Here is a 264010-nt window from a genome sequence, read left to right on the forward strand (position 1 = left end):
GCTCAGTCTCTGTTTAATTAACATTGTCAAAGCACAACGTTTGCAGCGTATGCCTAAACCTTTCCTGCCAACAGGATTCCCGTAAATTGGAATGTTGTGCAGTGGGCTGTAAATCCTTAAAAAACATTACAGTGGAAAAGTTGAGAACATTAAAAGTTTGATGCACACGCTATCAAGACCTCATTCAGCCTTTACCTCTAAACCTCTAAATTCGGATGACCAAAGGTTGAACATGAGCGCTAGGGCCGCCATCATCTCTCTCAGTGTATTCATAAATACACGTTTAGGTATGTTTATACTGCGGCTGTATGATAAATCAATCAATACGTATCGTGATCACGTGATCAATATCAATATAAAATATGTTCGATTGATTTTTGGATGAAAAATCTGGAACAAAACCCTTAACTAACTGCAGGGCATTCTGTGGGATGCAGACAGAGGCCACAGTATAGTGTTACATTGGTCAACAACAACAAGCATGCAAGAGGAAATGTTGAGCACAAAAGTGTATTTTGAGCGCACGATAACCATTCCTGTGAGCCTAGTCCGCCAAGTGCTCGTCTGCTGACAAAACATACTGCTCATGTGCCGTGGCAAAAGGGTGCCAATCAAAATCGTAGCTTAAATGTGTTAAGATAAATTACCAGTCGTCTCAGTGAAACACTTTAGCAAAGGAGGTTTGCACTACTAACATAATTAAACAACTCTGGATACATGGTGTAGAAAAAAGGGTTTGTGCTAGCTCCGGCGTTAACCTTACCATCGTCATAATCGGGTAAGTCTAACAATAAATGATGTGTCATGCCATCAATGCGCCAGCGAGCAAGTTCATTTAGACCAAAGATGGTGGGTCGACTGAAATTCATTCTCCAAGAGAGTATTAGTTTGTGATGTTCTGTATGACATGATCAACTTTAGACGCGACACATTGTATGAGAAATGAATGTAGGTTAATATAACTCTATCAAGGCTACTGGTTTGGGGTAGTATCTTTCTTTACATTACATCTTTACACAAACACGCATTTATGGCACTTCTAGGGGAACAAGGATACAAACAACATTGCATATTACACTGTACATAACACGTGTACATTACATTTCTTCAAAACTAGCTTTACTACCAGATATTTTGAATTGTATTTTTCCTCTCAATAGTTGTATTTATTGTATTTTAGCTTTAATCCACTTACTGGTCTTATTTTTTTCTTATTTTGATTCAATTCTTTAGACATATCGTTCAGCCCTATTCTAAGATAGAGAAAGTTGCTCAACCAGTGCATATAAATAACACAGAAGTGTGGGATAGTGTGAGGAATAACATTAGGGATTCTATAGAGTGTTATAAACACATCATTTGCTGATCTGGGTGAGTGTAGTTGTAGTTATAAGTACTCAGGACAATAACCTCTTTCTCTCTAGCTGCACCTATTTACTGCTGACACGGAATTTTCAACCACTGCTGGATCATCTACTTTATTGTCCAAGCTGAAACAATAGAGCTCTTCTGTTTTTTTTTTTTATTCTTATAGGTCAGAGTGGAGAGTAAAATAACAAATGAATCCAGTAAGTACCAGATGAATACACAGTACACAGTTCTGATTATCCAAACCATTTGAAATTCTTCCAAGTAAAAGCCAAAAGGTTGTTTGTGGATTCTGCTATTTTAGATTCAGTCTATCAATAACTTACATGATACAAATAAAGGAAGATACTGTAATTAACACACTGCACGTTTGCTATCATCTTAAAATGGGTTTGAACCATTACAAATGACAAAATGCTTATTAATGTTTGTTTTGTGCTGTATCAGGGGACTTATCTCAATATGTTTAGAGTGCTATCATAACTCCTGCTCCAGCGTGCATGGCTACCATGGCTACATTAAATCCACGCTTCAGTGTAACGCTAACTGGGGTTCCATGGGACTCAGCCAACACTGCCTGCTGTCCCTGGAGACAGAAAGCACAGTGGCTATTGATTGCATTGTCACAATCATGAATAATGGTTTTTCCTCATTCTGAGGAACCAACAGCCTTTATATTTCAAATGACAAACACCGAACACAAATACTATACACAAGACAAAAGATTCCAGATGATTAATGTCCGAATAATAACAAACTTAACGAAGGCCATAAAAATGATTGCTGCCAACTGCACTCTGTATGGCCTTTCAGAGCTCCAGACTGCCCCAAAATTGTGAGATTTTGCTCCTAAAATTTGAGACAGTGCAAGTTATTTTTTTTCATCTACTTGCGCCTGTGCAACCAGTAAATTTGCTGATATTTTCAAAAATGAATATTTTTGAATATTTTTTGTTGCTGAACTCAAAACATTTAAATATCTATTTCCATTACGTCCTTGAGAAGGGCAAAGGAAGAAACATTTTGTGCAGATTTTCATAACAGACGCATGAATTCTTTATTCATTATTGATTATTGTGAAAACAGTAAAACCAAGGCAAATACAGAAAACAAATTGAGTAATTGTTTTTGTTTAAATAGTGCTGTAAGGAGCTGTGCGCCGCGCTGATTTGACGAAGAGCGGGTCTCTTCCCCCTGCATCCTACGATTTTTCTGTTTGAGACTATTCTTAAAATTTTCGGAAGCAGCGGATCGCCGACTTCCACCGTCTCGGCCACACAACAACTCGGACACCGGGGTGCGTCCTCGGCTGCTCTTCAGCTGCTCATCTGCCTTCATCCACCGGGCGACCAAATGCAACTATGGCTTCGTGCACCACTTGCACTCGTCTCATTGAAAGGCTTTCCCTGCTAAAGGGATGTGTCCATCAGCTAGAACAGAATATGGTAACTGTAGATGTGGTGGACCCAACAGTTAGCATGGGTTGTAGCCAACCTGTTAGTCCAGTTAGCATTAGCTCGAAGCAGTCTGCCAATTGCGGTGAGCCTGTTTAGACTCATAACAGATTCAGCCCGTTCCCCAGTCGCATTCCACCTCAGTTTACTAGCTCCCGCACTTACCCGTAACATTAAGATTAAAAATCCAGCCACAGTAATGTGTATTCCTGGGGCCAGAGCACCTGACATTGAAGCTAACCTTAGGGAGCGCAGGTCGGCTCCAATGATACTAGGATGAGGCAATCAGATATTACAAAGAAGAACATAGCAAGACTTGTGATCTCGCTAGAAAGATGAGTCGGCATCGAGTAATTATCTCTGGCGCCTTGCCTGCGAGAGGCAATGATGAGAGGTTTAGCAGATTATGGTCGCTTAACCGGTGGCTGACTAGCTTTTGAACATGAATTGAATTGGTACTTTTTTATACAAACTCTTGGGAGTTGATGGTAGAAGCTTGGAAGAGTTAAACATTCAAACAATGAGATCATAAGGTGAATCTGCAACACAATGCAGTTTTGCTTTTGCCATTAAAGTTACATTTTACAAATTTTAGGTATATGACTTGCAGTGGCAACCCCTGATGGGACTAGCTAAAAGTCGTAACAACATTAACTTTTATACTAGTATGACAGAATGTTTAAGTGCAAATTTAACTTGAATTGTACAGTAAAAGCTTATTATGATTTCCCGTGGGATTTAGTTTTCTAAATGTAAACAAATCAAAAAGTGTCCTAAAATGGGCTATGTTCAATTTGTGTTACTATGTGTTACTGAATCTGTAAAGCATACAGCTATGTTGTGGCAGAACCCATTTTTGTTTTACTACTATTTTTATTATTTCAATTCTTAAACAAAAAACAATCCTGAATTGTAAGCAATCGTAAAGAAATTGTTAGATGACATACAGTATGGATAATATGAGAAAAGGGAAGAGGAAATCCAAACAGTTACATTGTCTAAACAACAATGTCAATTCCAGATTTGATTAGCAATGTTAGTTTTGATATGAATGTGGAAAATAATGACACATGCACAAAGCTAATCAAAAAGAGATGACTGAAATACATGTTTGGGAAATCAAGCAGAACCTCCTTGTAAACATTTCAAGCCACACCACTTGGAGCCAGCTGGGATCTCTTTAGCATCATTATCTGGACAAGATAAGTTTGCTCCAAGGTCTGTGCATCTGACTGTGCAAATACTTGACAAAATTCAATGAAATGCATTGGGGAGGAGCCTCTGGAGGAAGATGTGTTGAATATCACTGTTTCATTAAACTGCTTCACGGCAGAAAGCATAAAATACACACTAACTTTATCTCCACAAATGCAGACTGCCCAGGGGTCCGTTTCACATAGCAGGTTTAGTGAAAACTCAGTCTGTCCCTCATTTCAGGGTCATTTCAGGGTTAATAGACTCTGAGTTTTCACTAAAACTGCTTTGGGAAACGAACCCCAGTCCAGCTGACCAAAAAAAGAGTGCTCCAAAACATCGACAACCAGACAGCCTCTGTGTCACTCAGAATTTGAGCATGCCCCTTTGCCACATATAAGCCCAGACTCTAAATACAGCCACTCACCGGCAGCTAGGATTCCATATCTCCAGTTACAGGAAGAGAACGTGATCATCTACACAGAGTCAAGAGTGCACAATCACAGAGGAACTTGGAGAGAGCTGTGCAATAGGAAAACTTTCATTGGTCTGCGTCCATAAAGTCCCTAGCAGCGCACTGAAAGTGCTATTAACCTAATCAAATGCCAAGGTAAACTTAAACAGGATTTTTTTTAAGTGGGGGGGGGGGGGGTGGGGGGGATAAAGATGGTAAGTTTACCGTGAGTAAAAATCCACATACAACTGATTACATTTTTTAAACATAGACATTGGAGGAAAATATTTGTGTTTTACAGTCTGTGAATAGTTTTTGTGAATAGTTCTCACTCTTCTTAAGGAACCATGTTAGGTTACGCTCATCAACGCTGGGTGCATTCCTTGATTTTCTCAGTCAGTAGTGCGGGTGACCAAATGAATAGATCAAAAACATGGGCGCGCAGTTAAAAAAATAGAGAAAGACAGACAGACAATACGGCAGCAGCTAACCAGCCCCCATGGAATGTTTTAACGGTCTTTGTCGTGTTGGAAACGGAGCTGTAATTTTACGAGCTCAGAAGTGGCAGGTTAGCTTAGCTAGCCCCGAAAGTAGCTAGCAGCCTAGCTTGCATCTGCCCGAGTAGGTCGCTGCTCCGAGGCGAATCAGGCGTTCAGCACTGGGCTCTCTGGATAGCAGCACTCAGTGACTGTAGCAGTGGGCGACACTGATTTTTCTGCTTCATTTGAACCACTCGTCTTAAGAAAACAACAACAACATGTGACCATGGTGTAGGCGACAGTACTTTTTGGTTTGCAGTTTCCGCCGGGTGATGCTGAACCGTTCTGCAAATTAGCCGAGGCGCAATGAAGAATGAAGCCGGGCGGACCTCGCCTAAGCTAATGTTAGCAACACGGAGCTTGAGTAAGTGCTAGTGTAAGATGCTAGCAGATAGAAACACCTGCCACATGACAAATCGCCGGCTCAAACTCATACACCCACCTTCAACCTTTACAGATGGTACTCCTCGTAGGTCCTCAAAGTGTGCAAATCACCTTGCTTGGTAATGTATTCCCAAAAATCAAAATCCTCCTCTCTGGTAAACCTCGCATGAACAGTGAAATAGCCTCAAATCCGGACGCTCTCCTCAATGCTGTGGTGCTGAATTGTGCTTTTCGCTTCTTCTGACGGGATCTTTGAAGAACAAGAAGCCGTCGCTTCTGCTAAAACCTCCCTGTGAATTTGGACTAAAGACCACTCCGAGAGCTCCAGCCACAACAACGGAGTAAGCAGGTGTAGCCGATGATGCACACTACTAACGGGAAAGCTTGCAATTTAGTGGGACTGTGGCGCATCCCACGCTGGTCAAATCAGAAGCGGCTCCGTCGCTTGGCGCATGCGCAGTCCAACGCCTGAGGAAGCGCCCTACAAGCACATTGAAGGGAGGATGCTTGAGCCAATCCTATGTGTTTGGAGGTTCATTACACTTTGAGCTAATGTGCTTGCTTGTATAAATAATCGGGTAATATAATTTAAACTAGAATTGTGAGCTTTAAAACATTGATAAAGAGGTCTGTATTGTACTGTATGACATTATTATACTTTATTAGAAAAATCGTAATTATGAATCCATATTATTTAGTATAAGTAGCTTCATGATTATCATTAATGCTCAGTTAGGGTTACTGCATGTCAAATAAAATCATTGTTAGACCAGAGCCATTGAAAATACAATTATCTTTTGTGACCTGATGTGTGTTTTGCTGCAATGTGCCTTACCTGGAAATAGATAAAAGTTCTTCCATCCATGAGACCCAGATGCAGCTGTCTCTGGAAAATTACAAGACGCCCTACATTATCCACCTTATTACTATGCCCCATGAGCCTTTGCATTATATAGGTGCGTGACTGAAAGTGAAACCGGTGTTTGTTTACATGGAAACTGTTTGCAGGAGTCCACTTTCTACGACAGCTACAGACTTTAACAATGTGGGAACGGCAGTTGTTGCAGTTTAGAAGAGAAAACATTTCAATCCCGCTTCCTGCTAATGCAGTGGGGTTTCAAATCAACCGCTGCATGAAACGAATCCTACTGAAACAAATACCAAAATTCTTACTGGAAGTCAAGCACGTAATTGTTTCTCCATGAGAGCCCTCAGGAATAAGGTGGATAGGGTATCGTCTAATTTTCTTGTTCATTGTATTTTGGTCTTTATAGTGCCTGTAGGGAACAAAATACTATGAACCAAATTATTGCGAGTCGCACACAAGTCCATCCATCTTTGAAATTTCTCTGCTCTTGGGGGTGTCTCGATTATCCATCTGATGCCCACATGTTTCATGAGGTCCCCAGAATTGTTGCAGATGAGATGGGATATGCACATAGTATGTTTACAGGGAATCATTCAGTGACAGATGTCTACATATCCTATGATGGATTACCTTACGTGAAGCCCGACATCTTGTCTCTGCACTGTCCTCAACAGTGCAGCTTGAAGCCCTGTGAGGGAAAAATCTGCTGCCACATCTTATGACCTTTTGGCAGTTGCAGTTGTCACTTTTGCCCTCCTTCAGCCTAAATGCATAATGACAGACGCTCCTTCATTTCTCCTGTTTGTCTCTCATTTCAGCTTAAAATCACTTGTGCAAAATCACTAACGTCAGGTTAGACAAGAAAAACATCTGAGGTGACCTTATTTTGCCGAACAAGAACATTTTTTATTTTACAACATTCTTGAAATCAAACTCAAAGTTACAGTTGTACCACTGAAATACATACATTTACAAAGGCATCTCATTTTTCTATGGAATTAGTAGTATTTCACTGTCAGTAAAACGGATGGGCATAAAGAAGATATTTTTTCCTTCCCTGGTCGATTAAACTTGAGAACAATTACAGAGTCTGGAATCAGGAAATCACTGTGAAGTAATGACTCCCCAGGAAATTGGATTACATGGCTCTCCTGCCAACAGAGCTGAATTAGAAGGACCCTTGACGCTCTGCAGCTGTGGCAGATGAACTTACCGATCTTTAATAAGCCAAGAGAGTCACATTACCACTGTCACCGTGGTGACATTAACAATATTTCAATACAAGTGTCAGGCATGATAGAATCATACGTCTTCGTGGAGATGTTATGTATGATAAGGGTTACAAGGAGTTGGAGTCGACTCTTTACAAAAACAAATTGTTTTTGAAGCTCGTCTTTATATTGTAAGAAAGATGCCGCTGCACTGAGGCTAGCGGGGCTATAGCCCTGTCACAAAATCTGTGTAGCCCCAGTTAAGACCCTCCAGCATTTTATTTGATATTCTAAAATATGTTTAGAAATTATTTTCTCAGGCTCCCTATGTTATCAGTCAAGTCGCCCTTTAGCACTGGGAGAGAAAAAATCCTGGGGCCCTCCCAGTCTGTGGGATCAAGGGAATACCTCCCCCTCAACTGGTAGCCACTCACTTTTGGGACATTATTCACATTTTGTCTTGGGATTGGGCTGTACCAAAGATGCAAACTCAATGAGGTCAGCACCACACCCAACCCATTGTCCATTTATTCAGAGTTTGGGGAATTGGATGAAAAAGAAAGAGCTTGCATTTTTAATTTTTTAAATTTATATTTTCTTAATTAATTTATTTTTTGTGAATCTTGTCTAGTAATGTATGGATCATTGACAAGTGGTCTTATTTAATTTTGAGCTGCAAATGAACTGATTGAGTACTTCATTTCAGGCTTAAGACTCGGTTTTCCTGTTTGAAATATTTTTCTAAATGTGCATTGTGTAAAGCATTTAATATAATTAAGACAGTTCTATATATTTTACAAAGGAGAAAGAAATAGCTGAAAGTATTTATGTGGTCGTGTAGTTCACATAATGGAAGTTTTTGCATCTCGCATGGGATCAATTCCCACTTAATACCCTATTCACATTTACAATCCAAGTGTTTCGTCTGCTTTTAGCCCTGAGTCAGCGTTATAGAAAATGGCTGGATGTAGTGTATGATTGCACTGCCTAATACTGAGCATAGTAAACTTCCATAAAATTTGTTTTAATGAGTTCACTGGTATATAGGTTATCCTATAAATATTGAAAAAGAAAAGAAAAAAAAACTACCAGTAATCTGAAATGTTAGAATACATGAATGAATTTGTAAATCCCACACAGGACAACAATCTGAATGCAAGCTAAAGTAGTCTTTCAGTCATAGTTGGCCAGTGAGAATTCCTGGATGTTCTATTTGTATGTATCACTGCCATATTTATGCTAAAGCAACAATTGTTTGATGGTCTAATGATAACAATGTGAATTTATGATAGCATTTATGGCATTTGCTAATGCTAATGTATGTTAGCATTAAGTTAGCAAATTTGTGTTAGGCTAATGATAATAGCATATATGCTGTGTTGAAACTGCTTTAAATTAAAAACAAATTAACAATTTGAAGCACAACACATTGCCTCTCATTTGGAAACGGTTATTATTTGTCAAACTAAACATTTCTCACTCAGGGAGGGAAGAATACTTAGAAATACCAGAGAAATCAAAGACTGCAAACCTGATATTAGGAAATACTGTATACGAAAGAAAATAGCTCAAAATAAAACACGAGCTGATATACTGCTGGTGAGGTGACACAATGACAATGAACTCTGCACAACCAAAATCATACATCACATTTTCGGCATGATTAGGGTGTGTGCTTGATTATGATTAATTATGCTTGATGTGTGTGGATTTGATTTAAAATGTAAATAGTTAATACCTCCAAATGGATCTTATTGAAAAACACATGAACAGAAAACTTGATTTTGGTGTTTGTGAATAAAGGAGAATACGATGCTCCTGGGATCAGCAAACTCTGTAAATTAGCTCCAACTTTGTTTAAAGGTGCAGGGGTTAAATCTGGAGGAACACACAGCTTTTATTTTTAATGTCCCAATAGTGTAGTGCAGTTTATCACCAGTGGCCATGATGAAAAAAAGGACATTATTATTTTTGTAAAGGCTAACTTGAAATACAGCTTTTGTACTGGATCTGTAGGAAGACTCAATGGAGAGGCGCATGTATGTATGTCCAAGACCAACCTTGAGACTGTTATAAATCCAAAGTGAAATGAATACGATTTTAAGAATTTTCCATTTCTTGCACTGTATCTTGTGTTTTATCTGCAGATGCTTTCTCTTCATTTCTGCAATACTTACTTAAGCACATGGTCGCACATAGATAATCATAGCTGCAATCGCCGTATCATGCTTCTTCCCATGCCGCCACTCATCATTATCTCCGCTTGAATTCAAAGGCACTCCTTGATAGGCCGCGGGCTACTGTTTCAAATTTTATCTCTGTCTCAGTGGATTTTTGCCGATGGTAAGAGCCTGCTCAACGGGACAATCAGATATTCTGACTGAAGTTTGGCCGCATTGGATTGTCTTTCAGTCGAAAAGTGCAAGATCAAGAATGACTCATGATGTTCATTACGCCGGACCTAGAGGTTAGGTCTTGAACATTAGCTCATTGTATTCAGAATAATAAAGTTATTACTTAAACTTACTCCGCTGTTAACTGCTCTATTTTTGCTAATGGCATCTTAAGTCATGAATTATTGATTGTTCATGATTTATTACATGAAATGCAATTCATTATTCAGACTCCTGTCAGACATGATACATCAGTGTCTATGTTTAAAGCCTTCCGCAGAGTGTGAAGGGATATGTGTGTTCTCAGAGGTATCGTGTCATCTTCCAAACCGCTTATCCTATACAGGGTCGCGGGGAGTTGCTGGAGCCTATCCCAGCCGTCAATGGGCGAAGGCAGACTACACCCCGAACTGGTCGCCAGCCAGTCGCAGGGCACACATAGACACTGTCACTGAGCGGGAATCGATCCCACGCTGCCCGCACACAACTCAGGCGTGTGAACCACTACACTATCAGCGGACTTCCCAGAGGTATGGATCGCAAAATTCTGGAACGTGTAATGCAACATGAGGATATCACTGTGCCTCAAAGCTAATCCCTACTAGTTGATACTGTAAGGATGCTAAGAGGTTTTTGTAAGTCTTCTTTAGAATATTTGACCACTCCTGTCGTCTACCTATCTTGCTCAAGGACATAATGATGGCAGACTCTGAGAATGTGCATACTTTTGAGGGTTGGAATAATAAAACATATGATAACCTCATATCTTTTTAATACTCCCTTTCCTGGGCCTTACCAGCAGTCAAATAAAATGCTTGGAGGCACAGCTTTGACAGAAATATATGAAACCACTGCGGATTATTCATTCACCCGAGGAGGAAATGGCATATTTGTGATCATGCTGCCCTTTTGGGGAGTGGGATCAGGTAGTGGCTTGATTAGGTAAACTCCAAGCTTGCTGGGAGTGTGTTTATGAGATAAGGTCTCTCTGAGATGCACACACTACAATCGGATTTAGCAAATCCATTCCAAACACAACCCTGAGGAAAAAGAGGGACATTTTTAACTTTGGGGACCCGAACAAATATAGTAGATTGTTTGACATCCAGGACACAAATTGTCACCTTCTTAGAAAAAGAAAACTTTTTGGTAATATGCAGTGTACCAAATGGATTTTAGATTTGAGATATTTTGGGTGCAAAGGTTGAAACTTGGCATTATTCATCCCTCCATATACATATATATATATATATATATATATATATATATATATATATATATACGGAGGGATGAATATTTTTTTTTTTTTTTTTTTCTTACAATGCTTATCCTGTTTAGGGTCACAGTGGGAGCTGGGGCCTATCCCAGCTGACTTTGGGTGAAAGACCAGGTACAGTACAATCTGGAATGGTCGATAGTTAATCACAGGTGAACGAGGCATAGAATGCGAATCTATCCCACCAGAAAGTCAGTGTCAGTCATGTGACCCACTCGACTTCTAATGACATTATTTGGTAACAAAACTGATTATGTAAATACCTACAATGCATTATGAATCGAACTGGGTTCTATGCAACACACACCCAGCTGCAATATGTCTGTCTTCTGCATCTGCCACACTGCAATAACATTGTCTGCTGCATCCATGTAGTGCACGCCCTACTGCATCCAAGACAGAATAGCAGTATGAGACTTCAGTATGACGACTTTATATTCAGTTTGAAGCACTTTACCCTATTTTGCCGGTCCGTCCTCCATCCTCTATCCTCGACCTGGGCACCCTTCCGTCATCGCCCCTCCGTCCTTGTACTTTTCATGCTCTTCTGTCCTTACATTCTGTCAGTCCACCCCTGATGCCGGAGAAAAATAAAAAAAGCGTCCATGCATGATATCATTTAAAGCTCGTTAGCTGGCTAATTTCTTATTCGACTTAGCAGCTGAGAGTATTGTGAGTGGATTGAATTGTCCACAACTTTTAAGTGTCACCCAAGATAGCATTTAGCCAGGGGACATAACGAGAATATTTAAGACTGCGTTACAACGCACGGTGGTCGACTGGTTAGCACGTCCGCCTCACAGTTCAGAGGTCGTGGGTTCGATCCCGGCTCCGGCCTCCCTGTGTGGAGTTTGCATGTTCTCCCCGTGCCTGCGTGGGTTTCCTCCGGGTACTCCGGTTTCCTCCCACATTCCAAAAACATGCATGGTAAGTTGATTGGATACTCTAAAATTGCCCCTAGGTGTGATTGTGAGTGCGGATGTTTGTCTCTGTGTGCCCTGCGATTGGCTGGCAACCAGTTCAGGGTGTCCCCCGCCTACTGCCCAAAGACAGCTGGGATAGGCTCCAGCACGCCCCGCGACCCTTGTGAAGAGAAGCGGTACAGATAATGGATGGATGGATGCGTTACAACGCAATACTATTGCATGTTATTGCAAAACTTGAGATGTCCCAGACAAGGACATACTTCACATGCAAAAGGATAAGGTATGTATTAAATGTTAACAGTTAACAAAACAAAATTGCTCTCCACCTTTTTCCTCGTCAGTGAAATGGGCATCCACAAGAGGGCAGACTATGACTGTGAGAACAATACTACAGGGAACGCACATGAAAAAGAGCACTCTACAGTGTTGTGCAGGCAGTAATGGCGGCTCCGTGGTATCACAGATGAGAACAGTGATCTTTCTTTTTAAAAGAACCCAACACAACACATCACTCGGTACTTGACCCGGTTAGGGACGATTACGGGGACGGATGAAAACCCACTTCCACCCTTGCTTAATCTGTCCTGTAAAAAAAAAAACTTCTTGTCCTCCGTCCCCAAAATGGGCGTCCGTCCGGGACGGACCAATACGTACCAATAAGCACATACATGTCTCAAAAATAACCAGTCAGTAGAATTTTATTTTTTTCTCCTAATATGCCCTAAAGGTAATTGAAATTAGTTTTCTTTCCATCACATCCATTTTCAATTTCATTTAAAAGATACCGCCTTATTTCATTTTTGTTATCTCCTGGTGCCTCCTGCAGTGAGAGCGTGTGTGCAAACATATAACGCAACCACATTTTGCAATCATGGTCTCAGTGGGGGGTTTTCACTCCCCACTGCTTTACATTATCTTTGCTCATTTATTTCAAGGTATGGAATCATAATGACATAATATGCTGGGTAAAGTAATCATGTTCCATTAAGATGAGTGTTAAAAACCTGCTCAACTCTTGGGGCTACGGTTTAGCACCTTTGTGGGAAAACGGATGCTTTAATGAGACAGAGAGGGAGAGGGAGAGGAAGAGAGAGATACCACCAGCGTCACCTACCATCGTAAATCGCATTAGCGTATTACCATGTTAGTACTATATAAATATCATGGTCCACTTTCATATTTTCTTAATGCTACTTACTAGCATGCTAGATATTATTCAACAGTAGAATATTAGAATAGCCTCTAGCACATTAGGCCTTTGAAGTAGTTGCCGTATCAAAATCAAAATGACTGAGATTTCACTCAACCGCCAATCGTGGCTCCGCTTCAGAAAACAAGTGAGCCATGATCCATTGTTACCTGAGCCTTGAGCAACTGTGATGTCATTTTAAAAGAAAGTGGCAAAATGGCCACCCCCTGAGATAGCTTAAAATGTGTGGATTTTGCTGCTTAACTCATATTCCACAAATACAATATTAATCAGAATGCCATGTTTAGACTTGTGGAGGCGCATAAAACATATTATTGTAAAGAAAATTTTGGGGTTGACTTCCACTTTAAATCTTCCCTTCCAGCCGAGGGTGGCCATTTTGGGTTGAAACTTGATCTGATGTGTATTGTCATTCAAAAGTTATTGACAATGAGTCTCACCCTTTTATAGAGATTTCCTCAAATGTTTCAGTGTAAATTAAATCCACCCTGCTTCATATTGAACCTGTAGACAGTTTTACTGCGAACAAGGGACACACACTTCATGTACAATAGAATTCTGCTGGGCTCTTGCAATATAAAAGCAGTAAATGTCTGCAGAGGAAGATGCATTTTGCTATGTCACATCATATAATGTATTTCTTTAAAGGTGCAGAATAATAAGGTGAATTTCACGTGAATTTTCAAATATTTACTGTATGTTTTCAAGCAGAACTGTCCCATAATGATAAATATTCTTCCTTTTTCAAAAATATAGTAGTAAACAAACAGTGGGGATAGAACTGAAGTTTTTCTCTTAATCTATAAAAGTGAACTTGTCTTCATGAATGTAATGTCTTCTACTGTCCTACTCAGATGCCCACTTTACTGAGTGTGGCTAGACAAAACTAACGTGTAATACAATAAAACAGTACGGCAATAATCCTGTCGCTTGTGAAAATTACAAGGTACTGTTTAATCAAGAATATATGAAAGTGTTGTTAATGTATTCCAGTAGTCACATTGGGAGCAGACTGCTAGCAATTCAAGCATCATTTTGTTTTTAAGTTGGGATAGAATGAAGTAAGTATAAGATGTGTAGTACAAATGTGTCAAATCCAGGTCCACAAAGTTAAGTAGAAGAACCTGTAGCTCAAGATACTGTGGCAAGGTTTTTACTTTCTGGTTCATATAAATATTAAAATTCTACTCTGAGACAGCAAACTGTACATTCATATTTGTATTGATTGATACCAGAACAAATAGTATCATATAAACACAACCCAGGAGACATTTTGTTGAGGAATTCAATAACAGTAGCAATAAACTAAATTCAGTATGTGAAATGTTAAGTCGTTGCAAGACAAATATTTGTACGAATGACACTGCAGTGACTCATGTCAATGAAGCAAGTGTGTATGTATGTGTTCACTGTCTACCTTCAAGAACAATATCACTATGAGGAGTGTGAAAGGGCTTCCCATACTCCAGCAAGGAAATGCACTCAATCTATTAATTATTCATGCATTTTTTTTCTTGATATCTGCTAGGAAATTCCTGTGAGCATAGCAAAAAAAAAAGGAAAAAGAAAGAAGAAGAAAAAATGATGGAGACTGAAACAGGCAAGGACTCTGAGGTGGTGCTGGAAATAGTGTTGGCATTCAAGTTGCAACACTTACCCAAAATAAAATACCTGTATGGTCAGGGCTGCCAACAAAAGATAGCTTTTGCCAAGTATAACATGTAAAATTGTAGCACACAGAAATTAAGCAGAGGTCTGCATGGATTAGCTCAATTTTGGCTGATTTTGTGTCTTCTTTAGACAACTCGTTGTTAGCCTTAAAAGGTGAGTTCACAGTTTTTAGACTTCACTAGCCCTAGATAACAGCACTAAATAACAGCAGTACCAATACTAATTAAGCTAGCATTAGCACTGTAAACTAATGCTAATGTTAGTCAGGCTGCTCGGTAGCATCACTTATTTGTAAATGAGTGTTACTATCAAATTTATCGTTTTTATTTTTTTTAATGTACACTTAAAATCAATCAAATCAAATTAAAACTTTTAAAAAAGAGGTGATAAACGTACCTGTCCAGCAGAAATGTTACTTATTCTATGTCACCTTTAAATCTTCTCAGATGCATGAGGGACCATCACTCTACTTCAGTTTACTGATCTTGCTCAGTGGTAAACAAATGAGGAATGGGATTTTGGTTTTTGTTTTTACCCCCAGAAGTGGATATTCTAAAATAGTCAGCAAAGTTTCTGAATCCCAAGCTAACAGGTCAGCGCGAGGCTGTGAGTGTGTGCGCCAGTGAACCAAACGTTAACGGCAAATGATTGACACCTCGCTGGCCACACCTGCTGTCTGTGATAATTTGTTCTTCCTTGGATGTGGTGGTTTTAAACAGCAGCAACAACGACAACAACTGCAAACTTCCCCTTTAACTGAAAGAGGCATTCACTGTTTTTTAATATTTGTTTGTTTTTTAAACAAAATTGTAATCATGAGTCTAATGAGTGTTGTAAGCCGATTTTAAGAGAGGCAGGCTAAATCCATGTGAAGTCAAACAACTTCTGCATTAGCGTGAAACTCTTCACTAATCCTCCAGTCCATTAGTTAGCCTAGTGGACATATAATTGTGGATATCACACTTAAGTATTAGCCCCAAGGGGGAAGAGTGAATGGAATCGTGTAATGATGAATATAAATTAACTTAAAACATCAGTGTTGTGTCTTTGGCTCTCCAAAATTAACACAAAAAAGAAATGCACATTGCTAAGCTTAGCACTGCTTTAGCAAAACAACTATGTTTGTAGATAATGTCAAATGCGTCAAATGCATGCAAAAATGTACCTATAAATGTCACTTGCAATTGCTTTTCTAGTTCTTATCAAAGGTATTTGATGAGGTGAGGGCTCTGAAGTTCCACATCGAATTCATCCAAGTCTGCCTCAATGGACCTTGCTTTACGCATGATGGGACACAGCCAACTTGGAACAGAAAAGGACATTTAGACTGTAAATCTCAGCAGAATTTCTTGAAACTTTAAAGAGTTGGTTTTCAATAATACTAAAATCTTTAAAATGATGTCTCGGTACAAAGAGTCCCACTGACGTATATACAATAAAAAATGTCAACCTTTGTTGCTTTTTAACAGTCACGGAAAACCTATAGGTTTTAAATAAGATTGCATTCAAGAGGAAGAATGCTTTGTGTGGTTGCTTGCACAGTTTTACTGTGTTTGTATGAATAACTTTTTTTATAAACACACAGTTGGAGAGCTGTGATTGGTGACCTCATTTGCAAAGCCGGAAATTGGCTTTTTACAACCGGAGTTAATGTAGTAAACAATTTGGTGGCTCTGAGATTTGCAGCCGAGTTGAGTTTACAAATGTCTCATTAAGGAATGGCTGACTGTTAAAGAAACAATAAAGTTTCAGTGTAGTTGCCTATAAACAGAAAAGTACACTTCCCACTGGGTTTCACATTGTTAGTGGTTAGTGAAGCACATTATGTTCATGTGCCTGAGAATAACTAACTGAATTAACCAGGACGTGATGTGATTTCCTTCAGGACAATGCTGATTTTAACTGGAAAGAGATGGCAATCCTAGATTTCAGGGTCATTGCATGGTTATCACTATCTTTTTGGAATTTTATTTTGTGTGACTGGAGTGCATATGTCCAAAAGAATATGAGATTGTGTTCTCATTTCCATATAGGCCTATTGTAATTTCTTGTAATTTCTTGATGGTGTGTTATTTTGGTTGAATACAATCCACAATTGATCTTAAACCCTCACCTGATCATAATAATCTGTTAGTGTTTCATTAAGAATACTTGTGTGTGTATGGGCGGGGGGGGGGGGGGGGGTCAAAGCACACTACTACACTTACAGGGGAAATCAGTCAGGTGCACTGCTGGATGCAAACCTTGATTAAAAAAGCTAATTGAGAGAACGGTTCCCAGTGTAATATTTGTTTTAACTTATCTCCATCTCTGGAATTCTGAAGTCCCTTTACTGTCATATGTGGCACCACTATTTGTTATTGAAAAGTCACTGCACTCCCACTTGATACATTGCCACTAGAATAATGTTATCAAGGCCTTCATGAAGACTCTCTATGAAGACGCTTTTGTAAAGGAATTCTCTTGTTTCTCATTCCAACACAGAATTTCACAGAATAGGGCTTTAATATTGGAGTGGTATATTGATTTCACAAACCCACCTTATTACATACATCAGTGGCTCTTGATACTCCACTCACACATCAATTGATTTGCAGGAGGAAATCCATTTAGTGATGAGCAATTACTCACATGAACGGTGACTATTTAGCTGAGACAGGCAGATTAAAGCCAAGTTATTGTTCCCATTCACATCTCGGCCACAAGGGGGTAGAATAGCTTTAGGAAATCGGTTTCATAGTGTTCTTGACTTTCAATTCAGGGTTTAAGAAATAAAAAATGTGTATTTCATTCATGATTAAGACAACCTTAACCCATCGTTTATCATACAGTATATAATAAAATATGTAGTATACACAGTGACAACAATTGAAGCATGTACATTTTAATTGCATCATTCAAATATCTTAAAAATATACATACTGAAACTACAAAAGGCATTTTACCATTTCAATTTGCCATTGCTGGTATTTCCAGGGATCTTACAGTGTTTGAAATAGGAACACAAAGCAACTGTCCGATGGAGCCACCTGGCTAAAACATTATTTGTGTTAACCACATTTTAATAAAATGTGTCTGCGCCACATAGGTGCTCTGCATGGTCCAGCCAACTGGATTTGAGCCCCCCTGCCATTGCTCATCAGCTGAAAGCAGAATGTGCTAACCGCTGGGCTAAACCCGGCCTCCTCAAAATATGACTAGTGCTTCGCAAGGAAGGTTAATTAACTCGGCATTCTGTGTTTCACACTAAACACTAAACAGTCACACAAACAAAGACATTAACAACACATACTCACTGGTTATCAGTATGTCAATCGAAAACATCTGACCATTCCACCCAATATTGATATTTATATTGTATTTGATCAAATATTACAACAACTGAATGCCTTTCCAGAGCAAAATCAGTGTTCATCTAATTAAACAATTACATAAACAGCTCAAGTGAACAGTGCGAAACAAATGTATTTGACCCCTGGTCATTTCCTCTGAAAAGTCAGAAATTAAACAAGCATGACATTCATCCAGTAAAACTTTTTTTTTTTTTTTCTGTAGGAATGCAAGTAAATAACTATTTAACATTCACATCAAGAAATATTAATGTGTGTTACATTTTTTCCATTGTTTTGTATATCATTATCTAATACATTAATGTATGCCTGAGAAGTGCACTAGTCTCTGCAACATTGTTTAATATACAGTACTCACATTTTCCAAAAACCCAAGAATTTCTATTTCAGGGCACCTGAGCATGAATGCCTCCTAATGCTTCTGGGCACAAGTACTCCTGAGTGTGCCTTTTATGAATTTCACAGTTGAGAAGCTTCTCTCACAGGCAACTTGTATAACGGACAGTTTAAGCAGTAACTTGTAAGCTCGTCCAATCACACTGTGGGTATCAGTTACACGATTGGACTGTGAGAGGATGAGATGAACACCAAATTACACCTTTTTTACAGGATGAGTGTGCTTTTCTCTCTAGTTTAATAACATGTTCTTCCATGGAAGGATGCTCCTCACGTCCTTCTGTCATCACACTGGCTGTATACTGACAGTGTACTCTTCGAGAGGGGATGTCTTTAGTTTGCCTCTCTGACATGCAAGGCTGTACAGTTCAGGTTGCAAACAGTCAACTGTAGCTGGACTGTCAAATCGAAGCAAATATTTGGGTCGTGGCAGTTGTAACAGCCCAGACACACTGGGTGGTGACTGCAGCCTTTCAAGGTGCTCCTTAACCTCCTCAGCACACCTGGACTATCACTATGGTTGGGGGGAAGCCGACAGAAAGGCATTGATGATAGAGTTGTCTATTGCATTGTGTGATTACGTGAGTCTGTGTGTGTAAGTCTGTGTCCTCAGTCACCAGCTGGCACGCCAAAACACATTGTCTCATTGCCATGGAGATGACCTCGCTGAGTCCTAAACAGTGACATGAATGAAGCACACGAGAATGAGCTGGTAAGGGAGATAGGGGAGGCTCCAGTGTCCAGCAGAATCAACGTCCAGGAGATTAGGCTCCAAGAATACAATTGTTTTGGGAAATGGCTGATAATAATTTCAGTCAGTCTTGAGTCTTTCACTGAAGCGCTCAAGGGGCATCAGTTGGCCAAATTGGCGATAAATTCTTCATCCACTTCTCCACATTGGTATCCTATTTGTGAAGTGTCTCAGAAGTCGCCTGGAACCTGCGATTGAGCTCACTCATCGTCTGAGTCTGAAAGTTGACGACACGCCACAGCCGTTCATACATGACCGGCGGCTTGCCCATTGTCAATAGTGTTGCCGGTTTCTTCTGAACTTTGCAACAAATCAGGAAACTGACAGCTCCAGATAGCAGAATATCTGTACCGTCAGAATTACGTTAATCAATGTGTCTTCCACATTCTCCATGAAAAGAATGGACAGGCTTACAATCCAACACATGTTCCAGGTATCCCAAAAAATACCCGACCGCATACGTTCTGTGCGGACAAGCAGATTCCCCCTTTCCTGCTCTTCTTGTCAAGAAAAATTGGTTATTGTGTTGAAAATCCATCTGACAAAATCCCAGATTTTTTTTTAATTTTTGGAAGAAAAACCAAGCGGGAGGCTGGAATGACAGTTTAGACAAAAGACTACACAAGACTTAGTCAGCAAGCTGGGAAGATAAGGCAAAGGAGGGGAGCAGAGTAAAAAGTATCCGCCTTTGTCAGAACCAAGAGAAGAGAAATAATTTATATATATTGGATCATTTATACAAAGTATAATAAATAAAGTTTTGTGCTAAATATCCACTGAAATCCAATCTTTGATGGAGGATAAATTATTTCCTTTATTGCAACACAATGTTCTCCTCCATATCCTTTTTCTCCCTGTGAATCCAGTAAAGGTTTACAGCCTTTTTACATAAAAGGCAAAAAGGGGTGAATTCAAGGCTAATAGAATATTACAGAAAATTTACATAATCTGGATAATCCACAGAGCTGCTCAGTTTAGACCGATATGAGGAGTCTAATTACATAATGTATGGCAGTGGTTCTCAACCTTTTTTCAATGACAGTGACAATCACTCAGATTGGCTGTCAGCCAGGAAATGCAAATCAGTGCATGAGATAGATACATTTGTAAAATGGTATACAATTTATTTCAGTTCTTTAAACCAAGCATTGCTTCCTTGCGGTCATCACCAGACAACTGCCTCACACTTTCACACGGGCTGTGATGAGTTGTGGGTCCATCTTGAAAAGTGTGTTGAGATATATTGACCTCTTGAGGAGAGTTGCGCTCAACAGTTTTCAATCTCGAAGCAAGGTAACCAGAACCACTCTGGTAATCATAGAAATGTTCATGTGGATTACAGTAAACACATAACATTAATATGGAACATTATTTGGAGAACGCACAGTTCTTGTGAAGTATCACATCCTACAATGGCAGCAGATTATCCATCCATCCATTATCGATACCGCTCATCCTCACAAGGGTCGCGGGGCGTGCTGGAGCCTATCCCAGCTGTCTTTGGGCAGTAGGCGGGGGACAGCCTGAATTGGTTGCCAGCCAATCGCAGGGCACACAGAGACAAACATCCGCACTCACAATCACACCTAGGGGCAATTTCGAGTGTCCAATCAACCTACCATGCATGTTTTTTGGAATGTGGGAGGAAACCGGAGTACCCGGAGAAAACCCACGCAGGCACGGAGAGAACATGCAAACTCCACACAGGGAGGCCAGGGCCGGAATCGAACCCACAACCTCTGAACTGTGAGGCAGACGTGCTAACCAGTCGACCACCAGACTAATGCATTTTTTTTTTTACGATTCCAGCACTCGTCCTGTCCAACACACACGCTCAGTTACAAGCAACTCGTTTTCAAAAGATTACAATGTGTGAAGTACTTCCCAAAACAGCGTGATAAATGAAGAAATCCAAATGTCAAGTGTCGTTGACTCGACTACGATGCTGCGTGTATAGACATGAACAGTATGTCGGTGGCTGTCATGGCCGGTAGTCATACTTAATTAAAGTGTACATCTGGCACCTGTGTATCGGCCTGCAAGGTTGATTTTTGACCCAACATAAAATATTACTGGCATATAAACCAATATATAGTTAATTTGAACCAACAATTGGATTAATTTATATGAAATTCCCAAGAATTTTGACGCAACATAAACAATCCAAAAATTGGGTTAATAAAATAACCCAATTGTTTTTAGAGTGTAGATGTACTTAAATATGTTACTTAATGCATTATCTTTTTATTGTGATATTAAACCATATATAGTAATAATATACAGTGAGTTTTTCTGCAATTCCCACACTGGGACACTGACAAGTCATACAGTATATTTTTAGCCCACTATATTGATGTATTGCCGGGTCATGATATTATTATTATTGGCAAAATATCAAAGTAACATTTAATTTTGAGTTCATCTACAATTCTCACCCAACTACATATATAGAGCCCCCCAAAACAATTTTTGATTTTTCTTGACACCTGCAAATTTTATAAACAATATTTTAACTTGTGGCGACTAGCAAAAGGGTGGACAGCCGAGAAGGAGGGGGAGGGGGAGGAAAAAAAAAAACTGGTTAGCACGTCCGCCTCACAGTTCAGAGGTCGTGGGTTCGATCCCGGCTCCGGCCTCCCTGTGTGGAGTTTGCATGTTCTCCCCGTGCCTGCGTGGGTTTTCTCCGGGTACTCCGGTTTCCTCCCACATTCCAAAAATATGCATGGTAAGTTGATTGGATACTCTAAAAATTGCCCCTAGGTGTGATTGTGAGTGCGGATGTTTGTCACTGTGTGCCCTGCAATTGGCTGGCAACCAATTCAGGGTGTCCCCCGCCTACTGCCCAAAGACAGCTGGGATAGGCTCCAGCACGCCCCGCGAACCTTGTGAGGATAAGCGGTACAGATAATGGATGGACGGATGGATTTTAACTTGTTAAAATAAATAATTGGCTTGGTGGGAAAGTATTCAACAAAAGTCTTAGAATCTGTACAAATTGAATGGCATAACAAGTTGATGAATTGTAAATTGGCCTTTCATTTAATTTTGAAATAAATCTGTGTATATGATGATGGTAAAAACCTGCATCACCCATTGCTTACAATGCTTGAAATTCTGTACCCTCTCCATCTCCGCTAGGTTTATTCATAAGCTGTTTTGAATCACAAAAGAGATTGGCCTGGGACATAATGCCTACTTGTGAATGTTCTAATGTTTTTTTTTGAAACTGAAATACATAAATAATATACAAATATTTTAATATATAAAATAAAACGCTGGAGAAGCTTAACTTGAGCTACCCAGATTTCTGATGGGGCAATAGCACCCCGTAGCCCTGGTGTAGCGCCATCCCTAGCCAGACTGGAAATGATCAAATGCATTCACAAAAAGGGATGATTTAGGATTAAGCAAAAAGAAATGAAAGCCTGGCACCATCAAAGGGTAAACGCAGTGCGTAAGTGCTATTATTTCGGCTTAAACTAAGGCCCAGCTGGCCACCACAACGCATCCATGCTATAGTGAGGGATAATTCAATATCCATATGTATTGCGATAGACACGTGATCAATTTCAATAGACATTGTGCTCGATAAAATATCGATATTAAAAAAAATTGACAAAACGAATGTCAATCCGGCATTCTGCTCGTTGTAGCCAGATGCTACTGCACGTCAGATTTGTGCCACAAGCACAAAAGAGGACATTTGGAACGCAAAAGCATGTTTTGAGTTCACAAAAAACGTTTTCTGAACCTTGTTCGCCAGAACCAGCGAAGAAGTGTGCACGTGTGCGTGTGGCTTATGCGCGCTGAACGAAAATAGGGTTTAACTTCGTTCAAATAAATGCTCAATCGCCTCTTGTATTAAGATTATATTGTGCATACCAACACGATCAAATACCAAAAGTATCAGGTCAGGGTATAAATAAATTCACGCTCAACTTTACACTGAGTATGAACAGTATATACTAGGGCTGCTCGATTAAGCGATCTTGAACCGTAACCGAATTTTCTGGATAAAACAATTTAAAAATCGTTCAAATCGACACGTTCGATTTTGTTATTTTTGGTGTATTTAAGCCACTGCAGTTTCCTCTGCATTTCCGCTTCTTCCCACGAGCGCGTATTCCGATAACAACAACAATAACATCCATGGCTACCGGCGATTCTGCTATTTGCTCAGGCAAGTGAGCGTTTAGTTAATAAATCGGGCAAATATAGATCTGTAGTGTAGTGTGTGCCCCGCATGTACAATACAACCCGTGAGCAAGTAACTCAACGTCTAAAATTCATCCCTTTTTTCTCTCCTCTACAACGGACCTCTGGTCCTGCCGGACTATGCAGCCGTACTTAAGCTTGACAGTGCATTATATTATTGAGTGACAGTTTTGCACTAATCATTGATTTATGTTTAAGTAAGACCAGGGAGAAAAGTGAAAGGCCAGTCACTAGCTGGTTGGCAAAATGACTTGCTGACAGACTGTTTGGTTTATAGACTTGACTGTCTACCTTCTCTCATGTTGATGATTTCGTTTCAGATGGTATATGCACTTTTTTCTTTCATTATTGGTTTGATTAAGAACAGACCTGAAATATATTCTGTAAGTAAAATGCTGTTAATCCCAATGGATTGTATTGTGTGTGTTGAGTTAAATTGACTGGCATTTTGAGTTCAAAGAAAGAAAAATTAAGTTTAAATAAAATACATTCAAAGTACTTCATTTTTCATCATTTTTATTTTACAAAGAAATTGAAATCGTAAAATCGGGTTTGAGAGAAAATAATCTGGATTTTCTTATTAGTTACACATGTAGTCTATATACTGTATGTACTGTAGTTCTAAGCAAGTTCTTGTAACGTAATCCTAAAAACAGCACGAAAAGTGGTTTCAAAGGTTTATTCAAAAGCCAAAGATGTACATACTGTTTAAATAACAACATTACAGTAATCCCACACTACACTACAATGTAAACCAACTAATTACAAACCACGATGTGTGCGTTTGCTTTACGTAACACGTGTTGTAACCATGGCTTTTAATGATGAATGCTGATGCCGATAAAAACTGGGGAGGTGAAAGCAATAGAGCGACTAAGAGTTTCCTGTGATCCTGCTAGTAATTTAGCATTGATTTGCCATTTGACCCAGAGGCAGTAATTGAGACTAATGGAGGGTCCTCGATGGGTTACAAGACAAAAAGAAGAAAGGAAAGGTGAAGAGTGGTGGTCCTTTTTCATTAATGGAAAAGAAAGAGTAAAGAAGAGATTCAGAACACATGCGATCATCTTTTATGATGGTCTGATGGAGCTGACTGTGTTTTCACCTGTTGCGGTTAATTGGAAAAATGTTTGCCACTACTTATTGAGAAGAAATTACCCTTGATGAGGCTTGAGAGCACATCATTTGTGGTTTAACTCAGTGTGGGATTTGTTCTTGTACATCCATCCATCCATTACCGCTTATCCTCACAAGGGTCGCCTATCCCAGCTGTCATCGGGCTACACCCCGAATTAGTTGCCGGCCAATCGCAGGGCACACAGAGACAAACAAATATTCGCATTCACAATCACATTTAGGGGCAAGTTAGAGTGTCCAATCAGCCTACCATGCATGTTTTTGGAATATGGGAGGAAACCGGAGTACCCGGAGAAAACCCGGGGAGAACATGCAAACTCCACACAGGAAGGCCGGGGCGGGGATCGAACCCACGACCTTTGCACTGTGAGGCGGACGTGCTAACCAGTCGACACCGTGCCGCCCTCCATTCTTGTACATGCATAGTTAAATGCAGAGCTGGGCAGTCCGTCCATGGGCCAGACCGGTCGGACCCTCCGGCAAAAAAACACTTCCTTCCATGCTTCGTCCAGCCCTTTTCAAAAATTTGTCAGCCGCCAGCCCCCGCCCCAAAAATGGTCATCCGGCCGGGCCAGATGGTCCGACCGGTACGGCCCCGGGACGGACTGCCCAGCTCTGCTAATTGGCCCTGATACGTTTGACGTTGAATTGTTGCTGCTCTGATTGGTCCATTATGTCACATGTTGCGATGACTTACAGTTTCCCACACGGAAAGGAGGAGAGCATGCAGCACGCAGCTCGTTGCTGATGCGAAACAAACTAGTTTGGCAATAAAATTAAATGCATAGTCTAGTCATTTCGGTCCCTTTACGGTTGTAGCAGGCACGATATCCATTGTTGTCGCTGTCTTTTTGAAGCAACTCCCCACGACTTGGAACGTAACTGTTTCAAAACAACTTGTGTCCGGGAGTATATTAAGATGCGCGCAAGCACTCAAGTATGAGGCTGGCACATCAAGGTGGAGTTCTTCTGGTGTATTCTCTACTTCCGGAAATATGCTGAAGCAAACCTGCTGTGTTGAGTGGTTTGCTGGTATGCTTTTATTTTGAAGGCCGTGAAGGAGGGGAAATGTGTTAAATAATTAAGTAACTTGTTGACTGCAACTTCTGGCCGTCTGTTGGACCCAAATAATTATACAATACGACAAAACCAACCCCGGGCCTCGCAATGGGAGTAAGCACACGCAGTTGGGTAAGTAGTAAAGTACTACGGCGCATTTTGAAGCGTGTTTGAAGCGTGTCCACAGTGGAACGGGGCGGGGGGTGATAATTTTTATGAACAGGTCAGAACCCTGCTTTTTTACCTTGGTTTGTTCCTACTTGCAGACCTGGGCATAGGCTTGCTCCGCCCATCCACCTAAATTCGCTGTTTTAAGACAAACTTTAACATTTTATTTGACGATGTTTTGTCGTCCTTGTTCTGATTGTGCCGTGTTTGTTGTTAAAATGATAGTCAGACCACCCTATAGGCGATTTACTATTTGGTCTGGCCGGACAAAATGGTGGATAAACGGACGGCGGAAGGGTACCCCGGCTATAGGCGGAAGGCGATAAACAGACAGTGATTTTTTAGTAAAATGCTCAGCTCTGCTTGTTACAATGTCAATCACTGGTTTTAGTATCGGTCATGGGTCAGCAAATCAAATAGCCATCTGAACTCGTTCAAATGAGACAAACGAAAAAACAGGAGCCACAAATCTAAATTAAAGACGGAGTCTATTTTTCCTTCGTTTTTTTATTTCTACTGGAAATACATTCGGTACTTTTTGCATAATATCATTAAAAAACAAAAGACATTGAAAAAAATAACCATCTCGTAGTAATATGGTCGGGATTGTATTCGTACAGCATCAAATATACTAGTGTGGCAGGCAGCTCAACTCCTGGCTACCAATGCATAAACCCATAATGGTAAACTTTTTTTTCATGAACATGGTGACAAGACATATTAAAATCAAACATGATCCAAAGATGACAATAGAACAACAAAAAAACATATTATCTAGCCATACATTAATTTTCTATACCACTTATCCTGTTAAGGGTTGCAGGCAGTTAGAGCCTATACCAGTTGACATCAGGCGAAAGGCAGACAGCTGGTTGCCAGACAATCACAGGACACACCGATACAGACAACCATTCACACTAACAATCACATCATTACTAATTGGGAACGGAACCCACCCAGCCTGGACAGAAGTCAAGGCGAGTGTACCACTGCACCATCAGTGACTATTAATTATGTGCAATGTAAAATAATATGAGGGCAACAAATAGACCTAAAAACAAGTATATACACTTCAGAATCTGTAAAAAAAAAACAAATTGCCCCTTTTACATCGCCATAATCAAAACACCCCCATGTCTTGGTGTGACCTCGGTGGTAGAATTGCCGAACAAATTCATGGCCAGTGTGAACAAAGAAACGTACTACTATAAAGTGGTAGTATTTATTCATATTTTATATATTGTCACTGTCCGGAGCAATCCCGCACCAAATCCAAAATGACAACTTTTTAGGAAACAAAAAACAAAACAAACCAACATCTTGCATGTTTTTTTCCCCCAGAATTGTAAGTGCTAATGTTTGCAACATGAGAGAAGACCTTAAGTGTCAGCGCAGTCATATAGGACACAGTTGAAAGTAGAGGAAAACAGGAGGAACATATAGGTGGAAAAAAATGGATAAAAGCAATTACAAGTGGGTGTCAAAACATGCAGTGCAAATGGAGTCATAAGAGTGTGTGCCCAGGAAGAGACGAGTGATGTGGGGAGTGTACTGACAGGAACACATTTCATGGACAGGCCAAACTCAACAACCTTGATTGCAACAACCACAAATCTTCAATGCAAAATGAGCCTTTCATTTCACCTGAAATAACACAAACCCAGACTGAATATAAATGACATTATTAGCCCTCAACTTCATTGGGCCTCTTGACATCAGCATTTTCAAACAACCTTCAGTAAACTATAGAATGACACATTAAAAATGCAATCTCTCTTTTCGAGTTAATATCTCATATATAATGTGTTGTTTTTTTCACTCAGTCGTCCTCCTAAAGGATCAGTACGGAAGAAGATTAGGACCAGTGGGGGAAAAAATAGGTTTTTAAGATTCTCACTTTTATCTCAGAGTTCTGACTTTAAAGTGAGGATTCTGACTTTATTCTCAGAATTCTGACTTTAGTCTCAGAATTCTGACTTTGAAGTCAGAATTGTTATTTAAAGTCAAGTGATAGTTCTGAGAATAAAGTCAGAATTCTCACTTTTCAGAATTCCCACTTTAGAGTCAGAGTTCTGAGAATAAAGTCAGAAATCTGATTTTAAAGTGAGAATTCTCACTTTAACACTTTAACAACCACAAACATTAATGTCAGGATTCAGAGAATAAAGTCAGAATTTTGACTTTAAAGTCGGAATTCTGAGAATAAAGTCAGAATTCTGAAATAAAAGTGAGAATCTTTACAACCTTATATTTTTCCCCTACTGGCCCTAATCCTGTTCCGTAGATCAGAATTGAGCAGCAAGAGAGCAAAACTAATTTTGATTCCATGGAATATAACTTAAAAGTAGGTCAAAACAAACATATTTTTTTTCAAGAATATGTTCTATGTAAGACCAGTAGTGGAAACAAGGCATTCTGATAAATATTGCGTTTGAGGAATAAGAGTTAATCCACCCGTTTTAGCCATCTATGGGGGCCGCCATTCTGTCACTTCTGTCATCTTAAAATGATATCACAACTGCTCAGGGCTCAGGTACTGACCAATCACGGCTGACCTGTTTTCTGAAGCTGAGCCCTGAGCAGTAGTGATGTCAATTTCTATTCAAGTAAATACTGCTGATTGTCCTGTCACAAGATTTTTTTTTTATGTGGAGGCAAAGGGTTAGACCCAAATGCAAGGCAAGGCAGGATGAATCTCCTCACCTCACACCCCCCCCAAAATATATGTATTTTCAAAAACAGAGAAACCAAGACACTTGGAAGAAACAAAATGCTAAATTACCAAAGTCCCAAAACTTTGTCATACCCATATATCAGCAAAGCTAGACTAGTGAACTCCCCAGATCCAAATGTGCATTCCTCTTGACATTTTCACAGTGAACATATTATGTTGGCCAACCTTTTATTTACTTCTCTTGACAAGAGATGCTTTGCTGGATTCTCTAATGTCAATAGGATGTTTGTTTTTTTCTCAGTGACTTGGGAATTGCGACTTGAAGGTTACGACTTGAGACTTACTTGGGACTTGTGCGTATGTGACTTACTCACACCTCTGACAATTTACTTAGTATTCAAGCTCCATACAAAAAAAATACAGTCATTGATTTCACAGGTGACAAATGTTTGAAACTTGGCTAAGGTCTTTACCTTTGTACAGCATGGAAAGTAATATTTCACAAAAAGAAAAAAATCATTATCCAAAAAAGTGTACTTGAAAATGGTGCAGAACTGAAGTGGAAAGATAGCAGGTAAATTATGGTTGGGGAGGGTGGGAGGGGGGGGGGGGAATCATCCTGATGAATTCCCTACTGGGATATTTTTAGTCGCCTCAGCTGAGTAATGATAATGGTGTAATTGGGTTTACTGTTTTAATGCAGCCACAGAAATGATTAGAACGCCCCTTGGTAATGAGAGCTGCCATCAGTGTTTATGACTAAATGAGACTAATGAGACATCCATCTAAGCAAACGGCTGTCATAATCTGAAAGTTTCCATCAGGGCTGAAAACGCTGCGGTCTCTTAAGGTAGATGCTAAGCAAAACAAAACAGTGAGGACAGTGTTTGGGAGGTGATCTTATTATACTGCCAACAAAGGCACATAATGAAAAGTCTCACAAACAGAATCCTATCAGGCTTTTTGGCAGATAATTTCAATGCCATTTGGTAACTGAGCTTGCTCTCATAATGAATCAAATTGGTTTTAGGTTTCTTTTGAATAAAAGTAGTTTAAGAAAATAATTATTTGTGGTTCTTTATAGATGTCCTCTTATTAAATGTCTTTTTTAAAATCACATGAATATATGAGTGAACGTCACTAGCAGTAAATTAGTTTTGGTGTCACACAGAAAAGAAATGAAACTGGAATCAAAACTATATACTCTTATGAAAATTAAATCTGAATTTTTACAGTGATAAAGATCCTGGCATTTATCTAATTGATCTTGTCCAGCTAAACTTACAGTACACATGAACATTAAAATATGTTTATCAACTGTTGAATGCGAGTGTACAAATATTGTATAATTGTATAATATTGAGTCCCATTAATTAACTCCGATGTCAAACCAGTGCATAATACCTTTCAGTCAGTGGAATACAAAAGAGAGATATTTGTCTTCTGTCAGATATACAGTTCTATTAGAATGTTGTGATTTAAGGAATTACTGTTCACAAATATCCAGAGCTGGGCACTTGACCATTTTTTGCCCATCCGGCCGCGACCCTCCACCCTTGATTTGGGTACCCTTCCGGCCGCAACCCCCCGGCCATATTCATAAACATCGTCGGCCCCCGCCCCATTCTGCCCTCCAACCTCCAACCGCCCTTACTTATTTATTTTCCACACTTCCCCTCCTTCCTGACCTTTAAAATAAAAGCATGCCAGCAAACCACTATACACAGCTGGTTTGCTATGGCGTATTTACGGAAATAGGGAAGACGCCAGATAAGTGCGTGAACTCCACCTTGATGTGGCTGCGTCATCCTTGAGTCAGTGCTCCGCGCAGCTTGAATATACTCCCCAAAAAATTAAAAATAATAATTATATATATATATATATATATATATATATATATATATATATATATATATATATATATATATATATATATATATATATATATATATATATATATATATACTCGTGGTCGTGGGTTCGATCCCGGCTCCGGCCTCCCTGTGTGGAGTTTGCATGTTCTCCCCGTGCCTGCGTGGGTTTTCTCCGGGCACTCCGGTTTCCTCCCACATTCCAAAAACATGCATGGTAAGTTGATTGGATACTCTAAATTGCCCCTAGGTGTGATTGTGAGTGCGGATGTTTCTCTCTGTGTGCCCTGCGATTGGCTGGCAACCAGTTCAGGGTGTCCCCCGCCTACTGCCCAAAGACAGCTGGGATAGGCTCCAGCACGCCCCGCGACCCTTGTGAGGAGAAGCGGTACAGATAATGGATGGATATACTCGTGGACACAAGTTGTTTTGAAACAAGTCGGGGAGCGTCGCTTCAAAAAGACAGCGACCACAATGGATATTGTGCCTGCTACAACCATAAAGGGACCGAGATGACTAGACGATGCATTTAATATTATTGCAAAAACGATCTGGAAGGTGGCGGCTAAGGGGGAACGTGGGTGAGTAAATTCTTTCCACACACAACGCTGCTAGACTAGTTGCTTTGCAGCAGCAACGAGCTGCGTGGGGCACCCTCTACGTGTTGGAAACTGTATGTCATCGCAAAATGTGATATAATGGACCGATCAGAGCAGCAACAAATGGCATGTGTTGCAGACCTGTCACCAACACAAGAGACATGAAGCAGCAACGTGCGTTCAAGCGTGTTTGTATTTCCTTATTTTCACATCACGTAACCCGCCCCTCCCACCTGCAACTGAGGCATACCATTACAAGAGGGGGCGGGAGGTGCTGGGGGGAAATACCACAATCCCAATAACATCAGTTGTCGCTTGCGCCGACGCAGGAGTAGAAAGAAGCCTAAAAAGAAGCCTTTCACCGAGTAGGCTGAGATGAAATTTTGCAGCCTCGCGAGCAAGTCACACTCACGAGGACCGATTAGTGGGCCGAACTAAAATCGACTTCCGGCCATTCTTAGTCCAGCCATTTTTTAAAAATTTGTCAGCCGCCCCACCATTACCCCTCCCCCGCCCCAAAAATGGGCACTCGGCCGGGACGGAGGGTCCGACCAGTCCGGCCCAGGGACGGACTGCCCAGCTCTGCAAACATCTATATTTAGGTTACACTTTTAAACCACTTAGCATGTCTATGTACTACTGTCTCTGGTAGTTTTCTAATTAAATGGGTCCAATTTACAGCATTGGACATGATTTGGTGCAGCAAAATATTAGACATCTTGCAGAGTGTGATTCACTATGGCGCAGAACACACACTATATCAAGATGACATCAGCGGTTATATATCAAGGGAAATAGAAGGAGGGACGAGCCACAAGATGAAGTGCTCTCACTTCCAGGTTCTTTGAAAAGACCGAAAAGGCAATATATGACCCTGAGGAGGAACTCAACACCATCAGGCAGTTGGATGTTAAATCCCCATCAAAGGATGAATGTATTCTCTGTTGATGAGGACAATTTACATGAAAAGATGTCCTAACTACTCCTAACACACGATGGAATCTTTTAATCATCTGAGTTGCTCAATGATTGTTTTAGTTGTTGTTGTTTGTTTGTTTGTTTTTCAATATAATGTATCTACAAATAAAAAGCTAACATGTTTTCAAGGGAAAGAATGACTTTATTCAGTTCAGTGATTCACCACTACCAAGCAATCAATTAAGTAATTTTATACATTACTAAAATAGGTGATAAAGTGTGTAGACACTGTATAACAATCGTTTACTTGAATGGTACTTAGTAGAAAGTGGAGGCCAGAGCCAAAAAGTCTGTCAGATTGAAAAGTCATGCTGAGCCAGACAATACTGTTCCACTAAAGTCAAGTGAGTGGCTATAAATTCAAATTATACCAAGTGGGCGCCAATACAAATAACAATCATCTTTTATCTGTGACTGGTCCGCTTGACCCTAATGCAAGTGAACTGTAACAACCATAACTTGTACTACAGGCCTTGAGCGAGAACTACACGTTAATCAGTCATGTCTTAGCAGTGCAATTCCCACGTGTGCAAATATTTTGTGTTGTTTTTGCTTGATTCGACTGACTAACCCACCTTCCACCCATCTATTCTCTAAACTGCTTGTCCTGTTTAGGGTAGCAGTGAGATGGAGGACATTCTGCCCAACTTGCGGCAAACAGAGAACTGGTCACTGCTAAATCACATGACATATACAGTATAAGAGAAACAAGCATTAGTACTGTGACTGAATGGAAACAGAAGCCATGCTACCTCCACACAAGTCCAGTGAATGAACTATGCCATCAGTGTCTCAATAATGAATCAACAGCAATCAAAGCATAACCAAATTACACATTTTAGTACGGCCAATTCATTGGTGTTTCCATATAAATGTCTGTGTTATAGGATTCAATATTCTACAGGAGATGCACCTTTGATTTTCCATCAAAATAAGGCATAATCATCCAGGAGTTATGAGGACTGCCTGCATCCTAAATCAAATTTCATGTCAAGACACATCCTGCTAAATTAGACCAAGTGAATGCATCAGTAAAAATTGCAACCACTAGCTCCAAAGTTATTGCAATAGCCTCAAAATTATTTCTTGCTCCTTGCTTAAAAACACAATACACAGAGATGATTTAATGGCTACATACAATCACCTTTTTTTCTTGACAATTATTTTATAAACATACAACACAATCAACATTATTAGAGCAATTAGCTCAATAATCTAATATACATACAGTATATACTGTATGTATACAGTGTAAACACACACATAAATATACATACATACATACATACATACAGTATATATTCGATTCAATAATGGTTTGATTGGAACTATTTGTTTCAGTTCGATTTAGAGGAATGACGATTCGATATGGTACGGCTCAGTTCAAGACGGTATGACGCATTGAGTTGTTCTTGTTGTCATTTTACATACATATGAATGAACGTGCAGGTACTGTATATGTGGCATTTCCTTCAAAGATACAGTATGCTGTATCTCTCCAATAAAGGATTCGATATATATCTAGATATACTTTTAAATGGAACGATTCACTTTGGTTCGATTTGATGTGTCCACATCTTTTAAATTAAAACCAGTTTTATGATTCAAATGATTTTTGTTACACCGTTATCCATATATACATGCACAGTATTTGTGTATTTATCTGCAATTATTAAAGAACGTTATCAACATTTGTTTTGTTAAAATTAAGAAAGCAAATATTGGCTCAAGCTTTTCATTAAAAACAATTTTAATTTAGTTTGGGACGCCATTTTGAGTGTGCAGGGAGAAGACTAGGAAGAAATACATCACATTTAAATGTATTATTTTATTATGTATTTATTTTTTGTCCCTATCAAGGTGTCTGAGCTCAAATGACGAGCTCAGTGCTGCTGCGCACTGTTACGAAAACAGTGGAAAGAATGTGCAAAAGTGCGTGCTCAAAGAACATTTTCAGAAATAGGCAGATAACAAAATTTTTCGTATGTCCCTTTTAGAATATACATTTCAGCAAAATTTCATTGCAGTTCACTAGCCATGAAACAAAATTATTGTATTGTATTGCATTGGACTGGTATTGTGAGATTCCATATCCGTTATATTTCCGTACGGTCTGCATACACCAGCATCAGATATGGATGCAGCCGCTCACTGACATTCAAGAATTTGTGACTTATACTAAAATACTTCAACATATACAGTATACCTGGATGTTTTAGATGAGAAGTACAAATAGTGTACACTTATTCGTGAGTAACATTGATTTGTTCATTTCTGGCATCCCAAATAATAATTCTACTTCCACAGATTAGGCACCCAGAACTACACAAAAAGACTCTCTAATGGGTGCCGTTGGGTGCTGAATTCCACTGTCCACAGCTAATAATGTTTAAACGGAGTTATCGGTCATCTAAAGCCAATCTATGAGTGCCTGCCATGGTGGTGACAATGTTGGATGGAGCTCAGACAGGCTTCTACAGGTATGGCGGATTTATGGATTTAATCATAGGGTTCTCATATATTATATATAATAATAATATAATACATATTATATTTATATATAATATAAATACGATCTAATAATATTTTATCTAAAATGAAATGCCTTTCTTAATTCAAATGTCTGTAATCATTTAGTTCAAACTCAACTCAGCTATATTTACACAGCACTGCACAGCAACCACAGCTATCAGAAAGTGCAGTACATACATGATAAAAGACAATAATTAAAATAATAATATTACAATCATAAATAACAACTTAAAACATTATCTTCTAATTAAAAAATACAATAGCTCCCTTGACATAAACTATATACAGAAGGAGGTGCAGTTTTAGTCACTTGTGTTCCACACTCTGAGATCTGCATCTTCAAGTAGTGAGCAAGTAGCTGGCCGCAGTTTGCACACTTGTGTCACTGCTCAATTGTGTACGCTCCCCAGGTGAGATTCAGCCCCCGGGTCCTCATTGTAAGGGAAGCCGGACTAGCCGTTGTCCCAGGAGTATATGAGGTGTGATGAGGGTTGGCTTACTTGCATGACAATGACTCGCCCTAAAGCGAACTGATTTTAAGAAGACAAAACATGCGGTATACTGTAACAATATGTCATTATAATTGATCTTTGAGGTATTTTGACGAAATTGTTGTTGTGTGTTATTGAGACAAATGAGAATTGTTTTAAATTGTGAAAAAGTACATGTCTTCTTCAAGACATTAGAAAATTCAAAAGGTGGTCAATATTGTGTGATTACCCCAGAAATGACAAATGATGGCTGCACGGAGTGGGTTGGACGGTTTGCTCTTTTCACATCTGGAACAACTGAATAGTTTATGTTCAATGAGGTGAGAAAGGAGGTAGAAGCAGGTAGAAATAAAACACGTGTAATCCATGGAAATTCCATAACCATGTTCAGCACACTGGTTCTATGCATTAATGAGCCTTTCACTCATTTACAAATTAGGCACTTTTAATCCATAATGCTTTCAAAACATGTGTAAAGGCTGCAATTTATGTCAATCCCCCTGTCCTCCTCTACTCTTTCAATCACCAGGAACTACTGTTGTGCTTGCAGACCTCACAAATCATGTCCAGCTCATGACAAAGTGCTGTTTTCCCCTGGAATATAAATTATACATTAACCTTTCAAGTGACTCTGGTCTTTGTGGAAGTGTCTTGAAGGGTGAGGGTTGATATATGACTTTTTACACATGATGTGCTCAGCTTTTAATTGCAAATGCCCGCGATCAATATGACCACTAGTAAGTTTGCTCACTGGCAACAAAGTGAAATACAACTTTTATGTGATTAGTCTCACTTGTTTTGAGCCATGGAGTCTTGCCAGCATTTGCATTGTAGGCCTATATGTTGCCCATATAACGTACACGACCCCAAGAAGGACATACATACATATACAGTAGGAAGGAAATGGTTTGCTGATAAACTGTGATAAAATTTCAGATGGTGAGAATTACAAATGTTTCAAACTTGAATTATCATTGCTTAGCAATGATTGCTACTGTATTAAGTGAACAAAGAAGACAGCAAAGAGATGTGAACTGTAAAAGCACAACAGAAGAAGAAAATATGCTACCGTACTATGACAACGAAGAAAAATGTCATCAAACACATGCTACAGACCTGCTGTTTTTGTGTTGTGTTTGCTGGTAGTTTAATTTATTACTGTTATCTTACTCATTTTACACAAATGACAAATGATAGGGTTTCTAATTTTACATTTAATTTTATTTTCAAAATAAAACTTGTTGCAATTCTTTCATTGGTGTGACTTTCCTGGGTGTGTGGTGGGTTTGCTTTTGCAGTATCATCATTACAACGATAACTAGGGATGTAACGATAACAGTGCGATTGTGTTATTAAAATTGCCACAATATTGTTTTCGTCATATTGTGATAATATCGCATAATCGCATAATATCGCAATATCATGTTATGTCATTTTCCTACTATTTACTCATAAAAAATACTAATGTTAATTCTCAACAGAGTTGTAACAGAAACATGTTTTTATAAAACTCCTACTTGTAGGGACGTTTCTTCCAAATGTGACACTTTTCATATAGTCATCGTAAAAGTACATCTTTTTCTTCTATTTTTTTACAGTGCAGGCTGTTAAGGGAAAGGTGGATGTGTCAAAACTCTTATTTGCTTGGTAAATGCCAACTAGTCAGGTAAATGGCAACTCTGATTTGTTTTTTCTGTCACATGAAACCATGCAGTCATAATTTATGAATATACTGCAGCTGCAGATGTGACTGAAATTTCGCTGGACTTCCATGTGGAAGACCAATATAAAGTGGTGCAAAATTGTGACGTGGAAAGGAAATGAAACATGGGTTTCAAATATTATTACTTTTTTGTTTGTTTTTTTCCTCTGATAATCTAAAATAAACTCCAATAGGCTATCAACTTTGACAAGCCATATGTCGAAACTGGTATACAGCCCGGCTGATAGTAAAGGTGCAAGCAGGAGCGATTTTAGGATCACAGAATTAGGGATGCTGCGCTCCCAGCCTGGATACATTTTTTTGTTTTGATGCTCAAGTGACATTCAGATCGACCGCAGAAGCCAAATCAGTCTTTGTTACCCTTAAGCAGTTATTCATCAATCCACATGTTTTGATACACCCTGATCCCGAGTTTCCGTTTGATGTAGAGGTCAACGCATCTGACACACGAGTCGGGGCAGTCCCGTTTCCAGTGATCCCCAGTCGACCAGAAGATTCACTCCTGTGCCTTCTTCTCACGTCGCCTCAGTCCAACAACTCCCATTGTTTAGTAAAAGCCTTGTTTTGTTGCCACCTCTTGGTTGTGTATTTTAGGGTTTCAGAATTGATAAAACGTGCAGTAACATCATATTTAATGGAATTTTTTTGTAACATTATGGCTATATTCTCATTTTTCTTTCTCAAGTTTCCAGTTATTTTCCCCACATCATTTTACGTTTTCTTTTCAGCGTGGCCATGTTACTTTCTCCCATATTTTAGCAAAATGGGGACGTGTGCATACGCACACGCTTTAGGAGATGCATGTAATGATTTGCAGTGTGTCATCACCCTCAAATCAACAGCCTGCCTTGCGCCGTGCTCACAATATCAGCCTGATTGTCCTGTGACATGTCAGATTAATAGCCAGTGTAGGAAAAATGAGGTGAGATTTAACTCCCACCAGTGAAAGCAACCAGACACATTAGCCTGATAAAATGAGGTGATGAAGTGCTCACAATTTTAAAAAGCACCGTTTAACAAGAATCAGTTCATTTTGCACTATAATATACCTCCATCTATCCCAGGTAACTGTGGATAAGAGGAGGAGTAAACCTACCTTGGACAGATTGTCAGTCAGCCAGCACTATTTAATACAATCAACTGACAATGCATTGATTTTAAACAATATTTCTGGATACTCTTAACAAGATTAGACTCTCATTCCACATTCCAATTTAATAAAAATTACTATATACATTATATATATATATATATATATATATATATATATATATATATATATATATATATATATATATATATATATATATATATATATATATATATATATAAATGTCAACTCACACTGCATGTATTACTGTTGTCATATCCTGTTTTGACTTACCATCAGTGCATCATTTAGAATTTTCATTTCCTTTCCAGCTCATCGCGTTGCCTCACAGCCTGTTTACATCACTAAAAGGTCAGCAGCAATAGCTTTTTTCCCCTCTGTGTTGCTACTAATTGCTGATCAGCATCATTGTCGTGAGCGGACCCAGAGCTGCGGCAAACACGGGTTACGCCATGAAACTGGGACATTCAATACAATCAACAAAAGAGTGTGCAGTCCGTGCAGAGCAATCACTATTAGCGATGACAACATTTGCAACACGGGGTGGGCTAAAAACAAAACACACATATGAACTTTCAACCTATTCAAAATGTATTTAACCGTATTTCTTGTGAAATAATGCCTCAAATGGAAAAATATTGATTGAAAACTGAGACTCCTCAGCCATTGTTGAATTCAAAAAGGTTCTCCTTTGTTATATGACAAGTAATCAGAACAGTGAGACTAGTGGTTCGCACTTCTGCCTCACAGTTCTGAGATTTGGGTTTGAATCATGGCTTCAGCCAACCAGCATAAAATAATTAAATTCAAAATTAACAAATGTATATATTATTGATTATTAATCTATAATACCACATGGTTTAAAGTGTACCTCAAGCGGCCTATTTGAGGTATTGATGGTGAAATGGAGCAATATTGTAAAGGTTGATAAGTATCTGGTGTGCAATTTTTTTTTGTAAACAATATTTATTTTTCCTTCTGACCATCACAAGTACACTTTAAGGACTGTGAATAGATACGTGAAAATCTGTTTGCAAAGAGCTGAAAACAGACTCACTGATTACGTCCACTTTAGCTGCCATCAGTCAAATACCAAAATCAATATTTAGGACAACAATACGACCACAGCAAATATACGAGTGTTAAAAGTTGGGAGACGTTGTTAAATGACAGTATGTTGGTGTTGTGTTAACACCAATCAGTAATGAAATAGCATGTCTAGTTCAAAATGTCCAACTTGTATTTAGTGAAATTGTGTTGTTTCCTGAATTTTACCCTGATTGTTGTCAATTTGGAATTGAAGCCACGCCCTTACATAATGACTGAAGTTCACTGGTTAGAATCAAGATAACTCTGCTAGCATTAGTGAAGGGCATAACAGTTCTTTTCAGTGAACTGAATCATGCTGTCATTTCCCGTTTACGAACGATTTGGCGAGTGAACGTGCCGTCATTTTCCGTTCACGAACGATTCAGTAAGTGAACGTGCCGGCCTTTCCCGTTCGCCAACAGGTCAGTGAGTACTGTACTGCCATTCTCATTCATACATTACAGCTGTAATGTTAGCAATATGTTAGCAATGATAAACACAAACACATTGCAGTACCTGTAATATCAGGGTGAGCACCAATTTTTATTTATTTATATTATTTCATTTAAACTCACTCTGTTCATAGGGTGGTGTTGAACGATTCGGTGAACGAATCTTTTGAATGATTATTTTTGATGAACTGATCCCAGTGATTTAGTCCACTGAAAAGAACTGTTATACCCATCACTAGAATTCTCTCACCGAATTGTTAGTGAATGTGAAACGATGGCACATTCACTCACTGAATCGTTCGTGAGCAAGAAATGACGGCATGTTCCCTCACCGAATCGTTCGTGAATGGGAAGTTACCTCACTAACTCCTTCGTAAATACCAATAGCGTGGTAATATGTTTAGTAAAATCCCTCCGCCATCTGACGCTGGATGCTGATTGGTCGTTCACAAAGATTGACGACATGCGCGTGGCTGAGCTCTAATGAACTGAGAAAAGAATGACTCACTGAAGGAAGTGATCCATTCACTGACGTTCACAAGATGGAATCAAACTTCGCTAATGTAGGCAAAATTCTCACATTATGTCATTTGATGAAAAATTGTTTGTGCTTTTTTAAACAGACAATTAACCAGTAATTCAAATTCCATCCCATCCATCCATCCATTATCCAAACCACTTCTCCTCATGTTTATACATATTTATAGAACTTTAGAGCAGTGGTTCTTAGCCATTTTTCAATGCAAATTTTTCCAGCAATACCTATACATATTACCTCATTTAAACACATGCAAATAACACCAGCGCATTGGGACACAATCTGCTTGGCAGCACAGTTAGTTAAGCATTTCAACATCTGCATGTGCTTTGTGAATTAGATGCTATCTGTTTGCTCGATTTTTACTGGTTAGCACTATGCAAGCGCCACACAATCCTTTACTGAATTCGGCCATGAGTGTTTTTGCATTTAGAGAGACACTTAGGCTTGTACTTCACTGAGGATATTTGTTGTTCTTGGTGGCAGGGAGGCACCTGCTGTATCAAGATATCTGTTTGCATGGATATGCATTGAATAATCTTGGTGGCAGATATCAATGGAAGTGAGATGGGTAAATTGCAGTATAAAATCGACTTCCATTTTACAGGCATTGCACATGCTAAATTATCTGCAAACTAAATGAAAAAAAATTCTAATCGGCTGCGATGTAGAAGTGTCCCTAATAATAATAATAACAAATCACGTTTTGAATTTAGTTCTTGTTTAGTGTCTTTAATTAAATGTAGTGGGGCTATAAATAGGGTTATTGCCGGCTAGTACAATTGCTTCGACAATTGTAGAAATGTTGAACAGCAGGTTTCAATTGCAAGCAATGGCGGGCTGATAGCAAGAGAGGGATAACAACCATAATGTATTGTAAAACGTTGCAATAGGAAAAAATAATCCAGCACCATTATGTCATGTGACCAAATCGTCTGTGCTGAAACATAACAAGTCAAGTGCTATTATACACTGCACTGCTAGCATACCTGTCACAGAGCTACCATGGAACAAAACAATTCCTCCTTTTCAGTGTCCACTAACAACGACTTATTACCTCGCATTGTGTGCCTTCATTCTTTCTCAAGACACGTCTCTCTACCTTTCATGCTTTGCTATCTAGCTCACATCCAGGCTCATCATCATCATCCTCATCACTACCATCACCTTGGATCCTGGCCTCCGTCCTGACAAACACAATGATGCAGAGCCCCACTTTTGGAGTCAGGTCACTCGCTGTCTTCATATGTCTTCTGGCAGCTCAGGGTGCTATTGTATGCCTGCACACTTTCCAGGTGCTGAAAGCCTTTACGGCTTCTCAACACAGTCGAGCCACAGTCGAGCCACTGAAACAGCCATTGAAATTCTGGATAATGGTTGTGATGATTGCAATGGCTGGCCCGAGCCTGCTTTGCTCTGAATGCAGCCCGCGTTTTCAACATCTTTCTCTCCACGCTGACAAATATATGCTGCCCGTAGAGATTATGGACATGTATTGTGATTGCTAAAATGTAAATGCCCGGCCAGCTAAAAATGGGTATTAGATATTTTTTTTAGATGTGAGACTTGCTGGAATGCTTAATGACCAACAAAAGCACTGGTGAATATTAAACCCAAATATATGAAGCAAATAACTGAACCACAGGAACACTCCAACTGTCAGTTCATGAATTTGTTTTTAATATGTGTGCATTAATCTACAATCAGTTACAAGGATATTGTGTTGCTCTAATGACTGAATCAATGCACTGAGAACAGTTTACTCATCACCCAAATGCAATTTATTCTGGTATGATTGCACGAGATGCTACCCACATGCCGACACTTGGCTATGTCATTTACATTGTGTGGACGGCAAAATAATTTGCTGTAAAATAACGACGCTGAACCGCTGTCATCAAAGCTCCATATGGATTAAAACTAGTTTGAGGAGAGAAAACAGCCATTCACACTCACATTCAGACCGATTCCATGGACATTTTTTTACAACTTTCATCAAACAAACATGTATCCTATAAGGTAGGGGGAGCTAGAGTAGCCACCCTGACAACGAGTCATTTTTAAAAAAAATTTATAAAAGGGACAGAATGTGCTGCAATATGCTGAATGGATTGGATTGAAGTGAAGACACTTCCTATCCAGGCACAAAAAGTTGACCACTATTGGTAGTGGTAACAATTCTTTTGAAATACTCAGAACTGCAAAAATGTTTCAATCATGAAATGGGTCATATTCAGTTTCAAGCAAACATTATCTATGTTTAATTTTCACTTTGTTGCAGTTAATACATGCCAATATAACCTGTTACTTTACTGACAACTTGTCTTATCTGACTTTCTGCTTTGATTGCACCGTAATTGCTTTAAATGACTGTAATTTACCGTCAAAGATTGTTAGCTTAATTGCGAAACACTGGAGTAAATAATAGCATCTAAGTAATCTGGAATGGTTTGCGTGGCAAGGCCGTATTGTTGTATAACAAGGCATCATTTTAGTAATTTGATGATGACTTGCTTGAAGTACCGTGCAAATAAACTTTAATTGTGTTTTGGCTGAAACACATTATTACAACACATATTTAAATCTTAAGCAAAAAGACAAAAAGCTTAATAAACATTGAAGATGTGATGTATTGTAAGACTGAAAGAGGACCATAAAATGTTATCTGTGGATTTTTCCTTTTTTATTTTTAGCTCCCTATTAGATGGGTTAATGATTAGTGCAAGTGTAATTTTCTGTCATTACTTGAGAGTGACAGCAAACCATTAACCCGTCTGCTGTTGTACACTGCATCTGCTCCTGTCTGATTGTGTCTTTGAGTGCATTTAAATCCACATACTGTACAGTATAGCCCAACAACAAGAACAAGAAATTAAATAACATTGCAAATGTGTACAGTATGGTCAACAGGAACGTCTGTTTTTCCCCAGTGGAGCAAACCAGGTACAGTCAGCAATGGATTTTATGACAGATGTGCATATGAGTGTTTTAATACAACATTGGCCTTTGGATTGGACATATTGGCTTTCTCTTGAGTACTTGTACAGTATTGACAGTGATACTAGTGAAGCAATCTGCAATGTAACAGGAAATTCTGCACAGCACATACAGCCCAAGCACATTAATAAACACATTGGAAAATTAATACTTAACTGGCAATGCCAATAAAAACTGCACCATTTGTAAAGGCTAGTAGCGGGGCATTAAATTATGAGTGTAAAGTATTTCAATTGATGTTTTTCGCCCCATCTTATTACTTATCAATAACATTTTCGACCCCAAATATTGCTCACTGAACGCATACTGTGTGTTCTCTCTGCTGAGTGTAATCATATGCTTCCTGCAGCGGTTCTGGCACTGTGAAGGCTCTCGCTGTGGCTCGACAAAAGGCTTGAATGTCAGATAAATGCAGTGAGACCTCAAATAAACTGAGGATGACATTTCTTTGTTTAAGTGTTGCTACATTAACAGTCGATCTTTGCCGGTTAAGCCTGCAAGCATTAGTTTGGCGGGTTTGAGCAGTATTCCACTAATCCAGGGGAGATGGGGGAGGGTGGGAGGCATTAGCAGCTGTGTACAGCATTTATGGGTTGTGTGTGCATGAGTGTAATTTGTGCCAGGCATGTCCACACAGATGTGCCACTCAAAGTGGGACTGCAAATGGTTCAGTAGTCTTACCTAAACGATTACAGGTGGGCAAACCGTTCATTGCCCTACATGTTACTTTTCCATTTAATTGTAGTGAAACACCACGTCTCACATTTGTGTAATTCATGTGCGTGAGACTCCAAATGATCTTGATGATAACATGAGCATTGATTTAGAAAAGCAAATCAAACCTATGATAATTGAATAAACTCTACCAATATTTACCTGCTTTCCTCACTCGAAAAACAGCTCTTCCAAGTCAAATTCAAAATCTGGCATGCACTATATAGCGGAGCAGTGAGGCAGTGCAGCTGATTAGCTTCATTTAGGCTTAATACGTGATGCATGAAACTACCGCTGGTTGCGCTTCATTTCATCTCTGTGGGAGAATGTTTTTTGATCCAAATGTTCTGTGTTCTGTTCCTTCTTTCACATCAAGAGACACACATTAGAAGAGGGAAGCCCTAATGCTATCTTGAATCCCGCTAGATCTGATGTATTCATAAAATAATCCGGTAGAGAGAAAATATTTGAAAAGGGGTCCTTAGCGCAATCAAAACAATGCGGTACAGCAGTTTAAGAAGTTGCATGTTTGTGTTTTGGCCTTTCAGATTTTCCCTTTTTGGGGTCGCTGCACCGGGTCACTCGCGTTATTTGCCTGGCACAGTTTTTACACTGGATGCCCTTCCTTTTATCTGGGCTTGCAGGCAGTGGCTGGGTATTGGGCCACTGATGGGGAATTTAATAGGGAGTAAAAAAATATTTTCATTAAATAAATGACCAAACCGCTTTTGAATTCCTCACTATTGTTTCTCTGTCACCATTTGTCAGAATGCACTGTAATTTTGTGACGTGAGGTGCAAAATTTGGGCCCAGAAGCAGACAGGACACGGAGGTGGCAAAGTCAGTTTAAAAAAAAAAAAGTACAAATGAAACTCACCCATCAGGTGACGTTAAGTGATTCAATGTGTTCACGATCTCATAAAGCCGAAAGATTATTTGATCATCTACATGGCACATTCTATACAGTTTAGCTCTATGGCGGCACAAAGCCACTGACTCGTGTACCCGACCAACCAAACACAGCACGCACCTTGTTTGTTTGTATAGTGGAAAGCTATAGCGGAAAGTCACCACGAAGCAGAGTTGGTCCCGAAAAGAAACTCCATCATGCCATCATGCGTGCTTCATCATAGCATCACACATGTTGGTCGGAAGGCCATCTCATTGACATTCACCTTCAGGGTTTCCACTATACATGTAAAATGCATCATGTTTGTTTGTTTTATCCAAATGTGTTTAAGAAATATTCTTCAACATGACTAAGCTTATTTTCATCTGATTAATGCTATCAACTGTCTACAGAGCAACCTTGAGCACTGCATTCAATTTATTATATACAGTCATTGTTCATCCATCACACTGATGAAGTGCTGGTAACCCAGACAGAGACCATATACAGTATTTTATTCACACAACAAAATGGTGGCTCTCATAGGGTGTTTTTGCCTATTTTAACCATGTAAAGAATTATGAAGAAACAAATTAAAGCAATGTAAAGGGAAAGGACAGAGTAGGTGGTAGAAGACTAGTTGGTTTTGGCTCAGTGTTCTAGCTTCCTCCCACAGTTAAAAAATATGCAAGTTAGGTTAATTGACTTAGTGGCCATACGCACAAAAGGGATAAAAAATGTTCACCTGACACAGTCTTGTTGTTTTTGTAACACTGCTGACAGACAAGCAAACTGCACTGACCTCCTTACTTGTAGATGAGGACACCACGCACATTATGTTGTGGTGCTCCAAATATGTAAAAGAGATTAACCTCTTGACTGCCCTCGCTTTTGTATGTGGGAAAATTCCTTCTTACATCCCTTGCAGCTTTAGCTTTCATGCTGCGGGACCAAGAAGGCAGACACGTCTCTTGGTCCAATCAGACTAAAAATAGGGAGATGTCTGCCTGCTGCTTTACCACGCAGGAATGAGTGGGGATTAATGGTGTGAATACTCACTGAATGGAAGCTGCCATTTACCAAGTCTGCTGCCAACTTGATCTGACCTGCTGACGACCTCAAGATCCCTCACTCTTTAATCGGAACCATTTTTGTAATTAGGTGACTTTATAGCTCTAGAACATTTTCTCACAACAGTGCTGTGCTCAAAGTGTTCTGTGCAGATTTATATGAAAAAGACATTGATGGTGTCTGTTGAATAATTGCAGTCTTATCTTTAGCAACATAATCCCCAGAGTGTTAGTATGTCAATGGGAAACAATATTGACTGACTTGTGACACCCATCACCATAAAACATGATTGCGGACCAGTTTTTCATACTGATCGACAAAGTGTAGTAGGATTCATTGATGTCATCCTAAATTAATGTGTAGTCCCACTTCACATCAATACAATCTACTAGGAGTGTCACAAAAAAACTGTCTGAGACTGTTTGAAAATCATTTTTTGATTTCAAAGATGTGAGTACATCGACTTGAACCGAAACGAATCGTTCCATTTTGAAATTTATCGAGATAAGTATTGAATTGTCCTTTACTGGAGGGATATATAGAAGGAAATTGCCCATTTATAGTACTAACAAGTACATTCAAAAGTGTGTAAATGACAACACAAAAGATGCATTATGCCCACTTGAACTGAGCCATACCATATTGAATCGTAAACCAGTCGAACCGAATGGTTCCACTGTCAAATCAAATCATCGTCCTTGATTTTATATATATATATCCATCCATTATCAATACCGCTTATCCTCACAAGGGTCATGGGGCGTGCTGGAGCCTATTCCAGCTGTCTCCGGGCAGTAGGTGGGGGACACCCTGAATTGGTTGCCAGCCAATCTAGAGACACACACAGAGACAAACATCCGCACTCACAATCACACCTAGGGGCAATTTAGAGAGTCCAATCAACTTACCATGCATGTTTTTGGAATGTGGGAGGAAACCGGAGTACCCGGAGAAAAGCCACGCAGACACGGGGCAGGCACGGGGATAACATGCAAACTCCACACAGGGAGGCCGGGGCCGGGATATATATAGTTTATTTATAAAATAAACTAAAATGAACACATATTCACAACCTTGCCCAACACATTCATAATACAATGGTTTTATAATCCTTGACCCAGTTCTGTATGTGTTTTTTGTTGTTGTTGGTTTTGTAATTCTGTTGAGTGTGTCTCTCCCATTAACACTGCATTATTTGTCTACAACAAAAGTTAAAGGTAACATTTCATGTACTTTGTGGGCCAATTGGCTGCACTGTATGTTGCTCATACACCCAAACAGCGTATACACATACGGCCTGTATGCTATGGCATATGGTAAGACATCTGCCACAAAGGTCACGATTTCATGCGCTTGCTTCTGAAAATAGGTCAAGTTGGTTTTGTGTATTCCTTTCAACAAATGGTGATCATTTGACTTCTCCTTATTACAACCTGTTACTGCAACTTTTCAATGATTTCAAATATTTTGAAAACTCATAATCTTTTCACTAGAGTGTGTCAAACTCAACCAAAGGTTACAGAGCAGACTATGAAGCCTTGCTACGATCACAACACATCACACGGGTAATGTGATGCCAAGATATTTACATGCAAAAGAGCACAAACAAAGAGAGGTCCAAAACACAGAAGGTTTGCAGGTGGCTATCATTTACTGTAGTTCACACAATATGTGAAAACATGAGCATGGATACGCAAGGCACCTAGAGTATTGGGGGCTACACTGAAAAGCAAAAATTCAAAGCAAAAAAAATATCCTTCATAGAAGAGTTTTGATATGCCAAAAAAATCTGAATAATAACAAGAATAGTCTTAAAATTGCATATTTTAGAGCAAAACTACATAAAAAAATCTTCTCTGTGATGAACAAATTTCACTAAAGAGTTCATTTCTGTGTGCACAAATGTGTGCACAATCACGTTAACCTTTCCATACTGTTGATGTGACTCGGCTGGAAGGTCCACCACTGTTCCTGGTTTTCTCCATTTGTGGAAAATGTCTCTCACCGTGGTTCGCTGGAGTCCTAATGTTTTAGAAATGGTTTTGTAGGGTTAGGGGGTTAGTGTCTGTTCCATATTAATGGACGCTAATGACAATTTCTCATCGGTCTTTGAATTTCTTTGGATTGTGGCATTTTGTTGAGATCTTATGGCTGATTTCATTTTGTCATATAGGTTGTTCAATTTAAATGATTTCTTCATTGAACAGGTCAGGATGTAATCAGGCTTGGGTGTGGTCAATTAAAATCAACTCATTCTTCCCCCAAAAATCTGATTGGCTGCAGTTAATTCATGATTTAATGTGGGGTACAAGTACACAGGACCAGGTAACTTTGAATAGTTGTTTTTTTTCCCATGAATAGAACGACCAATTTAAAAACTGCATTCTATTGTTGATTTGGTTATCTTTGTTTGATGTTTACAGTAGTTGGGTGAGCTTAAACAGTAAATCTCCAAATTATGCAAACAAAAAATTGCCAAGAGAGGAAATGCTTTTCATGGCACTATACATGATGGTAAAGGAACATATTTGAGACAAATTAACTGCAGTTATAGTTTAAGTAATGTGAGACACGGGAGCTGACTTGTGTACACAAATATGTATTAAAAATATGATGCATCAAGACAGCAAGAAGCTCATTAGTGCACAACAAATCAGACATTGTTTGATTGATAAAATACATGAAGAAAAAAGGCCAATGGATTATTTCTGCATATGACTCTACACATCGTGATCTTCAATGTGGAACAGTGTTGACAGCAACAGCCCATTAGCCTGATCTGCTCCTTGATATTCATTTGTGATATCCATCTGAAGGTGATACTCTAAAAATACATTTTGATTTAGCCTACAACAACAACAACATCCACAGCATGAGGTAAACCTGCACAATCCTTTTGATTTGATACACGACCTGCATTTGCGTTTGCTCAGACTGCGGGGAAGAGCAGTTTGAAAAAAGTGAGGTCACTGATGACAATAGAGAGACCTTATCGTAAAGTCTCACACGAACACCAAAAACAGGAATCTGTACCCGGCTAAAAGACTGTTGCCAACATAAAATCACTGGCCCAAATCATAGCATGTTTTGATGACCTAAGATGAATGTGTCATTTGTTATTCAAGGGTGTTTGTGTGTGTGTGTGTGATTGGTAGTCTATTTTGAAAAAAAAAAAAAAAATCTAAGGTTGGATATATCCTCCATGTCTGGCTTACATTTAAAACACCACATCTGAATGCCCGCACTCATGTGTAAATGGCGAACGCCATGCAATAAAAACAACCCCACACTCTAACATGTACATTCTATGGCTGGCAGAGAGGTTCCATCAAGAATGAAACGGCAAACAAAGCAAAGAAATGACTCTATGCGCATCTTTATTTAGATATTAAGCAAAATCAGATGTATTCTTGCTTAGCATATAGAAATTAGTGTCCTTTTAGGGTGGATCTGCTAATGGAATAAAAAAGCACAGTCATCAAAGCAGCACTGCTTGGTCTTGGCAGAGGTAATAATAGAAGCATTGTTGATGAAAACTCTCTCTCTCTCTGACGTATCATTTTTATAATGGCAATGTATTGGAGTTGATTACTTTGTGCAGGTGTGCCTAATATTGTGACCAGTAGTGTTGATAAAAAGGAAGAGCCAGGTCCTCTTTCACTTATATGGATATGAGGTGGATGCATTTTATGCCCCCGCAGCATATATCTTTCTGGAATATCAATCAATTCTTGCCCATCACTTATTTAAACTTCACCTGCAGCATCAGACACACTGCATAAAGACGTGCTGCAAAACCACAAGGTTAGTATTACAGAATAGGATACTCATAGTCGGGATCATTACTCAGGACTCAGAAAATATTGAACAATGAGAAGAGCTCAGGGGAGAAAACCCAAAATTGAGTTCAGAGCACAGACTGAGAGAGCTGCCAACGTCAAGGTCAGGGTTAAAACAAAAGTCGATCTCACTCAGCAAGTGTATGATATTGATGTTTTGATGAGTCCTGGGAAGAACTTGGCTAATGGAGCTAACTTGAAACTAGACCAGTAATTTCCAAGTCGAACCAAATAGTGGCACAGGCAACCGATCCACCTAAAATGTGTTACTTTGTTGATGAACAACTTTACACTCAATGTCAACTGACAAACAATTGTAAAAATAGTCATCAAACACAAACAGCATGATTAAGCAAAAACTGTGTATTTTTATTAATATAGATGATGGATGCATACCATGTAGGGCCTTCCTCCATCCTTCCTTTCGTTTCCTCCTTTCTATCTTCCCCTTCCGTGCTTCTTTCCTTCCTAACTTTCTCAACACAAGGAACTCCTCAGTGATGGTCAATGCTTCATTAAAGCAGCACTGGGCAGATTATCGACCTCATTAAAAAATTTTCACAACTCTTTTGATGAAACATTGACTTACAAGTAGTTGAATGGGACTTTTGTCATGCCCTGGGGGGCCTGTATCGTTTTTACTGGCACTAAGCAACTTTGAGGAGGATGGAAGCAACCCTGGCACAAAAAAAAAAAAAAATGTCCTGAATTGCTTTATGGCATAATCATTTCCTCCTTTCGCTAAAAGGAACTGAACATCTACACGCTATTACTGGTGTCATGGCAGAAGCCCCAAAACAAACAAAAAAACAAAAGTATTGTTTTAACACAAAAAGATTCATTACCTCATTGCTATTCATCTTTCACACATCCACTGGAAATAGAAATGCAAGTCAGTCCAACTTGCAGGCCAGCGAGAGCTCAGGATTTCACGACACTACGCGCTGGCGTGCATGGAAAACGTGGTTGACTTTTGTCAAAACACTGCCGCTTTTGTCCACACGGCGCCGCCATAATCAACAAAAACTGAAATCAGAGTGTTGCTTTAACTCCACAAATATAGCCAGTTGAGCATCATCTGTAATGTCAGTGCTCTCATCAATTGCAACAGAAAATGCAAGAAATGACTTGACTTTGTGTTTCGACTGGCTGGCCAAACCTGCCTATATTTCAGAAATTCTCTCAAACACAGTATTCCTCAGACTAACGTTGGTGAAAGGTTGTCGCTTCTCGGAACACATGAGTTCTGCAGATTTTCCAAAGTTGGGCATTTCCTATTTTGCTGGTCTGTCCTGCGTCCGCGCCCTGGGCACCCTCCTGTTATCATACCTCCTTACTTCATAAGGACCCCTGTCCGTCCTCGCCCTTTGTGTGGTTCCATCCTGAAATCCCGTCAGTCCGCCCCCCCCCCCTCCAAAAAAAAATAAAACAAAAAAAAAAAAGTTGGGGGAGAGATGCTAACAGCAGATGTTTCATAATTCATAAAGATTATTTAAAGTTCATTAGCTGGCTAATTTCCGATTCACATCTACTTACCGACTGGGAGTATTGTGAGTGGATTGAATTGCTTACCAAGCTCGACCAAGGGGTGCCTCTGATTAGTTTCAAGGAATTAGAGTTACTGTATTTTGGTGGATTTTCCATTAATTAATGGAAGAGTACCAACAATTTTGTCCGTGTGTGAATACAGATTCCCATAATGATGGTCTGGGTCATAAAATCGGTAACTTTACTTCATGTAGCAAAATCCCTTGTGTAAGTTTTACAATGTGATGTTTTTACATTTTTAGCGCAAAAGCACATTTTGTGGCATGTTGAACGGTTCAATGTGTCAAGGTATAAAAGAGCAACATTTTCGTCAGAACATCTCATTATTCAGAAGGAGAGCTGAGGAAATTGAAAGTTTATTGTTTTCAGTGTGGCACTTTTGCTGCACTAGGTACATTTAATTATATAAAGTGCTATTTCATTAACATTTCTGTTGAAGAAATGAAATGGATTCCTCCATCCCTCCATTAAGGACCGGTGGAATTTCAATGAATGACCTGCTCTCCTCTATTTTTAGTTCCACTCACTTGGGCCCCTTCATCTTTGCTGCTTGGACGTAACACTGAAGCTATATAAAAACGTAGCACACACACACACACACTCACATACGTCAGAGGAGCAGACACAGGCAGCTATGAAAGAAAGGAAATCATCACTGAAGCATTGGGAAGCACAAACTTGAGGTTCTAAGAACTGACCAGGGACCACAAACTTGTCCTTGTCTTGCTCCTCGGTAGGATGAATTCATGCTGGAGATTTAGTGTTAATAATAGTACACAGCGGATAAATGGAAACAAGGGGGAAATGGATGTGCGACGATCATGCAGCTTGTTCTATTAAATGTTTATCATAGGCCTACAGCCAAATGACTTGTTAAAAAGTGTCTTGCGACGTTACTGCTCACTGCATTTATCAACTGAATCCGTTTCAAACAAACATGTCACATGAGTTATTTTAAAGCACTTAAAAAAAATTCCTTTGAAAAGCTGTGTTTATAAAGCAAAAATCTCTGTCTGACGCTACAGTACAGTATCTTCTTTAACCTCTTAAAGTTAAAAATCTCCATAGAATGACCATTTTAAAAAGGGTTTCACTTAATTGTTGTATCTGTTCTAAAACGGCATCAATCAATCGATCACACGTTATTTATACAGCGCTTTTCTACAAACTGGTCCTCCTAACTCTTTGTGGAAAATAAGTTAAGCAGCAAAATGCACTCGCTTTTAGCCATCTCTGGGGGACTGAAAATGACCCCACAATTGTTCACAACGACCAATCACGGCTGACCTGTTTTTTGAATCTGAGCCGTGATTGGTCGTTGTGAGCAGTTGTGAGGTCATTTTCAGTTGACAGAAGACAAAATGGCCGCCACCAGAGATGGCTAAAAACGAGTGAATTTTGCTGCTTAACTTAGATTGCACAAACTCAAAATTAATCAGAATGCCGTGTTTCAAGTAGTGGGCCTGCTGGGAACATATTCTTGAAAAAAATATATGTTTGGGTTGACTTCTGCTTTAAGAGAAGAACCAACATATGTTGACTGACAGCCGGTTTTAAAGTGGAGATTTGCCAGGGAAACAATTACAGTGTTTAAGTGACAAGTAACAAATGCAAATTCCATTGCGTTCTATAGGTGAATAGAAAGCCTGCATTAGGCAGACTGAAAGGGAAAGGAAAAAGCAGTGGTTAGACCACACTTGAGACCAACTGCGCCATCTGGGGATTGTGATCACCCCCGCCCCCCTCCGAAGTCTCTAATGGCAGTCATTGATTGTGACCATTGAGTTGACATTTCATTTTCTCTTGTCTCTCCCCTTTGACATAACAGTACCAATTGTCATCTGATTTATGTTTTTCAATTTTCCATTCAAGTCCACGGAGATAGCAGTACGTGCTGAATTAATATTGCAACATTTGTCAGACAAGGCGTAAAAAATCTTTTGAGTGAAATAAATTGATTGAAATACGGACTAGTCAAAAACACATCTACGACTTAATTTTCTTTACTTTGAAGATTTTAACCAGACTGGAACAAAATTCATGTCGGTATGAAACATAAGTCAACTGGAGTCATGATGGAAATTGAAATGATGGACTATTAACGAAATCCAGTAGGGGTGTGCCGATACGTTTTCACTACCGATACGATACCGATACTGCAGCCGATATCATCAGAAATGATACATGCTTAGATTTTTTTATCATTAAATGTTAGAAATCTGATCCCACACATTTTGCACTTACATGATAAGTAACTATGTTATTACAGTTCTTGAAACAATGACTCAATGACATGAAGAAGTCTGAGACAATGTCTCATGGACCACAGATTTTCCTTGGACCGTCAGTGCTCTGTAAATCGGAGAAAAATCCAAATCAGTACAAAATGTTTGAACTTTGTGTTGAACATTTTCCAACCTGATCCTTAAAAAGATCCAACATAGATGTGTGAAAGGACTTTAGACAGTGGTCAAAGTTCATATTGGGCCCTGTTGATTTTTTTTTTTTTAAAGATTATCCTCACTGCTGTTTCCTGAATACTGTAAGTGGAGCTGCACTCTGGTGTCTTGTGGTGAGAGTCACACACAAACACACAACAAAGTGTATGTGGCGTGAGAAAGGCAACGCAGGGTCTCAGTGTTTTGGAGAGGACACCCGGAGTACACAGAGCATGTCTCTGGAGACTTGCCTCAGTAAACTCAGCCGGTGGCGCATAATTACTGGAAATGAGATTCACACAGTGTCAAACATAGGCCAAAACACGGAGCCTGTGGAACAAAGACTTCTTGGCAAATTCAGGTTTGGGTCGTTTTTACCATTTCTTGAGCCCACGCATGGAGGACAGGCACTAGATGTGACTGTGAATGAATATTTTCCAATAGCCTTCAGTATCGATGAATTCAGTTTTATTTCTACTTTGCGCTACGTATATACTTACCCTGTGTTATATTCTAAAAATGTCTGACCAGCCTCACCATTCTCAGGCCCCTCAGGGCAGCTAATCAAAAACTGTCAGTCACTCCAAAGTCAGAGTTTGCAATAATCTCAGGAATATATTTATTTCCCTTGTTTGGCAGCTCTGAAGCTGTCATCTGTCATTTCCCTAAAATCACATTACTGCTCTGAAAGCAGACATGCCAACATTTGAGCACTACTATAGAGGTCATTTTGACTTCGATCAGTCATTCTGCAGATACATTTGTAGCTTACATAGTGTTGCAGGGCATATTATGACACTACACATAAATAACTTTGGAGTTTGAGTTGCATGGATATTGGTGTAGGATAATACTTTTTAGACTTCTGTTTAAAACCTTAACTTCACGAAACCTGTTCAGGTAGGCTGTTTTCAACTTAAATCACTTGCGATAGATTCAGCTCCTGCTGCCGCATGTTATAGAAAATTAAGCAAAGGATGGAGTCCAGTGGTTCACATGGCCAACTTTTGAGACAACTGGCATGGGATCAATTCCCCCTCAATGCCCTGTTCTGAAACATCCTGAGTCCAGGATGTAATATGCTTTTGAGTCATTTGCGAAAGACCCACGCGCCACAGAAACCCTAAGGAAGACAAGGACTAAAAAATATATGGCTTGTTTGAAGGTTATAGAATTCTATGAATCTAATTTTGAATTAAAAAAAACATTGTCCCCTCTTTATCCATTAAATCTTCTCTGATTTTCTATTAAACATCACATAAGATACAAAGAGATTCACAAATAAGTTGTGAGAAAAATAGAAAGTATGTGCTCTAAACATGTGGTTGTTATTATTATTTGATTTAGTGCAAAGTTGTGAACCTGCTGGCACTGTTGTGATCAATGAGGTAAATCTCAGCCTACATTGCCTTGATACCTGAGGACCTCCTTGGTGCGAGATCTATTTTTACTACTGGAGGTCTGTGAGTTGGAAATTATCAGAGTCCCGTGTGGCTCAGGATCAGTAGACACAATCACATCAGGTGTCTTTCAAAGGCTGCCTCCACTATGCAACAATAATGGTCATCAGTGGACGGACGCTTTCTAAACGTCTGGTTAACGTCATAATTTTGAAGTGGAAATGCATTTTTCTCTCCTCAGATTGCATTTTATATTTCCAAAAGCAGTATTTGAGCAGAAAAATAAAGTATGAATAAATTCCCATACATCTTTTCTGTCCTTTCACTATGCTCTTTACCAGATTATACCAGAGAAAATCACAAAGGAAATAGTATAGTGATAATTACTGAGATGCCATTATTTACTGGGCGCAAAAATGGCAATGACACACACAAATTTCCAAGAAACAAGCGGCAATGCAAAGACCGCAAGAAATAATCCTAGCAATTTATCAGATTTACGTTACCAAGCAAAAAATAATAAAATACAGTCATTTTCCTGAGTGTTGCCCCAGATAAAAATATGCCATTGAGTGAGCCACAGTTTCTCGCCATTAGGACAGCAAAGGAGAGGGTTTCAATAAGACAGTAAATTATATCCTAGTTACCTCAGACACAAACCTTTGCATGTAAGCGTTACATCATTCAAAAACCCTTAATGAATGTTGTTGCCATGTGTGGGAGTTGCAGTCAACAATACACTTTAATCCTGTTTACAAGACAAAATTGGCAGCCTGCATTGGGAAGCTTACTTGCAAAGGGGGTTCAGTAATAAAAGTGTTGCAGAGTCCATCCCACGCTTGGCCTGAGACGAAAGGTGACACCAAACAATAATCATGACTCCTAATGGCTGACGTCTGCCAGGGCATCCTCCGCCATATCTGGATATGATGATGTAATGCAAAGCATTTTAAGCACAGTTAGAGGAAACAGGTGTTACGTTAAGAGAGGCCCATTTAGCATATGTCAACAAAATAAAAACATTTTATAGAACTGTTTTCTCACCAATTGTCTTTCCTGTAAAACCAACACAAAAAGACCCCACAGGGACTTAAAGACTGTGTGTGCCTTTTAGCTTCTGTTTTGCACACTGGTGGTTCATAGTGGTCATAATTAAGTACAGTCTACACTAAAGTACACTTAACAGCTAAAAGTTGGAAGCATTCTGAAGCAACTGTTTGTACCTTTTGCAGTGCTAAAGAGGCCTTATAGGTTCAATAATGTACCTTAAAAGCTTTCGTTGTAGTCCCCCTCTCATTTCAGCCATGCATTATTGAGGGAACCGTTCAGACAAAAGACTGATGACCTGATTTGGAGAACCAAGTCATGTCTCCTAAATGATGTAACATTTTACGGAAGATGCTCCTGTTCCAATCTTTCTTTACCTGGAGAAAGTTGTTTCTTTGCAATGGAATGCAGTCGGCGATAAGCCTTAGTGCAACAAATTTCCACACTCATAGCGTACAGCAGCTAACGCAACATTCAGTGTCACATTCTGATAAGGGCTCATGAAGACAAAGGTACGAGATGTAAATACTTAACTGCACATAGTTGGCAATAAACCTGCAAACAATTTAGATTCACCTCATTGTATATTTAAAGTGGATATAAAAGAAGACTATATATCCCTTTTCAAATGCCAGGGTGTGATACAAATTATGAGACCAAGATCAATCATTTAAAAAGTAAAATGATCATTATTGTAACCTGTAACCTGTACAATTTAAAATTGAATTGAGATTTTTGTTTTCATCTTTTCAAGAGGGAAAGTAAAAATAACAAATAAACAGAGCTGGGCAGTCCGTCCCTGGGCCGGACCGGTCGGACCCTCCGGCTGACAAATTTTTAAAAATGGCCTAAGCACGACTAAGCATGGCCGGAAGTGGATCTTAGTCCGGCCCACTACATGCGTTTGACATGGTCGCGAGGAAGCCAAATTCCATCTCAGCCTACTCAGTGAAAGGCTTCTTTTTAGGCTTCTTTATACTCCCGCGTCGGCGCGAGCGCCAACTGCGTTGCATGTGACCGACGCATTGTGCTGATGGCGACAGGTCTGCAACACATGCCACGCACCCATAACGGGGCGGGGGTAATAATTTTTATGTATAAGGGCCGGGGGTCGCGGCCGGATGGGTACCCAAGTCAAGGGTGGAGGGTTGCGGCCGGACTGGCAAAAAAGGGTCAAGTGCCCAGTTCTGCAAATAAATAATAACATTGCACAAGTGAACAACCACACTCGAGCAATTGCAATCTGACGGTGCTCAGAATTCACTAATCACATTCAAACTCGTGTTTAATTGGAATCATCACACACCTGCCACCATTTCAAATTCCTCTGATTAGCCCCAAATAAATTGCACCTGTTGTAGCAGGCCTTTCTTCACATTTGTATTTATTTTTTTGCTTTATAGCCTAAGCCTGAAGTTTTCGTGCTAAAACTGATTGATATTTTGAGCAGCTCATAAGACCTTTCACCTTGAGAAGGCTACAGTTTATGTTAAAGAGAAAATTCTGTCATGGTCATGACCCACTTTAAATATGGTGGGGGGGTTTTGGTAGCAGTGTTCTGTTTGCCCCAAATATACCTTTTAGAATTATGGCCAAAATTATCATCCTCAGTCTTACCAGAACAATAAGAATGGTCCATTAAAATCAAGGTTGAACATTTATGGCCATAATTCCAAAATGTTTGGTACAACACAGCACTGCTCTTCCCCCAAAAAACTCCATACCTACCGCAAAGCACGGTGGTCACAACATCATGCTTAGGCATTGTTTTTTTCCTCAGCTGGGACTGCGGCGTTAAACAAGGTGGAATGAATTATAGGCCGTTTGAAATTTCACAGCATCATCCCAGTTTTGAGGCTGCGCATTCTTGTGCAACCACTTTATCTCAGTTGTTTATTTTTGTTTGTCCTCCGGGCACACAAACACGCACGCACACACACCTACACTTTCTGTACATGCATGTGTGTGTGTGTGTGTGTGTGTGTGTGTGTGTATGTATATATATATATATATATATATATATATATATATATATATATATATATATATATATATATATATATATATATATATATATATATATATATATATATATATATATATATATATAGAGAGAGATAGAGAGAGAGAGAGAGAGAGAGAGAGAGAGATATAGATATATATAGATAGATAGATATATTAAGAAATCAGTTGATTTGTACAGGTTATAAGCAGAGGTGAGTAGAGTAGCCGAAAATTGTACTCAAGTAAAAGTACTGTTACTTCAGAATAATATGACTAGAATAATATGACTCAAGTAGAAGTAAAAAGTAGTCATCCAAATAATTACTTGAGTAAAATTAAAAAAGTACTTGGTGAAAAAACTACTCAAGTATTGAGTAACTGTAGCAACATCTTTTTATCTTTTTTTTTTTTTTTCAAACAACCATTCAATCAGACGAAAATACAAAATAATCATCTTCGGGCAAATTAAAGTCCATCCAATCAATAAAATAGTTACATTTAATTAAAGATTATCTTAAAAGAATCTTAAGGTAAATTCAAGTACTTTAATAAACATGATGGAGCCCTGTTTCAATGTTTCATCCCGGACGCATATCAGCATATACAATCACACAAGAGTCGTTACAAGAGCCGTGGTGGAGCATGTGCTGCGCCGTAACTCTTAAAATGAAGTTAAAAGTTACTAGTTGCCAATTAAGTGCTACCTGACTTTATCTGCAACCTCATTCTATCCATACAAGAAATGGTGTTTTCCTGTGTTTAATCGTTTTATTATTTTTATTATTATTATTATTATTATTATTATTATTATTATTATTATTATTTATGAACAACCCTAATGCGCAGGTTTTTATTCTATTTTGTCTTTTTATAACAACTAGGTTTATAGCAAATTGGATTGCAACTTGCGCTCTGTTAAAACAAAATAAAAATATAATAATAGTCTTATGCATTTGATACTTATTGCTGTTCCGAACCCGTACCGAACCATGACCCCCTTACCGAGGTACGTACCGAAACGTGACTTTTGTGAACCGTTACACCCCTAATCTTTATATTGGGTTCCTTTATGCAGCATATCACAGAAAGCTCGCATTTGGACAGGGGTATGTAGTCCTTACAGAAAAGGGAATACAATAACTGCATATCATCTGTTTTGCTTTGAACGCTACTACTACTACTACTTTTTTAAAACACTTCTTTAAACATTTGACACTAGGAAGCGAGCAGTGAGACTATTTGACCTTTTCAAACAACCGTGTCTTTTTGAAGATTCAGGAATGAAGTGAAATCAAAGTACAATATGACCTGTGGCAAACTCAATACCAGTCACTCTGCTGAGGCGTGATAAGTAGGCACAGTCACAGTCTACATTAGAGATTACCATACTGAGAGCGTACAGGGAGGAAAAAAAAAAAAAGAATTGGAGTGTGTGCTTCTGCACTAGAGTAAGGTGGGCAAAGGCTACTGGAATTGAATTTAAATCAAGCGCTGAGTACGAAAATAGAAAGAAACGGACCTCAAACATCCAGTCAACTTGATGTGTCTGTCTCTTAGGCCCGCCTCACACAGCGAGAGGTGGCTGAAACAGGCTGAATTGTCACGCAATGTGATGGGTTTGGCAACTAGTTGTCATTAAGTGGCCAAATGTCAGCCATTGGTATTGCTGCGATTCAAAATTTGAATCACTGGTGAAGAGTGTTGCAAGGTCATAGATGTACCAGACAATCAAAAATAAATCTGTTTCAGTGTTACAGGTAAGTATTAGTGAGACCCAGTTGACACCACGAAGATGAAACAATACACTCTATATATAGTATACCTATGTTAAATACAGGTATAATATATATACAGTATTTAAATATATATATATATATATATTTACAGTATACTTCATATGTGCTTGTGGCTAGAAATCAGAAATGTGGAGAGTCTCTGTCTGCAAAATGCACGAGTGCAGCCCGTGAATCAATCTTTGCCCACAGCCCTTAGAAATATCACCACTCTCCTTTTTATGGCCTGTTTCCTCTCTTTGCGGCAATCTGTTTCTTCCTTGACAATCCTGTAATGTTTTGTGGTTCAATAAAAAAATAATAATACAGTACAGTATATTATATGCAAAGCCTCAAAAGCCAATACTGTACAAGTTCGCAGGTTTCCCATTGCAACGCATCAGTAGATATTGGTGTGCAACTGTAATCTTTTGGTCCATTTCAGTTACGTTCAGCCTCGGCACTTGATGTGTAGTGGGCCACATTAACTGGTTTCTCAAATTGGGGAAGGATTACATTTAAAGTACATTTGCCGGACATGTAGCTAATTTATGTTCATTCAGAAAGACACTAAATTGAAAAGAGCAGAGTGTTTTCCTTCCGCACATACACTGTACAGTACAATATGACAGGAAATTCCAGGCAATTTGACAGGGGTCAAAAGCCTCTTGGCTGAGTGGAGTGCAGCGTAAGACAAGGTTGTGTATCATGCACACTTTGCTTTGATAATCAATGATTGATGGTATTAAGGATTTACAGTCCACAATGTAGGAAAAAGTGCTATAGTGCATCATCATAATGAATCCATAAAAGAAATACATTTTTGCTTTAAACTGAATGAGACTGGGAAAGCTAATTTTTTGGGGCCCAGTGGCAGGGCCGCTAAGTATCCATCCATCCATTTTCTATACCACTTTTGCTGTTCAGGTTCAAGGCGAGCTGGAGCCCAGCCTTGCTGACTTTGGGCAAAATGCAAACTACACCCTGATGCTTTATTATTATGTAAACAATATATGTATTATAACGTGAACAAAATGCTAATTTGTGGCCATTCAATACAAATTTATAGCACCCTACTGAACAGTTGGGTAAGCAAATTGAGAGGAGGAACAAGGATGTATATAAATACGGATTACACACTCTGCAAGTCAAAAAAATAAAACAAAACAAAAAAAACAGCAAATGCCGGAACTGAAAGCTGTGAGAGAAAGGGGAGAAATAACTTACCTACGACATGATTAAGTTGGGTATGCCCGCCTGTACCAGTAGACAAAAATCACCAAGAGATACTTAAACAACACATTCATCTCATCTTGTCTCAGTTACAATAGTCAACAAATCAGGTATGCAAAAAACATAGTGATGAAAATTATAACTCATATATGTCCTAGACAGAATGAATTATTGTAAAGGATTGTTGATTATGATGCGGCCTCTCAACACAGTAAATATCATACACATGGCATTGGAGATGATATAGATCCTGAAACCAGTTTATTTCACAGTATAAATAATAACTGTCACTATAACACTGAAGATAAATTCAACAATATGATCAAGGCTGAACATAAATTCTCAATACAGTGATTCACCACAGTAGCAGAAGCCTGAATGCGAATTTCCACCAGATCAAACATTACCATCGTCAATCTGTGCAACCATTTACAGTTTTGGCTAAAACACTAAACTCTTTTGTCCGAACCAAATGTTCAGTTGCCTGAATCCACTGATTGAATCAGTCACTCCTTTGGCAAAACCATAAGCACTTTTCACCTGTTTAGACACAACTTGCCAACACATTTTCATCATGATGCACCTGTGTTGCATAATGGTGAGCACAGGTGGCAAACGTCAAACACAATTAAAGCACAGGGGTCACTGGTTAAATACAACTCAAAACTGATCACACTTGTGCCTAATGATGTGAGGGAACATACTATAGATCATGTAAACCAGTTCAGAGAGCACTAGTTTGTGAGGCACTACTGTATAATGGAAATGGGCCCTCCAGAAATCACTAACTCAAAGGAAAATAACAAATTTGTAATTGGGACTTGTATTAATTTTTTTTAAAAAGCATTTGATAGAATAAATCTTAATATATTAGCAACTAAAATAGAGCAACATTTCATTAGAGGAGTAGTTTGAATTGGGTGAGGAGCTATTTGGAGAGAAGGCAACAGTTTGTGATGCATGGATATAAGTCACGATGCCTGGACATTGTTTGTGGTGTCCCACAGGGGTCAGTGTTGGGACCAGTGTTATTTAACACGTATATTAATGACATCTGTAACATCTACAAATCCTTGAAATGCATCCTTTTTGCAGATAACACAAACGTTCTGGTTTCTGGGGATACATTGCAGCAACTTCTTCCACATTGACTGTACTGATTAGTATACAGACCTATTACATAAGTGCCAATGTTCAGCCCAATCAATGATTACTTTAATCCACCTCTTAATACAACGACTACCACTTTCTTAATCATATAAACCATGATTTCAATATTTACGTATCTTGTAACGTGACGACACACACACACAAGAAAAAAGTGTCATACTCAACATGTGCTTTGCTTGTCAAATTTGCATTTCACAAGTTCTGCTCTGACCAACCTATCAGAGGACAGAAAAGGCTGATGTCATAAAAAACCTGTTCTCTGGCCTTTGGAGGTCAAATTTGAAATCTGATTGGTTAAAGAAACATTTCTATTCATTGCTGTTATAGTTTAGTTTACATAGGCCAGCACTGCTGATTCTGAAGACCCTGGACAGATTAGATTGACTAGAAAACAGAAAGAGGCAGAAATATGATTGGACTAAAACAGTATAGCCAAGAGACATAATTCAGTACAATTTCTGGAAATAAATACAACATAATTTCAGTGGACATATATTAAAATTTAGATTGTAAATGTAGGTCAGTGCTTTTGATAGTGTTAAGGCCAGCATAGAAGGCCTTGCAGGCCCTGATATCTTGGGAATGAATAATGAAAACACATAACAGGACTGAGAAATGTAATTGTTTTTCTTTTCAGTTCTTATCTTGATGATTGGAGGTAAGCAGACTTTTTTTAAAAAATGGCATACGTCAATGAAAAGGTCTTGCAATAGTATTAAAAGTCAAGTATAAAATGACTAGATTCCAGACCCCCACATAACAGAATTGTATTTGCAATGCATCACTTTTGAATGTTTGTTTGAATGTCTGTACCATGATACATTAACAGGTCCATTCATCCAGATAATACCTCTGCAATAAAACCTCCCCTTGGGATTGGTTACCCTGTTTTGCTTTTACTAATGGCTACTGACTCACGCTCTGATAATTACATCACATTTATGTAAACAACAAAGACCACTTGTGAGAAATCTAATCATGGAGGAACATTTGCACAACATACATAACATAAATGTATCTTATTAGATGCAGTAATCTAACGCAAAGCTCGTTGACCTACATACAGTCAGCGTTCAGTTTTTCAAATACTCACTGGCGGCCACAACATTAGGTAAACATGCACAGTCTAATTAGATTCAGTACAAGAGGTAGGTGCAGTGCTTGTCCTCATGAGGGTCATGGGCAAGCTGGAGCCTATCCAAGTTGATTCTCGGCGCGAGGCGAGGCACATGCTGGAGGCATCGCCAGCCAATGGCATATAGAAAATTAACCATTCACACCAGGGGCGGAGACTATGGATTCTGAAGGCCCTGGGCAGATTACATTGACAGGGAAAAACATGGAGGTAGAAATTGGGATGTACAAAAAATCTAAAATTCACATACACATACTGGAAACTGTGCAGCCAGGAGAAATGCTACCAAATGAAGAGATTAAACTGTTGGGAATAAATTAATACAATTTTTATGGCACAATTATCAGAAAGACAGGCCAGCTCAACTCTTTCAGATTGCCACAGTCTTTACATCTTTATTTTACATTTTTGGAAACAGCATGGCCACATTACTGTAGATCTAATTCTATACACACTTTGCAACTTAATTAAAACAAAACATGGCTTTTATGTGATTATATTATATTATGTTTTTTGTTATTATTTTTATGCAAAATTATTGAAGCTAGTGATCTATTTATTTTTTAATGAAGAAACCCTTTTTTAAATGCATAATACGAGCTATCCGGATATTTCGTGTGAAAAATAACAGAGACAAACCAAGCGATGGTCATCTTCACTATCCTTAATCAAGTCACCATCTGGTCCCCCCTTGAAGATACAAATGGCTCTCTTCTTGAAGTTACCACGGAAGGCAAGGGGGAAAAATACAAGACAAAATTGTATCAATGTATTGTAGTTTGCTTTGCTTAGTTCATGAAATATCAGTGATTGAGTAGTCTTGTAGTTTTGACCGAAGCATGATTGTGGTCTTGTGGACTAACATTAATAGCTAGTGACATTAGCAACACATTCGACTGGCAGTCTATATTGAAATCAAATATTGATGAGGATGAGTTTGGTATAATGTTTACATTATATACGCATACATTACATTGTTTCGCCAAATTTGGGTGTATTTTGGAGTGATTTTGTGAAGAATGTGGTCATTTTGCATGGAGATAGACTGGAAGAATGCATGAAAACTGCCTCACGGGTGCGGTTGGTGTGTGTGTGCATTCAATGCAAACTTGCCACTTGATTTATTCCCCTGTACTGTAAGGCTTGTAGGGATTTTTATGCTCTCTGTGGCTTGACACCTTGACCTACCCAAACTTCAGTGATTTCTACGAGCCTGCACATCCACTGCACAGTTCGCCTGCAGACATGTTCTCAATTTTAAATTTGAATTGAATGAGCTATACTCTCACTGGCAGCAGCTTCTACAACTGGTCAAAAGACCCATTGATAATATGCTTATCTACATGAAGCAACGTATAAGCAAACGTGTGTTTATAAAAGGCCTTGTTTCAGACAAACCAAAAACAAATATCACCATCCACGGATGCAGAAGGCTTTCAATTTACATTTTCAATGAGTCATTGAGGCAGCCTTGACGTGAGGAGATTTTGAGCGGTATGAAATAATGTATGTGTGTGCGCACGCGCGCGCGTGCGTGCGTATGACGTGGGTGGAGCAGCAGGTTCGGACCTGCTCTGGCTGACTCTGGGAGCCAGTTGAGGGTCCAAATGATGCCACCAGTGCACGCAGCTGCACAACCAAGAAGACATGGATGCCCATGGCGCAGAATTGGAGGCTCTTATATTTATTTTTGTTGCCTCTTGAACTCCAACCTAGCTCCCGAGCGTGTTACCTAAGCGGCCCTGCATGTTGCTTTTCCATTTTTGGGAGTGTTTTACGTACGACTTGACTGGCGCCGATGATGACCTAGTGACTTTAAAGTTACATTTACGTGCGCTATTTCTTCAGCATGACAAATTCAAACTTAAGGAACGACAGCATCCACGGGATCTATTTCACGGAACCTCTCAATGGCTCTGCGTTGGACCTATTTACAAACGACAGCACTACGGCGTGTTCGAACTTTGTATTGGACTCTCAATCCGTGTGGCTCGGACTTTTTCTTGCCTTATTTATTTTGGTGGCGATCGTGGGCAACATTTTGGTTATCTTATCCGTGCTGTGCAACAGCCACTTGCAGACGGTGACCAACTTCTTTATAGTCAACTTGGCTATGGCGGACCTGCTGTTGAGCGTCGTGGTGCTGCCCTTTTCCGCCTCTCTGGAGGTTCTGGGCTGCTGGGTGTTCGGCCGGGTGTTCTGCAACATCTGGGCGGCGGTGGACGTGCTGTGCTGCACCGCCTCCATCCTCAGCTTGTGCATCATCTCCGTGGACCGCTACATCGGCGTCAAACACTGCCTCAAGTACCCTAGTATCATGACCGAGAGGAGGGCGGGCGTCATCCTGGTTCTGGTGTGGGTTTCGTCCACAATCATCTCCGTTGGACCGCTGCTGGGTTGGAAAGAACCGCCGCCCGTGGACGAGAGCATCTGCAGGATCACCGAGGAGCCCGGATACGCGCTCTTCTCCTCTCTCTTCTCTTTCTACCTGCCGCTCCTGGTTATCCTCATTATGTACTTTCGGGTCTACGTGGTGGCCCGCAGGACTACCAGAAGCCTGGAGGCAGGTGTCAAGCGGGAGCGAGACAAGTCCGTGGAGGTGGTCTTAAGGATCCACTGCCGCAGCGTGCTGGAGGATGCGCGCGCGGTCAGCTCCAAGAACAACAAGCAGCACCCGTTCAGGAGCTCGCTTTCCGTGCGTCTCATGAAGTTCTCTCGGGAGAAAAAAGCGGCCAAAACCCTCGCCATCGTGGTGGGCATGTTTATTCTGTGTTGGCTGCCCTTTTTCTTCTTTTTGCCTATCGGTAAGTCGCCCTAATGTAACGTGGATAATGTTTCTTTGTCAGATGCAGTGATTTGCAGACGTTTCAAACCCAGATAGTACCTAAAAGAAATAGTCTGAAAAAAAATTAATAAAAAAAACAGTAGCATACTAGGTGTAAGTATTCATCTAAAAATAAAACAGGTTTTAACCCTAAAAAGTATTGAGAGTAACTGAAACATTAATTACTGTAAATTTTAAACAAATCAAAGACAAAAACATGTTTGCCTTAATTTACTATATGTTGACTGTACGACAATTGAAAAAAAAATAAGACAAGTAAAATATTAGCAAATACAAAAGAAACAGAACAAAACACAGTTAAAGAATAGAAATTAACAACACAAACAGGTAGGCCATTACCTGCTTATAAATACCTGATCATTTACAGCTATTCGAAAAGGAGTATGAAGGAGTATTTATTCTGACCGCCCTACCTTTCTTTCATTATTGATACATCAACAATATTTATGAATATTCATATCTACTACTTATTTATAAAATAAAATATAAAACGATATACTGTATTTCAGTTTCCAATACAGTTTTTGTCACAATATCATATTTAAATCCATAGTAAATATGTAGTTGTCCTTCATTTTTCAACATTGGCTTTTTACTGACTATTAATATAGTTTCAATGCTAGTTTTAGCAAACAATACACATTCAAACCAAATTTTCCAAGTGAACTGTTCATTAAGTCATTGTATTAAACAATAATATAATATCATATTACCTCTAGCAACAATTTTACAATAATAATAATAATACACATGGTTGTATTAAAATGCTTTGCACACAAAAGTTAAATAAAAATTCCGACTTAAATGTTTAAAAACTAAAAAACCTTTAAGATTCCAATGTACAGTATTGAAAGTTGAATACAACTAAGCTGTATTTAGGCAGTCATTCTTTGGGGCACCACTAGAGTGAGCACGTGTACCAGAAGCACATGGTGAGAATCACTGACCCAAAGGAATACAGTAGTCAATGAAAATACCACCATGGGTGTTGTCTTGTCACCCTCTGCAGTTATTTTGTACCCATGACACCAGAATGTACATTGCCACTTGTTATGCGTTTAATTTCTTCAGTGACCAAGCTTTACCAAATATCAAATGCCATAAATAAAAAAAACACTTTTCTGTACAAAACTGAATAAAACATAATAAAAGAGAATGGAAAGAAATAAACTGGTTTTATGAAATGAAATTACCGTACATGCTGTCGTCGAGCGTTGCGCCGGAATTTGCAGGGGAAAGATCCCAAACCCTGTCACAATGACATCCTGATAACAAGGTTTATATTTGCTGATAGATGCAACAAGATGACAGTAAAGTAGTACTTGATATCAAAATTAATTGGTGTACATTCAAGAGGCGTGGCCTCGTTAGTGTGCTGGGAGCTGGAGCCAGTTAGTGTACGTGTGAGCGTCTGGGTGTGAGTTGTGGCCTGCAGCAGCTCTTTGCAAGTTTCCTCATTTTGTATGTGTGGGTTTGACGGTGCTATTCAAAAAAGGCTGAAAGTGCATTGCAACTGTGGCTCTCCTTGCCCTCATGTAAGGGCATCACAGTCGCTTCATAGCTCTATTTTTTTTTCAGAGCAAAAAAAAAAATGACTCAAAACTGAGACACATCACTGCAGGTTTGGGGACATGTAAGTTTAGGTACTACTGCATTATATTTCCACCCGCTAACCTGCAGGTCCATTTCATTAGTCCAGTATTGAGTCTTATTGATGCTTGTTCTTGACCAAATTGAAGTGAGTCATATGTAAGTCCATAAGTCACGCCTGGTTTTCTTGTGGCATTTCAAAAATATAAAGAGCCTGAGGAGGAAAAGAATGACTGTGGCCCAGACCTCAAAGAGCTTACATCTGAATATACTGTCTTGATGGATAGCGACTTTTCAAGGAGTAGGGCGCAAAACATGTTGAGTAAAAGGGGAGGACAGCAGGGAAGGGAGCAACAGCTGTTGTCAAGGCACCTGTTGCAACTCAAAAATCCTATCGTAAAATTTATTTCAAACAACAAAAATAAAATAGACATACAGTAGTAGTACAGTAGCTTAGCACCAGTAACTAATATACTTTATGTAAAAAAAAAAAAAAAAATTCCAGAACTGCAGCGGCAGCCACACCAACTGACTAGCTCCCCCTCCTATACTCACCTTCCTCCTATTTTCTTTACCCACTATTCCCCCACCCCCACCCCCATAAGTATTTTATGTGTCAGACCTGTGATTGAATAGTGATCTGTCTGTGGTGTACCCCACCTCAACTGGGATTTACTCAAGCTTAATGTGACCCGCAATTCATAACTGGTATCAAAAAAAGATGGGTGGGATAGTGTAGATTCTACTTGCAAAGACAGAAATGGAAGACTGTTCCCTTATTGTAAAATATTGACTAAAGCCAGAAAAGGAAAGTTGAAATTTCTTTTTCTGACCTTCATGGTACAATCCAAACTCATACATTACAAGAGGCTGCATGAATACTCATCAAACAGGGTTTTTTTCCAGGGTACAAAATGAACAGGAATGTTTCCAGGCTATAAAAGTTAAGTGCCAATAGTACAAAAACAACAATTTTTGCCCAATTACACACTTTGGGGAGCGTACGGTCTTATTACTTGGACTCCAAATATTCCAACAAGGAGTACAGTTTTGTTCAGTTCAGGACAGTATACATTTTTTTGCATATCAAGCATGAATATTTATAAAGTGTATCAAAATACTAATCTGTTTTTTAACATTAATTTTATTATTGTATTTTTATTGGGGTGACGACTAGAGCGTTGATGTTGATTGGGCCACAGCTTATCTCCTCAGGAGTCGACAGGACATTTTCTATTGAAATGATGTGAATTGTCACATTGGAGGTGATTCAAAGACGCTTGCTTCTTGTTTATGGATGATGTAATATTTGCAGGAATTACATTCACAGTTCTCTCACTATTGACACAACAAGCATGCATCCATTTTCTATCTCGCTTATTCTGTTCAGGGTCATAGGTCTGATTTCAGGCGAAAGGGCAGTACAGGTCACAGGTTTATCTCAGGTGGCATATGACCGTTCACACTCACATTTGTACCGTCACTGAGTGGGAATTGAATCCGTCCTTCACAGAAGTCAGGCGAGTGCACTGCTACACTATCATTGACAATAGCAACCACAATTCCGATATCAGTGTCAATCAAAACTTGATGTATCTCTTGAACTGGATATCATGATATCAATGGTCTATACTTATATGGGGATAAATTAAAAACAAATAGGTGCAGAAAGGTTTGTGCAAACTCTGCAAACATTAGTGAAAAGTAGCATAAGAACACCACATGAGAGGTGTCCTGACTGGTCGATATAAGTAATTATATAAGCTATCAGTGATTCCCAAACACTGTGAGCTCATCATGGGTGCTGCGGGAAATAATCCAATTTCACTTAATTGGTCCGAAAGCAATTTCTTGTGACAGGCAGAACAATTAAATGCTTTTCCACTAGATGGCAGGCATAGAGCTGTGTATCCACTTATTGTGACATTTTATTTTAGTGGTGGCCTTGAGATTTCCCCAATGCCTTTATATGCAATGTAAATGGAATGCAAAAGCATTGCATTCAATATTTTTTTATTGGATTAAAATAAAAAATAGGTGAGCTATGGTTCCCATGACAACAACACTGATGCTATCCTAATGTTAAGAAACCTGTATTGCATCACAGTATTTTTGATGCTGCTTGATAAAATGTAGGTGACCTTAATTGTGTTAAATGGACAATGTTGATTAATTTGAAGAGAGAACTTGAAAATGTTTTAATCAAGACCAATAGTGTTTGCAGTCACTGCAAACACTTTTAGTATTGATTAAATGCCATGTTGTGTTTGGGTTTGTTTGGCAAGTTCTAAATTGTAGTAATTACCAACACCAATCCTAACAGCTGTAGGATTCTTGAGGAAGTCAGCATGCTTTGTAAGTTGACCCCAAACTTCTAACCGGTTTTAAAGGTCAGGTCCACACAGGTATACAGGCAAGTTTGGAAGAATTAATTCCAATGGGAGTTGTCTGTTGTGGACAGCCCCTATTTCTTAAAGATACCCATCCGTACTAATTCACAGATTGATGGATGCAAGGGAGGTGTTAGTTGCACGTCGATTAGCCACCTTTTGCCAGGGGGGCAGACGTGCACTATTTATGTCATTATTTATGTCAATCATGCCTTTTGTTTGTAATGATGCATACAGAGTGCTTTGTCCTATCCAAAATTTCAATAGCATTTGCCTTTTAGTCAGCACTTCTTTGTTAAGAACATCAGGAAAAATAGCCTTTCAATTTTATTAATTTTTATATTTTCTGTGCAATAAAAAACACAAACATACATAAAAAAAAGAGTCTTATCCACTTGTCAAACGGTTCCATGCTAGCTTAATTTTGAGGTTGTAGATAACAACCTACTAAAGAACCTCAAAAGTTAATAAACCCAGTTTTTGTTTTACTCTTGTTCAAAAAAATGTTAAATTACTACTCAAATCAATGTTAATTCACTTGAATTTATTATGAGTTAACATTGTATAATTGCGTAAACAGAAATTAGATCATAAATACTAAATAAAATAATGACATCAATAAAATAATGACACATGGTCTTTAATTTTCAAAGAGTAAGATGGTTCATTATTGAACATCAACTACTGAATTAAACATTTAGATAAAAGGGAAACAATGATCCAATTCAACAGAGACAAAAAACAAGCCACTTCAATGTTGTCTGTTTTGGTGGATTTCTTGAGAAGCCTTAAGTAGTGCGTTTGTTTCTGGGAGTCCCTGGTGTGACCACTCATGAGAAACCAGCATGATACATTTATGAAAGTCACATCCAGATTATTTTACATACAGAACTATGCATCATATTTTCCACCCTCTCTTGCGTTTTCTACTCAAGCAACTCGAGTAGGATTTTGCGTGGCAGCAGGGCCGTCTTGCGTGGAGGTTCCATGTTGTGTGCATGTGTGTTTTTTTTCCCAGGTACGTCAGCTTCCTCCCACATTACAAATGCTTCTTAGATCCTTTGAAGACTCTAAATTGCCCTTTGATGAGAATGTGAGTATGTTGTTATGTTTGTCTATGTGCAAGGTATACGCAACCTCTTAACCAAAGTCAGCTTGGATAGGCTCCAGCTCACTCTCATAAGGATAAGTGGTACAGAAAATGGATGGTTGGATTCTGTGCTGTTGGTCATATAAATCCATCCATCCATACATTATCTATACCGCTTATCCTCACAAGGGTCGCAGGGAGTGCTGGAGCCTATCCCGGCTGTCTTCGGGCAGTAGGCGGGGGACACCCTGAATCGGTAGCCAGCCAATCGCAAGGCACACAGAGACAAACAAACATCCACACTCACAATAACACCTAGGGGCAATTTAGAGTGTCCAATTAACCTACCAAGCATGTTTTTGGAATGTGGGTGGAAACCGTAGTACCCGGAGATAACCCACGCAGGCACGGGGAGAACATGCAAACCCCACACAGGGAGGCCGGAGCCGGGATCGAACCCACGACCTCTGAACTGTGAGGCGGACGTGCTAACCAGTCGCCCACCGTGCCGCATCATATCAATCATGTTCTGAAATTTTAACACACATTGTGGCTACTGTACTGTGTAAAAAAGTAATGACAAACCCGTTTACACAGGCAAACATAACCACCGGGTATAATCACCATCATAATACCTGCCTATATCATTTTAACATGTTTTATTTTCATTTCCATAATTCCAATAATGTGTTATTTCTACAATGCGTCATGGGGTTTGATGCCTGCCGTTTTCATAATTATGAATTAAATAAATCTGACATCTAGCACACAGCTCATGAATGAAATCAAATTCACCACATTTGCATTTAAAAAGTTGACAGAGACAGCATAACTGCCACCAGATTGTCACTCTGCCAGGCGTATCCCCCAAAGACACATCGTATATTGCGCCGGCCAGCTTGGTCTGCCAAATTGGCAAACACGCACAATGAGCCTTAAGTGGCTCTCATGAAAATCAGCATCCACTGGCATTTGCGGCCCAGCGCAGATATGCTGTCTCCGAAAATAGAGCCCTAGAGGTTCCACTCAATATTTCACAACTGCTCATACTTCTTTCCCTTCTACTAGGCTCCTTCTTTCCAGCAATGAAGCCGTCAGAGACAGTATTCAAGGTGGTCTTTTGGCTGGGCTACTTCAACAGCTGCATCAACCCCATGATCTACCCCTGCTCCAGCAAAGAGTTCCAGCGGGCTTTCACCCGCCTCCTCAGGTGTCGCTGTCGCCACAGGCGAAGGGCTCTGCGTCGCTTCTATGACCAGAAATGGCGCTCGGCTGTCAGGGGAATGGCGTTGGAACAAAGAGGAGAGCATGAGTCTGGCTACACCACGCATAGCTCCTGCGGCAGCTCTTTGTTAAGCAAGCCGGGGGGGAGTTTAAAAAGATGGAATCTGTTCCCGCCGCTGCAGAAGTCCTCCTTTCAGCTCAAAGAAACAGTGAACAACCTGTCAAATAAAATCAAGGGAGGCACAGGGAGAGGCGGCACACCTGCAGTGGTTGATGCAGTTTCAATGGGGATTTACAACATCTGTGAACAAAGTAGTTATAACATCTATGACTTGGCTGAGTGTTACAGCCTGAAGGAGACGGACATTTAATGGACCACAAGAGGATGCTTTATTCTCAAAAAGCCCTTTTGGACCAACATCGTTTGATCATTCAAATTCAGAACCAACACCATAAACAATAGAGAATAACATTCAATACAAGAGCTGTATCAGAAACCTGGCTTTACAAGACGATTGCTCAGTTTTGGCATTTTTGAATGTTTTAGAATGACGGCAAGATCCCAGCACAAATGTGACTTTAAACGTTATTTCCATCCTTCACGACCACAATAGATTGAACACGTTTTAGTTACGCTTGGTTCACACATGTTTCAATATCACATTTTTATAATTATCTTGATCTTGGCTTATTTTGACAACGCATAGTAAGGCAGAGCAGTTGCTGGGAATGAAATGCTGCAAAGTATGTCTTGTAACTGTTGGATTCACTGCATCAGTTTTATGCGACACATTTACTTGGCCATTATAACTGTAACTTCAAGTGCAGAGTGCTACTGTGAAATGAACATGCATATAATTTTTTTTCAATGCTGTGTTCGTTTTTTGTGCCAATTAAATGCATTTAAAAACAAATCTTTTTCCTATTTCCCTGATACCAAATTTAATGTGATATCAATTCAGTATATCATACTGTGTATATGACTTTGTTGAAATGTCATTTGGGAATTAACAAAATGACCTGCTCCTTCCAGCAGATGACACTACTGCTCCACTACTTTTTAGAGAATTTTCACATCAAAGCAATGACAATGTGAAAGACATCATGAATCATTCTGATTCTGATTGATTCTAATTAAGGCAACACACACACCCACGCGTTTTAGTGTAAAAAGAATAGCCAGAGTTAATCATTTTCCAGTCGTGTCACAAATCGACCTTGAGGTATAAAAGACTGGCAAATTTAGAAAAGGTATGTACAGTATTTATTATTCTCACATCTTGGACTTGATCAACTTTGTTGCAATTATAAATGTGAAATTGTACTCATTCACATTAATAACATTCTTTTGAAAGAATTTGATTCAGGTGAAGTAACAAAGAACTCTTCCAGTTTTGATTGAACATATTTATTTAAGTTAAAATATAGTACAGACATGTAATTTAGAGTTAAGGTATTTCATGTTTTTTGCTTTCTCTTAAGAGGTCGACTTGTAGCTTGCTAATTCTGTTGCCATTCCCATTCGAATTATGCTACTTAAGGAGCAATGGAATGTGTGGTTGTTACACATGTACTGATTAAGAAATTCAGGATTCCAGTTTCACACAAAGGATGGGAAATGCGAACTAATGTGACATTTTCAACATGATGGCCTCGTTACAGTATTTTCCAAAGGCACACAATATAAGAGACACAATCTTAATAATGCCAACTGGAACAGTAAATGTCAAATTCAGGAAAGCAAATGAAATCATAGTTCATAGATCCATGACATTTTTCCACTGTACATTTCTATCTTGACCGTAATTGCCTCGGTTTGGGGTAAGAAGAATTTCACCACTTCCAAATTGTACAGTAGGAAACTGGGTAAATCACATGGCATTGGAAGCTTCTGTAATATTGAGACACTAATTGTCTTATGAAACACGTTGAGGAAAAGCTCTCCTGTGTTTACCTCTGAAAGGCATTTTTTTTTTCTGATTAAGACTGAGAGCACCAAGATGGACCATGCACTGCAGTGGAGTGAGACTGCAGGCTACATTACTACAGCGTCCAGAGCTATAGCACAACAGCAGGGTAACCTTACAAATGTGTCCTTTCTAGATGTGTATTTCCAAAAGTTATACTAACCAATGTGAAAGGTTATGAGGGACTTTCTGCCTGGTGTTTTTATCATGAGTTAAGCAGTGAAATCCATCCATTTTTAGCCATCTGAGGGGGCGGCCATTTTGTCATTTCCGTTGACTGAAAATGACATCACAACTACCAAGGGCTCGGGTAACGACCAATCACGGCTCAGCTTTGGAAAACAGGCGACTACCTGAGCCCTGGGTACTTGTGATGTCATTTTCAGTCGACAGAAGTGACAAAATGGCCGCCCCCTGACATGGCTAAAAATGAGTGGATTAACGCTTATTCCACAAACACAGTATTTATCAGAAAGCCTTGTTTCAACTTGTGGGCCTGCATAGAACATATTCTTGAAAAAAACATATTTGGTACCAAAATACTTCATATTCTCAGTTGAACATTTAATGGATGCCAGAAAGATCAAGACATCGATTTTTGAGCCTTCTCTGCTAGATTGCGGAAGAAAGTCTAATCTATCTAACATTGCACTTATCCTGCCTTGGTCATGTGACAGTGGGTGACCTCACAGTCTTCACTGAAATCAAGTTATCTATGCCTTGGTTGTAATAGAGAAGGAAAGCCAAGTTAAAGCAAGAGTAAAGTCATTATTTTATCATTACAGGTTTTTTGTTTGTTTGTTTTTGCAATACCATTGGTAGATTGGAATTTTGAAAAAGCTGTCAGACAGTAAGATATAGTTTTGCCAGTATGTAGTTGATAAGTGGTTTTGCTTTTTTTTTCATAAAAAAAAATGCCAGTCTGCTGTTCGAGATTGTATTAAGGCAGGGAGACCCAAGTGCCAACACACCACAAATATCATTTTTATTATTTATCTGCACAGTCATTTGCTTCTTTCCTGGTTTGTGATAGCTCCATCCCAGGGGATATTCCAGGTCGGCATACCCTACAGCCCATGAACATGAGGAATGCCTTACGAAAGGAGCGATTGAAGAAACCATACAGGAAGGGATTTAGTGAGGAGTTAATATATCCCAGCCATAAAAATATGTCCCAGATGACCACTTCTGTCCTGTAATCAATGAAGGGGTCCACGATGTTGACAGTAAAAAATGGCATCCAGAAGATGAGGAAGACTCCCATGATGATGCCCAAGGTTTTAGCTGCCTTTCTCTCCCTCTTCATGGTGTTGCGGTGTTTTTTCTTTTTGCTCGAGTCTTTTCCCACTCCAGCGGCCATCTGGCTTTCCATGGCGCTGATCTGCCTCGCCTGCCGTCTGGCTGCTTTGAATATCTTCCAGTAGGCGACCAGCATGATAGCCATGGGCAGGTAGAAGGCTATCAAGGAAGCCATGACAGCGTAGATGCGATTGACTAGGAAAACACATACGTCTTCAGGAAGCAGGATGTCAACTCCAGCAATATGGAGGCCTAGCATTATCGGACCGAAGGAGATAAGCATGGGAACAGCCCAGCAGATGACAATGAGGAAAGCGACTCGACCTTGAGACATTTTTAAAGAATAAACTAGCGGGTTGCAGACGGCATAGTAGCGGTCGAAGGCAATGCAACTCAGGTGGAATATGGAAGCAGTACACAGCATGACATCCAGGCTGGAATGAAGCTGACAAAAAAGGGAGCCAAAGTACCAGCAGCCTTCCACTGTTCGAATCATACTGTAAGGCATTACGACCAGGCCCACGAGGCAGTCGGCCACAGCTAGCGACATGACGAAGGTGTTTGTGGCCGACTGCAGCTGTTTAAAGTAGGAAATGGACAAGACCACCAGAAAGTTGCCCACCACTGTGCAGATGATGCCAATAAAAAAGAAGCCGTACAGGATAAAACGAAACGCCCGGTTCCTCAACATGGCGCAGGAGCCCTGATCGATCTCAAGTGTTGTGTTAGCGGCGTCTTCAAAACTACCGTTGTCCATCTTCTTGTTCAACCTGTCAAAACATGCAGACTGTCAATGACACCACCGAAGAAAATGTAACAAAGTGGCTGGGCGGATGAAATTCTTCCCAGCTTAAGCTGCTGCCCCATACTTGACTCCGGATAAATGGAAGGAAATGAATGGATAGATGGACAGATGGATTGATGGATGGGTGAGTCCAGTCAAACATGAGGCAGTGCAAGTACATTTTTCAACAAGTCATGGCTGTATTGATTCTGAAAACATGAAAAATAGAACCAAACTCTGATTCGATTATATTTATTAACATTTGAATTTCAGGGTTAGAAATGAATGTTCTTTTTATCTAAGGATGTAGCTGATTTTAGCAGAGGTGGCCAAAATACTGAGATGTCTAAGGCAGGAAAATATATATTTTTGTCAAAATATGTCTTGGGGCAGTTATCTTGAAAAGCTGATATTTTTTTTGAATTCTTGCATAATTACTTGAATTCATATTCATGTGAATTATTTATTTGTGTAATTTTTATGGACACACTTCTCTCATTTCATTGTTTTGAATGTAATAGAGGCAAAAGTTCAGGTGTGCCTTTGGAGGTTTATTTCCTGAAAAAAAAAAAAGGTATGTAATTTGTTATCAACAAAACACATTCAAATGGTTAAATGGACGTTTACTGGATTGGAATGTGTTTCATACAAGTAAACAAACAAATGAATAAATAAATATTACATAATTTCGGTATTGGTAATGGTACTGGGGGTGGCGGGAGTAATCGGTATCATACCGGAACATCACACGACCAAACCTTGAAAACAGGTGAGCTGTGATTGTTTATTACCTATTTTGAATTATGGTTTTTTTTTTTGTTGTTTTATTTGTGTTTTTGTGTCAGTCTGCAAAAGACCCAAAACACCATTGTTCAGAAAAGACCACTCTTCCATCTTAACTTAGTTTTCCTGTGAACCGTAGCTCTGCTGACGTTCCCTAAAAAGGACCTCTCTGCGTGATGAATCTGGCGATGGCATACCGTTACACCTTGCTGCTGACATATCGAAAGTGCATTGCAATTGCATGAAAGGAGGCAAGGAGGACAGAAAGGAGGACAAGGAAGGAAATGAAATAGGAAGGAAGATAGAGGAAGAAAGAAGTCAAAGGAGGAAGAAAGGTGCAAAAAAGGGACAGAAAAAATGAAATCTGTGTTTAAGATCATGCTGATCATACACTTAGTTGCGTTATGTTAATATAATTGTTTTAGTGATTACATTTTTAAACATGGTATTTTTCTCTAATACAGGGCTATTTTGTCTTATTCCTGGAATGGTGCGGCAGCATTAGAAAGTTTGAATAATTTAATGTCAATCCCAAAATCAGATAATTAAGTAAACACATTTCAAAGTGGCAACGTAGAAAAGGAAAAAGATGTGAAAAAGATGCTGTAATATGATGTCAAGAATTCTGGATCCATACAACGATTTAGTTAAAATTATGAAAATGTCCTCTCTCACATCACAGCAAGCCATGCATTCAAGTGTGTTGCACAGCAGATGGCACATGACAGATTTGCTTAATTGCAGTGCCAATGATGTGATGTTTCAGTTGACTTGCAACTGACTTTAATGAAGACCATTGGGACAATGCAGCGATGGTAAAGTGACACCTGAGAGAACACAACTACGGCATGCTTTGTTTTACAACCCCAAAATACAGCATGCCTTTGTTTCCAATCATAAAGGATTATGAGACAAAACGCTTATGTCCCACTTCAGAGAAGAAGATGGCACTTCAGTAAACCTCTTGCGTCCTCACACCCTCCCTTCTACAATTCATTTAAATGTATCTATAGTTTTCAAATTTGACATTATGGATTTCTGTATTTATTATTTTCAAGGTAAAAATAACTTTATGTTCTGACCATGGATGTAACAATGTGCAATATTTATTGTATACATGTTACAAACTGCTAATATAGACCCATGGGTATTTTTTTTTTCCAAAAAATAAAAATACATCAATATTTATACAGCACAAGTGGGAAAACAGGTAACTTAGTAAAATTATCGGCTTCTGAATTTAATTCTAATAATATTACATTCAAACATGACTTTTTTTCCTAGTAGATAAAAGATGCTCTTGTGGAAAATTTGGGGGAAAAAAAGACACTCACTTGCTTGGATGCGAGAAGATGGTCTGTCCTCATGACGCTCTCAAAAGCAAGTCCTTCCAGCTAGATTGAGATGGAAGGGATTTGAGAGGTGGGTCTAATGAATACATGCCACAATAATCACAGGAAGCAGCCAATACAGGTTTGTTCGAATAGATAAACATATTGCATGAGAAATTTATAAGGAAAATATACTCAACTATTTGTTATATTGCTGATTGGATGGATTTGGTATTATAGTCTATTTGTGAAATTTAGAACCACCACTTGTGTCTGATGTGTAACTCCAAATGATTCTTTATTCTTTTTCAGTGACATCACCTGTCATATGTATTTTTTGAAATGTTTTTATATAGCAGCTCGAGTGTAATTCTTCAGGTTGAAAGGTGCTCCCTCCTTCAGTAAGGTATAACATGTTTTTGTATCAGGCTAAAAATAGGGTTGCTTTATCAACTCAAGCAACAAGCAACTTATATTTTTATACTCCATTAATGCTTGAATTGCAAAGTTTTTACTTTATCAACACGTTAACCAATGCATGGAGAGGGTTGCTACAAATTCAAACTACTATGCAGTCTTTCAGCACGCCTTCAACCTAAATACGTGTATCTAAAATACTTTGTCGCATGAAATGGACATTTGGCTTCGTATTTTTGTGCCCAGCGCAAGTCTAGTGCAAAGTGCAGTCTAACTGTGCACATGTGAGATGGGTGTTTCCTTTCTTTTGCAATTTTCATAGACAGGCGCAGATCTAAAAAGTATTTGCGCCGTTGTGGGAGTGGACACAGATGACTAAATTCCCGGCCATTCGAAGCAGCTACTTTAATTCCCTTTATATTCAGCGCCTTTATATTTTACCTAATCATAACCGATTTACTCGAGTTCGTGCTGGAGGTCAGCACACGGAAAGTATGTTTATAAAGAACTTCAAGAGGATCTCTACTTGTGGATGCTGTTAAGTTGGCCGCTGCAAAGTGGGCACTTGGAGAATGTCTCCTATCCCTGATTGTGCTCTACATCTGAATGAGTGCGTGACAACCTTTTTTAACAGTTTTTACGACAAGCGCACATGAGCCTGCCTACCAAAATAAGGCTGTTGATGCTCATTCAGCACTACTTCTCAGCCTTGACCATTTGTCATCCTGAATGGTTCAGTACACTGTCTATATTAAAGATGGACCAACGGGGTGCCCCCTCTAAATTTGTGGGTATGCAAGATCCTTTACACTATATGCCGATTACCAGCCACTGGTACAATGGGTATGTTGCATCAGGAAGGGCGTCTGGTGTAAAAACTGTACCAAGCATATCATGCAAGACTCGCTGTGGTGACCGCAGACGGGGAAATGCCGAAAGGTACCTCTTCTCGATGGCAGATTACAAATCCAGCCCTGTCCATGCAGGCAGCCTAAATTCAGTTCCCATAATGAAGGGTTGAATGTGAATGCGAGTGGATGTCTGTCTATATGTGTGCAAAGATTGACTGGGGATAAGTTAATGTGAAGTCTGCCTTTTATCTGCTGGGATAAACTCAGCTCCCAATGACCCTGCACAGAATAAGTAAAACAGAGCTTCGTGTAGTGGTTATTAAGTCTGAATTAATTTTAGACTTGGAATAGACTAACATGACTTCCATCCATCCATTTTCTGTACCTGATCCTGCATCTCGTTCAGGATCCCAATGCGAAACAAATAAGCCTCCGTCAAGCCTCATGCCTGGAGCTTCAGACAATGACAAGAATATCTCAAGTGTGGGGGATGTGCTCTATTTAATCATGGGGGATTGATAATGAAGGCTCTAATAAAAGCAGTTTTCGAGTGTATTTTTTCCAGACCAGCTATTCATATGTGTAATACAAGTGTGCTTTAAAGACTCAATAGCCTTTCTGCACATCTGCTCTATTGTCAGCAAAAAAAGGACAGAGCAGAGGTTGATTACAGGCCGTGTTTATTATCCAGGGGCCAAATAAAGTGTTCTGTCAAACGTGATTACACATTTCATTAGTAGAAGCTGTTTGATACAGAATTGTGATTACTCCAACACCCTTGAGTCAGGGTCAATGAAGTGCAAACAAACATGCTGATATTGCTTTTTCCCCATTTACTGCAATTAGTCAGGTATTTCTTTCAACTGGTTTGATTTGTCCATCTTACCATGGGTGAAGACTCCCTGTCAGGAAGTCACAGGTTGGATTAGGGTGTACCTCAAGGTTCCATTTTAGGTCCAACACGTTTTCATTTATATATGCCGCCCCTTGGCAGGGTCATCAGGAGTTTTCACATTCAGGCTTATGACATCCATCCACATTTCCATTCCTCCTAATGACCAAAACCCAATTGAGACTCTTTTTAACTATTTTAGAACTTTAGTCAGTGATCGTACATGATTTCTTTCAGGTCAATCAGGACAAAACTGATGTTTTTGATACTGGAGAGAGACACTTATTTGCTGATATTACATGGCATGTATATGTACTTTGTAGATTTTCAATTTTTTTTATTTTTTTACATCTATTAAGAAGTGGTTTATGGGTGTTTTCCGGGCACTTGTGCACACTTAGGGCCCTATTTTTGTAGACGGGCATGCACATGCTTGGTGTAAAAATGAGCACATCTTTATTTTTGTGCCGGAGAAAGTCTAGTTAACCGTGTTTGGGAATGCTGGGCATTTGGGCGGTTGCCGTGCCCCCAGCGCACCTGACAATTTGGTGACACACTTTGCTTGGTGTCAAAACAGGCACATCTTCATTTTCGTGTTGGGGCAAGTGTAGTTCAGTGTATTTGTAAATGTGGTTACCGTATACCACACCTTGCCTCGACAGGCATTTCGGCGCATTCTATTGCATGCCTCCAGTGCATTGGCAATCTGGTGACTCATCCCTTAATTTTCAGGCCAGTTTAATATATAAACAGCACACCACACCATTCAACAATTCTTTATTGATTTTTATTGACACAGATTGGTTTATAAGAAACATCAGACGTGCAGATATAATACCAGACACTTGGGTCATTTTAAAATGACATTGTCATGCACATCACTGACAAGAGCCCTTACAATTTGGGGAAAAAAAATCACATTAAGTGGGTTTTTGTTCAAATTGATTGTTCATTCCCTTGTTGTTGAATTGCACTACTCTAGCATGAAGCCATGACCCTCAACAAAATCTTTTGTGGTCTTTGGGGCAACACCCAGAGGACAGTAGCCAAAACTGTATGCTTTTGAATTTTTCTACTTTAATTGTTGAATTTTTGGTTTAAACAAAGTCTGTCATTATGACGGCAATAATGATTAAATTCTGAGATTTCAGAGAAAGTTTAATTTTGCTGACTTGAGAATTGATATTTTAAAGGAGGCCTGATGTGAACAGGCCTTACCTCAACTGTAACAATATTATTCTGTGTCACGGATCTTATCAGGTGGAGCATATGAGATTCACATCTCCAGTATTTTTATGTTGAAAACAATTGTATTATATTATTAAAGTATTTAACATCACACCATACTGTCAATTTTGTGGACACAAACCAAAGAGCTTTGTGAAGTGGAAATTTGGTCGTGTAAAACATTCCCCATGAGTGTCAATGGTTTCAGTAGTCTAAGCATTTAACACTTGCATACTGCCTCAGAGACATTATCTGTTTTATCAAATGACCAAAGAATAAAAAATATCAAATTGTAAAAAAGTTTTATTTGGACATGATCCATTCCATCTAAATGAGAAAAAAATATACACAACACTAAAAACCAATGATCCTGTCAGGTCCTTTGTGCTGTTTCCCATGATGATTTCGCTTTTAGATTTAAAACGTTTTTTTAGGATTGGAACACCATCTTGCCAGTACAATGCGTCTTTGTGAGATGGACTGAAAAAAAAAGTAATATTAAAATAGTTCAAATATCTATTTGTAAGCCAAATAGCATAACTACCCAAATCATTTCAAATTTACTGTCACAATTGTCCCAAAAAAATAAAAAAATAAATAATGAACTTGCAAAAAATTAAGGCTGTGTAGATTCTCAGTCATCCAGGTAAAGGTAATCCGCAAATATTGAATGTCGATTTGTCAAAATTATGTTGTTTCTTTTTCCTACCTAAACATTAAAAATGACATGGGTAATTATGCCATTAGGTTCCTACGTTGAGATAAATGAACAGTTCACACAAATGTGGTGGATTAACAGTGTATTCAGACTATGTCTCAGGTTGAAATTTCAGTGAAACAACATTGCTGGGGGCTAAACACTTGAGTGGAGTGGACAGTAAAGAAGGCAGACATGCAGCTTGCGTATGAGAGCACATTAGATTGTGGTGGGGTTCCAAATGTGCCCAGTCGGTGGAAACCATAGGGGTCTTATCAGCAGCAACTTGTGAACGGTCAAGTCAAAGGAAGGCTGGAACTAGCGCCAGTCAGGTCAGCATTATTGCGCTAGCGTGGGGGAAAGCCCCTGTGTGGGCCTCCCCTGCCCCGGAAGCCACCCCTGTCTCCGCGGAAGTTTGGTCGGTTTCTTTCCCGACCTCTCTCTCCACCTCTCCCTGCGTTCGGACCACTGCGCCCCCCTCTGGGCGCTCCGCCGCCACGGTCGGACTTCATCTTGGAAGGCGGAGATTTGGGCCGCAGTCGCTCTATTTCCTCGGTGCAGCCGGAGAGGTGGGATTCGGGCAAAGCAAAATGTGAGGCGTAGCTCTCTGGGTTGAAGTTACTGTTGGTGAGAGTGGGACCCACTGTCAGCCAGCCTGTAGGGGGAGACATCAGCCAGTTACAGCTGTTTACCAACCTAGCAGGACAGGAAGAGAAAAGATAGCGACGTGCAAAACAAACGTTTGTCACACCAGGTCTGATGGTCGAGTCTCTTCCAAAAAGGTGCAATCTCCTGCGGCCCAAACAGAAATGCTCAATGATGTGAAAGATCTCGACGGGCTTCTCGACGTTTCCCATCTCGGGCTCCTCCGTGATGATCAAGTCGATGTCCACGTTGGCATGAATGAAGTCACCGTCTGTGCTTCTCCGCACTGTGCCTTTGATTCCCATCAGGCAGTGTTCCTAGAAAGAAGCCATGTTTCACATTTTGGTCTACTTTTAAAGTGGCACTTTATCTAGAGTAGTAGTAGTTAAGGGGGGGGGGGGGTAGGGTTGACAAACCTACCTTGCCCTATGCAAAAAAATAATAATTGCCAGTGTACGGTAATTACCGGTGCTTGTTGGCAGCGATAACACATTTGCAGTAACCAGTGATTAGGATTTTGCATCACTGTGGAGGAATTTTGGCACACTTCATTCACTGAATTCTTTTACCTCCATCATATTGGAGGGTTTTCAAGCATGGACTGCCTATTTCGGGTCATACCACAGCATCTCAATTGGATTTAAGTCCAGACTTTTTATTTGGCCACTCCAAAACCATTTTTAAGCCTTTCAGAGGTGGACTTGGTATGTTTTGAGTCGTTGACGAGCTGCATTACCCGCGCATGCTTGAGGTCGTGACCTGAGGCCGGATGAATCATTTTTTCACTTCATGAATCAAATCATCATTTTGAAACAGCATTTTGCATTAACATGTCTGTCTTTGAGTTAATAAATTGTCATGATGATATCAAACAGTTAAGTGAGATTTAAATGCAAAATAATAATAATAAATTGTCTTTGTACTTGGGTGTAATGTGTCAGCTTTGGGATTAAAATGTATACTGTCAAATTAATGTGCTGTACCTTGGTCCTCTGAAATACTGCTTTTGGGTCCAGTGCCTTTGTCTTGCCTGGGTTATTCTTGTTGGTCTTGATCCAGCAGATGTCTTCGCAGCGCCTGAAGCCCCATTTCCTTAAACACTGCAAACATTGTGTGAAGGGTCAATACAAAATCATCTGAATGCTTGTCCCGTGGCCACTTCTGGACCACCATCAGCCATCTTGTGGTGGCTCTGCCAGAACTGGCAATGGCCATGTATATTCCTGATATAATACACCGAGTTTCAAAACTTATTTCATATTTAGCATTTTTATATTGTAGCCTTTAAGAAAATATGACTTCTGTGTAGTTACTTTTTTTTGCATGTTAGTTTTTTCCCCTGTAGAATCTATCTGAATATTTAACATTTGACATTTTCTGGGCTTTACATCTTGTTCAAGCCATTACTAATGGAAGAATTGAACCTGATGCGCACAAACAAATGTGTGCAGCACGGTAGAAAGATCACTGATGATTGATCAATTAAGTGGATAAAACTCAAAATATTAAATATTCCAAAAAAAAGGAAGAAAGTGTTGACTACATCATAGTTATGAAATTAGTACTCGCCCGGTCAGGTCAGCTTCAGTGAACTTCAGGTGGTGGCCTGACAGTTGCACACTGGCCCCTGGCCACTGTTAACGTCCAACCTTGAAGAATGTTAATTTATTTTGACATTTGAGACTATTTACAACGATAAAATCCTAAATATATGTTAAAATTTTTGGCTTTTAAAAGATTGATTCAAGATATTTGAATGTTAATTAAGGCCTTGTTTTTAGATCTATGGATTTAATGCCTTTTAATTTTTAAAAAATCCATGCATAAACTGAAATGGAAATATTGACAAGTTTAGGTATGAATCAGAATGTATTGGGGAGGATGAAAAGGTCAGACTGTCACTCAGCTGGCCAAACAGGGAACACAGTGTCTCTCCATGTGAGGATTACCAAGTACATAATGAGCAGTGGCGCTCTGGAAGTACCCGAAGAGCAGCCAAGTAATCACACCACAAAACCTATTTCGTGTATTTGACTCACACAAACAATGTTGTCATCTTGTCGGACTCAAAGTATAAAAATAAAATTTAAAAAAATGAATAGAAATCATTCCTCGAGGCACGTGGACGCCATGAATTCATGACACCAGCGAATACAACGGAGTGACGGGTGGCGTTACCATTCTTCCCAAGTCCAGGCCTTCACCCGAGCCACACCAGAGGAAGACGAAGGACCGAAGGGCAGAGATCTCTTCAATCTCTAGTTTCATGATCTACAAACCACATAGAGGAAACATTTGAATTAGTGATGTCACAATATATTGCTATACCGCGATATTAAAATTGCCACAATATATCGTTGTCATCATGTCACGATATTAATAGCAGCAAATCTGTTTAAAAGCCCAAGTTGTTTTCCATTTGTGCAGTTCCAGCACCCTCTGGTGGTTAGTTAATTAGTGCAGTTTAATTTGATACCACCTATGTGGCCCATGCTAATCGCCAAATAGCGTAATGATGACTGTCCATGCCTATTTCTTTGTGAATGCTGTTATTATGTACAAAAACAGAATATTGTGATGTTTTTTTATACAAGCTCTTTTTTTTCACAATATCGTGAACTTTTTATACATCGCCAACCTCCCCACAATATTGTGATAATTACCGTACCATGAGGTTCATATTGTGATATCGTACCGTGACATTTGGATATTGTGACATCCCTAATATGAATAAACCTTCCTTCCATCCATGTTCTATAGCACTTTTCCGAATTAGGAATGCGGTTGAGTTGGAGCCGATGTTAGGTGATTTCTGGTGAGATGCGGGTCGACTATGGACCGGTCGCCAGGCAAATTGCAGGACACAAAGACAATCACTAAGACTCACATTCACATCCATGAAAAAAATGTGTCTTTAATGAACCTAACATGCCTGTTAAGGGCATGTGGGAGTAAGCCACAGTACCTGGGGAAATTCCTCAAAAGCACCAGGAGGACAAGCAAAGGCCAAAAGCTAAGATTTGCACCCAGTCCAAATATAAATTTACGTCAAATAAACATGTGCAGGTTGGATAAGTGGACAGTACTGGACAGTTTAGCCAGGTGAATGTTGAGATGAGCGCATGGTGCCCTCTGCTGGATAAAGAGGGCTAATTTGCACAGTACTGTACTACTATTCCAGTTCAGCTGTTCACATCATTCTCAACAATTCTTCCCAAGATAAAGCTGGCATGCAAACTTACATCATCCCAGGTCCAGAAGCGCTCTGTGTGACTGATGCCCGATTCTCTGTAATATTCCTCTAAAGGAGGCTCAAGCAGGATGACATCAAATTCGCTTTTTAAATCCTGCAGATCAAAGTGCTCCAGGTCGGCCTGCAGGTACCTGATGACGACACACACGGCAGGAACACTTCTACGTTAAGGTTCGCAATGCACTCAAACACACTTTCAGTGACGCTGCTTGACTAATTTGTCATTTCAAACAAATTATTATATAAAGTCAATCGCCATCTTTAAGTCTTTATTAACTCTCGAGATAAAGTTTGAAGCAACATTTAAACATTCGTAACTGTCAATTTAATAGAGAATCTAAAATATATATTTTTTTAAAAAGCTGTTACCATTTGAAGACTCCTATCAGACGTGTAACATTTTCTATAAAAATGGATCGTCCCATGTTAATAACTAAAAGTAATGTTCACATTGTACTGACACTTACTGTACTAGACTCCTGTTTTCCATTTGTGGTACGAGGGTTATTTTTACACACAAGTCGCACAATCTCAATATACGCCAAGGCAGAGTATATAAGGCATGGAATCCGACATCTTCAGATTGGAATCAGATATAGTCCAAATATAAATTAGGCAGAAAATATTTTTGTTGAATGGAGGTACCCAAATTACTCGAGGATTCGTTTCAGCCCTAGTGAAAATGCAGTTGAACATGGTTCCTTAGCGTACATGGGAGGGGTGTTGGTAGTGGAGATGAGTTCGTCCTTCAGTCGGATCAGCTCTCGCAGTTTGGGGTACTCCTCAAATCGATCAGCCAAGCCTGATCACCATGCAAAAAAAGACAGATTTGACGCATGCGTATTGAAAATCACTCACTTCAGCAAAATACACTCACCGACATCTCGAATGAAGTTCTGTGGCCTGTGGCCTGTGTCGACAAAATGCTGACAGTAATCATTGTGAGGGTTCAAACTCTGCGTACCCTGAAAGTAAATGAATGGAGCAAAAACAGACCATAATGTACACTTGATGCTGTCTAACAAGATCTGTGGCAGATATTCTACTTTTGCAACACTGTCAGAGAGATATTGGTTGAACAATGCTTAAGGTGGTTGTAGCTAAAGACATGAACTACAACTGATGTAGTTTATGCACAAGAAAGTTACGTTCCAACCTTAAGGAAAGTACTTGAGTCCTTGTAGACTTCCTCGTATGGGTTGCTTTCCTCAGGCGGCAGCACCTCCACCTCATCCTGACGCACAGCATAGAAGTATTTGGTGATATACATAATCCTCCCTTTCAGAACAACAATGCAACCCAGAGCAACAGTTCATGGAAAATTATGATGAAAAGACAACGACAGCAGGGGAAACATTGCTGCCATGTCAACAAGTAATAGAAAAAGCCCTGAACTGCCTACAACTGATTGCCAATCGCCTTACAGATTAATTAAATGAATGAGTACCCTTAGTATATAGATAAAAATATGCATATACATTGATGCCTTGAGATATTAGCTTAATTTGTTCCTTGACCATACCAAAAAAATTGGGTAACACTGCGTGTCTCGCTTGCTTTTGTTTGTGCAACTACACTGGGGTTGCTTCAAGCGGACGAGGGGATCCTCCAACAGATGAAAAAAAAAGTTTGAACATCGCATGTCAATCTTGTGACCACTGATTGTGCTTATACATTGCTAACGCTTGGACAGTTCAACAGCGTAAACAAGTCAATGCATTCACCATTATCCAAACTTTTTTGCTTGTTCCCGGCGGCTATTGGAAGCCAGTCCAGTCCCACATTGTAACATTGGAAATATGCTACCGGAAAAGTTCAGCTTGCATTCGGTATAACCGGTGAATGACGACTGCAGCATTTGGCTAGTCGGACTACATTACTCATGACTCTTAGACACGAAAGCAGGAAGTAGTATTAGTTCTGGTATGACGAAAACAGAGGCCTACTAGCGATCTGTTGTGGTTGAGAATTACACAGCGAGCATGAAGGTTAAACTTCATGTTTACCTCTCAGTCCTGCAGACCGCAATGATATTGTCCCATTTTTGTAACATTGGAAACGCGCCACCAGAAATGGCTTGCATTAAACTAGTAGGACTCCATTTCCCATGATTCTTAGACAAAGTAGCATGATGTAGTTTTAGTTCCGGTATGACGAAAACATACAGACACCCACTAGCAATCAGATGAGGATTAAAGGATTTTAAGTAAGCGGTCCGACAAATATAGTATATCCCGATATAGTATTTTTCCTTTTAAATTACACAAAATTAATTATCTGGGATCTTTTCGCCTTTTATTTATAAATAATATTTTTTACAGACCATACAATAAAATGAAAACAAGATGCATAAAAATAAAATAAAACAGAAATATCCAGTTGTAAAAAATACCAAGGAAAATATCTTGTAGTAGAACCATTTTTCAAGGAAAACAGTAAACAGCAAACAACTCAAATAAATACAATTCAGTGCTTCAATTAACAAGTAACATTTCAATATGCCTGCCATTTATCAGGTAGAAGTGCTAAGAAATTAAGTGTTTCGGAGGTTGTGTTTTACGTCAACAACATGTTTAGCTCGTCCTGTGATGCCTCTGTCCGAACATTACGGGGACCACGTAAAAGGAGTATGTTACGTAAATAAGAGACGAAGAAGAATATAGTCGTGTTGATGGATAGTGTTTACAAGTAGATAGATACATGCCATGCATGAATCTCAATCTGTGCAAGCATATTATTTAGCGGACAAAAAGAAATCCGTCAGTAGTGATGAGGGGAATCTAAAGATAAAGATGGGCTAAGATGGAAATTATCTTTCTGTTAAATCTGGTGCAAGCATCTCCATGTCTTTTGAGTCTATTTTTATCTGCTTGTTTTAATAGTGTATATCAGTTGAATACAACAATTATTACTTGCAATGGTAATTATGGCATACTTTAAAGGCTATGTTGGTGCCGCACCAACACTCACTTTTTGTTCCTCCACATCTTCCTCAGTGTCATCACCCTCTGCCAGAGTCTTCCTCTTGGTGGTAGGGGCCGAATCATCCAATGACGCCCTGCAACTCACAACAGCAACATTGTTAATAAAAACCTGGATGCAAAACGGCAGAACCATGCTTTATCCTGCATAGAATTTGGATACAGATGCCTGCGCCTAATTTAGGGCCTTGCATTTTCCACCACTGCCTGTCGAATGTAGTATAACACTGCATAGGGTTCAAGAAAAGAATATATTTGGATCAGAAAATCAAAACAAGCAAATCCAAGTGTAGGAAGTGTAGGTGTCAATACAGAAAAAGTGGGAGTGCAGCAAACAACTATTGTGCGCAAGTAATCAGAAAGGTACAACCTCTGCCTCCATCTGCGTCTGGAAAAATCCTGAGAATGGTATCCAAAAACGTGTTGGTGGAAAAATAAAATGTGATTATGGCATACATTCCTACACACTTTGCCTGACTTTCATAGCCAGCATTTAACGTGATAAACGTTTTGTTGTCCAGTAGTTTTTATGACCAAATTGACATGAGATCAAGATAGCTAGATGCTAATTGTGATTAATCCTAAGGGAATTTCCAGACATGCCGCATCCATTTGCAACTTCTTACCTGCATGTTTCTCTCGTCTCTTCTATCTCTTTTAGTTCCTCTTTACTGTTTAGCACAGCCCCAATGCTATCTGCACTCTCAGCTCCCAACTGTAGACAAAGTAAAAGTGAGTAGTGCTGAGCAGTTTACATGACTCTTATCATGACAATACTGTGTACATACGTCAAACGTAACCAATTCAAAGTGAAGATATTTGTAATGTTCATGTTACTGTGCTATATGCACAGCATGCGTTACAATCACGCGTAATTGGGAGGAATATATTCCAATCTTCCCACGTAGTATGTACAATAAGAACACTGCAAATGATTTTAGTAGTTCACAATGGCAGTACAGTATTATATTACAGTATTGGATTAGCCACTGTTCTAACAACAATGGTGCCGACGCTGAAGATACTTGCCTGTTGAGCTAAAAGCTGCCGCCTAAGTTTTTGTCGCTCGCGTATTTCCTGCAGTCGACTGTTCATTTCGTCAGTTTCTTAATTTTCTGCTAAACCAACCTAATCCTATTTAATTCATTGGGATGCTTACAAAACTTACTTGCTAGCAATGAAGCAAACATCTAGCTAACGTTTGCTAGTAGTAACTACCGTGGAAGCGCTTGTTGTAATCACCTGGGCGTTTGGTTAAAAGAGAGGGGCGTGGGTATGTTGTTTTATTTAAAAAAAACTCCACTATGATCGTTTTATTTCAATTTCTATGAATGAATTTATTGTTGTAATGTAATATACGTCACTCTTGTGCTAGTATCAATGGAGCTGTACTAACAACACAGAAGTATTAATGGATGACACCGCCCACCCGAAAGTGTTTCAGCATACGCTTGTACATAAATAAGCATTCCTATGGAGGCGTCATCCAACTGGGCGCCGACGTTGTGACGTTCACTCCCGGCTTTTCTCCTCCAATGAAAAAACACGCTACTATGTCGTAGCGTACAGAGGTAGTCTATTAGAGTGTGATAGTCCGCTCAATAAAAACAGTCTGTCTCTTTTACTGTGCGCCTCTCGACCCTACTCTCGGAAATAAAACATTAAAAACAACACAATACTACAAGCCATCATGGTGCTACAGACGTACACTCGGCGAAGTAACTAGATAAGATACGCAAAACATGTAAGAAACCTGAACCCACATGTATCTATTTTTTTAAATAAACATTTATTTATGAATGTACTCTTAATTAATCCCGCAGAAACTCTTCATTTCTAAAAGGAGATTTCTTATCATTATTAATGTCCATTCGGTGTGTTTTAAGAAGCACATTTCAATGCATATTGTAAATATCCCAAAACAAATTCCAATGAAGTTGGGACATTGTGTAAACATGAATAAAAACAGAGAATATGATGACTTGCATGTCATTTTCAACCGATATTCAATTGAATACAGTAACACTACAAAGTGCACAAACTATTTAATGTTCAAACTGATGAATGTTGTGTTTTTTTGCAAATAGTCTCTCATTTTGAATTTGATACTTGCAACACTTTCGCAAAAAATTAGGACTGACTGGGAAGGTTAAGTAATGCTAAAAAAAGAAAAAAAATGCCTGTTTGGAATATTCCACACTGGTGAACTGGTTAATTGGAAAAAGGTCAGTGTCATGATTGGGAATAGAAGGAGCATCCCCGAAAGGCTCAGATGTTCACAGGTAAGGATGTGGCAAGGTTCACCAGTTTGTGAACAACTCTGTGAGTAAATACGCCAACATTTTTCAATGTACAAATGTATAATTACCAAGAATTTAGAATGGTCCATGATTGCGTCACAAAAGGTTGGGCAGAGCCTGATGTCTCACAGTATATACGCTGCAGTTGCTGACAACGTTGTCAGAACAGCTTTCTTCCATGAACATTAAGCTTTCCTCCTTGTCAGATCATCAAGTTTTCTTCCATGTCTTGCTGCACCTAGCCCTGCTCTGTTGTTATTTTGTATTTTTGTTCATAAAAACTTTTGCTTTTCAACTTCAGTTTCATGTCTGCTTCTGGGTCCAACTTCTGCTTCTCACGTGAGACCTCTGTTATTTCTTTTAATTTTTGCATACAAGACTTTTTACTTTGCCACTCCGTGTCCTGTCTGCTTCTGGGACCAAATTATTTTCCTCATGTGATACATGGCATATGGAGCTTACACATCTGTGAAGGCATCATTAATGCTGAAAAGTACAAACAGGTTTTGGAGCAACATACAGTATGCTGCCAACAAGCAATGTCTGTTTCAGAAAAATGCATGCGTCATTATGAAGTGCAAAATATGACGACGGAGAACCTCTACTTCAAGCAAAAATAGGGAAGAATTCCACCTACATAGCTTTACTGTCCTCAGCTCTCAAATGATTATTGACTGTTGTTATGTAAAGGTGACGTAACACAGTGATAAACATGCTACTGTCCCAGCTTTTTTGTACTGTGTTGCAAGTGTCAAATACAAAATGAGTGAATATTTGCAAAAAATAATCACATTTATCAGTTTGATATATCTTGTCTGTATAATACATTTAAATAAATGTAGGATGCAAATAATTTTCAAACCATTGTACTGTATTCTGTTTTTATTTAGGTTTTAAACAATATCCCAACTCATCTGGAATTGAAGTTTGTATTTTTATTAATAATAATTGTATTTGGTGCAAATGTGGTATTTAATTCGACTGTATTTTTGTACATACAGTTGTCTCAGTTTTATAGGTGCTCTTAACTTTTAACATGCACACTTTAGAAAACCGATGGTAAGGATCAAGAAAATGATTTGGGGCCCCTGTGCAAAACGATCATTTGAAAACAGTATTTTCATGATAAGAGGCTTTATCAGTCATTTTCTCGACATGGCCTCATCTTTGAAGGCAAATGGTGCACCGTTTGTTTTATCATTTTATAATGTGTCTATAGCCGCCTTTTAAGGAGTCAGCCTGTTTACTGTAATTGCCCACACATGTAGTAAGTAGCCTACTGTAATGTTGCTTCATTGATTTGCTCCCTCCCCACTCTCCCTCCTGTCCCACGCCAGGGCGATGCGTCTGGCCGGGAAGCTTCGTTCTCCTCAGCTGATGCTATTCCCGCCGCGTGCGAACCTCCGGCATCCAAGCGCCAGATCCCCGGCATGACGGCGGTCTTCCTCGCCCTCACGGCGGCGCTTCTGTGGCCGAGCGGCGGCCACTCGGCATTGATTCAACCGTTCGGCGACTGCGCCCAGAGCCGTGGCTCGGGCGCCTCGTACCGCGGCGCGATCGACGTCACCGAGTCCGGCGCACGGTGCATGAACTGGAGTGAGGTGGGCGGCTTCACGGAGCGTCACCCGGGCAAAGGTGTCGGGGAGCATAACCAGTGCCGTAACCCTGACGGCAGAATCCGAGCATGGTGCTTCTTCCGGAACCAGAGAGGCAGAGTTGACTGGGGCTACTGCGACTGTAAACAAGGTAAACACGCGTGCAGCCGGTCTGAATTATATATACAGAACCGTATCGCCATCAACATTCACTGGCTTTCATGCAGTGGTGACATCCAATTGCAAATGTGTTTTCAAAGTTGCTTATATTGCTGCCCAATAAAAATAGGCCTTTGGCACACTAACGTTTATTGTCTTATTAAACCAACCAGGAGATCACCACTTCAAAATCTCCTTATGTTGACCTACTTTGACACAATGGGTCTGCACGATTAATTCAACTATTTTGTTCTTAAATACCAAAAAATAACCAAAAAAACTGCTATGATCCAAGAGGAATAATCAGAGTATTTTTGATAGAGGTATACTTTATACTCTCACTATTGGTTCTATGATCCAAGAGGTTGTCATTCAATAGTGCAAGTGTACTACTAACTGAAGTGTGTGCTTCATTAAAGCGGAATCTAGAAATTGTGTTTTTTTTTCATACAACATATCCGTGATGCCTTGATAATTTCTTTAAATTTAGCTCAATCAATATTTCATTTTCAATATAGCTTAAATAGAAATCAAATGTTGCTGTAGCTAATTGTTCGGGTTCTTTATACATTTAAAACATTTGTATCAGTCTTGTAGTTATAAGTTTATTAGGACTATCAACACAAACTAGGCATCTTCTACAATGTGAATTTAAAAGAAATGTCAACCTTGAAACTGCAGCTCTCTTGTTGTGATAATTTTGTTGATGCACATTATTCAGGTTCTAATAGTGTATTGAGATGTATAATTATAGACATTATTGTGGACCATTTTTCTGAAACGTACAGAATCAGTCAACTATGTTAGTGAGGTTTTCAACAAGTACAGGTATATTGGGTGTCCCTAAAGTCTGGACACACTGTCAAAACACGCATGTAGCCCAAAAATTACATTTCCAACAACATTTTATTCACTTGGAATATTAACAAATAACAACTTCAATATGATTTTTAACATGTGTAATGCAATTGTTTGGTGTGGTTTGCAAGAGTCATGTGAACTTCATACAATAACCCCACATTACCATCAAATGCCTGTGTGTCGATATACTTCAAAGACTCCTTATATAATTGGCAGTGACGTTAAGAATGGTCTGTTGAGTCAAAATGACATGCAGATGTTTGATCATGTTAAAAAGCGCCTTATCTGTCTTTGTGTCTTTTCATGGAGCTTTTATAATGTGGTTAAACCCGTCGTTTAATGAAGTGTAGTGAAGTATGATACAGTCATTTAATCATGTTTTTGACAGATTTATAATCGCACATGAAAGCAAATACTGTAGTGTGTGTGTCATCATTTCTGATAGGTTTCCTTTACCCATAAACTGAGCTCTTTTGCATCGTTTTGATGATAAAGCCCTGCTTTTTCACGAGGGGTCCCCTGCTCTGCATGCAAAAGGTTCAGTGCGTCTGCAAGGGGGCCGTTCCAAACTGGATGGCAGGGTGGAGGTCTACCTGGGCGGAGTGTGGGGGTCCGTGTGCAGTGACGACTGGCGGGATGAAGACGCTGCAGTTGTGTGCAGGCAGCTGGGCAGGGGGTGAGCGTGCACACATGCATACATTCCCATTCAGACATACGCGTTCAGCAGCCGTGACTCAGTTGGATCAGTGGCCTACAAGATTTCTCCCATTTCATTACAGTATTATAATACATAGTAATGATTCCATCTTAGAAAGACAGTAATAAAGAAATAATCAAATTTCCCAAGTGTGTTATTTTGACTGTTTGCACTCTGTTTTCAGCCCTATAGTTTATGATTTCACAGTGAGACCAGGCTGTGATTTAATTGATATAATTTAAATTAAATGACCATTAACTTATTTCTGTGTCCTACCATTTTTACTCCACATAAAAAGACCAGTGGTTTGAGACATGTAGTTGTGTTATGTGCAACCATCTCTTGCATTGCCTACATATTCACTGCAGGTGCATCATAAAAATTCACAATGCTATGCTGTCTTGACTTCAAGTATCTGACAGATGATGAGCGCACGTTTGGAAATTGGTGGGAAGGCCCTTGCAGGCCACTTGTCTTTTTGCCTTTTTTTCTCTCTTTTTGTCAGTGACCTTTGCATTCCAAACCTCCATTCCCTGGAGGTATAGGAATACCTTTAGCTCTCAACTTATTTACCTTGTTACCACCACTCCTACTACTCAGTCTCTCTGTCTCATCTCCGCCTTTGTGCTTCTTGTCTAACCTGAACTTACATTTTCTTTCACCTCTAAATAAATCATCATTTCATTTAGCACTTTAAATTGTGGAACTGAAAAAAAAAAAAAGGTCACAAACACATATGGTGTCTTGACTTAGGGGACCACGCTGCACACTTCCATCTGTTGACACTAAAACCAGCTCTGGTATGCATGCTTGCATTTTCATGCAAGAGGCAATCTCATAGCAGAAAGCAGAGAGCGCAAATGTCAGCCATATGTCTGGCAGGATGGCCGCAGCGCTGATGGGCGTCACATGGCCAGTTATTGGACACTGCAGGGTGCAAAAGTGCTTACGGTATATTTGCTCGGGAATGGCAGATCATGAACTTGCACGTGGCTAAAGGGCATTGCAAGAAGCTTGAAGCTTTTCTGCTTTGAAAGGGTCAAAACCGGTGTAGCAGCACGATCTGCAGGAAACACTTAACAATCCAAGCTGTCAGAGGGTTCCTCTGCGATATCTTTTTCTCATCTTAATGCTAAATTATTTTATGTTCAATTGCCTGTATTTATATATTTGAGCCCCAATTCCCCTCCAGCCTCTCAGGCCGCGCTCATGTGCTCCCCCTGTCTCGTCCGAGCATGGCTAAGTTCCATTGGCGGGCTGTCCGCTGTCAGGGAGATGAACCTGATCTGCTTCAGTGTCCCAAAATCACGTGGCACGGCGGCGAGTGCTCTATGACTGCAGCTGTGACCTGCACTAAGCAGCACGGTAGGTCAACCTCCTGAATGGGGAGAAGTTCCGGATGGATTTGATAAAATTCTTCTAAATGAAAGTGCTGAGTTGTACATTTACCATTTTCGTCAGATGCAGTGATGCTGCCTATACGGCTAGTAGGAGGCCGGTCAATGTCCGAGGGCACAGTCGAGGTGTTCCATGCGGGCCAGTGGGGCTCCATATGTGATGACCAGTGGGATGACAGTGATGCAGAGGTGGTATGTCGACAGTTGGGACTGAGGTGAAGGCACGCGCTTTTAAAGTCATCAACCTGAAGCAACCAGACAGAAAGTCTAGTATGGTTTTAATACTTCCTCTGCACTTCCTTTCTTCCTTTCAGTGGTGTAGCACGGGCATGGGGCCAGGCCCATTATGGAAAGAGCTCTGGCCGTGTATGGTTGGATGAGGTGAGATGCACAGGAAATGAACTCACTGTGGAGCAGTGTCCGAAAAGTGCTTGGGGAGAACACAACTGCCTCCATTCCGAGGATGCTGGCGTCTCTTGCAGTCCTCTGACAGGTGAGTGAAGCTACCTGCTCATCATGAATTAGTGGTGTTTTTAATAGGAAAAATAAGGTGACACCAACCCTTAAGATATTTCTAGTACTCTCTGAATAAAAAAAAAAAAAAGAAAGTAACTTGCCCTTATCACCCAACCTGTATCTGGCGCATATACACTAGCAGGATGCAGAAGAATTAATGTCCCAAATAACTACAAATAAATGCAACGACTGGCTCTTTGACCAAATCATAAATTATGACCAAAGGATGTTCAATCATTTTATTTTATTTAAAAAAATAAAATAATAATGGTTGCATTCTGGCAGTGCAGTGGACTAGTGCTATGCACATCTACATCACAATTCCTCCTGGCCTTCCTGTGTGGAGTTTTATGCTGTCCCTTTGCTTGCATGCATTTTCTCTGAATACTCTGGCTCCCTATCACATTTTGAAACGTGCACATTAGATTAATTGAAGTCAATTGAATTGTCCATGAATGTGAGGGTGATTGTTTGTTTACCTGTATATATTTATATATTTTGACTACCTCATGTCATCTCCTAACTGTCAATGTCTGTTTTCTATCCCCACAGATGGCACTGCTAGGTTAGTGGGCGGGATTGGGGGCTACGAGGGACGCTTAGAGGTCTTCTACCACGGACAGTGGGGAACAGTGTGTGATGATGGCTGGACAGACTCAAACACTCAAGTAGTGTGCCGCCAACTTGGTTACAGGTAAATATTGCCCTAGGTATATACTCTACAGTATGTGTATCGCCATTTCCTATTGCTGCATTATGATGCCTGTGTGGACCGTGCAGGTTAGGCCAAACTCTGGTCCCTGAAGGACTAGACATTACACCGGTCCCACGCTTCGGGGTTGCGTCTGGTCCTATTCTTTTGGATGACGTAAGCTGCACAGGCAAAGAACCCAGCCTATTGCTGTGCAAGCGGGAGGAGTGGCTCCATCATGACTGCACACACCATGAAGATGTTAACGTTGCATGCAATGCAGAACGTCTTGAAAACGGGCTTCCAACAAGTAAGACGCAATCCTATCTGACAGTGACATTTAAAACTAGGGCTAGGGTTTCCAACTAGGGATTCAAACTAGAAATAGAGTTTCCAACAAGGGTTTCACACTAGGGTTAGGTTTTCCAAGTAGGGTTTCCAACTAGGGTTAGGGTTTCAAACTAGGTTGGTTGAGACTAGGATTTCAAACTAGGGTTAGGGTTAGCAACTAGGGATTCAAACTAGGGTTAGGGTTTAAAATTAGGGTTAGGGTTTCAAAGTAGGGTTCGGGTTTCAAAATAGGGTCAGGGTTTCAAACTAGGGTTTCAAACTAGGGTAGGGTTTCAAAATAGGGTTAGGGTTTCAAACTAGGGTTAGGGTTTCAAACTATGGTTAGGGTTTCAAACTAGGGTTTCAAACTAGGGTTAGGGTTTCAAACTAGGGTTAGGGTTTCAAACTAGGGTTACGGTTTGAACTAGGGTTAGGGTTTCAAACGAGGGTTAGGGTAACAAACTAGGGTTTCAAACTAGGGTTAGGGTTTCAAACTAGCGTTAGGTTTTCAAACTAGGTTTAGGGTTTACACCTAGGGTGTCAAACTAGGGTTAGGGTTTCAAACTAGGGTTAGGGTTAGCAACTAGGGTTTCAAACTAGGGTTAGGGTTTCAAAGTAGGGTTAGGATTTCAAACTAGGGTTTCAAACTAGGGTTAGGGTTTCAGACTACGGTTAGGGTTTCAAGCTAGGGTTTCAAACTAGGGTTAGGGTTTCAAACTAGGGTTAGCGTTTCAAACTAGGGTTAGCGTTTCTGGCTAGGGTTTCAAATTAAGGTTAGGGTTTCAAACTAGGGTTAGGGTTTCAAACTACGGTTAGGGTTTCAAACTATGGTTAGGGTTTCAAACTAGGGTTTCAAACTAGGGTTAGGGTTTCAAACTAGGGTTAGCGTTTCAAACTAGGGTTAGCGTTTCTGGCTAGGGTTTCAAATTAAGGCTAGGGTTTCAAACTAGGGTTAGGGTTTCAAACTACGGTTAGGGTTTCAAACTATGGTTAGGGTTTCAAACTAGGGTTAGGGTTTCAAAAAAGGGTCAGGGTTTCAAACTAGGGTTAGTCTTTCAAACTAGGGTTTCAAACTAGGGTTAGGGTTTCAAATTAGGGTTAGGGTAACAAACTAGGGTTTCAAACTAGGGTTAGGGTTTCAAACTAGGGTTTTAAACTAGGGTTAGGGTTTCAAACTAGGGTTTTAAACTAGGGTTAGGGTTTCAAACTAGGGTTTTAAACTAGGGTTAGGGTTTCAAACTAGGGTTAGTCTTTCAAACTAGGGTTTCAAACTAGGCTTTGGGTTTCAAACTAGGGTTAGGGTAACAAACTAGGGTTTCAAACTAGGGTTAGGGTTTCAAACTAGGGTTAGGGTTTCAAACTAGGGTTTGGGTTTCAAACTAGGGTTAGGCTTTCAAACTAGGGTTTCAAACTAGGGTTAGGGTTTCACACTAGGCTTAGGGTTTCAAACTAGGGTTAGGGTTTCAAGACAGGGTTTCAAACTAGGGTTAGGGTTTCAAACTAGGGTTTCAAACTAGGGTTAGGGTTTCCAACTACGGTTAGGGTTTCAAGGTAGAGTTTCAAACTAGGGTTAGGGTTTCAAACTAGGGTTAGCGTTTCTGGCTAGGGTTTCAAATTAGGGTTAGGGTTTCAAACTAGGGTTTCAAACTAGGGTTAGGGTTTCAAACTAGGGTTAGGGTTTTAAACTAGGGTTAGGGTTTCAAACTAGGGTTTCAAACAAGGGTTAGGGTTTCAAAGTAGGGTTAGGGTTTCAAACTAGGGTTTCAAACTAAGGTTAGGGTTTCAAACTAGGGTTTCAAACTAGGGTTAGGGTTTCAAACTAGGGTTTCAAACTAGGGTTAGGGTTTCAAACTAGGGTTAGGGTTTCAAACTAGGGTTAGGGTTTCAAGATAGGGTTTCAAACTAGGGTTAGGGTTTCAAGATAGGGTTTCAAACTAGGGTTAGGGTTTCAAACTAGGGTTTCAAACTAGGGTTAGGGTTTCCAACTACGGTTAGGGTTTCAAGCTAGGGTTTCAAACTAGGGTTAGGGTTTCAAACTAGGGTTAGGGTTTCAAATTAGGGTTAGCGTTTCTGGCTAGGGTTTCAAATTAGGGTGAGGGTTTCAAACTAGGGTTAGTGTTTCAAACTAGGGTTTCAAACTAGGGTTAGGGTTTCAAATTAGGGTTTCAAACTAGGGTTAGGGTTTCCAACTACGGTTAGGGTTTCAAGATAGGGTTTCAAACTAGGGTTAGGGTTTCAAACTAGGGTTAGGGTTTCAAATTAGGGTTAGCGTTTCTGGCTAGGGTTTCAAATTAGGGTTAGGGTTTCAAACTAGGGTTTCAAACTAGGGTTAGGGTTTCAAACTAGGGTTAGGGTTTCAAAGTAGGGTTAGGGTTTCAAACTAGGGTTAGGGTTTCAAACTAGGGTTATGGTTTCAAACTAGGGTTTCAAACTAGGGTTAGGGTTTCAAATTAGGGTTTCAAACTAGGGTTAGGGTTTCCAACTACGGTTAGGGTTTCAAGATAGGGTTTCAAACTAGGGTTAGGGTTTCAAACTAGGGTTAGGGTTTCAAATTAGGGTTAGCGTTTCTGGCTAGGGTTTCAAATTAGGGTTAGGGTTTCAAACTAGGGTTTCAAACTAGGGTTAGGGTTTCAAACTAGGGTTAGGGTTTCAAACTAGGGTTTCAAACTAGGGTTAGGGTTTCAAATTAGGGTTTCAAACTAGGGTTAGGGTTTCCAACTACGGTTAGGGTTTCAAGCTAGGGTTTCAAACTAGGGTTAGGGTTTCAAACTAGGGTTAGGGTTTCAAAGTAGGGTTAGGGTTTCAAACTAGGGTTAGGGTTTCAAACTAGGGTTATGGTTTCAAACTAGGGTTTCAAACTAGGGTTAGGGTTTCAAACTAGGGTGAGGGTTTCAAAGTAGGTTTAGGGTTTCAAACTAGGGTTTCAAACTAGGGTTAGGGTTTCCAACTACGGTTAGGGTTTCAAATTAGGGTTAGCGTTTCTGGCTAGGGTTTCAAATTAGGGTGAGGGTTTCAAACTAGGGTTAGGGTTTCAAACTATGGTTTCAAACTAGGGTTTCAAACTAGGGTTAGGGTTTCAAATTAGGGTTTCAAACTAGGGTTAGGGTTTCCAACTACGGTTAGGGTTTCAAGCTAGGGTTTCAAATTAGGGTTAGGGTTTCAAACTAGGGTTAGGGTTTCAAATTAGGGTTAGCGTTTCTGGCTAGGGTTTCAAATTAGGGTTAGGGTTTCAAACTAGGGTTTCAAACTAGGGTTAGGGTTTCAAACTAGGGTTAGGGTTTCAAACTAGGGTTTCAAACTAGGGTTAGGGTTTCAAATTAGGGTTTCAAACTAGGGTTAGGGTTTCCAACTACGGTTAGGGTTTCAAGCTAGGGTTTCAAACTAGGGTTAGGGTTTCAAACTAGGGTTAGGGTTTCAAACTAGGGTTAGGGTTTCAAACTAGGGTTTCAAACTAGGGTTAGGGTTTCAAATTAGGGTTTCAAACTAGGGTTAGGGTTTCAAAGTAGGGTTAGGGTTTCAAACTAGGGTTTCAAACTAGGGTTAGGGTTTCAAACTAGGGTTAGGGTTTCAAAGTAGGGTTAGGGTTTCAAACTAGGGTTAGGGTTTCAAACTAGGGTTATGGTTTCAAACTAGGGTTTCAAACTAGGGTTAGGGTTTCAAACTAGGGTGAGGGTTTCAAAGTAGGTTTAGGGTTTCAAACTAGGGTTTCAAACTAGGGTTAGGGTTTCCAACTACGGTTAGGGTTTCAAATTAGGGTTAGCGTTTCTGGCTAGGGTTTCAAATTAGGGTGAGGGTTTCAAACTAGGGTTAGGGTTTCAAACTATGGTTTCAAACTAGGGTTTCAAACTAGGGTTAGGGTTTCAAATTAGGGTTTCAAACTAGGGTTAGGGTTTCCAACTACGGTTAGGGTTTCAAGCTAGGGTTTCAAATTAGGGTTAGGGTTTCAAACTAGGGTTAGGGTTTCAAATTAGGGTTAGCGTTTCTGGCTAGGGTTTCAAATTAGGGTTAGGGTTTCAAACTAGGGTTTCAAACTAGGGTTAGGGTTTCAAACTAGGGTTAGGGTTTCAAACTAGGGTTTCAAACTAGGGTTAGGGTTTCAAATTAGGGTTTCAAACTAGGGTTAGGGTTTCCAACTACGGTTAGGGTTTCAAGCTAGGGTTTCAAACTAGGGTTAGGGTTTCAAACTAGGGTTAGGGTTTCAAACTAGGGTTAGGGTTTCAAAGTAGGGTTAGGGTTTCAAACTAGGGTTTCAAACTAGGGTTAGGGTTTCAAACTACGGTTAGGGTTTCAAGCTAGGATTTCAAACTAGGGTTAGGGTTTCAAACTAGGGTTATGGTTCCAAACTAGGGTTTCAAACTAGGGTTAGGGTTTCCAACTATGGTTAAGGTTTCAAGCTAGGTTTTCAAACTAGGGTTAGGGTTTCAAACTAGGGTGAGGGTTTCAAAGTAGGTTTAGGGTTTCAAACTAGGGTTTCAAACTAGGGTTAGGGTTTCCAACTACGGTTAGGGTTTCAAGCTAGGGTTTCAAACTAGGGTTAGGGTTTCAAACTAGGGTTAGGGTTTCAAATTAGGGTTAGCGTTTCTGGCTAGGGTTTCAAATTAGGGTTAGGGTTTCAAACTAGGGTTTCAAACTAGGGTTATGGTTTCAAACTAGGGTTAGGGTTTCAAACTAGGGTTTCAAACTAGGGTTAGGGTTTCAAATTAGGGTTTCAAACTGGGGTTAGGGTTTCCAACTACGGTTAGGGTTTCAAGCTAGGGTTTCAAACTAGGGTTAGGGTTTCAAACTAGGGTTAAGGTTTCAAACTAGGGTTAGGGTTTCAAACTAGGGTTTCAAACTAGGGTTAGGGTTTCAAACTACGGTTAGGGTTTCAAGCTAGGATTTCAAACTAGGGTTAGGGTTTCAAACTAGGGTTATGGTTTCAAACTAGGGTTTCAAACTAGGGTTAGGGTTTCCAACAACGGTTAAGGTTTCAAGCTAGGTTTTCAAACTAGGGTTAGGGTTTCAAACTAGGGTGAGGGTTTCAAAGTAGGTTTAGGGTTTCAAACTAGGGTTTCAAACTAGGGTTAGGGTTTCCAACTACGGTCAGGGTTTCAAGCTAGGGTTTCAAACTACGGTTAGAGTTTCAAACTAGGTTTAGGGTTTCAAACTAGGGTTAGCGTTTTTGGCTAGGGTTTCAAACGAGGGTTAGCGTTTTTGGCTAGGGTTTCAAATTAGGGTTAGGGTTTCAAACTAGGGTTAGGGTTTCATACTCGGGTTTCAAACTAGGGTTAGGGTTTCAAAGTAGGGTTAGGGTTTCAAACTAGGGTTTCAAACTAGGGTTAGGGTTTCCAACTACGGTTAGGGTTTCAAGCTAGGGTTTCAAACTAGGGTTAGGGTTTCAAACTAGGGTTAGGGTTTCAAACTAGCGTTAGGGTTTCACACTAGGGTTTCAAACTAGGGTTAGGAATTCCAACTACGGTTAGGGTTTCAAGCTAGGGTTTCAAACTAGGTTTAGGGTTTCAAACTAGCGTTAGGGTTTCAAATTAGGGTTAGCGTTTCTGGCAAGGGTTTCAAATTAGGGTTAGGGTTTCAAACTAGGGTTTCAAACTAGGGTTAGGGTTTCAAACTAGGTTTTTAAACTAGGGTTAGGGTTTCAGACTAGGGTTAGGGTTTCAAACTAGGGTTTCAAACTAGGATGAGGGTTTCAAAGTAGGGTTAGGTTTTCAAACTAGGGTTTCAAACTAGGGTCAGGGTTTCCAACTCCGGTTAGGGTTTCAAGCTAGGGTTTCAAACTAGGGTTAGGGTTTCAAATAGGGTTTGGCTTTCAAACTAGGGTTTCAAATCAGGGTTAGTGTTTTAAACTAGGGTTAGGTTTTCAAACTACGGTTAGGGTTTCAAACTAGGGTTAGGGTTTCAAACTAGGGTTAGGGTTTCCAGCTAGGGTTTCAAATTAGGGTTAGGCTTTCAAACTAGGGATAGGGTTTTAAACTAGGGTTAGGGTGTCCAGCTAGGGTTTCAAACTAGAGTTAGGGTTTCAAACTAGGGTTTGGTTTTCCATCTAGGGTTTTAAACTAGTGTTAGGGTTGCATTTTAGGGTTTCAAACTAGGGTTAGGGTTTCAAACTAAGGATAGGGTTTCCAGCTAGGGTTTCACACTAGGGTTAGGTTTTCAGACTAGGGGTTCAAACTAGGGTTAGGGTTTCAAACTAGGGTCAGGGTTTCAAAGTAGGATTTAAACTGGCAGATATAAGTGTACATACGGAATATCTGCAATATGTGATATATGTGTATATCGGTAGAAGGTCACTATGGCCTTAAAAGAGGCTTAAAAGAACAACCTTATGAACGTATGTCAGACTTTTGTGAGTTTCACCTACTTTGCTGCAACCAGCAGAGGCGGTTTTGTTGTATAGTAACATACTACATGGAATTATCAATGGAAAGTTGAGCTACAGCCATGCAGACCTCTATTAACTTATTTTGCTCAGTCCAACGCTGGCATTAAAACAAAAACTCAAAACATTCGGTAGATATTCTAATCTTCATATTAGAAATTTCCATGCATCCATCCACTCATGTTCTTTGGCAAATGTCTTCAACGAGGTTGCAGGTGAGCTGGAGCCTATCCTAAGCATTAAAGCAGGTCCACTTTTTTATTCTTACAGTATGTGAATTTCACAACTAATGCAGCGCTGACTTTTTGACCTCTTAAATCATTCACTCTCATGGGCAAATTTACCTGTACTTTTCTTTTCACAGTTCAGCCATTCAATCCCAGGGAGGTATTTTTCTATTTTTTTTTTCAAATGTTAGTGTAAAAGAGGTACTGAAAATATCTGGCAGTGAATGAGTTAAGTAATATTTTGGTGAATTTCACATTTTTCAAAAATCGATATAGTATTGGTCAGTCCACACGCGTGGGTGTTATTTTTACATATATATTCAACCAATCCAAAGTGTTGAAAATGGCTTGTTCATGTTGAAATGCTAATGGTTGAACAAACTTGCCATTTTTGGGGTCTCCTGAAAAGTGACTATTTTGTAGGTACAAGGTTTTGGCCCAACACCAGCAATATGTATGTACACTACATTAGTTTGTTATAAATTTAGAATGAAAAAAACATGGATTATCATTTTCAGTACGGCGTCGGCGTAAAATTATCTAAAATCTAGTTGTTCAATTGAGATGCTGACCCTTCTGATTTCCTCTTTCTCTGTTAATAAACACTAAACACTATCAAGGGTTGCTAACGGGCCTCTGGGAATGAGATAACCAACCGCAACTTCTAATTTTGTGCACATACAGTACGTGCTATGATGATTTATTGATTTTATGGTGGTTTTATTCTGAGTGGTTAATACATTAACTATTGACCCTCCTCCTGATGTGTATAGCACACATTTTCCAGAGCAGCCAGGCATAGGGAACTAAAGTCTTCATTTACACCAATTTCCTCTGTCTACTGCGTAATAGAGAAGTTTGTTAGATCTCTGTCAAACTCAACCTGCACTCAATTAGAATCTCATTTTAGAAAATCCGACATCCTAAAGTGGTGGATGGTGATGTCATGCAAGATTTTACAGGCATGTCTGCTGATTAGCCTGCCCTGCAGTAACAACCGGACTGCTTGCAAGTGTATAGTACCTGCTTGTCTTAATGTAAGCACATTGCTTGTGACCACGCATCTCACACCTCTTTGCAAAAGGTCTTCTAGTGTCACTCCTGGCAAAATGAAGTAGGGGGAAGGGTCTGGGGTGTTAGCACCATTAATCATGCCAATGGCTTCTGGGCAATCATAAAGGAGAAAGGAGCGAGGGTGACGGAAGAAGCAAAGTTGTTTTCATGGGTTCAGTTGTGTTGCCCTCGCTACTGCTGAATGCAACATACAGTAAACCGTATGTGATAAGTCTGTTGAACGTCACAGCAAAGAATGTATGTGAGACTTTTCTTTGGTGAGAGATCACACAGTGGAGACAGAAATAGCTGTTTCACATGCTGGGGGTTTATTGATGCAGCTTAGGTAGCTTTGGCAAGAGCCTGAGGAACATTCTCGGTCGCTAAAGAATTATGTAATTACTGCAAAGCATTTGTGAGTTTCCTTGTGCGGATTTGTGAATGTTTATCTGTGGAACCTCCCCCATTGCAGATTGGTTTGTGTTGATTTTGGAAAGGGCAGACAATGTAGATAAACCAGGCAGCGCTTTCATGTTACACTCTGTTTGCTTTTTTTTTTTTCTTCTTGTCGAAGCGTACCGCTGAGGTCATGTTAGTGTGTAGATGTTGTAAGAAAGAGAACAAAGATAACAATGAACCTTCGTCAACCACCACCATTGATGTTTACTTGGCGAATAACCTAAATTGGTAATGGAGAGGGCCCCACAGTGGAGCCCAGATTACCCACTATGTGTTACATGTATTGCATGATGTCATTCAAGCAATCAGTGAAGAAAAACAAGGTTTGCTAAAAATGTGCGATGGAAAGATTTTTAACATCGGACATTTACGGTCATATGAGTGACTGGTGGTCAGCGCAGGTTGTACCACACCATTGTAAAAACTGTCATATGTGAACCTGGATCTGATAAACAGAGGTGTTTACGTCAGTCCATCAGTTATACGTCATTATTTCAGGCCGGCCCAGTCCGTCCGTCATCATCGGAAACAGCCAATCTGCGTTGAGAATGTATTTTCTATGTCACACACGGGAGCAGCACAAGCAGACTCGAGTTGAAAGAGACAAACCAAAAGTGCTGTATACCTTTCAGTCCCACAGACCATAATGACATTGACTCATATCGTATTTTTTTCACCAATCACCACGCTGTGTGTGTGTCGCTGACGACGACAGACTAGGCCAGCCTGAAATATTGACGGAAGAATGACTGACAGACTGACGTGCCCACCTCTGCTGATAGATAATGTGGAAAATGGATAACCTACATATTGATAAAAATGATTTTTGTTTGTTGTCATGTCTACTGCATGCGCTACATACACGGATCTGCTAATTTGTAAGTGTAATTTGAAAGCCTGCTGAAGTGATGTCTCCTTGAGTGAAAATGTCTGTCTTTATGGCGGCTAGTATTGCAGCAAGTACTGGTATCAGTACCGCATCGTAAATTTTGGGGTGCAAAAATTACACAATACCATAATATACAAATACCGGTACTTGGAAACAAAAGCGCTCCAACGCTGGGCCCTATTTTAGTAGATTGGTGCCTGTGGGCTCAGCGTAAAAACGGGCATAACTTAATTTTCATGCCACCTCAAGTCTAGTCTAGCGTCTCTGAGGCAGTGTTGCGTCCATTTGGACATTTCATTGCACAGAGTTGCCTCACCCCTGAGTCATTTGACAATTTAGTAACAGAAAGTAGTCTGCACACAGCGTGAAAATGGGCACTTAGTAATTTTCATGCTGGGGCAATGCACTAATTCAGAGTGTGAATTTGGTAGACGCGCTACGCCTCACTGGGCGTTTCTGCCTCATCCCCCCAGCGCATCTGCAAATTTGGTCCCAAAATCTAGACTCAATTGTTCACTTCTCAAAAACAAGTTTATTTTGCAATGCAGCTAGTCCAACTTGATTTTGGTGTGTTTAATGAAGGCGCAGGTTGACGGATTTGGTTCTACGTGGATGTGTGTGGTGCACGTCACTGGATTTCATTCATAATTATGACACCAATGTGGAACGTTCCATCTGAGTTATTGTAGAAATCCATTAATTGACCAAATTATAATCATTATCATCTTAAAACTATTTTACTAGCACCCCCGTCATCCGTCACTATTGTGTGTGTGTGTGTGTAAATGTATTTATGCATTTGTATCTGTTCATAACAAATGGCATATACTTTAAACAGAGCTGCAACTGCTTTGATCAATGGTGTGAATAAATCATGCTGAAACAAAAATAGCAAGAGTGTGCATTCAACAGAGAGACATTGGGAATACATGGCTTTTTTGAAAACCAGGAAAAAAACACATACGACAAAGTGGGGTGACCTGCAGGAAAGCAGACAGGTGCTGCAGCTGTTTCCTTTGTTAGTGAGTAACATGAGTGCACATGCCCGCATGTGTATGTTTTTTTTCTTCGAGATTGGCTTTTCAGAAGTATAGAGCATTAACTAGATAGGGACTAAATAACTGCCAGGACAGTGTCTGATTATGGTCATTGTAAATTATGAATTTATGTGTTTGTATGACCTCCTTTAACCATGGGTGTGGTGTGGGATGTAGGGGGCTGATGTTCTGGTTGTTTCAGGTAGAGTTATTGTGGGGTGGATGTTTACAACTCATGGATGCAGTTGGGGATTTTTACGAAGACAGTAACTTCAGTGTGTCTTGTGCATGTGTGTGTCTGTTATCCAGGTGTCCCAGTGAGGCTCATTGGAGGAGAAAGCCCCAGAGAAGGGCGGGTAGAGATCTATCTGTCTGGTCAGTGGGGGACGGTGTGTGATGATGGATGGACTGATCGGGATGCTGAAGTTGTATGCCGACAAATGGGATACAGGTACGTGAACAGATGTTGGCGGCTGAAGCTGTACAACATTGTGGTTGTTGATGGTAAATGGAATATGCAGTGCTGCGCTTATGGAGTGCACTTATGCATCCATCCATCCCAGCTGTCTTCAGGCAGTAGGCGGTATATACAGGTAGATAGATAGATAGATAGATAGATAGATAGATAGATAGATAGATAGATAGATAGATAGATAGATAGATAGATAGATAGATAGATAGATAGATAGATAGATAGATTTGAATATATAAAGCTAATCTTCAACATCATTAAGAATGATGGTTCCGGCTATGAGACAAGACTGATTTTGTTTGTACAAATGGCTTCACCGTAAAAAAGTCACTTTTGTTCAGAGCCCAGACCTAAATCCAATTAAACATCTATGGAGTGACCAAAAGAGAGTTGATCCGGTTGCACAGTTAGACTTTGCACTAATGTAAATGTCTCAGCTCGTTTAAACTGACCATCAAAATTGAGCATTATCGTCAGAATTTCTGATACTGCTCTTGCATTTGAACTCATTGTACCAAAGGTCTATATCTAAAGTTGTGGCTGCTGAAAATAATTTCCCTTCTCCAGGCCTTCTAAGATTCTGTTGTAAAGTTAAAGGAAACACTTTTATGAGCGGTTGCATAGCAATGTGATCACTTTGTATGTTACTATGCTCGCGCTTGCGTATATACAGAACATCATCTCTGCTTGCAGAATCCGTCATCACGTCTTGGACTTGGCATCTGTCTCACTCACATCCTGTATTTTTATTCGCTTTTCATCTCTTCATCTGACACAGTGTCTCTGTTTCCACTTAATAACTCATCACACTCAAACTGAGCTTTGGGTTAAACAGAAATGACTAACGTAAACTGTAGCTTTCAAGACACATTAATAAAATGTCTTATCCAATAGTTTTACTGTAATTTCACTTTTAACTGGCTTAGCTGTACATCATTTTGTGAAAACCAAAATAAACAACCTCTTAGGGGAGCATATTGTGTGAAGCGGCTGGCTATCTCATCCACTCTGTACCCTATTATCCCATCCCTCTGCGATGCTGTCCCCTTTTCCATAACAATTGTCGAGGGAGTGCTGTCATGCGGACACAAAACTGCTCCACGGCAACACATGGCTTGCCGTTTTCTTCTACACAGGCGTGTGTAGGTTGAAAGCCACATCTGGAGAGCATAAGCCTGAGAACGCAGTGGAGCGTGTTGGAGACGTGCAAAGGCCAAGTTAGGATCATCATTCTGTCTGAAGCAGGGTGTGGTGAAAGGTCGTTAAATACACAACACTTCCCCCGTGGTTAGACAGTTCTCTTGGGGTGATAAAGGAAAAATGTATACAAATTATATACGGCCTCATCTTTGACCCAAATTGACCCAGATGACACATACTGGGATTATTCTGTCACACTGAGTCATACTGAAACTCTGAGGAGCCTTTGCATCATTATGAATCATATTGAATATCACTTGAACTGGGATTTCAGTCAGATGTTTATGATTTTTTTTGCGCTTGATATGCCTATTGTATATCGTATGCCATGTCATTTTCAATATACTTGTAAATGTTTCTTTTTTTTATGGCAGCAATTATATTTAATTATACTAATTTATGGCAATTGTTATATCCATATGTGAGTTCATATACAGTACATATTTCAAAGAGGAAGTCAACCCAAACATATTTTTTTCAATAATATTTACTATGCAGGCCCACTAGTTGAAACAAGGCATTCTGATAAATATTGCGAATAAAATCCACTCGTTTCTAGTCATCTCTGGGGGCGGCCATTTTGTTACTTCTGTCAACTGAAAATGACATCACAGTGTCTCAGGGCTCAGGTAACGACCAATCACAGCTCACCTGTTTTCTGAAGCTGAGCCATGATTGGTCGTTATCTGAGCCCTGAGACACTGTGATGTCATTTTCAGTCAACACAAGTGACAAAATGGCCGCCCCCTGAGATGTCTAAAAGTGGGTGGATTTTGCTGCTTAACTCATATTCCACAAACGCAATATTAATCAGAATGCCTTGTCTCAACTATTGGGCCTGCACAGAACATATTCCGGAAAAAAATGTTTGGGTTGACTTCCGCATTAAGCTAGTATTCATTGTTTTTTTTGTTTGTTCATTAATTAACTTGACTGTATAATCAAGTGGGACTTCACCATCAACCCACACAGATAAAATGACTCTCTTCAGGCTTCTGTTTTACAAAAATGTATCCATGGTTAGGAGTTTTAGCTGTTGTCTTAGGACACTGAAATTCGGAAATGCCAATATTTTGCTACCTAGTATTGGTCTGTTGAAATACACACTGACAATGTGTAGTTGTGCTTGTCTTACCAAGCATGCCGTGCTGATCCCAGGCCAACCCATGAACTTATTTCCCATCCATTTATCTTAAAAGACCATATTGATTACATGGTTATCAAATAGGATTGCAACCTTGCTAATAAATTATAATAATTGGGAAAACATGCTTAACCTGGCATTTGTCCCCTCCAGCGGGCTGGCCAAGGCTCGTGTGATGGCGTACTTTGGCGAAGGGACGGGGCCCATCCACGTGGACAACTTGAAGTGTAGTGGCGACGAGCGCTCCATCGCCGACTGCATCAAGCAGGCGCCCGGCACGCACAACTGTCGCCATAGCGAGGATGCCGGAGTCATCTGTGACTACGGTGAACTCCAGGGTGGCCACAAAGAGGTCAAAGGTCAGACAGTTAGTACGGTGTGTTTGTCTTTTCTGAATATTGCTTTATAGCAATTTGAGCGCCCTGCGATTTATCGGTTGTGACTGCATGTGTAGTGAGTAGCACAACCCCGTGCGGTGTACTGTACTGAGAAACAATTCAGCCCAGATAAATCCTGGTGATATTTTTAGCACGGCCACTTCTCAGTATGTGTAAATATGTCCAGATGGCGAAATAAACCTTTTCTATGTTATTGCTTCACCCTGTCTGTCACACACTGAGACAGATTCACATTGCTGTTTGTTTCCTGCACATTACACTAGCTGTGGACACTTGTAAATTAACACCCTTTGCGTGATGTTTTGCCTCTGAAAAAGGACCTCACTTTTGTACGTACAGTAAGTAATCATTTTCCTTGTATAACCCAGACCACTATTCATCATAAAAAGATGAATTTGATGTCTTAAATATGAAAAGAAAAAAAAATCATCAGAACCTGAATTTATGTTTAGCAATCACCGCTGTTCCAGACTTTCTCACACACGCTGGTAGATAAACATCTCTCTTCTGTCTCAATCAGCTCCTGTCAATCAGATTTGCGGGCTGCGGCTCATACGCACTCGGCAGCGGCGAATCATCGGAGGAGAGAACTCTCTCAGGTGAGGCCACAATGTGATGGAAGAGATTTTAAAATGGCCCACAGAACAGGTTACGGGTTATGGAACCCCTTTTCCAGTCAAAATAATTCAATGGCAGCTACTTATCTGAAGCGCAGTGAAAGAAGACAATTTTATTATACAGTACATAAGTGAGGGAGAATGTGAGCAGTGCAGCTTGGCCCTCACTTAAATATACAGTCATTCCAGTACTTAGATTAAACCATAAACAAATCCGTACACTTTATGTTTGTGTTCAATGTGCAATAATTAAGATGGGACATGTACATTATTATGTATGCAAGTCAAGATTTGTGTTTAGAGGGAGTGAGAGATAAAATATTTTCCATGTGTAATCTCTTCTTATTCTTTATGTGTATGGAGGGAACATGGAAATCATTTGGTTTTAGTGTTAAGAAAAAGGATTAGGCCTATTGATTGGTGATTACTGTAAATGTTTTTTGGGGATTGCCCATTCAATCTATTTCCTCGTACGCAACAGGTTTATTTTGCAACTGTAAATCTGCTCTGCAGCTCTAATGTTTGACAATACAATTTCCATTTTGAATACCTCAAATCTGTATTTCTGACCTTGAGCTAGTAGGGACTGAACCATCAAGACCTCCGCTGGTTGCATCCAAACAGCGTACGCCATTTCGTGACCAAGTTGTTAATAATTCATTTCACTCAGTTGACAGAATTCTTACGGCAATTCTGTGCTAGCATTTGCAGTCACTCTATGTACATTAACGCATTTACACTTGTGTCTAAGGAGCGGCTGGCCGTGGCAGGCTGCGATACGCTTGCGGGGGTCCAGAGGAGACGGGAGGCTGGTGTGTGGAGCGACTTTGGTTGACACCTGCTGGGTCCTCACATCGGCACACTGCTTCAAGAAGTAAGAGTACACACTTGATGTATTTATTTCTGTACATGCACAAGCATATTGGGGAATGCAGTCTCTTATTCTTGGGAACGAACCAACAATGGAGACATTCAAAGTTCCAGAAGTCATAGAAGTTCAGTCCCCAATGTGCCAATTTGAATGGTTGTCCCTCATTGTACCCTTGCCAGCAGTAGATAGAATTCAGGGTGTTCAGTAAATCCATCCAACGTATTTAAATACGTTTGAACCTACTTGCAAGTATGTTTGAATGTATTTGCCAGTCAAAAATGTTTACTACATTTGCAATTCCACGCGTACGTGCTTATTCATTGCAGGAGCATGCAAATGTAAGCATGAAAAACATTCACAGTGAATGTGTTGTTCCATTCAAATGTTGGTTTAACTAGAAGTTTTAAATCATAAATGATTTGTTTTATTTGTGCAATTTGTCACTTTGCAGTCAAAAGATAAAATGGAATTTTAAAAAAGCATATTAGAGAGTTCACAAGAGAAGGTTCTACAGCGTTCCTGGTAAACAGCCTACCTAAGAGATTTATGCTTTTCCACATAAACACTGAGTCGTGGAAGTTTGGCTTAAGCATGAATTTTCCTCAAACTGTGTTCAGTGAGGAAACTCAATAATAAATTTCTTGTAACTGACCACAGGACTTTTTTATGTCCAAATATGAATGAAGATAGATGTAATCTTGGAAGTCCCGCAGTGAAGTAATCAGATGTGGTTTGGTGCTCACCGTAACAGAGACGTAAAGTTAATCCATAAACTTCATCTGGCCCACTAATGCACACAGCAGAGAAGCCAGCAGGAAGGGAAAGTGGTGGTTTGTGACAGAAGAACTCATATAGCCTGCGTTTAATTTCATACGCAAACCTGACCTCATACCCCCCACCAATAAATCCCAACTTTTCCACATTAAAGAGAGGAAGAAGTAACTCAGTATATCCTTCTCTTTACCTTTTCGTATACAATTCCCAGGGTCTTTTCACTACTGGAGGTGAAAAAAAAAAGAAGTTAAAAAAATGACCCAACCACATTCAGATTATTGACAGAAAAAAGACTGAAATGCAAACTCTGTGATGAATCATAAAACCTTCTGGAAATTCCAAATCGATTTGATAGTCACTTTTGGAAAATTATCTGAAAGTTGAACACTAATCATCCCACACTAAAATACACTACTATGTGCAAACCAAAGTATTGAGACACCCGTCCATTACAACTACAGGAAGTGAAATTGGAAGAAAACATGGAGTTGGTCGATACAAGTCTATATTTCAAAATATAAATAACTATATTATATTTTAAAAAATCCCCAAAATGTATATTATACTAATTGTCAATGGAAAGAAGTGTCTAGTTATGCCACTTTATCCTTACTTTAGTTAGCATTAATTATATAATAGCGTTAGCTAACTAACCAACACAACCTATATATTTTAAAATGATAAAGGTGTCCAACAAGATACATTTTATTTTCAATACAACTGAAAATTAAATCATTTATTAATAAACAAAGCAAATACAGTGGAGATTTTAAGGTCAGGGCTGTCAAATTGTTCCACACCCAAGTCCTCCAAGCATGTCTTTATGGACCTCACTTTGTGCACAGGGGAAGAGAAAAAGCCTTCTTCGGACTGTTTCCACAAAGTTGGAAACATAGAGTTGTCCAATATGACTTACCGGTAGTTAGATGAAAAAAAATATTTTCAAGGATATTTAAATATATTAAAGTGTGCCCTAACCCAATTGGTGAATTGGTTGATTGAAATTTTAAAGGGGGTGCTGTGTCTACAATAAGTGGGATTAAAAAAACAAAACAAAATGAAATAAACACTCATACACTAAGAATGTCACTTCTTGCTTGCTTCTTACAAACATTTTCAGGAATCAAACAATGGGACTACTAAAATACATTGTTGACCAAGATTGGAAATTTCATGTGTGACGTATGACATAGACATGCTCCCATTGCAGCTTCAATACTGGTTGGCATACTCCCCTCTCGTCACGGTTTTTTTGCACGCATGATTTTTAAAGTATCAGTTTAAAGCTTGCATGTCATGTCATGTATTACACCACTATTGGTGGTCTGTGCACTCTAAAAAGATGACCTGATATCATTTGGCCTCCTTGCAGCTAGCAGATTATCTCTATTTATATGTTGTGACTGTACAGCTCAGGGCCTGCCAGCTGTAACAAAACTCCAGACCATTTTAAACATGGAAAAGGTAACTTAGGACTCATGATTACTTGAAAGTTAATATCTACTGTATACCTGACACCAAACACATTAACAGATGGAGGGAGTGTGTGTTTATAAATGTATAAGTATTTAGCTGGGCGACCACTTTGTTTGGATTGTTGCGGTATTTTCCGGGTCTTGGCTCTTTCAAAAGTTTTCATTTTCCTCTGATACTCTTTCCTCCTTCTCTGTTGGCCTCAAGATACGACCAAGACACGTTTTCAAATACGCCCAAACATGCCAACAAGTGACTAGAAACACTTCATTTTGTGCCCTTGTGACGCAGATCGAATCATAAATCAGTGGTCTGATTTACATTCTCAAATCTTTTGTGAGTGTGTCTTTTTTGTGTGTTTGTGTTTGTGTCACTGGCAAGTTGGTAATTCTCAACAAAGCTCCATTGAAGATGAGTGGTAATTTTAGATGAATTAATAAGAATAATAAATTCAAAATGTAATTAAAACATTGAACATCTGCAAGATCTACTTCTTTGGTACATCTGTATTGTGATTTAATAAGATCCAGTATGAAATGAAATACTGTGTGTGTTTGTTCGGGTGTGTGTGTGCTTGCTCCTGATTAAAAACTGCTAACATTCACATTCAGAGCACTCATTCGCATCTCATCATTGGTCATAAAATGCATTTGAAATTTTGATGAACGGTATGTTTAGATGGAACTGTCATTTAGCAACATCCCCACTAGATGCTCCATGCATTGGAAAGTTGTCTTGTGGGATACATTGTAGACATTTCTCATTTGACTGTACTGTATGTTTATGATTGGGGTTGTAAGTTGCAGTGATATAGAATGCATCACAGCCAACAAGTGCATGCTGATAAATTTGAATATTGTGGAAAACATTTCAGTAATTCAATTCAAAAAGTGATTATACTATGAATTATATTGATTCACTACATAAATAAGGTGTGAAACATTTCCCTTCTTTTTTTAGATAATTTGGGTGATTATAGCTTACAGGTAATGAAACACCAAAAGTCACAATTTCAAAAGTAAAAATATAGAAATTAGGTAGCAATTGAACTTCTATAATGTGTATAGTACTGTACGAGAGTTTCACTTTTTGAATTGAATGTCTAATTAAATGAACAATATTCTTATTTATTGAGATACACATGCACATATGGATAGGTCGGCCTTTCATGTTGCTAAAAAGAGTTTTATCAAAAAGTTTGTCATTACGAAGAAACAAATCTCAATTTTGACAATTTTAGAGGTAATATAACAATCTTTTTATATTTGTATAGAGTTTATTATTGTTTGCTGTGGTGAAGAACTGCACTGTGTCAGAGCTATTTGTAATACTGTACTTTGTTTACATCGATCATCTTAATGAGGGACCTTCAAAATATTAGAAATAACCTCTCACTGTCATTCAGTATAGTTTTACACTCACAATAATACACATACTGTATTGTTAAAAGAATACTTTAATAAGGCACTTGGGAATTAGAAGCTGAATATAGCTCATTCTTTTAGTGCCTCCTCTCCCTCTATTTTGCACACAGGTATGGAAACAGCACCAAGCAGTACAAAGTCAGAGTGGGTGACTATCACTCCCTTGTCCCTGAGGAATACGAGGAGGAGTACGGTGTCGATCAGATTGTCCCGCATCCGAGTTACCGCTCCCACAGCAACGATTACGACCTGGCCTTGGTTCGGCTGTCACCGGGGGCTGTGGGCCACGCACCGGGAGAGTGCGTATCATTCAGCCGTCACGTCCTTCCCGCCTGTCTGCCCCTGAGGAAGGAGAGAGCGCTCAAACAAGCCAGCAACTGTCACATCACCGGCTGGGGTGACACAGGTGAGCTTTTCTGTGTGTAAGTGCGTGTGTGCAGGCGTGAAGGCAAAGTGGCTCTTAGCTGCCAAACAAGCTGGAAAACTGTCATAGATGATAGTATGGGGTCCCCGTGAATTGTCTTGTAGTGGGGTGGCTTCTTGCACATTGAAGAGGATGATATCCAAAACCAATAGGTGTCTTGCTCCGTTGTTGAACAAAGATTAAGCATAAAGTGTAATGATTAGAATATACTGTTGACATGAGAAAACACGACATACATGAACATACAAAGAGGTTTACTATACTGACTTATAGAAATGTCACATGAAACCAGCCCCGTAAATTGGTTCGCTATTTACGCATTCACAATTTTTGTTGTTTTTTTGTTGTTTTTTTTTGGGGGGGGGGGCCTCTCCTTTGCTTTTGGCTGAAAACTCACTTATTTATGTTTTTTGTGCTATTTATATTATGCACTTGCTCTAAGATCCCACAAGATGCCACCAGACCCCTGGCTAATAAGGAAAGTCGTAATTGGTGTCAAGGACATATCTTGATGTGGTAGACCTCGACTGAGAGATTAACATCTTTGTACCTTATAATGGGGAGGAGCCAAGTTTGGCCTACGTTGCATAAGGACATCATGGAAAGTCGTATGTCCAGGAACGTACATTTCCGGTGCATCAGTGCAATCAAATAATCTGGAATACATATATTTTTAAAGGTAATGTTAATAGGTAATGGTAAATGAGTTTGAAATGTGTTTCATGATTATAATTTATGGTATGATTACAGTTTTTATGGAGGTGTCAATCATTCACGTTTTTTTTGCTAACAATGGGGGTTTATTGTAATCAGCACCCACATTTTTTTTTTTATTTGAACTTTTTCGCACGCAAATCTCATTAGTTTATAAATCGCATATGTTGCATAGGCCCACACAGACTGACAGACTGTCCACCCAGTAAGATAAAAATATATGCTTTAAAAGTTTTAGTAAATTATTGTGATTTTTTTTTTGTTTTTGTTTATCATTGTGTTTTTATTTTATTGAATATTGAAGGGTTGGTGGGGCCATGTTTTCACTAACAAGTTCATTTTATATATTTTTTGATCAGGAAAATGGAAAGAGTTGTCATTTTCTATTTTATCATTAAATTTGGAAGAAATTAGGAGATAAGTGACTCCATGAATAACACCTCTTGTTAATGAGGGGAATGGCCGTGTCCCCTACCGTTCTATCCTTTTTCAGTCGGAGTCACTGGAGGAACCGATTACAAACTCTCCATTGGAAATCATTGTACTTTCATTGCTTAAAGCGTCCAAAAACTGATCAATTGGCACCAAAAGTTATGTGGACATTCGTAATAATGACCACTTCAACATATCAAAAGGATTAACCTCTCAGTGGCTGATTTATGAGAATGAGAAAATGTGGAAGTGAACATGAGCTACATTATGCTGGGACGAGCGCACAATGCTTCTATGCTTTAAAAACACGGTTAGGACAAGCGAGGCATTTAACACAAGTCAGGATATTTACAGAGACTGAAGTGGGAATGAGTGGACGTGCACATTTATTTGGATCAGGAATGGCCACAGTTTTTCGATCGACAACACGCCGTGGAACAGCTGAAACGGTACGTTCAAATGCAGCCACACCCTACTGTGCAGTCAGCCTCCTCGTTGGAACCTTTTGTTTGCTGAACATTGACGCTTGCTGTCGGCTCCAAGCGGTGTCGGACAACGCACGCAACTGCTTGGGAGGCAACCCCGCGACATGAAGACACAGGCTCATAATCACGTCCACACGCTGCGCGGACAGTAAGGAGCTAATGTTGTTGTGCTAACACCTTTTGTTTTCGCAGCCTGAAGCTAGTTGTTGCTATTAGCCGTCCCGTTATCCTACCTTTAGCCGGGGAGGGAAGGGGGTGGGTGTATAACGCTAAGCTAAGCTGCCTGCCCTGCTGCTCGCTGCAAGCCGCCGTTTCCCTCCTGGGAGTTGACACGAGTTTAGCGTCGCTAAATGTCCGAAATATAAACCAGTCGGGCTTCATGTACGCATTCATGCTCTTGTCCGCTTCAGCCTGTGTAATTGGAGAAGCGATCGCCACCGTATTTTTGATTTTGTGGAGGTGATCATGATGAAATCACGCTTTATGTCAATAAATCCCAACTATTGTGCAGAACACTTTTATACTTTCGCAGGTTGAAGTGGACAAGAGTAGTAATTTGGTAGTTTGGTGGCAATCGGTTGCCATTTTAGACAACAGAACTGACAAAGCGAGCAATATTACCACATTTGGCTCCCTCCCTTGACGTAGACCGCTGAGACCGAAAACATAACATAAGCCACGCGCCAAAAATGGGCGGAGAAATTTGTGGGAACCTAATCACAAAAAAGCCCTTAAATCACTACAGAGTCTTTTGAGGTGGGCATTTTAGTACTGATGTCATTTTTACATGCAAACCTATTATATAAGTGCCAATGTTACGCTCATCCAAGTGTCGCTTTAAGAATGGCATAATTGTGGTTGTCTCAGGAAGATCTGAACTTCATATTCCATCCATCCATCCATTATCTGTACCGCTTATCCTCACAAGGGTCGCGGGGCGTGCTGGAGCCTATCCCAGCTGTCTTTGGGCAGTAGGCAGGGGACACCCTGAATTGGTTGCCAGCCAATCGCAGGGCACACCGAGACAAACATCCGCACTCACAATCACACCTAGGGGCAATTTAGAGTGTCCAATCAACTTACCATGCATGTTTTTGGAATGTGGGAGGAAACCGGAGTACCCGGAGAAAACCCACGCAGGCACGGGGAGAACATGCAAACTCCACACAGGGAGGCCGGAGCCGGGATCGAACCCACGACCTCTGAACTGTGAAGCGGACGTGCTAACCAGTCGACCACCTTGCCGCCTGAACTTCATATTATTATTTGTAATTTTATTTGAATATCCGATGTGTCGGGACAGGAGGATTGTTCTCAGTGAGAGAAATATTCAGGCCCACCCTGAGTTTTCCAGGCCCACCCATTAACCCACCTTCTGGCTCCGCCCCAGGCGCGGAGACTATCTATCACCTAAACGCATTGGTGCAGTCAGTGGGGTGGTCGATCATTGCCAGCAATCTCTCAAAATATCCACACTCACTCCTTTATCATCGCCCGTGGTGGCAATCTGCCAATTTTTGGTTCAATAAAAAATATCATGGAACAATATACCTGTATTATATGTGGAGCCTCAAAACCTGATGCAGCATCAGAGTTTTTCCATTGCAGTGCATTGGTGCATCATTAATCTAAATTAATAGGTTCTTGCCTGCCAGTAAGATTCCCTAATAGTCGTACAGATGCAGACTGGAGCCCAAAACACTGTACAGTACCATACTTTTTTTTAAGTCTTGCCACAGCTGTTTTATTGTTGTTGTTGTTGTTGTTGTTTTGTGGTTAGAATGAAAGACACTTCTAAAGGACATGACAAGAAGTCTGTTGAACAGCGGAAAAACTATGTCAACGTGTATTATTGTCACCATATGAAAGTCATTGTACATTTTATCATTTGTTAGTCATCCTTGCATGAGAACCGCATTGGTTGCTGCTTATGCAAAAACCTACTGGTATCTTTTGTGTTATGAAATCCATGGCTGCTTGACTCATACGTATGCGTGTAGAGGGGCGAGGTAAAGGGGTGTTTATTAGTTTACTCGAGAGCGGTGACAACACTGACTATTTAAAGTGTCTACTGTACTAAAGGGAGGCGGCTGTTTGACTTGACAACAAGATGTCTGCTTTGCACAAGTGCTTGTATTTGGCACGTTCATATCACGTACACATACACGCGCTGGCATTTTACGCATACGTCACAGCCCAGGACTGACAGCCAAGTCATGCAGAGTCTGAGCTATGTAGAAACTTTTGTTGCTGTTTCTGACTGTTCTATTTATTTAACTTGGCAGCAGTTTGGACTAGTGGTTAGCACTTTTGCCTTACAGTTCTAAGGTCGGTGGTTCGAATCTGCCCCTTGGGCTTTGTGGGCTTTGCGTGTTCTCCCTGTGCTTGCGTGGCTTTTCTTGAAGTATTCCGATTTCCTTCCCCATTTCAAAAACTCCTGTAAAATTGTCCTTACGTGTGAATGTGAGTTTGAATGTTTGTCTACAAGCTATATATATGTTGTGATTACTACCAAGGTGTCTCGCGCCCGAATTCTGCTTGGATAATCTCCATCTTACTCTAGCCTGAGGACAGGGGTTATAGAAGATGGATCTTTTTAGCTTTCACTATATTTTCTTCATTTTATTGTAATGTTGACACAGCAAAGTCACATGCGACTTGACTCACAAATGTCAACATGCTATCACTCAGACAAATTGACAAGTTTTTGGCTCAGTATTTGTAACACAAATAACGAGAAAGCGTATGAGGCCCATTTTTTAACTTCTCCACAGGCCGCTCGTACTCCAAGACCCTCCAGCAGGCGCCGCTCTCCCTCCTCCCTCGCCGCCAATGCCAGCAGTATTTCCACGGAGCTTTCACCAGCCGCATGCTATGTGCCGGTAGCGTCCAGCAAGAGAGACGCGTGGACAGTTGCCGTGGTGACAGCGGAGGGCCTCTGGTGTGTGAGCGTCCCGGAGGAGGCTGGGTGGTTTACGGGGTCACGTCGTGGGGTCACGCCTGCCGGACGCAGCAGTCGCCCGGCGTCTACACCAAAGTGTCCGCCTTCAGCTCGTGGATAAACAAGGTGATGGCACATAATGAGGGAAAGCAAAGAAGCCGATAAAGTCAGTCAGACGGTTGCGATGAATGAGGGTCACATGACCAAAAAATGACATTTCCGGCCTTTTTGCTGCATAAAAGCATGTCTTTGGCATAAGCACTTATTTACTGTATATAGGCCGCAAAAGCTTCTTCTCTAAGCGTCCTTCATAGTCATGTCTTTGTAATATTGCGTTGAAAATGTATTTTTTAATGTTCTGTATTTTATCACTAAGTTGCATTGTAACATCATGTTATGACATGTGAATAATAATATTGAACGGGACCACAGGTAGTAAAGCATGCATGTGTGAAGTGATTGCATGAGTGTTGGCAGATTTGCACTCAATACACCTTATTTCATTCGTTTGTCATTTTAAAATGGTGGTCAAATTATTGAGGTCCTAGTCTGTCACCAGGGCTTCGAAACGCATCAGTGTTTGTCCTTAGCAGAGCCAGACGTGATTTGAAATCAAAGCACATAATAGTATTTCTACTATTGATTTTTACGTATTGACTTCCTGTTCGTGATCATTTAATGTGCTCTGAGATTTTAACTACGGGGGACAATCTGATAAACTTGAAAAAGACAGACGCTTCTGAATGCTGTCTCCTTATTTTGATGAATTATTTGGTCTGTTTTAATGTACTGTACTGTTTATTAATAAACTAAGACTTTGTAAAAAAAATGCCCATTGTCTTTCTTTAAAAAAAAAAATTTAAAAAAGAAAAAAAAAATCTATATTCAACCTCATTATTAGAGACATCGCCTCCAACCAGATTTGTTTTGGGGGAAAATCACCTATTTGCTGTTTTGTACTCAGGCCAAAGCTGTATGCTACACAAGTTTTGCTTTGTTGCCATCTGGAGGCATCCTGATGCCAAGGAATTATGTTGGTGGAGGAGCTTTATTTCATCTGACCATAGCATAGAAGTGTAGTGCTTTGTCCCCATTTTGTGACATCTATTGGCAATCTAAACCTTTTTAGAAGGATATCAATTACTTTCAATGATCAATTATTAGTTAATTACTTGTGATTATTACTTCTAATTTCAGGGTTTGCGGCAGTACTGGGTCCCTATACACGCGTACCGGTAATGAAGGTGAAATTGACCTAAATTCCCCTTTTCGGATCCAAGTCAGCAAAAGCCTGATGTCAAATTCCGTGTATTAGAGATGATTCTATTCTATATCTCTGAAAGATTATCCTATGGTGTTGGGTGAGTGAAGGGTGATTTTCTTTACTCTCCATCTGCTATGAAAATAATCAAGCTTGACAATCGTTAACGTGATAGGCTACAAGATGATTTTTTTTCCTTATCGTATGTGGCATGTCTCAGCTTTTCAAAAGATGTTAAAGATCAGTGTGTGGGTGCACCCAGTTTATGTCAACCGAGCTCTTTGTTTCTAGCTGCAAACTGGGGGGGGGGTCACCAACATGCCATACAATATGTACACAAACTTGCACATGCACACACTGTCTCCCTCTTTCAGTCTGTTTCTTTCTCTCAGTGCCGCTGCTATGCTAGACTTGGTCTACAGGAATAGCTGCCATTTTCAGGCTTGTCCCCGTTTACTTGAACAGGCAAACATGGGAACACAACGTTTAAAAATGGAAGCGATAGTGACAACAATAGGTGACAGTTGCCCTGTGTAGTTCCATTACCTCACTTCAAATGTGGAATACTGTGCTGTCTCTGATCTTACTCTAAAATTACCTCTCTGATGTGGCAATCGTTCTCAGTCCTGCACAAGAGCGCCTCCGTGTGGTTCTCGACAGGATCTTGGGTACAGATAGATGAAAATGGCCACCAATTTGATACACACTTCTGAAATAATTACATCGTCCCGTCACTATTGAGAATTTTTTAGAAGAGGCCTGCAGGCTAGTCATTTGATCTTTTGAGGCAACCTGGTGGCGGTGGGCACCATGCGTGCAGAGGTTTTGTCAAAATTTGAATGTGTGATGGCAACTTTTCGCTTTTACAAAGTCACTTCCACAATGATAGTTGCACCAAATAAAAACAATGAAATAAAATATGTACAATAGAATGTATATATTTGTATTTATTTATTTATTTTTACGAGGTAATGTCACTAGTTGTTCCACAAGAAATGTGTGCGTCATATGCAATTGACTAGTATGGAAAAGCAATAACGCTTATTAAACAAAGCTTTAAGAGTGTCATGCTTCAAAATGTCATTGTTGTATTTCATATAATTTACTGTTTTATATTGGCATATGTATTTTAACACTGACAGTTTATATTTCATTTATTCTGTCGGCTTTTATACATTGCTAAAAAAACAGCCACATGTTTTAAATAATTACAAACACTCACCAGCCACTGCATTAGGGACAGCTACCAATAATGTACTTTGACTCATACTGAGGGTTGAGCAATACAGTCAAATAAGGTTCAAAAGTCTAAATATTACATTCATAAATTTACCTCCTCCAAAAAAAAAAAAAAATCAAAATTCAAAGTAACAAAGAAACAAGAAAACAAAACACACCCATGTTAGAAACATGACATTTCTCAACTTACATGACGAAAGAAACAACAACGAACTGACACAATCTGAAAGAAAGTATGGAATGGAATACAAAGAAATTGATGAGACAACAAGGCACACCTGGACAAGACATGAGTGGCTGGAGGGAGTTGATTGGTTAACACAAAGAACAGGGCTGACGAGAGCAGGACGAAACCAAAACCTAACAAGTTGTCATGACATGAACAAGACAACAACACAAAACCAAACTAAATTGAATCTAAAACAAATTCAACAAAAACACAATCATGACACTTGTTGATAAATATAACAAAACAATACCTCTCTAAAACTGTCAATCAAAACTGAACATTATGCTCGTGAAGGCAGAATTTCTTATACAACTCTTGTATTGCACTTTAGATTGTTGGGTGTACCTAATGTTGTGGCAGGCGTGTGCATTCATATTATATCGACTAACTGGGTAATATCTCCGTCTCTCTCACTCCGTTTTACAAGAATTTGTTTTTTTTTCATGGCGCCCTTGTCTCATTTTTCCTGCATTGTCTTTAAATCCTTCTCAGATTCTTTCATTTTATTCAAGGCTTCTCACAAAAAGTTCTTATTTTATGATGGAAGAAAGAAACGTAACAGCAGAGTGATAAAAACAAGCCAACTTTTACTGCAGTTTGAACTCCTGCAGTCTGTTTTCTCCGTGGTGACCACATGCCGCAAACATGATAGCAAAGAAGCACACACGAGTTCCGGCGTATGCATTTCTTTTAATTTTGGTTTCTCTTTTTGACATTTCAAGATTGTTGTCATAAAACTGAAGGTAAACAACTTAAAAAGTGTCATTAAGGAAAACATGAAAATTGAGGCAGATACAGCGGCAAAATGAGGGGAAAAAAAACTGCCTGGCATCACATCTTATGTGTCACGTCCACTTGTTTTGGTCTTGGCTGCTGTCTTCAGCATTGATACCATCAACCTTGTATATTGAATGCGACATTCTTCTCCTTCATGCTGGAAAAGAACGCACAGGCTCCTTGCCTCAGCAGCGCCTTCCCTCCTCTTATTTTCTGGAGACAGCCTGCGGTGACATCACCGAGGTGAACGGGGCTGCAGGATCTACCAGCAGCTACTTTCACTCTGAACAAACAAACTCATAGAAAATCAAACAACAGGCTACCACACACCCTGAGACGATGCCCCTTCTTCACATTCGTACCGTGGCAGGAACAACACAAGAAACTAAAGGGAATCGTTTTGTTTTTTTTCTTTTTTCTTTTTAGCTTCGAGGAAGTAGTGCACATGATGGGATTCACACAGCTGACCAGCGCTGTTTCTGGTGTGATAAATTAAAGGTGAAAATCACACAAAACCTTCAAAGTTACTGCAGGTCTGCGTGAGAGTTCAACTTTGATGAACTCCTCTTTGTCCTCAGTGACTTCGGAGCCACTCCAACCATTCATCCCTTCACCCAGCCCTTCAGTGTTCCATTTTCTTTGCCCTCTCTTCACTTCTTTGCCCTTCAGAGGTGTGAAACAAGGCCTGGTGTTCCTCGTCTTGCCCTCGGCGTTTGCTGGGGAGTGCGTCCTTAGGGTCGGGTGCTCCGGGTTTGCTCCGAACTGTTTCACCTTTGGCCTTTAACGCCGGCTCATGGATGCAAAGGTTATCTAACCTTAAGAAAGAGGTAAAGCCCGAGTGGATGTGGACAAAGAGGGAAGGGTAATAAGGGGTAGAAGAACATAAATGTATTCATTACATGCCGTGGTCTGTGGACACATTTGTAAAACATGAAAAATGCAATATAGAGTATTCCATTGTTATACTGTTCAAGTAATACTTTTTTGGCTCTTTTCATAAAGTATAAAATCCTAAAACATGTTCAACCTTGGCAAAGTAATCAGCCAATCACAGGGCACAGAGAGACAAACAGCCATTCACCCTCATTTACACCCATGGGCAATTTGGAGTCTTCAGTGAACCAAAAGCCTGTCGCACACTGAGCGACACCGCCAAATACGTCTGAGCTGGAAAATTATGACCAAATTACAGGCAGCGACTAACACCCTCCACCAGGCAGGCGATTGACCTTCACACACGTAACCAACTTGCTGCAAAGGAATAACTGATTGTCAAGGAAGAAGTAGATTTCACTGGCCAAGGTAGTTATAGTATAATACAAAAACAGGAAACAGGCGGGAAATAAAAGAGTGTGTAGCTGTTTAAGGTCCTGTCATACTTGTGCATTTCAGCGACAAAGACTATCCACACTTTGCTTTTTAGCCGCAGGTACATATGACATTCTAAATGTAGTTCAGTACTGACGCTGTTGTAAAAGCTCGTGACATGGCGTGGTATTTTTCATTGGGGGTTCCCTCCGTTGCGAAGCCGTTCACTTACGTTTTAAAATTTGACTTTCAGCAAAGCCAGCGGTCAGAAGAAGATTAAAGTTTTGGAATGGTGCAGTCAGAGCTCAGACATAAATCCGTTTGAAAACAGTCAATGTGGGGCGATCTGAAGAGGGCGCTCCCACTGTGACACTTTTGGAGCGCTCTGAAAAATATTGACCGCCACCAAAAAACGATGTGACATGCTAATAGACTCCCAACTTTTCATTTTTTCCCCTCCCCGAGTGTTTCTTTTTCTATTGAATTGTACCGGTTATTCTTCACATCAACAAAATTATTATTATTATTATTATTATTTATTTATTATTATTTTTTCCCCATTGATCTCAGGTGAAGTACAGTGAAAAAAAAAACGCTAAATAAAACAGTTACTGAGCTCGGTGGAGTTGAATGCTGCTGACCTTCTGCAGCTCCTCTCTCAGCCAGGAGGGAAGAGGCTGTCCGAGGCGATGCAACAACTTTGACAGCTCCACGTTGTGTTCCCTGTAGTACCTGGACAGATATGCCCGAGCCTGCACACGACAGAGCGTATAATAGGACAAATGTCAAAATTGGAATGACGCGATGGAGGTGCAAATGACAGATGAGGGGCAGGAAAAGGATGAAATGTATGATGTACATGCTGTTTAGCTTAATTTATCCCCACTCCAGTGATTTCCAACGTTTAGTGAGACAAGGCACCTGTTTTTCATGAGTAAATCCTCACATGCGACCAAATCAAAAATAAATACTGAAATAATGATCTTCTTGTCTCAATTTAGAAATGTACTTACTCACTGTGGGTCTGTATAACTGAGCACAATGCTGATGTACAGTATTCACACATTGTAAAAATCGCAACTTGTATTTTTGGGGGTGTAATTGGGTTGAAACAACTTTAAAATATAAATTATTGATATTTATGGCAACAATATAATGTTAGTTGACATAACAAAGCAAGCAAGTTGTTTGCTCTAGATTTGCTGTGTTGTTTTTACTTCTATCTTTAAGTTGGGGGACAATACAAGGAGCAATTAGTTCTGAGAAATCTAATGCGGGAAACCACATTTTCACATTAGCAAAACATAAATATGTTGTTGAATTGCCTAACTTACGATTTCATTGAACTTTGTTGCTTTGAAATTTTGAGTTCATTCTTATTTATTTATTTTTTGCTTATTTTTTATAGTGCAGGTAGCCATGACCTTTACTGTAATATGAATAGCGTGTATAGTGTGAATAGCTGTGGATACACAGGTTGATTGTACCTTCTGACAACCATTGGAAGAATGTTTAATTGTTCTGTCTGTCACTGATGGTCGCTGGCATTAATAGACAAACAAAAATATGTATATGTAATAAAATATTTTTTGGGCAAATTAAGTGAAATTGAATGATTTTCACAGTGCACTCATGTTTTCATCCAAATGCAATGTACTCACTGAACTGGTGAGAACAGCAAAACATGCATAGAAATATCCATATACGTTTGGGGGAAATGATCCAATTTCACCTAATTGGTAGCATTTACAATTTATTTATTTTAGTTCATACATCTTTGTCAGCAACGTATAATGGCAGGCAGTTATGTGCCATTGTGGCATAAGGTACAATGAAGCTGTGTATCCACCCTATGCCATTCATACAACAGAATAAGTCATGGCTTACTGCAAGTAATTCAGCTTAGTGTTCAGCAGGCCCAAATTTCACACTGAGTAAGTGCATTTGTGAAATAAAGATCAGATCATCATTACTTCAGTACTTCTTGTGACATTTTTGTTTGGTGGTGTACTGTAAGATTGTTTCAAATGTCAAACACTTGCCATGGCTCAATAAAGGTTGTGGAAACTGATCATTGCTAAAATCCTGCAAATTCAAAGAGCAGAAATAAACTAAAGTACAGTGCACTATAAATGTAAACGATGATTTGTTTATTCCAATCCCATGATTTCTCAGAAAGAAGAAAAGTAATTACAATGATCATGAAAGAAATACTGATGAGCCTTATTCCCTTTTGGGTCCTCCCTGGAGGCTGCTGGGCCGCAGTTTAATTACAGGTGAGTGTGGTGCACCCATTAGCCATGTGCGACTGCACGTGGAAGATGGATTGAATCCATGTGAGCTCATCTTCATTTGAGAGCAAATGTGTGATTTTGCCACCCTCTGTGGAACGAACCACTGGCCTGGACAAAGATTTATAGATTGGATTTTGTGCTTCTCACATCCTCACTCCATCCTAATTTCACCATCCCGCCTCTCTCGAGAGTGTTGTGTCATTACTGAGGCCTCATAATGACGTGTTACTTTAGCTGCGTTTGCTGCACACTGACCACCCTATGCAGAATTTCCTGGGAGAAGTGTTGCCTGTCCACGGTCACTGTCTGTCACTTTGCAGTTTCCCTCCTCTTCATTCAACACACAATATATTTTCAAACGTTGGCAGAGTAAGTGTGTTTACCTCTGATTCCATAGGAGGATACTTTCGTCCTTTGCTCCTCCCCAAGCACTTTGTCTTTCCTCCCTCAAGGAGCTGGCACCAAAAGCCCTTTTGAGGGTCAAAACTGAATAGGAAAAAAGGAAGGAGGAATATATATTTTTTAAGCTTAAACATATATTCACCCTAACCAGCTTCTGCATAGAACAATTCTTTTCCCAGTCTTGATCGCCAATAAATAGTTAAGTAGTTTTTTCTGTATTTGTTCAGGAGGACGTCAAACCAGACAATTGAGGGATGTTTTCTATTAAAGCAGAGACCACTTGAGAAAAAACAAAAAGTCTATAATTGGGGAATTGCCTAGCCCAAATGAACTGTGACTCTTCATTCAGACATAGACTGTACCATTTAGTATCGATCCAATAAGGATTGTTCAGCTTTGGTGGAGGTACTGTACAGTATGTGCTCTGCTTAGTAGATCTGAGACAAAGCATCAGTATCACAATGTTTCATATCATTGCCTTTTTCCATACAGCATCCATATGGGACCATCAAATAATTGTAACAGCACAGTATACACACCAGCATTATTAAGTAACTGTGAAACAATGTAAAAAGCTAAATCCAACTATACCTTATTTTCTAATGTTTAAAGAAATACAGCACTGAGCTGTGAAATATTATCTTCTTACAAGCTATATTGACGTATGGGCCTTTTAATTGTACTATGGTTCTATTAGTACATGCTATGTAATCTTAACGTGCAAGAAGAACATTTTCGTTTTAGTTAAGTAATCATAGACATAAGTAAAACTCACAACTATGGTAAGTATTTTGCCTTCATATTCTAAATAACTCTTTGACAGGGGTGTATTTATTTTTTTGGAGTCCGAGGGCAAACTCAGTCATGTGGCCTTCCACATACATTTCCTGCAACAGAAAATTTTTTTACTTTCATCTCAATACAAGGTCTATAATGATAAAGTCCTTGAAATTCTTGAGAATTATTTTCTCACAAGTGAATCATCTCAGCGTTGTAACTGTATTTGATACGAATATTAATCAACATTGAATGAAGCTTACCATTTCAACCGTTTCAATACTCAGTGAATATTCATTCCGACGTGAGTATTCAACACACCTTTGCACAAGTGTCACTTGTGTGACTCTCCAATTCATCTCTATTGCAACCTCCTCAGCTGACACTGACAGCAGTGCCACTGTTGCTGGCAAGAGCATATAGTTCTTGCTGTTGTCCATTACACATATTTGGTATCAGCCCCAAAAAATGTTGATCCTTAGTTTTGGTAGTTTTGATTAAAATGTTTGTTTTCTCCTCGCTTTCTATTCTCTGCTCCTCTGGAGTAACTTCCCGAATCAAGTCCATACATGTGCAGTAAGAAGTTGGAATAGTCCACTGCATGAGGAGAAAAAAAAAATGTATTTTTTTGTGTGCCAAGGTTGCTCCCATCCTCCTCAAAGTTGCTTAGTGCCAGTAAAAACGATACAGACACCCCCCCAGGGCATGACAAAAGTCCCATTCAACTACTTGTTAGTCAAATATTCATCAAAAGAGTTGTGAAAAAAAAAAATTAAGGTTGAATTCTTGCCCTGTGCTACTTTAAATATATATTTTATAAACGTACTATTAATTAGTTCTTATTAGGCATTGGAGGCCTCAGACATTTGCTTGTGTTTGCCTGGAAAGTCCAGCCCTGATCTTTGGCAAACGTGGATGTGACTGAAAGATGTAAATATCACTGGTTATCTTCATGCATCATTTGGCGTTCTCATCAAGTGGTCTTTTTCTCCATGTGAGAAGACAGGAGGAAGAAAAGATTAAATAAAAAGGCTTTGTTGTTGAGGAGCTGTCAGGCCGCTGTCATGTCAAAAGAACAAGACAAAAAAAACATGCTTTTTTTGGGACTCTCTTTGTGCTCCCCACTATGCATACACACATACACGTACGCACACACTTTGTCACACTCCTGTCAAGATGCATCTCTTTGCACATTAGTTTATATGCATGTCAGTCTGCCGTCTTTGACAGTGGCGCTCTCTGTCCCCATGTACCAAACTTGAGACGCCCCTGTCTGGAGAAGAGAGACTGGCTGCATTTTGATGAGCAGTGCTTGGCTAATAAACCGTTTAGCAATTCTCCCACTTTCAAGGGAGCAGAAGATTCTTTGAGTTGTATTACAATGCAAAAAGATGGATGAAAAAGAGGGCCAAAATACCAAAAGCATTCTTGAGTGAGGTACACATGTACTGATAATTAGGTCAAATCTGAGGATTTTTCCTCTCTTACGATCAAAGTCAGTCGAATGGGTAGTCAGTATATTGTAGGTTATCCTCTATAGTACATAGTGTCCTCAGTGTATCCCATAATCCATCTTGAAAAGTAAACATGACAACTAGGTCACCAGAAATACTGTATATCCCATGACGACAACAATGACAGACAGAGACGGACAAGGGGAGCAGCAGGAGCTATCATACAAATGTTCATAAAGTGCTTTGTTTGTATTAATTTGCTGAAATAGACTCAACTTAGAATAATATGTGATTATAATTCATGGTAATTAATGTATTTGTTATATATATATATATATATATATATATATATATATATATATTTTTTAAAATATATTTTATATATATATATATATATATATATATATATATATATATATATATATATATATATATATATATATATATATATATGACCCTGTAATTATGCAACAGCACAGCAATGACATAATTAACGTCATCGGGCAAATGACAGTGGTAACACTTACTAATAACAAGTTACGAATCACATGATTCACCTTGCACATCTTGCACATGTTTAGTCCTCAGTCTACAAGTGAAAATGTAGTGTCATACAGCAGACACTACTACAAATTGTGAGGGAAAATGTCATTTTGAGTTAAAAGAGTATTTGTTTGTAGTTGAACTAGTTGAGCTCATGAACATAGATCATGTTGATTATGTGTCTATTTAGCTATATATTTTATTGAGATTGTTTGTGCTAATGGTTTTAACTGTTAGCTTTAAAACAAGCTAACACATTGCTAATAGACTCAGGGACGGTTGTAACAAACTTGCCTGATGTAAATTGTAACATTTATAAAATTACACAATGTAACACGTGTTAGATTTGACTTGAAAGTATCAATCATCAGCAAATTTGACTGGTGCACCTTCACAAGTAACAAGATCATCCAGGTACAACCCTACCAACCAAGCTTGTGCTCCAAGCCACTGCCCCAGCTACCGTCCAAACTTATGCTCTGACTACTGTGCCTGTGGAAGCAAGGCTGACTGAAAGTTAAATTTGAGGGACTTGCTAAGGCGATAAAGGTATCAAATTATTATTTCAAGACTCGTGAATGTTAATTTGGTTTAATTCGTTAATTAGGCTCTGTCACTCCAACATCAGATGTGTCTGGATGAACGGGCACAATTCTCACACACACTCCTAAATCACACTCATATAACTGCAGAGGAGGACCAGCTCAATTTTCTTCCATTATTAGGTCCCGTGGGTGTAATGGCTTGATTCCTTAGTTCACATAAAATGTGAAGCGTTGCTTTATGGGACGTCAGGGATTCATGTCTTACGTGAGGGCCTGTGAGTAGTTGAAATGAGGAGTGACTCCCAGAAACTTCTGGACTTCATCCATGACAGCCGCAGGGTCTGCTCTCAGCTGATGGCCATCTATGATCATCACCTATATGCAAACACAACAACAATAACAACATATTGGTATTCATTTCATTTTCATTCATTTATTCATGATTTCAGGTGGCGGTCAACATAGACAAGACAACCAAAACATAATTTTCCAATCAATACTGAATTAAAACCTGGCCTGGTATGTTTAAATGCAGTAACACAGACGACCACGTTCAACATGAAGCATAAGGCACCTGGTTAGCAGGGTAGTGGGTCAGCCACCTCTCAAGGTGCGTGGCGTACAGGCCTGGGTTCAAACAGCGGTTCTGCAGGGAACGCAGTTCGGCCGGGGCTCCTGCTCTGGCGCTGATGACATCGTAGAAGGTAAAGCGAAGTGCTGCATGGTCCTCGTGAGCTCTCTGATGCTGAGGTGACAAAAAAATATATACATTCATGACAGTATTATCGCAGAATCGATTTTTAGTAGTGGTTAGAAGTAATGAAGTACTAGTTTAGCATTTTGTTACTCATTTCTCATTTGTTTAAAAAGCTATGGGAGAACCTTGATTCGATAGCATAAAAGTTGAGGCAACCCTAGTGCACTTAAATGACATGAGACATGTAGCATGAGGGACGTAAGTGCAGAGAGGTTTTGTTTTTTTCGTTGTCCAAGTTAGCACATCAGATATTGTAAATAATTGGCAGTAGATGTTAATTTTTAGCTTTGTTCTTTTCATAATCTGTCATTTTCTCATTTTACATACAGGAGTTGAATCAGTACTTATTTTCATTCTTTTTTACTCAAGTATCTGTACTTCTGCTTAAGTACAGAGTATGAGCACTGTTGCTACCTCTGGTTATTTGAAGGTGACATTCAGATGCCATATATAATTCCACCGGGTCAAAATAAGAATCCAAAAATCCCTATATTGAGGTAGGTCACTGTAAACTACAACCAGAATAATAAGCGTACAATTAAAATGTCAACTCTCTGACATTGTCAGTCAAAGTGAGCATCTTAGTTTTTGTAAATGCATCATTTATTTTACAGCTCTCGTGTATTTGATCCAAACAGATTTTATCAAATGAAGTGGCCAATGTGTTTATACTGAATGTGTGATTGCATGCACCTGGTACCAACTGTAGGCTCTATCTGAGGGATTGATGAGCAGGGTGATGATCTTGGCCTTAGGCAGCAGGGCTGCCACGCGTCGTGGGGACTCCTCTGAGGGGAAGTAGTTGGCACTTTTCTCAAACAGGAAGTCTGTGCTAACGTTGGAGGGTACCGGGAAAAACTCCATGTACCTACAACAAGAGATGCATACATTTCTTATACGTTTGCACTGTTTGGAACACTTCCTTCCTAAACCGTCACCTTAACGTAGTGGAGGGATATGTGTGTCCCAATGATCCTAGGAGCCTATTTGTCAGGGGTTTTATGCCCCTGCCAGCCTCATCCAGGAAAAACAGGTCCTACATGAGGGACCAGACAAAGCAAGGCTCAGAAACGAAGATGAATAAAATTATTGAAGGGTAGTTTCCCCCAGCAGGACGTAGGTCACTAAAGCCTGATGGGGCACAGCCTGATGAGGTAGCGTGAATCCCACTTCCTCATAGCATCACCATCTGTGGGAGAGTCCAAATGAGTTGGTCCATAGTGCGCACGGTGGCATCTGTAGGCGCGACCTTGGCGGTCTGATCCTTAGCTACAGATGCTGGCTCTAGTGGCGTGGATCTCACATCCCTGGAGGGGAAGGAGCCTGAACTAGTGTGAGAGGTTGTAAGGTTCTGATTAGATATTGTCAGCCTTGCCTCGACACGCAGCTTTAGCTCTGGTACCAGTCCTCCTGAGAAGGGTTGGACTGAAATTACCCCCCCTTTTTGCCGTCCTTTGATTCTAATTCCCGCTGGTAACTCGCTCTTTCTGCTGAGTTTCTGCTTCGAAGTTCATGTGGATAGTGAGACCAGGAAGGACAAGGTTGTGAGGACAGCCACAGGATCAGAGCCTGAGCTGTGCACTGTTATTGGACTTCTGCATTGTCACAGATTGTCCATAACGAACACCATGCTCAAGCATTACAGTAAGCATGCGTGCACTTAGCACCAGAACAGTCTCGGCCGCAGTTCGATGATACACTTTGTGGTTTTGTCAAAGGAGTTGAGCTGCATGTTTTGCACATTCACTTGGTGGGGGAGGATGCCAGTCCCACCTGGCAGACCCAAACATATTGTGAGGGTCTGATGGGAACGCCTGGAAAAGTCCTGTCGGAAGGCATTTTAATTCTCACTTATGGCAGAACCTTCGCCTTATCTTGGGGGAAGGCGGGGGACTTTGAGTCAGAGTGGGCCATGTTCAGTGCCTCCATTGTTGAAGCTGATCTGAGCTGTAGCCGTAAGGTGGTAGATGCCTGTCATGGAGGCACTCCCTGAAACCGTTAGTGGACACAGGTGGTGAGGAATGCTGTCACGCTGAAAAAGGGAGTCCTATTGGGCCTCTTTGGTCAATAGGACATCGGAGGCAGATAATGGGTACCGGAGTGTTGCTTTGGTGGTTGCAGAGGCAAAAACCTGATTGTAGAAATAGTTTGATGAGGCCATGGAAAATTACTTCTGCAGACTTTAAGACTTTAAGACAGACTTTAAGGAAAACTTGGTCCAGCATATGGTGTTTCAGGAGAAGGAAGTCCTTTAGATCAGTGGACTACCAACGTTTTTACTGCCATGGACCGGTTCATACAAGTCTATACACTTCGCGTACCGGCGACTTTTCATCGCTCGGTGGGGGTGCAGGGTTGGAAATGCAATGCTACAACAATAAATGGGAATCAACAGTTGTTGTTTTTTCACCAATATTGTATTACTTCAATATTGTAGCCTCAGCAATGCAGTTAACCACCCAATATGCCTCTCTCAAGGCACTTACTTTTGTTGACGAATGAGTTTTGAAAGCTTCATTGACTCAGAGAGCTGCTCACCACATATTGTGCAGAGCGGGCTTCGGTTCTGCGTGGGAATCACCTGTGGCCGTAAATCCATATTTCAAGTAGGTCTTCTGATGTTGTCTGTAAAATGTACCTTTCTTTTTCTTCTTGGGCATTGGCTCTTGTATTAAATTCTCATAGGGTCATTGCAAAGAAACTTTCCAAATATGTCTGTTAAATTTGCTCATCTTGCTACCTTGTAGACATTAACATTAGCATTACGCGACAGAGACAACTTGACCTGCGTCAAGAATCAGTCATAGACGGAATTAACGGAGAGAATCTGGTCACTTTTCAAATTTTAAAAATAAAACATTTTTCAGCATTGGATAATAAATAAACTGGAAGTACTATAATTTTTTTTTTTTTTTTTTCCATCTGTGCAGCCCGGTGGTTAGTGACCACTGTTCTAGATGACACTGTTGGTTTAAATAACGGGGTTGTTTAAAGACAATACAATACAACTTTATTTATTTAGTGCATTTCATAACAGCTGCAGCTGTAACAAAGCACTTTACATGAACAAAATAGCAATAACACAACAACAAAGACAGCGAAAGCAATGAGTTAAAACAAAAATGAATTATGCTAAAACACAATTTAAACTAAGACACCGGAAAACAGTCTCACGTCGGGTCAAAAGCTAAAGAATAGAAATGTGTCTTCAAATGAGTTTAAAAATGGACAGAGAGGGGGCTTGCCTAACATTTAATGGAAGGTCATTCCAGATGGTAACAGAAAAGGACCGATCCCCTCTGAGGCTCTACTCAGTCCTTGGCACCTCGAGCAGCACCTGGTCCGCAGAACTGAGGCACTGGGCAGGTGCGTAGGGGTGGAGAAGCTCAGAAAGGTACGCTGTCGCGAGGTCATTTAAAGATTTTTAGACGAATAGAGGCACCTTAAAATGAAGCCTAAAATGCACTGGGAGCCAGTGAAAGGAGGCCAAAATTGGTGTTTTATGCTCCCTCTTCCGAGCTCCAGTTAGGAGGCAAGCAGCACCGTTTTGGCCCAACTGAAGACGCCTGAGGGAGTACTGGCCGACTCCAAAATAAGATTTTCAGCCCAATGTTGAACAGAGAGTGCCATCTTGAGGAGTCAACAAATGAAACAACTGGTTTATGAAGCAGATCGGAAGCTTCATTTTCCCATCTAGTATATAGTAGGGCAAATATGGATGGATGGATAGATGATGATTGTGATTTTTTTCCATTCAGATTTTTTTCCATTCAGAGGCTCAATATCTGTGACTAGTGGATGATGACTGGAATAAACGGTGGTCATCTACAGCCACATATCTATAATTCACACAGTATGTAGACATAGTATTTTGATGTTATGGAAATGCCAGTGGACTGATGAAAAGAAAGCGTGTACAGCCTGCCATTACACTGTCTTTGTTGTTTGTATCGCAACATGAGGAATATTTTTCACATTTCTAACAACTCAAATGCAATATCTTGCAGATTGAACCAGATGGAGCTGCACTTGTGTCCTCAAGGTCAGACACAAGCTGTAAAAGTCATTTCTAAACTTAAAAAAAAAAAAGATAATAATAAATTCAAATGGACTTGCCTATACAATTCCAACAGATTACTTTCAAGTACGTAGCATCTGTATCCCTGCCAGCTAAACGACCCATTTACTGGTCAATTTAGGCCCATGTATGTCTGCTAGCTTTTTTTTTTTTTTTTTAAAGCTTGAAATGATCATTTTGAAGACAACCAAATGCTTTATGTGTCATTCAAGGCTGCAAGGAAAAATGGGTCTTCTTTATGGAATGGCTTGTTTGTAACCATTCTCTTCTTAGGTTCTAGCCATTCAGGGGGAAAAAAACCGCTGCACCGAGAACATTGAAAGACAGCAGATTGTGTGTCCCCACCAGTCAATTCCTTTGTGGTAGTTGTTAGTGTTGAAGAACTGGACCTCCTCATAAGTCTTTGGACTGGGGAAGTTGCTGGAGATGGAGGGATGCATGAGGAGGAAGAGATAAAGTGCTGTCGTCCCTGCAAGAAAGGGCATAATTCATAAAGGTGCTCATTAATTCAGTTGAGCAGAGGGGGTTGTGTGCATGTGTGACAGACGTCATCCTCCCAGCCACACCTGATGCTTTCTCTTCTTCCCACCAGTCAACTTGCTGACAATACACAGTGTATATGTCTCTAATGATCACAGGCTTGCCCATCAAAACGTTCTTGTGTGTCTCTGTTACCAGCAGCACGTCTCGTCCCAAATATGTTCAGCCTCTTATTTAGTGCCAACCTTTCTGACAGACAGTACGAGGGATCCCATTAAAAAAAAATGTGTTTAAATTATAGCTGCTGCAATGCTGCCGTTCCCATGGTGACTCGCCATCAGAATATCAACACCTGGTTAATTAGCACCATTACAAAGACCTTCACACCCCTCGTGCTAAGCACTAATTATGGCAGTAAAGAATTCATAACGTTACAATCAGGCAATCCTGTGCGCAAAGGCTAATGCAGAGTTTTAATTCAACACCCTCACCAGACACTCCATTAACTACACCTTTACAATTAGATTCATATCGTAATACATCATGTGTTTATTGCTGGTGAGGTAGTTTCCAGTAATTTAGAACTACATTGCGTCACACTGAGTATTTTAAAAAATAATTTTATTACAGTCCCAATAATAAAATGAATGTTACACTGTTTCAATATTAACTGAGCATTATTGCTTTTTTTGTGAACACAGTTTTCTTAAACAGCATTTATTGCATCTCGTTAGATTGTAGACCAATGGATGTTTATCCAAATAAAATATTTATATATTTCCTATCAAATATATTATAGTGCTACTACCTATATTTGTCCAAAATACCATCCACACATCACAGCATCCATGAATTCAGAGTCTTTCATTTCAGCTCTCAACATTTTACCCTTTTGAACAGGAATAGAACTGAATACACCTTTTTATGCTGAAATTTAAGCTGTCTTGCTGGGCTTCTTTGATAAATAAAAAAAACAATCACAACAATTTTCTTCAGGAATACAGATAAATAAGCATAATTTCACATATTAAATAATAGATATTAATGTGCTATTTCCACTTGATTTTTCTGTAAAACCATCAACTTGAAAACTCGTGGATGATAATAATAATGATACTTTACTATTCAAAATAACAGTTTGGTTTGAAAATGCTTCCTCACTGGTGTAATAACCATTTCAGAGGCATAAAAAATATTTGAGTACCATTGCTGTTAATGTAGGGCAGCTTTGGCATAACCCCTACATTATGTAGTGGTCGAATACATTTTTTAAGCATGGCATCTCTTTGTTGGTTTCTTTAAAGGAGACTAAAATTGAATATAAAAGGCATGAGAGATGTTTGCTCAGTTCTTTATCTCTAAATATAAGAGCATGTGGGGAGAATAATGGTCTCCCATTCACAGTATCCAGAGATATAGATGGATTAAAATAATTGCCTCTCGTGAATTGTGTGGAAAATGGTCATATATATATATATATATATATATATATATATATATATATATATATATATATATATATATATATATATATATATATATATATTATATATATATATATATATATATATATATATATATATATATATATATATATATATATAAAACCATGCCCGCCCACAATGCCACTATATAGTTTGCAGTGGTTTAGATCTGCTCTGCATCTTTGAGCCCTATTGTAATATTTTGGTTAACTCTAAATGAGAAGGAGAGTATTATGCAGTAAAGTGTAGTATTCACCACTGCATACTACAACGTATTGTTAAATGAATACATCAGTCATTATGTAACCCAAAAGCATTAGTATCTTGTAAAGGCCAACTATTTGTAATATATTGTGTGGATGTTAGTATATATGGTGCGAACCTGGATTGAGGACCATACATAAAAAGAAAGACACTCAGTAGAGAGCAGTTTATCATGTTCCAGGCAGCCACAGCAGCCCTGTTTGCCTAAAATACTGTGCACCATAGGATTTGTTTTCTCCATATTCAAGTCAGGCTAAGTTTTCTCAGTCTATCATGGTAGCCGTGACGGGCCGTAGGAGGAAGGGGCTGCTTAATACTGGAGGTTCAAAGGTGCATTACTGTTCGGCCCCCGGTTTATCATGGATGCTAGTACGTTTCTTCCCAGCCTGTCACATTCTGATGGGGTGCTTCACATTTCTCATGTTGGATAAAAGCTTTCTATGGACGAAACGTGGATGCCAGGCAGCATCAGAGCACGTTTGTGGCCACGGTTGAATCGAATGAAGTGTGGTGGGCGGAGAATACTGCTGCTCAGTAAATGCGTGACGGTATTGGTTCTCTCACAACAACTAATTCACTCATTTATCTCTTCTGCCCAAAAATGCAAAAATAACCTGTTATTCATATGCACACTACACAACGCGCTCACATTGTCACACGTCTTCTCTGTTACTGTCTCTGTCTCTGTTTCTCCCTCTTTCACTCACACGTTTACTAAGTTTTGATACACCCTATTACGTACTGTCAGTTTTAGTTGCATTTGGCCCTTTCGTATGGCTCACTAGCTTTCACATTCACACCATTTTTTTTTTAAACCAAACAGTTTAAAAATATCGCCTTGCATCCACGAACTGTTACATTTACTCATCTTGGATCTCCGTGTTGTCTCACGTCAATTCTGCGTAACCCACGATGGCCTGAAATAGGGCTACCACTGGGAACATAGTGTATAGTTGTTTATGGAGGATAACAGACGGGTGGTGCCATCTTTGGTGTGGGGGTGTGCCATTTAATTAATGACACAGTGTGAATTCCTGTATTTGCACATTAATTCAGATCCTCAATAAAATGTAATGGGCTCTTCTTTGTCATGTGCCATAAAATATTTGAGTTTGTTTGAGTAATTGTACTGTCAAAGAAAAAAGTTAAAAACATTTAAAAACAAAGTAAAGAAATAAAAGTAGCTTACTAAAATTACTAACAGAACGTACAGCGCAAGAATATGATTTTAAAAATGCCTTGAAAGATCTTAATTATAGCGATGGGGGGGGCATTTTTTAGTATTTAGATTTAAAAGCATTTGCACATTGGGATGACTTATTTTCTTATGGCAGCTTATATCATTTGCGTGCTGCATAACAGCAAAATGCTGCTTCACCGTGTTTGCTTGAGCTCTGTTGCTCGACTAATTAACCCGAGTCTGCAGATGTCAGAACCCTACTGAGTTTATATTCCATTAACATTTCTTTAATGTAATCAAGACTTAAACCATTCAGCAATTTATAGAACAGTAGCAGAATTTTAAAATAGATTCTACAGCTGACTGGGAGCCAGTGTATTATTGCTGTAAAAAAAAAAAATGATCATGGGCTTACCTGTTTTCTGTGGTCCTGCCACCAAGAATTTGGGTAACCTGTCACATGTCTTCTCTTTAGACCAGATATCTTTGTGTCGTTTGTCATCACATGGGTTCTGCAGGAGCACAGGCAAAGGATGAGTACTTATATGCAGTGCAGTGCTACAATGCAAGCGTAACATATAAACATGCATGCATTATTGAAAGAGGCCTCACAAGTAAATTATTAATGAGCTGCTGCATCTCTTACTGCAATCATCCGCGACAAAAGTGTCAAATCTTTCAATCAGCAACATGTAACCAATTTCACACCATTTCTTCATTTTGAACACAAATCCAGATCCTAATGATGTAATGTATGAGTGGACCACCCCGGGCACATCTTAGGTTGTGTGCAGTCTTGTAGCAATTTTGCTGGACACAAAGAAGGAGGTCAGCAGGCCGGGCTCATGTCTTTAACAGACAGGTCCTGAGGAAGGCTAATGCTTTTTTTCAATTGTCCTAGTCATCCACTCCAAAATTAGTTTGAGCTTTTGCCCTCAGGCCATCGGTTTAAGCCTCCTGGGAGGAGGACAAAAAGGGTCTCCAGGTTTCATTTATTCCAAATGCAATTTATGTATTTAATGGCAACTGCCCGTAGATTGCTCTTGCTCTTAGCTATCATTGCATATTTGCACATCTGCATGTTTCACTCTTAGCAATAACTGATAAAAATTGTCTAGTCATGGTATTAGTGCTGGACTGGACATGTGTTAGAGGCCTTGTCAAGTTATGAGGTTTCCTTTTAATTTGTTGTTTTATATTAACTGGGTAGTAGTTTTTTATGTTATGTCTAATATTATATTACATTATGTCTAATATTATGTAATATTGTCATTATGTGCCTTGTTATTTATGTACTTCTGCTGTGACATCAATTTCCCTCTAAGGGACAATAACGAGTTTCTGATTATGATTCTGACAACTTGAGCCGATGCTTTTTTCCAAGATTAGAACACAAATGACTTAGTGTTTATCACATGTTGTTACTTTGGACCATTACATTGCATCTATTTCCTAAACCTTGATAAATCAATAATATATTGGCTCTTGGGACATTGGTATGGGAGTTAAGAGGGCTGGGAAATGTCATATTTCAATGTATCGTGATACTTTTTATGCCAATACCAAGTATCAATACTTTCAATATTTTAAGTTATGTTATGTTTTGCACGTTCAAAAACATAAGTTTGGAACATTTGAGGTCCTTAAAGTTGAGCTTTGTGAATGGACTTGTATTTATGCAGTGCCAATTACATCATCCACAAGAGGAGATCTTGCAGCTTATCTGTCTCTGTCATGCATGGACCTCAGCAGGTCTATATCAGTTTCTGCAATGTCAAGCACCGCGTACTTGGACATACTGCGCTCCGACCGCCCTGATTTTAATGCAAATGTGGGATGCCACCACGATTGGCCGGGAAAATGCAACCTTTTAAAGCCCTCAAATTTACACAGTGATGTGAATGCCCTGTTACGCCCAATTCTACTTGCGCTAAGTCTAGCAAAATACCAGATGAAGGAAAACTCCATCGATGCACACAGTTAGACCGCACTTTTTGTTTGATTTGCGCTGGGAACAAAACTAGGGTATTCACACCAGAAAAGTCCTTTGGTCTGCTTGTTTGATCGGGACTACCAGCGGACTTTTTTTTATGTTTGTTGTGGTTTGTATTCAGACTAATTTTTGCATATATATTCTGAAAACACATCAATGTTTGTGACGACCGTTGCTACCATGGTTCAGAAATGACGAGGGCAACATGCAGAGCATAGACACACGGAAATGGAAGAAAACATGGAATTCCAATGTGCTGCATTCGGGCTCTGCATATTTGTGAGCATCAAGAGCAGCTCAGTCAATGCAGGTTTCACGACACGCTGTTTCTAATTTTGGAACAGCGTAGGCGAATGCGTGCAGTAACCCCAACGAGACGTTGTGTTCTGCGTTCCCTGACAACAACAGGCCATACACAGAAAAGGAAGGCTCAAGTATGACTGAAGTGCAACATTCATCCGTCAGTGTAATTGTTATCTGTCACTGACGGACCGCGAGTCCGTCACTGATGGAAGCCCGTTTTTCTGATGTTTTTTGTGGCGGACTGACTCACGAGCCAACATACTTCTGACGGACTAACTAACTAACTGACTTGGCTGACAGATTGATGATTACAATTCAGTACGATTCAGACCAGCAAGATTTTGTAAAATGCCCACCTCTGTGAATTAGACGTGTCAGTTAGTGTGCAGATCCATGTATGTGGCTCAAAAAACAGACACATTGCCAAATGTAAATATTTGGCCCACCCTCACCTCGACCACTTCACCAAACATTATTAGTAGGCTGTGTTATGTGAATTAGGCACACTGTTTAACCATCATTTCACAAAATTCAAAACAGCTCTTATAGACACATTCTCAGAAATAGGCAGATTACAAAAGATTTACTTGATGGTTTAATTTCACTCTTAATAGCTAAAGAGGCACTCAGGAGACCCAATTATTTGTATACAAACAATTAAAAGGTAATTTCCATAATCTGTCCTATTTAAAGAAAGCAATGAAGAAACATGCACCACAAATACAAAAACAAAAACACACCTGCCATTGTGGGTCCCTCTGTTCAGGGAACAACTGGAAGTACTTGTGCGCGATCTGAGGAGGAGGAAGTGTATGGAGTCTTAGGTTTGTCCACGAGCGAAGAAAAGAGGCCAAGTGGACGAACGTGTAGAGACCGAGACGATCGTTGCCATAGTTGGACAAGTGAGTCATGAATATACTGATCTGTGGAGGGAGGAAAAAAACAAGAGACTGGTAAAAGGAGTTATAGTTATAAAGCCTGAAGTGGGATGCAGTATTGTGCTGCATGTTCTCATGTTTGTGTGGGATTAAGGTAACACAGGAAATTGCTGTTTCTGTGACTGCAGTGGAACGCAAATAGATTATTTGAAAGTCAGAGTGCCCGTCCAGTGGGAATCAATATTTGTTATCACTTTGCAAATTGAAAAAAAGGCTCATTTAGTTATGTAACACTGAGTGCAGCTTCGAGAAGAAAAAGCAGACACTTGGAAATGGATATATTTTGCCTTTGTGACAGATTGAGTTGAGGCAATACGCCCAACGGCCACTGGGTGTTGATGGCAGACATGGCTTCACACGTATACTGTGATTGGGGGACCTGGGGGGTTAGCGGGGGGTTGATGGTGTGCTAGTCCGCATTGGTGCTCTTACAGGATGATCAAAGAGACAAGGGATACACACGCGCACACACTTCTTTTGTGATTGGAGGACATAGGGAAAGTCTGGAAGGAATTAGCCATTAAGACATGAATAATTTGTCGGGTGTGCGCATGAGGGATGGTGTGTCAGAATATTTAGGGATGTAGATGTGAACACTTGCACACACACACACACACACATGAATACGCACCTTGGCATACACACACACTTACACGCAGCGGACCGTCATGGCTCTGTTTTAAAGCATGAAGGTTGCCGCAGATAGAAAGCGACAGCGTCGGGATTTGACGGATCAGCATTCAGCCAACCTAGAAAGCTGTCGTGAATACCAAGGCTCACAATCCAAATGTGACGGTGTGTGTGTGTTTGTTCTTTGACAGAAGCTACAACACATAGTTGGTGTGCACACAGGGCCAATGCACTACAATTAAGTGTGTCTGCCTCACGTAGGCCTCTCACAGCTGAATTGTCCATCCTTTTTCATCACAATCTAGTAGGTGGCTGCGCTAACATAGCGGAAGGACATTGAGGATCAAGCATTCAGCCACTAAATCTTTTTCGTATGAATCACAGTGTGGAAACCTCCTCCTTCACGCATGTGAATTCTTGGAGATGTGCAAAATTGAATGAGACAGTCTCTCGCTTGGAGACATCTATTCACATTTGGGATGTGAAAGGAATATCGCCTGTGGCGCCAAGCAGATGGGAAGATGGGGGGGGGGGGGTAGATGAGGGGCATAATGTGAACATTATCAAATAGATACGCAGGGATGTAAATACATACAATGTTTTTAAAGACTTCTTCCTCACGCTCTTTTTTTTTTTTTTTTTTTTTTTAAGCAGGCAAGTCGATCAAAAGGTGATTTATGTTCTCTTCAGAACATGGAAACATTAATTATAGAGTTTGAGCCTTAGTTGCCAAATTAAACAAAGGGAGAAAGAGAGGCTAGTTGCATTCAGAATTGGAGTGCTGCAGAAAAATGATCGAAGGCTTGAACATACAAGCAGCATAAAGGAAAAGAAAGAGAATGTAACCTTGGTGGGTCTGAATTTAAAAAGCCACTTGACACAGTGGAGGACCCAAACTCTCACAGTGGAACAACCCACTATGGCTTACAATTCAATTAACTGAACCGTGTAAACCTTATTTTTTTCTTGCCCGACAGCCACTGTGGTGACTCATTTCTTGCATGTTGGATTGCTCTGAGGCCCATTTGTGCCTTTAATAAAGAATACAGGGCTAATAATTGACCCTTGGGATTGTGCTGAAATCATTCGTGCACTGAGAGCAGAAGTTTGAAAACCTGAGAGAAATAAAGCCAAGCGCGCAGCCTCCCTCGTTTAATCTTTGTCCCGTGTCTCTTTCTCCTGACGCTCCCACGCAAACAGCTTCGATTCCGCCCTCCTCTCTCATCTTTGAACGGCTTGCTGGAGAGCCTTCGTCTGCCCCAAAACGTCAGTTTATGTTTTCCTCCCCACTCCCGCTTCACACTGACCTAGATGCTCTGATGAAGCATGTCACTGCTACATGGAGGGATGTTCTTCAAAATCAATCAAGACACACACGCACACACTCATGTACACAAATACAAATCTTGCAGGATTAGGCCAGTCATGTAGTTAGTTCTGACATGTTGTAACCTCCGCTAACACGAGTGCATGATTGGGAGAAGCAACTTGTTTTATTTGTACTTGGTTAAGCATGTTTTAGTATCATCCCATCCAGCCAGTCATCTTCCATCCATCCTTCCAACCGTCATCCGTCATTCACTGTTTACATCAATTCTACCCAAGGACTGTACTGAATTCAACATCCATCCATCCACCCACCTGTGTATCCAAAATCTATCATCCACTGTGTTTTCCGTCCATCAACTGCCTGTAGTCATCCATCTATCATTATACCATCCATGTATCCTTCCATCCATCTCCTTCAATCAATCTATTTATCCCCCATCTACACACTTTATCTACATCCATCCATCCTTCCGTCCAACTTTCATCAATCCATCCATCTATCATCCATCCATCCATCCATCCATTTATCCATCCATACACCCGTCCATCCATCCATACACCCACCCACCTGTCCATCCATACATCCATCCATCCATTCATCCATCCATCCAGCTGTCCATTTTTACACGGAAGGCCTTTATTCATTCACTCTATTTATGATCAGTCAACCCATCCTTATACTCCATGATGACTGTATCTCATTGCACGAAGCAAAAATTGCAGATTTGGTTGGACATGGTGTGGAAGAACTTGACTGCCATCACCTTTGACCTCATCATACATTTTTGAGACTAGCTTGAAGAGAGATGGCGAGCTAGCAGGCCCTCTCTCAGGTTCGGCACCAATGACCATGGGTGCTCCACAATCGAGCAGAACAGATGTGGTTATTGGTAAAAAGTGAAGGCCAACTACAGCCTTTATTCTACTTGCGGTGAGTGTAATCGCCGTTTCTCTTTATAGCGCATACATCCATTCATCCACCGTTGGATGTTTATCAGCCTATTCCCCATTACAAACCACTTAGTTCCACATACAATTCTGCTTGATTGAATTGTTATTGCTACTAAAAAGAAACCCGCTCCCCCTCATGGTTTTATTCTCCCTTCCTCTTGCCCTTGCCTCTCTCTCTTTTCTCTCTCAGCCCATTTAGCTATCTCTGTCTCCACAGTGGATAATCGAAAGCTGAATGTCAATACAGCAAATTATTCCAATTCAATTTATTCTGCCCGCTCTAGTCAACAGCTACTGTGTCTTTCCATTCCGCTATCTTTTACTGCTTTGCTCCCACTTTGTAAATTCTCCCTGTTTGTCCTGTTGCAGTATCATGTGTGTGCGTGTGTGTATGTGTGTATAGCTGCCAAAGGTATTAGAGGAGAGCAGGAGGAGACTGGAGAATGTGGAGGGGGGAATGGAAATGAGACAAAAATTGAAAAAAAAAAAAAAGTAATGAGTGAGCAAAGTCGGGATGCTCCGGCTGGGGATTTAGACGGGGGGAAAAAAAGAAGAAGAAAAGAGTCAAGCTACCAGGACAGGAGAGCCTGGGTAAAGCGGAAACTCAGTGAGGCGGGGGTGGGCATAGTGCTGACTTTTTGGGGTTTGGCTAATAAGCAGAGAGGCAGAGCTAATCGGTAAATGTCATCCCTGATAAATGTCTACGTCTTCGCTGATGTCAGCAAGTCTCACATGATATACATATAGTCAGACTCATGCGTAAACATCAACATATGCAATGGCCTGTGTGTGTGTGTGCTCCTATTCTGTATGCTTCTGGATTCTCAAGTGACATAAGATGCCGTGACCTGAAAATTAAAACTCAATTCGTCTGCCACCTTCTCCTCCTCCTTTATCCCACTCTCTCCCTTGGCTTTTTCACCACGTCACTGGCCATTTATCCAGGGACTGCTTTGCCCTTATTGGCTGTTTACAGAGCCCAGGTCAGACAATCAATTGCCAAGCTTGTGCTTGGGGTGGGGGGCTCAATCATTAGCGATGTGGCACCCGAATGATGAAAAAGTGTACAAACATGCGGGGGACACATACATTTGTGCATCCAATATGCTGGTGGTTGTCACTGAACTGCCACCATGGGCCAAATGTGATTAAAAATCATTGAATGGGAAGTGACAATGTTACCAACGCGTGGATCATCACACAAAAGGAAAGCCTGGAGGGATGAAAGCTACGCGCTTCAGAACGCTATTGATTGCAAAGCACACACTCTAATGAAAGCTTTTGTCTCTGCAAATGGAAACCTAGCAGGGAGACAGGAAAGTGAATCATCAGTGGTTGCATGGCGTGCGTGTGTGCGTATGTGTGAGTGTGCGTGTTTGAGTTCTGGCAGAGGACAGCCATGTAGGTTTCAAATTGCTTTCGTATTTAAAAGGGTCCCTTCGTTAGGAGCTACAACACCAGCTCCATCACATATTGACATCAGGAGCACAAGGAAACAGTAACTAGCCTATGTGTGCACATGTTTGTCTATGACTGAGAGTGGAAGAGAAATGTGAAACATTTTGAGATCGCTGGTGATGACTAAGACAGACGCAGGGAAAAAGTAGACATTGGGCCAGATTCACAAATTTAATTTAAAGTGACACTTGGGTGATCTTAACATTGGCACTTATATAATAGGTTTGCATGCAAAAACGACATTAGTATTAAAATGCCCACCTCAAAAGACTAAGTAGTGATTTAAGGTATTTTTTTGTGATTAGGTTTACGACAAATTTCCACGTCCCAAAAAGGTTCATGTTATGTTTTCGGTCTCAGCGGTCTACGTCACGCGAGGAAGGCATGCTTAGTAATATTGCTCGCTTTGTCAGTTCTGCTGTCTAAACCGGTGACCGATCGCTACCGAAATGCAAATGCACATTACTACTCTTGGCCACTTCAAACTGTGAAAGTATAAAAGTGTTCTGCACAAGTTTGTTTGGATTTATTGACATAAAACGTGATCTCATCATGTTCACCTCAACAAAATAAAAAATACCGTGGCGATTGCTCCTCCACTTTCACAAGCTGAAGCGGACAAGAGCATGAATGTGCACACGAACCCCGACTGGTTATATTTCGGACATTTAGCGACGCTAAACTCGTGGCTCAGGAGTGAGAGAGATGCGGCTTGCAGCAGCAGCAGGCAGATTGGAGCCCCCCACTTCCCTCCCCGGTTAAAGGTAGGATTGGGACAGCGGAAGTGTAGCAACTAGCTTCAGGCCGTTAAAACAAAAGGCGTTAGCTCAACAACATTAGCTCCTTACTGTCTGCCCAGAGACAGTAAGACATTAGAAAATGACAACTTTTTTTTATTTTCCTTATCAAAAAAATACATAAAATGAACTTGCTAGTGAAAACGTGGCCACATCACAGTGTCTCAGGGGCTCAGATAACGACCAATTGTGGCTCACCTTCAGAAAACAGGTGAGCTGTGATTGGTCGTTACCTGAGCCCCAAGACATCGTGATGTCATTTTCAGTTGATAGAAGTGACAAAATGGCCGGCCCCAGAGATGGCTAAAAAGGGGTGGATTAACTCTTATTCCACAAACGCAATATATATCAGAATGCCTTGTTTCAACTAGTGGGCCTGCATAGAACATATTCTTGAAAAAAATATGTTTGGTTGACTTCAACTTTAAGTCACAACAATCGACAAACACAGTTTGATCAAGCTATTACCAAAGTTAATTATTTTGTATATGTTTTGTGTTTTAATGCACACATGGAAGTGCAGAGTGGAAAAAAAGTCAATGACTTCTCCAAGATGTAATCAGAATCAGGAGTCAGTCAACCTACAGTCCAATAAGTGTGACGAGACTGGAGGTATTGATTAAAATTACCCAGCCTTACAAAAACACACACAAATTTTGAGTATGCTATTCTCAAGAAGCATTGGCTGGTTGGAAGGAACCGTGCCTTGCACTAAAGAGCTCTAAGAGTATCTACAATTAGCAACCGGTAACTTACATGAAGCCCAATGCGTTACAAAAGTATCACTAAAACTTTTTTTGTCTTTTGTCAAAAGTACACCATTTTATTCATGTGCAAAAGTGCATTTTGTAGTATACTGAATAATGTAACTTATTTCAAGTTAACAGTTATTAAAACAACCCTTGCAAACGCTAAACTGTCTCTTATTCCTTGACAAATTTATACAATTGCAATTTACCGTATCAAATACAGTATGTATAACAAATGAAAATGCACAATATTGTCAACAAAAACAATACAATGTGTAAGAGTTGGATTAAATGTAACAGGAATATTATCGACCACAACCAACCATTCTCCGAACTGCCTATCCTCAGGAGAGTCGCAGATGTGCCGGATCTTATCCCAGCTGTCATCGGGCGAAAGGCGGGGTACACTATCAACCACAAGTTATTTTTCAAGCTTACAAGGCTTGCCAAACTTGAATGACCACGCCACGAGTTTCAGCTAAAGGAGGAACTACAGCTGCTATTATTGCTTGACCTTGGCAGAAGTCAGTGCACTGACCAGTGCTCTTGGTTTTCGTGTTAACAGGAGTTCACAAAAGCTACTTTTTGAGAAGAAACATTTATGTGTTCATTTTTACTTTTTCCTAGTTGGCCTTGATGATGATACTCGTGTGTGCATGAGTGTGTCAGAATTAAAACTGATCAATGATCATGGATATCAAGTCAAAGTAGTAGTAAATGAACTGACACACGCAGCTGTAGGTGTCATGATGATTTGTTCTGTTTGCGTGTATGTGTGTTGTGGGGGGGGTGTGCGTGTGTGTGTGTGTGTGTATGTGTTGGCATTCGTGAGTGCGCGTGCGGATGCGTGTGTGCAACACCCCCTGCGGTGAGACCTGATTTAAATTGGAAAGATGAACGCATTTTCACAGCGAGAAGCCATCGCTAACAATAAGACGACAAAACACATTCACACAAAGCAAACAAATGAAAGATAAAAAGATAGTCACACATGCAGAAGCAAAAAGCAAGGAACCTTCTTGATGCTGCTTTTTTCATGCAATGATCCAAACAAGAGTGGACAATTCTCATGTGAAAGTAGGTATGTTAGTGTCTGTAGGACTCACAGGGTTGAGAAGTACAGTGAGGAACAACTCTCCTCCTCGTATGCTTTTGTCCAGTTCTTTCGGCCCGCCAGGATATTCCTTATAGTAGATGGTGTGGGTGAACAAGCCACACGTCTGACGAGGTAGAACCTATGCACAACACAAACACAAAAAACAGATAAAGCCACGAGATTGAGTTGTTTTCACAATTCCAAACATTGTTTATGGAAAAAAATCAACAATATAAAGTTTGATTTACAAAAAAATGGTGTAAAGGAACCCGAGCACTTTGACACAGCCTTATGATTGTGCTCATTTGAGATACATAAAAAAAAACTGAAAATGCCAAATTATAACCTACCAATTCTATTCTAATACATTTATTTTCATTAGCCTCTCAGTTAAGAGGAGCCTATCTCAGCTCACTCTGGGTGGTTGCATCCTTCACTGTTCAACGATCAATCATAGGACACGCTTGTAAACACTAGTAACCATCTGACCTGTATGAAGGCACTGTAAGTTAATACATATGCGCTTTTTCATCACAATTAGAGGAAATACAGTGATGAAACAGAAATGGACACGAGTATTTGGAATATCGGTTCACACTTTCTCAGTTACAGTTCATCCTAAATATATTTGATGAGGTTGAGGTCAGGGTCAGGGACTACTGTAATTCAGAATTAAAAAAAAAAAAAAGAAGAAGATTCCATTCATATTTTATTGTTTAACTCACCCGATTATGACACTGGACGTTCAGCACGCTGGAGGCTTTCGCTCGGAGCGGGAGAGAGCACTAAACTCGTCAGACACTTACACACTCATGCCACCTCCTTTGCACAATACCGTATCATCTTATTGGAAGTGTTGCACTGAGGCAACTCTTCATTTAGTTTAACAAAGTTAAAGCCACACTTGGTAAGCTACTTTTGTTTCCTCTGCTTCGCTTCTGAATGCCATCAACTGTTGTGTTTGTAACTGCTTTTAGGGGTTGTGTCTTTGCTTGTGCTTCGTGTATGAAATGTGCGATATTAAAAAAAAAAAAAAAAAAAAAACTGCCTTGCCTTGTACTTCTAAGAAATATTTCACTTACTTTCTTATTTTACAGTACACGGGACATTGTTGCAAGTTTCACTTCATCTATGAGCAATGTAAAGTGCATGTTTTCACTTGGACTAAGTTTGAGTATTGAAAGGAGAGCAACGGAGAAATTGCAGCTAGTTGCTGGAGGGAGTCTGCATCCTGATTACTATAGAGGAGCCCTACTGCATAGAATCCCCCAAGACTCAGCTCATGAGCGCAGTCACCATTTATATGGTCGATCACGATGTCCTGGGCGGGAAAAGTCAGTGTTGGTATTCTGTCAATTAGTCAAATTTGTCAATGTGTAGTGTAAATTGAATGAGAGACACAGTCTTGGTGACATTTATGGTAAATGACAGTGCTGGCCGATCAACAGGAAGGTCAAGCAAGGACAGGGTTGTTAATCATCCAAATCTATTCAGTTTTTCTTCAATATTACGTTTGAGAGCGCTACTATATTATTTAGGGTGGCCTCATTAGACAGAGTCATGCTAGGCTTACTCTATTTGTATATTTAATGTTCATTAATTAGAGCAGCATTAATCTTTTCATCTCGTTCTCCTCCTAGATGCACGTGTTTCACAAAATGCTGAGTCGTTTTACATTTACTGCGGCACCCTCATACATCCCCGTGACAAATTGCCCGACCAGGTGGCAACAAACATGTCAGACCGATATTCGTCAGCACAGAAATAATTCATCAAAGAGCATAAAAATCGGACAGATGAACAGATGAAACGCGGCTCCAATGTCAAGCTGGCATGCAGCAAATTTTAAAATGTGTGACGTGCACCTTAGAACAGGTCACGGGTATTGTGAAGTGTCGCTTCATTTGGCAGATGAGAATTTCATCAAACACAGTGACTTCTTCTACATGGTTTGCCAGACATTGTGAGACCTTGTTTAAACAACATCAAATCAAGTGCATCCGATGGCATGTTAGGCGCATTACTTCCAGAAAGGTGGTGGCAATGAGGCGGAAACGGAATAGCATTTAAATGCTGTTAGTTTAATGTGCTTTTCATGTGATGACAAGTCAATATGTCTGCGGTGAGAGGGTCTGCCGAGTCAAAAATGGGTCAGCCCATTTTTTGTGTTTGAGCGAGGACTACAGATGAGCCGCACAGATTACTTCCACATGCGGAAGACGACACGCTTGTCAGGTGGCATCAAGGCCTCACTTTGCATCAGTGGTACCTTGAAGAAGGAACATTTCACATGCATGTTTTGGAATATGGGCGGAAGGCGGAGAAGGCAGAGAAACTCCATGCATGGACAGGGACAACATACACTATCTCGCTAGAAGTATTTGCTCATCTACCTTGACTCGCATTTTAGATTTAAGTGACATTCCATTCTTAATCCTTTGGGTTTAATATGATGTCGGTCTATCCTTTACAGCTATAACAGCTTCAAAGCTCTTCTGGGAAGGCTTTCCACAAGGTTTAGCAGTGTGTTAATGGGAATTTTCACCAATCTTCCAGAAGCGCTTTTGTAACGTCTCACACTGATGTTGGACGAGAAGACCCAGCTCTGACCTAATTCATCCCAAAAGTGTTATAAGGGGATGACTCTGTTCGAGCCAATGAACTTCACCTACACCAACCTCTCACATCCATGTCTTTGGAACTTTCTTCATGTTGGAACAGGAATAACTGTTCCCACAAAGTTGGAAGCATGGAAATGCCCTTAAGATCCAATAGCCATCCACAGCGCAAGATCCAAAGGATATGGATGACAAAGGCTAGGTTCACACCGCAGGTCTTAATGCTCAATTCGGATTTTTTGAATAAATCTGATTTTTTTTTTGTGTAAGCGTTCATAATACTTTATGAATGCGACCTCTGTCTTGTCTGCTGTATGAACACATGCGTCGTCAAAATGGCCCGCATGCGCAAAAGAACGACGAAGACGACATCACACCCGACGTTGTGTTTGCGGAAGTAAATGTGGTCCAGCGTGTCGGGGCATTTATACAGTCAAGCGATTAGGTCGCAGGTAGAAATAAATACAGTATTTGGGGGAAATTATGAGAAGAGGCTTTAATATCTCATTTCATGGAGACATCACTAACGATGACGAAACGTTTTAAATGTGTGTAAAAAAATGAATCTATCTGAGCTGTGGCTGAATTACTACGATCGCCATAAATGTCCACTTTATGCTTCACGTTTCAAGGTGGATTAAATTAAAATAAAATATAAAGTCAATGGTGTTACTCAAAACAACTTTGTAGATTCGATGTCCTGCTGCTAGCAGTTTCCCTCTGCCTGCGCGGAGCACATTTTGTGCTCCGGATGACGTCAATGTCGAATATATGTGACCTGGCCGTACGTATCTGATCTAGGACCACATATGAAAGCGATCGAGGTCGCATTTGAAAATATCAGAATTGAGCCGTTCAGACTGTCATAAAAAAATCAGATACAGGTCGCGTATGGGCAAAAAAATCCGATCCGGGTGGCATTTGCCTGCGGTGTGTGTGAACCTAGCCAAAGTTCGCTGTGGATCAACTTGACCGGCCTTAACAGAATCCTGACCTAAACCTTTGGGAGTAATTCGATCAGAAACTGAGAGCTACACTTTCTGGCTCATCATTGGTGTGTGACATCACAAACACGCTTCTGGAAGAATGGGCAGAAATTCCCACAAACACACTCCTAAACCCTGTGGACAGAAGAGTTGAAGCTCTTATAGCTGCAAAGGGTGGACCAACGTCATATCAAACCCGACGGATTAGGAATGTGATGCCACTTAAGTTTATAGTGTATAACTCACAAATGTCAGACATGATTTTCATTAGATGGAATAGATACAGTATATGTATCTAATATATATATATATATATATATATATATATATATATATATATATATATATATATATATATATATATATATATATATATATATATATATATATATATATATATATATATATACAGTGTATAAAATAGACGAATAGTATGCAGTGAGATATCAATACAATACTCAAATATCAATATTATGTAATGTAGATCAGTTCTGTATGTGGAATAAAGGTTGAAAGTCTCTCTCTTGCTCTCTTTCTCCCTCAGTGACACACAAACATGCACACACAGTTCAGAGAGGATGTTGGTGTGTTTGGGTAGAGCGAGTGGGTGAGAGAGGGATGGAAGGCCACCAGAGCTTCAGACACTCAGCACTATTTCACCAAACCAATTATCCACAGAGCTATAGCTCAAACTGATATAGTACATTTTAAAAAGACAGCGCACAAACACACATGCGCTCTCACACACACACACACACACACATGCGCTCGCACACAATCCCATATCTCCCATATCTCAGCCTGATTTGTTCTGATACTACGGGTCCAGTGGGCGTCTCTCAATCTGCTCGCAGACACACGAAGAGCAATTTTACAACCTTAAGATGACTTCCTGTCCTCCTCTGAGCCATCAAAGATGAAGTGAGAGACACAAGAAGGAGAGACGGATGGAGAGAAATTGCAAAAACATAGGATGAAATGGAGGTTATGGGGGCTTTAGGTTTGGTATCTGTCTGACTGGACCTATGCTAAATGCGGATGATTCTATATTTTACCACAACATAACCATAACTCTGCCGTATGACCAAAGTGCTGGGCAATAAGAAGAAAAGTAATCTTGCCCTTTGAGGTGGTCACGTCAGACATTCAAACTGTGTGTAAATGAATCCCTGAATCTGTCCTGGCTTCTCTCATTTGTCACCAAACTGTCCTCATGAGGATCACTACAGGGGCTTACAGTGCGTCCTATTCCGAACGAAAACGATAATCACATCATCCAACCCTGCAACAAAATGTGCAGTTTCATCACCTGATGTCTTGAGAAGGAAGTGACACAGCATTCTCATTAATATTGTGTTTGAGGAATACGAGTTAAGCAACAAAAGCCACACTTTTTTAGCCATCTCTGGGGGCGGCCATTTTGTCACTTCCGTCGACTGAAAATGACATCACACACCCTCAGGGCTCAGATAACGACCAATCACGGCTCAGCTTTAGAAAACACGTCAGCTGTGATTGGTCGTTACCTGAGCAGTTGTGATATAATTTTCAGTCGACAGAAGTGACAAAATGGCCACCTCCAGAGATGGCTAAAAACGGGTGGATTAACTCTTATTCCATAAACGCAATATTTATCAGAATGCCTTGTTTCAACTAGTGGGACTGCATAGCCCATATTCTTGAAAAAAATATGTTTGGGTTGACTTTAACTTTAAGGCTGCACTTGACTGCAAATGTCAGAGTTATTTAAGAGATTTGTGTACTTTTGTTTGATTTGTTGATTATGTTCTGTTTATGTATACACATTTCAAATATAAAAGGACTAATCTGAGTAATTTGTGTCATCACATCTTCATTATTTTTGTTGATCTTAGTGTTGAATATATTAATGTTTCAATGATGAAGATGCTTTGAGTGTTGCACAAATAGAAAATCAACAGCACATAATAATAATCTGTCCAATTGTCAGCTATGAATTATCAAGAATTAAGTGCTGTTGTTTTTGATGGCGCAACAAGATACCAGGAAATAAAAGCAGACTTTAAAAAATTGTCAGGTCAAAGTGTTCTCTCAGAAACTGGTAATTTTGATGTCAAATGTGATTTTTTTTTCCTCTTGTGGATAAGGGAGAAATCGTCTTGACAAAGAGCCTGGCTGACATGTGAATGGAGGAGGCGGAGCTGCAACTTCAACAGATGGAATGAATGACAAGTTGTTAATTGGTACATTCTGATGAACAGACTGGTGAACGTGTGAGAGGGTCCTAAGATTCTTATTGTGTCAAACAACAAACAATGTCCAGAGCCAGAAGCGACTGCTGGTGCATGTTAGAAAGGGAGTATAAAAATAATGAAATGAATAATTTAAGACCAACATAATATTACTTAAACAGCAACAACTTCTAATTCTTAAAGATACTACCTTCCTAACCTTGTGGTCTGCTGATTTCTGAAAGATTTTCTGATTTTGTTCTTAGTTGTCTTGGTGTTGGCCCGTTCTCAATCACTAAGTAAGTCTGCTATTACATTTGCTATGCAAGGCTGCCCATGTTCAACTTATTTAGTCACATCTGTGTTAGCATAGACAATAGCATGTCTTGTTGAAAGATACAGTTCAATTATGCACACATTCCTCTACCTAATCTGTATCATTCACGTTGTGAATGAAACTGGGTGAGAATGAAAAATGTACTTATAGTGTGGTAGCTCCTTTGACTGCAAGAAATTAGCGAAGTGAGTTTGAAACAGAAATTCAATACAAAACGAGAGTTGGACTCAGAGCGCAGACTGATTAGTTTGAACTGTTAACAAAAGTGAGATAAAAATCATGGCGCGCCCCTGTAAAGGGAATTTGTTCAACCAAACCTGTGGTGGCAAGCAGCAGTGTATGCAATCAGCAGCATGCCTTTTCAAGAGTAAACAATAAAAACAATCATCATTTATTTCTTAAGTATTCTGCAGGATGTGCTTGCATTTTAGTAGCCTCTTGTTGGTAAATGACCATTCCCCTGATCATGAAGCAATGCACATACTGTAAAGCCTAGAATGGCTTGCCTCTTAAACCACACTGGCCACTGTTAAATATTGAATTAGAGCTCAGAGGAGGATACCGTGGTTCTACAAGGTCAAACAATTCATATATCGGACTTGCACAAACACACCAAGGTTACGTCCAACCCGCACAGACACATGGCATCATTGATTTTCAGTTTAAGGATGCAAGAAAAAAATCCCCGCACGAGCAGGCAGCATCAAAGCAAGTCATTTCTTACACTGCAGAGATATCCAAGGGATTGTCTCTTTTCCAGCGAGTCGCCTCTCATTTCGCTGCGTTAAGAATTTTAAATGGATGTTTTTCATTTGAGTAAGATGCTTTTGAATGCGCTGGAAAATAGAAACACTCTCTCTTTTAGTTTTTTGGGGGACAAGCAAGATAAATAGAAGTATACCATCCAGATGGTAGAGGAAAATAAACTTCAGCTTGACAACAGCAATAAGAAAACATGCAGCAGGGGCGGAGCCATGGGTGGGCCTGGGTGTGCACAGCCCACCCAGATTGATAGAGTGCCCACCCAGTGAGATTCATGACAAAATATATAGTTTTACATTTTTAGTAAATTATTATGAAATTATTTTTTAATTTGTGTTTCATTGTGTTTTTTATTTTATTGATCAAGAATGGCATAATTGTGGGTGTCTAGAGAAGATCTAAATTTCATATTATTCAGTTTGTCATTTTATTTGAATATACAATGGGTCGGGACAGGAGGAATGTGCTCAGTGCGCGAAATATTCAGGCCCACCCTGATTTTTTCAGGCCCACCCATTAGGCATGTTCTGGCTCCGCCCCTGACATGTAGATGTTGCAAAGTAGCTAATTGTTCAAACAGGTGTGTGTGGATGCTGCATGAGTGTGTGCTCACCATAATGTTACTGTGGATGAAACCCTTGCGGTAACGTGCAGGCTTGAGGTGAGGGTATTCCTCTGTGCTGGTCACCCGGATGTTCCACACGCGTCTCCAAGCCTCGTAAAGCTGCAGATGGACCGGGTAGACCCCCGAGTGGTGGGGGGCCACGGCGTAGCCCATGTTCACTGGAATGTTATGTTGCTGCACACAAAATTCATTTGCGAGTGAATACAGAGAGTTGGCTTTCCTCTTTTTGACCTTGTAGAAGGGGCTTATATGGTTGATGATGTGTTTGTGCTGAAATCTGAGGTGCTGCGGGGATCCGCAAGCCATACTTTGTGGGGTTGCAAAATAATTTACAAAAAATGATTGGCTTTATTCAAGTGCATACCTATGTTTTTAAAATAAACATACTTGGTTTTTTTACTTTTTTCAATTTCTGCTCTCTACTTTAGCTATGAGCCAATTAATAGCTCTGATACCACATGAATCACACACGGTAGCGCATGGTAGTTATGCTTAATTGGTGTCAGAATTCCGAGGGTGTCCTTGGAAAAATCTCCCACCTGTAAAGGCTACCTGGACTCAAAATGTTTGAGATCCATCTACCAACGGTAACTTCAGAAGTTGGAATTAAAAATAGATGTGTTCGTGAGCGCAATTGCGAGGGCGGATGTTTTCTGGGTGCACCTTGTAGACAAATGGTGTTGTCCTTCGCTGTGCCACACACCCACTTACGCCATCACAGTAAAGCATCGACGCTCACAGGAAGAGCGAGCGAAGTGTGTGTGCAATAAAGTTTAGTGATTGCACTTTACGATCACATTCACCTTCAATAACATGAACCTACATCCAACCTTGTTGTATCATAGCTTATGTGTGACACCCCTGTATGGCCATACAAATTATCCCCAAACTCATACACATACAGACATGGAGTCGAGGCAACGAGAGCACAGCAATAACAGCAGCCTACCTTGAGGAATTCAGATTAAATAGTCGGAGATAAAATGGCTCCTGGGTTGCCATTAAGGTCAATGCCCCATTAGCCGTGGGTGTATTAAGATTTGTTTGGATTTAGGAGATTAGTAAAGTGTCGGTCAGGTGAGGCTCCCAACACCGAGCTCATTTGCTTCTGTAGTCATTTTTTTCCAACAAAAGGCTCCTGTTTGCATTAACTCACCGTAAGAGGGAAGTGAAAGGCTCTGGAGATGAGATGAGGCTCCAGGGAACATTGAAGGGAATAATGCTGATTGCATTGAGTGGGTTAACTGTTTACATGGGAGGGTTGCTTGCGTTTTAAAGAAGTTTGGGGGACTATGTCTAAAGGCAGCAGAGATTTTGCATAAGAGTTCAGTGAGGCATTAAGGCCTAGATAGACCAAAAAGACACTGGCCAACAGTGACAGACGCTTACCCCCTGTGGCGTCCGGCCGGCTGTCGGCACGTCACGCTGGAGGAATACACCGCAACGACAGACAGCGACGCTGGCCATTAAAATACCTTCTGCTCATGCATAAGAGGTAATACCCTTCCATACCATCGGCGGCGGTAGTCAACATTTCTCATGGTTAGAAAAATCCAACCGGAAAACTGGGCGGATTATAAAAACGTAAACAATACATTCAGCTATGTTCTTCGCTCATGATGAACTTCCATGCGAAGTAAACCCTCACGTTCTTGACACGGTATTGTGAAATACTTACATTGTCATCCCTCACTCTTGTACTTGTAAGAAGCCGAGCTGGGCACTTGACCCTTTTTGCTGGTCCGGCCGCGACCCTCCACCCTTGACCTTGGTAGCCTTCCGGCCGCTACCCCTTATTCATAAAAATTATCACACCCTCGCCCCGTTCCACCACCCGCATGTGTTGCAGACCTGTCGCCAACAGCACAATGCGTCGGTCTCATGAATCAATGCGGCAGTTGTCGCTCGCGCAGACGCGGGAGTTGAAAGAAGACTAAGAAGAAGCCTTTCACTGAGAAGGCTGAGATGAAATTTGGCTGCCTCGCGACCACGTCAAACACATGAGGGCCGATTAGTGGGCCGGACTAATATCCTCTTCCGGCCATGCTTAGTCCGGCAATTTTTAAAAATTTGTCACCCCCCACCCCTCTACCCCAAAAATGGGCATCCGGCCCGGCCGGAGGGTCCGATCGGTCCGGCCCAGGGATGGACTGCCCAGCTCTGGTAAGAAGATTAAGGCCGCGGAGGTATGCTTGCTGTTTTCCCACATCTGTCACTTCCCGTTGGTGCTCCGAGCGCTGATTTGCTAGCTAACAGCCAATCAGAGTGACCAAATGTCACAATTGGTGACGCCGATTCAACGTGCGTAACCGCCCCCAAGACGCTTATAGACGGGTTACGACACTACGACAGTGGCCACTACACCAAACAGACGCCGCATTCAGACGCCACAACGCTTCACGACGGTTTGGTCTATCAGGGCCTTTACACACCAGAGGTTACTTGAGATTTCAAGATCAATTGTCATTGTCTCAGGAACAACGAAATTATGTTTGGAGCATCAACACTTCCTTCCGCCCCATGTTATAAAGAAACAATATATTGAGTATATCTGGCAAGGGACGATGACTACCCAAGCTGATTTTGGGTGAAGGTGGACAACACTGTGGACTGGTTGCCAGTCAATTACAGGGCACATACAGAGACAGACAACCATTCGCAATGTCACTGAGTGAGAACCAATCCAAGAAGTCTTCACCTGTCAGCCAAGAACAACTACATTTTATTTTCCCCTCAAATTCAAAACAGATTACGGGCCTCTATATGCGTGGACAGTACAGGTGCACACAAGTGTAAAAACTGGCGCATCTAGATTTTTGAGCAAGCTTCGTTTAGCGTGTTTAGGACTTTGGCGCACCTCACAATTTGGTGGCTGAAAGTAGACGAAACCCCTGCTGGGACTAGGGAGAAGTATTGGCGCAGGTAGTGGAACACAATTTTGCAATGCAGGTGAGGTGCAGGCAGAGAAATTCTGAGCTCTGTAGACATGTGTGGTGGATGTCTTTATATTTCACACGGACACGTACTATTGGGGTGGAAGGCAGTCTCTAAGTGTCCATTTTGCAGCAGTGATCTGTGTTCTCCCTGGCCATCTTTACCATCCGGCCGTGGAGGTCTGCCTGCAGTTCCTTATAAATTTACTTTGCATACTTCGATCTCTTGCATGGACTCCAGAAAATCAGCTTCTGCTTCCGCTATGTCAAGCGCTATGCGCCCCTTGCGTACCAATTTTGAAGGGAATAACAGGAGCCGCTCCGATTGGCTTTGTTTATGCACACAACGGTGCAAACCGCCTGTTTCTAACCATACCAAACTGCATGCGAGCATCCGTGCTACGTGCCAGACTTGCGCTGGACACAAACTGGAACCTCTTTAATTCTTTTAGTATGCAACTAGTTAGCATTTGCAAAACACATTTCTCCTTTCACTGTCATTCTGCCCAACATAATTTAGGCCACTATACTTTCGACAGCATAAGAAAACTTTTATTCATAGTATAACTTGATCCTTTGACCCTTTTGGTTTTGTTACTGAAGAAAGAGAGGTGTGTGCGTGTGTGTTTGTGTGTATGTGTGAAACTGCATAATATTTTTCTGCCTTCAGGTGCTTTGTGGCAAAGAGATGGCAATTATTTTCCACGGAGGTGGTTCAGAAAGCAAATATGATTTCAAGGACGCATGAAAGGAAAGAAAGACAAGGGAATAGACAGCGCCAAATAGTGTGTGTTTGTGTCTGGGTGCGTGTGTGTACATCAATCTCACCAACGCAAACTCCTTGTTGAGCACCATCTGCTCCAGCAGCGATGACTCGTTGTGGAAGAGGTGAGGCTGCATGTGGCTCCACATGTGGGGGAACCACCAGAACTCATCCACGTACTTCAGCAGTAAATCGTCTCCCTCATCCTCCTCCACGGTGCCTATGTAGGGGTGCGTATGCACACACACGCGCACACGCACACAAGGACAAAAGGACGCAGTGTGACAGATGTAGCTACACACAACTTCACGTTGCCGAAGGTTAGAGTTTGTCATCAAGCAGCAGGCTTCTCTTAGGCGTGTATTGTAAGATCAGATGGATGTCAGATACCACGCTGGTGAAATGTGGTGCCATCCGAATAGATGCCATGCTAATGTATTATATCATATTTGTTTGCAATTTGAATCCTAAACTTCTGTTTTCTATTTAAACATGAGCCTCTTACAGCAGGGTGAATAAAAACAGAAAATGCCCTCGAAGCAGCAACGGCACACATACGCACACGTTTGCATACCACGGTTATGTGACTCCAAATTAGTGAGATAGTATCAAATAAAAATTTGGACTTGACATCTTTTCTCCCAATTAGATAGAGTATGATGAGAAGATTTACATCTTGACTACTGTGTGAGAGAATTCAGTCGAATTTTGTGCAATAAGTAATGTAATCGGTAAACTCAAAAGGGTTTCTGGGTTTATTTTAAAAAGATGTTTTTTTCTGTTCATTAATTACATATATATACAACTATTTACACTCACATTCACACCGATGGGTAAATTTGAGTCTTTAATGAACCTAACATGCATGCGATTGGAGCCCAAAAACCCGTCAGAACTGTGATGCAAACAGGCTAATCACAAGGCCATTGTGCTGCGTCGTTTAATAATGCTACTTCATCCTTGTAACTTCACTACAACTGCTAATGCAGTATTTCTTTATTCTTATCTTAGCCCCAATGAAATGTACAGTTTTACCTGAATTTATCATTCTTACGTGCACCTTATGTAACACTCATATTGCTTCCTGAGCAAAAAAATAGACATCCAAGGACATGCCTCTCAATCTTTTGTGTGTGGGTACGTGTGTGTGTGTTGTTCAGCTGCATGGTCATGCAGAATTATCAAAACAATTCTTCGCTGTGCAACATGTTTATATTGTGATTCTTATTGGGAATGATGCCAGAAAGAACAATGTTTGTGAGGGGATGGACAGAGAGAACAGTCCAAATCATAGCAAACAGACAAACCATTACAAAATAAAATGGTACATGACTAAATGTGCCAACACAGGTATACAGTGGTAGTGAATTAACATTATCACCTATCATGGTAGTCATCTTGAGATCTATTTTCGTGGCACGGCGCACCGCGTAAATCTGCGCAGTCGTGTTAGACCGAGTAATTTCACAGACATGTGAAAGCCGGCGTATTAAAAAAAAGCGGGGGTTTGCGCCATTGTGCATGTGAACACAGGAAACTACATTTGCCACCTCTTGTATCTATTCCCACACCTGATTGTTCGTATTCGTCACCCCCACAAATAGCTGTGTGCGGGCCAGTGGGATGATTTTAAGACTCCAATAATAATAATGATAATAATAATAATGAATTCAATTAATTAATTTTTACAAAGATTCAGAGGGTTTGATTCCCGTTGTTGTCATATTTCGGAATGAAATGCGTCTAACGGCCACACACAAATCCGTGGAGCTCAGAGTCTGTCTACCTGTGCCCCGATCAAATTCACCAAAATCAGGTTAGGCTACCCCAGGCAGTATTTAGACGTGGTACGAGCAGGCATATCCTTTCTTCCACCAAATCATTCCATGGTAACTTGAAGGACTCACTATGCTGGAACGCTCAGAATGGGACAGAGCGGTCTGCCAAATGAGTAACCAGGTGCAGGTTACTAATTAATTAGGATATACCAGCATTTGCACATGCACCGACTGCGAAAAAAAAGCCACCTTGTGCCAGCACACTAAAGACGGCCGTGCTCAGCCTCAACCTTCCACTCAGTCGAGAAGACACCAACCACACCCATACCCAGGGACCAGGGCAAGTCCACCAGCCCTGTGACATTAGTACTTTTCATAATTTACTTTTGATATTGTCAAGTTTTGGATTGTATTCTAATAAGTAGACTGAGAAACATACATGGTTATCTTTTAAATGTTAACAAAAATCCAACGACAGCCTGTTCCAAAGTAGTGTATTTGCTGTGTTTCACCGTAGCCCTTTTTCTTGAGGATGCTCCATGTTGACTTCTACAGGTATTACTTACCTGTGTGATAGAACTTGCCAGAAAAGCCCAAGTTGAAGGTGAAGTTGGAGATCTGAGCACGCAACTGTCTTTGAGTATCCAGAAGCGCCTGCGGATCAGATTAGACTCAGTTAGATTCTACATGATGGGCAGATGCAGTAAAAAAAAAAAAAAAAAAAAGAAACAAGTGTTCAGTTTTCTCCTGTCCTTAAACACACCTCAGTGTCAGGTGTTAATGCTCAAATCAGGATTTTCCTCAATTTTTTTAATGACTTCATTAGATTACTGGCCTTTAAACAAAGACTCTGTAATGAGTGTTAACCAAAGAGCATTACACACAGACACACACACGCACACAGAGGCAGTAACACGAGTTAATGAAGGTCGATGAATTAAAGGTCTCAAGAGAATCGACTAATAACCCCCTCTCTGACCCCCAACACACACAAACACGCACACAACTACACACTCAATCCCAGTCACTCGCTTTGATCCGTCCATTACCAAATAATCCTGCATCAGTCCCACCCATCCCTCCTTTGCCGCACCCTCTTTTTTCCCCACTACCTGCAGCCTTCCTCTCTTGCACTCGTCTGTAAACTCCATCTCTCCATCGCTTGCTCAAATGTCACATTCTCAGGAGACGGCCTTGTTCTAATTTAAAAGGAAGGCTGAAGCAGCACGGAGGATATATCTCTTCTCTCTCTCGTTCTATAACTCCCTCTGTTCTCTCCCAGCCCTTCTTCTTGCTATCATTGCACTTCTTGCTGTTTGTGCCCATAAATATTTTTTATGAAACTTTTATTATTCTGCGCGTATTTCAGGCTGCGGGGTCGTTTTGTTGGGCTCAGCGCCACGTCTCTATTAAAAATGTTTGTCAGGCCGCTTTTAATCGATCCCCAGGAACCATTTCTGATTTATGGGATGAGCAACTGATGTGAGAGCGAGGAGGCCCCTGCAAGCAGGGTTTCGTTTTCAGTGTGTGTGTGTACACAAATATAGAGACACAGCCGCAGTATCTTCATTAGCGCTAATCTAATGGTGTCGAAGATGGCTGCATGCTGACAGATGTGCACAGCCCTAATCTGATCCCTTGTCTCCACTGTGATGACATCCTTTACATCACACGCGCACGCACACACACATCCGAATACTACGAATTGAATTAACTTTGTTGTCAGGCGCTTTGCATTTTAACTCAATCTACTCTTATCGATGCACTTGGTCAAAATGCATTATTAACGCACATGTCGGGAAGAGCGAGCGCTAGCGTGGGAGTTGGTCCAAGTGTGTGCTGTATTAGTGTAGACACATGATTTATACTCCGCAAGCTAACATAGAACAGGAACAGGAGCATAAAAAAAACACAAAAGGATTTAATGCAGTGAGACATACACAAGCACACAGATGATTTTGCATGTCGTAGACAGCATGTTCAGACATCGTAGAAATCCGAATTACGTCAACTACGGAACTCGGTCATAAATTGAGGACCAGTGAGACTGGCAACAGGTTACTCCAAAATGTCCATGTTTTTCAAACTAATCAAATATGTCAATTTTCCCACCCAAGTAATCAGACTGCAGTTACTCATCGGTCTCATATGTTACAATGTTACAGTTGCTTACTTTGATAAGAAGGTGACACCTGATTTTCAACGGGGAAACACCAAAGGCAGTTAACATTAATCACCTCGTGGTCACTCAAGCACGTGTTGTGCATGCAACAAAATTAATAGTTAACAATTAATAAAATACAGGCGTATACCTGATTCTTAAGACCCTATTATTCACTAGAGGTACTCAGCAAACAGCAGTACATTATGGAACGTATATGAGAAGGGAGCTCTATTAAAAGCTTGAAGCGAGACATTGTGAGAGCCTTCAATTGCACATTTGTGTCTGGGGGAGTGATGCCACATATTCGCATGTCACATTTTCAGCATGTTGAGAACTCACACGTCCATACCATACCTCTTAAATAAACAACATAATTAAGATTGATAAATACCAGAATTTTCCCATGACATGACAACTTTCAGAAATCCGAACTATATTTGTTGACCAGTCCACAGTCAGTTTGCTAACCGACAGGTATTAAGAGCGAACATCAGCCAAAACCATCCTTCCTTGTCATTGTCCACCATGTCAGTAAGCTCACATATTTTGCAGTTTGCGTGTACATTATCTGCTTGCAGTTAATTTGTAGGGAAAGAAAAGTGTAGCATCTTGACGAATATGCATTTCTAAATACAATGAATATGAAGTTCAATGTAAAATCTAAACTTTTTTTGATGTAATGTTGAAGTCTCAAAGGCACCTTGGGAATATTAACTCTTTTCCTCACTGCTGTGGTGGCATCTCTAAAAAGATAAACTTAACACGCGGGGTCCTATTTTCGTGCCCAGTGCAAGTCTAGCGAAAAGTGCAGTCTAACTGTGTGTATGGGTGGAATTTTTTTTTTCCTTTGGTAATTTCATAAATAGGCGCAGTTACAAAGGGGCATTTTTTGCCGTTGTTGAGTGAACACAGCCAACTTATTTCCAGGCCAGTGAAAGCAGCTCCACTCATTCGCTGTAAATTCAGGCAGGAGTGGCACGCGTATAAAAATGGGAGCTAAAACAAAAGTGTTGCGCTTATATTTTTGTTGAGGGAATATCTGAATGAAACATCCACCACACATCTCAGAAAAGCACAGAATCTCCCTGCCTGCACCTTAATCAAATTCACCAAAATTGCAATACACCACCTGCGCCACATCTTAGACCTGCTTTTACCTGGTCTAAGGTCTAGTGTACTTTCAGACACCACTGCCACGGGTGTGTCATGGGAAACACCCTTGGTCCGCCGGAATGCCCGGAAATTTGGAGTTGCCAAATTCCCAAACATGGTAAACTAGACTTGACCCGGCACAAAAACAAAGTACGGCCATTTTTACGCCGGGCACACGCGCGCCTCTCTACGGTAATAGAGCCCGTGGTATAATTCTTTAGAACTGGGGTCACCAACTCCGGTCATCGAGGGCACCTGTCCTGCAGGTTTTCCATCTCTCCCTGCTGTCACACACCTGTTAAAACGATCAGGATCGTTATCAGGCTTCTCAAGAGCTTGCTGATGAGCTGATCATTTTAACAGGTGTGTTACAACAGGGAGGGATGAAAAACCTGCAGGACAGGTGCCCTCGAGGACCGGAGTTGGTGACCCCTGCTTTAGAATAATGCTCACTGAACTGAAGTCTCATGAGAGTGAGAGAGAGAGAGCTAAAAACGCGTGCAATATGCTGCTGCCATGTTTAAAACTTGAGGGTCATTTGACATTGAAGGTCCAAGTGTATGTCATATTTGAAAATGCACTGCCTTGGATGTGGAAAACCTGAAAAGTATCAGTAAAATATTTATACTCCAAGTGCGAAAAAAGATGTGTTAACATCGCAAAAAGAAAATGTGTCAGGCAAAGTGTAGGTCTTTGCTGCCATCAAACAGAAGCGTTTGATTGTGGGTTTTTTCAAGTGAGGAATTGATGATCATTGCGAGGCGGCCCCGGGGAAGACTACGAACTGCACCCAGCAATTAAACGTGACGTACCTCTTAGACAGAAACACATTTCGAAAATCTCAGAGAAACAATCAAGTCATCCCCTGCTGGGTTTTTTTTCCTGACGGTAATGGCAGCCGATCCCATTGAGCTGAGGCCTTGAAGCAATACCAAGCCAATCTGTCTCCTGGATGCTGAGCGTGGCGATAAAACAGGCTGTAAGAGAGAAGGCAGCATTTGGCTTTGCGGGAGTAGTGGGCTGGGAGTTTGGATGGTGGCGGCTGGGGGGGTGTACGCAACATATTGACAATCCTAGTGATGAAGGTAAACACACATGAGGATTAGCAGTTAGTGATAGCCCTGCTCTCCGTGCCCAATCCCACAGCTGCATCGCACTGCCAGTGTCAGAAGGGTTGCCAGTTTGGTTTGTTTGTTGGTGTGTGTGTGTGTGTGCATATGCGTGTCATGCGAGATGTTGGGGTTCAAACAGATGATGGTAGTTGGTGGAATTGACATGTGGACAGCTGGCTTGTCATCTACCTGACTAGTCTATATCCTCATTCTGTCATTTTTCTCAAAACCGTAGATGCTTCTATTCAAGTCACCACACTCAGCCCAATATACTGTAAAACAATTCTTATATTCAACTAGTGTCTGCATGACAGCAGAGGTGACTCTTTTATTAGGGACATGGTCCCTCCCAACTCTGTATTTGATATTTTATACAGAGTACTGATTCAGCTGTTAAATTACTGCATAAAAGTAAACTTGGGTTTGTTATCTACACTCAACTACGTGAAACATTGACCTCAATTGTTGGTTCATCACAATTGTATTCTGCTAGCGAAACACAAATATCCATCCATCATAATCTAATATGAATGGAACACAAATATTTTTCAAATGCAAAATTCTATTTAAATTTGTCAAATGAATTCAAACGTTTTCTGAAGAAAATATAGCAATGTTGTTTATTGTCCCTATTATTTTAAACGATAATTAAGGCCTTTAGTTTGGAACTTTTTAATGATCTGCAGACACTGGTTGCATGAACAAGCAATTTTGTTGTACGTTACTAGATTCCCAAAAATGTATGAATTGTACTGAGGTGTAGATCTGTGGAATAACTGGTGGTGTTTGGGCTTGAAGCCACGATGTGCTTCTTTGAGTGGGTCGGAGTAGTTGTGTGTGTGGGGGGGGGGCGGGGGTGGGGTGTGTGTGTGTGTGTGTGTGTGTGTGTGTGTTTGTGCGCATGTTTGTCTCTGTTTTTCTGCGACACAAACATGAAATGGAAAATATGCTAGACTTGCATCTCCAAGTGACTATACTCGAACTACTGTGACCTGTACCAGATTGTTTTTTTTTTTTTCTTTTTTAGTGACAGTCTGAAACAGCTCAATTCCGATTTGGGTCACTTTCATATGTCGTCCTAGATCAGTCCCAATGGACAAGTCGCATGTAGCCGACTTAATTAACTTTGTAATTGTAAAGCAATGTACGTATGTCACCATTCTGCGCAGGCGGAGCGGGAATAAAAACAGTTATGGCGGACGATGGAGAGGAACATAAGCATTGGGAGGAAAGCAAGGTTTTGGATTTAATTGATATTTCAATTGTAAAAGAACAATGCTACACAAGCGCAAATTGCTGCATCGGCATCCATATTTACGTCCATAAACACTACGTTGTGAGAGACGTCGTTTCTTCCCCTGCGCATGCGGGTCACTTTGGGGACACATTAGGTTCACACACCAGACAGTCTGAGGTCACAATTACTATGCAATGCGAACGATTACACACAAAAATCGTATTTCACCCCCAAAAGGTCCGAATTGAGCATTAAGACCTGCAGTCTGAATGTCGCCTTTGTCTCTGCTAGTTTGCGGTCAAAAGAAGAACAACATGATGTCATCTATACAAAGTTGAGCTACATCTACATTATTGCAAACTGCTCTGGCCATGATGATACTATTCATCATGACAGACCTGAAAAAAACATTTTTAAAATTCATTTTAGCAATAGTAACAAAACAATTGAATCCATCCAAAATTTCAACAACATCTAGGACAATGTGTACTTAGTTGGCATGACTCGTTTCTACAGATTCTGCGATAGTATATGTGCTTATTATTATATAGCCTACTTCATAAATGTTGTAGCTGTGCATCTCTTTCCTCTTTTACTAACTCATCTGCTCCTTCAGCATGTATACGTGTAGTCGCTAGTATAATGGCTTAGGTGGGGCTAGGAAATCACATTTGGTAGTAAGAAAGAGTAATGTTGTTTTTTTCTGGAATGTAGCCTTCTTAAGTGGTTTGTGCTTCAATGTTTTTTGTTTTTTTTTTCATTGAAAAACACCACTACGCATGAGATTTAATTCTTGCTATGGATTGTCAAGTGCGTGCGCCTGTTTGTGTAGCTAAGCGTGTAATATGAACACCAGACCAGCAAACTTAAGTGGGTCAGGCATCTCTATTTGATGAGAGAGTTGATGCCAGTCTACTCATAGCTCTCACTGCTCTCTGCCTCTTTTGCTCTTCAACTTGGAGCCAATGCCTGCTTTATATTCCACCGTTTCACAAAGCACTCCATTTATGCATGTTTTTGGATCTGTGAAGTAAACAAAAACAAGCTTGTGTTGTTCAGTTGTTTAATAAATCACAAATTCCAAAAAGACAACAAGTGTCCCTTGCTCATACTAGGCTGATGCCAGGACAGGAAAATTGCCGTGTTGTTTTTTTACTTATCTTGTCTGACATCTCTTGGTTCCTCCAGCTCCATTAAGGATGATACCTTCTGCCATTAAAAGAAATGAATGACGTAGTCTGGACTTGTATTCGAAATAACTTTGTGCTTAATAGCATTTTCTCTTCCTTTTCCAACTCTGCTATGCCTTTGGCTGGGTGACAGATGGATATGGTGTCAGCTCAATTCTGCAGACTTAAGTGGCAAATATGCATCATATTAATTAGCTCTAAAGATTAACTCTAAGAAGGACTGTGCAATAAATAGCGGACCGCTCAGCCAAAACCTTGACTGAAGTTAGGACTATTAGCATATTGTACAAAGCCTTATCTTTAACTTTTGATTTGAAGTCATCGTGAGAACCAAAGTGAACATGAGGACAAAGAGAACTTCTTGTGCATGTCGTTTGTCCTCTAAGGAGGAATTCAGTGGTACTTTGTACCTCAACAAACTAAGGTGTCCTCATATCAATCATAACAATCCATTTTCAGCGCAAATGTAGACAAATGACCATTTCACAAGGACAGATAAATTTGTCTTGTAGTCTTTAATGACTCTACCCACCATGCAGGTTTTTGGAATGTGGGAGGAAGCCGGAGCACTTGAATCAAATCGACACAAGCTCGGCACTACACACAGGAAGGTGTTATCAATTCAAATTATCAAATAATACACCCCAACCCTAAACACATTTCACTGAATTCAATGTAGAGTTTTGTGGCAAACATTGTCGAGTGTGTTTGTGGAATGTGATACATGCTCACCTACCAGTTATGAATAATAAAGTGATTTTTTTCCTTCATACAAAATTCTGTTATGTTTAAAACAAGGCCTGATTTTCAATCTGATGTTCACATGAACACAGGGATTTTTAAAGTAGGGGCCAAACTCTACTATGAATTTTGGCCTTAGTACTGTAAAGTGTTTAAAGTCAAGGGATTTTTTTTAATCTATACAATATAAATTCTACACTATCTCATTTTAAAATAATTTATTAAAAAAAACATAACATTTTCAATATTGGCTTAAGTGAGCTAATTTCATTTTGTGGAATGGCAGACATATACAGTATGCATATGTATATGTCTGCCATTATATATAATGAACACTATTAGTGATTAATGTAACTAAAGGCTGTATAGTATATCTATACCTAAATGTAAAGAAAGGAGGCATCATAATGTTCAATCAAAGTGATTATCTGTTGCTTTTTCAGGCTTCTGATGGACTAGGTAGCATTTTGCTGCTGTTCACACAATGCATGTGTTTTAAAAAATGCTGTTGTGTTTGAACTTGGATTTCTGAATACCAAGAGGGAAGCTTTATGGCCAAAATGATTCATGTACCATGGCAAAATATTGAGTTAAAGTATATATTTACTTGTTGAATGCATTGAATGCAATTTCAGATCGAGTTGAGCGTTTCTGGTGGTGTGTTTCCATTTCTAGTAAATGCATTCCAGGCAGACAGGAATACATGCCGGGTAGCATGGATGAAGTGTTTGAAGCAAAATATTTGCTTCTTTGCCCATTTCCTTGGGGTTTGCAAATGTGAACTCAAAGCGGCAGCACGTCACCGACAGCCAATCGGCATCGAAGATGTCTTTACTACATCGCACGCAGCAAAAGCACAAACAGACACACACGGTGCGGTGAAATAAAAACAATGTAGGACAATATCATTGCAGTCTGTGAGTACCAAGAGGTATACAACACAGCCACCTTCTAATACTGGCCAGGACCGATCCAAAAAGGAGCAGACTTGGAGAACAGGGAGCGAGGCAGTTGGCATACCTGGTGAGTGGACTGACTTGTTTACAGCTTTTGAACTCTCGACCAAAATAGCATTTAGCAGCCAAAGTAACACACCCACTGGCCACCAGATTGACTAGCAATGTTCAAGCGTTTTTTTTTTTGTTGTCAGAGATCGAAACAACCCCCCGTAGTTCAACCACAAACAAACGCATGCGAGACACGCGGGGCGATGTGATATTTCATGTTCAGTTTGAAGCTCGCATTAGACCCGATTTAGGTAATTTCACAGACGAGAGAAGGCCGGCTGGATGGCGAGAGGGACGGCTGCACCACTGTGGGATTGGTGATAGCTGACTGCAATCATGGCCAATCAAAGCGGCTGAAGCACACCTGCACCATGAAGTGGGCACCCCGGAGCCCACCCCCAATCGTTCATTTGCTCTACCTATAGCTGTGCTGCCCAGTGGGATGATTTCAAAAATGTATTACAATGATTCAGAGGGTTTCATGCCTGCTGTTCACATTTCATTAATGAAATACATCCACCACATGTGTGAGCAGACCTCAGAATCTGTCTGCCTGTGCTCCCATCAAATTGACCAAAATTGCATTAACCCATTGAGGACGGGAGCGCATAACTGCGTTTCTACCACTAAAGCCGGGAGCGCTGTTGCGTGTTTCTCCCTTTAAATCCGGGAGAGCGTATACGTCATTTTCTTTTTTTTAAGCCAGTTCTCGGTCGCTTAGCCAATGAAATGCACCTGAATATACATGTGACGGTGTCGTGACTTGTCGGAGGATATCCGGAATTTTGTCGAGGAGTAATGGCAGCACGGTCGATCACGGGAGCTCTGATACAAGTCACGGCAGTGATATAGACGACACGCTTACGGACTTTAAAGCAGTGAAACCATCCAAACGTGATGTATGGTTAAAGTATATGTTCGTAGACAATGATGATTTCAACGTCGTTGTAAGAGAATGCAGCATGATATTTTTTCGATATTTTTTAATTAAAACTAATGTTTCACTTGCATCTTTGATGGAAACAGTAGACATTAATAAACTCATGACAGTGTGAAAGCCAAGCTCAATGTCAATGTCCAAGCTCTCAAATTCTTTTGGAATTATGTTTCTATCTGCCACAGGGGCCGAGATATTAATCATTTTGTAGGTGGCGGAAAATGTCAGGTTTTCAAGGGTGACTCCAAAGACGACCGTAGGTTTTAGAGAGATGTCTCACCAGGAGCTTCAGGCTTTAATGGGTTAACCTAACTGTGCAGCTTTTAAATGTGGTCTGAACAGGCTGACTTTCTGACTCCAAATTATCATTCGACCTGGTGCATGCCCATAGACACAACCTCACTGTGTGTCAACACACAGCCTTGATGGAGACCGGTCTGCCAAATTTGTAAATGCGCAGCGAGCCTTGCTCTGATACAAAAATCAGAATACGCCGGCATTTGCGCCACATCGCAGATGCACTGTCAATGACAATAGAGTTCTAAGTTTTCATGTTTTCCAAATGATTTGAATCCCTGGAAATGATGAGGAAATCTTTTTGCTCAAATGTATGAGATTTGGTTAAATTCTATAATAGAGTCTTTTGCCTCTTTAACTTTTATAAAGAGGTGAGGATAATGATTTTGGGCTTCCCTGTAATGCATATTTTAAAGAAAGTCCATTGAACCTGTACTCAATAAGTGAATCACTGAATGTATGAACACTAGGAAAGTTCCCTTCTTTAAAAGTATCTGACACAACTTCAGCTGCGCAAGGCACTATCCGTCACAACACAAACATGAAGGACATTTCTTTGTTCATCCTGGCAATCCATCTCGACTTTAACTTGTACAAACATCACAATAAATTACTCATAGCGAAGCATTCAGGGAAGAAGGATGTGCTTTTCTGCTTTTCACTGAAGCCAAGACCTTGCCTCATCTAAATGCTTTAGTCCACAGAGCGCGTCGTGAGCAAAATAGTGAGGAGGAGAATATTAAGAGGCCGCAGATAGTGATCAATGACTTGGCAGGGCGGCGGGGGGTGTTTGAGTGAGGAGGCAAACGAGGATGGGGCACCTACTTGATGACAAGAGGGACAAAGGCGCAAATTAGAAAAAACACGAGAGCAGCACGCTCGGATCATTGATGGCACTTTTTGACTGGCATCATCCCTCATTTTGAGAAATGTCATCCGCCGGCTGCCTCCCTGTGAATCATTTTTAATGGAGGAAATAAAGGTGTGTGTCTGTGTGTGACTGCACGTGCGTGTAGCCAGGAAGGCTGTGTGTCAATTTTTTTTTTTTTGTCACCAGATGAACTCGTGGGGTGAGACTAATGAAGAGTGGTGAGAGAAAGGAGTTGGCATTTTAATTGGTCCTCCTCACTCGTTGCTCTTCTTCTTTGTTGGAAAATAAAAGGAGAAAATGAGGAGGTCGGACTACTCAATAATGCTTCATAATTTGATGCAGGGTTATATAAAGACTGGTTTTGAAGGAATTAGTACATTTTGTGCATCTCTCATCTTTGGAATTCAAAAGCAAGCCATTTTTACATGAGGCAAAACATGAATTTCAACACATGCCAAAAGTAATATTTTTTGTACTAATATCCATCGCTGGGCATTTTACTAAAAAATGACTGTCTATTTATCGCGTTCTGCCTACAGCCAGGGTATCCTTCCGTCGTCCGTCTATCTGCTATTTTGTCCAGCCGGACCAAATAGTAATTGCCTATAGACCGATCCGTCTATCATCCGTTAGCGTTCCGTTAGCGTTCCGACTACCAACTTTGACAAACTACCATTTGATCACCCCGTACGTTCCGCTTTGAGGACCTCGGATGCAGCCGACAGGAAACAGTAGCCTCACAGTGGCCAGACTAAATGAGGCTCCTTTTGGGACCTTTTAGGACCATTTTGGACCTTTATGGACCTTTGAGGACATCGGCCGCGGCCAACGGGAAATGGAAGCCTCGCCGCGGTCATTGAAGCCTCACCGCAAAAATGGAACTGATTAATTCAATGCTCATTAGCTGCCACAGTTGTATTTAGTAACGTGAAAAAAAATTGAGGTTAACCAGCATCCCAGAATAGATTGCGTACAACCATTAAGATTCCACTGTATGCAAAAAAAATAAAAAATGTGAAATAATTACAGCGCACAGTACAGACTGATCACTATTGTCACCTTGTCCAACCTTCATCACCTATTTACGGGAGGAGAGAGACGTTTGCTTCTCATCATCATATTTCTATTCCTCCAACTCCCCCCCGCTTCCTCATTTCCCCTCAGCATTTTGTCTCTGTGAAATGAGGAAGTTTGCTGCAAGCTCTTCCCCCTAGGCCCCACTCACCCTCCCTTCCTCCTTCCTTTCTTCCCGTCGTCCTCTCTGTGATTTCCTGCTATCCTGAAGGAGCAAACGCGGCAGCCGCGTGTGTGCGTTCGAGATGGAACGGCTGTGTCTTTTGGTGCCTCCGTCTGTACGTCTCTTGACCTCACCCTCCATACTTCCCTGTCGTTACGTTTCACCACCGGTTCATCCTCATGCATATGTATGTGACAAAGCTGAGGAGTCAGGCTGACTTAACGAGAAAATTCATACTTGAGGGAGCGTGGCTGCTCAGTTTGTGGATAATATGTGTTTGTCTGTGTGTGACGGAGTATAGTTTTACTTTTATCTTATCCTATGTTTGTTTGTTTATGTATGTGTGTATTTATTTATTTTATTCATTATTTATTTATTTATCCTCCCCATATCTCAGCCATCGACAGGTGGGACCTTTTTTGCCAGGCATTGATGGAAAGTGACATTCTGTTCTAAATGTCACAAATTGAAACATGCCTGTACGCACACACAAAAATGTACATATAAAACAGCCCCAACACACCTACCCACACACACACCACGACTAGTCTCCAATCACCTGTGTGAGGTCACAGTGGGAGGATATGAGAACTGGAAAGACACCATTCACACTCTGAATAAAAAAAAAAAGTAAAATAGAAATGTTATTTCACAGACTTCAACTTTTTTCTTTCTTTCTTTTTATATATAAAGAGGGACTTGAAAAGTGACTTTATCATTGTTTTTATACATGCACCATTCACTCAAAGTCTGGACGCAGAAAGGTGAACCAGAAGTCTCCAGTTTACTTGATAAGTTGTTGCTTATTTCGTTTTCTAGAAAAGTATAGTTGCTCGAAGAGGCACTATCTGTAATTTGTTTATTTTGGCTGAAGAATAGCAGACATTTATTGAGTAAAATGGAATCAGTTTTAAACTGTGAAAACATGCCGCTTTAACTAAACTGAAAGATTGTGGGTGAAAAAATTCAGAGCATTTGTGTTTATTCAGACCAAAGCTGATACTTAATGGCTTTGTCCTTTGGACCCAAGAAAAGAATCCTGCAAGCATGAATAGAACATGCAAACCACTGAGTGCTTGCCGCCTACTTAAGAATCATTTCATAAAATGGAATGAACAGGGAATTAAGTTTACACCAAAATGTGTAATTGCATGAGTTTATTCTTGGCCATGGACACTTTAGGATTTAGTGCCTTGCTCAAGGGCATTTTGGCTGCACTTACCTCTGTTACCCTCAAGCGCCATGTGTGTTAAAATCAACATGCTCTAACTAAATGGGCTTTGTCATCCGCATTGCATTTATAATGGCGTACTGAGCAGTGGCAATTCTTTTTCTAAATCCACAAAACATTTATATGATTGAGTAAAGGTATAAACATTTACCTGTTTCACATACATACATATATATATAAATATAGTGTGTATATATACACACACACATATATATATATATATATATATATATATATATATATATATATATATCAGTACATATATTACCCCAAAGCTGTACATCTTATTTGAGATTTAAGCATTATTCCACTGAGGAATTAAGATTAAAAAAAGAAACAATTTTAAACGTCCAATATATTAATCTAACTTGCTATTCCAGCAAATTATTGAGGCTCTTAACCAAAACTGAAGCGATTGTTTCACAAATTTTAGGGTCTCTATCAATTAAATAGTGTTTCTGCGCTGCAAATGAAGAAAGGACTGTGAAAACAATGTAGCTCAAAATTCCTTGTGCTTTTCTCAAGATTGCAACAAACGTGTTTAACTACTCTAAATGTCCATATGGGGAGGCGCATGGCTTTGTATGCGTAGGCCGAGTGTGGCCGCTCAAGCGAGCGTGTGCGTTGAAACAAAAGATGCCTTGAGAGGTTGACTCTCCTTTAGTTTGCCTAAGAGGAGGAACGTGGGAAAAGAGGAATAGGAGCCATTCATCTTTTCACTCGCTCATTCACTCGCTCACTCTCACCCCTCCTCTAACCCTCTTTCACTTGGTGTCTTTGTCCCCATAAATGGCCTGTAAACTCCCATTTAAGATAATTACTCTCTTGCTGTACCGTAACACATATGTTTCACACTGCAGCTACACAAACACACACTGCAATATATGACCTGTCAAATATTTTGCTGAGGTTTTCAGATTTCCGGGGCAACAGCTTCATATTTCTTCTATTTGCCAGCACTGTGCAGCCGTAAGTTACTAGTTGCTAGCAGATATATTCATTCTCACATCTCACACCCACCCCCCGAAATACCTTCACATCCTTGACGTTCATGCGGGTGCCTTCCTTTCCCACAAAAATGTCATCTATATCCACCAGGATGTGCCGGTCCAGACCCAAAGTCAGCTTCCTGTCAGTGAGGTAGGAGATGGTGTCCACTAAGATGAGTCTGTGGAGCCAGTAGTTGAGCCCCTGGCCAAAGAACACCCTCCTCACGCCGTCGTAGAGCCCCATGTCCTGCACTACAGTGGCCTGCAGGCCCAGGCTGAAGCCAGGCCCCGGATTGTCACCGCTGCCCGCCCCTGCTCCGTCCTTGGCCCTGGCATGCAGCACAGCTTGGTAGGTGGAGTGATTGGAGGAAAAGGAGGTCCAGTCCTCGCCGGGTAAGGCCCCCCGGTCCGTGCCGGGTTTGGTTAGGGTGAGGATGGGAGAGCTGGACACCACGCAGCAGTCCCAAAGGGCCTGATTGGTCCTGAGCACAAGCGGGAAGTTTCTGAGTTTGAACAGAGGCGGGGAGGTGTCCGTGGAGCGGTAGAAGCCGATGATGCCCACCCTGAACTCGGTGCAGTACTGATGCAACAGCTGTCTGTTCCATGTGTCTGCATGTGCATACTTGAGGAGGTTCTCATAAATGATGAGGGAATATCGTCCGCGGCCCTTGTCTGTCAAAGGCGGGAGGTCACCCTTCCCTGAGGCTATTTCCATGCGGAACTTGAAGTGCGCAGACTCCAATATAGCCACAATGTCTTGACCCAGCTGAGAGTACTGGGACTCCACCAGCACGAGCACCGCCGGGTCAGTGTGGACATGCGTGTGAGGCGGATCCGGAGGGTACGGGTACGGGAGTTGGCGGTACGGGGACATGGAGAGGGGCTGGGAGCAGGCGGGCTCGGAGGATTGTCCTATTTGCATGGAAGGTGAGGAGTTGGTGAAGAGGAAGTACGCAGACAGAAGCAAGGAGAGGAGACAGCAGGAGGCCAGCAGGAGGAGGAGCCGCCGTAAGTGGCGGCGGAATCGCACGGCCACCGTCATGGCGGCTCGGCCGGCGGACGTCTGTTTCGGAAGGAGCGATTTGTCGAGTCTGGCGATGGGAGAGCAAAGTCACTCAGGGGTGCGTCATGTGACCATGGCAGGTGGAGACGGCGGCGGGGCTGGAGGTCCAGGCACACATGTCATTTTTGCGAAGGGTAGTGGGGACGTTCCAGTCTTCACATGGGCAGCCAGTTGTGATCAATATCTGTGAAAAGGACAGAGGAGTGAATAGTAAGGTTGAGTGGTGCACATTTGTCACCGCTGGCAGTGGTGGGAAGTAATGAAGTAGAAATACTTTCTTACTATATTTAAGTAGATTTTCAGGTAATGAAAATTGGTTCATTATTTTTTTCACCTACTGCCAAGACAAGACCACACTTTAGATCTTGATTGATTGATTGATTGATTGATTGATTGATTGATTGGTTGATTGATTGGTTGATTGATTGACATCTTATAAGGTGGAGCGAAACAATGGCAGCAACACGGAAGTGTATAAGACAGGAAACATTAAAGACGATGGCACAACATATATTCGCCAATAATTGCCTAGTTTAAAATAATTGCTTAATGTTGTTGGCTAATGTGTCTTGCGCCAGCCTTCAAAAACATGATTTATGTTACAAAATTCTCTGTCTAATCTGAAACACACGCGCGCGCACACACGGAAAGCACATTTTATTTCCCATGTGCCAAGTTATCAAAAAAGTATTGTCATTAATTGGCAGTCATTTTTACTTTTGTGTTTAGTCTGTACTTTTGAAACATATTTTTACTGAAGTAGAGGAGACAGATCAATACTTCTATTACCAGAATCTTCATTTGCACGGGTATCTTCACTTCTTCTTGAATACAGAATCTGAGTACTTTTGCCACCTAATACGGGGCACAGCTGGTATGTACACATATGACTGAAAACAACTTCTATCCTGAGGGCTTACTCAACACACACACTTGTGACACCCCAGCAAAAACACAACTCAATAAACAACAGCTGCCATGCGTTAATATGAGGGGAGGTGGACGGGAGCACAACTAATCAGTCCCATAAAGCTCTGCAGAGATTCCCTCTAATTGCAGCAAACTCTGTGCACTTCTGTCCTATTTCTGAACCTAATCATCTAAAGTACCACAAAATTAGAGTTGGACTCCTTTTGCCAGGAGCGCTAATCTGAGGGTAGCCCATGACAGCAGAAAAAAAAATTGAGAAAAATTAAGCAATAAAGACAAGGAGCGAAGACAGAAAGAGAGAGAAGGGAAAAAAATGCAGTGAATTATAGAAAGAGACAAAAAAGGATTAGCATCTTAATGTATGTGCCGGGAGCCAGAGAGAAGAAAGGATCCCACAGCATATTTTTCGCTCCCCTTTCTCACCATTCTTCTTCACCCTTTCTACAATTTTAATATGAATAGCATTTTTCCCGACACTTGTTCTCTTGTTCTTCAGCATCAGATGAAACAAATCACAGAGGAGGGAGAATACTCCGAAAGCGGAAACGTTTAGTCTTTATAGCATCCATTAACAAAGTTGTCTTGATTCTCTTGATTGGCCCGTACGTGAGGAAACAAAGTTTATACACTTCATTGATTCTTCACCAAAAGCAGAAGAGGAAATGTTGCTTTAAAAAGGGAAACATTGATTGATCAAATATGATTGATTTAAATTTTCAAGCAAAAACATTAAAATAACCTGTTACTCTTCAGGTGTAGTGTCATTGGATGTCACACGAGGGCGCTAAAATTAAAACACAAAGCTAATATGGAAGTTTATTATTGGACTAAAATCTGTATTGAGTGATGGAAGAACAATATGTAGGATTTTATTGTTTTAAATTAAAGCTTTTTAATTTTAAACAAAGTTTGTTTTTCTAATTGAAAAACCAACGTTCAGGACTTTGATTTGGTTGGTAGTTAAGCCACTTATTATTTAAATAACATACATTCCATTTGAGTGAGAGACATTTCATGCAAACCTGACACCTACAGTTGCTAATAACGGAATGCAATGAACATAGAAGTAAACTACGTCTATGCTGTTGCAGATGCAGCAAAGCACGAGTGCAACAATGCTGAATAAACATCACAGAGCAACGAGGCTCGTATGGGTAAAAGAACGTAAACAAACAAATAAAATCAGGTGAATGTATCTCCATCCACCGGTCTCGAGGACCCGCTTACCTCTCGCCGGGGTTGAGGCGCTGCTGCCCGGGGAGGAGGTTTGTCGGAGGACCGGTGAGCTTGATGGTGCTCCGTGTGGGTCCGGTGCTCTGGTCTCCGTGGCGCACCTCCCCCGTGTGTTTTGGATGCTGAAGCCCTGTGCGATCCTCTCTCTCTCAATCTCTCTCTCCCTCTTCTCTCTCTCTCTCTCTCTCTCTCTCCCTCTCTCTCTCTCTCTCTCTCTCTCTCTCTCTCTCTCTCTCTCTCTCTCTCTCTCTCTCTCTCTCTCTCTTCCCCCTCCGCTAGAGCAGCAGGGGCAGCCACCCGGAATGATGCGCTCGCCTCCCCCTTTTATCATTCCTCTCCATTTATCCCACTCTCTGCCTCCCGACACGCTGCTTCCTTTTCGCTCCCGCCAAGTTGCCTTTATCTCCGCTTTTAAGGCTGGAGATTGGCAGCGAGCAGACAGACAGCCGAGCACCGATAGTAGGCTGTCCGTTAACGACTGGCGGCCGTGCGTAAAAAGACCGTTGTGGAGGAGCGCCTACACACAGGAGGAGGCTCGACTTGTGAAGGAGTGGGAGGGTCAAGGCTGGTGTGGATGATTGACACAAAAAGACCCCCCCCCCCCCACACACACACCACCATCACACACACACACACACACACACACACACACGCACACCCCCCCCCACACACACCCCTCCAGTAGCGATCACGGTCCCCGTAAGAGCTCACGGCCCGTTAGTTGACGTGAGTGGGATGAAGGATGTGTCATGGGTGGATACACACCAGTGCGAGTTGATGGCGCGCTCAGTTGATTCCCCCCATTGCACATGCGTGTTGTATTACTCAAAACATTGTGCCAGGAGGGTGGACACGTTTGCAGTTCTTCAAAATGTTGGAATGATGCGCAGTGGCGGTCTTGAATGGCGCCCGGTGGGATATCCCACTTTGACTACGCACACCCATCCATTTACAAGCACCTCTCCAGAGGAAAAAGAAACTGTCAAACCCTGGTTAAGGTAAAGCACAATGACAATAAAGCATAAGCAGCCCGATAATCAACACGAGGACTACCAGGATTTTGATACTATTAGAACTACGAGAGCAGTCATTTTGACTGATTGCGCTTTGTTGCGCTCTGGCAATGACGTAATCGATTAAAACGATTATTACTCGCTGCTTGAGTGTTTAATAAAGATATTTTGTTTATTAAAATTCTGTTGTGAGTGTATTTCAATGCAAATTATGTCATATAAATGAATGAGAAACAATTGGTAGAGTGCCTATATTGTCCCGTGCGGCTCTCGCGCTGCGTGCGTGTCAGCTGTTATAAAATACAGTTGGTTTGGAGCCGAAGGAAATTATACACGTGTCGCAAACAGCATTACTGCACTTCACTTGAAAGAAGGGGAACTAAATGGGAAGTATGGCACACAAAACAACTCCATCCCAATCGAACTCTTTTTTTCCATGGGGGAATTATGTCAACAAGCACCACATAAGCTCATTATTTATTTATTTTGACTGTCTGGCATACACTAACAACAATGTCATGACTATCACATCTAACAGCCTTTTATACTACACGAGACACGGCTCCTCTTGGAGATGTGGCTAAAATGGGGCCCTTTGGCTCCGACATGAGTCACCCCTCCCCTACTTATATAAGAACTTCATTGCCTTTGTTATCCAGGACAATTGTGACTTGTAGTTAGCTTGCCTACATTTAGATAGGCCTCAGGCACGGCCACATTAGAATGCCTCAGAGGCGCTGTGAGTGCATGCAAGTCATGCACACAAAAGAGTGGGATATATTTTAGCATCAGATGATTTAAGAGGATATACTGTATTTTCGCTTCTCGAACAGGTAGATGTTACAAAAATAACGGCTAAAGAAGTACGGTGTGTATTTTTACAGGTTATGTTCTTGGTTGTGGACAGTAGACAGATGATTGGGGCGAGGTTTCAGTGCATTCATCGCACACACCCACAGCGTTTGAAAGCAGAGGGAACAGCTTAAGTTTCAGACTTTTGAAGCCTCGTTTTATATACTTGGCTTTTTAAAAAATAATTCATATTTGGCAGGATTGTTAACACACGCTTCTCTGTGATGTGTCAAATTTACAAGACATATCTATTTTCAGTTTACATGGACTATTAAGAAAAAACATATCTAATGTGCTTGTACTGAATACTGATCAACATTTTTGACCTATCTGCTGCCATGTTTTGAATGAAATTGTACCTGTGCAATCATTTCCAAAATTGCAAAATTAAGATAGCCTCATAAATTAGCACATAACTAGCAGACCTTGGTCGGACAAAATTATATGGTTTGGTTGAACTTTTTGTTTTTCTAATACAGTATGCAGTATTTTATTCTCATGTGCCAGTTTTACAGTAAGCTTCGAATGAGCGTGAGCAAATGCACAGCTTAAAGCAAGCACACTTTTCCCCTTATTTAGAGAACTGAGCAGGCGAGAGAATACGCACAAAGGAAAACTTGCAAAATTGTGTTTTTACAAGTTTGTGTGTTTTAATACATTCAAATATGTTTAAAGTGTGTGTGTTGTGTGTTAAAGCTATATTGTTGTCATCATGGATGAGACTGGAAAGTATCCCCACCACGATAAACAGGGGTTCACTTTACATTAATAATTTTCATGCCACTGTGGCCCCTTTGCTTCCTTTTAGGCCCGCGAGTGCCAAACGTCTATCTGCCAGGCAAAGCATGTCAGTCCAGCAGGTTTAACTTGATTAGGTGTTCCCGCTTTCCCTCCTCACTAGTTCATCAATCTCCCCCAAACCCATTTGCACTGACACGCACTCTCTCATGCACCTCCAATGGAGCTAGCGGGCCCCCTCATTCACATTGTAATGGCCGCACAAAAGAGCTTATTCGGGGGGTGTGCGTATGCTTTGAGAGAGGCCCAGTTGTTAAGATGAAGAGAAAGAGGTGGGGAAACATTGGAGCCTCTGGCAAAGTTGTGCACTCAGGAAAGAGAAAAAAAATATTTGGCTATTAAAGTGGAACCTTTTAGGTCGAACAAAATCCAGTCGTGGATCAGAAATCTGATTTGTTGAAATTCAGATTTGTTGAAAGTCCCAAGTGAATTGCCAGATCTGAAATGGACTGCCCACCACTGAATTTTGGGCCATATATTATACGTCAAAGCCAAACATTGGAAATACTCTCACTACACCCTTATTATCACCCTTTTTAAATAGTATATTTAGAGGATGGACTCAAAACTATCCAGGGATACCTTCGTTAGGGCGGGAAAGGTGCAGGTATGGTACCAATAAGCTGTACAAGTCAAGTGTAGTAGCATGTAGGTATGGGGCTCCCCGTGCAACCCTATTTTTAACTGTGTAGAGAGCTTTTTTTTTTTTCACACTCCATATAATCATCTCAACTCTGAGAAAGAACCCCTTTTGACAGTGGTATCACCTAACCTTTTATATAGACTAAGGGAAGAAGACATCACAGTAAAAACATCCCTACTCAGTTGCTGTGGTAATTACGCAGCAGTGCTGAGAAACGGAGCTTGAATGAAATATAGCAGCAAGAATATCATGCCCTACAAGAATGGAATTCAGAGATAATGAAGGTTTTGGACTGGAGTGTGATTGTGTTTGTATGTAAATGAGTGTCAGAGGGTGAAGTGTAATTAGAGATGTTGTTCCGCCGTTTCCGCCGTATTACAATGAGAAGCACTTCTGCTTGGCCAAAACTGAAAATGGCAAGCCAAAAAATACTAAATGAAATGATGGGTGTGGACTACTGTAGGCAGGAGTGTGTCAACATCTTTGTGAATGATAAATAAGCATACAGTATGAGAAAATGTTCTGACAGTTTGGTGTATTATACAATATGTCACAATGCGTCAATACATTTGATCTCATTTCAAAGCCTGTTTATTTTCTTTTAAATGAGGTCCCATTTGAAAGGAAAATGCATTGCACCCATGAAAAATGTGCCACATTGTCAGTTTGTAACAAAAATCTTATTTTGATGTTGCAGCTAACCCCTGTTCGGCGATTCTGTTGCACCACGAGCCATATGGGTTACGAGGAAAACTTGGCGACCGCGCAAGCACGCTAAACAAAAGCTTAAACACACACGCACAGAAAACAGTCGCCGAGTTGAACCGACAAATATAAACACACGCACGCACTCACTCACGCACACAGACACTCATTACTTTAGCGAGCAAGTCAAACGTGACATCCTGGATGATCGGTTAACATTCACACGCTTGTAGTCCGCATCATTCATAACTAGCCTGTATTCCCGAGGAGTTTGTTGCACAAAGTACGACGCGGCTTATTAGTGTGACGCCAGCATACACCCAAACATGAATAAAGTCACAAGTCTCCATATCACAGCGATGAATGAGTGGGAAAATGCACTTTTCGGTAAATTGCAGTTTTGTTATTCAACTTTATTCCAAATACGGTGGCCAATATATGAGAACGGGTGTTGTCATGACGACGTCTTTTTTTTCTCGCGCTGGGTAACACTTTGTCACACGTCACATATCATATACATTTATTTCCCATTCTGATTGCTGTAGTTAACACAATTTCTCCTTCTGATTGCTCTAGTAGTTGGCAGTGTACTTACTGCAGCTCAAAATGTCACATCATTATGGAATAACAGCAGAGACATTTCATTGACTAAATATTCCCAAAAATCAATGTAAATCTACACATCATTTTTTTGTTCTTTATTGTTGAATATTGTTAAATATTATAGAATATCATTATGTTTTGCAGAATCTGTATTTAGCAATTTAAAAGTTATGTTGTTCACAAACATTGTCTATCCACAATTGGTCTGGGAAGCAAGTGCAGATTTAGAATATTTTTTGTAGAATATCATCAAATTATCGTTAGCGAGTTTTTGGAAAAAGTATTGAGATTTTTTTTTTTTTTTTCCCAAATCGCCCACCCCTAGGCGACACAATGTTCGACGTCCGCCTCACAGTGCAGAGCTCATGGGTTTGAATCTGGCCACGGCCTTCCTGTGTGGAATTTGCATATTCTCCCCGTGCCTGCGTGGGTTTTCTCCGGGTACTCCGGTTTCCTCCCACATTCCAAAGACATGCATGGTAGGTTAATTGAATTCTCTAAATTGTCCTTAGGTAAGATTGCGAGTGTGAATGGTTGTTTGTCTTTGTGTGCCCTGCGATTGGCTGGCAACCAGTTCAGGGTGTACCCCGCCTGCTGCCCAAAGATAGCTGGGATAGGCTTCAGCACGCCCGCGACCCTCGTGAGGTTAAGCCGATCGGATAATGGATGAAGTTTGGACAAAGACTGTGTAGAATAGTTTGATTGCTGAGAAGAAAAAAAACACAGTTGACTACAGCTTTTTAATACATTGGGTGTCCAATTAAAAATAATTTTTGTTTCATTCTCTCATAGAATTTGAATGAAATGAGTCCAACGCAAACTTTTGGTTCGTTTACTACTAGATGCTACTTGCTAAAAATGGAAAATAAAATATAAATAAAATAAAAACATTATAATATGGATTAGTAATATTGTTATTGTTGTAATAAAATGGTGCTTCAATGTTGTGTAGATTTTTGTCTGGTTAAGAACTGAAAATGAAATCTTTTAAATGATGCTGTACAACATCTTCAAGTTCAAGACTGTGCTTGGTAGAGCATGATTTAGTAGAATGGGCCCAACTACTCTGACTGTAGCCATTGTTAACGTCTTGTGTTATGAATCCTGAAAAATCTATTAGATAACACTTGTTTTGCCACTGAATCTTATTCTTTAAAGTTTGAGGAAGTTTGGGCTTGAGAGTGTGACTTGAGTGTGGAAAAAAAAAATATGTACAGAACTGCTGCTTTGCTTCAGCTAAGCCACCTTATGTTGCTAAGAGGATTCCTACTTTGACAGAGAACAATATGTCACAGCAAGAAATAATAGTTTGTGTCTTAAAGAGTTATATCCGAGTACAGAGATATATTCCTATAAACAGTCTTACAGCTGAGAAAGAAAATGGAAACATGCACACTTCCAAAGCCAGTGCAAGAGAACAACACACAAACAGTGCCAGGTTGTGGCACGACATAGATATGTGCTGTCTGACAACAAAAGATGTGAGTAAAGTGTCTAAGCTGCCACATCCAACTGGAGCTTTCACACTTTTAAACAGAGGCGGGCCCGCAGACGCTTGTTGTCCTCATCAGAGGCTTTTGTTAAGTGAGAGACAAGAGAAGAAGAGTGACTGAATCGCCTCTTCTTCATCTCTCTCCCGGCTGCTAGTTTCGGCTGTGGTTTTGCGCGCGTGTGCGCGCTTGCGTTCGGTTTGACTCAATTGGGCTTCAGTGTAAAAAAACAACAGCCAAAACACAGAATCTTCACATCATAGTTGTAAGAAGGCCTCTCCAGACTGAACTTTTTTTCCATGCTTCATTCTTCCAATTAGAAGCAGCAACCCCAAACCCTCAAAATGATGCCCTACACATCTTCACAACTCTGAGAGAAGCAGCAGCTTGTTGCCTCCTGTAGCCTATATGTGTAAATATTTAAAAATTCAGGTCGAAGCTGTTGCTATTTTAATGATTGCAACTCCTTCATATGGCTGTGGTGCATGTGTGCGTGCAGGTGTTTGTAAGATCGACCTTGCCTTGCCTGGAAATGTTGACAGATAAAGGTTCTCCGAAGAGCTCGGAGGCTAAGTGAACGCTGCCCTGACCTCCCGCCTTGTGCGCATTAGTGCAGGTTTCTTTTGACCAATCAATACAGTGCCCAAAGCCTGATAAGAAAATACACATGCACATTTAAAGCGCGATATCTGTGCTGTCTAGAATAACAACTCCAGTAATGGAAAATTGCCAGTGGAATCATGACATTAGCAACATGCAACTACCAAAATTACATTCTCACATGAATAATATCCAGTTAATATTGGTTTAATCAACCCAATGTCTCTTCTGAAACATCATACTGAAAAACAGTATAATGATTTACAAATATATTGATAGAAGGTGGCATCAACCACTGGCACCATTTGAATTTCCTGTATGGGCCTTGCGGTGTGGACTTTGCATGTTCTCTCTGTGCTTGTGTGTTTTGTTCATGTTCTCCAATTTCCTCTCACATTCCAAAAACATGCATGTTGGGTTCATTACAGATGCTAAAGGTGTGAGTGCAAATGATTGTTTGTCTATACGTGCCCAGTGATTAGATGCCAACCGGTCTAGGGTATACTCAACCCCTCGCCAGTATACTCAGCTGGGATAGGCGCTAATGTGGACAAGCGTATTACGTATTATGTTAAATGAGCCCCCACTATTCTAAACACAGTATCCTGATTAATATTGCATTTGTGGAATATGAGTTAAGAAGTAAAATCTACCTGTTTCTATCCATCTCAGAGGGTGGCCAATTTTCTACTTGCTGTTGACTGTAAATGACATCACAGTTGCTCAGGTCTCAGGTAACGACCAATCACGGCTCACCTGTTTTCTGAGGCTAGCTTTGATTGGTCATTACTCATAATAGTGTATAATAATAAAAAAAAACAGTGGAATAGACGGCACACTTGTGGACTTTGAGCCAGTGGAACCAGTTGAACGTGATATATGGTGAAGACATACGTTTGTAGACAATGACGATATCGGCGGCTTTGTAACAGAATAGAGGATGGTGATTAAAACTCAATTTTAAAAAAAGATCTGAAATAGTGCTTCTCTTGTACTGATATTTTATTTTTACATTTTTGATTGAAACAGTAAATAATAATAAACTATGGCCTGTGTGAAAGCCACTTCTAAGCTCTCAAATTATTTTGGAATTGTATTTCTGTCTGCTACAGGGGCTAAGATATCAATTATTTTGTAGGTGTTGAATTTCTGGGAAAACTTCAGGTTTTTGAGGGTGATTATAGTCGCCCATATTATGGGGAGATGTTGAGCCAGGTCTTTTAGGCCTTAATGGGTTAACTTAGGGTGCAACAAAGTAAACACCACACAAACAAGTAAAATCACATAGAACAATTACATTACAGGGAAACACAAACAACAGCTCACGTTAACGGTTAAACACATAATTAGCTAAGACTATTTGCAATTGTCACTAGGAAAGGTGGGAAGTCAACGGAAAAATCTCATTTCTTTCTTTGCAACCTCCTCGGTGCTCGCTCCTCTGTTTACTTGTTAGCCCCTCCCATCAATGATCCCTTTGAGGAGATGAGGACAGTCAACGAGAAAAGAACAACAGGTGATTGAGGAGAAAGTTTGGAGGAATCACAACTCCATTTCATCCTTCCATTGAGACGGCAATTCAAGATGGTGTGATGTAATTGATGTGAGTCACAAATCAGTCATCTCTGTGTCTGACTCCTCACAGCTCCAATCATGAGTGTGTTTCTCCAGACCGCCAACAGCCCCCCCCCTCCCACCTCTTGCTTGCGGCACATATTTCGAGTGACTCGTAAATATTTAGTATTGATATGTTGCTTATGCATTACATTGAATGGAATAACACTGCAGACCCTTCAAAACATTTCATTTCTAGATGCGGCCAAACGCAATTGACAAAATGACAAAAGGATTCTTATTACAGGCTTTTAACACGTAGAAAACAATATTTGGAGGGCTAATATATACTGGCAGCATTTAATTAAAGGTTTTAGTATGAAACACAAGTGTAGCTGTTAAGTGCTACAAGGATCATATTCACTGTCAACAACAGCGATGGGCTATAGTGTGTGTCACTCATTCAACGACAGGATGTGGCTAACCGAAAAAGAAAATAAAAAACTTTCACTGTATTCTCTCAGTATTTTATGCCACACGCAAAACACATGCACGCACATGCCCACAAGGATCATGCACGACGCCCACACGCGACTGCAAACACACTGCCCCCACACTTCGTCGAACCACAAAAACACAAACTCCTTCCTTTCACACATCAGCACATCATCACAACACTGATTACAGGTGAAGCGAGCGTGCGGCAGATGAACCTATCACAAGGAAGTCTAACTGTTGTTACAAGACAAAATGAGGGAGGAAGTGTGCGGAGAAAGGATTTCAGGAAGCACAACAGTGATCTGATCACACTCAAGGGAGGCACGAGTAAAGTGATCCATTTCCGTCTCTCTCCGACCTTGTTCACGCTCGCCAAAAGACCCGACTTACAAGCCCAAAGTGAATATGATAGCTTCCATCTTTGCCTCTATCCGACCCCCTCCACCGCCCTCTCCGTGGTAATAAATCGTGCTGTAATTACCAGGCAGGATCAATATCTGTGGCATCACTCGCTCACTCCCCTCATCAGCTCATCTCCCATAGGGCTGCAGCTGACACTAACATGTTCATCCCGGCTTCCATTGACCTGCCGCTGATAGATCATCGCATCCACTTCTGCAAACATGCATTCTAAAGCACACATTTGAAGGCATTCAGCGAGCAAACGCAAGGGGATCAAGCCATTCCACACGGATGCGGACCGGAGCATAAGTAGACGAGCCGGACGCCACACTGGGAGGCCGTATAGGTCTCAGTTGCTATTGGAGACGTCTCCCCGGCTCAGCAACCAACAAAGACGTGCCGTTCTCTCCCAGAATAGCTCGCCAGGCTCCTGTCTAATGAAATGGTGGCCAAGGATGAACATCACATGGGCAGTCACGCAGTGTTGAACTTGTGTGTTTGCCTTTGACGGAGAAAGAGAGAGATGGTGTGTGTGCGCGGGTAAGTGCACGTGTGTGTGTGTGTGTGTCTGAAAAGGGCACGGATGTGTGCATGTGCAAGCACAAGAGCACGGTGCCCTGGAAACAAGCATGCAAGGGTAATCAAATGATTTTTAATAGGAAATGTAAAATATCCAGCGAGAGGAAGCAATTTTCACACTTAAAAACTGCTGACATTGTAAATCTCGCTCACGCCCACGTTTTCACCAACATGTGCGTGTCTGCAGGAGGGAGCTGGACAGGACTCATTTAAATCATTTACATTTGGTTGTCTTTGTGAGTGAATTTGAGAAGGATATTTCGAAATGGACATGTTTGATGATGTTGCATTTCCAACCACAATACAAGAAATGCAAGAAATGCCTGGCCGTTAGACAACAACGTTGGACCCCACCTGGCATCCGCTTGCATTTTATGACACTATGCTCTTCAGTCTCTCTGTAGGCCTAGAGAGCGAGAGAGAGCGAGAGAGAGAGAGAGAGAGAGAGAGAGAGAGATGGGCCATTTAAATGCATTTGATCAATTCAATGATGGGAAAGTCATACCCCAATGAATTTCATTTCGAAAAATCAATTTCTTTTTTTGGCAGTTGTTATAATACAAAGGTTGTAATTGTTTCCATGAAAATAAATTCTAAAGTAAAAGTTTTTAGTTTTTCCATGCACCATGAACAATGGAAAAATAAAGCAGGATTTATTGCTCGCTTGATTTGCTTTCTTCTCTTATATGCAATGAGTGCCCATAACATTAGGTACATTTGCGCATTTTATTCCAAAAAGAGTTGTATAAAAATCTGGCACTGGGAACATATCATTGTTCAGTTCTGGGACTAATTTCATCATATACTTCATATCAAAGATTGTGGTAGTGTAGCACTGGGCTCCAGCATATGGTTTCTAATATTTAGATCCTTAAAATTCAAAGATTGCAAGCCCCTTTTTCACTACGAGGTGTAATAATGTTAATGTGACTAGAGATTCCAGTCAAACAAACATTATTATTATAGCCTTTCATCAGCCAATATGGACATGATCTTTTACGGATAATCTGGCAGACTGCTGTCCCTAAACCACATGGCATGTTTTTCCATGGTTTCGGACTGTGAATTGAGTCTACTCAATTTCAGTAAATCACTAAATTTATTTTTGAAAATAGGCCATTAACATTAGTTGTATTGCTAAAAAAAATAAATAAAAAAAAAAGCAGATCACAGCAGTTTAATTCATACATAAAACACCACCCCAGTCTCTGATCGGCCCTCACAGTGACCATGAAGTCAAAGTACAACTAAGAATATGTGGTGCTTTTATTTTGAAAGTTGTGCTTTTATTTTATTTGCACATGTGTGGATGTGACTACAAGCGAGGTAGCAAGCAAGAGCTGCAACTTGTGTCTGCAGTGTTCCAAACTTAACAAGGATTTCGCTCTATATGTAGCGACTTTTGCAACCCCTCAAGAAACTACATTTCCAAGAAAGAGACTAGAATAGATGACTGTGGTCCCAATCTTAGCAACATTCATATTTCCTGCACGGTGGTGGGAAGAAAGCTAAGAAGATTTTGCCTGATAATACTGTACGCAAATATATACTATAAATACTGTACATTTTGAGTGTATTATAAATCATCACTGTATCATTATACATCACTGTCAATAATATTATACTTAAACAGTATATAGATATTTGGGACTTCTGACTAGGAACGGTTAATATGAGTTGATGATTGGTGCACAAAATGAAATTTATAATTCCTAAAAGTGTAATAAAGATGTAATGACCTCTCCTTGCTTACGATCTGCCTGGCGGTGGACTTTTTTTTTTTTCCCCACGACGGCTTATTAGGGCCCAAAAAAATAAGAAAAGACAGATTCACATCCATTGGGAAGCGATCTGGCGTATCACTCGATCGCAACTAATGAGTGCAAGGGACGGAACAGTCAATGGTTTAACGTCACATCCGTTTCTAACATGGCGCTGTGCATTAGAATTAACCAGGAGGGTTATTTTGGCAAATACAAGGCTAGACATAAAATGGGAACAGCAAATATGTATCAAACTTACTCTATTTACGCATCATTACCCCCAAAATGGGCAACCGGGGGTACACTTTAATCAACCAAGTATTGGAAAAAAAACATTGTTTTTAACCTGGATTTAAAAGTATTTACACAGTTCTAGGAGTCGAGTGAAAAAAGAATTTGACCATTACATCGGCAGTAAATGAACAAACAAAAATTGCTTTAAACATCTTTCACTCTTCTTGGAAAGCTTTCTTACTAGATTTGGGATTATTTGACCATTTATCTCAAATACCATTTGTAAGGTCCTAACTTCAAATCACACAGTAATCAGATAAACACGTCTTGTTCTTTGGGTAATTGAGCCATGAATATGTCTGCTGAGTTTCCTTTTGTCGCCATTACAGTCATTAAACATTAATTTACCATGATAGCAGCATGAGTGCATCAAGAAGTGCCCATCATTTCCTTACAAAAGAAGCAAGAAAGGTAATTTTGTTCTGTGGTTTCTGTTTTGGTCTGTTCTCCAACCAGTTTTCATTTCTAATATCTCACAGTTGTCTGGAGGAATCAAGAAAAACATCAGACATCTCAACGAAGGTTTGTAGTGTGCGCCGAGGCACATAAATCTAATGCAGCAGGTGAAATAGAACAAGACTTAATTCCTCCATTATTAAATTTGGTTGACTGTATGTTACTGTAATCTGAATAAATTCTATTAAGCACCTTTGGAGACTATTGTCGGCACTCTGAGCGTCTTGATTGACAGTTGTGATAATGCTACCTAACAATTAAACCTGAGCGGCACACTGGCATCACATTTGTGGTGTCAAAACCAACAGTAGGATAACTCCTCACAAATTCTGATGTTTGAACATCTGAAACATCTTGATTTATAGAAACAGTAAATGACTACACCTTTTTCTGTCCTACAATACCAATCCAACTATGGAATTGCCTTTTGGTTTACATAAGAAGTGGTTAATAGACTGATAGACTGGCGTCTGGTCAAGGAAAACATTTTTTCCAACATTTGTACTCATCATAAGGGGTCTCTGAGATGTCCTTAGTCTGGTCCCTCACCTGTTCGCCATAAAACCCCAAACAACTTAGCTCTGAGGATCATTGGGACACACGAACCCTTCCATCACAACTAAGTGACTGCTCAGGGTGTGGTGTTTGGCAGTCTTTAAAAATACTGATGGACCTCTTGAATTGATGGCATGGCATTTTATCTGCACACAGTTTGCCATTCATTCAGAACTTGCCATTCAGAACTAGTTCAGTTAATTGCAGCTCTAACTTTCAATAGAGTTTGGGAGTTGTCTGTAGTTTATAAAATAAAACAAAATATTTATTTATGTTTAGTTTAGTTCAGGATGTAGTCCGCCTTTTGCCCAAAATCAGCTGGGATAGACCCCAGCAGATAAGCGGTGTTGAAAATGCTGTATTTATTGATTTATTTATATATATATATATATATATATATATATACTTTATTTAACTCAAACATATGAATAGCAAAACCGCAGAAATTGATCATTTGTAGTCTCTTTTTATTTTAAATACTATAGTATAGTGTCAATACTTTTGTTTGAATCACAAGTGTTTGTATGAATGCATCTCATCATAAGTAAAAAGGTGAAATTAATATATATATTTTTTTACAATTATACAGATAGTTTTGGGGGTAAAGAAATTGAAAACAATATTTCTTGTTTGGACCACGGTGTCACTATGGACATTGCATTAGTTTGTTTGTTTGTTTCAATTTCCCCCTACCACTCAGCTCAGGCTACTTCACAGCATACTATGTTAATTGTCTCAAGTTTGTAAAGCGTTAAAAAAAGATCTACTCTGGCTGATGGGGTGTGATGATGTTTACGAGGCTGAGTCGAAGTTGCAGAGAGGAGTTTGACATGATGAGTGATAAATAGAAGTGTTGCTAGGAAGATCCTTTGTCATGCTGAAAATGAAAGTGTACATCTGGACACGTGCAAGCTCACCTCGCACTGGGATGAGACCTACCGAGAGAGTAAATGATTAACTGCTCTGTCAGAAGTGGGAACGCTCTGGGGCGGGAAGGGCAGAGGAGGAGGAGGTGCTGAGAGGGATGGGGGATCATTAGGAGGAAGGCCGAGGTCTCTGGAAGGAGCCGTGTGAGGTTTGTGGGAGGCTAGCTGGGGCGAACTGTTGTCACTCCAGCTGCTTGAGCTACTTAACAACATATTTGCACCTTTTTGGATGACCCGTCCAGCAAAACTCCAAAGCAAATTCTGTCTTTACATAAGCGTGTCTTTGCACAGCAGAGTCAGATGGGGTGGATGATTGCGGTGCAATCGTGTAGGTGTGAGTTGGCTCTTATCACAATCCTGCAGTGGAATAGGAGGCAGGATATTGGTCGACTGAATCCCCTTCCTTGCTCAACAAATCAGAATGGCAAACGCGTACTCACACACTGGACCCATACACACACACATAAACAATGTGCGCCTCCTCTATTTTCTCCCATTCGTCACAGGGCTTGTTGTTCTAATGCCGTGGATATTTGCTCAAGGTCCCCATGGTGGGAAGTTGTGTTGAAAAAAATATCAGCATTCTTCACACAGCACGGGACGACAGGTAATGGAAGAAAGGGCAGTCCATGTTTTGGTTGTCCATTGCCTTGCATCCACAGTGTTGCCTTGGGTTGGGATTAATGTCACAAAAGATGTACAGTTTGTAGAATGACCAATACGTTCATCATCATTATGCCCCAAAGTTGCGTTAGAGCAGTCATGGTGATGACTGAGTTGTGCTTCTTTAAGCAATATTCCAGCTTTTAATGCGATCAAAATTCTACATTTTTGTTCAGTACCTATTGTCATTAGTCATTGTGAAATTGAGAGTGCTTAAAGAGTGTTTATATTTTCTCTAACATGAGTTAATGTAATGCATTTAAACTGCTCAACTTCACCTCACATTTATATGGCAATAAATTAATGTTAACTCATTCAATGCCAGCCATTTGCACTGATCACAACCCTAGTGCTAGCCATTTCAAAGCATTTTGACGGATTGGTCAAGACCCACAGAATATTGTGTTCTATGATTATTTTCACATCGAATCTTCCAAATGAAAGAATAGACTCTCTTCATTAACCAGAAAAGAAATGTTGATGGTCCCTTTTTTGTTCTCTAGTAATCATCAGTAGAAAATTCAGCCAATTCAGCTGCAGCCCAAAATCCAGAGAAAAATTGCTATTTGTGTAAACAAACACATAAAGCTAAACAGTGACTTTATGCTAATATTTTTTCTTCCATGACACCTCTAACATCTGAACAGTGGTTTCATCCTATAAAAACACCCACTTCAACTTTTAAGAATGCTTTTGACAAAAACAAATCTATTTTATGAAATAAATGCACTGAGAACACAAAATATCAAAACTTTCTGTTGTATTTTAATTGTGCATATCTTTTTTTTATCAGCTGCTGTTTGCTGAAATCTGCAAAGTTTTTTTTTTTAAATAATACATTTAAAACATGTTGATTACTCACTTTAACAAACACTGCATTGTTGATATTAGACCTTATATTGCTGTCATATACCAATGCGCACCAACATCAACACAATACCACAGAATCATGTTTAATCCCTAATTTGATGTGCTAAAAATTCACAAATTTATTACACTGTCATTGATTAAAACAGCCTAATACAACTGGGATAATACTTTACAAATGAAATTAATCTGAAGCCTTCACAGTGCCTTTGTGGCTGACACAGTTCCTCACTCCATTTTTATAAAAAAAAAAAAAGGCTTACTCAAATGTGTCTGACCTACCTGTTTTCACTCGTTACGGTCTTAAAAAAGAAGAAAAAGAATAGAAAACATCCAGATTCTCAATCTTACTTACGATTTAGCCCGTGGCTCTCGGAGAGAGAAAGAAGAGGTGAACTTTTACAACACTTTTCAGACAGTGGAGCGTTCAAGAGCGGTAATAGATTTGTTGTCAAGCTATTTTCATCACCTTAACTTGGTTACTAATTTGTAAAAATACAGTGTTAAAAAAAAAAAACAAGGATCACATTGTGGACAAACTAGTTAAATCAGGACACAAACCCTCCAATCAATTCTTAGTGGTTTGATAACTTCCCTGGATTTGAAATGTTGAGGAGTACATTACGTTTTTCCTTAAAGTGTGAGAAAAATAAAAATCAATCACTTGCATGAACGGGAAGTCGGCTAGGGTTGCAGAGGAAATGCACAAAAGTATTCAAGAACACAGGTACATGTGTTTTCGAACACGTTTCATTCTGGAAATTGTGACTGATTGAGCAAGAAAATCTAAAAATCAGCAGTTTACTTTTAATCTCAGCAAGCTCTGCCATCTTGTAACAGATTTCCTTTCAAACCAAACAGAGCTCTTGTTTCTGTGAAGGGAAAAAAAAGTCAGTTGAAAATTGCACCAGGCATAGGGCTGAAAAAGAGCATGTACTGCTCAATGACCTCAGATAGCTCGACTATCTTGGATCAAACTATGCTGGAAAATTCCTCCATTTTAAACTCTTCACCCTGTTCAGGATCATGGGTTAGCTGGAGCCTATCGCAGTAAAACACTGATCTCATGACTTTGAGGCCGATGTGCTCACCACCGTGCCACCAATGCTGAAAACTCTTATTTTGTTTTATAAAGGTACAAACAAACACCCAAGAGTTTGTCTGCACTCTAGTACAGTAGATTATGTTTCTCAATTATTTGCCATTTGTTCTATCCACTTGGAAAAAAAACAAAAAACAAGTGCCACTCTCCAAATAGTCTTTTTTTACCCCCAGGAGGAGGTTAGAGGCTGGTTGTTTGTTTATCTTTTATGTACGTTGTTCACTATTGTTAACCTGCTGTATGTAGGTGTACAGTCATCACATATAATGCTGCTGTCTATTGTAGTTGCTTTAGTTTACACTCTATATTTTTAGAGATGAGCTTGTTGGTCGGAGATCATGGGAACAACATTTGTTTCGTGACACTGTAGCCTTTCTGTCACTTTAGTATAGGTGGATCTTTGTCTGACCGGTCAATAACGGTTTCCCATAAATGTTGAGGCTCTTGCTGTAATTTTTGGCACATATTATCTTAGCCTTCCTCTTCTGCTTGGCCCTCTTTTTCTTCTTGCTAATGGGTGGTTAGCATCTTATGATGTAGCATTTATTCATGTGTTTCAAGTCTTCTGCAAATAGTAGATTGTGACACCCTTTACTTGAAGGTTGTTGCTGATGTCACCAACAGGTGCGCTAGGCATTCTTCACAGCGCTCACAATGTTTCTGTCATCAACTGCTGCTGTTTCGCTTGTTCTATCCATTCATGATCTATCCAACAGCTGCTCCTTAGCACACCAGTGGTTTATCTCCTTTCCACACCGTTCCAAATGGAAGACTTCATAGGCAAAAGACAAAACGGAAACTGAATGTGGAAATATAGAGTTATTGTTTGAATGAATGTTATAGAACATACCAGGAAACAAAGTAGTCCAGTAGTCCAACAATACTTGTTCTCACATGAAAAATGAGTGGGTTCGAACACAATATCTAAGTTATGTATCACATGCAGATGAAAATACTGGCAAATAAGGTAGAACTGTTGTTCTCTTGTCTCATGTTTCTCTTTTAATGGCTTTCAGTGTTCACCGAAAATAAAGAATTTGGCTTCACTGTTCCATGCGTTTTGGAGAGGAGTCTTTCTGGTCTGCATAGTATAGAACAGGGCTCGGCTTCAGGAAGTTACATTTTGTTTATTAAATGAACACATTTTGAACTCTTACAAAATAAAAAATCTAAATCACAGAGTTGAAGGTCTCTTTCCAATGAATTAAAAAGCTGAACCTAAATTATCATCTGACAAACAAAAATGCAGTGAGCCGTCATCCTTTGGGCTTTTACAGCATGCAGCGGAGCCTTGACCTGAATTTAAAAATTCAATGAAAAAAAAAGAGCACTATTTCACTGAACAATGAAAATAAATATTTGCAAAATAACTGCCTGAATATTTATTTTACCTTGTTAATGAGGCTCCTGAACCTCTGCGCACAGCGTCTGCAAATCAGGGCTGTTGCAAGTCACTTTGATCTTTACGCAGGAGTATAAGCTACCGTGTGTGAGGAGTGAGCAGTGTTTGTTTTTAACATAGTTCATTGTGAAGAATAGCTTCTCACATGCATGTGTGGATCCAAATATCGACAGGACTCCAAATGCATATTTCTTCATGGCATGGCATTTAAATAATAATACAATGTATATATATATATATATATATATATATATATATATATATATATATATATATATAAGGGCTGTCAAACAATTAAAAAAATTTAATCGAGTTAATCACAGCTCTTTGAATATTACCGGCAAGCTCTTTTTCATTTCCGCACACCAACAACAACCTTTCTACCTCTTCTAATTTGAGGTCTTTGCTTCATCAAACCAGTCAAATAAATGCTCTTGGTCATAATGTAGGGAAACATAGTAAAACTATGGCCTTTTAATCTTCTATCACCATCTCTACATCTTTCAACTTTTTTTACAGCAGATCTCCTTGTGGGTTCTTCTGTTCTGAAGGCTCAGCAGAGGGTGAGCACATAGTGAAGCACTTCACTTCCTTCAGTAGTATGTGTTTTTTTTTCTTGTTGCTGAGTGTCGCTTATGAAAGGCTATTATTTGCCCACTTCACCTGCTCTGGCCTTGGCGCTGTAAATCACTGGCTACCACTTAGCTTACTAACACCCTATTCACAAGCTGACCACAATAGACCCATAACACGTTCATTCAGACGCTCCCTCACTGCCACCCCCTCTTGCTATTCAACGTTCTCTCCTCCCGCCATCCCCTTCTTTCTCAGGCCTCCCTCCCGCCACGCTAAGCTGCTTTTTCTGCTTTTACTTCTTTCTTCTGTATTCCTTCCTCCCCCAACTGCAACCCTTGTCCATGGTTTTGTCTTGTGCAGGGGGCAGCACTTTCCCATGCACCTGCCAGCTCATAAAAGCATGTACATGTGCACTGTTTCCTTTTAGGTATGGCAAAATCAAAAGCAGTTTTCTCACCCTTTGAATGATTGCTGCTATTTGTGTTTGTGAAAAAAGAAAACAAAGAGCTCCTGCAGGTAGAGGAGCATCACTTTTGATTGTTCTTGTCATCTTTTAAACAATCTCCTCTTTGCAGGTTGGGGTTTCACTGGTCAGGGTGTTGAAGCGGTGAAAAGAAATGCAGATGCGAACACGCTTTCCACACAAACATGCGTGCAAAGGACCCCAGTGCTGAGTGTCAGGTGTGATCATCTCCAAGTATGCTCAGCTTACATGCAGCAGGTATGAGCAAACGTGAGGGCGGGACATGAGATAGGAAGAGAGAAAAGTGCCAAGAAGTGATTTATGACCTGAAAAGACAGATTAACTCCACTGGCTGCCTAAGTGGCCCTGAAACAAGCTGAATTACAGCATGGACCAGGAGGAGAGGAGAGGTGGAGAGATGGAGGAGGAATGAAACTGAAAGGTCAGCGCTACGGCAGCATTGAGAAAGAGAGCAGATGACAGGATGGAAGAACGGATTGTCACGGCGGAATTGGAAGATGAAAAGGTCAGAGGTAAAGATGGATTAAAGACTACCGGGGGAGGCATCCGCTTCAGATGGGCGGGCTTTGTCCAAGAGTATTTTGCAGTTGGTTGTCAAGTTTTTGGGTGATATAATGAGGCCATATTAGTCATTGGCAAAAAAAGCAAGCAGTGGGTGAACTCTGTCTGACCTTCTCCATAGTAAAATATAACAATCTGAGGGGTCATTTATATGTTTTCAACAAAAAGGGGCTAAAACAGTTTCAGTTTTGCCAACTTAACAGAAAGGCACGCATATTCATGCTTGCCATTCTCCCATTTTTCTCTTTTTTTCATACTCTTCTAGTCTAAGTTTGCTTCATTTTGTTGTACTACAGACAAATGCATTTCCAACCAGTAGAAAGCCCCTTTGGTGAGTTCTCTGGCGGCCATGAGTTTTTAGCAGAGGTAGGCATTTCGTCTGGCCAACGGACCGGTCCATCTGGCCGTCACTGATGGACGCCCGTTTTGCTGACGTTAAAGGATACATAGGAAACTTAAAAAAAAAAAAAGACTAACTAAGCACAGACGGAAGTGGATTTTCGTCCGTGTGTGTAATCATCACTAACCTGGTTAAGCTCAAACGGACCTCAAAGCTTTACAGATAAGTTCTTATGAGTTAAGTTTTACATTTCTATTTTTATTTTTGGAAAGAGTGGGGTTAGGAGGTTGTGAAACAGTATTTTGCCGCGGCTCCGCCCCTAACACTCTATTTCAGAAGGTGGCAGTAATGCGCCAAAAGTTGTTTGCCACCCGCTAAAAGACAGAAGAAGAAGAAAGAGCAGAAGAAAAAGATGAATTCTAAGAAAAAAACATTCTTTTATTGTAATGGGTACTTTATTTCGGACCTTTGATGTTTACTGACAGAAGCGCGGTTAAAATAACATGACAGACTTACTGACAGACGATTACAGTTTGGTTCGGATTGAAAAATAGACGGATTAACGGACAGCAGACGGGCACCCAGGCTGCTGATGGTTGACGAATGACGGACCGGAAACTTTAGTAAAATGCCCACCTCTGCTTTTTAGAGTTGCATCATTGATATAGTACCAATATCAGCCATCTGTCAGATACGGGGGTGCAGCAGCCAGCACTGCAAGTAAGGGGCCCCTTTGCGGGTATTACCGACGTCTGCACGTTGTCGTTGCAGTTTTGAAGTGCTGCTTTTTTTCGTGATATGGACCAATGTCAGCCAGTCCCCGGGGACCTCTTCAGCTCTGTTCACCAATTTGCTAATAAAAGTTTTTCCACTAATCTTAAAATATGTCTATATATTACGTTTTTTGCATGAAATCCTGCTATATCTATATCGTTATCTTTCAGAACAGGATTGTTTTTGCGGCCAGGAAGTCATAGTTTGGGTTATTCATTCATTTGACACCCTCCAACCCTCCTAAACGGATTAAGGATTAGGAATTGCTCATATTTATTTAAATAAATTCAGACAACTAGTAATCCCATAATACAGAAAAATTCAAGTGAAGGGAAATAAACACATGCTTGTTAGCTGCAGGTCTTTGCCACCTTGCTTCATGTCACACACGGTGGGCTGTGGTTGAGCCGCTGTGGTCTACATATGCGCTTGTTGACTTTCCCTTGTAGTACAGCTCAGCTTTGTGCTTTCTGTATTTTGCCTTGGTGTACCCTAAACCTCAACTGTGTGTGACACCTCTGCGGAAATGAACAAAAACAAAAACATTCAGAGAATTAACACAGTAAAATTGAACTCCAGTGGTGTTTTACATGAAGACAAAGCTGGTGAAGAATTTATGGTTTTGGTATACTGTACATCCATCCATCTGTCGTCTATACCGCTTATCCTCACTTGGGTCCCAGGTGCACCTGTGACAATATCAGCTAACTTCAGGCGCCAGACCTTGTACACCCTGCATGTTGCCACCTAATCACACTAGCACATATTGTCAAACAGCCATTGCCACTGCCACCTAGGGATAATTTAGAGTCTCTAATTAACCTTACATGCATGTCTTTGGGGGAATCTGGAGTATCCAGAGAAAACCCACTCAAGCATGTAAACTCCACACATGATGACCGAAGCCTCAATGCACAACCACAACCTCAGAACTCAGAGGCAGTCTATAAACACTTGTTGACCATGCTGCCAGGCTACAAAGAGTCACTGGTCACACACTTTATGACTACCAAGTGTTTCTGATATAAAATGCCAATCACACCCTAACAATTTAAGTGCTTGTGACTTTGACATTGTCAATGTTGATGTAATGTCAATATTACACCTTTCGGACTATTATAGTGTGTCAAAAAATGCCAGCAACAAAGCACTGCTTTTCCCTAATTATTTGATCTGCACTAAAAACACACACAAAAGAGACACGGGACCACTGACTCGCAATAACACCCTTGATAGCATTATTTTATTGTTGGACGCAAGTGGAAAAGACTCATAGTTTTTTTACTCGTTTTCAAATGCACAAGATCAATGTTGTTGTATGAGCAGTTGGTTGCTGGAAAACGCTCTCTACCCCTACCTGCATGACTAACATCATTTAATCCAAGTCCACTTATCCATCCATCCATTTTCTACCATCTATCAAATTTCAGGTCACAAGTGATCAGGACTCTATTTCAGCTGACTTGGCGAGAAATAAGGTAGTCTGGACAGAGCATAGAAAGGCCTGAGCGGAGATTCGAACCAACAACCTTGAAATGTGAGGCATACTGTATGTGCTCACCATGCTGCCTTTCATTACAATTTTAAAGGTGTTTCCTGCTTCAATTTATTCACAATATAAGGCTCATACTAGTATAAGATGACGTGGAGCAAAATGCAAAGTCTACTCGTCTACTTAGCTCAACGAGCATGTACAAATGAGTGAGGCCAGACCATAAATACAAGCAGACCTTTTCGAAAGCATTCAATAGGAGCTGCTGACAAACGAGGAAGCTGTTCACCATTAGCCCCAGGTCCTGTTAATGTCACTTACGTTTATTAACTTACTGTTTTTATGTTTATTCAGCAAGCGCACACACACACTCATGCACACTAAGGTTACACCGTCTTGTTCCATTAAGCGTGAACGTGTTTATGGGCTCCTGCTTGTGAGTTATGCGACTAGTCGCTAATTGCAGACAAATCGCTTTGCCGCACACAATCATTCCTACCTTTTTTGATGTTTAATTTCACCAGTTGATTACCGGCGGAGTTTACCATCGCCATCGCTCTTCCTACGCCGCCGGGACGACTCATCCGTCTTCTCGCAGGCCCGCTGCTGCCGCGCATACCTAATGAGTTCCCTCTGATGAACAGAGGGATGGATTTCATAAATCACGCTCTTGTTTGTAACAGCTTCGCTCTCTGTTTCCATTTCAATTAATGTAGCAGAGTGCACTGGAAACACTGATAGTTTAGAGACTTTCAATCCAGCGGGGCCATTTCCTGTAGAATTCTGAAGCAAACTTGTTGGCACACCCTCCAAATGATACCTAAAAAAAAAAAAAAAAAAAAAACTCATCACTTCTCTTACATTCATAGTTTTATGTCTGTCTACTTTCCAGTAATACGTCTGCACCCAATATAAAATCAGCAATGGGGGCAGGTCACAGAAGTATATTTGCTCACTTACAGCAGTAGATATTTCGGTGTTGTAAATGGGACCCAGTGGACTTTTATTGTGTCTGGGTTGTATTGAATACAGCATCTGAACACACATACACACACTGCAACTGTGGTTTCTGATGCAGAACCTATCAATAATATAGAGCCATTACACAACATGATGAACCCTTTAACGCTGTCATAAGATGCTGTATCAAAATCGCTGTCAACATTTCCTCAAATAGTGATTGGGGGCGTGTGATTACTCAAGCGCGGAGAGAACAAGCCATATTGAGAGAGGGCCTATTTGTTTCTTGCTAGACACGCTGCTGCCTGTCAGTTGGTCAAAGGAGAACTGCTACTTCTCTGTTGTAAAGGAAATGGATCTGTAACTGCCTCACATGGGCCTATGTCCTGTTTTGGAATTAGTTTCAGGCAGACACTTAATTCCTCTCTGCTTCCCTCACTTGTAATAGGTGTCCCAATTTTGGAGGGGATGTGGGGGTAAAGTTACAATTACATGATGAAAAGCACCGAAATACAACATATGCAGGAGATACGTTTTAGGGCTCTGTTTTCCTAGACAGGCGCACATGCACTCGGCACAAAAACCGGTGCATCTTCGTTTTCGTGCCAGGGAAAGACTAGTTTACAGTGTTTGAGAATTTGGCAGAATTTCGCTTCACCATTCTGGGTGTTCTGGCGGACCAAGTGCGTTTTCTTTTCTACAACCCCGGCGCACCTGGCAATTTGGTGACAGAACGTACATTCGAATCTAGACCAGCTAAAAGCAGGTCTAAATTGTGGTGCCATTTTGGTGGGTTTGATCAACAGATAGAGATAGGTAGAGGCAGATAGATTGTACGCTCCGCTGATTTGTGTGATGTCATTGTATTTCATTCATAAATAGGACAACAGTGTTCTGTTTGGGCCTTTTTAGTTTTGTTTTCTCAGTGTTTCTGTGTCTGGCTCGTCATTGATTTGTGTCCACCTGTCTGCATTCCACACCCTAGTGTTGGCCAATCAGCTCCCTCAACCTTGTGTGTCTCGTCCAGGTGTTTCTCGTTGTCTCGTCAGTATGCTTGTATTTAAGTACCTAGTTTTCTTGTTTTCTTTCTCCTGGATTTTTTTTTTCGTTCTCTAGTATTTCTTTGCTACTTTGATTTTGGACTTTTCAAGATTAGTTTGTGCTTGTTTTTGTTAATAAATATTTTCTTTAATACCCCTGCTCCTCCTGCCTCGCTGCATTTGGGTCCTCCATCCTGGAAACGTGACAAACAGTGTGCATTGAACCCTTGTAGTATTATCATCTTTGTATTTTTTAAAACACCCCCCCTGGACCTGGATCGCTATTGGGTGGCATGGGGGTGGAGATTTACACACACATCACACGGACAGGAATTTACATAGCTCGTGCAGCGCCGACCTAACCAGGGGCTGGTGTACTGAAACAAACTGGAACGCGTAGAGGAAATGTGGCTAAAGGGGGACCTCAGTTTAAGACAAATTTCATTCCTTTGGTGTAAAACTGTCAAATTAGTGCGACGGTGTCTGAACACGCTGTGTGATGATGTATTATTAAACCTTGTTTAATCTAGTTCGTTGCATGCTGTTCAAAACTTCAAAACACCGTATGCAAATGTCTGAAACCAGGCCCCTTTTGTGTTGTAATCACATTTACAGTACATAGTTATTTGGTATGTACTCGTATACCTAGTACACACCTTGTTTATACAGTTATTGTACTGGATGCCATTGGATTGTGCTGTGTACTCATAATCAGAGCTGGGCATTCCCCCTATGTGACAGACCAGTCTGTCTATCCACCTATGATGGACGCCCGTCGAAGTCGGTAGTCTGAAACACCAGGAGGACCTATGGCCTATAGGCGATTACTATTTCTTCCAGCCGGACAAAAAGGGGAATAGAGGGACGGCGGAATGGTACCCCGACTGTAGGTGGTAGGCGATAAACGGACTGTGAATTTTTTGTAAAATGCCCAGTTCCGCTTATAATGTTGTAGAACATCTCTCTGTATTTACACAAGAAAATGCAAAATGTAAACCAAGCTTAGCCTTGTCTGTAGGCTATACAGTTTTTATTACCGACTGCTTGCTGTGATCGGAAAATAAATCAGGCACCTAAATTGATTTGCTTGTTTTTATCTCTCGCTCTATTTCACAGTGGACACTTGTTTAAACCAGAGGGATGCGAATTTTTACAACCCAATTTGAAGACATGTTCAGAGAGATAGCAGGGTCCTGTGTGTTTGTGTGTTCCATTTAGGCTCAATTTTCTTTAGTAGCCTGCTGTCTTAGCTCTTAACCCTCAGTGAACTCTTACTGGGTGCAAGAAGGAAGCCCAGTTCTCCGGGGATGTTTGCACCTCCCACCTCAGCTTTCTGCTAACAGGTTCATTTCGCTCAGCTAAATAAATAGCATCTTTCATTGTTTCTGTTCAACGCCCCTGCAAGCCAAATAGCTTCAGTCATGCGATGTGTTTGTGTGTGTTTGTGCGTGTGTATTACATTCTGTGTTTTAGGCATTATAGAGAATGCACGACCATGCGTTGCTGCACCGTCTTTCTTGCGCTCCAAATGATGTGGCAGGCTCGCCCCTGGCATTTGGAAATTGGTGTTCGATCCTAGGCAGGGGACGGTGCACCTTCAGGCTAGCTATTAGCTGTGTGCTAAGCTAAAGGAATGCAAATACAGGCCCTGGGTTAGGCAGAGGGATCATTAAAAGGCACTCAGTGTCTTCAATAATACAAAAGGTGATGCATGGTCACACCAAAGGGATGCTTATACCAATTGTTCCTCAATAAAGCTCCAGTGACACTCTGGCTTGCCTACTGAGAGGTCAAGGAAAGTTTACCAGAATGTTTTAGGGGCAATGACTTAAGGTTATGGTCTTTTAAGGTCGCACTGATGTATTTATTACCAGTTTGCAAACTACACATGGGACATGAAGTTGAGGGATTCTGTGCATTCCTGAGCTCTTAAAAACACCCTATAATGTGTATAGACGATGTCATAGTATAATGCTGTGGCAATAGAGTCTGGTACATTCAGGGAAACTTGGGAAGCAGCAACTATTTCAGGTAACCAAAGACAAACATACAGTAAATAAACAAAAGCATGTGTTATTTGGGGGGGGGGGGGGGGGGGAAATAAAATTAAAGACAATACAAATTGTCTGCAATTTGGTACCTGTCAGAATAACAGATGCCTTTGCACTCTAAAAAAATGTAAAATTTATCATAATTGTATCTCATATAATCTTTTGTTTTATTGTGAGGATAAGAAAATTGTCCAAGTCCCTCTCTCTCTCTCTCTGATATCGTATTTTCACAAAGCAAGATGTCCGTGGTTGGGGCGACAATTGCATTAGACATATGATAACTGCCTGTGCGTGTTTGTGTGTGTGTATAGATACTGTGTCTTATTTGAGGAACAATTTTGCTCATCAATTTATTATTATTAGTGTAGAACAAGTAACATCCAAGTGATGAATAGAAAGCATGAAAATGCGAGTGGAGTTTACACAGCCTGCCCACGTAAACATAAGCAGTTTAGCCGCATAAACTAGCTGGCCACCGGATGAAAACAGCAATCAGTCGTGTCGTCTTTTGATCATGCACATTTGCAAGTACAAATAATACTTCGGCTATGCCGTAGGATCATAACTTTAAAGTGATTATGTTTACATTTTGAGATGTATTCATTATTCTTGAGGGGTCCTTTTTTAGTAGTTTGCTGTGTTATTTTATATTGCTCTACATTCTTTGTACTGTTGAATAAACATTTTTGAAATTAATGTTGTGTTTATAAAATGTTGAATTAATCTATAACTATCTTTGTTGTAAGTACCAATGCTTTAAAACTGGCAATTTAAAAGCAATGTTAAGTCGATTTGTGTAGCCGCCCCCTTCCCTGATTAATTATATAATCAACAGTTTTTATTTCCTAACTTCACTTTGTGCATAGCAGCAAATGGTAATTTCCTATAAAACTTTATACATTGTATGTATACGTGTATGACCTCCACCAAGTGCGGAACTCATGAGTATGGATATGCCTTTGATTGCAAGTTTGTTACCAGTGTTACCAGTGCTTTTTTTTGTTTGTTATTTATTATCAAAACACAGCTCCAAGACAACAGACAGATATTTCTCCCTCAGTTGCTTGGCTGTTGTTAACTAGATTGTAATTTGATTTCACTCTGATCCCAAGATGACCATGAACATGACTTCTTATTCAGTCACTGTATATGGAAACTACTTTGTAACAACACCTGTTGGACAGGAATGGAACACTATTGACCAAAACCAATTGCTGATTATCATTTCAAAACAAGCTCTTTACTTTAATTTTTTCCCCAGACCTTTCTTTAACAGCAGAACAGGTTAATAACGTTGCAATCTTAGGCTTTCATTGCCCTGTACATAAGTTATTATACTCGCTGTCAAAGGGGATTAATGTACTGGTTTCTGGCATTATTACCCAAGCTTGGAGGTTTGTGCTCTACCGAATGTTCTTGTTTAGCAGTATGTTTATTTTTGTGGCTTGGAGCCACACTATCACTGACGGTGTTATGATACATTTGCCTAATTCCAGTGCAGCTGCGTTGGTTAAGTTCCCTTTGGGTTGTTTCTCTTTATATGTGCTCTGCCACTGACTAGCAAACAGTCCAAGGTGTAGACTGCCTTTCAACTAGAATCAGCCAGGAAAGGCTCCATCTCCCCACAAAAAGAAACAGGAACCGATAGCTTATAGAAAATGAACGGATTGACTTTTCTCTCATGCAAACTATGAGTTTCAGAATAGTACTGCTTTTCTTCTTGTTTTCTTCTTTTCTTTCTTTGATAAAATAATACTGTACATGCATCTGAAAGGATACCATGTAACAGGGGCGTTACCAGCGTGGGGGCAGGGGGTGCAGTGCCCACCAACGTACACACTCTGTGCCCACCCAAAGAAAACTGGATGTAGTTCTAATGAATGGGAAATAAAAAATCAAAATCAAATTTATTTGTTAAGCCCAAATCACAACAACAGTTATCTCAATTAAGGAGAAAACAAAGCACGTTTTAAGGTGCAGTAGCCCTATGCTGGATTTTGACCTACTTGAGCATAGCACTTTTTTGCCCCCCCCAGGTAAGACTAATACCCACCCACGCCTGGCATCCTGGTAACACCAATGCCATGTAACATAACAAAACATGCAATATCCCATTATACCTAATGAAGTGGCTGGGTTGAGTGTGTTATTACCATCCTGTCTTGATGGAGCGCATGTTAGAAAATATACAACAACACACACAATTCAGTGAGAGCATGCTATAGTGCCGTGTCGATGCTGGTGACCAATACTGTTATTTTTTTCAGGACTGTGTGTTGAGAACACTAATAGATTGTTGCTTAGTGTGCGTGGGTGTGTGCTTGGGTGTGTATGTGTGTGGGTGTTTTTGCACGTAGGCTTTGTGTGTATGTCTGTGTGATTACACCGCAGTCCATGAATCTCAGTGAGAACATTTTACCCATTCCCATCTCACCATTGCTGTGTTTTACAGGGGGCCTCGTCCATTTTGCCCACTGGTGTATGACTGAGTGCGTGCGTGCAGGTTTGTACACAGGCATCACAGCTCCGCTTGTTCCACTGATTCCCATTTTTGCTGACAGGAACGAACACAGTGTTGGTCCAGGAGAGCGGCGAGCTGAGACAAGGGGAGTCGGATGAGAGCGGAAGGGACGCGAGAGGAGGAGTAGGAAGAGCGACAGGAGAGGAGAAGCACATCGGACACGACCTATTTATCACCCGGACTTCTTGCGTCCGCTAGCGAGGAGAGAGAGGTGGGGTGTGATGAACACTGCAAGGCCACGCCGATAGAAATGGAAAGCTACGCAAACAAGGAACTGGATGTGTATGTCAACTTTAAGGCCTGTCTGTAAGCTTGTGTTGTTTGCTTCATCAGCCTCCAGCCCTGAAAGCTTTAACCCCTGGCTGATTTTCTGGAGCAGCTTTGGATGAATAGCAAAGGCAGGGTGGGGTGCATGGGAGTGGGCGCTGTGTTGGTAAGGGGCTCCCCACAGAGAAAGCCACTGTTTCCAAGGGCAGAGCAATGGAATGTGCATTTCAAAAGAAACCAAATCATCCTGTTTAACAGAATACCACGAGAGTGATCAGGCCTCAATAAAAGCCTGCCAATGTCAAAGAAAGCGTTGTGATGTGCAACTACTAAATTATACATTTAACTTCCACATCCAATTTCACTTTCCACATCATTATGCGTGTGCGCGCGCGTGTGTGTGTGTGTGTGTGTGTGTGTGAGCGAGAGAGAGAGAGAGAGAGAGAGAGAGAGCAAAAGAGCTGCAGGGCGAACACAATATGGGTTTTTATGCTCACAAACCAATTTAGGGCCTGAAATGAGATCTAAAGTAGCGTCTCAGCATGCTCTCTCATAATTAATTGAATAGAAGTAAAATAATGATATCTGAGGAGCGATACTGATAGTCATGGTTTATTTTCGACAGCTGGCCTGAATACATTCTAGTATCATGGCAGAATGAACAAAAGACTTGAACATCTGCATGGCTGAACACCGTGTCGAATAGGGGCTGGATTCATTGTTTCTTTGCAAAGATCAAGAAAAGAAGTGACTTCTTAAGCGAGATTATATGCTAAATATTGTGGGTATTGAAATGTGCTTGCTTACTTTGTTGAATATAAACAAAGGTTGGAGACTCGGTAGAGTTTTTCCTCTCCAGGCATTTGGACTCAGGAAAAGCTTCCTGTACCACCAGTGGGGTGATAAATTGCATGGCTAAAAAGAAGGGACACCTGTCAGCCACCCCCTACCTGGTGCAAACTGGACCACATTAAAAAAAAAAAAAAAAAAAGTGTGTACACACAACGTCATACAAGCACCACAAAGGACAAGACTTGATGGATTGGAGCCAGGTGTCACCTTGAACTGTCAATTCTCTCATCAGCAACATGCCCCAAGCTGTCAGAGTACAAATGAAGTGCGCGTTTAACACACAACGCCACTCAACAATGTGCGCTGGAACAGTGTGCACTTGCGTGGCACATTGTGTTTATTGGTGTGTGTACACAAGCCACTTTCCACTCAGCTGGTGTGAAGCCGCGACAAGCAGGGGAGTGCAGAAAGTGATGCCTGGCGATAGCCAGTTAATCATGTGAGTTTCTTTGAGGGGCAGACATACTGTACAATCACACATGCATGCACAAATTCTAAAATGGGATATGTAGTTTGTGGCAATATGCTTGTCGTGTTGTGTTCCTTGTTTGTGTTGCCACAACACAATCAATGCGCTAAGTCAGTCGCTCCAACAATTCTCGCAAATTCAATCAGTCCCTGCGTGACTTTGTTCAATCATTGCAACGTTCCCGCAGTTTTGTCCAATCCTTGCCGTTTCCCAATCAAATGTGCTCCTGAGTAGTGTTCAAATGCCTGTCATCTGTCTAAAGCGGAGTACACGATCCTGATAACCGAGCACTTCTGCAGTCAGCAAAGACTTGATTTTCCAACGTCTCAAAAAGATTAACCTGCGCGATCATCCTGAGTGTGGGGAGTCAGAGGGATTTTCCAACCTTTTGAACTCAAAAAATGGTTTGGGGCCCCAATCGTAAATGTTACAAATGGTCAATATTCCCGCTTGAACATCCTCCTGTGTTTTTTTTTCTACTACTACTACTATTTTTTTCCTTGTAATTTTCCAGCAGTCTGTATATCCTGTGGCAACATGCCCCCTATAGGTGAGTCTTTGTACTATACTTTATTCCATACGGGGGAGGAAACTCAAGACTCTCAGGAAATATATAATTATATGTGTGTTTTGCTGCGTTGGTGATTTTGTGTACACCATAAACAACACACACATATGCAATTTAATGAAGCCAAAACAACTTAACCAATCAAGTGTGTTCCTGCGTCACACTCTCGCATACTCACTTCCTTGTTTGCAAATGCCAACATTTTTACACTTCCATTTATCAAATACAATAAAATCAGGGCACAGTGATGTAGGTAATTACACTGAACCACAACTTTAGCGTCATTATTATAAATATATTGTCTTTTATTTGAGTTCTCAGAAAGAGTACAATGTTGGTCGCTTTATGACAAATGTATTGATTGTTTCATTTTTATTTAAAGCGGAAGTCAAACCAAACATTTTTTTAAAAAATATGTTCTATGCAGGCCCACTAGTTGAAACAAGGCAATATGATTAATATAATATAAAATATGAGCTAAGCAACAAAATCCACCCGTTTTTAGCGCTCTTTGGCGGCCGCCATTTTGTCACTTCTGTCAACTGAAAATGACATCACACACCCTCACGGCTCAGATAACGACCAATCATAGCTCAGCTTCATAAAACAAGCGGTATGTTTTGGTTGACTTCCTCTCAATTTTCTTTGGTGCACAAAGGGATTTTTATTTAAAGCAGAAGTTTATACTTTATTGACAAATGAATTACTGTTTAACAGGAAATAATTAACAATCTTGAGGCTTTGTGGTGTTACAGTACATATTGCTATTAGCGATGGAATAAAAACAACTGAAAAATTTACTCCTATAAGTCCGGCCAAAGAAGTGTTCCATTTATTTTTAGAAAACGGTTCTGGCAGACGGCCGTGCTTCCAGGCCCTATGGCACTGCAAGGGCCAGGCATGTTGTTTGAATGGCAGCCGCAGGACGTGTGCCGTCGGAGCGGGAGATGACTGATGCGCAGGGACTGGGTCTGCACCACCCTCATCAGCAGGCTGAGGGTGGTAGCAAGCAGAACCTGCTGGGTCCTTTTTTTGGTCGGTTCATTTTGTCAGGGACTTGGGTTTTCACGGTGTTGGAGGCAAAAGGTGGAGGGCAGTAGGAAAAGCAAGGCAGCAGAGCAGTCGTATACTCCCCAAAAATGTGATTCATTTACAAAAACGGGCAAACAAGGTATGTGGAAATACTTAATAAAGTTAAAAAAAAAAAAAAAAAAGAAGTAGCAAACCAACACAGGTAATACCACAACAGGAAACATGACTATTGTTTTGTGATCCGGGGGGTGTTAAAATATCTTTAAGATGATAATCATTACAATTCGTTCAGTGCATTGATTTATACAATAATTCAGAGGGATGCTGTTGGAATACTTATGAATGAAATATAAAGATCTACCACAAAAATCTACCACACACGTCTGTGAAGCGCTGAATCTTTCTGCATGCGCCTCAGTCAAATACACCAAAATGATGTTCCACCACTTGCGCCACTATTTCGACTATTTAGGGAGTTTAAAATGTAGTCTACTTTTTCACATCAAATTGGCAAGTGCGCTGGGGGAGTGTAGCAGAAAACGCACTGCAGGAACACCTCACGAGGCACAGCGCGGTCTACCAACTTCACAAACACTCTAAACTACGCCTGCCCGGGCACGAAAATGAAAATGCGCCCATTTATGCCCAGAGTGTGGTCCACTTTGTCTGACCAAATTATCAGGTGCATCAGGGACGACAGAGCTCCATGTGCCGGAATGCCCAGTGAGGCACATCACAGTCCCAAATACGCTAGACGACAATACACTTGAAAATGCAGTTGTGGCCATTTTGACGCCGAGCGTATGGGCAAGAAAATGGGGCCCTTGGTCTCTTGTTAATGATATAAAATGATTCTGCTTGTTTTTCTATTGTTAATTTAAGTGCACATATTCCGGAAAGGTTGGAATGGCTTTTTGTTGCCTGTAAAAGAACAGAAATCTTGTTCTTCCACAATTTAAGGACAGAGGCAGATTGTAAAGCCATATGGCAATAAGGTCACCAGTAATTCACTTTAAGTCTTCTTTAGCTCTCCTCCATGTGTCGTTTTCCCCCAAGCTTGCAGCTAGCTAACGCACACTCACTGCTTTTCACTTAATTTAAGCTTGTTGTTTTGTGTACTCTGTTTACTCGGCTTAAAGACTTCACCAGTTTTTATCTGACAAAGTGCAAAAAATATGAAACAGACAAGCCGTGTTGACTTCCTTAAATGATTTAAAGCTGATTCTCCATTTACACCATTGTGTCTTGCTGAAAAATGCCAACCAACTCAGTTATTCTCTACTAAATAGAGAGTATGATACATTTTTATTCAAGTCATAAAATTCATTGTAACATTCTACATTATTTATGATCTCAGCATAATGATATAAAATACATTCCAGGAATCAACATCACAGCTTATGGTGCATGACAGATGAGTTCCACTCATTTGCATACTGTGCAGGAATCCCTCCGGATTTCTTATTAAACATTTCCGCATGGTCCATTCCGCTTTATCCCGCAAATCCAAGCTTTAGGATTATTAAGGGTGAAGGACAAAAAAAAACGATGAATTTGAAATTATTTAAACCCATTTGCAGGACAACGCCAAGTGGCAAAAGCCACATAAAATGACAAAATGAATTAGATCAATGTAGATTTAGATGCAACTATGCATCACAAAAAGTGATCAAGTTTATACATATTTGTATTGTTTTGTTTTTACTTGAAAATAATAAGGATCATATTCCTGCACTTCCCATTGCTTTTAACTGTTTCCATGGCACGCAAGGTTTTGCCAAAGCTTTTCAGCTCAAGACCCAAATAAGATTTCTCCCCAGGACCTAAATTTAAGAAATATAAGAGGAACACATTGTTGTCAAATCATCATATAATGTTGCAGCCCACGACTACTCAAAGATAGTGTTATTTAGATATCGAGCAAGTTGGACCAGATTCTAGATTCTCGAACGCTACAACAGTGGTACTGGCAGGTGTCCAAATGAAATAGCTGGAGACAGAAATGAGCAACAAGAATACATATATTGAATGTACTTAACAGCCTTCATAAATATATACATGTGGTACAATAATTTACAATTGAAAAATAATCCCCAAGTCCTACTGAGCTCCCTAATATTCAGTCTTTTAAGTCAGTCAATGTTCTTTTTTGTAGTCTTATGTAGTCCATGAAGAAGTCGTGTAATAGTGGCAGTTGAGTTTGTTACCATGTGATGTTTCTCAAAGAGTAGAGAAGAAGGTTTCCTTATCACAGTTGTGGTTCTGGGCACAGGCTCGCCATCTCCATCGAAGGAGAATTCATCCTCTCTTAACGCAAAAATATGGCTGATGGTGGTAATGCTTGCCCGATTCATGTTGTTGAATACTTGCCTATCTGTAAGTATTTGTTGCTGTATCTGGTGGAGACCGATTGCATTATTTGTTTTAACCATGTTCACTATGGCAAGTTCCTGCTGCTGGGTGCACAGGCGTTGGCATCAACCATCAGCAGGTCTTCTAGCCATTCTACAGAAAAATGTAACCACAAATTGTTCTTGTTTACGTCTTCTTTTCCATACTGTATTTACCATATACAATAATAAAACATCAATATGTTATGATGGTTCATGAAACTACCACTTTTGTTTGAACAAGGAACATTACCTACCCTGCAATACAGTAAATGTGATACGGTAATGTGATGTGGTACAGTGCTATAATTACTCTACGTACAGTCTAAGTAGAGTAGAGAGCTGAAGACATACCTGTTTTCTAGACGATGAACGGCTTAGATTAGGATGCACTCTCTGCCCTAAAACGGGCAGAACTTATTGGTCAGCCAAATTTAAGAAATACTTTGTTGTACTGGATTGCTCACCGCATGGCATAAAGTGGAGTAAAGTCAACTCCCACTATTCGCTGGGAATACCAACTAAGCCCTGCAGTGAAAAGCAGAGTAATTGACACACCCACAAAAAGGTCTGGATGTGGCTATAGCCTTCATGGGGGGAAAAGCACAACTTTTGTCTAAATAATGCTCCTCATCTCACTTCAACTTAGTGATGACATACATGAAAAAACTGTCTATTGAAATTGTTAGGTATCAGACTTTTAGACATTATATTTTAAATCAGCACTCAGAGCGTAGAGACTACATGAATGAATATATTTTCTAATAGCCCGTAACTCTGAAATCAGCACTAGTAAAGTGATAATATCATCCATTCGACATGTTCTATTGTTAATCCAATTGAAATGCATGCACTTTTGGAAAGCCTTTAGGACCGTTTTTCCAAAGGCATTTTTTTACAGACAAAATATAATGTTTATGTGTGAACCAAAGACTAAAACACATTTAAAAAAAAATATTTTTTTAAACCTATCCACAGTTTATCGGCATGCCCCAGGACAAAAATAAAGGGGCATGATGAGATTGCAAAGGTCCCTGTGAAAAAAAAAAAAAAGACTGACCATTAGTAAAGACGGTGCGCTTAAATATTGGCATGCATCTGTACTGGAGTACATTCCAGATCAATAGGGTTATGTTTTTGTATAGGATAATAATGAAGTTGGTAGAGTGCAGAAAATTATTAAGCACCAATTTGACATTTTAAAATGAAAATCAATAAATAGCCTATCTAGCTTTAATACAGGATATAAATCTTACAAAGAGACAAGAATTTTGGGCGCAGAAAACAGATGTGCCATTGTGGACCAGGTTGTCTAAATAGTGGAGGATATCACATGGTTTAAAAACATTCCTACATGTGTTGGCCAACTAACAAAAGGAAAATTGACACAGTGGGACCAATCAAAATGGACAAAAATTACACCCTGCTCACAAAAGCCTCAAAGACCATATCTCAGGCAAAATGGAGAAAAAAGTCAACGATGTGTGTGATTAAATGTCATCATGCCCATTTTTTGCCACCCACAGAAAGCTTCTGGTCAGGTCTTTACCATATTCCGGGATTTTTTTTTATTTCAGTCAATCTGTTAGTATTTGACTGACTTTGATACTTGATACTTTTTACACGAATTCGATGTGACGAACTAACACTGTGGAAATCTACACGTTACCAGTGTAATTCTGTGAGTAAAAGTGAATACTCATGTTAACAGGACGTCAGTGTGTTTTGCTGTATAAATGATAACATGTTTTTGACAGTGTTAGATTATCAATTTAACTAAATATGAATTATTTTGAACCTGGGAATGCCTGGCGACCAGTTGCCTACCGCCCAAAGACAGCTGGGATAAACTCCAGCACACCAACAACCCTCGTGAGGAGAAGCGGTTCGGAAAATGGATGGATAGACACACGGATGGATTTTTTTCGTTTTTTTTTTTGTTGTATACTATTGGCTAAATTCAACATCATTTACAGCCTAAAGGGTGATTTAACACCTGATTTGGACCTGAACGTACCTGATTCCCACCGGTTATTTTTGCCTTTTTAGACAAATTACTGTTTACTGTCTGGATTTTAGATCAAGTTATTATGAGTTATTTTATTTTTCCTTGGCACCTACTACCTAATACTTGTTTGAATTACACTCGATTGAACCCCCAACCTCAGAATTGTGAGGTGAATGTGCTCACCACTCGCTCCCCTTTCTGCCAATCTACCTTCTGCCAACTACTCACGGCTCAGCTTTAGAATACAGTTTGCAAATGCGCAGTGAAGCGTAGCATGTCTACCAAATTCACAAACAAACTGAACTACACCATTGCCCTGCTACAAAAATAACGATGTGCCTATTTTTAAGCTTGGCAACAGACTACTTTCTGTTACTGCTGTCAGAACAGTTAGGGGCGAGGCAACTCTGTGCGCCCAAAGAGGCACAAACCGATCCCAAATACGCTAGACTAGACTGAACACACGGGTTCCAGTTTACCAAAATAGGCCCCAAGTGTACAAAATATTTGAAGTTGAATGTGGCCCATTGCTGATTTCATGCTGTGGTTTGTCAGTTGAGGCACAGCCAAAGGTAAGCTTGGAGCAACATTGACAAGGAGCATGAACAATGAAAAATGGGAGCCAAGCATTCTAAGGGCTATTTCTATTACACTGTGCTAACCGTTAATGGCTCTGTATGGCCATCAACGGAAGGTTTTGATTGGATAATTGCCCCAATTAAGAAATAACAGACAGATTAAATAACATTAGCACAACTCCCCTTGGTTCAGCTCTTATATTTTTGAGCGACACCGCCTCCACAAATTACAATGATCCAATACAACAGACTCTAATGTCAAAGATTCTAGTAGAGTGACTGCACTTCAGAATTTCAACAAAATTGACATCAGACTGGGCACCAAATACAGTACCTCACAAGACATCAATTTGGAGTGAATCAAAGGATTCACTTTTTTTTTTTTTTTTTGGCTTTGTTAGTGTTTTTTGTGATACTATTTTGAAAAGAACAAACTCAGATTCACCACACAGAGCAAATGCTATCTATAGGTCAAGTGATTTATTTGTTGTTGTTGTTGTTGTTGTTGTTGTTGTAGTTATTACAGTAGTTAGCTTTTTTTTTTTTTTTTTTTTTTTTTTTACATTTACATGACTTAAAAATGTGAAAGAATGAGATTCATCTTTCACATACTACACATAATTTCTGGGGTAAAAGAAGTGCCTTTTGGCTTTTCCCTCTCAGTGGTCGCCACAGCGGGTCACTTGCATATGCATATGCAAACCATCCATTCTTAGCCGGGTTTGGAACTGGCGCTGGTTGGGAAGCTTCCAGATGACCCAACTGGATGTTACCGTCCACCCTGACCTGAGTGGCTGCATAGGACCGTGCGGTTTCGAAGCAAATGTATGAGGATGACACACTCTTCTCCACAATTCCAGCCTTGGGAGTTGAGGTGCTGTTGAGCAATATCTCTTATCTTGTGATAAGCCTAACATTGGTTTTACATATTTCAATAGCTCGGTGACAGTAAATTAAAAAAATTAATTGAGGACCACTCCGGCGGCACGGTGGTCGACTGGTTAGCACGTCCGCCTCACAGTTCAGAGGTCGTGGGTTCGATCCCGGCTCCGGCCTCCCTGTGTGGAGTTTGCATGTTCTCCCCGTGCCTGCGTGGGTTTTCTCCGGGCACTCCGGTTTCCTCCCACATTCCAAAAACATGCATGGTAAGTTGATTGGATACTCTAAATTGCCCCTAGGTGTGATTGTGAGTGCGGATGTTTGTCTCTGTGTGCCCTGCGATTGGCTGGCAACCAGTTCAGGGTGTCCCCCGCCTACTGCCCAAAGACAGCTGGGATAGGCTCCAGCACGCCCCGCGACCCTTGTGAGGAGAAGCGGTACAGATAATGGATGGATGGATGAGGACCACTCCGAGTGTGGGTGAGCGCTACATGAGGCTTGTGGGCACATGCCAGTTGTCCATCCCTACCCTAGAAGCAAGGTTGGCCAGTGGGGTGGCGGGGTAGGGTCAATGGTGCCCTGGCCACCATGTAGCTCCGCCCCCTGATTCTAAGCTGCCATCACAGGTCAGTCTTGGAACTGCACCAGACATCTGCTTTTGGTGAGGACCAAGGCATTCTTGGTGGAGGTATTGTCACGTATGTGGTGTGCTGTGTTGATTATCTCAAGTACACCACACACAGGCCGATATTTTTTCCTCTTTGTACATGTAGCCTCTCTCATTTTAAAAATTGGTTACGGTGTTTAGCCGTTTATGCTTGATTTTTTTTTTTTTAACATGTTGTTTTCTGAAATCTTTAAGTTTTTTAAACAGTTTGAGATTTGTTTGAAATGTAAAGTGCATTAAAAACTCTGTTATTGTGATTATTATTATTATTATTATGATTATTATTGTTACTATTATAGGAATACAAACAGTCAAGTTTTTCCTCTTCTGTTGAAGAAGTCAATGTCAGTTTTTAGTGCGATATTTTGTCAGTATCCTTGCTCACTCGTGGTCTCCCTCGTCCAGTGTTTACTCTTGCGCCTCTAGCTGGCTCCCTCCCTATGCCTCCCCTGCAAGGTTGTTTACGTTACTGAATCATTAGCCACACAACAATATCACACTCCTCGCAGACCTTTTGACTTTGGAGAAAAAGTAGCTGAGGGCAAAACTGTCAGCCGGGCAGAACATCCTCTTTATGACTGTTGTCTTAGCAACAAAGAGAAAGAAAACTCAATGCAAAAAGTGGTGATAAACCAATTGTTGGAATATTTTTGAAAGCGAATATGTGGGATGCATATGCGTATGTATTTGCATGTAGACAGCATACACACACAAACAGCCACCCACTCGGTAATGCACAATATAAAAAATACATTTGTGTTTGTCCCTTGACATATGAAGTTCCTTTGCAGTTAGACAGTTGCATAGTTTTTCTTATCAAAAAATGAAAAAAATATTCATACCCGAAGCACCATAATACTTTCCCATTCTTCCCCCGTGTATCCGGCTCTCTCCATGTCTATCCCTCGCACATTGAGGAACCCCTTGATTTCCATTCTGCCCTGACCCATTTTAAAGAGATAACTGTTGAGTAGGAGCTGATAAAACTGCTAGTGTGCATACACAGAACAAATGGGAGGATGTGCAAATGCATTTTAAATGTGCCTTATTTTTACTAATGCTATTTGAAACCAGAGCACTCACTCGAAACGAACACATGACGGCCACTGCATTAGGGACACTTACACAACCTAATGAGATGTAATACAAGAGCTGCATTCAAAATTATTCCTTGAAAAAGACAACAGTTGTCTCAGTGTTTATTATTGTGGTTGTTAGCTGTGAGAACTGAGGGGCGCCACACTTATAAATATTCATAAAAACACATGTTCATATGACAGCATTGCCATGTTAACCGTAAGAAACAATTTTAAATTAATACCTACTGCTACTTTATCCGACAGTGTATTCGTGGTGCCATGCATGCTTGCCATGGCATATCATTACCTTGCTTGTAGGTCACAACTAAGCATTCGGTGTGTGTGTGCGTGTGTTTTCTGTGTGAATGCGGTTATACTAGGCAGCCACCATGCCGCATTAACAGTGCAGCACAATGAGGAATTAGATGTTATTGTTGTTGGGAGTTTAATTGAATCCCATTAATAATTCAGATGAAAACATGCCTATTTTTTTCTTCTTTTGTGCTGAATATTCAGTTTTCTTTATTATCATATTCCTTCTGTCATCTACTCATAAAAAAGCCTCCACCACATTGTGGCATGAACAAAATAAGTGATGAAAATTCCAAACATGTCGCGTTGGACAAAACATGGCCACTACAAGTCACATCATTTTGTGCCTATCGTTGATGAAGTATCAGCACAGGATTAATTATAAAACATTGACAGCTATAAATTACATTGATGGCTGAAATTTGAAGTTATTTTTTTTAAACTTGTTGAATGGGTACCTTCAGAAGTTATGTTCAAGATGTAAAGGAAAAGAGCTTTATAAAAAAAACGGATTGATATCACCGACAGATTTGAGGAACAATCACTTGCACCATTTGAATAGGTCCAGGTAACCTCTAGTATAAGCTACAGCAAGGGTGTCAAACTCATTTTTGTCACCAGCCACTTTGTAGTTACGGCTTCCCTTGGAGGGCCGTTATGAGGGTGAAACCAAATGAAAGGTTAATTGTCTCATCGTAGTACTACATATTGTCCCAGTATACACAACAAATTAATGAATTATTAGTCATCAAATCAGAAGTCAAGGATAATAGTTTGTTCAATCAATGTTCAGGTTACCATAAAAATCTCAACATTCTTTGTTACACGTGACAATTTGGATACAGATTTGGATACAGATTTTAGCAAGGATGATGGAAGCTGACACACATGATTTTCTTTCGAGGGCCACATAAAATGATATGGTGGACCGGATCTAGCATCCGGGCTGTGAGTTTGACACCGGTGATCTACAGTACAACAGCAGTTTACCTTGGGACCCATTTTCACAGAAGTCAAACTAATGACCTAATTAGAGCCACATCTTGCTCTTTGATCCTTCTGCTGTGGTTCTCTGTGACATTGGGAAATTGATGATGAGTATTTGTTTTAAATTTGTTTTCATTTTAGTTGGCACATCTGAATTTGAAGATTATGGCGTTCTTGTACTGTAGCATCTCTGGGATGCGCCGTGACGTATGTTGAGTTGTGTCCTGGGGTCATGGGGTGTTTCAGATCTCACAACATCAGACACTCTCACCCAAAAGGGAAAGGGGGATCAGGCCCTAGCGTCCTACGGGTCTCCCCTCTTAATCCACAGCCACATCACGGCTTTGTCTGAAGCTTCATTCCCAGATTGATTGGCCCTCTTCTTGGCTGTCCCTCTATCGCCCAATCGGCTGAAGACTACGTTTGTTGATGGGCGAGGGTTCGAGGTGCTGTGGATGCACCTTCTTTGGTAGATGCTTAGGATCCCTGCCGCGGTAACCCGACTCTCTGCACGCCCCTGCAAAAATAGAGAGTTATTTGAAATAACATACCTGTCGAGGTGCATCCTGAAAACCATTTGGAAGCTCTTCTAGTCGTGCAGTCATCGTTCAGCTGATCGAGTGTTCTGTCGCTTCTCTAGCATTGACATTATCATTAATCAACTGGTTGTTCAAAGGCAAAATGTATGTTTATGATCACAGCCTAAGAGAAAAGAAATTTAGGGCCATTCTTGGATCAGGCCATGGACCCGGGCGTCAGAAACATGACATATTATTCCAAGGCCTGCCTGTCCAGTCATGATTCATATACAGTAGGTCCTTGCTGTGTGTGCATCTTTACGACGTTGAGGCCTGATGGATTTGATAAAAATGAAAGCCATTGATTCTGTCATAAATTTATAGCCGCAAATTAGCATATTTCAGATGGCCGAGTTGCGCTTTAGCTGAGACTTTAATGGAGAGTGCACACTCTCTCACACAAATCCAAAACTGTCAGCGTGCTCTTTGTAGTAAGTGCTTACCAAACAGTGAGATGCAAGTATGCAAATTGCATGTGAGACCTTGCAAACACACTTGTGTTTGATACTCTCATCTCAGCAAAGAAGCAACCATGCAGGTAACTGAAAGCAAATTCTTTTTACTGCACATCAACTGTGTCAACTATTGACTATCCATCCATCCACCATTGTCCATACTGCTTATCCTCACAAGGGTCGCGAACTATCGACTATTGGTAAGTGATTGTTATCAAGTTGATCTGTGATACATAACTAAAAGGAAGAAATAATGGTCCTTTGTGAAAGATCTTAGTTAAGTCAATTGAACTTTTGCTCTATTTACTAGTATTAACATTAAGATTGTAATTAAAAATCAATATGACTACACAAGCAGTTCAACCAGGGGCATGTAGCTAGCCTCATTAGTTGATTACACACATACTGAATTTAAGTCTTAACAGATTTTTAATGAGAGACCCCACACATTATAAGGAAAAAAATGGAAAGCTTGTGCTTGCTGCTCTTATGGGGCCATATTCTCCAGTCCTTTTTTTCAAGCAGCTGTACTTGCGCCTTTATCATTGCTGTGTATTCTTCTGTAGATGTCTGACCCAGCCGACACGCATAAGTTTTGAATGAACGCAAACACACTAAAGAGGCGTGATTATTGACAGTTAGGCTTTCTGGAAATCATGGAACATGGGGCTTTCTCAAGAATTGTGCATTGTCATTGAAATCTGTGAAAACAGTCACGCCCACTTTAAAAGGACACTTGGACGGGCTGAACACTGGCACTTATATTATAGGTATGCATGTAAAAATGACATCAGTACTAAAACCCCCCTAAAAGAATCTGTAGTGATTTAAGGGTTTTGGGGGGGTGAGATTTAGGACAAATTGGCCTGCCCCTTTTGGAGCTCGGCTTGTTATTTTTTCGTCTCAGCTGTCTACGTCACAGCAGGGAGGCAAGCATTGTAGTAGTGCCTGGTTTTTTTTAGCTACGCTAAAGTTTTGGCAGCCTGGCAAGGATGTTGTGGCCCTTTTATCGTGTGTCGCATGAATGTACTAGAAAGACCAAGATTCCTGGCGGTTGAGCATGTGCAGAATGTCCCAAGCATTCGGGATATCCCGATTGCCGGATACATTTACACATATTCGGGTTGGAAAGGGAGTAACCCAGGCATGATATTCGGAATTTTAAAAACACGATTAAGGGCATATTGGGGTTATTGCGCACGTTTACATGGCTTTTAAAACCCCGAATACTGCCAATATTTGGGTTTTAAAAGGTTTATTGGCTGCATGTAAACATAGTATTTTCATGAATGTGATTGTAAAGCGTTCCTTTTCATCCTGTACGGTCTGCCTATTGGTTCTTTATTGTCCTTCTCTTTTAGAAAACCACACATAGACTCATGCACCAGTATAGCAACTAGTATAAAAACATATGCACAAAAAGGAAAGTGTATCAGGTAGAAAAAATTGAATTTAGAAAAGTAATTCAGACAAAGCCACACGTTTGTCCAAATGCATTTATTGTAATCTCTTCTCTGAGTCAGCCTCAAGTGGTGTTCGGCAACGAACTCACCTGTGAAAACAGCCCACTTATCCTGAACCGGTGAGAAAGGAGAATACCTTTACTTCACGAAGTTTTCTAGCTTGGACCTATTTCACTGAATGCCGAAGTTGGTTGCGCATAACCCCTACTATCCACCAACAAATTTGTGACAAGTGACAATGCTGAGTGGCTAGTAACTCTGGGAAATCACTAGTCATAGTTGCTGGAAAGCAAATATTCATTTTCAAGCCCAAATGTTTCACCTTCCATCTTCCTATGCGAGCAAGAGGAAAACTGCTTAAATTGATAGGTGAGTATGCAGAAAGCCATAATGCCCACATTTTAGAGCTGCTCAACACAGAGCACGTATGGAAGGTCTGAACACTTCATTGTTTTTTAAAATTTGATTTTCATTGTGGGACAGCAATTTTAACCAATTCGGTAGAATGGCTCATATAAGTTCTACCCTCTTGTTTGGTAAAGTATGTGTGTACCCTGCTTCACAGTTGGCAAAGGCTGTTAGGGCCACAGACCTGGGCCACATTTTTGTGGCGTTGTATTTGCATTTGGGGTTAATGAGAAAACAACAACATACCATTATTTCACATTTAAAAAAGTACATTGCTTGTCTTCTGTTGCCCTTTAAACTCACAGAATAACATGTGTCACTCGTAGCACGTTCACCAATAATAACGTCAAAAAAGCAGAAATATATCCACCCTTCCATTTTCTATATCGTTTATCCTGGTGAGGGTTGTCGGCACGGAAGTCAGGTGAATCTAAAAGTTAAAAGTGAAAATTGCATTTCATACTTCTGTTTATGTGTCCGCTGATAGTGTAGTGGTACACACGCCTGAGTTGTGTGCGGGCAGCGTGGGATCAATTCCCGCTCAGTGACAGTGTCTATGTGTGCCCTGCGACTGGCTGGCGACCAGTTCGGGGTGTAGTCTGCCTTCGCCCATTGACGGCTGGGATAGGCTCCAGCAACTCACCGCGACCCTATATAGGATAAGCGGTTTGGAAGATGACATGACATGACATGACTTCTGTTTATGTCACGTCATGTCATGTCATCTTCCAAACCACTTATCCTGTACAGGGTCGCGGGGAGGTGCTGGTGCCTATCCCAGCTGACAGTGGGAACCCCGAACTGGTCGCCAGCCAGTCGCAGGGCACACACAGACACCGCCACTGAGGGAACCGATCCCGCGCTGCCCGCACACAACTCAGGCATGTGTACCACTACACCATCAGTGACACTACCTCTGTTTAATGCTGTCAATTACAGGGCTGTTAATAATTTTACAACAACGGTGTCTTTTAGCCATTTTTTTACATGCTGTACATGCTGTAAGCAGCTTCGAGAAGAAGATGGGAAATCTTTCACTTAGTCAGTTGGAACACAAATCTGTTCATGTTGCCAAGGTACTGAGTAAGACTTACATCTGTTTCTTCAGTCTTGTTCATGCAGCAGTGTAATACTGAGTACCTCCAATAGAAATGCTTTTCAATTCTGATTTTTTTCCCCTCTCTTCATGCCACATTGCATCGCAACCTGAGGTCATTTTGTGCTACAATGGAACTTCTACAGTTAAATGACCCTGTGGATTGCATCTGGAATTCAATCAAAATATTGGAGGAAAATACAATATTGAAATAATAATCTTTGTCTCGGAGTCTTAACAGAAAATGAAATCATTAAAACTGAATTGTCTTTTTTGTCATTTTTTTCCCCAAAACAAAAATCAACCTCGACAAGAGACTCACATTTTAAGACTCGTGCATCGCTTAAGCATGTCATCCCTTGTCATCAAAATGAACATACAGTTTTATTGAATACATTTTATAATGATGGTAGTTAACTTTAACACTTGCATGGGGGTTACTAAATTTTGTTAATTAAAATATTACTTGAATATTTCATGTACACCTAATAAAGGTTTTATCACAAAACCTTTACGATGTAGCCATTGCAGGTTATTTCCTATGGGCAACAATTGAATAATTAAGATTCAGTATTGTTTTCAAAATCTAGACAAATAAGAATTTTATTTGACAAGCTCCATGATTGCCTCTCCCTGATCATCAAAGTTTATACTGGTTCATGACCCAATGGCTGCTGTGCTTCTATCAGGATATTTTTTTTCCAAGTCTTTTCTAATATTGGCAGGAGCCTGTTGAAATGTTAGGTGCACATGTAATGGGCCCCTGCCTGATGGCAATGGCATCAGTGCACCTGTCCCACAAATTACATTTTGTGGTTGACAATGCCAAAAGAAACCGCTGCTCAACCACTGGCATGATAGCATCAACGCTAATGTCAATAATCTTTTGCTACAACCTGTAGTACAACATGAACTGTACAGCTAATTCCCTTCAGTAGCTCGTAACCTGAGTTGTCATGCTATTTATGGATGCCTAGGTGCTTCAGTTGGAGGATTTTCCGTATTTGTATACAATCTTAGACGGCAGTTCATCATTGACAGCCGAACAGGTGGTTTGAAGCACACCTCTGCAAACTGATGATCACCACGGCAAAGTAAAAGCGCACAGTAGGGGATTAAATGGGAAAGGCAGAGAGATGAAACAAGGTGCTCACCCACCCAGATGCCATCCAGTCAACTGCAAGCGTGCACGAGAGTGAGAGGCAAGATAAGAAGGAGGGGATGAGTGGCAGATGAATGAATGATGCCGCGGAGCACTTACTGCTGTCTTAATTGGATTCGAATAGGTTGTCATTGTGAGCAAAAAGCACTGCAGAGGGAAGAGACAATTGAATGTGCACACGCGTAAGCATGCGTAAATGCAGGCTAAGTCACTATAGGTAAAAAGATGAAAATAGGATGCCTTGGATCCATTTTACTTCAATCATTTGTTCTGCAGTTAGATTAAAACAAGCCTCTGCTGTAAAGTCCTTTCGTAATAGACTTGAGTTTGATGGAATAACAACATTTGTCCTCATAAAACACAACTAATTAGTGGCTCCATAACAATGATGACCAGTATTATAGCCTCTGTGTTTAGGGGATTGAAGGATTAGGTTGATGAATGCTTCCTTCTTTGAGGCTGTTGTACTCCAATAATTGACATGAAATTAAACAACAATATAAAGCTCATTTACATTCACTCAATCTCTTTCAGGCTGTCTGTAGTCCTACAAGACTTCATCTAGACAAACATAATAGTTCCAAAAAATGCCAGTTATGCAGTGTACAATGAGAGACACAGAACTTTTTTTTTTCCAGAATGAAAGTTAAATTTGTACAGTAGGTGTTTTATTTTTCTCTCGTTTCTTCCACCGCAGGCCTCTTTGTAATGTGTTTTTGCAGTACTATGTGATTTTGACATCAATTAAAGCAGTTCCCATCCGTCTTAATAAAATGCCTGTGACGTGTGTTTGTCGAAATACAGCCAGAATAAAGAATAAGCCTTGTTGAAAGTTGGTTTTGAGGGTACTGTCCTGTCACATACAATTGAGGCCCAGCACCCCCAGCCCTCCAATCCCCCGACTGCGGGGTGTCCTAATGCAGGTCCGGCCCACTGACACACATGCCAACATCTTGTAGAAAGTCTTCCAAGAAGAGTGAAAGCTGATATAACCACAAATGAGGATTTCAACGTCATATTGTCTTTTCTATTTTTACTTCCTGGAGGTGCAGTGTAATTTTAACCACTCAATTGTAGATAACATCCACAATTGCGCTGCAGATGGACGCCTCAGTCTATTTTTTGGTCGGGAGAATGCGAAGGAGTACAGTATGTGTGCATACTGTGCAGTATGAACATCCACTGTCTGTGTCCCTCAGCACAAATCAGTGTATGATGCTGCTTTGCATGGAAATGGGCAAAACAAATTCCTATAGCTCGGGGCCTTGTTGATGCTTCACACTCGAGCGTATCACACTAAACGTTCCGCTGTGCATGAGCATGTGGGTGAGACGGGAGACCGGAACGGACAACGAACGCGACGTTTGTCATGTTAGCATTACATAAAAGCATGAGGCCGCTCGTCATATCATCCCTCATTGAGCAGACATGTTGCCGTAACGTCTGCGACAAAAGGACAGAGTGGATGTTTACGTGGGGAGGAGAGAGAGGACGAAAATGAGTCATAGGCAGAAAATAGGGAAGGAGATGAAGTGATCCAGAACGACAGGAAAGCAGACAGGGATAGAGATAAAACGGAAGATTGCCAATGGTGTTGATTATAGCGCATGGAGACGGGTTCAAAGGAGAGGAGACAATCTAAAGGAAATACAGTAAAGGAATGAGGTAGTGCGGTCATTCCGGGGATGAAGTCATTTTCCTCCAGACACGGTGAACGTTGCGGGGTTCTGCCGAGCATCTTGGGAGAGAGCTGACAGAGTAATGGATCACCACCAAGCGCATGTGTATGCACACACGCGCACACATATACACACAAAGGTATTATTTGAGGACGCAGGAGCATTCAATCCTAGGTGCGCCGAAGCCCAGGCTTCCTCCCCCCCAAGTCTTTGAGTTTTGTGCATGGGCAAAAACGTTCACTTCTTCCATGGGATTGAAGAGATAAGACACAGGATTAAAAGCCCATCAGCAAGTAGTCATTGACTGTGTGAGAATGTAAGCTTCACAGCAACTCTGTGTCAACCCCCCGAGGTGCACCCTGAGGGGCAGCAGCCAGTGTACGTCTACTGCGGGCTAGATTGCCTCCTGCCACAGGCCATGTCCTCCTATTAGGTGCCCATCACATAAAAAAACACTGTCATGATCTGAAATTTATGCATTTTATGAAACTAGCAAACAGCAGGATGCTGATTTGCAGATAACACACTCAGCAAACCGAACTACTCGAGATTATGAATACAGCGTACAATTAAAAACAAAAAGAATAACAAATTCATTTGTGCTGTGATGACATGCTTCTTTTAAAAAATGCCTCTCAGTATGAAGTTGTGCAATTTTACACCACCTACAATTATAGTAATAAACACTCAGTAGGGTTATTGTTGCATACCTGTCAACCCCGGGCTGTGCTGAATCTTACAAAAGTAATTTGCCCGTACATTTTTGTATATAATCTAACACAGTATCTATTTTTAATTTTATACAGTATTTATCGCTCAGCGGGAGAGGTGGGGGGAACTGAACAGATATTTCTATGTAGAATCTTACACAGTCTTCATCGCTCGTGAAAGTCGGCCGAAGTTTGCAGTCGGAATCGCTAACGAACGCTCCAGATTAGAGCCGAAATGGGCAAGACGAGATCGTCTAACAAAAAAGAGTTTTTATTTATTTTTTTCCCCCGTACATAAATTGTTATACAGCGTACACAATTTGAAATGATCAAAACACGTATAAAATACGGGGAAAACATACAAGTTGACAGGTATGTAGTTGGCTGTCAAAATCGAGTCTTATTATGCTCATAAAGACAGACTTTTTTTCACTATGTATGCTTGTGTCGTATCCCGTGCGAGTGTGCGGTTGATCATCAGCTGTTGTAAAATTTGCAGCACCTTAAAATCATACATGATTTATATTGGGGGAAATAGCAGTTTCTCTCTAGTTGGAACGTGCCAGTACAAGACGATCAAAGTAGCTGAGGTCAAATCAATGATCAATTCTTCTCAGCACTTTTCCAGTCCCAGTCAGATATTTGTTTCAAAACATTGTCACACATAGATAGAAAATTAGGGATGCAAGGCAGTCCGCAATTGCCCACATGACATGAGGGGCCGACTACATCATCTGCAAGGGGATATCTTGCAGTTTATCTGTATAATATATATATATATATATATATATATATATATATATATATATATATATATATATATATATATATATATACTCTATATATATACTCTATATACTCTATATACTCTATATATATGTATGTGTGTGTGTGTGACACACTGAATCTCGTCTTTTCTTTAAATATGTGTTTTGATCTCAGTCAATAGTAAATGCCTTGATGTGGAGATGTTTTTAATTGTTTTTCTCTTATTAAAGTAAACCAATTTTTTTATTTATATTTTTGTTTACAGTTTTCAAATCACGTTAACGATTGCTGGCCAGCACAAAGGGAAACAACTGACAGACGCTGTTGAAATGTGCCAAGTGTTTCAAGACGACCAATTGATGAATCCTTGAAAAGAAACCAGTGAAGCCAAGCATGTCAGGAGATGTGACGACTTTGACAATTATGCTTTGCAGAAGAGCCAAGTGATAACTCTCAAGTTTGCATTGCTTTAGAGCTCAATAAACATGTCTATCTTTTCCTACGGCTGTGCTGTAGTCAGTGGGAGAGAAGCAGCGTGACTGCACATTACAGGAAAAAGTGTGGGGGAGTGATTATTGTAGCACCGCTACTTTTGGCTATGACAAGATACAGTATGTGACGCTTTTATTTTGCCTCAGATTTTAGCTCTCACTCTTTCGAATACAAGAGTTGCATTGGACAAACAATTTTGTTTCTAGACGCTCAGTTTTATACTGCAAGATGTGTTGAGCAATGCATTTTAAACAGAGAGCTGCTTCTAATATTTTGGTCGGACAGATGTTCAGTGGAAGTCAACCCCCCAGAAATATTTTTTAAAAATATGTTCTATGCGCCTTCACTAGTCTAAACATAGCATTGTGATTAAAAAAGATTGGCACTTTACCCTTCTTTGCCAGTCCATCCTCCATCCAAACAAACTAAAACAAATACATTGCAGCTCAGTGTAACATAGCAAAAGTTGTGTTTCTTCGTAAACATATTCAAATAAAAAAATATATAAAATATGTTGCACTAAAACCACTCTGAAAGGTACAATTTATCCAAAACGTTAAATAAATGTAATATAATATGGTAAATGTAGTGCAACACTGCCCATCTCTGATTAGGACTATATTCTGCACTTTTGCAATATCCCAAACCCAAAGCAGCACTGGGCTATTTACACCCATCGTGCAGAAGTGCTGACAAACAGCTGGACAGACATCCAAATTGACAGATAGGCCTTCTATTAGGACAAGCATGCTTTTGTGAGTGAGACAAATTACCAGACTGACATACATTAACTCTACTGGGATACACTGAATGGACACGCGGGGGGGGGGGGGGGATGATGCGGGGCCGTGTTGGAGGGGGGGGTGCAGGGGGGACGGCAGACATTTGCAAGCAGAAGTGGGACAGTGACAAGCGTATGCACATCTTTGAAATGTGTGTGAGTGTGTGTTAATCTGTGTATAGCCTCTGTTCGTACGCGTGTGTGCATGGATGTCTGCGTGTGACACCACCCTGGCCATTACAGAGGCACTCAATGAAAGTAGTAACATGGTGCCAAAACAAGGTGCTAAAAGTATAAAGGTACTGATGGAGGAGGTTACATCAACCAAGACACACACACACACATGCATATATAAGAGGAAAATGGGGACATGAGTTGTACAGTATTGTCACCTTGTATTGCAGCTAAGTGTTCCACATGCACACAGTAATGTATGAGGAGTGGTGCATGTAACCTTATTTCAAATCTCTAGAAAATGCCAGCTTGCTTCCCCCTAAGCCTAGTCTAAATGACAAATTTAATTCATTTAGTTAATTAATGCAGCAAAGGAGTACAATATGAAATAGTTAAGGTTAAGCAATAAGGAAGGCGGCGTTAAGTTCTCCCTTTTCGACCTTGATGTGCAATTTTGAGGCCTGTTCCCATTAAGAAAAGCATAAACATCCATTTGAAGGCTTAATAGGAAGTCGTGAAACTGCTGCCTGTGTGTTGTATGTGTGTACCAAGTCCCCCCCACAGGCCCTTAAGTGGTGTGTATTTATAGAGTGTGTGTCTCTCAGGCCCACCGGCTGGTTATATGAGCCTCTTCTAATGGCTGGGAGGATAGGAAACATCCATAGTCATGTTTCGGAAAAAACACACACAAGAGCATGCTCACACTCAGATATATGCACAAGCTTTTAATAAGGTTGGGTTAAACTGACCTTTTATACATGATTCGAAAGCAAGCACATAGAACGGCTTTTGTGGTTCAGCAGCATGCTGAGAAGAGGCCGAACCTGAACTAGATTTTAGCGTTTCATTTTGTCCTATTTTTCTCAGCCATTGGAGGCGCGTAAGTGGCTTTGGAAAGCCCGGGTCCCGGGAATGCAAAGGAATGCACACTTCTTAAGACCCTTGGAAGGTCCCATATGTATTTATTTCATCCTGCCTTTGTACAACGTCCCGGTAGCTTAGGTCTCACCTTTTCTCTTGTCCTTCAGCTGAACCAGCCATACATAGTGTTCACATCTGTACACAGACTGTGTGTGTATGTGTGCGCGTGGCCAGGTGGCACTGCAACAGCAGCAATTTAACTGATGCGCCCACCATATGGTTGGAGTGATAGCATTAGAAAACCTGCGCTGAACCTGAAAAAGAGATGAGGGAAACAGATCGGAAGGGCGGGCCGCAGCGCAGTTTACAGTGCATTGTGCTAAAGTGAATATGCAAATTACACCAACATATGTTGTGTGCTCATGCCAGAACACATAAACATGCTACACAACATCCCCAAGTGGGCGTGCGGGCGCATAAATGCAGAAGGATACACATGGTCATCAGACTGACCAAGATGTTTGCAGGTAATGCTCACATAAAATGCACACAAGTGCAAGCGCACCTCGGCACACACGGACAAGTGTAGACATAAGCCTGGATTTTTTTTTTTTTTTTGGGTGTGTTTTTGCAATCTGGGGGATTGATGCCTTAAACAGTGAGTGCATTTGTCTAGGTGGAATCTCAACCATATGCCCTCATTAACATTCCTTTGTGCTTTACTAAGCTTCATGTAGACACAAGCAGCACACATTTTGATCTTAAGCGGAAACGTAAATGTGCTGCTGGTTAAATTGTGGACAACTTGTGGTTCACTTTTAATTTTTTTTAATTGCAAGTATTTGTTTTAAGTGTGACAGGAAACAGTATGCAATATGAAAATATGTGAAATATATAAATGTCGGTGTTAGTTATTTAAAGGAGCACGCCAAATACTTGGCACAATACCTGGGCGGCTCTAGAAGCTCATAGCGAATTCTGTTCACTGGAACAAAATTTTAAGTAAAGCCTCATGCAAAATATCATCTTATATCTATTTCTTATGTAAATGTCATACATTAAAGAACAAACACCAAACAAATGAGAAAAAAAATTACAATAAATATTTTTACAAGTAATGTAAAATAACAATGTCCTAAATATTTCAATAACTTTCTAAAATCAATACACTTCCATGGATATAATCATCGATCTACAAAAGTGATTACAGTAACGCCTTAAAGATTTGTAAATACGTTTGCGTCAGAAAGTTTGTGAAAGTTGTAAATGTTGTGACATGGTTCCAAAATAAAGACAGGTGTTTTATTTTCATACTTTAAGTACAATACTGTGTTCCCTCTGAGCGAGTTGGGTAAATCTGTGATCTTTGGAAATCTGTGCTGAAACTGAATTTTAAGCACAAAACAAATACTTGACATGTCTGCTGCCTCTCAGCTCATTAGTGTTTTTTATCCTGATGGTGCTTTGAATGAAGTTGCTCACCCCCCTTCCAAAATGTAAATAAAACACGAAAACTGTCTGAACATAAACACAAATGTGTGCTTAAATGTGCATCAAGATGTTTTCAGGAAGTCACCTTGACGCGCCTTGCACTATCCAAACAACATTTGCACTTCAAGTGAGGAGAAATCCTCATAGGAGTGTTGACTCTCAGCATGTTCATGTAAAGGCGTAGCCCATGGAGAGACTACAAGAAGTCATCTCCAGCTGGCCGTGTCCTCACTGAGGCAAGAAGGATTAGCGTCCAGTTTAACCCATCCCGGAGAAAAGCCAAGCTGACAGCGATGCCCCCTCGGAGAGTGTCACGGAGGTAGGGACGGGAGGACTAATTGTATACTGCATTTGAATGTTAACCCATCTAAATATTGAAATTGTCTCCACTTTCTAAGAGGCGTCGTGTTCAATTTTCTGTTCTACTCCCCTTCCCCATCTTCCGTGGGGTGTCTCTCTGAGGGGAGCTGACAGGCTCGGAGATGGCGAGGACAGAATATCATTTTGTTGGCGAGTGAAGGAGGAGAGGCTGAGACCAAAATGAAAATTTGAGGAGAGGTAAGACAGAGAGGGAGAAAAGAGGAGTAAAAATGATACAGCACCTTAGAAAAAAACATAAACCAGCAAACTACTGTACTCTCTCACTGTCCCATGTGCTGTTTTATGTTCAATTTCTCCCCCAATGAACTGCAATGAACTAAAAACTGCACGTGCACCAAATAGTGTTATTTATTGTACAACAGAGCCCTACCAGCCACCACAACAAGCAGATGGTGCAATTTTTATTTCTAATGGATTTTTTTATATTCAATACAGAGCAGTGATTAAAGTCAAGGGGTGCTGGGGTTGCAATTCCTAAGATGTGTTTTTTTAATACGGAACAGTGATTGCATATGCAAAGTTAATGTACATAAATAAACAGTTTATTATTATTGTCGTTGTCCCAGTTTTGCAGCTTAACACCATCAGACATCAAGTGCAGATATGAACACAGTATTGGGACAATATACTTTGGAGCATACATCTTTTTATAAACAAACGTTTCGCTTCATTTCGCTTCTTGGCATTCAAACAGGTTAGCTGTTGGAAGTGTGTTGCAAGTATCCTTGACTCCAAGGTCATTTTTTTCAGGCAACCAAAGAACATCACTTTCCGAATTATATAGTTATTTCTTTAATATTTTCAAAATATTCTAGAGCTGGGCACTTGACCCTATTTTGCCCGTCCGGCCGCGACCCTCCACCCTTGACTCTGGTACCCTTCCGGCCACGACTCCCCGGCCATATTCCTAAACATTGTCGGCCCCCACCCCGTTACGCCAACCCAGCCCCAATAAAAAAAAAAAAAAAAAAAAAAAAACGTGCATGATGCCCCCCGCGGTAGAGATGCTAACGGTAGAGGTTCATTTAAAGACAATTAACTGGCTAACTTACTATTCAAACCCGCTGTGGACACGCTTCAAACGCGCCACTTCCTCACGTACTTACCCAGCTGCGTGTACTAATTTCCATTGCGAGACCTGGGGTTGGTTTTGTCGTATTGTATAATTATTTGGGTCCAACAGACGACAAGTCTGCAAGCCTTCAACAAGTTACTTATTTTCCACACTTCCCCTCCTTCACACTTCCCGGCCTTCAAAATAAAAGCATGCCAGCAAACCATTACACAGCAGTTTTGCTACGGCGTATTTCCAGAAGTAGGAAAGTGCATGATGTGCCATACTTGAGTGCTGTGCGCAGCTTGAATATACTCCCGGACACAAGTTGTTTTGAAAGAAGCCTAAAAAGAAGCCTTTCACCGAGTAGGCTGAGATTAAATTTGGCCGCCTCGCGAGCACGTCAAACGCATGAGGGCCGATTAGTGGGCCGGACTAAAATCCACTTCCGGCCATGCTTAGTCCAGCCATTTTTTTAAATTTGGCACCCCCCCACCCCTCGGCCCCAAAAATGGGCATCCGGCAGGGCCGGAGGGTCCAACCGGTCCGGCCCAGAGACGGACTGCCCAGCTCTGTGTAATACTAAATTGAAATCTTCTGGCAAGCTAAGCAATGAGTTTTCACTTTCTCACTTGACTTTTTTCTTGTGCTGGATTCTGCTGTTTGTGTTGAATGCTCTTGCTACTTCTGTTGTTTGCAAATTGGTGTTAGAAGAGGGTGGTAATGATAAAAATTCTGCTGATGCAGGTTGGTGTGACTTCGCTTCATGTCTTTATTGGAAGGCTGCTGGGATGTAGGAATTTTTAGCAAGAGATGTTTTGCTATCAAAAATCTGTATGAAGGCAGTAAATTTAGGATAGTTTCAAGTATCTCTAATTTGCAGTCAAGATACTTTCCACCAAAGTTTATTCAACTTTCCAGATAATTTTTAAACTACACCATGTCTTTGTCTTCACATGACCTGGTTAGCTGGTCAATCTCTGTTATTATTGGTGCAGTTCGATTACAAAAGAAGAAAAAAAAAATCAACAAATTGACTTATGCTACTGTCAGACCGAATGAGATCCGGGTCTTTGTGGCAGTGCGTTTCCAGATAGAGTCAATACAGATCGCACAGTCGCGTATAATTGCGTACCAACAGCCAATCTTGAACAATGACACCTCCCTCCCTGTCCCAAGTGCGAGTGACTAATTGAATACACATAAATACTTTAGCATCTAGCACAGAGCACTTTACTGGACAGTAGCTGGAATATGCTAACCGCAGCACTTTATGTATGTTTTTATGTATTTTGGTGTTCTGCTTGTTTTTTAATGCTGCTCCTTATGCCTGTTGAATAAAATGGACAAATAAAAGGTTTGGAATTGAATTGAGTACAAATGAATTGGTCTATTTTAAAAGATTTTCACCACAAGGCACGTTATCTTTGTGAGGAAGTTTGATTTAGCGCTATTATGCTAGATTTAGACCAGACACGAGATGTCTCACTTGCTTTTTGGTTGCAGCTTTGCGGGGTTGCTTCAAGCGCACAAGGCGAGGGGATACTCTGACAGATGGAAAAAAAATGGTCTGAACATTGCTAGTCAATCTGGTGATTGTTATTACTGTGGCTAATTCTAAATGTTATCTTGCTTGACAGTTCAACAGCTGTAGACAAGTCAAGGTACTCATCATTATCCAACCTGTTTTGCTCGGCCCTTGCAGCTATTGGAAGCTGGCTGTGCCGTTTACCTCACGTAACGTTGGAAACACGCAGTCAGAAAGACTCATCTTGCGTTGGGTCTACTTGCAGCCATAGGCTAGTTGAACTACATTTCCCATGATTCTTAGTCACGAAATCAGGAAGTCGTTGTAGTTCCAGTATGACAAAAACGTATACGCCCGCTAGCCGGTGCCACTAGCATGTTGCGCAAAGTGAAGTTGAGGATATCTGATATAGTTTGGATTTATGGATTGGAAAAGCCAAAAGGATAACAACAACATTGGACTGGTTCTACTAAAAATAATCCGCTACCAATCCAGTCCTTTTGCCCTGTACCGGACTCAGTACTGATTCAGCGGGTCAGATCCCTAAAACAGACACAAATGATGTTTACAAAAAAATAGTACTGTATTAGGATGTTACAAATGTTTACATAAGTCTTTTGTAGTTGAATAACTAACAAGAAACAGCCACGATATCATCCGTTACATCAGGTGGCGCACTGCCCTGCTTGCCCCCGCTACACATTTGAGAATGTCTAATCGTTGGTCGCAGTTCTTTATTTCCCCATGAGTCTTGCTCTGACTAATCCCAGTCTTGCGTGGTCCATTCCCTCTTCTTTAATCACAAAGGAGACTTGCTCGCAAGGCCTGATTTATTTAACACCTCCATGTGTTAATGTGCACACCCGAATAGAGAGAAAGGTGAGCGATATGAATAAATGATCACAGAACAAAAGGCAGCCACCATCTGTGGTAACTATTCACACTACCGTGTGCGTGTGTGTGCGCACATGTATGTGTGAAAGAAATTGTATATTTCACATTTGATGGGTTCCTGTCATTCACGGCTCACTTGCCCACTAAATATTGAGACAAAGCATCACATTGATTTTTGCATGGCTCGATTAACAAAGTCCAATCCCGCCACATTAAACACACTCATTTGCCAAGAAAGATGATATTGGATTCTTGATGGACAACTTTCAATAATACAATGTCACAGTGAAGCCAAGATTCCCAACGTCACAGGCATCCTTTAAGAGGTGTCAAAAGAAGTTAATTCATGGATCAATAATCATGTAAAATTCATTTCACACCCTTACAAAAATCTATGAATTGGTCTTGTTTTTGTAGTTGCAGTGGAGGGATATTAAGCCTAATGGCCATGGAGCAGAGAGGGAAAGGCATAGAGGACGAAATGAGGCTGTAAAAGTGTCATCAACAGGTATTAAGGAGATGAAAGTAGAGCTCCTGTTAGATGTACAGTGCACATTTGGGAATGTCGCCTGTGGACATTTGACTGTAATCTGACATTCAGCGGAATGAAATGAAAGTGTAAAGTTGTTGGCGTAGCACTATTCCTCCGTCCTGCTACGATGGAACTTTTTCATTGACCACACGTACTGACGGGAGTTGAAGCCATGTTTGAATCCCATGTGATGTGATGTACCCCGCAAAAGCTGATTCATTAGAGGAACGTACATGGGGAAACCCCACATTGCAAAAACATGCATGTTAGGCTCATTCAACAATCAAAAGTCCATGTTAACATTACATTGACACACTTTTCAATGTTAGTCAACCAAAATTACTCAAATGATGACGCTATTGTAAATCCCATAACCACAGAATTCTCTTGAGCTAATGATTGGCAAGATTTTCCAGTACATGTGTCAGTTCCCAGAACAAATTGGAAGCGTGTGGCACATTGCGGAAGTCGAGGTCAATGGTCAGCTGTTAATATCTGCCGCATGTAGACATTTTTATCACATGCATGCTAACTAAAGACTTCCTGTGGTCTCAAACCAGCGACCTCAACACCCTGAAGCCTACAATCTCCACATTTAAATGATGAACACTCTGGGCAGTTGCTCTGCAATATTTCAACTGGAATATAATGACCATACAATATGCATAAAGACGCGATACAATGTGCGTGTTTGTGTTATAATAATGAAGGTTTGCCAAGGGCAATAAAATGGCGTTTGCTGGAGCGCAAGGAAGGGTTAAATCTTTTATTGTAGTTACTCTGCCCTGCAGTCACCAGCCTCCATTATGAGGGTGGTTCAACATTCACACCAAAACTACACACTTGGTGTTACATTTTGGGCAATACACTTGTCTCCTATGCAGTCGTCCTTATATTATTTCTGGTTCATCATGACTAGTCTGAAACCATACCACAGTGAGACGGTCCTCCAGGCTGCGGTGTAACATTTACTGCAAGTTTTTATGTCCATTGACAGTTGACTGATGGTTGATCATATTGGATATTACATTTTCTAGTTGGATGATATTGAATTTTGCTTTATAATTCAAATTGTGTCCTCACCAATGCCTGTGAGGGATTTTTTTTTTCTGTTTTCAAGATCACTCTTAAAAAAAAAAAAAAAAACTCTAATAGCATAACAATTGCATCGAGCTGATGGATTCGTGGTATCACTGTAACCATTATGAGTTGCCAAAGACTATTATTGAAATTCAGCCCACTCAGCTGCCTCGGGCTTTTTAAGTAAGACACCAGTCGATACTTTTGAGTGAGTGTTTGCAGGTCAGAGAGGTGAAAATCTACATTTATAGCGAAGAGGAGTTCTTTACTGATGGTGGAGAGGTGCCAAATGCACTTGTCATACACACACGTTAATATACACGCACGCACAAGGACACACATGCACTTTTCACAAACAAAGGAAAGCTTCACATTTACAACGTGCAGTCTTTCTTGTACAAGTTACCTGCATTTAAGTAATACTGCCTGCTGACCATTGTGTGTGTGAGCACGTGTGTTGCTTTTCAGTGTGGCTGGGGACTAATTTGAGTAGTGGTATATTAGCGAGGCCATTTAGAGAAAGTGACCCGCTGTTGCTCCCAATAGTTTTCCGAGACTCTGTAAAAGCATCACCTTCTTGTTAGGAGATGTCTGAATAATGACATGTTTTTTCTCCCTCCTTCTTTTCCTTGAGACTTGATTGCAGAGAGAAAAAAAAATGATAACTGCACATTGTTCAGGCTTTTGCAAGGGCTTTATTGTTCTCTTAAGGCTTGATTATAACTGGTCAGTGCAGTGAAAGACGATGAATTGCAATTAAATTGAGATTGGGAATTAAGTGGGCAAGAAAATGACCTAGAAAGAGGAGATCTTTATTTTTCATTTGCTTGTTTATGTCAGGCTTCACTTCACCTTTAATTATGGAAGTTAGATTTAGGGATGTAGTTGAGTGTCTTAAAGCCGATTTAAAAACATACGCTACGCCACCAAAGACGTGCATGTGCGTGTGCGTTGTGCAGAAAAGCTGTGTTGATTTAACGGCAGCTGGCGGCCACAGAAGTGTTGATGAATGATTTGGCATTTTGACAGATATAAATAACATTTGGGGCCCTTGGTGCAGTGAACACAAATTACTACCTGATGTATTGACAGACAGATTATGTGACAGATGCAAACCCACTTCCATCAGTGCATTTTTTTGTGTTTGTTTGTTGTAAGTTTCCCGTCATTCGTCATTCGCCAGCAAAATGGGCGTCCATCAGTAATGCATTGACGGAGCTTCCGTCAGTAATAACGGAATGCTCACCTCTGGTTTTCCATTCAGATAATGATGTTTTGATGGACATAGTCAGAGAGAAATTGATTCAGTTAACAATATAGCACGTCTTGATTTTTAATGCCATTAATGAGCTACATTCAAAGGACAAACTATTAGAAACAGCTCCCAGTATGGTTCAGTGCCGTTCCACACCACAGCAAATTTTAACAATAATAAACATTGTTTAATGAATACTTCTTTGACAGTGTCAATTAATTTTAGGATCAGGCACTGCAACTATTATTTTGATAATCCGTGGATTATTTTGTCTATTAGTTGATAAATCAGATTTTTAAAAAAACATGTTTTAATGTCCATGTCTTTATTCAAAAACATGAAAATATTTCAAATTGACATATTTCACTTATGATTCAGTGACTGGTTTGAGCCATAACGGCAAAAAGTAGACACAAATGTTCATCATTGTTTTCCAAAGTTAAAGCAAATGTTTTATTTTGATTCAAAACCAAGGTAACACTGGTCAATAGCAACTTCCAATTAGAGGCCTGTCCCTAAATGCATTTTTGTTTCTAGAACATCAGGTTTTTGAGATATTTTCAGTTTTTTATTAAGCGTGACCTATAAATGTTTGTGTAATGCCGATTTTATCATGCGTAGCTAAACGCAAACCTTAATTCATAAACGTTACTAAAATGATTGCGTTATAATATTGTTAGTATTATAAAAGCCTTGATGTGCTAAAGAAAAAACTAGGGAAGATTCAGAATCAGCATTTATCTAGAAGAGTTTACTTGCATTGCTGATGAAAAATATTTTGTAAAAATGTGTGAACCAGCGTATTCAGTCCGCTTTCATGGAGGACTACAGAAACATACCTGTCAACCCCGGGCTGTGCTGAATCTTACAAAAGTTGTAATTTGCCCGTATATTTCTGTATATAATCTTACACAGTATCTATTTTTAATCTTACACAGTATTTATCGCTCAGCGGGAGAGGTGGGGGAAACGGAACGGATATTTCTATATAGACTCTTACACAGTGTTTATCAACGAGGGGGGGAGGGGTGAGGGGCGTACGTTGTTCGCGAAAGTCGGCTGAAGTTTGCAGTCGGAATCGCTAACGGACGCTCCGGATTAGAGCCGAAATGGGCAAGACCAGATCGGTCTAACAAAAAACACGTTTTTATTTTTTTCCCGTACAAAAATTGTATACACACTTTGTAACTTTGTTAACACTATTTGAAATGATCAAAAAACGCATAAAATACGGGGAAAACGTACAAGTTGACAGGTATGCAGAAATCAGATAACATTTACTGTTGAGAAACTGAAATTATGAGTATTTGGAAAATTTCAAATTTAAAAAGCCTCTTTTAAGATGTATGATCTTTGTTTGTTTGTGAAATTGTATGATGCTGGTTTTGCAGTCAGTTTAATTATATTGTGCAAGTGTATCCAACAAAGTTAACAGTGAATGTTCATGTTAACACAAACTTTTCACTTTTTTAACAAAAAAAAAAAAAAAAAAACTTCTTGGATATTGGACAGGAGGGAGCAATGGATAAAGAAGTGCACATCATCCACATTTCCTCAAACACAGGCAAAACCACTTTTGTGATGATGCAGTTGTAGTGAGTCACTCACCTGACTTCCACACAGTACGTCGGTTCAGTTCCCACTGAGTGACGGTGTGAATGTGTGTGTGAGTGTGAATGGCTGTCCGTGTTTATGTGTGCCCTGTGATTGACTGTCAACCAGTCCAGAGGGTAGTCTGCCTTTTACCCAAAGTCAGCTCCCTGCCACCCTGAACAGGTTAAGTGGTATAGTAATGGATGGATGAGTGCTTTAGCATGAATAATCATTTCCTCCTCCGGGCAAAACAAAACAATGAGAGAGCTCCTCCACGGATCACAACTGTTCCTTAAATGCCTATAAAGATGGAGACCAAAAAATGGGGCTTTTTCAGGATTGGTGTGCGTGTGTGCGTGTACATATCTAGGAGTCGCTTTGAACAAAAGATGGAATTAAAGTCACTGGATCTTCAAAGCGTTCGACAGAGTGGAGACTAGCGTGCCAGGATGAAAGTGACACTGATGACAAGCTCACCACAAGGCGCACAAACACGTTCGCTCCCCCTCGAGCGCGCACCGATATTATACATGCAACCTGCTGCATACAATGGGAACATGGTGACAGATGTTTACAGGCGGGAGGAAATGTTCATAAAAAATAAACTCGGAGGGGAAATGTGAGTGAGCGTACAAAAGACAGTTGTGTTGTTCAAGAGCACACGCAAGCTTATGAGAAGAAAGTGGGAAAGTCCTCATGCATCATCCTCAAAATAATTGGCATCCTCATGTTTTCTTCATCGCAAAACGACTTGGGGTAAGCTGCCCACTCGTCAGAGCATTTTAAATGAAAGCAGCAGACGCCAGAGCACATCACAGCTATGCACTTTTGTTATGAAGCTTTTTTGGTGGGTAGGTTTTGTCATCCATCTTTCATTTGAAGGGTGTGTGACTGTGGTCACCTCCCTTGTTGATTGTGCTCTCACCCCAACTCTTATCTGATTGGATCCTCCGAGCGCCCAAAGGGATGGTCCGCAAATAGGCCTATGATCTGATTGGATTGCAGGTACCCCGGAGGAAGGTTACAAGGGAGGTCAAAAAGAAAACCGACGCTAGCTTCGGGATAGCGCAGACAAGCTTGCTGAGTCGTGCAACACACACCAAACGGGGCAAGGTCTCGCAGGAGATTCCAGTGAAGTGTTTCATGACACTGAAGAGAGCGCCGCAACGACTAGATGTAAAGTGCTATTGTGACTGCCTCAAACACAGTCACACATAAAAGGGCCATTTATCCAATGTTTTGAACTTGAAGGAGACATACAGTACTATGCTTTTTTCACAATTGAACAGTTATCAGGTGTTTTAATAACATGTAGCATACGTTTTTTTGTTTGTTTTTTTTGGGGGGGGGGGTTTAGTTACAGTACAATTTAGACACTCCATTTCTTGTCTTGGTGAGATCCAATTCCTAACACATGTTATCACATGGCACTTTCCATGTGGAGCAGGTCTACAAACAAGGAAAAACACAATCTGAGGAAGACAACTTACACAGAACTGAGACCGTTTGGACAACTTTTGTTGTCAACAGTTTAGACATAAATGCCTTTATCTTGAGTTATTGTGAGGGGAAAGTAAAGTTTAATTACACCATAATACAAGCTGAACACTGACCAGTGACTACACTACATTGTTGCAAGCTGCTATGTCTTTAGTGTTGTCCTATGAAAAGATTAGGTAAAATATTTAGACAAATGTGATGGATGAATGTCAGTAAGGTGCTATACATTGTTGCTGGACCATGATACTCAAAATCACAAAGAAAAAAAAAACATTTTACTCAACTAAATGTGTTGAGTTGGTAGAGAAGTTTACTCTTGGCAAAGCACTTTATTTGAGCTGCTATAAATATGTAAACTCACTTACTGGCAGAGCTAAAAGGCCCGATCGATAAGTGCATTACAGCATGTGTGGCACTGGAGACAGAACTCGCAAAAGGAAACAACTGGGACAACATAGCTCTCATTGAAAATAAGTAAGACAGAAAAATGTAAGTTATTAATAGATGTGGGTAATAATGTGCGACCGATACCTTTACCAAAAGCAGCCGTGATAGGCTCCAGCTCCCCGCAAAAGTGAAGATGGGAAAGTGATTCACACAAGATACAAGAATGTTGTTTGTTACTTCACTTCCAAAGTTAACTGAAATTAATAGCTAGTATATCAATTCTATTTGTTTTGTTGAGCCACTGTTTTTCCAAATCCCAAACACATTTGCCTTACATCAGATCATCCATATTAATGCTGTGTTCTGCTTGTTAATAGACAGCCCATCAGGCTCTATGAGGGAGGATGCAGTTAATGTTGCACAGGATGTTATGTTCTTATGGTACAAGTAATCAGATGGATATGTTGGCACTTTTGCAGGAAGGTAGATGGCCATTGAAAGAAAGTAGATGAGCTAAGAGAAAAAGCCTGAACCTGCCTGGATGTGCGTTCAAATACAGCGCCACTGGCCGACATGCTCCCATGAGAATTTAATAGGAAATGGTAATCATTTGCTACATTTGAGAAAGATTTAATTTTTTACAAAATGAGCATCATTGGGTTATTGGAAGTTGTCTTATTGTTATTGTTTTTCACCCTAAAATGAGGTACATACTTACTGATAATTGGCCACCTAAATTGAGGATTTTTCTGATATCTGACCGATGTGTTCTTTATAGTTGCTGGATATTTACCAACTCTTGTCTGTTTTTTTTTTGTGTGTATATACCGTGTCTATACCTCTTATCCTCACAAGGGCCGCGGCCGTGCTGGACCCTATCCCAGCTGTCTTCGGCAGTAGGCGGAGTACACCCTGAATTGGTTGAAAGCCAATTATATATATATATAAGTTTTAGATCCACGGCTGACCTATTTCCTGAAGCTGAGCCGTGATTGGTCTTTACCTAAGCCCTGAGCAGTTGTGATGTCATTTTCAGTCGACACAAGTGACAAAATGGCCACCCCCAGAGATGGCTAAAAAGGGGTGGATTTTGCTGCTTAACTCATAATCCGCAAACGCAATATTGATCAGAATGACATGTTTCAACTAGTGGGCCTGCTGAGAACATATTCTTGAAAAAAATGTTTGGGTTGATTTCCGCTTTAAATAAAATATAATTGACTAATTACAGTGCCTTACTTTATGTTCCTAATTCTCAGACGGATGGTGATGGTGGTCAAATGTAATTCAGTACAAGCGTGTGCATGCCCTCTCACTTTCACAAGTACAGGCGCACATGTGACACATGTCTGAAAGGAGATAGAAATAGATCACGCCCAAGCCTGTCATTGCAGGAGCGAGTCATAATTAGAGAGGCAATGGAGACAGGAGGTGCGGAAGACAGGAGAATGGAAGCAGTGGAAGGAGAAGTGAAAAAAAAAAATCCAAGGATGGGGAGGGAGAAGGTGATGGAGCATGTGGGAGGAACGTGGAGAGAAATGGAATCAAAATGGGGGGAGCGAACAGGTTGCATGACGTCCTCTTGGTTGGCTATCCAAGCAAGAACTCTAAAACAGCAACTCGGACAAGGTAGGAGTGAAAATCTTTAAAAAGGTTTTAATCCTACATTTTCATTATGTTTCATTATGTGTATTAAATGAAAACCTCAATTGTTTAAGGTCACATCATAGGATTATATTAAGATTTCATACTGACATTTACTAAGGAATTATGTACATCATTTGCTGAACTGTATGAATATTTGATGCAAAAATGAGATGATGTTAATGTGATATACCAAAGCGAGTATAAGTACTTTTGAATTTTAATTTCCTTTTGAGCTGCAGCCATTTTATCATAACATAGAAGTGTTGATTGTGAAATAACAATACTGCTACACTACACTAGCACTACAGTAACTCTGATACTACCATTAATTTACCTTACAAAATATCAGCACACTATCTCAACATTGTTGAATGGAACAAATGTATAAAAAATACTATAAATTGAATGTCTTTTGAGTGCTTGACTTTGTAACTTGTAATGTCTACTGAAATAGGGTATACACATACCGATTTCCAAAATCTTAAACCATTTTTAAACCGTGAGCGACCCCTCACTTGATGACGATAAATGACGTGCATTATAATGTTTGGTTTATTCAAGATGATTATTTACACAGCACACCACACACATAACGATATGTCCAATCGACAATGGCGAGTCTAGTCCCCCAAAACAGAAGTCTGTCATTGTACCAATAATGACCTTTAGGGGGTGACATAGTGCCACAGAGCACCCAGACTGACAGAAAATACAATGAAGAAGAAAGATTTGCAGTATGGAGTTGTTTCAGTATTTAAGCGAGGCAATGACTGACTGTTGGCAATGCATTGGATAGAGGAAATCAAACCATTACACTGATATGTTTAGATTGCAGTTCAGCATAAAAAAAATGGCCACCGCATTGCTCTGCCACTGCATATAGGAGTCAAGGGGCATAAGAAGGCTGCTCAACTGGCAAACCTAGAGAATATCCACATACATGTTTATGTGTCAGTCAGACAGAACTAAACGGTATCATTAAACAGAAATTGATGAGAAAATGGCACAAGCTGTGGGACAACAAAAGGAAATGACAATGGTTCTTCAGATTTAATTGGCCAATTGGAACGATTAGACACAAAACATATAATTGGATTTAGATTGAAATAATTGGATTCAGCAGCACGCTTCAAAATAGGAAAGCATATTTCAGAAAAATGTCATTGAGAACAAGAATAATATACTTTGTAAACCACATACAGTCACATTTTAAATACATACGTATAGTACATAATACACTGTCAAAATATATGCTCTGGAAAGAAAACCAAGAAGACATGTTATATCAGCTTTTAAAGGTAACCGATTTGGTTAGTTTAAAATGAGGACATTTAGTTACACTACTGGAGTTGTCATTATGATGTATATTATTATTATTATTATTATTATTATTGTCCCTGGATTAGCGCCATCCATTTTTGGTAATTGCTTGGAAAATATTCATTCAATTGGTGGATTTTGCTGCTTAACTCATATTCCACAAACGCAATATTAATCAGAATGCCTTGTCTCAACTAGTGGGCCAGCACAGAACTAGAAAATATTCTGGAAAAAAATATGTTTGAGTTGACTTTCCCTTTAAGTTGGCACTTTAAAGGTCAACAACGGTCATGTGAATACCCAAACAGCCTCAAAATGGCTAGGTTTTCTGAAGACCGAAACTTAAACTCAGTATTGGATAAATCAAGTGTTTCTACTTAGCGTTTAGAAAAAAAGAAACACTGCAGCCAAGTAAGCTTCTTTTTTTTCTGATTTGTTTGGTTGGGCTCAATGTTCTCGTCCAAATGTCTGCAGAGGATGTGCCAAGCTGTCCCTAGGCCGGCTGCCAGCTTACCTCTGCAAACTGTCGTCATTCCAATAGAAATAAAAATAAATAGCCTCTGCGTCTGTGGATATTTATTGCGTTCTGCTAACGCGTCTATGTCCTTTGCGCTACTCTGTCGACCTTTCTACTTAACCTCCTCCTCCAACACGGCACGCGCACACACGCACACAAGTGCATTCACCATGCACATGCTTTTATTTGATTCCACATTCCATGACACGCACAAGACTGAAAGAAAAGGAAACAAATGGCGTTATCAAACGCAGTCACACCTTAGGAGAAGCAAAGAAATGCCACAACTCCTAAATGATTCATAATGCAAAGCATTTAATGTCCAGGCACTGAAATAAGCAGACGACTAGAAATGAGAGAAACAAGCGCTCACACACGCACACACACCCACACACGTACTCCCTCTCTCTCTCTCTCTCTCTCTTTACTAACTTTGCCAAACCAGAGTCCACTTTTCAGCCTGCAGACAGATAATCAATGAGGAGAACAGCAGAAAATATGATAACATGAGCGAGCACAAAGAGAGAGCACATGCTGCTTGTGGACACCACACACAAACACACAAATACACAAACACTGAATTTAAAGGTCATCAGCTAGACTGACTGGCTGCCAATCAATAGAAGAAAGAAGCTAAACAATGTAACGACTATTTGGGAATTTGGAGTATTTTGTTCCGTGAAAACCTGAATGTTGTTGTCGTTTCGGCCGACCTACAAATGTCATCAACAACCCAAATAACATCAGCACATTTAATTTTCTTTCTGCACGGCAGACACCAACATTTGTCAAAAATGAATTTAGTGTACGTCGCCTATATGAAATAAGTCTGCCCATTTTTGTCTGAATGGAATGTCATTTTTTTATTTTTGCACCAGATATTGTTGATGTAGGTGTTTTTCCACAAAACCAAACACCTTTGAGGTCAGAGTAACGATGAGTCTTGAACGCAAACGACAGGACAACGACTTGGTCTTAATTATTTAATAAACAAAAGGTTGTACAAAACAAAATAGTCTTCTGTTTGCCTGTTTCTTTGTTTGTTTGGTCAAAAAACTGTGTCGCTTCTATCATGAGCTGACCTCATCTGTCTAGCGTCCAGCTCACTCGCACTTAACTGTACACTCTTGCCAGCCACGTGACACTCTAGCAAATAGTTACAATAATGAAGTATTCTAACATATTGTATATTATAAACAAATGAAGCCTAATATATTAATAAAAGCGGCACGGTGGTCGACTGGTTAGCACGTCCGTCTCACAGTTCAGAGGTCGTGGGTTCGATCCCGGCTCCGGCCTCCCTGTGTGGAGTTTGCATGTTCTCCCCGTGCCTGCGTGGGTTTTCTCCGGGCACTCCGGTTTCCTCCCACATTCCAAAAACATGCATGAGAGGGCGGCACGGTGGTCGACTGGTTAGCACGTCCACCTCACAGTTCAGAGGTCGTGGGTTCGATCCCGGCTCCGGCCTCCCTGTGTGGAGTTTGCATGTTCTCCCCGTGCCTGCGTGGGTTTCCTCCGGGTACTCCGGTTTTCTCCCACATTCCAAAAACATGCATGGTAAGTTGATTGGATACTCTAAATTGCCCCTAGGTGTGATTGTGAGTGCGGATGTTTGTCTCTGTGTGCCCTGCGATTGGCTGGCAACCAATTCAGGGTGTCCCCCGCCTACTGCCCAAAGACAGCTGGGATAGGCTCCAGCACGCCCGCGACCCTTGTGAGGATAAGCGGTATGGATAATGAATGAATGAATGAATATTAATAAAAAAACACTCATTTAAACTGAATTATCAATTGTGCAAATACTGTGTGAATATGTCAACATTGCATAATTTCTGTAACACACTACAAAAAATTGACCAATGTTGAATTGGCTCCTACAGTTGACGTGTTCAAAACCTTTTTCGTAGTATTAACTTTTTAACTGCATGTGACAAAAGAGTTGGAGAAGTGTTGACAATGTGTTTCCCCACAAGTGATTATTTGTAACACTGAGCATAATTGGCGGTTTGCCAACTTGTTGCTAGGCTGTTTGAATAAAAAAAACTGGAGGACTAGGACAGATGCATACTTAGGAAATTGCCATGCCCTGCCATGCATAGTGAAAAACCTTAACCTCAAGAAACCCCGCACTCAAAAAATGCTTCTAAATTATGTATAAACCATACATGTATGGTACCACAAATGATCTCAAAACAATTATAATACAATTTTAAACTAATCTTATTAAACATTGTTTTACAAAATAAATGCCTACAGACGTTTTGAATTTTGAAAAAAAAAATGTCCTGGTAGTGTGCAGATGCAGGTGAGACGCCCAATTGTCCACATGTGTGAATGTGAGTGTGAAAGGTTGCTTGCAATATGTGTCCGGTGACTTACTGGCAACCAATACTGCCTCTCACCCAAATGAAAATGAATCTTTTGGATTTTCGCCATCATTCAAAAACAGCCGAGTCGATTCACCAACCAGTGTCCACTATCTGTTTTTGTGTACTTGAATGTCTGTCTGTGTTGCCAAGGTTACTTGTGCAAGGATCAATTGAAGCGCATGAGTGACATTGTTCCTGTGGGGCTCATACATGTCAACCCTGGGTGTACTGAATCTTACAAAGGTTTTAATTTGCCCTTACATATCTGTATAGAATCTTCTCACACATTATTTTTGAATGGCTGCTGTCATGTTTACATATTTTTTAAATGTGTTTCCACCTGTACCAATTACTCCGAAAGTGTACAACTTGACAAGTATGGGAGCTACTTGTTGTTACATTAAGATGAGGCTTAATTCAGTGGATCTTCTTACTAGAAAAGCTAGATGTTCCCAGGTCAGAGTTATAATAGTTGTGGATATTTCATAATAGTTAGTTTTTATTTCATTTTGATTTTTGAAATTCGATTCGTTTTAATTAGTTTGTAGAGCAGGTTTGTTAGTTGTTGTTTTTTTTCCCCAAAATAGTTCATTTTAGTTTATTTTTTGTTACTTTTAGTACAAGTTTTAGTTTTTTTTTGTTTTCTAAGTATATGGAGTATTTGTCAAGCACAAGATGAAAAAAAGGTCACTAAGTATAGAGTAATTACCCTAAACTACAATTATCAAACGACTGTTTGACCTTTTGTCATCTGTATGGATCAACAGCAATACCAAAATAAAAATTTAAAAATTGAAATGAACCACTTTCTTGCATTTTCTTGCATGTTTTTTACAAAACAGCCCATTGTTTTGGGGTTGTTTTGTACAAAACTACACAGTTTTGGGGTAGTTTTCTGCAAAAACAACCAAAAAAGTGTATCAAATTGACCCAAATTGTGGATCGGTCCATTTTTTACCCAAAATTGTGTATCTTTAACCCAACTGTTTTTAGAGTGTAATTAACAAAGACGAAAACGTATAACGTTTCCACTATAATTATACATAGTTTTATAAACGGTTTTAGTTCGTTTTCGATTTTTACAACTATATTTTTATTTTATTTTATTTCGTTCACCAAAATGTTTTGAGCAATTTTAGTTTGTCATTTCATTGTTTCTTAACTATAACCAAGACAGCATTACTCATGCACATCTATTGAGTCCAAAGTGAAGAATATTTGGAGGTGGTTAATAATTGATTGGCTATCACCTAGGGATTGGATTATTGTGCTTGTGGAAGAAGTCTGAACAGATGCAGTTTAAGACTTGCTTGGGGAATTAGTCTTGTATTTAATTTTACACACAAAATACAGCACATTGACAGACTGCATTTGGGAGGGAAACGTTAGTGTGCGTTGCCTCTGTATCTGCAGAAACATCCCCCTGCCAGTTTTATTGGGGGCATGTGTCACCAATGTTGGCGGCACAAAGTCGCACAGTTATCAGTGTATTTACTACATCACAGTCACACACACACACACAAATACATACGGAAACGAGGTAGTCTCTAGGGAAAGTCACGTCTTTCTGCTTCATAATCTGTCTCCATTAGGCACAAGTGATAGATTCTGATTAATGGGCAAACTGGCAATAAACATGTACACAAGACATCCACAAACACACACACACACACACACACACAAAAATACTGAGGGAACTCTTATTAGCCCACAAATACAACATTGCAGTCATGATGACGCATAATTGTTGTGATGCTCACAAATGAAGATGCAGAACATTTCATTTTGACCACGTAAGTACTTTTCACATTCAGTACATAAACATTTTGATGATTTATGTATTGAAAATTAATTTACTGATGGCATGGAGTTTAATTTATTCTGCGTCTTATTATTTTAATTATTGTGTTTTATAAATGTTGTTTTTTATGCATTGTGGCTTTCCACAAATGCAACCACAATATAAACATACTGTAAAACGAATACCTCGAAAGAGTGTCAGTCAAAACTGAGCATTAATATCTTTGTAAATTTTAACACTTGAATTGGACCTAAAGTTATGACTTGTTAGTTTGAGTGTCTAAGAATAATATATTGATGTATATCCCATTTATGTATTTTACCTACTGTATAGTTTTATATTTAATACATTGACAGTAAAGAAATTATAATTTCGGAATAAAGTCCGAAATCTGTCATTCACAGCTTCATTATGAGTTATCATTACTTGGAGATTTCTGACATGCATTAAGTCAACACCAAAACACATAATCACTGACAGCTACATACTGTAAAATAGAAAATGCAAAAAATATATAACAATCATTAAACACAATCCTGAATCGAGGGGGATATTATACCGAGGGCTTAATAAAAAATGGAAATTGTTCACAATGTTTCCACATTTACTAGTACCTAAGTGTAGACATAGAATCACTGATTTATAGCACCTTTCATACACAACATAACTCAATATGCTTCACATACTGTAATTAAAAGTACGAAATTTAAAAGCACTTACAAACACAGTTAAAGAGATTTTAAGGTGAAGTAAATGAATAAAAAATAGCTGATGTTAGAAATTACTAAAAGAGCATACAGTGCAAGAACAAGATTTTCAAAAACATGATTTTAAAAATACTTTGAAAGTCCTTAATCATAGGTGTGAGAAAAAGATCATAGATTTTAACCTGCATTTAAAAGTATTTACACTTAATTTATGTTGTGAACCTTTGTTTATGAATACCATCCACTGTGGATAAACGATACCAGCAAATCGAGCAAAAAATATAGCATAGCATACGTCAGATGTCAATAATGCTGGCTAGAACTGTATGAAAAGGCTACTGAGCCCCTTGAAAACACATCAACTCCTCACAAAAATGTTATATTTCTGTATTTCTGCAGACTGTCAAACAGCTGAATTCCTCCAATCTCACACTCTCCAGCTTTACCTTTAACCTGGGTTATCTCCTTTCAAATTCTTTCGAGTTCTATGCAATGTGTCTAGTACTTCCACCTCCCAACCCCAACTCAACCAGCAGCAGATCTAGATAAGTCCCTTACAGTCCTCCTTTCATTATATAACCAAAAATAGATTTGAGTCGAGAGAATCTTTGCACCAGGAGCCCAGCAGACAAGCTTCTCCACTCTCTGTCACAACCCCGAGACGCAGCCATTTAATTTCCACTCATGTCCAGTTTTGTTCGATCCATAAATGCTCTCCCTCGTTGACATGAATACACAATCACGTATGTGGCCGGTGAACACATGCGCACAACGACACAGATGGACAAATGTGTATTATTTCCCCTGTGACTTTGACTGGCACGGTTGGGTAGGAACATAGAACCAGATGCTCTTTAATCCTGTAATGAGAAAACCAGGCAAACACGCACACACACGCCCCCACACACACATGCACAATAATCTGGTAGACATAATGCTGCTCTTTTAATCTGGGTCCTTGGCCCTTATTATGATGAGACGAAGATTCCTTCTCCTATGTCGCAACTATAATCGTGTATCTGTTTAGCTCATCAGACACACATACACGCAGGGACAGAGATGTTTTTTGTGTTGCCGTCTGTTTCGTTCTAACGAGAGGAGGAAAGCCAAACTGGTGAGCAGAGAGACAAGCAGATGTGTACATATGCAGTACTCTGCAACAGTCGCACACTCAACAATCTGGATTGGTTTGGCTAAGGAAATGGGCATGTTTGATACCACCACGCACCAGATTTGTGTACAGGACAAATATTTGTGTCCTCATGTAATGCAGGTGCACGTTATTATGAACATGAATTTATGTATACAAGTGGTTCTAAACAGTTGTCACCCTAAGACCTGCATTTCCCTTTGGTCAATGCAAACATATTTTTTTTCGAGAATATGTGTTATGGAAGCCCACTAGTTGAAACAAGATATTCTGATAAATATTGCGTTTGTGGAATAAGAGTTAATCCACCCGTTTTTAGCCATCTCTGGTGCCTGACCTGTTTTCTGAAACTGAGCCGTGATTGGTCGTTACCTGAGCCCTGAGCTGTTACGATGTCATTTTCTGTCAACAGAAGTGATGAAATGGCCGCCCCAGAGATGGCTAAAAACGAGTGGATTAATTTTTGTTCCACAAACGCAATATTTATCAGAATGTATTGTATCAGCTAGTGAGTGGGCCTGCTGGGAACATATTCTTGAGAAAAAAGAATTGTTTGGGTTGATTTAATATGTATGTAAAAAAAAAATTAAAAAACATGTTACTCTTTGTTTTTGTTTTTTTGTCATTGCTTTGGCTCAATCTGACTCGCCCAGGCTGCATAAATACAGGTAGATACAGTACTGTGTTTGCTTCACCCTAGTTTTCCTTGCTCTTACACCGATATTCATGTTTACAAGATGCTGTGCAAAAGCACAACAGGAGCAATGATGTCCACAAGCCAGAGACTGAGATGCACTGTATTTGTTTTGTGCATTTGTTTTACAAAATAAACTACTGGCTTGAGCAAGAGGAAGTTAAACTTCCCATTGCTGATTTTCGATATTCTTCTGTGATTTACAGTGCATATACAACCTAAATGATTTATCAAAGCCACAGGTGCTTCTAATCAACTGAACTCGTTTACCTGCCGGTTGATTAGAAGCACCTGTGGCTAAAGCTGAACTGTGGCAGGGTTTTTACTTTCCGGACCTGGATTACCTACCTCTGCAACCTACATCTATAAATGTCCTGGGAAACAGATAGAGGTTTACAGCATTTTTTGTAGGATATCATCAGATTATCGTTATTTCAATTTTTAAAAAGAATTAAATATATTTATTTGCCCATATTACCCATCCCTAATAGGAGCGTGTTCAAGGAACAAATTAAACTCGTAAATCAATGTAACTCTGTACTTATAGTAATAATAATATTTCAAGGCTGTCCACGATCCAACCAAAATGGGTCCCACTTATGGGTCCTGAGCTAACAGTTATGAATTACTAGTGTACAGTACAATATATTACAATATTATGCCTCATGCAATTGATTATTTTAAAACCTTGAATTTTGCTGTATTATTTCCATTGACAATAAAGGTGTTTGGAAAAAACGTCTCCTAAACAGACATATCACCATATCTGCTGCACAATTTCTAAGCTGCAAAAACTTGGTTGCGTCTTTTGTTGTACCTAAAAATAGATGAAAGCAAATCACATATATTGTTTGGGCCAAACGATTGCGACGCCTGAGACGTGGGACTGATGCATGTATGCTAAGTGAACGTGGCAGTGAGATGAGTGGGTGAAGAAGGGGAGTAATTACCCATGCGCCCAAAAACATCTTTCTCCGGCATCGGCGGGCAAAAACAACTGTTAACACTTCACCTCACTTGCTCTGTCACCTGAGTATTAACACAAAAATGCACACAATTGCTTGACGGAGTACACAAAATGCACACAATCAATGCAACACCCTTACATGGAAGACTGCATGCTTTTGATTGCCACAAGATATGAGGGTGATTCATTCAGTAATATCTGTGTATTTAGCAACACCAGTGTCGCTGTGTGCTTGCCTGGTGGCCTTGCGGTCTTCAATTTTAGTCTTCAGTAATTGAAAGGAATGCTCAATTGGGTTCAGATTAGGCCACTGATTTGGCCATTCAAGCGCATTTGCGGCATTCCTTAAAAAAAAAAAAAAAAAAGTCTGCTTATCACAATCAATCAACTAAAGTGGATGATGGCAGAATGCCTTTCTTGGTAAATAGAAACATCTCAAAAGAGAAGGCATTGATAACCAGGGCAAGGTAAGTGTAAACTTCTACAATCAAGACATATACCTCCAGGAAATGTACATATAGAGAAGATCTACAAGAGGGATATCTAAATTTTTGTGCTCAAGGGCCACATTTGATTTTTGAAAAGGACAGATGGGATCATTCATAGAAGGGAACGATGGGGGGCAAATGTGTGAGTAAAATATGTAAAACTGATTATTTTGATCACAAAACAATTAACATTTTTACTTTATCTGTGAGGAAGAATATATTGTCACAATGGATTAATGAGAAGAGCGCTTCGGTTAATCATTGGTGATACTAATGGAGTTGATTTCTTTGGAATATCCTTCATATATTTTACATCACAAAGTGGACCAAATTTACCAAATCTGGCAACCATTCAAATATCTTGGACCTGAATGGTCTTGAACTACTGTATTATACAAGGAATATCTTGAGCCTTATGCTTGTTCCCTAGGATATGCGATAAAGTGACTATCCCACGTGGCTTCCTGTATATGTAAGCCTCTTTTGAGTTTTTTTTTTATTCATATATATGAATCAGTTATGGATTTATACCCTTTGATTACATGGGAAACATTCATGCACAGGAAAGAGAGATTATAATAATATCCTCCAGTGTTGTGGAGTTAGAAGAGAACAGAAGAAACCAAGGTCAATTTATTTCAGAAAGATGGTAAGAAACACCATGTGATCATCACACATAACACAACATCATAATTTAAGTTTCACGTTTACGCTTCAGTCATGCCGATTGATACATTTCAAATCCATTTTGGTGGTGACTAAAGAAAAATCACAAACCTTTCATTGTGCGAATACTAGAAGTAGTGCAAGAAAGTACAGTAGTCCCTCGTTTATCGCAGTTAATGGGGACCAGAACCGCCCGTGATAGGTGAAAAAATGCAAAGTAGAGGTCGACTTACTGTAATTATTATTTTCTATTTATTCTAAAGTTTTATTTCGGGGGGATTTACGCCTCTATTACGCCGTTGCGAAGCACCCGACATGTTTCCCACCCTTCTAAATACTTGTTACACAACAAATTTAAATTTAAAAGGGCAAAATGAAGAATACATACCAAGATGCAGGCTATGAGAGGAACGTGAGCTTTAACCGCGGCAGCGGACAATTACAACAGATCATTCGGTAATAACTACATTAAAGTTTTAATTTTTATCCTAAAATTTTATTTGTTGATGTTTCATCGTCCTTGTCGTGCTTGCCGGGTGGCTGAGCGGGCTCCGCTCACAACTTCTGAACGCAGCTGTTTGCTGTCCGCTTATCCGGCTTGACTCTGGCTAACGTTATGAGTTACCGAACTGAACGTTGTTCAAAAGTGCTGTTCGTTTGTTAGCGTGGACGAGACTAGCGAGAGGCTGCGATGGCGCGGCTTTTATGAGTGTCTGCGGGTATGTACAAAGCCTCCGAGTCAACTCATCACTTTGAAACAATGTATCTTTCTGCAATATAGCTGCTGATATGACTGTATTTTTCATTTTTATTTTTTGATGAATACTTTTTGAAAACCCATGATGCACTGAGGCCTGAAAGCTCTGCTCATAGCAATAGAAACACACTGTCGCAAGAGTGAAGTCTACTGTGAAGCAGGCGGCTCAAGTGCCAGCACAGCCATAGTAAGTATGTTGAACGCCAGCCAGCAAGTGTGAACACGGATGAAGAGGCAGTTCACAGCCTGCATGAAGGATTTTGAGGCTGAGCCCTTTGACATCTCTTCACCTACACTGAGGCCTTGCGGCCTGATCACCTCACCAGAGTTAGTGCATGATTGAAGACTGCACTTTCAGAAACCTTCCTGCAAGAGTGAGTGTTCACAAAGATCACGCCTTTCACAGAGTAGGCAAAATTTCACTCGGGTTATGATCTGTGCATCATCTATCACTCCTCACATGAAGGTGCCCCATATGGAGTGATCTGAGCTGGGTGCCCCAGTGGACTTTGTATAGAGGGATCAGAAATGAATCAATTTGAGTCAGCCCTTGAGGAGTCTAAGTGAGGAGTGCCTTTCACTCTACATTGTAGACAGGTCAATGCTCAAGACTGTAAAGAGCAACATGTTAGAAGTCTTAAAGCTAAACCCTGTAAGTGAAAAACCAAGAGACTATGTTAGCCACACACCTGAAGACCATGAGTCTCGGGAGTGGGACACTTCAGATACCGCTGGAGTGACTACTTGAATAAAATCTGTGCTTTGATCTTCTCTTATTTAACGGTCCATAACTTGCCTCAAAATAAGAAGAACGTTTTCATTTGAGCTTAATATTTACGCTCTATGATGATTTTGGAAAACTGAAATTTAAAGAGCCGAAAATTAGCTGCCATCTTGAATTCGAAGGTAAAGAATAGGTTAAAATCCATACAGTACATCTGTATCAAATATGAATTATTTGACCCAAATAGTCTTAGAAACCATGTATTATGGAGCAGTGTGGGCCAAACAAAAATATATTTTCTGGCTTGGGTAACGGTGGCCATTTTGAATATAGGGCTCTCACAAAATGTCAAACATTTTTTGCGAGCGGCACCCAAGATAATATTTGGTGCTAACCTGAATGGATGACAAATCCAGTGAGAAACAAACCTTCACTCTCCATGGTCACTGAACTTCAAAAAATTACCAACCAAACTGGTGCATATGCTAGATGAGTGTATTGTAAATTCACCATGTGTGTTCTATTTCATGCATCGCTTTTTTTTTTGCACAACCAAGGTCCTTGAATGTGCATGTCAGGCATAATGGCTCTTGTCGACACTCCCTCTGCTTTTGATTAGCACTCCTACTCTCTCTTTAGATCACTGCCCAGCTGCTGCTTGTGTAAACAGAGGCAAGTATACACTCACTTGAGGCATTTCTAATGGTTTGCCTCCTCTCTCATATAGATAAATAAGGTTACCACAATATTCATCTATCAGTAACACTTCACTTCTACACCGCTCCAACATAAAATAATAACAACTGTACATCTAAATGATGGAACTTAATCAGTAAATACATGCTGGGAGTTTACAAATCATGGACAGATGGAGATTTCTTACTTTATTTATCAAGACCGAGACAAGACCATGACGTTTGGAGGTGGAGACCAAGACAAAACCAAGACTGCATACTGTATATCAAAGAAAATCACACACATAAAAAAAACAGATGAGCAGTACCTTTTTTTATTACATTTGCAACAAACGCAAACCCTGCTGTTGTTTTTGAAATAGTACAATGAAACAAATCTCAAATCTAAGAAAAGTTGTTCTTTCAGTTCTTCTACAAATTATGTAGTCATGCTCTTTAAAACTGAGTTGTCCTGACAAGCCATGAAAAATGTCAGGCCTGGTCTTGATCAAAAATCCTCAGTCTGCACTATCCGAGACCGAGACAAGACCGTGTAAAAATGCCTTAGATTCCGAGACAAGAGCGAGACCCTTAAAATGTGGCCTCAAGACAGGTCTTGATACCAAGATTGATCTCAAGAAATACAACACTAATTGATAGATGGATAGATTTTTTTTAATATAAATGATGTCCTGCCCTTCCTCAAAAATGTGTCCCTGTACATCACACATGTCAAAGTCAAGGTCAAGGAGAAGGTTTTCTACAGCCCCTGGGATGATATTGCTTTATTATTAGATCCGGCCCGCAGCCCGCAGCAAGCCGGTGTGGGTAGCAAATGTGATCCGGTCCTTCGCGCATGTCGATGACGTCACGCTTTAAAATATATTGTAGCGTCTTCCAAGAACACAGACGTAGTTTAATTAGCACGTTTTTATTAGTCCAACCGGCTACTGTGGGCCGCAGCCGACGCCAATACGGCTGTACAACAACCGTTCAGTCAAAAAAGAGCAACGACTCTCCTCTTCGTCCACCTGCGCTACTCTCGCTCACATGCCCTCCCATCCAGCGAGCCGTGCGATGCATTTATCAACCTCGGAAACAACACAACTTGGCAAGACACATTTTCGACCACAACACAGATAACCCGATTCGTTCCACTATGTCTGTAAAATATTTCTTTGCATCTATGTTTGTCACCCCCTGGCTGTTGTTATAACGAACATTACCGCTACTTTTGCGAGGAACGTCCTTCGGTCGTCTACGTGCCGACTTTTCGTGGCTTCCAGAATCGGATTGTGGTGAAAAGTTATTCGGAGTAAAACATGCTTTATTAAGAAATATTTTGTTAGAAATCTCACGTTGTTTTATTATTAGTAATTGTTGGCATTTGATAAATTCATGGTGGCACGGTGGTCGACTGGTTAGCACATCCGCCTCACAGTTCAGAGGTCGTGGGTTCGTTCCCGGCTTCGGCCTACCTGTGTGGAGTTTGCATGTTCTCCCCGTGCCTGCATGGGTTTTCTCTGGGCACTCCGGTTTCCTCCCACATTCCAAAAAACATGCATGGTAGGTTGATTGGACACTCGAAATTGCGCATAGGTGTGATTGTGGGTGCGGGTGTTTGTTTGTCTCTATGTGCCCTGCGATTGGCTGGCAACCGGTTCAGGGTGTCCCCCGCCTACTGGCCGATGACAGCTGGGATGGGCTCCAGCACGGCCGCGACCCTTGCGAGGATAAGCGGTAAAGATAATGGATGGATGATAAATTCATTGAGTTTCGATGTAGTGCTGAGATGTCCCACACTGTGAGTAGGAATTGAACGCTCCTCGAGTGCTAAGTTTTGATAGCGAGGGACGTGGTTTCTTTTTCTATTTCCTCCTTCGACACAGCTAGCTAGTAGTTTGTTCGTGCCAGCAAACTCAATAGTTGCAGATTGCCCGCGTTTCACCACGTTTGTTGTTGTGTGTAAATGTTAAAAGGTGAATTTAATCATTTAGGTTCGTTTCAGTTAACTGCTGTACATAATAGCCTCGATATGTTCTCGTGAGTGATGTCACGTTGATGAACATTAGCTAGTTATTTCGGCTAGTATGCTAACTATTCTGGTGATGAAACGTGTGAATGTGTATTGTATGTATTGTTTGGCTGTTTAATTGCGTAATACAGTGATCTGTAATGTTTAGGCATATTGTTAACTAATGGATGTGCATTGGATGATGTTGCTGTTATGTTTGGGCCGTTTTAGTTTTGTTTTCTCCGTGTTTCTGTGTCTGTCTCATCAATGATTTGTGTCCACTTGTCTGCATTCCACACCCTAGTGTTGGCCAATCAGCTCCCTCCTACCTTGTGTGTCTCATCTAGGTGTTTCTCATTGTCTCGTCAGTATGCTTGTATTTAAGTTCTTAGTTTTGCCTCCCTGCATTTGGGTCCTCCATCCCAGAAACGTGACAGTTGCTAGGTTATTCTTTGTCTGTGTTGTTGCAGATCACAATAAATAGACGTGTCAAGTGGAATACAGGCGTGTGTTCTCTGACAGGAGCACCCACATCCATACCTTGCCACTCTAAAATAGAGTCAGCTGGAGACATCATACCAATCACATGATCCTCTCCGTTTTACTTCACATTATGTACAGTTCATACAATCTTGCAGCCCGAGTCAACCAGAAAATTGTTTCCAGTTTGGCAGGAGAAACGCAAATGTTCCGCTGATCTTGTTTCACAAGACGGGCAGCAGCTTCTTCTCGGGTCATAAGCGGAAGTGACGTACGAGCTGTCTCGCAAAAGAAGCAGTAATGTACTTTATTTTATTTTTTATTTAGTAACTCCGAACATAAAAACACAACAGCCAGATGACAAACATAGAGGCAAAGAAATATACTGCAGAAATATAAAGCGTGACATCAGCAGCAGGCACAAAGGATCCGATCCAATCTGGACGTTTTAAAAAATTTCAATGAACATTCTATCAGTCCGGCCATCGGCTTGTCGCATTTTTTTTTATTTGGCCCTCCGTCCATTTGACTTTGACACCCCTGCTGTACATCCTAACAGCCTTCCAGGTAAACCCGCTGTTCCTTGTGACGTGTGTCGGTTCGTTGAGTGAGAGACATATTGCTTCAGGTCCCGTGGGTCTAAAACAATGTAGCGTCTGGTGGTGCCAATAAATCTATGGAAACTATTAGCTGCTGTCCTGGGATTCCACCTCATCATTTAGAGACAGATATTTGCACACAAGCACATGAACACACTCTCACATAGACATTCACACATTCCGTTGTGCACAATACTCCAAATTCTGCAGCAATTCCATTGTGTTTCGTCTTTCTGAAAGCCGCATGCTTCCAGTGATTTGAGCTAATCTCTTTATACCCTTAACACTTTTTTTTATCTATTCCATCCATCTCAACCCAAGGGGTTTGTCCTGTGCTGTGCAATCCAGCCAAATACCTGAAGCTAGAAGCTTTGTTACTGTGTGTATGATGTTCATCAATTAGAGGTGAAAACGAGAACAAATGCAATCACATCTTTCAGTTTTTTTTTTAATTTGTCAACTATTTACTCTACTTTTTGAGAAGACTAACTACATTACAGAAAGTTATTTGTCCCTTTTCCTCAAGCCAGCCAAACCACACACAAACACACGCACACACACACACACGATGGCCTCACTTCCACCACTAACCCCCGTCTCCATCCCTTCATCTTTTCATTTCGGCAATGTGCTTACCTCTTTATCCCCTCTCTACCTCCCTCTATCCCTTGAGGAGAGAGATGCTATCTGTCCCCCCACTGTCACCCCAACCCCCCACCAATCCCCCCCCGCTTCCATCCCTCTGTCCTCTTGACCTATGTGAAGGACAAAGCAGCTCAAAGCAGCAACTTGATCTATCTATTTATCTATCTATCCATCTATCTATCTATCTGTCTAATTAATGATTCGACAAAGAAATTAACCGTCTCCAATTCTTTTTTTTTTTTTTAATCATTACAGAAATGTATAACAAATCAATGTTGTACATTTTACTGATTGAAATACGCATTTGATCCCCTTCAAGTCACCCACAGTTCTGGCTCCCAAGTAATGGCTGGTGCCCATGTGGCACAGCTGTGCTCAATCACCTAATTAGCAATAGCACCCGATCTCTACTCGTCGCATGTGTAATGGCCTTCTCAGACTACACAACATTTTTGTCGTTCACTCGGTCGCACTGTCAGACAACAAGATAATATCGGTCTATGTCATACTACAAGTCCGTCACTAATCAGACCCCGCCCAATCGTCGGGTGCTTCCGTCAAGATTCTTTCCATCGGCGCAGGTTCATCGCAGAGGCGGGACAAGCAGCTGTGTAGTCATGTTAACAGAGGCATTATGTGCGTGTGCGTTGTTCATAAGTTCAGAAAAGTAAAAAAAAAAAAAAGAAAGAAAAAGAAGAGACTATGGACCTGTTCCTGGATGATGGGGAGTGCAGCAGTCTATTCTCCAAAAAGAACTTGAGGTAACGAATTTGTTTCATGACACCACGCTTGTTTGTTTGTGCGCAACCAGATCCAGTCCCTCGTCATAAATAGGAGGGAACTGTCTTCCTATTGGTCAATGCCGAAGAACCAATCGAAGTGTAGGATAAATCACACTATGTGGCAAGACGTACAACATTTCTGACATGCTAGACTTTCGTGGTGGTGGTTATAATAAAGCATCTCAGACGTCAAACGACCAATCGTTGAGTATGTCACACTACACGGGCTACGATGTGTTAAGACAACTCAAAATCGGCTACGAGACACTATGTTTGTTTGTGACACGTCTGTCGGCCCAAAATCCTGCTATATTCGTGTAGTCTCACGTCGGCATCAAGCGCACCTGTTCTAGGATTCCATTTCTTACCTTGCAATCTCTACAGGGCTCCCTTACTTTTCTAGCTTGAAGGTTGTTTTTTTTCTTCGAAGTTGGTAGTTGGAAACGCTAAGGAAAGGCTGTTTAAGATGATAGTTGGACCGGCCTATAGACGATTACCATTTGGTCCGGCCTGACTGAAAATGGCGGAGAAACGGACGGCGGAATGGTACCCTGACTGTAGGTGGAAGGCAATAAACGGACCGTAATTTTTTTGTTAAATGCCCAGCTCTGGTGATACATATTGATATTGAATTATTGCCCAGCCCAATCTAAAGGCATTGGACCATATGTACGGCAGCACATTAAGTTTTTCCGGTGCAAAGGTGATGAGGCTTACGTGCTTCCCGTCTTCACTTGTTTCAAGATACTGAGATGCTC

The 264010-nt window shown here is 40.4% G+C and overlaps 6 protein-coding genes across 10 annotated transcripts in view; 2 read left to right on the forward strand and 4 right to left on the reverse strand.

The window, feature by feature from the left end:
* Nucleotides 1–5842, reverse strand: part of ctnna2 (catenin (cadherin-associated protein), alpha 2) — a 246859-nt gene extending 241017 nt beyond the window's left edge. Inside the window, exon 1 of the mRNA XM_086034022.1 lies at nt 5452–5842. The gene's annotated coding sequence lies outside the window, so the exon portion shown is untranslated. The remainder of the gene's footprint in view (nt 1–5451) is intronic.
* A 59054-nt stretch (nt 5843–64896) lies between these two features.
* adra1d (adrenoceptor alpha 1D) lies at nt 64897–73320 on the forward strand. The gene is made up of 2 exons (XM_086033535.1): nt 64897–66143; nt 72323–73320. Exons 1-2 carry the CDS (start codon nt 65189–65191, stop codon nt 72847–72849), a joined length of 1482 nt encoding a protein of 493 aa, XP_085889661.1. The 5' UTR covers nt 64897–65188; the 3' UTR covers nt 72850–73320.
* Nucleotides 73321–75433: 2113 nt separating this feature from the next.
* Nucleotides 75434–78668, reverse strand: LOC147145966 (5-hydroxytryptamine receptor 4). The gene is made up of 2 exons (XM_086033957.1): nt 78646–78668; nt 75434–76514 (listed from the first exon to the last, which is right to left on the reverse strand). The coding sequence occupies exon 2, from the start codon at nt 76499–76501 to the stop codon at nt 75434–75436; it is 1068 nt and encodes a 355-aa protein (XP_085890083.1). The 5' UTR covers nt 76502–76514; nt 78646–78668.
* Nucleotides 78669–81563: 2895 nt separating this feature from the next.
* mettl14 (methyltransferase 14, N6-adenosine-methyltransferase non-catalytic subunit) lies at nt 81564–90860 on the reverse strand. 2 transcript variants are annotated; one of them, XM_086034579.1, is made up of 11 exons: nt 90635–90859; nt 90232–90320; nt 89595–89682; nt 87781–87858; nt 87502–87589; nt 87336–87426; nt 86614–86755; nt 85550–85642; nt 84355–84471; nt 83478–83688; nt 81564–83381 (listed from the first exon to the last, which is right to left on the reverse strand). In XM_086034579.1, the coding sequence occupies exons 1-11, from the start codon at nt 90698–90700 to the stop codon at nt 83074–83076; spliced, it is 1371 nt and encodes a 456-aa protein (XP_085890705.1). In that variant the 5' UTR covers nt 90701–90859; the 3' UTR covers nt 81564–83073. The 2 variants fall into 2 exon arrangements, with proteins under 2 accessions (XP_085890705.1, XP_085890706.1); XM_086034580.1 differs by lacking the exon at nt 85550–85642 and having other exon boundaries at nt 90635–90860.
* A 421-nt stretch (nt 90861–91281) lies between these two features.
* On the forward strand, nt 91282–122369 carry prss12 (serine protease 12). 3 transcript variants are annotated; one of them, XM_086034492.1, is made up of 14 exons: nt 91282–91349; nt 93243–93651; nt 95058–95196; nt 96410–96582; nt 96679–96829; nt 96929–97107; nt 97683–97824; nt 97911–98131; nt 108499–108640; nt 111159–111364; nt 111924–112002; nt 112772–112894; nt 116673–116968; nt 121392–122368. In XM_086034492.1, exons 2-14 carry the CDS (start codon nt 93336–93338, stop codon nt 121721–121723), a joined length of 2499 nt encoding a protein of 832 aa, XP_085890618.1. In that variant the 5' UTR covers nt 91282–91349; nt 93243–93335; the 3' UTR covers nt 121724–122368. The 3 variants fall into 3 exon arrangements, with proteins under 3 accessions (XP_085890618.1, XP_085890619.1, XP_085890616.1); XM_086034493.1 differs by lacking the exon at nt 91282–91349 and having other exon boundaries at nt 93188–93651; nt 96685–96829; nt 121392–122369; XM_086034490.1 differs by lacking the exon at nt 91282–91349 and having other exon boundaries at nt 93188–93651; nt 121392–122367.
* Nucleotides 122370–123751: 1382 nt separating this feature from the next.
* On the reverse strand, nt 123752–181758 carry ndst3 (N-deacetylase/N-sulfotransferase (heparan glucosaminyl) 3). Of its 2 annotated transcripts, none has more exons than XM_086033838.1 (15): nt 181272–181758; nt 178095–179298; nt 164453–164540; nt 162174–162328; nt 158401–158586; nt 150885–151013; nt 143667–143849; nt 141046–141142; nt 137568–137691; nt 133838–134012; nt 132962–133132; nt 132653–132762; nt 129050–129152; nt 127014–127124; nt 123752–125874 (listed from the first exon to the last, which is right to left on the reverse strand). In XM_086033838.1, the coding sequence occupies exons 2-15, from the start codon at nt 179091–179093 to the stop codon at nt 125845–125847; spliced, it is 2661 nt and encodes an 886-aa protein (XP_085889964.1). In that variant the 5' UTR covers nt 179094–179298; nt 181272–181758; the 3' UTR covers nt 123752–125844. The 2 variants fall into 2 exon arrangements, with proteins under 2 accessions (XP_085889964.1, XP_085889965.1); XM_086033839.1 differs by having other exon boundaries at nt 123752–125879; nt 181272–181757.
* Between the last annotated feature and the right edge of the window lie 82252 nt (nt 181759–264010).

Source organism: Filicampus tigris, chromosome 6 (assembly GCF_054856515.1).
Source record: "Filicampus tigris isolate MCC_2025a chromosome 6, RoL_Ftig_1.0, whole genome shotgun sequence".
Taxonomy (NCBI): Eukaryota; Metazoa; Chordata; class Actinopteri; order Syngnathiformes; family Syngnathidae; genus Filicampus; species Filicampus tigris.

Coding starts and splice junctions, on each gene's coding strand:
- adra1d (XM_086033535.1), top strand. CDS start 65,189: ATGACAAATTCAAACTTAAGGAACGACAGCATCCACGGGATCTATTTC. Junction 66,144..72,322: donor TTTCTTCTTTTTGCCTATCG/GTAAGTCGCCCT, acceptor CCCTTCTACTAG/GCTCCTTCTTTCCAGCAATG.
- LOC147145966 (XM_086033957.1), bottom strand. CDS start 76,501: ATGGACAACGGTAGTTTTGAAGACGCCGCTAACACAACACTTGAGATC.
- mettl14 (XM_086034579.1), bottom strand. CDS start 90,700: ATGAACAGTCGACTGCAGGAAATACGCGAGCGACAAAAACTTAGGCGG. Junction 90,321..90,634: donor GGCAGCTTTTAGCTCAACAG/GCAAGTATCTTC, acceptor CTTTGTCTACAG/TTGGGAGCTGAGAGTGCAGA. Junction 84,472..85,549: donor GCCTGGACTTGGGAAGAATG/GTAACGCCACCC, acceptor CAATGTTTGCAG/TGTTTAAGGAAATGGGGCTT.
- prss12 (XM_086034492.1), top strand. CDS start 93,336: ATGACGGCGGTCTTCCTCGCCCTCACGGCGGCGCTTCTGTGGCCGAGC. Junction 96,583..96,678: donor GACCTGCACTAAGCAGCACG/GTAGGTCAACCT, acceptor CATTTTCGTCAG/ATGCAGTGATGCTGCCTATA. Junction 108,641..111,158: donor TGCCGACAAATGGGATACAG/GTACGTGAACAG, acceptor TGTCCCCTCCAG/CGGGCTGGCCAAGGCTCGTG.
- ndst3 (XM_086033838.1), bottom strand. CDS start 179,093: ATGACGGTGGCCGTGCGATTCCGCCGCCACTTACGGCGGCTCCTCCTC. Junction 151,014..158,400: donor TCATCCACAGTAACATTATG/GTGAGCACACAC, acceptor TGTTGTGCATAG/GTTCTACCTCGTCAGACGTG. Junction 132,763..132,961: donor CCCACTACCCTGCTAACCAG/GTGCCTTATGCT, acceptor GTTTGCATATAG/GTGATGATCATAGATGGCCA.